Source organism: Leuciscus leuciscus (genome assembly GCF_965113295.1).
Source record: "Leuciscus leuciscus genome assembly, chromosome: 7".
NCBI lineage: Eukaryota > Metazoa > Chordata > Actinopteri > Cypriniformes > Leuciscidae > Leuciscus > Leuciscus leuciscus.
Window position 1 is genome coordinate 24,291,393 of NC_138731.1, and position 285,603 is coordinate 24,576,995.

A 285,603-nucleotide genomic window follows, 5' to 3' on the forward strand; every position below is an offset into this window, starting at 1 on the left:
CACTTCAAGGATATTTTTCTAAAATACATTTTTAGAGAAGTACAATTATTTTAAAGTGTGTTAAAAGTTGTATTGTGAAAATAGGTAAAAGCATGATGCTAATATGCGTTTAATATATTTAAAGATAACATTTTTGTTAGTATGTTTGCAATGTACTATTGAAAAAGGGAATATATTTCAAATACAATAAAGTATACTTTTTTTCCACTAGGGAAATAATCACGGCATGTTCATATTTGGGTGAAATATCTATTTAATGCTACAGTGAAACGGTAAATGTTTCTTATGTGAAGAGTGCAGGTTTCCATGCTGATTGCATAACTTGAGAGTTTAGCCAGACAGAAGCTGAGGTCTGTCTGTCTCATTATCCAGGAGGACCCAATCTATCTCAGTGCTGCCTAAGAAGAATTCCTAAAAATCTTTTCATCCAGACATCCCTGACCATAAACAGCTCATCAGAGGATAAAGAGCTTTGGAGACAAGTGTGGTATGCGTGTGCGTGTCTTTGTGCTTTAGTTTTTATGTCTCTATCAGCTCCCCCTAAGAAGCAGAACTGTAGGAGTGAGACGGGACGAGGGAGAGAAGTTGTGGGAAGTTGGCGAATGAGCTGAGCTTTGAAAGTGAAACATAAGAGTGGCAGATCATAAGAGCCAGGAAAACTGATATTCTCCTCGTTGAGGATCTTGCTAGCTTCAATCTCTGTAGTGGAGACTTCAACTTTTAACAGGAAACAGGTCTGAAGGAACCTGTTTGTAACAGACAAGCAAGAATTGTGCATTTACGTAGACGCAACCGTGATGTGTGTTATATCCTGCTTCACTTTCATTCTTAAATAATCAGATCGTCCGATACTGTCGGCGTATTCTGCCACATTATGGTGTGAGTTGTGAGGATAAGATCCCTTTAAGGCTGTCACATTGTAAATTTGGACATGAAATTATGGCGGAGATTTGTTATCTGCTCTGGTTACAGTAATAACTGCCACGTTACTGCTGAATCTTCATTGGCTAAGCAGAGCGCTAGTAAGCTCAAAGCATATTTGCTATCTTTTGCTCTTATAGGATGCCCTAGGAGGAACGTATAAACACGTCATTTCCCCTCTTCTACGTGGCATATTCTTCTTCCTCTCCTCCTTTCTTTCTACCGCTTTCTTAACTTTTTTTGTCATCCAAGTTCCTGCCTTCTTTAAAAATTCTCATAAATCATGAATGACATTAAGCTTTTATTTTGTATCATTAAAATCAGTGTTAGAGAGTAAACATAATATCTAGCTTCATTTTTAGTAACTCTTTTTTAAAACTCAGAATAGTTTTAAGTAAAAAACTAAAACAAAGGGTTTTTGAGTAAATTAAATCCTTACTGCATTACTTAAAAAATTTATTAACACTTAGCTTGGAAAGCAAAAGTTTCAAAGTAACTTCCCCAACGCTGGTGTGTGTACTTGACTAAAGATCTTCTGCAGTGGCTTGCAATGTAAAAAAAACAACAAAAAACATTCACTCACGCAGATGCAAAACTGGTGTCTTCAAGCAGGTTTGCTCCTTTGAGCCCTGCCAAGGCGTTTGTTTTCCATTTGTCATATGATAGCGCTGATTTTTGGATGATTTCATGCTTTGTTTAATAAAACAAAACTTGTGTAAAGCTAATGTGGCGCCACTTTTCATTCGAGCAAATATGCTTTTGTCTCTGTCACCCTGAGACTGTTTTTCTAATGTCAGTGCAGTGTGTGCAGAGACATCTGTCTTGGCGAGCAAGTCTGGTGTGTGGAGCTGAACGGACAAAAAATTTTTTAGCATTGAAGCTAATCGGGTGATTGACATTCTGGGTGGCATGAGCTAATGAGCAATGGTTTGGAAATGCACAGCCATAGAGATGCTCAAACACACCTTGATATTTAATCGTATTTAACATTCCACTGAATCCTCAGAGCCAATAAAAAGCATGCTTTACTCGTCTGTTACTGCAATGTAGTTGCCAATAATTTGGCCAGCGTTCCAGTGCACTGCAGTGGTCACTCTCTGATGGACAGCTTTACATCTCTCTGTGAAGTTTTTTTTCTTTTTCTTCCTCTCTAAAATGAACACACTCACATGCAAACATCTGCTCTGTATCATTAAAAATAAAACCCAGTGAAAACATTCACATGCCTCTGCTCTGTAGTGCATTTATATAGACTTCTAGAGACTCTAGAGTGATTGGTGTCCTGAAAAATGGTCTTTCTCTCTCTTTTTGTACAGCTGTAACAAATTGAATGTCTGACTCTCATCATCAGCTTTTCCCGCAGTCCTGTGATGAATTAATGTCACACAGCATCCCTGTATGAGCATGGTGAATGCAAGGGATGTGGCCTTCGTGACTTGCCTTTACTGTTCTCTATACAGAGAAAAAACAAAAGACAAACATCAAAACAAACAGCACAAACTTGACATCATTTGGGAGTGCATGATATATGATATCTTTATTGTGTTTAATTGTGGAGACTAGGCATCTAATGCAACAGTTTACAGAAAAATTATTTATAAGCTTATTAGTTTGCGTTCACACAGGCTTATAATGATTTAGATTTGATTGTTGATTAGATGTGGACACTGAGACTAAGGTCCGTCACAGGACAGAAGAGGAGAGTCCCAACAAGAGAAGTCAATCTGACATCATTCTCATTTTTGCTGCTCTGTAACTGGAAACCAACACTAGTTTAAGGATCCTTTCCAAATTACTCAGGATAGCAGCTGAATCTAAATGAGCACTCAATTTTTCCACTCTCCTTTTCTTAGTGTATGAGTATTACTTAGTAGGGAAAATGAGCGCATCAGTTAGAACAAATATCCATGATTTAGTTTAACATAATCAAGGTGCTTGAACTCATTTAGATTTTTGGGTGATTGGTACGTACCTGGGCCATAACAATTCTGCCAGTGTGGAGAAACATCTATATGAAATTGATCCAAAGTTATGAAGGAGATTTGGATTGGTCAGATGGTGCTCTCATATGAATTGGCTTTAGATGCAGTTTGTTAGAATGTTGGTGTGGTATTTATACAACTTCACAAAGTACAACTAAACAGCTCATTTAAGAGTTCAGATACAAATATTTCCACTTGTAAAATTAAAGTACGGAGACCCTGCAGACCGCAGCTTCAGATACCATTTTACAGAACTGCTAAAATTAAAGACGTTATTAAAAATAAGGTGATACACTGTTAGACTTTTCAAGGGTTTTTTACAGTAACTTACTGTTGCTGTAATTAAGAGTTACAGTACCAAACCGTATTTCAGTTTTACAGTACACGGTACTGTAATTGTGTAATACAGTGCATTACTGTAAAAACGAAGCTAATCAGTACACTACTGTAATTATTTTTATTTGTAGGAGAACGACCATTAATGGGTGAGTTCAGGGATAACATTTTTTGTGTTAATTTTAACTCATTCATTGTGTTAATGATTTTAACAAAGTAAATATGTCAGAAAGGTTAGCACAAAGATGTGTAAAGGTGTTAAATTAACACATTATGTGCTGTCCTTCACTGCACACATTTTTAAAAACATACATAAAACCATAAACAAAACATTAGCATTTGACTAAATGAATGTAGAGTCATTGGTTGTTTAGTTTATACAAGTATTATAATGAAATATCAACCATTACGTTAATAAAACTGCAGAATATAAATACATTTTTAAGCAGTTAAAAAGGAAATGTCAAACACAGGGCAAAACACAGTTCTTTTCACAATACATGACATATAACCCCACCTTCAAAATAATTTTACTTATTTACAAAAATGTGTTGGATTCATGTACACTGGTGGCCAAAAGAAGTATTTAAGTCTTAATGTTTTTGAAAGAAGTCTCTTTGATGCTCAAGAAACATTTCTTATTATTATCAATGTCTGACTGTCTACCCCTCCATCTTTTCTACAACATAGGAGTAAAAGTCATCATCAAAATAATCTTTAAAAAGCCAACGCAATGTTTTTGTCCACCTTTGCGAATAAATGAACTTCTCCAAAGATTGGTTCCTGTTCAGAACTTGATTGACAACATCAGAATGTTCCCTGGTCTGCATGCGTGTGTAAATTTTTATTATTATTTTCACAAAAACTTAAGAATATATATTTGTAAACAGCTTTTGTCAATAAATAGCATACAAAATAACTAAATTAAATTATGCCAGATTAAATTTTAATACTTACAAATCCTAAATTCTGTCCAAAAATGCTGAGATCCATAGAAAGAAAGACTGAAATCGATGATTTTAGCCCATGTCAGCTTGTCTGCAGTGAAGGGGTTCCTGTTTGAGACAAACACACAGTAAGACACATGCAAGAAATCACTGTGTGATGATTGTTCTCCTTCCTACAGTAGTTAACCCACCTGTGTGCTGATATTAGGACCTTCCTAGTCAGGTGGGACTGCAATGGTAGAGTCTTCTGCCTAATAAAATATCAAAATAATGCAAAAATATAAACTTAAGTTGTTTAGAATGCTAGATTTGGTATGAATGAATTAGTGAGAGTTTTACTGCAGTGCTTACCTGGATACATTTAATCTGGTGAGACTGAACAAAGACAATGGTCCATCTTCTGATTGTTTCATTTGCTGTGTAATAAATATAAAGTTAGACATGATGCAAAGGTCACTTATTTGATATAAAGTTAGCCAATTTTATAGAGATTTTATAAGATATTGTAAGCTACCTAGTCTGCACCAGTGCCAAAGCACTTTTCACATATTGCTAATCATTTCAGCAAACTTATCTCAAAATATATCTCAAATGGCCTACCTCCGGAATCTTGCTATAAGTCACTGGCGTGAATTGGCGCTTTGTTGCAGTTGCCTTTAAACACATATAAAAATGGAAGTAAATATTAAATTACATTTTAAAAAAAACTATAATATGTTATAGTTTGCATACTAATGCTAAAACTATAAAGGTTCTCATCAGTAGGCTAACATTATCTACAACCAAAACAGAATTTCACATTAGTTGATTCACATTTATTGTTAATGTAAACGCGTTGCTCGTTGGCATATTTTATAAAGACAATTCAATAATCGACAATTCAATAATCTAACAAAGTGTGTAAAATGAAACGTTAGCTCAGTTTACCGCGGTAAAGTTCGTTACCGCCATGTTGACGACGTTAGGCTAACGTTAACATAGGTTAAACTGGGCACAATCCTGTCAACACACACAAAATTTATTTTTATTTTATTATTATTTTTTACCTTGGTTGCTGATCTCTCTCTCGGTGAAGTGAATTCCGTCTCTTCCCCGGGCCAGACACGAACGGCGCGAACCAACAAAAGACAGACCCCACTGATATTACACTGGATGCTCTGGCGCGACTTGAGTCACGATAAATCCCAGACAGTGTAGTGATGCGCTGTGGGCCACGGCCATTATATTTCTGACGTACGGTACTCCGAGTCCAAGCGCTCGCGCTATTTCTGACAAGGGACAAACAGGTTTGCATTTTGTATTAAAGGTCCGGTCGCTTCAATGTGTCCAATATAGACAGCCTCTGGGTATTATAGCGTTGTAGACATGCGGTGTAAGGCAAAAATTAGGAAATAAAAAGCGCGATGGAATGGTGCCAGCCAGAGAGGCCGTTACGTCAAATACAGTAGTATACAGCAAATTTAAAAAATACAGTAAGTCTCTGTATGTGGTGTTAGACAAATACAGTAGTATACAGCAAATTAAAAAAAATACAGTAAGTCTCTGTATGTGGTGTTAGACGTCACAGAAAATTCCCATGATGCAATGGGAACCACAGTTATTTACTGTAAAGAGAAATAGCAGTATAATACTGGGGGATTTAAAGTAAATAACTGTAGAAATTACAGAAAAGTCTAACAGTGTACATTTTCTTCGTATTTTTTCATTATTATTAATTAGATGAAAGCGCTACATTGGTTAGTGAGGAGGTTCAAGGGAGTGTTAAATCCAGATTAAAAGCCCATGTTCTGAGCTATCCAGAGTGCTGAACCACCACAATTACTTTCTAAACAGCAGAGACTTACAGTACAGTAATTAAACATGTCAATGTCTTGTACACGTTTTAAACATTTTAAAGTAAGCAGTTGAGACTGTAGGTTATTTAGCACGTGTTTATGAATGTGTCATATATGTATGACAAAGCAGAATACAGTATAACAGAGTCTGAAATATTTTTTTTTACAATTTTTAATGGGTATATTCGAAGCCTATAAACCATAATACTCTTCTGTGTGTGAGTATGACAAATACTTAATATGAAAAAAATATTAGGGTTAGAATAAATTCTTAGTCTGAACAAATTTATGGCTGCTAATTGTAAAATCAAATGACCATCAGTAATAAAAGTGGTTTTGCACAATATATATGGCATAAACACTGCTAGAATACATTAACTGTCACTATTTTAGATGTTATACCTTTCTGTAACTGTATATTCTGTTGTTTTGGAGTAGCAGGAAGTGTTTTCTTCACATGCAAGTGTCTTGATGTTAGCTATTAGTTCACCATTCAGACAGTGAATTCTCAAAATTTAACTAGGCCCGTAGGATATAATGAAATACACCAAGACCTGGTTTCACAGACTGGGCTTGAGTTAAGCCAGGATTAGTCCTCAGTTTAGCTTTTATAATATATGACACTGTCATATTTAGAGATCTCAGAGCAAGTTGCTTTCAGTTAAAATGTCTCAAACATGCATTTTAGACTGGGACTAGGCTTAGCCTTGTCTGTGGAAACGGGCTCAAATGTTATACTGCAAGCAGGATCGTCACAACTGAAGCCATCAAAGTATCATTTTTGGTGGTGGTTTCCCTTGATTTCCATGCCTGTAATCCATTTATCTTCAAAAATAAAATGGAATAAGTAATGTCTCGGGGTAAATCATCAATGTAAAATGTGCTGAGTGTGCACTTTCCCTTGCGTTTCTGTATCCTCTCACATGCAAAAACACCAGACAATTATATATCCATCAATCAGTCTGAACTTCAGATTTATGAGCTGTCTCAGGCCTACAAAGAAAGAGAAAGAAAGATCCAGAGAAATAACGACATTAGGGTGACGGAGATTGACATTGACAAATTAAGAAGAATAGGAGGGGTTTTATTAGTGAGTTTGCTCTGAATTCTCAGACAGTGAAGTGACAGAGGCAAGAGACCCCAGACGCCACAGTTAGCACATCGTATTATTAAGTGTTATCCAATGTACCGTGTTAATATGAAGGATTTTTTTGTATTGATTTTCCACGTGTTTTACCTGTATTTTGAATTACGCATTGCATTGTGTTGAAGGAAATGCCCATAAACTTAACTGAAAAGATACTTTTCTGCCATGACATTATCCGTTTTTCTACAGATTTAAGTTCTGAAAAAGAGCGTCTGACCATTTGACCTCGTTCTCCCTTTCATACATGCATAAACACAGTCATACATTCAATAATGTGTGGTGAAGATCCATGTGTGATGAACTCAAACTGTGTTTGACAGACAGAGGAGGGTGTTTTTGATCTGGAGGCTGTATTGTGACGAGCAGTAGGCGCTGTTTTGATTCACAAAGATGTGAAACGAAAGGACAGAGAAGAGAAAAAAAACATTAACTCTTCAAACTGAACTCAACCACTAGACCTAGAGAGAGATGGAAGGAGAGATTGAGAAAGCGAGCGCTGAGGTGAAGACAAAAGATTGTGACCAGGGCAGGAGAACTCTCTGCTCAATCTAACACATATGTTGTGGGCTAACGGTGTAGTAGCCCAGGGGCACAGACAGCAGCAGCAGCAGCAGCATGTGAAAAAGGTTTTCCACCCAGATCTCACTTCAAATTTAAGAGAGAGGGAGGAAGAAAGAGAGAGGGGTTGAACTGAGAGGTTGTGTGTTTGAAGCAGAGTAGAGAAACCAAGAAGAAAGAGATGGAAAGATATGATTAACATCAGAGCCATCTGTGGATTAACACAATTAACACCTCAGTAAAACCTCTTCTGCTTTCAAAGAGCCTGGCCCTCAAAACTCTCTCTGCTAAGCCAAAATAAAAACGCACACTCACTGAAATGCTGTGTGTCAATATTGTAATTTGATTTAAATTCAGTAAGTGGAATAAAGAGGTAATGAAATAGAGGGAGAATCTGATTTTAGTGTTAGCACATGCATGGCATGAATGGCGTTAAGTGGAGTTTTGTTTCGTTCATGGTGAGTTCAGACACTGATACTTTCCTCTAACATGGGGACTTTCCACCTTTTATAGTCTCTTTATAAAGCTTTATTTGTAACACTTTATAATACATTGTATTCAAACATTTACAGAAAATAATACTTTTATTCACCACGTATGCATTAAATTGATCAAAGGTGACAGTAAAGACTGTGTTCCAAAAGATTTCTATTTCAAATAAATGCTGTTCTTTTCAACTTTATATTCATCGAAGAATCCTTAAAGGACAAGTTCGGTATTTTACACTTAAAGCCCTGTTTTCAGATCGTTTCTGATGAAATACAATGGTTAAGATTGAAATTTGGACAAATGCTGCTGGCCCGAGAATTTTCGGTTTCTGTGGTAGCACACCCCCCCCCCCCCCCCCCCCCCCCCCCCACCTCCACAATGGCTGCATAGGTGCACTGGAATAATCCTTCCTAAAACGCATTAAACTTTCGTTTACAAAGACGTGAAACTCACCGAGTGGTCAGGGGTGTTCACTGATATGCTATTGCTCACACAAAAATCGCTGCAAAAGATGCTTTCCAACAGGTTTTATCATAGTTTTTCATCCAATACAAGTCAATGGAGTTGGACAAAAACTACGATAAAACCTGTTGGAAAGCATCTTTTGCAGCGATTTTTGTGTGAGCAATAGCATATCAGTGAACACCCCTGACCACTCGGTGAGTTTCACGTCTTTGTAAACGAAAGTTTAATGCGTTTTAGGAAGGATTATTCCAGTGCACCTATGCAACCATTATGGAGGTGGTGGTGGGGGGGGGTGCTACCACAGAAACCGAAAATTCTCGGGCCAGCAGCATTTGTCCAAATTTAAATCTTAACCATTGTATTTCATCAGAAACGATCTGAAAACAGGGCTTTAAGTGTAAAATACCGAACTTGTCCTTTAAAAACTTACTATCACTGAAATAAAAAGCAGCACAACTGTTTTTAACATTGATAATTATTAGAAATTATTCTTGAGCAGCAAATCAGCACATTAGAATGATTTCTGAAGGATCACGTGACACTGAAGTCTGGAGTAATGACGCTGAAAATTCAGCTTTGGCATCACAGGAATACATTGCATTTTATACATATACAGACCCCAAACATTTTAACGCTAGTGTATCTTCTCCGTTATTATTTAATTATTAAATAAATGTATCTATTATTTGTATCTTTCTTTTTTCTCTCTCTTTAAAAAAAAAAAAAAAAAAAAAGTCACTGAATCAAGTGGTGGCATAAAATCCTCATTGTTGTAAAACTGTACTCACAATAACTAAAATAGTATATTGTTACTTACAAATGAGGAACATGGAAAGCAATTCGTCACAGAGCCAACAATAGTATTTATTCGTAGGCTAGATTCAGAAAAATATTCAGAAAGAAAGTCAGAACACACAAAAGCACATTGATGAAATGCCAGTGACCCTCACTCCAAGCATTCAATTGAAACAAAAAGTTGTTTCTGGTCCCTTTTTCACCCCTGTACAATACGAGGACTGGGCTAGTGCTGACTGTAGGGCTTAGTGACTCTTAGTGTGTGTGCGTGTGTGTGTGTGTGTGTGTGTGTGTGTGTGTGTGCCTGCCTGTGTGGGCAGCAGCCCGGAGGCAGAGGGTTGAGCCACTGTTGTACAATCCTACCTGAACACATGAGCCAGGGAAACACCGTACACATCTCAGGAGCAAATCAAGAGCTTCAGTGACAAGGTAAGACATACAGCAACTATACACACCCACACAGGAAGGGTACAAATGACTTCACACAAGTTAAAAAAAGGTTTCAAAAGGGGATTTTCGCAGCAATTCCACAGAAGAACCATTTTTGATTCCACAAAGGACCTTTCAGTGAACATTTCTTAAAAGAACATTTTAAAAACCTAAATAATATTTTACCCCTATAGAACCTTTGGTGAAATGAAAATATTACATAAATGTTAAAGGTTCATCATGGAATCTAGATGGCAATTTTTAAGAGTGTAGCAAAAAGCAATTCACTTGAAAAACCATCTGGTTTTACCAACCAACTTAAAAAAAACAACAACATTTGTACGATTTGGTTTAAGTAAAGCAAAAATTGTTTAAAAGTCATATAAAACAAGCTTTTAAAATAATATAGGCTATTTTCCATTTTAAATCCTGTCTTAGATATGTAATCTCCAGTGAGATACATTTGGTAAATAATACAAGATCTCAAAAACAGCCACACTTTTACGATTGGTCCTCAAAGAAATGCTTTAAAACATGAGTGACAGCAGCCAAATTATGTGAGATGAGAGCTGTCACATGAATAAAAGCACATCACTACAGTCGATCTTAGGCAACTTTTACTGCAATGCTAATACTTTTCGTTTATCTCATGTAAACTTTTCCCTGAACATTGCTTTTATGAGGTTATCATCATAGAGGAAAAATTGTTATTAAGATTTAACCAGACTTTGGTTAAAGCTTGTAGTCCCTGAAGAAACGTTGATAAGTAGGGTTGTGTGCTGTGCATCAAGATTTTGTGTATGTGCTCAAAATCTTTCTAAAAATGTCTTTATTTGCTTACTATCGCCACCTAGTGTTCATTTGTTCTGTTTCAGAGGCCTGTGTTGTCTGACATATGACAACATATGGACCAAAAGATGAAGGTTCATAAAAGAAAAAATATTAATCTTGTGTTGTTAAATGCTTTTTCCTAGACTGTAAACTTCATACACATGCAGAACTGGAGTGCCATAACAATATGAACATTTTGGGCATTAATAGGTAAGTGACTAGCAGTTTGCTAACACACAACATGAGAGACATTATTATACATTATGCCGAAATCAAAGGCTTTATGTAGAACAAACCAACTAGGAAGATGGTTATTTAAAAGAGTTCAAAAGGAACAATAGGCCATGAGTCAGAAAACCATGTGGTATGTGAGTAGTTTGATTTAAACAGGATTAGTGAGACAAGTTAATTGCTGCTGTATTAGTTGATGCTGTACAATGGCATAATTCTTTCTAATGACAGACTCTGCCAACAAAAGACAAATAAATAAAGCATTTCATTTGAAAAAAAACCAATGTCCAAAAGTTCAATCTTTCTGGATGGACACAGAAAAGTTGCATTAGCAGGTTGTTTCAAATGGAATCTGATGTTTGTTTGAATAGTATGTTTGTTAGTCATTACTCGGTATAGTGGCTACTGTCAGTCTGCCTCAAGAACATACGTGTGACAATTTCTGACATAAGTATTTGTAATCTGAGCAATAATAGGAACGGCAAGAGTTTAAGCTCTTGCTTAAATGAGTACTATAAGTATGCTTGTGATGTGAAGAAAAAAAAACACTGTAAGGGGTGATATGAAGCAGTGGGGATTTCTTTAAAGGGATAGTTCACTTTGAAATTTAATTTTGGTATGTTTTAGCTTACCTCAAGGGCATCCAAGATGTACGTGTCTTTTTCCGCAGTAGTTTCAATTTTGATATTTTAAGGTCAAACCGTTCTTGTCTGTCAGTCATATAATGCAGGTCGATGGTCACTGTCTCAAAGAGCATGCACAGAGTCCAAATTAAAACAATTCCCCATCGTCCAAATTAAACAATTCCCCATCGTAAGTACACATTGATGGCCCAAGACACGAAACGAGCGGTTTGTGTGAGAAAACGAACAGTATTTATATCGTTTTTACCTCTTGAACACAGCTGCGTCCAAATTATCTGAGAGGGTATAGATATATACACTAGATGTCGCATTGGCTACTGCGAAACCGTAGCCAATGCGACAGCTAGTGTATATCTCTATTCCCGCCCGCGCTCTCTGCAAACGCACAGGTGAAATACACTGAAAATGATATGCATTTAAAAATTTGGTCGGGTTGAAGTCATCCCTCCGGATCTTCTGTATCCCCTCAGCCCGTACCGCAGCATCAACGGGGAATGCATGAAAGCTGACTTCTTTGTTGTAATGTGACGAAACGGTACATAACGGCACACAACAATGAAGTGCTGAGGCTGTCACCCTCTGAAAGGCAAGTCGCCTCTCTTGAATCCTAAAAACACTCATTGTGAAAAATTATCTCTGGCAATGGAACTCTGTCGCTGTTGTCTCTCGCTCTCGCTGTCAGATCACCGGAAGTTTTCACCGGAAGTACTGGCCCACACACTCAAGGTCAAACGTCAACGGTCACCATATTGTGCACGGAGCGAATTGACTTCAGTGGGGCTGCTTTGAACAGTTTTTTTCAGTGCTTCGAAACTAGACGGTCATTGGATAAATGCTGCGATTATGTCCCGCCCATGGACACTCAGCGTCTCTGGGGGTGAATGAGGAGTGGGCTGGCCTGGACTCCGGGCTTCTGCGTGATGACTGGAGGGTCTGTCAAAAGGCTGCATCTCCTTTTGATTGACAGCGATTTCATACAATAAAAAGTCGCTTATGCTAAAGCTATTCGAGCTCCGTCCCATCGCGGATTTTTCAAGTATAGTCGAAAGACAAACTGCAGCAACCTATTTCTTGGTATTTGCTTGTCGAAATTGCTAGCCAATTTCCATAATACATTTCACACAATTATACATTTATACCTTTATTATATTATTACTTATTATATTTTTTATATTATTATTAGTAATAATTAAAAAAATAATTCTTAAAATAATTAAAAATATATATTATTATTAGTAGTATTATTATACTTTATTATATGATTATTTATACCTTTATTATATTATTACATTTATACAATTATATTTAACTCTGCTGGCCATTGAGAGGACACTGGTCAAGTCACAGAGCATTTTCTTGAAAAGGAACGTAGAATTTACGTATAAATAAATGGACAATTTTTATGATGTAGGCCGAAAACGAGCTTCCCCTCTTTGAAAGACCAGCAGCCGCCACTGATATGAAGTACACTGGTAAATTTATAAATAACTTGGCATTCTTGAGTGTCAAAGGGCAAAATGGGCAGAATAAGTTAATTTTTTATATGATTAAAATGGCACAGTATGCACTTTTTTTTAGCAGAATAGTAAAGGTTTCATACTTCTTTTTTCATAAACATCTAGTCTAACCTTTTTATATATTGTGTGTGTGTGTGTGTGTGTGTGTGTGTGTGTGTGTGTGTGTGTGTGTGTGTGTGTGTGTGTGTGTGTGTGTGTGTGTGTGTGTGTGTGTGTGTGTGTGTGTGTGTGTGTGTGTGTGTGTGTGTGTGTGTGTGTGTGTGTGTGTGTGTGTGTGTGTGTGTGTGTGTGTGTGTGTGTGTGTGTGTGTGTGTGTAAACTAAGGAATTAACACACTGCTGTTCAAAAGATTTTTTTTTTTATGTTATTCAAAGAATTCTAATGCTATAATTCTCACCAAGGCTGCATTTATTTGATCAGAAATAGAATAAAAACACTGATATTGTGAAATGTTATTACAATTCAAAATAACTGGTATATGGTAATAATTTTAAAATCCCATTTATTCCTGTGATGCTGAAAATTCAGCATCATTACTCCAGTCTTCAGTGTCACATGATCTTTCAGAAATCATTCCAATGTGTTGATTTGCTGCTCAAGAAACATTTCTTATTATTGTCAATGTTAAAAACATTTGTGCTGCTCAATATAATATTTTTTCAGGATTCTTAGAAAGTAAAAAAAAAAACTGCATTTGTTTGAAATAGAAATCTTTTGTAAAAGAACCCATATGTATACCATTCGTATGGTAGCATTACAATTTAATCATTTTGAATGTGTATATTTACTATTATTAGTCTCTTTTTTTTTTTTTTTTCACATGTCTAAAAAAAGTTGGGGGAAAAAACGAATGAGATGCCTTGTGTATTCTGAAGAAATAATGTAACATGGTATAAATGTATATACAAATATATCAGTTTTGGCCATCTCTCAGAATTTTATTTGACTATTTGACATGTTCTCGATCAGACTTTGCTATCTCACTGGTTAGTTGGACAGAGCAGGTTGCATCACGACACATATAGAGAACTGTGAGGGAGGCTAAACTTGCGTGCACATGCGTTTATTCTATGGTCAGCACATTTCCAGCCACTGCAAACACAATAAACTTCAGGGATCAGTCCCAGGCCCCATTTGCTAGCAAAACTACATTGCACACAGGCTGGTTGCATATAAGTCCATTATAGCCAGAGATTTGGGTTAGAGTTACAATGCTGATAATTTATTCCAGTATTTGTAGCATATGGTTGTTTTGGGCTCTTTCAGAGTAACGTGAACTGATACATGAGTAAACATCGGATTGCTTCAGTCCTTTAAAAGCAGTACTTGATTAAGTCCATAGGTCAGGAGTTTCTGAGGACTACAAGAACAGATCTGGTGTCCTGCTTTAATTATTAACTTTCAGTGGCAGTGCATAAAAATGAAGTTTATTGACTAATTGAAACACTGATTTTTCTAACAAATATTAGTGTGAAAATACCTTCCAATTCACTAATCATAAAGTCTCAGTACGGGAATGCAGGTTCTTGTAAAAGCCAAGTTCTGGCTCATAGCTAGAGTTCCAAAGTTAATCCCAACCCACTTGTGTTTCCACCCTGGTTCAGTCTTTAATGTTAATCAGTGTTTTGACTGCCAAAGGTAGTTGGCTAAAAGCACCGGAGCAGTCCACTGTGCTGTGACCTAAATTTGTCTAAACCACCATAAAAAGGTAAAACAGTCCTCTTGTTTGTGTTTTCAAGGTAGAGTTGTTGTTATACCATTTAACTGTAATAATCAACCTGAAGTTGAAAAATAAGATGCATAAACCTTTAGATATTCTGATTCTTTGTTCGAATGCAGGTCGAACAGAATCTGTTCAGTGGTTTTGAGTACTAATCTGTTATACCATGTGTTAAAATGTTTATGTAGCGCATTTTTAAATGTGTTTTAAATCATTTACTAGTGTAAAATTGTTCTTGGAAAAGTATCACATGAAAAATATGAAACTCATTTTGTTGATATATCTTTTCCTTGACCTTGGAAAAGTAAATAATCTAAATTGTAATCTAATATTGATGTTCATACTTCTCGTTATACCAGAATGTAAACCCTGCACCAGTGATAATGTGATATTAATGCTGAAATTATATCAGCTGTGTACATACTGATGACGTCACGACAATGTTTTTTTGTTGTTTTTTTTAAGCGAGGAAGGCGTTTGTGCAGAAATGACTATGGTCTGTTTGACTGATTTTGAGGAATATGCCAAGCAGCACCTCTCAAAGTCAACATGGGACTATTATGCAGCCGGAGCTGATGAATGTACAACCAGAGATGACAACCTGCTGGCTTATAAACGGTACCATTCTGCTTTTAAATGCACATATACTCTATTAGGCAACTCTATGCTCCAAACTTGTAACTAATCTCATACAATATGAAAATATCATCTCTTTCAGGATCCGCCTCAGGCCACGGATCTTACGGGATGTGTCGAGCAATGACACTCAGACCACTGTGCTGGGAACGGAAATAAGCTTCCCTGTGGGAATTGCGCCCACAGCCTTCCACTGCCTTGCATGGCATGAGGGAGAACTGGCCACTGCTAGAGGTGAGAGGAGGACGACTGAGTGTGATGAAGGGATTTAGTTGCACTAATTCCTGTGTTATGCAACACTTTAGCCACTAGATGGACACTGAAGCTGAATCTGAAGCTATAGCTTTACTCTTTTCCATCTTATCTCTCCGTTCTGCTCTTCTTTCAATTCCCAGCCACTGAGGCAGTGAACACCTGTTACATAACCAGCACATACTCCACATGTTCAGTGGAGGAGATCGCAGAAGCAGCACCTAACGGGTACCGTTGGTTCCAGCTGTACTTGTACCGGGACCGTAAGCTCTCGGAGCAGATTATACACAGAGTGGAGGCACTTGGCTACAAAGCTCTGGTGTTTACAGTGGACGTGCCCTACACTGGCAAACGCCGCAATGACATACGCAATCAGTTTAAGCTCCCACCTCACCTGAAGGTCAAGAACTTTGATGGGATGTTTCAGGTAGGGGAACTAATTATTTATGTTAGTGCTGTCAAACGAATAGAAAAATTAACTAGATTAATCCCAAAAAAATCTGTGATTAATCGCGATTAATCATGATTAAAAACACTTCCGTTTTTGTACGTTTTTAATATATTTTATAATTTAATAATTTCACAGTTAAGGCCCTTGCACACTGAGTCCGAAATTCGCATCCGAAATTTTCGCACGTTAAAAAATAAATACGACCTCATGTTTTGTCAATCACGCTTGCACACTGCCTCCGAAACTTTCATCCGTCATAAAAAAATTCGAATCAGTTTCGATTTTCTGCGTTTTCGCATCCGTAGCAAGCATTTTGAATGGTGTTTTGACAATTCAGAGCCACCAAATCCTGAATACGAAAAAACGCATGCGAACATTTCAGACTCAGTGTGCAAGGACCTTTAATCTCCAAATTAATGTAGAAACAACATAAAGACCGTATATTTTAAATATTTGTTTAATGGCATCTTTTTTTGAAGGAAGGCCAGTATCACGAATACTAATACAGCTAATGATGTCTCAATTAATTTTTCTTTTCTTTTTTAAACATTAATTATAGCCATTCAACATTACAGTGTAATTGAAAGCTATCTTTTTTTTTTTTACATTTATTAGGCTTCAAAAAATATAACATCTTTTAATTTAAGTGAACTTGTTAACGTGGACAGCACTAATTTGTTTGTTTATTTATTGTTTAATTTTTGGACTTTTCTCATTTATAATACTGTAGTAGAGCAGTGAAATAATGGGGAGAAGTAATGGGAAATATTGCGAGCTGGATTCAGATTTGCGCTCCCTGTATGAGCACTGTGTGTTTGAGCATGCCTTGTTATGCACTGTATGTTTGTATGAATCCATCTGGATCTCTGTACAGGACCAGGCAGAATCCCAGGAGAAGTACGGGACCCCAGCTAATACCCTGGACCCGTCGATCAGCTGGAAGGATGTGGGCTGGCTCCAGTCTATAACACGGCTGCCTATAATCATCAAGGGCATTCTTACTAAAGAGGATGCAGAGCTGGCTGTACAGCATGGCGTCCAGGGAATAATTGTGTCTAATCATGGGGGCCGACAACTGGATGGAGGTCCCGCAACAGTAAGGAACTCTATCAATGTGTCTGTAGTTAAAATATGATCCCATCATACAGATGCTTACATCTTGACCTTACATGTCACATAGATAGATTGTCTGCCTGAGATTGTGGATACAGTGCAGGGCCGGGTCGAGGTCTACATGGACGGAGGGATTCGCACTGGCAATGACGTGCTGAAGGCCATAGCCTTGGGAGCCAAATGTGTGTTTATTGGCAGACCAGCAATCTGGGGTCTCGCTTACAAGGTAACTGTGTGGAAATCAGTGTTTTTTGTGTGTTTTTGATGCTTGAAAATTTGCACCAGTCGGCTTAAGCCTGTTCTAAAGTTACTTTTAACAAATTTTGGGATACTTGCGTGTAATTGGTGCAGATAAGATGTTCATATAAGGTATGTTTTGAACAGGGGGCGGAAGGAGTGAAAGAGATCTTGCAGATTCTACAGGATGAGCTTCGTTTATCCATGGCGCTGTCAGGTCAGTCTTCTGTGTAAAATGCAATGCGCTGCGTATCTCATAACAAAAAATGGGTCATGTTTCGCTGTCTGACATTTCTCTTCACCTCAAATCGCCTCTCATTCTTCTAGGTTGTAGAAATGTTGCTGAGATCAACAGGAACCTCATTCAGTTCTCCAGACTTTGAACAGCAAAAAGGACTCTAGTAATTTCTACTTTAGCACAGAGAGCAGAGCACTGCAAAGGTCCACTTTATCCACTATTAATACTAAATGTATTCAGGAAACTACTGTTGCTTTAAGTCACAAGAATGACATTAAAGCAAATGTTCACTTTGTCTGCATTGTTTTAATACAGTTTTTGTTTATTATGAACTGCACTACATAAATTCCACACTATTTTGACTGAGAGTGAGTTATTTTAGTACCTGATGAATCTCCACTCAGTAATTAAGTAAAGGTCTCATTTATTTATATAGCACTTTTTAAAATACAGAAGACAAAACATCATCTGTATCAGGATTTAATCTTTTCAGTTATAATTACAACTTTTATTTCAACTATAAAGCAGCTCTACAGAAGATAATAGTCTGGTAAATGAGCTTTTTTTGCACTCTACGTGCTCCACTGTATGTATTTCAATAAGGAAGAGAGCGATTCACTTGACTAAGTCAGTAATGCACAAAGATAACAAAGGTGTCTTTATGATTGTGGTTTTCAAGATGTCTTCTGGAGCTGGCAACAAACTAATGTGCAAAGGGAAAAGTTTCTGATTTTGTAACAAAGTGAGACTATGATCAGTATTGAATGGAGATTGAACATTAAGTTACTATTTGGTTAAAATATCCAGTGTGGTAAAACTAAACAATATGAAATTCTTGAAAGTAATAATGGTGTGCGTTGATTCAATTTCTTCAGTCATAATATTTATCTGACAATAAATTCTATACTCTTTCTGCTGTCTTCCTATACTTTTTGTATGAGGTAAACTAGATGTTTCACTCTGAAAAAAACGAATTCAATGGCTGTACAGCTCTTAAAGGGCCACCATGCATTTTTCTGTAGTTTAATTGGTAATTGGTTCTTTCCTTGTATCTTTAACATGAAGCTTTTTTGTTTGCCATTTTTACAGTAAATAAACTGCTAAAGCAGCACATAAAAGAAATGCAAATCTTCTATCGGGCTTCCTCTTTTAACACCAGCTATGGGTTCAACTCACGAGTATCAAACACAGCATCACAGTGCAGATGCAGCAGAAGTAAGAGCTAAAGCATGAACTGAAGCCTATAATAAGTAACATGTCAAAAGGAGGAAGAGAGAACGTTTTGAAATAACATGTAAGGGTGTGTGTGTTTAAAAGAGAAAGAGAGCGAGAAGTGACACAGGAAGTCAATGAGGTTGTGGTAAACAGACTCTACATACCCAGTTGTGTCGACTGAATGTGATCACAGCATGATGCTTTGAGTTATAATGAGAAGACACTTTTGAAACCCCCAGAGAAAGCACCACGTCTCGGTAAGCTCCTTTCATTTCATGTAGTCCATCTTTCCTGAATTTCACCCCTCTTATATAAACTTTACATTTGTGTGTCAGTGCATTGAAGAGGATGGGTAAGATTAGTACTGTTACTTATTAGCTTACTTAGTAGTACTTAGCTTAAGTTTATCTGCCAGTTATCTTTGTGATCTTAACTAAAGAAACTCCCTAATTCCACACACATATAGAGATGAGGCCGTGTCTGTCTAATCGGCATCTTTTTTGTGTTCGTTGCACACAGATGGCAGCGCTAACTTCCCCTTTCTGAACTTGTTGTTGAAACTTAGACACTTTGATCCAAATATTTTCTTGCAGATCTGGTGAAACACTTAACCGTTTGTTCTCATTTTTCTACCAGAAATCCTTTGTGGACAGCAAAAGAGCAGACACAAAAAACATGGGGTAAGTTCTGATTGCTTTAAGATATTGCATCATGGGCCTTTCATTAAAGGACAGGTGGATTCATGTTATAATTATTAACTTTGTACTTTCATACATAATTTCTTCATTGTTGTATTGTATCCCTTAAAATAGATTTTAAGTTTAGTTTAGTTTTTTGTTTGTTTTTTGTTTTGTTTAAAAAAAAACACGTTTTCTTGTTGAGGCCGCGTCTCAGGATACAGAAATCAGAAAAGGGTTCAAATAAAGTACATAAAATAATGCAGTTGGTTAGTGAATTGAATAAAATATGAATATGAATTGAATAAAAATGGTCAACTAAATATTTATATTAATTATTATTATAAAATAATATACAATAAGAGGAAATGAGGAATGTGGGTCTTTCATGTGATCTAACAATCGCATGTAGGACCTCTCACACCTTTGTGACTGTGGAAGTTTTAAAAATGATTTTCTTTCAGAAACAGTGGGGAGGAAGGAAAACTGCATCGCAGACTTTCACGAATAGGAAGCAGATCGCAGAGGGAGCCGCCACGACCCCCTCCTCAAACAGACAAACCACCAACGGTGGTTCCTCCGAGACCGCCTGAGACCACTCCAAAACCTCCAGAACCTGCACCAAAACCAGTTGTAATCCCCTCAAAACCTCCAGTGTCTCAAAAGCCCAGTGCCCCTCCGAGGCCACAAATACAAGTGTTCAACAGCACGGAGCATGGCACTGCCATACTCAAGGTAAGACAAAGGACATATATGAAAACAGGCTGTTACTGGTGTAGTTGCCTGGCTAAAACAAGAAATACAGTGTACTTACACCAAAGACTGGTGTATTTCACTGCAAATAGTATATATTAATGGCAGATTTTGCCGTGTCGCAGGGGTTGGATCATTTCCGTGGTGATGAGACACTTTGCGATGTGACTCTGGTACCTGGTGACAGCAGTGAAACTTTCCCAGTTCACAGGGTCATCATGGCTTCAGCCAGTGACTACTTCAAAGCCATGTTCACGGGTGAGTCTCGCCAAACAAGAGGAGAATATTCTCTTATCAAAGCTTATTACAGTTGTTTTGTTTTTATATGTTGTTTAATATAACTGCTGTTTATCAGTTTGTATGATTCTGGCTAAATCTGGCTCTATTTATCCCTCCCCAAAAAATTGAGATCCACTTTATATTGGTACCATATTGGTTATCATAATAGAGATGTTTTCTTTAATTTATCGATACTGATTGACATTGGACAGTTCCTTGGTCATGCTCATTTCCCCTATGTTTAGATTTACATTACCTTTGCCGTCATCTAACACTCTCTTAAAAATAATCTTTAAAAACACTAATAATTTTAAACACTGTTAAGTTACATTTTTAGTAAATATATGTATACTCCCTCCTCATGCTGTACATTATAACATTGTGATGCCTAAATTCATAATAATTTTTTTATTTTTTTTTACACTGTAAATAAAAGTTGCTGCCTTTCATTTTGCAAGTACAATCAACTTGGATGTTTAAGTCATTTTGAAATTAAAATTAGCCCATGATTTACTCACTCTCAAGCCATTGGTGGTGAGTATGACTTTCTTCTTTCAGACGAATACAGTCTGAGTTATATTAATAAACACCCTGATGCTTCCGAGCTTTATAATGGCAGTGGATTCAAACCATTGCAACCATCAGATAGAAGCTCAAAAAAGTACATCCATCCATTATAAAATAATTCCACACGGCTCCGGGGGGGTATATAAATGCCTTCTGAAGCAAAGCAATGAGTTTGTGTTATTAATATAATATTAATATTTAACACGCTACAAAGTAAAATTCTAGCTTCCGGCCAAACGGCCATTCAGTTTCCTTGCATATAAGGCGCAACTTACGCAACTTGTGACGTCGGAAGTAGCATAGTGCATCATGGCATAGCATAAATATCAGTAGTACATTGCATTACTTGCATAAGTTGAAGTCGAATCTGTATGTTCGTTTGGCCGGAAGCTAGTTATTTACTTTATAAAGTTTTAAATATGGATATTTTTCTTACACAAACTCATCACTTTGCTTCAGAAGGCCTTTATTAACCCCCCCGGAGCCGTGTGGAGTTCTTTTATAATGGATGGATGCACTTTTTTGAGCTTCAGTCTGATGGTTGCAATGGTTGCAATCCACTGCCATTATAAAGCTCGGAAGCTTCAGGATGTTAATATAACTCCAATTGTATTCGTCTGAAAGAAGAAAGTCATTTACACCTAGGATGGCTTGAGGGTGAGTAAATCATGGGCTAATTTTCATTTTACAGTGAACTACTCCTTTAAATTACATTAAACTTATGTATAAATAAGTTGAATCTTGTTAAAAGTTGAAAATTGCTTAACTTATTTTGATGAGTTAAAGCAATGTAAATACTTATGTTGTCAACTTATTGCTCATATAATTTTTTACAGTGTATAGACAAAAATATTATATTGGTGATCAGCCATAACTACAAAATAATTATTACACTGTAAAAAAACAAAAACAGTTTTAGCTATAAAAAACTAAAAATGCTACTAAAAATGTGACTTGGTTGACAGTAACCACATGGGAAAAAACTGTAATAAATGTAACAACAAAATATTGCTAAATTTACCATTTTGGGAAGTAAAAAAAGAACAAATCATCTTATGATTTACAGTGAAAAGCCATAAACTGACATTCACAGAATTCACTGTTTATGTGTAACTTATCAAGTATCCACCAAAATGTTAATATTTGTAGTATTTTGTCCAAACATGTCTATTTATTTTTTCTGCATTGTAGTTTATAATTAGGTTACGAAGGAAAAGCATTCTCTTTGCACTCTACTTTCACACTGATCCACACTGATCAAATCAATTCCCTTTCTCTTTTGGTGTGTCAGGAGGCATGAGAGAGCAGGAGCTGAAGGAGATTAAGCTCCATGGCGTGAGCACGACCGGCCTGAAGAACATCATCGAGTTCATCTACACATCTCGTCTGAGCCTGAGTCTTGGCACCCTTCAGGACACACTAGAGGCGGCGAGCTTCCTCCAGGTGCTTCCCGTTCTCAGCTTCTGCAACCAGCTTCTTAGCAGTGAGGTACAAACACTTAAGATGTGGTGTTCATGTTTCCTTTGCATTAATTATTCATCCACGAATGGCGCGAGTTTTCAAATAAACCACGTTTTTTACATGGCAGATCACTATTGAAAACTGCGTGGAAGTGGAGCGCATTGCCAGAGATCTTCTTCTGGAAGACGTCCAAAGGCACGTCCACATGTTTGTGTGCGAGAACTTCTCCGCGTTGATGCAGAGCGGCCGCCTCCTGCAGTTGTCTGAGGCGAGCATGACGTACGCCCTCTCCAGCGACTCTCTGAGGGGTTTCACTGAGATGGAGCTGTACCGCGTCGCCCGTGCCTGGCTGTCCCATAAACAAAGCGAGCGTCGTTCTGCTTCCTACTCCCTGATGCGCCACATCCGCTTCCCTCTGATGTCCCCAGCTGAGCTCCTCCAGATCTCTCAGGAGGACCAGATGGAAGAAGGAGCAGCAAGCGTGCCAAAGGAGGAAGTGGTGCCGTTCATGCGATCGGACACGGCCTGTGTCAACCTTCTCCTGGAGGCCAGCAACTATCAGATGCTTCCCTTCCTCCAGCCGGCGCTGCAGACGGAACGGACCCGGATTCGATCCGACTGCACTCACCTGGTGGTTCTGGGTGGTGTGATGAGGCAGCAACTTGTGGTCAGCAAAGAGCTCAAGCTGTACGACGAGGAAGACGGAGGCAGCTGGAGGGCCCTCCAACCTATGGAGGTCCCTCGTTACCAGCACGGAGTGGCTCTTCTAGGGGGTTTTCTTTACATTGTAGGAGGTCAGAGCACTTATGACACCAAGGGTAAGACAGCTGTTGACAGCGCGTACAGGTACGATCCTCGCTTTGACCGCTGGTTGCAGGTGGCCTCTCTGAATGAGAAGAGGACGTTCTTCCATCTAAGCGCTCTGAAAGGGAAGCTCTATGCTGTTGGAGGGAGAAATGCCACTGGGGAGATTGGTAAGGACATGTTTTAGCAATTACACTGTACAGAATGTTCTGTTCTGCCTTAAAATAATGTGGAAAAACAGAAAACTGTCTGTCATTTAGATTCGGTGGAGTGCTACAACTTGAACAAGAACGAGTGGACTTTTGTTGCACCGATGCATGAACCTCATTATGGACACGCTGGCACGGTACATGGAGGTCTGATGTATGTGTCAGGTGAGTATCCACACTGGGAGCTCAAAAATGTGAGATGAATGCGAAAAGGACAACTATATTGTGCATTAATGTGGTAACATCTGCCCTGCATAATGAGGGGAGATTTTGTAAAGTAATTAAATCTGGCTCACAAAGCATGTGGCCTTAATTCACCACAGTCCTCAGTGTGAGTCTAATGAATGCACTGCACAAGAATTCTTTTATTACTCTTTCTTTTTCTTTTTTTTAAGAAAGAGTACTGTTTAGAGGTCTCTTAGCAACTTTGCAATCTTCACCTAATGGCGAAGTTCCCGGAACAAGAATCAAAAGCAACATGAAACAGATAACCAGGAAACAGAGCTGCTTCAAGCTGAACTGGGTCACTCATCTGAGGTTATAGACCGCAGTAAAAAAAGGGGATGGCAGGCCTGTTGTGAAACCATGAGAATGTTCCTGCTTGAAGAATTGCAAAGCATTCAAACATAATAAAAAATAAGGACATTTGAAGAAAAAAAAGTAATTGAGTTATGGAACAATAACAATAATAATATAGAGGCACTTTTGTGTCATTTCCACCACCACACAAAGTTTTTCACAAGTTTGTGTACTTATTTACCAAAGTAAAAATCCAGCAATTGAGCTGAAATCAGATTTGTGAAATTATAATTATATTAATTAAAAAGTATAAATAAAATAGTAAATAAAATAAATAAAAAGTATATTTAATTTAATTTAATTATTAATTTAAATGTATTATTTTTACATGAAATGCTAACTATAAAATTAGACCTATCAAGACTGCTGAGAGTCAGTCATTTTATCTCCAAGAAGGTAAAAAAATACTCAAGTCATTTCCACCACAGAATGCTATATTAAACACAAAACATAATTGGAGTTGTACGACACTGGTGTGAAATTTCAATTTGACCTTTTCAATGATGTACATACACTGTTGGACATTGGTGGTGGATTGAGTTTTGTGCAAGTGGTTGTCTGGTCTCAGTAGAAGACTTGAGGTTAACAGTCCTATTCTTCAGCCTCTTAACCACATCCTTCCTGCTGATTTGGGTTTCTGAACAAATAAACAAGCTTCCTCTAAAAAGTCAAATGAATATCTGTTTGTTAGTTAAGTTGCATTCATCTTTTATACCCTCAGGTGGGATCACAAGAGATGCATTCCAGAAAGAGCTGCTGTGTTATGAGCCTGATAGAGACTTGTGGAGCAGACGAGCAGACATGATGGAGCTTCGTGGTCTCCACTGCATGTGCACCGTGGGCGACCGTCTCTATGTCATGGGTGGAAACCACTTCCGGGGGACTAATGACTACGATGATGTGCTAAGCTGTGAGTTCTACAGCCCTGCGTCTGACCAGTGGACAGTGGTGGCTCCGATGCCCAGGGGTCAGAGCGATGTTGGGGTGGCCGTCTTTAAGGAGCGCATCTACGTGGTGGGTGGTTACTCCTGGAACAGCAGGTGTATGGTGGATATCGTGCAGTGTTATGACCCTGAGAAGGATGAGTGGGAGAAGGTCTTCAATGTCCTCGAGCCTCTCGGAGGAATACGGGCCTGCACTATGACAGTTCATTGTCCAAAAGGTTCAACGGATGAGGCTGAAATACAAGAGTGTCCCCTTTCAACATCCAAAGGCTGAACAGATGTTTTGATATCACTATTGGCCTTTACATGTGAGATACTGAAATTAGCTTCACATTGCTAGTGATGTGGTTTGCAAAAACAGATTTAATGGTTTGATTATTGAACATGCCACTTTGGGGCAAGGGAAAATCATTTGCTTGTAAAAAAGCTCTTAGTGTACCGTACTGTACTGTGTTTTTGAATGTGCTTGACTGTACTTAAATGCTGCTCTCTTTCAGTGACTGATGCCACATATGAGGGCCACAGTGCTTAATGTTGCATCTCTAAATTATTCTGTTTTATTTTTGCTTCAAATACTTTTATATGCTTTGCAAAAAATAAACTTTTTTTCAATCAATTAATTTGTGTTTGGTACCTTTTTGTATACATTTCTCTTAACAGAACAACATTTCTATTGTTTACAGTCAAGCAAAAAAAAAAAGAATCCTGCATTATAATGTTTAATTATATGCTATTCTGGGTCTTTTTGACCCCAAATGATGTTTGCTGAAATAAAAAAAAATAAAAAAAATCCTCCATCTAAATGGCATGAGACTTTAGCTCTACAAACGGACAAAAATAAATAAATTGGAATGATATCTGGTTGTATGTTAGCGTGAAAAAAAAAACTATTTAAAAAAACATTTAAAAAATACCTTAAATCCCCCAAACACGGCACAAATGTAGATAAAACATTAAAGTGAGTGATATTACATTTGTTTTTTAATTACATTATTATGTTACAAAATCCCATTTTACTGTCTGGGGTCTCTGAGCCTGAGTGTACATTCAATACGAATAGTGCATATGTTTCTAGTAATGGCTGGAGAATATACACTATAGTATAGTTTAGAAAATATACACTATATATATATATACTCAGGGGTTGATTTGGGGTTAGTAAGGTTTTTCTTTTCTTTTTTTAAATTAATACTTCTATTCAGAAAGGATGCATTAAATTGATCAAAAGTGACAGTAAAGACATTTATAATAATGTTACAAAAGATTTCTGTTTCAAATAAATGCTGTTTTGTTTATATTCTTTGAAGAATCCTAAAAAAAAAGTATCACATTTTCCACAAAAATATTGAGCAACACAACTGTTTTCAACATTATATAATGATTTCATGTTTTGAAAACGTCATTAGACAGATCGTCTAAAGCCAAAGAACAACTATCCCAAAGTCTGTAGATACCCTGAGTAAATGTGAAAGACTACAGTCAAAACTGAATGAAGAATGTTCCCTCTCTCATATCCGCATAAAGGCAGTCTAAGTATATATATATATATATATATATATATATATTAGTAAAATAGCCGTTTCCTAAAGGTTTTGTGTCTTTATTTAATTTTTATTTTGCACAAAACTAAGACAATACAAGTATGCTAAAAATACAATTAAGACAAATGAGGAGAAAAAATTTAACTTGTAAAATTGTTATTAAATCCCTAAGATCCCCGTATGTATCTCTCATGTGACAACATGTAAAGCCTTGCATAAAGAAAACCTATTCAGTTGCTTCATTGTCATTCAGTTGACTGATTGCCAACAGTTGCTGTCTTTGTAAAAACAGGAATCTTAAAAATAAGCGGACTGCTGACTTGCACCTTGACATTGTTTCTCAAATCCTCTCCCCAGCCTGTGGCATTGAGGCTGTCCTTGGCAGATAGTACGGCTTAAAAACACACCACCCTCCCAGTCTGCTCCACCATCTCCGAGGTCTCATCACGTCACTGTGGTTTCCAGTCCTGCTCTCTAGTACGGTTGTACAGTGGCATATATAGTGGCATTACACAAATGAGTGAAGTGGTGCTGGTGGAAGTTTCCATGGCTCTGTCAGGAGAAGTGTGTGTGGTGACAGGAGCCTGCGGGTTTCTGGGAGAAACACTGATCAGACTGTTGCTGGAAGATAAGCTTGCTGAGATCCGACTGCTGGATAGAAACATACGGTCTGAGCTAATACAGTCTCTTGATGGTAAGTGGATACTTCCATTACAGTATATTCTCATCTAAAATAGCAAATCCCTCTTGTATTTCTCCTTTTTGTGGAATCTGTTGGTCTCTATTTATATTCATTGGTTTTGCGGTGTCTCTTAGTCTCTAGGAGTTGCCATTCTTCCTGTTTTGCACTCTGCTTGAGAATATTAAGAATACAGATAATATACACATATAATGTAAACCGTTCACATGACATTTCTGTCTTTTTTACTAAGCAAATAGAGAAATACATAAAATCAACACTCTGGCTTTGATTTGTTTCTCTGCCTGTGTCCTCAGATTGCAGGGGAGAGACTAAAGTGAGTGTTTTTGAGGGGGATATCAGGGACCGTGAGCTGCTGAGAAGAGCCTGTAAAGGAGCAGCACTTGTTTTTCACACTGCATCTCTCATCGATGTCATTGGAGCAGTTGAATACAGTGAATTATATGGAGTCAATGTTAAAGGTGAGAGATCTGTACTGGTCTTTGGCACATGGTAACAAGTCTGAATGAATTTGAGCTAAGAGGAAAAAACTTTCAGGATGAATATTTGGTCACAATTTGTCAAAAAATAAATAAATTCACAGTAAAATGAGATTGAAACAAAATCTTAAGTGGTTCTTAAACTGGGGGTCCGGAGCCCACTAGGCGGCCACCGGAAATTTAGAAACAAGCTTTAAAATAAGCTGAAATAAAAACCAAGATATTTCTTATTTTAATTCATCAACAATTGTGCTTTGTCTTTGAAGAACCAGGATTACCATGGTCTTGGAAAGACTGGATATAATCAAATAATACCAACAGCATCATTTGTTTTATAAGGAATTCACGTTTTTGTAGGTATGCCAAGCTCTAAAATAATTTATCCTTATCCTTAAACCTTATCCTGTAAATCACAACGACTGGAAAATTCATGTGAATTCATTCAAAATCTGAATCTGAATAATTCAAAATATTCAGTTCTTAAAACTTCTGGAATCCTGAAATGTAATTATTCTAATTTTAGTAACTTATCTTAATCTATGGACACTGTAAAATAAGAAAAGTTCTGAAAACATGTCTTACCAAAGGAATCCTATTAGCCTACATGGGTCTTCGGTTATTGTTGTGGACAATGGGGGACCATGGAATCAAAAAGGTTGAGAACTACTTATTTAAAAGATACTTGCTTTAGCAAAACAAATAAAACCAAAAAAAAAAAGATGCTAACATATCAAAATATGCTATAATACAATATAGTAATAATGAGGTTCAAAGGCAATGAAAATGTTTTTTTTTTTCCATGGCAGGAACACAGCTGCTGCTGGAGACCTGCATCCAAGAAAACGTGGCCTCCTTCATTTATACTAGCAGCATTGAAGTGGCTGGTCCCAATCCCCGCGGTGATCCAATCATTAACGGCGATGAGGACACCCCCTACTCCGCCTGTCTTAAGTTTAGCTACAGCAAAACCAAGCAGGAGGCTGAACAGATTTGCCTTCAGGCCAATGGAGAGCTGCTCCGCAATGGAGGTCAGCTGGCAACTTGTGCATTGCGGCCCATGTACATCTATGGACCAGGCTGTCGATTTACTTTAGGCCACATGAGGGATGGAATCCGCAATGGAAACGTGCTGCTGAGAACATCAAGACGTGAGGCAAAAGTGAATCCTGTTTATGTGGGAAACGTAGCCCTGGCGCATCTACAAGCAGGTCGGGCCCTCGGAGATTCTCAGAAAAGGGCAGTGATGGGTGGAAACTTCTATTACATATCAGACAACACGCCATCTGTCAGCTACTCGGACTTCAACTATGCTGTTCTTTCACCATTAGGCTTTGGGATACAAGAAAGGCCCATTTTGCCCTTTCCACTTCTATATCTTCTGTCATTCCTCATGGAATTACTGCATGTTGTGCTCCGACCCTTCCTGAGGTTCACTCCACCTCTAAATAGGCAGTTACTGACCATGTTAAACACACCATTTAGTTTCTCATATCAAAAAGCTCACAGGGATTTCGGATATTGCCCTCGTTATGACTGGGAAGAGGCACGCAAGCGCACTACCGATTGGCTAGCGTCTGTCTTACCCAAAGAGAGACAGCAAATTAACATGAAATAAACTAACATCATGTTTATGAATACTGTGCTACCTGTTTTTTTTTAGCAGCCATGTTCTCCCTGTTGATTTATAGTCATATAATATTTTCTACTAATTAGATCCACAGTAGAAGAAAACATTAGATGTCTAGTGTCTTGGATAATGCATGTTTTACATAATTTTTTTTTAAAACTTGGAAATGACTGTATATTATGTTTACACTTGTCTCAAAAAAATTTAAATAAATATCCATATAAAGAAAAAAATATAAGCTATTACTCATTCCAACAAAGGATTGCTTTATTGAATGAATGAATGTATTTTAAAATAAAAAAATTCATTTCAGAAATAAAGAGAAAAAGTGTCAATGCTAGTTAGGAACTACATAATCTGTGAATTTTGAATGCAAATAATGACGTATAAGCAAATGACTGTATATTGTGGTAATTTATAGTCCTACCCAGGGCCTAAAACTAACTTTGTTCCAAACCTGCCAATGGCCGGTGACTTAAGAAAAATTACCGGCTTTAAATAATTTACCAGCCATGAAACATCTAGATTAATCCTTATTAAAGTTACAAAAGTTATCCAGTCAAGAGCATTGATTTTTCTTTGTCTTTTGTGGTTTGATTAAAATTAAAAACACAGACAGTAGCAGGAATATTAGGCTGCTGTCACTTTAAGAGCCTATGTTCCAGTTTACACATGCATTTTCTTTCTTAAATGTTGGCATTCACTTAAGACAAAACTGACTTTTTACGAGGATACTTGCCAAGATGGGAATTTTGACAATTTTGTTTGAATATGTCTGTTCACGTGCAACAAGACGTGAAAGTATTCGGTAGAATTCCGATAGAATTCCGTATTCTGAAATTGCACGCTGTTTGAGACGTGGATTTATGTGCACGTGGTTCAGATGTGTGCACACACAACTCTTCCCATACACACAGCGTGTGAGAAACGAATTGAGTTCCCTTGCAGCACTGTTCCCTCATCTGTCTCGTGTGTCGTTCACATTTATGTTCTCAAAACATTGCATTGTTAGAATTCATAAAAATGTTACAGACCAACTGGCGATTGACACCGTTTCATATACTCGCCAATACAGATTTTACTCCCATTTGGCGCTTGGCGAGTGTGACGATCAGGGCCACACCGGCCATGAGGTAGCCTACTCACGGAGGAGCTCCGGATGGATTAAAGGAGTGACGACAGTATAGGAAGAGAGAGGACCAGGCCTGTGGTATTTACGTTGTGTTTTGTTTGTGTGTGGCAGTCGTCCATGAGGGGCTGCCGCTTTACTTTCATTTTGTGTTATTTCATCATTATTATTTTTATTTTATAAATTATTTTATAATTTAATTGTGTTATGTTCGCTGAGTTCCCGCCTCCTTTTTCCCTTATCAACTAACCTCATTACAGCGAGTGTGGTTATTTTAGACCCTGTGTCTACCTATTTGTGTCTCTTGTTGTAATTGTTACGCCTGTAGGTGGCGACACGTGACTGAATCTATTCATTTACTCAACCGATTTGTTCAAAAACACTTCTGTATTGTCCAGGAACTATTTTCGTTGGCGGAGTAAATATTGACAAAGTAAATGGCAATACTGTGTAAGAAACTTAAAGCCTTTAAAAGGGCACAGATTGTTTGTGCGTTTTAAAACGCGAGATGCAGTGTTGAGAAATGGAAACAATCGCAAAAGTCGACTATTTTGAAATTGAACAAAATGTGAACTTTGAACTTGACATGGCTTCCTAAAATCTTAGGCGCAAAACTCTAACATAAGTAGATGCAGCACAACAGTCAAAGGCCATGTTTACATGTACACTACACTATTTTTACCTCGTTTTACAGTCTGGAGGAGATGATGGCTCGAATATGTTTGATTTTTGAGTGGATTTTAGAATTTAAAAGTTCTCGATTTTTAAAGTCGTGTAGTGGATTCCTGCCTTTAAAGCAATCGCAGTTGTGATATTCACAACATTTTTGCAGAAGACAGCTGTATGGGTCAGTCTGAACAAACAAATAGCCTAGCTGTTGATAATAATGTCTTTCAAGTGATGCCAACTGATTGTGTTAATTTCACTTCAATTAATCTAAAACCCTTCTGAGAGTTTTGGCTCGACATTGTGCTAAAGAGGCCAGAGTCCAGCCTCGGGATAAACAATCAAACGTTTCATCTGTGAGGTCATGGGTTCTCAACCAGCTGCAGACCAGTGGACTGATCACTTGTTTTTCATTGTTGTAGTCCAATACAAAGTCACCACTAGCTACATAAGCTATCACAGGATGGATGCAGGGAGTTAATTTCTCTCAGGTTTACATGCTGACATGGTTTATAACAGCACACCAGGAACGGAAGGAAAAGCCCTTCATCTCACTTAATCGGATATTGTAGCATTTTTCTGAGAAACAGTCATTGTGTAACAGATTGTGGCTGGCTATTAAGTGGATTCCAGGCTTCTTAAGGCAACTAGTTGAAGAACAGGAACAAAATACGTTGAAAGGATGCAGAAAGACAAAGAACGATTTTGCTCGTGAACGGGAATCTAACCAGCAGAAACTTCTCACTCAGCTGATTTAGCACTGTTGATCAATAAAGCCATGGCTTGGAAATGGATCAAAGCTTTTGTTTGTTTGTCAGTGTGTGTCACCTCTGCTGTGGGTAAGATACATTTTTAATTATGCCAGTTATATTAGGTGTATGTGAACGCAACACACACAAATGTAAATGATTGAGTAGGCTACAGCTGTTTTATTTGGAGTTGCTTGAAGTTATAGTGTGTCAATAAGTGGTTCACAGATCAACAGTTGTGAATGTAACTGCGTACAGAATTTGATCAATGATTTAAAATGTTTACTAATCCATTTTTTCATTGAAAGAGACCATTTTACCTCTTTAAAATGGCGAAAGATGCAGACTGAGAATTACAAAATGAAAGTACAAAATCATTGGAATAAAAAAACATGTTGAATTGCACTAATCAAAATAAATAATAAAAATTCTTTAATAGTGCTTGCATTTTTGGTGGCTGCAATTTAGTATGTTTGTATTTAAATTCAATAAAAAATTATTAAACTTTCAAAGTTCATTTCCAAAATATCTTCTGCTTTTCTTCCTTATTTTTCTATACACAATATATAATATTTCACTATACAAATTCGCCTCTATATGTCAAACTTACACATCTGGGAATTGGAGGGAAAGCAGTGTCAGGTGAATCCGGTAAAACTACCAAATATAGGTTATTAAAATCTCAAAAATTTGTTTTACTTTTTGGGATACTCATGAGCTCTCACATGCATACAACTTAACAGGTGATGAGGAACCATCCCAAACCAAGTGTGCTGACTTCAACAACACCACCTGGCAGGAATACAGACAGGCCATCAAGCTCCAGGTTCAGTACCTTCTCCTTACCCGAAAGAATGCAGACTGTGCCAGCCTCTTCACGCAGGATTGCCTCAACCATACCCAGAAACACACGGCTTACTTCAACTCATCACTCCCCACTAAAGTCATTGTTCATGGATACAGGTGAAGCATTTAATCAGCAGCACTTTGTAACAGGAAAGAAGTCCATGTGAATGATCTCTTACACAGATGATTCCTTGATTTACTGCGTTTCAGAGCCATGGGCAGTAAACCTTCCTGGGTGAGTGGCTTAGCCCAGGCTCTACTGAAGGAAGAGGACGTGAACGTTCTGGTGGTGGACTGGGTCTATGGAGCCTCCTTTGCTTATAATCTGGTAGTAGAGAACTACAAGGAGGTGGCAGTTCAGATATCGGTGCTTATCAATCAGCTTACGGTAATTTTTTCGATTATGTCAAAGTATTATAGAATCCATTGTCATTATAGAACACTTGACCACTACATACAAATGGCTGCACAGCTGTTGAGTCCTCTATAAGCAGTGTTCATCTGGCAGAAGTAATAACATAATAAACTTGTTCACAATGATCAATAGTAACAGTCAACGCAAAGTACATTTGCAAAGAGTCATATCACATTTAAAAGTTCACTTATGTTCTTTTGTAGAAGTATGGAAGCACACTGGAATCTTTCCATTTCATCGGTGTGAGTCTTGGAGCACATGTGTGTGGATTTGTGGGGACCCTATTTGAAGGCAAGCTGGGTCGAATCACAGGTAATGTTTTAATTCAATGCCTAAATAAAAGTAAATTGATAAGTTGATCAAATAAGAGACCATATTGAAAATATTTCATAATCTTCAAAATGTCATTAAAGCAAATGTTATTAATAGATATGTTCACAATTTATCAAATAAAATACTATAAAATTTAATTGCACAACAAAATAATGAAAATAATGCATAATTCAATTCTAATATTCATGTTAAATTTTCAATTCAGCTTGTCCCTCAAATTATTATGCTGATAATATCATTTGTCAAGAAAAAAAGATATATTAAATTGTTAAAAACAGGTTTTCATTTGTGCGCTTATCTGCGTAGTCTCTTCTGATTTGCGTAATGCAATTGCATAATGACTCTATGCATAAATTGCAATTGCAATTGCATAAAGCCTGCCATAGGACCATGTAGGCTGTTCATTTTGTCCTGTTACGAAGATGCTAGACTTATGAGTGGAACAAAGACCAACACTGCACCACACTGAAAGAGTCTTTCAGACAAAAGCAGAGGCCACGAGTGCACTCCAAATAAACAATGACATATTGTTACACCACACAACCTTGGTGAGAAAACAAGATGTTGTTTGAAACTTTAAACTAAAGTGTGTCATTTGTTTATGCAGAATCCTAAAAGTGCCTAAATGTGAATAATTTTGTATCAAACAGAACATATACTGAATGTGAGTATTGTGTGCACAGGTCTGGACCCAGCAGGACCCATGTTTAAGAGTGCTGATCCATTTGACCGTCTGGATTCATCTGATGCCTTGTTTGTTGAGGCCATCCACACTGACTCTGACTGTAAATCTATTTTCATTTTATTATTTATTTAATTTTTTTGATACGCTGTCTAATATTGAACAGGACATTTTCTTGATTTATAATTAAACCACAAGAGTCCATATAAGTATGCCACTGGTGCTATTTTTAATACAGAAGTAGCCTGTAACAACTGAACTGAATATTTTTACATTTGCTAGACTTTGGAATATCCATTCCTGTCGGACATGTGGACTTCTTCTTAAATGGTGGAATGGACCAAGCCGGTTGCGCACGCTCAAGGTTTGCTTCAAGTAAGTAGACAGCAAAAGCTGACCAAACACTAACAGAGGTATTAAGCTTAAAAATGTACCGTAGCTTCATGCTACCTGAGAAACTGTCTGTGTTGTCAGTTTTTATCTACTTTCCAGTGTATGGCTATGTCATTTGTGACCACATGAGGGCACTGCATGTCTACATGAGCGCCCTGAACGGCTCCTGTCTGCTTGTTGGTTTCCCCTGCTCCAGTTATGAGGAATTCCTGGCAGGAAAATGCATCACCTGTGAGGGACCCTTCAATGGCACATGTCCACAAATAGGTAATGATTAGTTAGCAGGATGATTTAAAGAAAAATATTTTAAATATTTAAGTCTGTTTGTGAACACACACACACATGTGTATATATATATATATATATATATATATATATATATTAAAAAATTTACACATGTAATTCTTAAAAGTGAAAAGAATCTGTAGCTTTTGAATTTAATGAAATCAACATTGTACATTTTCTTACTAAAATAACCTTGATGCACAAACTTTTTTGTAGTTCAAAGACTCTGTGCTGAATGATGAGATGTGTCTTCATAAGGAGGATGGCCATGGTTCACACGCATGTCCTCAATTAGTGAAAATGTGATTAATAATTCTGCGGGGGGTTGCATGCTAATCTAATTTTGGATTGTAATGACCTTGATGTCCTAGTTCATTTAGGTGTTTAATCAGGCTTGACTTTTTCTTTGTGTGCATGAGTGACTCAAACTGCTGAAAATGTTTCACTTGAGGCTGATTATGTAACAAAAGGATAAAAATAATTCACGTAATGAATGTTTCTATATGTGTGTATTTTAGGCTTGTTAAAGAACAGTGGGATAACTGCTACTCCACTGCCAAATCAAGAGAAAGTCTATCTCCTGACCACCGCTACGGCGCCATATTGTGGTATATGACTTTGTACATTTTGTCATTTATTAGAAGTCCAAATACTGCCTGTATTAACATCTTGATTTATGTCTTAATTATTAAGCTTAGACATTAAGCAGTCTTTCATATTAACTCATCCTGTTGTCTACTTTTTAAACACCTACACTACACCAAAGTTTGGGGTCAGTAATTAATACTTTTCAGTATGGATACATTAAATACAAAAAAAGTGACCGTAAAGACTTCAAATAAATGCTGTTCTTCTGAACTTTCCATTCATCAAATAATCCTGAAAAAATAGATCATGGTTTCCACAAAAATATGAAGCAGCACAACTATTTTCAACATTGATAATAAGATGATTTCGTGAGCAGAAAATCAGCATATTAGAATGATTTCTGAAGGATCATGTGACACTGAAGACTGAAGTAATGATGCTGAAAATTCAGCTTTGTCATCACAGGAATAAAATACATTATTACATTTTAAGATATATTGACATTTATTTTTGATCAAATAAAACAAGCCTTGGTTAGCATTTCTTTCAAAAACATTACAAAATCATACTGAACCCATACTTATGAATGGTAGAATACTGTCACCCAAAAATAAAAAGTAAAAGTCACTACAGGCTTAGTGAAATCAATAGAAACTTTACTGCCATATGTAACAGTAAATAAATGAAGTGTTATGTCAATGACACATCATAAATACAGCCTAATAATGCCACTCATGCCCATACTCTTTTTTTAGCCCATCACATCCTTGTGTATTTGAAGGTTTCCACATTAGACAAGACTGCTGAGGTTCAGCTCACCCTGATCTCTACAGGACTCCCTGAGACAGAGCTAAAACTCAAACTGTGTGTATTCCATTTCGAGTTTTACCAGCAAGTCATGATTAATGAGCCATAGCCTGTGTTCATTTATTACAGGTTCAGCCCTTTAACTGTTTAAAACATGTGTGTGAATATGTTTGTACATTATTTTTCAGAAATACAGATGAAACCGCGTATAAAAAGGTGGCTGCACACCCGGAGCGACTGTGTAAAATTGACTCAGTGCAGCTGAAAAACACAGGAGCTCGATTCTACAGACAAGGAGACATTCATTTTGAGTATATATGCATCTCTGAAGTCCCTCACACCAGGTAAATGCAGCCTTAATATTTGCCTTTAAACTTACTTTACTATTTCTGCACACTCATTTCAGGAATTACACAATATTTTGATTTAGATATCAAATGTGCACATCCAATGTAATACTGTATTTAATAATATTTGATTTGTGCTCTGTGTGCAGAGGGTTGGATCCATTATGTGTGAAGAACATTAATATTGGACGGGGAACACCATGGTCACATGACTTTGTACAAGTGTGCTAAATTAATAAAACAACACGAAATCTTAAGAGAGCTTATACATTAACCAGCTTTCAAACGAAGTTCACACACTAAAACTTTTTTTGCATATTTAGGTTAGGAGACATTAAAGCTTGGTGACAAAGACATAAATAGGATACAAGGGGACACAAATGCTTTGTTAGATATATTTATTGTGTTTTCACAAAATGATAGTTTTCACAATTTTTTTTTTATATGATTTCACAAATAATGTAAAATATGATTTCAGATACTTTTGTTTTTATGTGCACTGTTCCAGAGAGTGTTATAATGATATTTCAGTCAAGAGGAATTTAACGTACCTGAATTTCTGTTTAGTTTTGTTAGACAACAATCAATTACAAAAATATTGTTAATTATGAAAGTCGGTCATTCAACATACAGCAGTTATTTTATGTGTTAATATATGTGCTGAACATGCTGGTTCAATTTCAATGATTAAAAATGTATATTCAAGGTACAAAAATTCAATATTTTGGCACTCTGATTAGTGTTTATAACTGCACACTGCATACTTGATATTACAAATTAGTATCTGTCCATTCATAATTAGTAATAAGGCTAATCTCTGCTTTGAAATGGCATCTTAAGAGGAATATCAAGTCATGTTTTTAACCCAGCACTTAACAGTTGGCCCCATGAAAATACATTTTCATAACATGGTCAGTATACAGTCTCAGTACATGATGAGCATTTATTAACTTCCTATTATGATAAAGCACACACTTTTGTAATAAATCTCAGTATCTACCTACTATCAATAAACTCTGAGGTGTTCAAATTAAATAAAAATTAATTTGTTTGTGTTGAAAAGTCTAATTTGTTGCTTTTAACTTACAAATCCTATACAGTATTCCAAACAGATTTAACCAACAAGCACATGCCATTTCAAATAAATGTAAAACAGCCATGTTGAAATCACAGCGATGTGGAATCATATATAGCACAGTATCTGTCAGAAAAAAAAGGTTTGTGAATCTGTTTTGTCCTAAACAAAAGTACATTTGATGGATCTTTTACTGTTCTGTGCTAATGTTGTCTTCAGTCATATAAAAGTAAACCGCTATGATGGTGATTTAATGGAGAAATCGTTCAGATGTGATGGTCTTTATGCTGCTGAAACCATTCCTACAGCTTTGGGGTGTCAGTAGGGGCCAGTGGGGCACGTCCTCTTTGGAAACGAAGTGGAAGACTTCCTGGAGTATCATCCTCTGATGGCACATCAAAATGTCATTGAATTATTTCAACACTGAAATAAATTCCATAACGCAATTCAGCACAACATAATCATATTTAAAGACATGTTTTTATCCATCGGTGTAGTTCTCACATTGTTTTCGGCAGGACAGGCTGTATTTCTGGACATGATCCATATACCTCATTCCTTTGGAAACTAGCGTGTGAAGGTCATGTCTCAAATGACAGCGGAACCCTCCTCCTCCCACACCTGTCCCACTATCCAGTACTCTACAAAGTGCAATCTGCCCCTTGCTGGCAAAGCCAAGTATTTGGAGAGGGAGGAGTGCTGGATTGCTGGATGAACAGACTTGGCATGTTTGGATCCCTGGATATCCTAAACCCCTTCCAGTCTTTCATCCAGCCTCTGGCACAAGTGTATGTAGTCAAATAAAGCCAGCCTCATTCTAAGCATAGAAACATCTAACACAAAATATTCTAAGAAGGAAACACTGAATATAACTCCACTACCATGTACTAAATAAAACTCATCTCTCACCCACGGGAGCCTTTCCTCTGCCAGAAAGGACACACGTTAAATTAGGACATACCATAGACTTTCTTTGTGGTAAAACAATTAAAAGTTAAACATACTGTAATTATTAATGAGTAACCCAAAGCCTACACTGCTAAATTAATGTTAAAAGAATTAAATATGGTTCATTTGAATTAAATCATAAATTAATAGTTTTAATATAATAATCAGAGGTGGACACTAACAATGTACATTTACTTGAGTACTGTACTTTAGTTCTCTTTTTGAGTATTAGTTTTTTCTGGAAACTTTTTACTTTAACTTCACTACATTTGAAAGACCAATATCGTACTTTTTACTCCACTACCTTTCTGTCAAGGTCCTTGAGTAGAAAGTAGTAATGTCAGTCAGGGGATGATTTTGGTTGCAGGGGTTGCATTTTGGTTGGAAATGAAAGTCGGGTTGACGGCAGAACCCGACTGATGTTGATTTCTGATGTCAACCCGATTTTCATTTTCAACCACAATATAGCGTCTGTCCAACGTTGGAGATTGACGTCAATCTGGCGTTGGATTCTGACATCAACCTGAATTTCATTTTCAACTTTAGGTTTGGTCTTCTCAATGCAAATTTTGGCATTGTTTTGGAGCACACCAGCTTATATATAACAGTAAGGCTATATTTACTAAAAGCCCAAAACTTTAAATAGGGCACTATTTGATGGAACAGCCATTTGGGTGTCTGAAACCATTATGGACGTTATTGAGTGCACTAATTCAATCTCATATTCAATCCCACTACTGGAACTGTGTTCTAGAAATAAATGTGATATTGATATGAGGGTATAGGGGCGATACATGAATATTATTAGTCTTTTACTAAGATGTTACAACAGGGGTCCTTGTCAAAAATAAGCCTACAATGTAAAGTATTTTATTATAATTCAATTTTAAATTAATAGTATAATAACATTTACGTTTTAACCTTTGAAGACATCTGGGCAACTTTTTATTCAAAACAGTATTCCTGTAGAATATTAATTTTCAATGTAATATAATAATCACTATGTATGAATGAACTATCGGCCTTCCTTTCTTCCCTTTATGTGAATTCAACAGATGACACTAAAGACAAATATAATCCAGGTCTAAAAATAGCACAAAATATAACAATTCATCATGCACATTCATCACTCTGCATTCTCTTAATCACTCAGTGTTTGTGCAGCTCAAATGTCCAGTTAGTGCAGTTGTGCCTCTTCATGCAAACCAGCCCCGTCTATACCGACCCACCCGTCAATCCATACTTGTGTACTTACATTGTGATTTAAGAAGTGTTCCAGTGTGTTAAGCTTCAAAACCCCATTCTTTACTTCAAATATTCCCTCTCATTCCCGTAGTCCATTAGAGAGCCTGTCATATCAGCAAAGTCCTCCAGAACCAAGCTGGTTGAGTCCTCACCAGAGGGCATCTCTGTGTCTGAGGGCCAGACCTGGTGTGGAGGTTTGGGCACAGGGGTCTTTCCCTGGTCCGGATGGAAGTTTCTTCCATCTGAGCGCTGGTTAGACGGTGCTGGATCAACCTTCACGACTGTAGGATCTCCTTGGCTTCCCCTGGGCGGTGAGCTAGTGCTGCCACCCTCACTGCCCTGTGGCGAGGGGGCGAGGACGTGGTAGAGACTGGGCAGACGAATATCAAGGCGCACACCGCTCTTGGCAAACAGCTTGTCATTGAGAGAATACAGTTTGTCAGCAATGTCACTTCCGAGCATGACAGAGAAAAGTCGAGCAATGTAACGATCCTTAGACAACAGAAGGTAAAGCCGACGTCTGCGCCAAGAGATGTAACGGCAGTCAGTCTCTGCGGTTAGTGTCACCTGAGGTCAAAGGGGTCATGGGATGTTTAAGGGCATGCAATATTTCATAGTTGCATGAACTGAATAATTTTGCAAAATGGCAAGGACTAAAAGATGTTGCCATGATGTACCCAATCACATAAAACGAGTGTGTTATCATACCTGGAAGTTGCCCTCCTCTGTTGGTCTTAAGGACTCCCATTCAGGAGAGTCGAGAAATTGGTGAGGAAAGATGTAATGGAGAAACTGACCTTCTAAGGACACTCTAATCCTGTAAAAGCAGAAACACATATATCAAGTTCTTAGAAGTTTCCTTTTTGTATTAATGTTGGTTTAATATGGTTTTGCTTAAAGTCAGCATGAAATGAAAATTCGCCTATTTTCTAAATGCATCTTATTGATCTCAATGTGAAGGATTCATCCATGCATGTGTTTAATTTTTTTTAAATGTTTTGAGTCTGTAATGTTTAATCAAAATGCCATAACTGAACCTCCCGGTGAAACAATAGACTTCTCTCTGGTGACGTATGCCGGATTTTCATAGAGTGGTGCAGGGATGACGTATTTTTTGTAGTATAAAACCCAAAAACAAGTTAGCATTTTACCACTTCCATCATCCTTCAGTGGGTTTTTTTAATGGGTTTTTGGTTAAATGCTTGAAATAAGGTCTTTGGTGAACACAAGCTCAACATATTTTCACATTTTATTCTACAACATAAAATACATCGGTAGCCTAATACCCTTCTTATGATTTTTTTTTAAAGCTTGCTCATAAAAGTTCATAAAGTGTTCATTTGCGAAGATTTTCTCGATGAACAAAACGTGTAAGAATCATAAGCTTTTGTTAGTCACACAGCTTATTTTGTGCAATAATCCGAAAGCCAATGAAAAAATACTATTGGGTTTTTGTTGAGGGAACCGGTGGGATCCTAACTTCCGGGCTGTCCTACAAAAATACGCCACCCCTGAACCCCTCCACAACTGACTGCAAGCTCACATAAATTTTTGAGTGCAATTCCCAATCTCAAAATCCAATCAACAACTGATGGATAAAACCAAGTCCTACTATATCTATCTATCTAGATATAATCCATTACATTGTGATATACATCACAATATGTATTTAAAGAGCTGTCACTTATTCTGTTTCATTGTGACTTTAAATTGAATGACTCTAAAAATGTCATGTGGTTTAACCATGAGGTAAAAAGTAAAAAACATTTATTTTAACCTTAAATACACGTGAGCATAAACAACATTATTTTCAAGATAAATATCACACATATGAATTAATAATTCATAAATATAACATTTTTGGGGGAGTTTCACTATGACATTTCACAATCTGAACTAATCTTGCTTCGTCATAAAATGTCAAATTACCTGAGATTTTAAGAAACTAAAGGCCTGTTCACACCAATAAGGAAAGTAACCGGTGAATCACTTTCAAGATATTTTTTTCCCCAGCTGATGAATGATAAAAACATTTGACAGCCAAGAATCCATCCTGCTTTTCAGAACTAGAGCATTTATGCAGATGACATAACTGCAGCACTCACTTATAACAAACAGAATGCTAATATTGTTGGTTATAGTTATCTTTATAGTTATTGTTCTTGGTGTGAACGGGCCTTTATTGACCTTGACACAGTCATGAGGGTCTGCAGGGGTCCTCTCTATGCTATCATTTCCTGTTTGTTTTTTTCACCACATGATTTGGCTGACAAAAGTGTTTCGTAAGCAGTTTAAATATTTAATAAAATATTTAATATTACAAAAGTTCACGCCGAAATACTACTAATGACGCTTTTTCTTCATGAAGGCAAGTCACCTTTATTTCTATTGCACTTTATACAATACAGATTGTTTCAAATCACCTTCACATTGATAAACAGGAAAATAACTATCAATGATGCAAACTCAAATATGAGACCACTTCGAAGTCTGCTCTTTGTATTAATTGCATAAAAACAAACAAAAAAAATATTAGGTAGGACATAAAAACAAAAATATTTTTTGTGCCATTTATTACGACTCAGAATGAACAGCTTGCATATTGCGAGTTAAAACAAACATTGATGTTGGTACACTTTTAGGTAAAAAAGCAGATATTTACAGTGTTTAGACCAGTTCAAGATCAACCACTAATAGATAGAGAACCTATGTATGTCTACAACTCTTTGATATGTTTTGTTTCTCACCTGCCAGAAATGAGAAAAGACAGCTGATCAATGGGCGTCTTCCCCTCCACGGCATACGTCTCCTCAGTCGCTAGAGAAAGCACTTTGTTCTCGCTGGCAGCCGTGATCTCCTTAAACACCTGCACAGGTACATCCAGCGGCAGATAGACCGCCGTGTAAAGCGCAGAAAGCTCCTCGTTGGCTAAACCTTCCTGCATCAGCCGAAAAATCAGATGACACACCTGGGCCAAACACTGCAGCATCAGCAGCAGGTTCCAGATGAAGACATCAAGGCCGCACACCGTCAGCCAGCCCCACATAGCCAAACAGAGGAAAGCAGGAGCCAAAAAACTGAAGATGTACAGAGCCCCATATGCTGTACTACCACCCATATAGCCCAAAAAAAGAATGGTGTTACCCAGATGGTAGATGGCACCTTCAGTGCTGTTGGTCCATCCATTGCAGAGTGTGTGATTGTAAATTATGGTGTCAATAAAGTCGCCACTATTCATGTTTGTGCCTCTGCTGTCTCTCAATGGAATACTGAATTAAAAAAAGAGTGTCATCAAATACCTTGATGGAAAACGTAAGCCCAAGGTATTAAAAAAGTTGTTAAAAAGACTAGATATTAGATCAAAAAGATTGTTCCCCGCAGACTCTAACAGTCAATGCACCACTTGCTGCCAAAAACAGTTGGAATGAAGGAAGCTTCATAATTCCGTTCCATTCAGTTCCACTGACACCCACTTTTCCTTTAAAAATGCAGCCCTATAATGTCTCTGCTTCTGTTCCCTGGCCCACACTGGACTGAAGACTGTTGGAAACATGGAGCAGGAGAGGCGGGGGTAGAGAGCATGAGAAGGATAACCATGTTTGGAATTGAAACCCAAGGAGGAAAGAGCCACGGACAGAAAGCAGACTCGCTACTTAACATAACACAATGATGGCCGGGCAGAGTGATACGATAACAAGTGACATGGAGAGAAGCTTTCACTGACATTTGGGAAGATCTTTGAAAGCTCTGCCAGATGTCACCAACACTGATTTTCTCTCAATCAAACAGTAAACTTAGTACTGTTTCAGTAAACAGCGAAGGAGGGTCCTAGGCTATGGGGGGCAGCATACTTAAAGAATCTGAGACAGATCAAATAACAGGGGAGATCATGTAACACTGTTTACCTCCCCCTCCCTGGCCATTCCTGTGAGTAGTTTCACATAACTTGGCCCAGCAATTGTTGGTAGATAATGCAACACACTATTCTGCTGCTTAGCAATGGGGTGCAGGAGTGCATTTTTTTTTCTTTTATATTATTATTATTTAAATAAGATACATCAAGCTGTGCTATATTGTCAAAATCGCTAAGAGTGACATGCAATATAATTCAAATGTAAACAAGCACTGTGTGTTTATAGCAAAAAAGAAATCCGAATTTCAAACTGCAAACTAACTTTACCACGGTAATTGCTGTTGTTAGGCATGAGACAGAACTTACCTATATTGAAAACACAGCATGGGCTATTTGCTTATTGAATTGTAATGAATATTGCGTTTATAAAACTCTGGAATCTACTAGTTTCTGCCATGGAATAAAAAAAAAAATTATTACGCCTATCTCACAGTTGCAAGTTTATATCTCTAAAATTCTGACTTTATGCATAACTCGGAATTGTGAGAAATAGATATTATCTCAGAATTTTTAAATCAAATTGAGATATAAACTTAAGAATTGCCCAAAAAGTCAGAATTGTGAGATATAAACTCAGAATTACAAAAAAAATTAAATTGTGAAGAATTGTGATATAAACTGTGAATTGCAAGAAAAATTGTGAAAAATATTGAGATATAAACTCAGAATTGCAAGAAATAATTGTGAAGAATATTGAGAAATAAACTCAGAATTGCAAGATAAAAATCAGAAGTGCAAGTTATAAACTCAGATTTGAGAAATGTCCAAATTGCGAGATAAAAAGTCGCAATTGCGGGGTTTTTTTTTTATTCCGTGGCAAAAACAAGCTTCCATGTTTCTGCCATGGAATAAAAAAAATTAAAAATGTAGATTTTTAAAACATAACTAAAATACACAATGAAAGTCAATATATATTGGTTGTCTTGTGCAGTTTAACTACCTGATACAGTTGATAAGAGAGTGTCAAAGCTACTATTCAGAGCTGTCAATCTGACATGTACCCTGCAAGAGAGGCATGCAGATACAGTCAAGCACCATTGAAAGCTATTTGAATGACTGAAATAAACCAGAACGAGCCAACTTACACATTTCACATCTGAAAAATATCAATTATACATTTGCATATACTGTGCCTATACTGGTATTTAATGAATTGAACATTAATATTACCATGACTTATATAATTATAAGCAGGACGAATAGTGAAATAAGCAATCGGTTCTTGTGTTTGTGTCAGTGACTAACTATGCTCATGAACTTTGCAAAATCTTTAGGAGAAAACGCAAATTATGAATTGCATTTGCTGGCTTCACACCAGGTGTGCACGCAGAATAAAAGCACTGCTGCGGGTAGACCTCAGATTAGAGTGTGCTGGGAGCAGCAGCTCTATTTTAGGCCTGCGTGCATAGTTAAGTGCAGCTGTCACCAGCCAAACGCTGGTACAGGGAATTCAAAGGCCAACCGAGTAGGACGCCTAAAGGAAGAGTACTTGTGTGGAACTGCTTGGCCTGAATGGTGTCGAGCAACAATACTTCATCATCAATAATTTAATATGATAAAATAAGCAAATCAAGCATCTGACAAGTATTAATTAGACCGAATCATTTCCAATGGGCTTGAAAAGGAAAAAGTCAGCCCTGTTATAAGAATGTATGCATATTTCATACAAATAAAAGGACAAAGTAAAGATAAGAGAATGGCTTAACGTCTTGCATAGGATCTTTATTGACCATAAACGTATGTAAATCACATATGAAAGAAAAAGAAATAAAAGACAGACAACATTTCACTCAGAGGAACAAATTCACCCCGCATAATCTTCACTCCAGTGTAAAAATATAAATAAAAGTGCACACCAGGTCCCATTTCACACAGGCTGACACACACTACAAAGGGAAAGAAAAGACAATTAGGAAACATATTGTAACTCATTCTTCAAATAAACACAATTGTCCTCAAGAACATGAGATACAGAAATTAAGATTGTCTTGAATATTTAAGGGATATTTAAGAGCACTAAAATGGAAATTCTGTCATTATTTACTCCCTTCAAAGGAGTTTAGCAAAATATCAGAGTTGCTGTTTCAAACAAAGACATGAGGACCAGGCTGTCGAGTTCCAAAAAAGCTATATATATATAAAAAATTATTATAAGTGTTGCACTATATTCAGAGTCTTCTGTAGCCATTTAATAGTTTTGCGCATTTCCTTAGTCTATCTTGACAGCTGTGGTCACATTCACTTTTACTGTCATGGAAGAGAGTAGCTTTGACAATGTGCTATAAATAATTCCACTGAAGTAAGTCATGTAGAAGACATGAGGGAGCGAAAAAGATAATTTGGGGGTGAACCAACCCCTTTCAATTTGCAGAGCACAGAGATATCTGAAAATTGCATTAAGAAGATTTAGGTTGTGTTGGCCAAAATGTGAAGAAAAACAATTTATTGTAAGAAATATCCCTTCTTCGTAAGAGACTGGCTGGACATTGCACAAGACAGTGAAAATAAACTTACCATTCACTCAATTTGAACATGATGATGGTATTATATCTTGAAACCAAGCGCCCTCATGCACTCCTTGTGTGCTTCGATGAGACCTGTGCAGCTTTCTTCTCCCTTTTCAATTATGCTGCAGTGGAAACAATAAAATGTCATAGCTGTACAGTATCTTGCCAAAATGTACAGGATTAGTTTACCTAAAATATAAATTCAGTCATTATTTACCGACCCTCATGTTGCACCAAACCAGTTTGACGTTCACACACACACAAGGAGAAATTTTAAGAATTGCATCTGCACACAATACAAGTCAAGACCTAAGTTCAACAGTCCTTGAAGTATTGTAAGTATTACTGACTACTTTTATGGTGATTAGCATTCTTTTCTAAATGAGAAAACCTTGATTTTCCGTCATTTATTTATTGAGTAGCACAATCCTGTTTATCTCAGTTTGTGCTTCACAAAGAGTCATGCAGGTTTGGGAGAACATGAGAAAAATTATGATAACAGCTCTTAAATTTTATTGTGTAATATCCCTTTAAAGCGTAAACTAATAGACAAAAGTTTCCTCACCAGGCATCTCGTGCTTTCTTGGTCTCAGGACACGCACAGCATGGTTTCAGAGGTTTCTTCTGCTCTGTGCCCTCTATTGCTGGTGAAGCCTCCACACTGGCTGCTGACAGGCTAGACATTTCCACTTGTCTGAGAAAAACAAAAGAGCAGTGGACACAATGATTTAGTCCAGCTCTAAACTTCAGTTTCAACACTACGTATTGTGAACAACCAGCAGCGGGCAGCAAACTAGCCACCATATTACAAGTTACATCATGTCCTCTGCTGTTTAACGACTAGTTTCGTTGAAATACAGCTGTTATAACGTTACCTCGCTGTCAAAGATGCTGTGCCTAATCGGAGGAAACATATATTCAAATCGTGCTGTCAGGTAAGATCAAATAAAAAAACATTTAACTGAAAAACGTTGTCTTACTTAATGTAAATGATGAAGAGACTGATGAGCTCACGTGCGTCCTTTCTTACACAACCTGCTGTTGCTGTCAAATTAATAACAGCACAACCCCGTGAACGCGGAAGTGACCCGTAGCTTCCGGGTTACGGTCTTTCATTAAAACAAACAATAAAACTAATTTAACAACTAAGCTATAGCCATTTATTACCTACATATGAATTACATTTACACATATGAATGGCTAGAGCTATAATGAAACGCGGTTTAAAAAACAGGGAATAACATCATGCCAATTGCCGAACAATAAACCAAAATAAAGGTCTTGTGCAGAATAAAAGCCATTTAAAGCTAGCCTATTACTTTATTATTTATTTTTTCATAATATTATTTCATAATTTGCTAACATTTCAGTATTATAATTTTTAATATAAAGGAATAAAAAATGTAATGGTTTAATTACATTACATTTAATTACAGATTATAAAAATACTTATATAAAAACACAATGAGTCAATATTTGCAGGCAAATCCACCCAACTTTTACATTTTTACAACTTAGTTACAATGCAAATAAGTTCATACTGATACAGCTTCACGGATGGCTTCTAATATTGATGGAATTTCTTTTTCTGAGAATTCTTTCAGGTTTGGTTTAAGGGTTAAGGCGCTTTATTTACATAGCAAAAATAAGCAAAAATACAAGAAAACACTCAACCCATGTGCTCAACAAAAGACAAAACCTGCAGTATGAATGTCCATTCCCTGACACTGAAACGAAACACAATGCATTTAGCAGATGAGAGAGTAGGCCTAAGTGAAGCTGCACTCTCACACAAGGACAGGAAAATACAGAAGTGACAGAACCCTGACAAACTCTGTGACAAAACTGTGGCAAATTTATTCTTAACTTCATGTTTATTCAACACAAACACTATAATAGCCTGTGCTGTTTTCAAGAACTGCTCAAAAGTTATTTGACTCTAGATCTGTTTCACACTTTACACATTCAGCAAACGAGCGGAACTACAAAAGAAATGCAACAGGAGCACATAGAGATTGTTTCTAAAGTGTAAAAGAGATACATCTCTATACAGATAGCAGGTTTTTACTACATTAGTATTTCCTTTGATTTTCACCTTCAATTTTAAAAATGGTTATCTGGAGTGAGCTTTTGATGACAGACTTATTGTCTAAATGTATTTTACATGAGGTGGATAATAAAAATACGTGATTACAGAACCCAATTCTGCCTAATTCTGAAACAGAACTCCAAAGTGTAGCAAAACCAGTGATGTTTTGAATGTGTCACTAAGTCTGCAACTTGCGTCAAGTCTGACAGATGTACTTTTTAGATATACACTATAACAGCTTATCTAGCAAAATATTGTGTTTATAACACAAAATAAAATGTCTGTATTGCATTTTCTCTGCATTTTCTGCTAAGTTCAGCATGATATGAGCAGCAGAAATAGAACTTTTCAATCATGACGTGAATTTGTAGGCCAACAGAGAACGCTAACGCAGCATGGGTTCCCTCAGGAATTTCTGCTGGGTGTTTAGTATATTTTTGTTTGTATGTCGTACTTAATTTATGAGTAAAAAATGTGCCTTTTTTCTTTTTTCTTTTTTTGCAAAGCTATACCTCAAACGTGACATTTGAAAGTGTCTCCGATTAATTACACATCATTTGTCAAGCTTATAATCAGATGTGTAATTAATCAGACAGCATTGTGCTTTTGCAGCAACTTACATTTTTAAACAACATAACAGTTTCAAAACCGTTGGCAAATTGGTTATTAATGATAATAATAATTATATTAGATATAAAGATAAAATTGTTAAATGGATGCATCGTTTAGTATTTTAAATAGACAGAAGCTTCACAGATGAACTTGTTAATAGAACCAGTTACTGATTTGATGATTTATTGATCCACTAGATAACTAAATGCAATGTGATAGAGTACAACAAATGAATGCAGTTTAGGTGTTTGTTGCCTTCTGAGAATGTAAGATCAGTTACCTGTTACATTACTTGAATACCACTTTGAAATTCAACACTGTATTGTGACTCCCATAAACATATCCTGCCAGTGCAATACAATACTGTATTCAGTTTAACGGAGATCTAGTGAGCTCCACCATTGCTATGTGTAAAGCTGAAGGTGTCTGTTTTTGATGTAAGCACATCCTCAACAAAAACACAGACCAGTTTTCCCAGATGTACCTATGTTAACCCTTAAACGCATACATAGTGACCCGGGACGTCATTCACTACCCTCCTCCTCATTATTATTTTATAAGTTAGACAGCAACCTTCTTAGTATTCCTCAATCAATTAATTATAAACAATATAACAAGAAAAAATATTATAAAAAAATTATAAAAGAATGCCTGTTTTCCCCTTCAAGTGCAATTCACCTTTATTCCACAAGGTGACGGTTCACTCATAGTTACTGCAGGCGGAAAACAAAAGAATAGGAAGTATCATCAGCTAAACTTGAAATGGCTCAGCGATTTACTGCAGAGCAAGTAGGCCTACTGAACGCAATCAAATATTATTGTCACTGTCACTTGATGGCTGATCTGGTGAAAAAGCTGTCAGCGGTCAAAATATAGATTTTTAGAATATGTTTGAGGTCGCAAATAGGAGCCAGATGGGAAATGAGCTCTGACAAGGACAGTGATGGTATAAAACATATACTCAAAGGGAACCCTGCCATTCTCCAAAAGGTAACAAAGATGTTTTCTTCTGTAGGCTAATTGTTACTCTAATATCAGGAGAGTTGGTAGAGATCCATCCGTGTTAGATATAGATCCGGGTCGCTAAAGACCCGAATATGTAATAATGATTGGCAAGACATTCATGAATTTAAGGGTTAATCTCTGATTTCTTATAAAGCATAAATGTATGCAAAAAATAAATAAAAGAGAGATAAACCTGTATTCTGTCTCTTTTTGGAATAGCAAAATTCTCTGTGCACTTTTATGTGCTCATTAGAAAGAATCTCTTTGTGATATCAGTACAGTCATTTACACACAATGAGTGTAAGTAATTCTATCTCCTCCCATTGTCCGGTTCGATCGGAACCATCTGTCTGGTTCAGATGACAATAGCCTACTTGTGATATTCAAAACCACCTTGTGTCAAAGAACCGCCCCACAGTCCAGATGAGCTGAGCTGATGTGAGCGCGAGGCAGAGATACTGAATAGTTGATGAGACAATAGTTAGTTTGACAGGGGGGGAAGAATGGAAAGTCTGGAACTTATCTCCTTCAACATTCTGGATCGAGCCAGAAAAACTGTGATGGAAAATTACTCTGTGACTGTGCGTGTGCGTGCGTGAGAGAGAGACAGAAAGAAAGAAAGGGAGCGAGCTTGAAGGTGAATAAGAAAAGTGGATATTATGGTCAGCATAAAAGAAAGTCCAGAAATAAAGTTGTCACAGAGGCTCGGTGAGAGATGTTAGAGGAGCTTCGGTGATTACGGTGCTTAGTCAGGGTCTGAAAATGCAGCGTTTCGCACCTGAGAATCACAGGCGCTTCAGATGGAACGGGTGGAAAAACCTCTTGCTGCCTCAGCTCAACAGACGCTCGCTGTACGTCTACGGCAGTGAGGTGGCCGTGGAGAAGGAGCGCAATAGACAGAAAGAGGGAGACGTGATCGTCATCCATCCCTTCAGTCGTATAAGGTAATGTGCACGTACCATTTTTGGTTCCCCAGAGAACCTTTCACCGAACACTTCGCAAAGGAACCTTTTTTTTTTTTCTTAGTGTGAAGAACATTATAGTGATTTAAATAACCTTTGTAAAGAACATTTTGTGGCATGAAAAGATTACATGTATGTTTAAGGTTCTTCGTTTAACCACCGATGCCAACAAAAAATAAATAACCCTTTAATACTCCGAAGAGTTTATGTGTTTAATGGGCTAATAAATGTTTAATAAAATAAAATTAAATATACTGAGTTTTGAAAAAGTGAAACCACATGAAATGCCATGCAAAAAAAAAAAAAAAAAAAAAAAAGCCATGCAGCTCTTAAAAAAATGTATCTCTTTTTTTTTTTTCTTATTTATACAGGAGTTACTACATCATGTGTATGGTGGCCATAACATTTCTGAATCTAATTGGGATCCCAATGGAGATTGCCTTTCTAGATGGGAACAGTGGAGTAGGTTGGGAGGGTTTTAATGTGTTCTCAGACACTCTATTCCTGATTGACGTTGGGCTTAACTTTCGCATGGGGATCATTAATGAGGACAGCGATGTAAGGATTGGCCCTAGACTTTACATATATCACATTGCTTAAACGTATCCAATGAATCATTCTGTATGTTACACAGGGAGCCATTCTGGATTTGAAAAGCATTCGGCAACGGTATCTAAAGAGCTGGTTTGTACCTGATATGGTGGCAGCATTTCCAGTTGGTTATATCCTACTTATTGCGGTAATGTGTCTTTTTCTACAATCCTTTGACTGTATTGAAATTACATCGCTTCATTTGGAAAACTTGTGTCTTGTGCCCTTTTCATGACAGGATCTACAATACCATGGTGACTCTCCCTCATCCAGAGCCAGCAAAATGATGCGCATCTTGATGTTTGTGAGAATCCTCAGTCTTGTCCGCCTGCTGCGTGTGTCAAGGCTAGTTAGGTTTTTCAATGAGGTGGAGAGAGTAAGTAATGAATAGCCTGACCATGTGAAACTGATCTCATCTGAACAAAACTGAATTGTTTATAGTGTAGCCTACATGCAAATAGGAAGTCATCATTCAGAAAGTGTTTTTATTTCTTTAAATAATGCCTTTGATTTTTATATTGAATCTCTGCCCCATAGGTTTCAAATGCCAACTTGGAGGTGATGAGGGTATTCCTAAGAATCTTGTCGTTATTTATGATGATATTCCTGCTGTGCCACTGGAATGGCTGTATTCAGTATTTCGTACCTATGCTTGAGGAATTTCCCTCAGACTGCTGGGTTAGAAGAGAGAATCTAATGGTATGTATATATGTGGTATGATACAGCATATTCACATAAACAGCGCTCCCACAGTTATGAGAATATAACTGAATTTGAAAATGGAACTTACAAGCCCTGGAAAAGTCATGGAAATTAATAATATTTTATAGTCATGAAAAGTATAATTGTGAAATATATAAATAAAATTCTAGATATGCTCTAGAAAGTATTTCAACGTTTCCAGATATGCTTTAGTTTAGAGAAATCTCTTAAAATGGTTTTTTAACATTAATTGCTCATGTTGCTGCAATTAGTTATAACAACTCAAAATTTGTTGAGATAACTTAAATATCCAACTTAACTAAACTAAACTAAGGTTAACTAAACTTAACATTTTAAGTCAAGCACAAACACATACTTTTTTAAGTTGAAACAACACAATATTTCTTATTCTTATGTTGAATTTTAAGTTGTGATAAATAATCACAGCAGTGATTTTTTACAGTGTACATTATCCTGCGTTTTATATTGCTATTGCATACCAAATGCATAAATATGTCAATATGAAGTATTGATTTGTGTTGAAATTATATTATAATCTTACCTCTTTAAAGCTGAATGCTGCAATAATATTACAGTAATATTAATACTGAGGTCATTGATAACGGAGTTCGTGCTTTGATACACTAAAAAATTTAAGTTTCAAAGGTGGGGTTTCACAGCAAGACCATAGAAGAACCATTTTTGGTTCCCCAACAAACCTTTAGTGAACTGTTCTTAGAATAACCTTTTTTTCGTATAATGTGCAGAACATTTAAAAAATCTAAAGAACCCTTTACCAATATAAAGAACCTTTTGTAGAATGGAAGGGTTCCATGAGCCTTTAAAATGGCTCTCCTGGTACCAAAAGCATATACTGTGATTGACTGATAAGAACAAGGTATTACAGAGAGCCATACAGTGTATGTGATATTATTTTAGAGCTGTTTTGTGGTTTTAGTGGATAGAATGAATGCATTAATGTCATCTTTTTGTTTTGTGTCATTTGTCAGAATGCCACAGTGGGAGAGAAGTACTCCTTTGGAGTCTTTCGGGCACTCTCTCATATGACTGCAATATCATATGGTTCTTCTGATACACCCACAAGCAAGGAGTATACTTTTTATCAGCTGATTTAGCAATATGCTAATTTTATCATTCAACAATCACAATGCACAATTGATACTTCTTTTAATGCCTGAAGTTTTGTTTTGTTTTTAGATGAGGTTGAGCTGTGGATTGTCATGACTAGCATTGTGTCTGGAGCCATCATGTACACAGTGATGGTTGCCAACACTGCTGCTATGATGTCTGATGTGGACATAACAGCAAGAGCGTACAAGAACAAGGTGCAAGAAAAACAAATACCTTGATAAAGCAACATATTAGATGGTTATCGTGTATGCCATTTTCTTATTTGCTTGTTTTTACATAGATAAACCATCTGGAAGATTATATGACTTTCATGAAGCTTCCCAAAGCCCTTCGTATGCGCATCAACAACTACTATCAGGCTCGCTATGGAGGGAAATGGTATGATGAGAAGGATGTCCTGAAGTGGGTGTCCTCATCTCTCAGAGAGGTGCTGCTCACTGTTGGAATTCATACTCATAGAAGCTTGCTTATGTTATTAATAGTAAAACAGTGTCTTTATAATTTAATGATGATTTGGATGGTTTTATTAGGAAATTCTGCTGACCATGTGCTCGGACCACGTGAGAAAAGTTCCCATTTTCCGGAACCGTGACATAAACTTCATCAATGCCATTCTTCTGGAGCTGCTGTATGAGGTCTTCCAGGCGGGTGACATCATCATCCAGCAGAACGCTCCTGGTGACCGCATGTTCTTCATCGAGCACGGGCAGGTCCTTGTGGAGAATGAGTTTTTCCAGAGGGAACTGTGTGATGGAGACTACTTTGGAGGTTTGACTCGATATAAATCTTTGCTTTGTCAATGCAATATCTTTTTAGATTATGTACTGTATTCTGTGTTGTAATATAGTCAATGTCTTGAAACAGACTTATTGGTAAGATGTTAATTTTAATGTTAAATAATTTCTGTCCTTGCTTTTTCCAGACTCATGTCTCCTAACAAGAGGAAGGCGTTTGGACACAGTACAAGCTCTGACTATCTGTCAGCTCTTTTCCTTGTCAGTGGACACCTTTCATTGTGTTCTGGAGGACTATCCAGACATCAAGAGAGACATGGAGGCATCTCAACAGGACAAAGACATTTTGTTATGTTGAGAAAGTAAGTTAGTGCTGTTAAATAATGACACACTTTATAGCACAAGTAACTTGTAGCTGATTTAACAGATGCTGGTAACATGGGATAAGATGACCCCCCCCCCACCTAAATGTTTCCTCCTGACCATAGATGACACAAAATCTCATCTCAGGACTTTTGATAAATGGATATTCTATTTATAATTTTGTCATTTCATCTACATATCAACATTTGTGAGATTTAGTCAGCCGGAACAGTTTTGAGGTTCATAGATCTATTTTTGTGTCTCTGGAAAATAATGATGTTTGACATTTTATTATGTTGAATATCAAAGGTTTTTTTTGTGTCTATTTGTTAATGAGGGGTTTGTGGACACATACATTTTTTTTGATTTGTGGGATAAAAGTTAAAGATTTTATTTTGAAGTAAAAAGATAAAATTAGACCCTTGAGGTATGATGAAATAATAGATGATTCAATTAAAATATGGGCAATTAAAAATGTAAATATTGATATGCCTGTACATAAGTCATAGAATAATTTTACCTTTCCGATAAATCTATTTTACTGGGATTCTGCTTGGTCTGTCATTGGTTATTCAATTATTATCAACTAATTTGTCCCCAAAAAAATCTATATAGAATAGTTGATTTAGTATTTTACAATAATGATACTTTAGATATGTAAATATATCAGCTCTATACAAATAAATATGAATTAAATTGAATTAAAACGTAATTTATTCATTTATAATTTATATAAGTAATGGTTCTTACTCCAGTAACATTTCATCTATCAATTTTGACCATCTTACCCCTCTTTTCATATTTTACATTTTGTGCTATAACAACTGAATTAAGAAATGTTTCTATTTATTTCCTATAATATAATATAATATAATATAATATAATATAATATAATATAATATAATATAATATAATATAATATAATATAATATAATATAATATAATATAATATAATGTAATATAATAATCCTATAATACTGTTTAAAAGGAAATCCACATTGTTCTTAAGGGGGCATCTTCCCACATATATACATACTAAGTTTGGGGTTGGGAAGCTTTGTAAGTGTTTGTTTATGTATTGTTCCAGTCTTCAATGTTACATGATATTTGATACATGATACCTGCAGCTTCCTCAGCAAATTTGCCAGATTAAGCTTTGCTTTACTTATTGGATCCTCTCTCTGTATCGGCATAGATTTCTGTGTGTGGTTTGTGAATATTCTATTCCAGCTGGTGGACAAGCGTTTGGAAAATAGGCTTTGTCCAGTGAATAAGGTGTAACTCAGCATCACGCAACCACACAGGAATGCAGTTCATCTGAGAATACTCATGGGAGGTTATTTGACTGTTTGTAGGCCTCCTTCTCCAGCTCAGCTCCTCCCTCCTGGCTTCTGCTGCCATAGACTATCACTTTCCAAGTGCCCACAGCAGGATGCACCGTCTCTGCCTCTTTAAGTCTTCCTCAGCCTGTTCTCTGAGGTATCCAGAACAGCGCCCACCGGTGACCTTCATTTCAGTCAGATTAGCTTTCAGCTACTAATGTAGTAGCCTACACTCAGCTCATTTTTACATGTTTAAATGTCCCATAAAAGTCAGCAGATTTTTCTTAAAAATCAGCGCAGATAATGCACAAATTTGGTCAGGGCCTAGAAATAATCCTCCATATTTTACATTTAATATATATAAATTAGCTAAAAATGTCATTAAATTATCCAAAAAGGAGAAAATAGCTGAATCTTTTTTAAAACCTTTTTTTTAAAAGGTCAGATGTTTATAAAAGTTTTAATTTAAAAAGATGTAGGCTAAACAGGGAACTCTGTCATTACATGTTTTTTTCTTATTTATTTTTTTATGAATTTATTTTTTGTTTTTTTGTGAAGATCACATTATATTTTTACTTCTCTCAATACAAAAAAAAAATAAAAATAGATATATTCTACCATATTTAAATCAGGTCCATAAATCAAGAAAGACAGCAGTTTGATAACAGTGAGTCCCCCCTGGCTGTCCATGAGTTAATATATGCATTCAGAAATCTCTGTGGGCATTCAAAGAGAAAGTTTCATTATTCACGTATGTATTAAAGTTACTCACACAGATTTAGAGGAACAAGTATTAAAGTTTAGAAGTCTCTCTTCTGTCAAGGAAATATAAAACATGAACTAATAAAGACTTTTTAAAACATGAATTAGTTGTCCCTGAGTTTTTTCCGCATCAAAATGATTTAGAATGCAATCAATACATTTTACATGGTGTGTGTAGATGTTCAATTATTTAATTTGACCTCTATTTATTACAAGTGCTTTTTAAATAAATGGAAAGACTCAGTTCATTTAGTAATTATAATCCAGATGAACAGTAAATGTAATTTAAAAGAATGAGGTGTCCAGAAATTAAACAAAGCATACAGAACACTGAGGAGATATCCTGTCATGACTATTGTGTTAATGTAGGGGGGAATAAAGGGCTGAAGCTCCTGTATTTGAAGTGTGGGGCACATTAAAGGGATGAATGAAACTAAACGGTCTGTGCGTCCAATGTTAACTGAGGATTAGGTCACTGGTTACACAATAATATATCAAAAATCATAAATCTGTAGACAAAAAGCGGTTATTGCAGTTACGCAATTATTAGCCTAAATGAAAACTATTAATTTGTTGGGGTTTTTTGGGAACTATAATATAGTAAAATATTATTTTCTTTTAAGTTTATTGAAAGATAAAGGCATGTGGATCAACATTGATCTGTTAACCACACTGGCAAAAATAAATATGCTGATCAGACAGTTGAAGGCACCCATTGACTTCCATAGTAGGAAAATGGGTGCCTTCAATTATCTATTTACCCGCATTCTTCAAAATATCTTCTTTTGTTTTCAACAGAACAAAGAAACTCATGCAGATTTGGAGCAACTTGAGGGTGAGAGTGAGACAAAGTAATGACAAAATTTTCATTTTTGGGTTATCTATATTTTTAACATAATTCGCGCATGACTCTGCAAAACATCACTGGGTGGCAGTAATGAGTCTCATTGTGTTTGGATGTGCGTCAAGTCTAACGAGTCAGTCAAAAAACGAACCCGGATGTGCCGCGAAATTTGAAACAGTTCAGAGGTGTTTTTATATGTTGCTTTCTGGATCTAGTTCATTAAACCACAGTACTTCTGTTAAGGTATTATTCGTTGTCGGTTACCGTGTGTTTCTTAAATGAATGTATTCAAGACATTATTCCTTGTGTTTAGTTCTTGTGATTAACTTTACTTGTTATTGTACACTTTCCACATTAGCCGTACAATCCAAAGCAGTTACAGTTTATTGTTTATGCAAAAAAGAACTACCGGTATTTTTATGTTAATATTTTAAATATAATACTATTATTTGATTATTATTATTATTTTAAATATTCAGTTTTCTTATCATTATAGTTATTAATTGTCATTTCAGTTTGACATTAAGCATGAATCCTTCAGAGCGTTTCTTTGCAAAGCTTCGGAAACTGACCGTTTATCTGGAGACTGAAAGCCACAATCTCCTGCAAACAAGTCAGAACCTCAAAGACGACGATGGTAAATTGGCAGTAAATGTTTTATAGTTAGTAATAAAATGATCAGGTCATAATTTTGCATCCATTGTTGTCTGTGGCTGTTCAGAGGATGAAGAGAATGGGGCTCAAGCACTGTATCAGCTGCACTCTGAAGTCAGGACACTGAAGGTATGTGTATGCTCACTTATAGTCCATGATTTTATTGTATTTTTAAATATGGGCTACATTTGTCACAAAATCATATGCAGCGGCAAGTTCAAGATCAGGTTGCTACACATGATACAAGTTCTGAGCTGAGGAGCTTCATCAGAAGATGCTTGGTGCTGAAGCAGAGGACCACTGAAGACATAGACAGGCTGAAGAAACACTATGAGAAGTATGGCTACAGACCACGAATAGCAAGACAGGGGTGTATAGGTAAATGTTTATCACATCTGAGAATGTTAACATCCCAGTGCTGCCTGTGCTTGGATATTATAGCAATTATCTTTATTTAATGATTAAAATAGTTATTTTGTTTTGTTTTCAGTTTAGGCTTTGCTACAATTCATGTATATGTCAATGGAAATGTTGCTCACTTTTCTAGAGATTAACGGTACAAAAGAGACAAAGGAGCAAGCAGAGAAAGATGCAGAACAGGAAGATGAAGGAATGAGACAAGGGGTTTGTGAAGATGCTCAGCAGTCAGAGACGCCTGAGAAGATGCCACCACCCGTTGACCAGCTGCGGACACCAAAGCTCTCAGATTTTGGTCTTTCTGCACTTCAATTCCAAAGAGTGCTTGGTGAAGCACAGCAGTCTCTCAGCGCCGCTCCTGTCCCGGCTGTGGCTCTGTCACCCCCACCGTTTGTCATGAACATGCATCCATCGCAGCCAAAGACACCCAAGTGCTCTCTGCGTATGGAGGAAGATGCTCCGACCCCAAGACTCGAGGACTTCGGCATCTCCGAGTATACCATGTGCTGGAACAATGATTTTACCATGGATTTGTTCAACAAGAAACCACCAAGGACCTGCAGGTATGCTGCTTACTGTGTCTGGTTGCGAATGCAAAATCACAAGCATGTTTGTCTTCTGAAAAGACTAAATATGCCACTTTGAAAATGTGCTTCAAATTTTAAAGTCACAAAATTCAGCTTCATGGGTAGATTTAATGCTGTCTAAGTTGAATTTACATCTTTAGGAGTAAGAAAGTTGCTAGGATCTTTACAAACTTACGACATTTTGCACAAAATTTTGAAAGTAAAAATGATAAAGATTCAAGTGAAATAATCATTGCAGTGATTGTGTGGGACATAATCGAACAGATCTCTGCGTATTTCTGTGCCAGCTGTTATACATGCATTGTATATACATACAATATACACTATTTTTTATGATTTTGTAAGAAGTCTTGGTAACTATTTTAAGGTGTCCCTGTTACTGTAATTATACATTTAAGTAGTGAGTAATATTTTAGTAACTACATGTCCTTACTCTATAAGGTTAGGATTAGGGTTAGTTGCATGTAATTATGTATAATTTATAGTTATATTACTGTTGTAACTACGTGTAACATGTTTAACAAAGACACTGTAAAATAAAGTGTCACTGAATGCTAACCGAGGCTGCATTTTATTAAAAATACATAAAAAAATGTATATATATATAATATATAAAAATAACTGTTTTCTATTTCAGTATATTATAAAATGTAATTTATTCCTGTGATCAAAGCTGAATTTTCAGCATCATTACTCCAGTCTTTAGTATCACATGATCATCATTCTAATATGCTGATTTTGTGCTCAAGAAACATTTATTATGCTTAATATTTTTGTGGATTTTTTCAGGATTCTTTGATGAATAGAAGGTTCAAAAGAACAGCATTTATATATATATAAATATTTTGTAACATAATAAATGTGTTTATTGTAACTTTTGGTCAATTTAATTTGCCTTTGTTGAAAACGTTTATTTTTTATTTTTACTGCTGCCAAATTTTGAATGGTAGTGCAGTAATATGTGTGTGTTTTGTGTCTTTCACAGTGAAATAACTCTGTCTTCTGTGCCAAACAAAGGTGTTGCCAATGGTAAATCATTTAGACTTTTTAATTAATATTATTTTTTTGAATATTTAGATTAGTAGTTACCTATATGGTTGTTTGAATAATTGATTCTTTAACTATTACATTTGGGCCCGGTTTTACAGGCGGGGTTTAGATTAAGCCTTAGTTCAATTAGGACATTTAAGTAGCTTTTATAAACGTGCCTTAGAAAAGAAAAACATTATTGGTGTGCATCTTGAGACAAAACAATGGCACTGACATATTTTAAGATTGGTCTCTGAAATCCTGAATATGTGGTTACTTTTACTAACTGTTTACAAAAGAAGCTGGCTCTTTATATTCGCTCTAATGTTTCTTATTGATTTGCATGTTTGTGTTTAAATATTTCAGAGAGTCTGGAATCCCCAGAGCCTCCTGTGTTTTTCACCCCAGGATTTAAGATTGAAAAGCTCCGCATCCCGTCCTCTCCACCACTGAAAGAAAAGAATGATCTTGATTCTCCTCCTCGCCCTAATAACTGTCCTTCTACCCCAGAGCTCCCTGCATTTGAGACACCTTTTGTCAGCAAGCTAATAAAAAAGGTGTGATGTGCCTCTTTACTCAATGCCTTTGTTACTGATGTGTAAATCTGCCTCAAGAGACTTTTATTACATTAAACCCTGATCACATACAATACCTGTCAAAATGTGTAATGGTTTCACTTATTCACTGCAATTACTGTTTCACAGGATGAAAAGCAGGAAGAAAGCGAGAGGCACAGGGGATCGCAGAGGGACCGCTTTCACCTACCAGATCTCTCAAACACTAACAGAGCTCCTTCGTTTGACGCTCCAGAGATGCCAAAACTGCTACGTTACGAGGACGAGGCGATGCCAGAAATCCCGTCCCTGCAGTCACTTTTTGGGAGTTCTCTTGCTTTTGTAAGCAATCATGTTTTAAATATATTTTAATCATTATACCCTATATTTCCTGCTTAACCTTATAAATGTATTGGTTTAGTTTCATTTATTGAGATGCAGATAATGCTTTCCCTTCCATCAACTCTGAACAGAAAAATGCATCTGGTGAAAGTCTCTCTGGGATGAAGATGGGTGCAGGTAATGTGTTAGAGCTGAAGCAAACCCCTGTCCCAAGGCCTGAAGGTGGCTTCAGTCAGGATTGGTGCCTTGCAACTCCAAAAGTCAGAGTGAAGTTTCCCACAGAGCCATGCACACCAGAGATGCCAGATATAAGTTCAGTCACTCAGGATATTTTAAAGGTGAGTCACTACAACCTTGTAATGCTGAAATCGCTATTGTAAATTGGACTTTTGTCAAAGAAAACATTTCAAATATGCTTGCTTTTTTATTTTCCTCCCCCTCTTTTAGCTTGTGGCTCAGTGCAAATCTTAAGCGCTCACCACTGGATCTGCAGACCTTTAAGTCCAGCTTTCAAAAAGTGACACGAAGAGGAAAACAGCAGATTGCTTTCATAACACCATGACTCTATTGACTTTATTTTTTGATAAGTGCAAAACACTTTTAAGGAGGTTTTTAAATAATACTTAATAAAGAGAATTTAAAATGATGGCATTGGTGGTTATTCAAAAGGACATTGGAATGAGTTAACACTTATCAGAGTACTATATAAATACAATTATCTAGGTCCTTATGTACATTTCTGGTAAATGTGCAGAGTAATGTAGTAAGTAACCCTTTCAGTAATGTGGGGAAACAGCTGTAGCACAAATTCCACATATTATTATCAGTTTATTACACTATTTTCAGACTAGTTTGCAAATGAGGCAAGATGGACAAAATGCAGAAAAGCCAAACATTTGACTCCATAATTTAAAAATATTATGTAGGTCATTTTGTTGAAGTTTAACTTTGTCTATGAAAACCTAAAACTAACAGGTTAATTCTGAATGTGAAACCAAAGTATTTTGTTCACACAAAGTCAGTTTATAAATGTTTAGACCAGAGACAAGATACTGGAAAAAAAATATTTATTTAACATTTTATGGGAATCATGGTAACAGGGCTAAAACTTAAAAGGTAGACCTTGTATAAAACCCCATGGAAAAATGTAAATTATGAAAAAAAAAATCTATATAACTTCCAACCCCCAATATCTACCCAATCCTGCTGCTGAAGATGGACCTTCCTGCAGAGTTTAGTTCTGACTTCACAAACAGATGATCAGAGTCTTGAGGTTCACCTGAAAAGCACAGGTAGGGATTGAACTAAACTCTGTAGGAAGGCAGATTTCTGGAATTCTCCCTCTGTTTAAATGCAAGCAAGTCTTGTTTCAGGAGGGTCAGTAGGGTCTCATGCGTCCTTGGAGAGGTGGTGCACGGTTCGGCGGAGTGATCGCGATGTCAAGGTAATCTCCAATCTGAAAGCGCTGAGACTGAAGCGTCATGGAGTCATCTGCACCTTTGCGTCCCGAAACCGTATTACCAATCTCTTTGACCCTACAACAAAAGCCAGCCAGGTTACTCAAAATTCACAATTACAAATCTAAACTGACCAAGCTACATATAATGCCCCCGTATACATTACCTGTAGATTTGTCGTTTAGGGTCTGGGTAAACAATGGCAAACCCAAAATGCGTGCCTTTCTTTCTAGCTTCTGGATAGACTTCCTTCACCAGGCTTGTCAGTTCTTTCAAAGTAGCATCCATCCTGTAACCCATGCAGATACAATTCTGAATCATACGGTTTATTTAATAAAAAATAAATAACGTTTTATAATAAGACCTACCAGGTGTAAATCTGAAGCTCACTAGATGGTACATTCCCCCGGGCAAACTCGTCCATGCGATGGTGCCTTCCATTGTTGGTAGTGAACACTCTCAGGAGAAGTGGGCATGTCTGTGGGACAACAGACACATGCAGAAATCAATAACAGACTCCACCGAAACACAATCATCAACAGACGAGTATGTGCATTTATTCAATATTGACAACAATATTTATGTCTTAAATTCCGTGATTGTAGTACAGATGGAGTAAAATGCGTTTGTGTCACATCTTTAGTTAATGTTCGTTACTTAATATTTTAATGTTACTTTTATTTTTATTAAATGCTATACACATTATTAAGGTACGATTTGTAGTATACTATGGTGCAACTAGACATTTCAGTATCATATAATATGCTATATACGTCAATTTTTACTACTTCAATTTACAAATTAGCTTAGCATGCGAGACGCGTCGTTTGTACACGAATTTTTGCCCAACTGACGAACAGAAGCAACGAAAAACAAACCTTTTCTCTGTCCACTGGCTTTTCTGGCTCTTTTTTTATTTCTTCTTGTGTAACCCTCGATTCTACTGCCATTTTAATCCAATTTCTTTGGAAAATCACCGATGAATCGCTGTTCACAACGCCTGCTAGTAATGAGCGATCGCGGCGCAGTGGGATGATATCACCACAGCAGTGACTGGGAACACCAATCACAGCCAGCCGATGACAACCAGCGAAATGACGACACACTCGCGTCGTCTACGCAACCCCCACCGCCATTTTGGGAGTCAGATTGTAAATATTACTAGTGACGAAAAGCAAATACGTCCACAAATTCGGTGGCCTTAATATGGTTCACACGTGCGTAGTGGCCGGGTGTCGAAACAGGAGGACTCCTGGGACCACATTATCCTTCTATAGGTTTCCACGGGACCCGGAGCGGAAGCAGCGCTGGATCGCTGCTGTGAATCGTGAAGGGTGGGTGCCAAACGAGGGCAGTAGACTCTGCAGCACTCACTTCATTTCAGGTATGTTAAATAGGATGTGATGGATATCGTATTGTTTTGTTTTTTTGCAGGGATAATGCACATCGCTGGGGTGAATGTAGATATTTCTGGTAGTGGGGGAATATGTTTTTATATTTGCAACGCCCATGTATGATGTAGATAGAGGGGCATCATGTTAACTTTACCATTTTGATACACTTTGGGGTTAGGGTTAAATGAAAAATTTGCTCTATGGCTTTAACCCTTTGGCATACCCCACTTAGGAATCAGAACAGAAATGCTTTGTTCTAGGTATAATGCACTAGTCTAGGTTTGCAATATGATTAAAAAAATGATTATAGAAAATAAATGTATTTGTTGTTCCATTTACAGGAAAACAAGTGAAAAATCCTCGATCCCCAGACTATGTTCCTTCGGTTTTCACTTCAGCGCCACTGTCGCCAAATACGAAAGAAGCAAGTGCCTGTGAAATGTATGATAAACAAGAGGCACAAGTGGAGGCAGCCAATGCTTTGCTCTTCCTGCAAGGACAAGGGCGTTTCTTGGAGGATCATGGCCAGATGAGAAGTCAAGAAGAGCCAGAGAGTATTTCCTCTTCACTAAGTAGTTGTGATGAAGAGGATGATAAGACTGAAGATGGCATAGAAGAAGAAATCTCACTGACAAGTGTAAACCAAAGAGGAAGTCCAGTGCAAAGCATTCCCTCTGAATATGAGTCCAGTCTTGAGGCTCTTAAGAAAGAGAATATGGAGCTGAGGGAATCGATAGAAAAGATGTCTCTCACTGAGGCGTCCTTCAAAAATGATCCAGAAAAGGTTCGGTTTTATACAGGATTGCCAAACTACTTTGTGTTCGAGACGGTGATGTTGCTTCTCGTGCCACACATGAAAGGGGACAAAAATGCGAAACTCTCAAAATTCCAACAACTGCTTTTGACTCTCATGCGACTCAGGCTTGATCTTAGAAACCAAGACTTGGCCTATCGTTTTGGGGTCAAGGTTGCCACAGTGACCAAGACTGTCCATCGGATTATTAATATAATGTTCACCACCCTCGTGCCCACTGCTGTTTTTTGGCCATCTAGAGTAGAGCTCAGGAAAAACCTACCTGCAGCTTTGCGTTGCACATACCCAGACTGTGCAGTGATCATTGACTGCTTTAGGGTATCTCTGGAAAAAGCTATCTGTGTGGATGTAAACCAAGAGGTTGCGTCTACAGCATTGACTGTCCCAGCTCAGTCCACGGTGAATGAGCTTAAATATGTGATAGGTGTTGCTCCTCAGGGTGTGGTCACGTTTGTCTCGAGGGGATCGCCGGGTCACGTCAGCGACAAGCATTTAGTCGAGGGTTCTGGCCTTCTCTGTAAGCTCCTGCCCGGTGATGTTGTTCTGGCCGAGCATGACTTTGACATTGGGGGCTTGGTAGGGGCTTGCAAAGCTGAACTCAAAATCACTAGTTGCAGTTACAATGAAAATAGTCAGAGTGGAGAAGATTTTTCACTGGTGGGTGCTCTTTCAGATAAAATGAATGTCCATAGGCATGTTGGGAATGTAATAGACATGGTCAAAAGAAGATATTGTATGTTGACCGGACCTGTGGAGAGCCCCTTTACTGTCATAGAACGCACTTCCAATGTGAGCACTTTTGATAAGATAGTGCAGGTTGCTTGTGCCTTGAATAATCTGTGTATTTCTGCTGCACCCCTGGAATGATTGCTCATGTTCGCCACACTTTTTGCAAGAGCGACTTTTACCTGTACAATGGCTGAATGCACCTTTATTGTTTCCCCATTTTTACAGAAGAGAATAGATTTTCTGCTGTTAAAAGAGGGATGAGAACATTTATGCAAACTAAGGACCAGTTAATACCAAACATATTCATCAGGCACTGTTCACTGGACAATTTTCTTTTTTTGTTCATGCTTTGGTTTGATAGAGACATTCCATACATAGCTTAACTTTAAGTTGCTATTGTTGTGAGTGGAGCTTGTATGCTGAGAATGTAAAATATTCAAGGCACCGAAGAAGGCGTCTCAGTCGGAGACAGTTATAGTCATGTGTATTGTGACATCAGCTACCCTTAGTTCCAGTGCCTTTGTCCTATGTCCATTTGCTTCTGTACAGATATACACTATATTTTTGCATTAATCCAGCAGTACTTTGTTCTTTCCTTCTGATGATGCCTTGTCATTCTACCATGTAATGTGATTATGTAAGTACCACAAAATTACAGTTTAGTTGTTAGCATTGCTATATGATCATTGTTGTTTTAAATCAACTCTAATAACATTTAGAATTATATATTCACTCTGAATATATACAGTTGCAGATGTTTCAGTACTGTACCCTGGCTATCTCTTAACTCTCTCTCTCTCTCTCTCTCTCTCTCTCTCTCTCTCTCTCTCTCTCTCTCTCTCTCTCTCTCTCTCTCTCTCTCTCTCTCTCTCTCTCTCTCTCTCTCTCTCTCTCTCTGTGTGTGTTCCATTTATCTATGTTATGGATTGTGAAGACAATACTTGTGTTGAATGTTCCATTTTACTTATACATTCTATGTGTAAAGTTCACCAACACAACTGTAATCATCAAAATTAAGCATCCTGTTGTATAACGTATGAAAATGTCTCCATAAAATTGAGTATTTGTAATTGGTTCTGGTATTTTGTTACTCTTCAAGGCATAGTTCACCCAAAAATGAAAATTCTGTCATAATTTACTCAAAGAATTTATTTCCTCTGATGAACACAAAACAATATATTTAGAAAAATGTTGGTAACCAAACAGTTGATGGGCCCCATAGTATTTTTTTCTCTCCATACTATTTTTGGGTGAACTATCCTGTTCCGTTTCTTTATTCTCATGAATTTCTAATTTATTATACAAAAACAACAAGATAGGCTACAGATTTTTTTCCCTTCTAATTTTGCAGTACTTTTTAGGTAATTGACATGAAATTGTCCTGCGTTGTGACATTCTGTACTCCATCTATGATATGATATATATCATCTATATATATCATGTCTATATATATATATATATATATATACACACACATATATAATGTTCCAATGGAGTATGATTTAAAATAAACAAAAAGGTGTAAAAGAAAAGCGGTTTACCAGTAATATGTCATCATATATATACGTGTTTTCTTATATATTCATTTACATTTTAGCTGAAAATCTTGATGTTGAAGAAATGTATGTGCCACAGTGTGTCAACTATACAGTTCCTGTTTCACAATCATTCATCAGAACATGTCAAATCCATGGTCAGAACTTATAAGTAGAGTGTTTTGTCTGTCTTTTTGTTTGTTGTGCTTGGTTTAATTATGTGTGATATTTGTGTGATTTCCTTTAGGATTTGAGATAAGACTAATTAAAGGACAATTCAGGAGCCAGTAAAGAACATGAGAACAAGAATATTTCATAAAAACAACATTAATAATTACCAGCATGAGATAATGTCTATGCGAACAACGCATGTCTAGCACAAATATCGGCCAATATTTTCCCATTCCAATGATTTGATCTGCTTCTAGTGTAGGCTACATCAGATCAGAATCTCAACGTTGTAAATGTAGGAAGCCCCGCCCAGGGTATGTGCAGTGCTGACGTGCATGGCCGCCTCACGTGACTCCTCTGGAATGTTAACAATGCAGTAAGTGTCCAACTTTGTACTGCATTCTAATTCTGCCGTGAGTGGCGAGAAAATGGAGGACAATCCCATGATTTTTCCTGTGTGCTTTTTGTGAGAGGACATCGAAAGACGATCATTTGGCAACAAAACACCAGACCTATAATCTATTCTACAACTTTACTGAAGTTTAAATCAGTTCATTGGATTAAGGTACCACTTATCACATGGTGAGTCGCTCAAAACTTTATTATTTTTTCAAAACGTTGGGCATTAGTAGTTTCCAGGAATTGCAATATTCGATATGCGGCCGCAAATCCTTTGTAAGTTTAGGAAGGGAGTTGTATTGCTCATTTAAAGTGAGATAGGAGTGAACAGCACATTCTCCCTGTGTTGGAATGCGGACTTGCTCCAGCGGATCTGCGTTCCTCTCTCTCTCGCTCCAGTCCCTTAAAGCGCTGGAACCTCTAGGCCCCATAACTCTATACGTTACTTTGTGTCTATGAAAGCATTTTGAATAGTCGCTGTTTGTTAATCCAATGAAAAAAAATTGAGATTATGTAGTTTACGTAAAAACATTTTTACAGCAGGCATGGCAGACAAATGATAAAACTGAAACTTAACGTAAATATACCTTTGCTTTCACTGATAATGCAGCTCAATACGTTATAGTTATGTTAAAATCTCATGAAATTTACCGTTACCTGCAGTTAATATTGTGTTTTTACTCGTGCGTAACAAACCATTCCTACTTTCCGGGGTTTTTTTCTTTCTTTTTTTCTGTTTATGTGTCGCGCGCAGTCAGATGTTTAACTGTTACCCAAAGTCAGAAGTTTTAGCTATACCAACATGATATACTACAACGGTCCGATTGCATTACGCATTGATTGTTTTGAAATTTTATAATTCACTCCACCCACAAAATTATTATTTTTTGCGCATAAGTTGTGCGATGATGACATGTGCTGGGATCTGTCCTCATATTTACGCTTGTTGTTTTGTCTGCTTTGTGTTAAAATCGCTACATTTAAGCAACAACTGTGGCAAATATAAAGCTTTTTTAGCGGGGGCCAAAATGTACAGAATGGAGCCAAATTAATATGATGTCAGTTTGATTCTTCATGAGACTTTATACTTTATAATTTGTTGGGAAGACAGTTCTCAAATCTCAAGTAGGCTTTACAATAAAAATGTTTTATTTTTATTTTTATTTTTTATTCTACAACAAATAAATAAAAGGCCCATTATCATAAAATGCTATGTTTGAAACAGTTTTGTATTGGACAGTTACTGTGGATATGTATAGGATATGCTCTCAGAATTTGTTTACATTGCTTAAAAATGTGTGGATTGATTGCTTGTTACTTAAATTTATATAGGCAATATAGCACATGAAACAGCATTGTGTGGTTAACATGATCTTTTTACAAATACTTTAGTTAATATGCATAAGCTAAATTTTCATAAAGTAAGAACATTAACCTCCATGATTTATGGATCAAGCTATAAAAACGGAATGGCCTCCAGTTCCCATTATTATTATTATTATTTTTATTATTTATTATTATTATTATTATAGATTTCTTTTTTTTTTTCAGAACAGGGGCATTGAAAAGGCCAATCAGATTTTATCTGGGACCCTGAGGCGAGGCCCCGCCACTAGCTATAATAATCAAGCAAAATTATGAAGTTGTAATGATTTGAAGACAATGGTAAAGAATAGAGGTCGACCGATTCATCGGTTTTGCCGATTAATCGGCACCGATAGTTGATTGGTGGAACTATCGTTATCGGCAAAAATACATAACGATAGTTTTTCCTGGTTGCGTCCGTTGCTGGAGCGGCTGAGAAGCTCGCGCTGTCATTCATTACACAGTAAGAGAGAGCTGAGAAGGGTCTGCTGGCATCATGCAGTACAAGAGCGGCCTCTAGAGGTGTAATAAAAACTATCGCTGATGCCTCGTGTTGTTTATTTCGACACGTGATGCTGCGTGCTGCACTGAGAGCACACGCTGCGTGGAGAGCGCTGACATCAGATGCGCGTTTAAAGCACCGACAGCTAAAAGGTAGCCTATGTATACAGTACATTTTGTCATATCATTATAAAGTGATTAATTTGTTGACTAAATGCTGCATTAGTAGAGAAAGAACAGCACAACAGTATGTTTGTTTGCCTTCGAGGCTGAGAGGACGCTAGTACCTCAAGCGGTTAAAACACTGACAAAAATAAACGTCCGACCCGAATGTTTAATGTCACAATTGTTACCATCTATTTGCATTAGTTTATATCGAGCTGGTCACTTTTATGCATTAAATATGCAGAGAAGTTGCATATTTAAAGCTAGAGACGTAAGATAGCAAACTGATATGTTCATACAGCCGACAGAAAGATATAAACAAATCAGAAAAGCATTCGATTTCGGTTATTTTTTCATCATCACTTTAATACATATTTTGTTATTTTGATTAGATAATCATCAAGTGTTTATAAAATAGAAGCAAAAGTGTGAGACTACATGTAATATTTATGTCATTTCAATGCTCTGGCGTTGTAGATATTTAAAGTTGTCCATCTTTAAGCATGACTGTTTGGATTTATATGAAATGATAACACTTACAGTAAAATTCCATATGTAACATTAACTAAGGTTAATAACTGCTGTATAAGTATTGTTCATTATTTGTTAATTAACATGTACTGATTTATATTAAGTACAATATATAAATTTAAATTAAGGTTTTTATTTGTTAACCATAGTTAATGCACTATCAAACTAACATGAATGATCAAGGTGCAATTGTATTGCTCAAATATTTTACCGATCAAATTTTGTTACTTTTTTATTCATTAAGTTGGCTTGAAAAAGAACAGTTAAACAGTTACATTTTAATGTTACTGGTTTTATTTGTTATTTAGAGCATTACTTTTTGTTTCAGTTTGAATTATTTGTTTGAACGACTTTTATTGACTTCAATATTTATTCATATTTATATATTTATTTCATTTAGCATGTTTTCATAGTTCAATACAGTTTTATTATTTTTATAATAAAGTTCAGCACTGTTTTACTTGGAGTGTTATGTTTTTTTTTTATCCAGAATCAATTTGAAAAACTATCGGTGGATTAATCGGTTATCGGCAAGTATGGCCCAACCTAGCTATCGTTATCGGTAAAATCCACTATCGGTCGACCTCTAGTAAAGAATCGATATAACTTGTTGGGCATCGCGTATGTCCCATGGATGCCCATGGAGTTATTGGTAACTAAATTGTGTAAGGTTGAAACCACTAGTGTCTTACAATGAAAGACAATATTAAATATTATTGAACTCTTGTTGAGGAACATTGCTGGAGAACTGTGCATGCATGTTTGTGCTAGTTGTACATGGATTGTGGATTATTGCTGCAGTGCATTTATGGACAATTGCCAGCTATGGACATTGTATCCCATTAATGAGCTGCATCAATCCAACTGCAGATGTAGTAGCATAATGGCTTGTGTAATGATATGAATACGAGTCTGTAAATGTTTTTGTTTTTTCATTGATTATCGCTGAAGTGTACTTGGATTAGTTTTTGAATGTAGTGGTACACATTTTGCTGTTGTTACTTGTGGAATGGAAGGCATAGAAAATATTGTGTCGGACGCCTAGACTATTGTTCTAGACTGGGCGATGCATTTTCAGTATTTATTGAGCTCCAGCATTCCCGAAATATGTTTGTCCTAAAAGTCCTTTCTTTTTTATGGTCATATCCTCCTTTCACCAGAACAAAAAAATCAGATTTAATGATGTAAAACGTTTGGAATTTGAACACCCCATAAAATATCTTGACAAGATCCATTTTCTCTCCTGTTGTGAATATATGAGGTATTTCCTATAGAAAAATGAAGTTCTGAGCGGGATATCGAAGGTATTGCTTACGAAAAGTCACAGTTACGAACCATGATTAGTAGTTCAAAAGAACAACATTTATTTGAAATATATTTTTTTTTGTAACATAATAAATGTCTTTACTGTCATGCATCCTGAATAAAAGTATGAATTTCTGACTTTACACATAATTCTACAGCAATAGATTGCTTTTCATGTGAGCAAAGGAACATGCTGCTCTTTCTCTGACTGCACGTTCTGCTTCAAGAGAGTAACAGTACAATAATATCAGGTTGATCTACATGTGTTTAAACCTATGACAGAGTTGCTAATGTCCGATCAGACAGGTATTTGTCATAGAGTAGTGATACAGCGCCTTGGACGTGCCTGGACCGCACCCTGACCCTTCTGTCTAACACTGTCTCCACAGGCAAAGATGCATTCCAGACTGGGATGGAACAAGCACGCAGATGGAATAACCCCTCACATGTCTTGGGAGGAAGGGGAGTGTGAGCCCTGAAAGGGGTGCTGGGATGTGAGTAGGCCAGCATCCAGCACGAGCCAGAGCCAAAGAGGCAGCATCAACAAAGACGAGCGACAACAGGAATCCTAATCTTCACTTGCATCTATCCCACTGCAGCCTGTTATCTATTCAGGTCAGGCTGAGCCTGGGTGTGTACAGTTGTGTGTCTTATTGTATGATTGTACTACTGTTGTGAGTGAATAACTGACTGAATCTTTCTGCCTTCTCCAAGTGTGAAGAGTTTGTGTGAGAGTGCAGGCCACGTTCACTCATGAGGCCTAAGACCTTCCCTGCCGCCCCATATGTGGGCAACACGCGCCAGCGGCTGCAGGAGATCAAGGAGGGACTGAAACAACCAGCAAAGCTGGTGAGCCAGGCGCTTCATGGAGGGAGCGCTCGAGGGGAGGGGGGCAGAGGTGGTGACTCTAAGGGCAAAGACCAAGCTGGTAGGCAACAACAGCTCCGGCAGCCCCAGAAGTTCAACAACTATCAAAACGCCCTGCGAGAGATCCGCAAGTCTCTGATGCCCTTTGCCAATGAGTCGGGTCCAGGATCCAGCTCAGGCCATCCAGGTGAAGTCAACAGACAGATGCTACAGGATCTCGTCAACGCTGGTTGTGATCAGGTAAGGAATGTCTTTGTTGGATATACGTGTGTGTGTGTGTGTGTGGTTCAATAATTTAAATAACAGTAATAATAAAATATAAATATTTGTTTTATATTAATAGTCATTATTTGTATAGTCTGTATACTAACATTTATATCTATGTATATATTGTATCGTGGTCAGCAAATTTTGTTTTACTTGTAATGAATGAATGAATGAATGAGGCATTTATATAGCGCTTTCATATGTACTACTGTACACCCAAAGCGCTTTACAACCATATCAGGGAATCTCTCCTCAACCACCACCAGTGTGCAGCATCCACTTGGACTGTAATGGTGGTGATGGTGACCAGGGGATAAAAAAAATGAATATTTTACTGAGCATAAACTTCATGCATTCAGAAATGTTTCTGAAAATCCTTTTAGCTTGAGCAATTATCATTGTTGAAGCAAATATAGGGCTTTAAGATTGAACATTGTACAGTGGAGATTCAGTGCAGTCTATCCAGTCTTTGCTAATTTGTAACATAATATTAAAGTGTTATGTTGAAATGGCAGTTTTCATAACTTATTTGGTATTTTAGTTTTTTTTTTTAAGAACTCAGTGGAACATCTCTGCCCCAACGAAAGTGACCGAACCCAAGTCAGCTATTCCTCACCTTTAACACTTTAAAATACAAACATTTATACATGCATTTGTGATTTTGTGTTTTATCTACGTATTAGCCAATATCATTGTTAGTTGATCATAGTCCAGTTAATGCATAACTACTATACTAGAATATACTACTGTAGTATTTTTTTTAGCATGTTGTTTAAGTGTATTTGTGTTGCTGTGCAATAGTGGTTGTTGTGTAATCAGTACTTAGTTAAATGTGTTACATGTGTTCTGGTCCTTGTACTGAAATCTAGTGGCTGAATATTAAAGGGACATATTTTATTTATGGAAATAAAAGCCAATTAAAAGTATGAAAGAAAAAAAAATGATATATATATATATATATATATATATATACTGTATGTATGTATATATATATATATATATATATATATATATAATTAAAATAATTGAAGAAATAAAGTCATAGGTTTAGAACGACATGAGGGGGAGTAAATGATGATTTTTGGATAGTTATTTTGGCTGTCCAAAATAAATTGTGACCCCGTTATATGTATTATATTACTAAATCTGATTTCTTATGCAACATTTTCATAATTTACAGATATATGAGAGGTTTAGTGGCCTTTTTTGATAGTAGCCTGTTCATGTTGATTTGTGTCAGGCTTGTAGAAGACCAACGGTCCTGTAGTGTAAAACTAAATATGTTTAGTGTGCTTTTGATTTAGGCTCTCTAATACAAACCCCTTGTCAGATCATTAATGAATATGTGTTGGGGCTTTGCAACTAATGTTCAAACACCGGTCTGAGAGCGGCCCTGTGATTGCATTAGGCATTTGAGGAATGCTGTGCTCAAGCCCATGCACAACACCACGGAGAAATCCACCACGGCCCAGTGGAATTACGAGGCCTAGCTGAAGGGAGCCGAGCTGCCTTTATGACATGGCTAAATAGAGACTGGAATGGGGCTTTTTTAGGTCTCTGGAAGCTGAAACATGCTATCAGATGAAGTATAGTATGGAGTCAGACTCTATTTGTATCATGTTATTTGGATATATTCGTAACGGTTTTATCTTTTGCTGTTAGTCCTGATGATTTAATATTTTTGCATATTCAAACAGACACACACACACATCATATATGTGTGTGTGTGTGTGTGTATGGATGTATATGTATATGGATGGATCTCATCAGAATAGCCATTTTTGGGTTACAGCACTCCAGTTGAAGACCACTGCTTTAAACAAATTTGGTCTCACAAGATAGAGAGGCTAAAATTTCACAGGCTTTAGTGAATTTCACAATCAGTAGATTGATTGTTTTTGCCCTGCATTTATGGGACAGTATGTACAACATTAGTACTCTCAGAGGAAGTGCTCAGTTCAGTTGTAGATGGGTGGTACAGTTCCCCCAGAAGAAATGACTGACAGTATGCTGGGATGGACAGACACTCTGACTACGTCCTTTGACGTGTGGGTTAAAGCTTTCTTTTTTAGTTGATACAAATACATGAAATTTGTGTTTTGTGGCTCAGTCTGTCTGACTTTGTCTCCCCCCTGTATTCAGATTTAGCATAGCCATAAGTCCATTGGAGTCTTGTTCCTGAGGCGTACACCACATGGACCTAGACCTCCCATAAGACCTGGGCATACATTTCATTTTTTTAGTAATAGTCATTATTGTGAAATGACTCAGCCGTGGTGTGTGACATGGTATTTTTAGTTCTCCTTCATCCTCTGACTGGGGCCTGTGTTTCTCTTATGACCCTCCGTACATTCCGGGAAGGTAAATGGCCGCCGCTGGCCTTTCCTTGGGTTTCTTTAGTTTGATCATTATCATTGGTTTTCACCTCACAAATTACACAGCAATGCGGCTGACGGTTACATAACCAACCCTGAAGGAGGAAATGTTTTGGTTGGGGAATGAAAGGAGGTGGGAGGGTATAGGAAGAAGATGAGTATGACATGTGTTGTGGATTTGTGGTTTCGAGCTTAGGATATGAAAAGCTGCCTGCATACATCATGCATGTGATGTTTGTGTACTTGTGGAATATACACAATATGTTAAATGTGTAGTGCTGTGTTGGCATATCATGTTTGCACATGATCTAAATGTTTATATTAGCCTTCCCTCACAACCCAGTATTTCCAGGGTCTCAAACCACAACTGGTCAGCATTTTTGCATTAAAGTCAAACACCATTCGACTTACGTTATGTGAAATTTCTGAGTGGAACAGGATATTTAACAAGGGAAGAGCTATGTTTTACTCTTCAACGCTTGATTGGATCATCAAAGTGAGTGTTATCATCAAAAATGACCCAAGTGCTTGGTAGGATGGCAATGAAAAGTAAGAGGGATTGGGGAATTGTTGCATTTTTATAAAAGATTACAAAAGCCTTTTTTTTTTTTTTTTTTTTCATTATTTATGATTTTTTAAATCTTATGCATCAATGAATTGTTCTCAATAAGACCAATAACAAAGTGCATTAAGAAAGTTAATAGTGGCAATTCTTTTTTTCATGTTGATCTTTTAAGTTGACTTACTTTTAGTTTAAAGCAGTTTCCTTTTGTATACAAGTGTACTACCGTTCAAATTATTAGTCAGTAAGATTTTTTAAATAAATTATTTTATCGAGGATGCATTAAATTGATCAAAATTGAAAGTAAAATTTACATTCTTACAAAAGATTTATATTTTAAATAAATGCTTTTTAAATCATCTGATCAAAGAAAAATCTTTCTGACCCCAAACTTTTGAGCATTACTGTGTATATTTGATCAGTTCATGCATACACTAGAATGGTCTTGCCGTTGCTAGCGCCGTGCTCTTCTGTTTTAGCTGCTGTTTGAGCTATTTTATTACAGTATGGATAATGTTCCACCTCTCCATCTGCTGATGATGATATCCATCCGGTCCTATATCTCCGAGTCCTCCATATGGCTTTCATTTTCATGTTCATTGGTGGAATGTGTTTCAGAATTTGGGTCAAAGTGGAAGCTCTTAAAAATGAAGAGTGAACAGCATTGGAATATAGTTATGTCACTTTAGTCATGAAGAATACTTGGTACTTACCAACACCGCAGTCAGAAATTGAATGTCTAGTATAGCAGAGGCTTGTGGTCATGACAGGGGTGTAAATATATTTTGGATCCAATGCTAAATGCACATTGGAACAGAATGATCTCAAAAATAAAGAGGGGAAGAGAAGGGACAATTTAAAGAAAGACTGAAGCATAGATCTCCACATAGCTGGAATTCTTGCTTCCTGGCTCATGGAATGTCCTGAACATCTGTCGCCATGACAGTGGAGGTCAGGCCTGACCTAAGGCCAAACCAGACCCAGCCCTTCCTGAAACCAGACTGAAGTTCATGTTAGATTGTTGTGTTTGCGTGTGTCTTTTAAAAAGAGAGAGTGGCGCCTTTAAATCACTAAGGGGGGACAAGAAGGCACACCCTTGAGCGGACAGAGATGGAATGCAACAGAAAGCCCTGCCACTTCTGAGAGCAGCGATCACAGACAGACAGCGTGTGTTTGGAGTATTTCTTGTGTTTTGTACAGTACTGACCATAGTGCAGGACATTTGTGAAAAAGCATTTAGACAAACTGATGGCAATACACAATACAGAAACTCTAAATGACTCTGAGAATGTGTGTGGATGTGTCACTGCATAATGAGTTTGCCCACGGTTCGATGGCTGCTGCTTTATGCCCATTCCATTTTTTACTCTTTCTTCTGTCAGTGCCATCTAACCGAAACCCCACAGAATGGACAAAATGGTCTTTATTACTCTGTCATAGTTACATTTATATACCTACTGTTTTTTGAATGCATAGTGGACAAAAAGCACAAGTATGTGCTGAATTAGGCACTTATTCCTTATTTTTCTTTTTTCCATGGCATGCTTTATGTAGTATCATGTTTGAACACCAGAGGGAGTATAACATGGCTTGCTGTGCTGCTGTAGAATTTGGTTTGGGCAGAATGTCTTCTGAATGAGGTCATATGCCATTCAAGGGGATTTCCTCATATAGGTGTGGGTCTCTGCTCACAGAAGACTGTACATGTCTGAGTTGTTTTATTTTGGATCACTGCGGCTTCGCACAATGTGACAAGGAAAACTTAAGATTAATATGAAGGTCTCTACAGATTAATAGAGTTGTTGTATGGTGGGTAATCATGATTAGAGATTGAGAAGAACTTTTTTGTCAAAAAAAAATGTTTGTCTATATTAATAATAATAATTAAAAATTATATAAAACTCTTTTCCTTTGAAATAAGTATAACTATAAACAATACAAATGAAGAATAAAAAATAAAAAAAGTTTTAATGTCATATGTAGGGCTGTAACGATACCCCCATGTCACGATTCGATACTTATCACGATACTAAACTCACAATACGATATTATCGTGATACTCCAAGACATTTGGTAAAAAGGTTGACAAAAATGTACTGTTGATTAAAATGATAAATTTTGTATTATATTGGGGGTATAGGCTTGGACTTGGTGCTGGTAACCCAATGCACAGGACAATAGTGACACCAGATTAAAAATATTCATGATTCTGAAGCTGAAAATACAGATTTATTTTAGACAAATATGCTTGCACTCCATCACTGACTAGAACTATTCAAAATAATGTAGTTCACTTTTTAATGGCAACATAAGACATTTGGCATTATCTGGACACATAAATATTCCATCATTGCATTATTATACATTATATTCAACATTATATATAGTAGTTTAATGTAGTACTGACACTAAAACGCTGTAAACTTGATTTTCATTTTGGGTGAACTATACGCAATACAGATAGTTACTATCCACGATACATGTTGCATTTTTGTATTGAGATTATATTGAGAAATTATATATTGTTACAGCCCTAGTCATTTGTATTACCGTGAAATCCATGAATCATTGCAATTTGCTCAGTATGATGTGTGGTCAAATGTGCCAATCTCCAGTCATAGTGTACTTGTGGCCTTGCACAGGAAGGAGCTTGTGCATAATTTGCAGAGGAAGCAGCTGCAGGGAAAGTTATTTTAACCATTATTTGCAGTGTTGATGCATGGGTTGGTTTATATTTACATACATGTTCATGTGTACATATGTACACAAATGTGTTTATCTAAATAACTGAGGTGCATGGAGGTCATTTTCCATAACCAGTACAAATTCTAAAACTTTACGAGCGACCAAAATTTACACCACTCAACAGAAAGGATGCTAAGTTAACTCCCCAAGAATGTAAGCTAAATTAAACATTACCTTTACATAACGAAAGTCTGACTTAGACAAAAAAAATGTTTGTTTTTTTTAATTATATTATTTTGCCTCTGATACAAATGTCACAAATTTCTCTAGTTCACACTGGGGCAGCAAACAAATATTTTTAAGTAGCGGATGTTAAGAAGGAAATCAGGCCCTTCTGCTTGCTCTACATCTGACCAGGAAATATTTGGCTCAACAAATAGGTCAGAATTTAGTGGCAGTCATGGCCTTAGCAGCTTTTCACTTCTCTTGAAGATAACTTATTTTGCTGATATAGGCTGTAATTCACAGAATTAATCAAAATTAAGATCTTTGTTTACAACAGAGAGTGCTATGTTTTCCAAGTAGTATTGGATCATCTCAAAAGTATCTATCTAAAAACCTTACATAAATGTAAAAGTTGTCACTGGTGCATAATCAGAGGAAATGTATTGTGAAAAAAATGCATGCGTTGCCTATGTTCTCATAGTTCTCTGCTTGAATTTCTGAAACAGGATATGGCTGTACGTGCCCTAAAACAGACTGGCAGTCGTAATATTGAGGCAGCGTTGGAATACATTAGCAAAATGGGTTACCTGGACCCTCATAATGAACAGATTGTACGTGTCATCAAACAGACTTCCCCAGGTATGTGCACATATATTTATATTTTATATTTTATGAATGATTCACTGTCTTTAAGTGCAAAGTGAACCTTTTGTAATTCCCTTCAGGAAAAAGTGGCATGCCAAATATGATGGATCACAGGACGGCAATGGAAGGCACTGGGGATGGTGTAATGCCCCCTTATCACCAAATGGGAGCACCACTGTATGAGGGAGCTAGTTATGGGGCTGAGGGTGAGATAGCTCGTGCATACATGGGTGGACCACCTGTTATGAACTACATGGCACCGCCTGCCAACACTTCACAGGGTCCTACCATGGGAAACCCAATGGGTCGTCCCGCAAGTATGGGTGCCTACTCTACAAGCTTGGCTCCTCAAACTAACACTGGGAACCCTATGTACACCCCTGGTCCAGCCCAGCAAAAAGGATACCCTGGTGGAATAGACCAGGCCATGATGGGCTACAGTGTGCCTGGACCACCCATGCAAATTCAGCCTCAGCCCTCGGGAGGCCCTGGCCCTCATTATGACTACAGGCCTCATATGATGGAGGCCTCCAGCTATGGGGTCAAACGAAGTGCTTCCTTCCAGAATAAGATGCCCCAACTTACACCTGAAAACTATGTTAATTTGCCAAGCAAAGGAGCAATGGGCCAAAACTCTGGTGGCTACGCCCCCAACTTATATCTGCCATCACATTCACACCCACGCCAAGCCAGCCCCACCTCACACCAGGTTCACTTGATGCAACGCCCCCCTGGTGTTGCTCCTGGAGCTATGGGTGGCGAGTTCTCTGATGTTCCTCAAGGCCTCCTCACCCCTTCTAGGGCCAGTCTGAACCTTGACCTGTATGAGCATCACTGGCCAGGAGCCCAAGGTCCTGAGGGGACTCCTCCAGCCAGGCAGCCACAGGGGCCTTTTAGAGGGGAGGTACGTGTCCCCAGTAGGACCAATTCTTTCAACAACCACCAAAAGGTGACTGTGAGGCAGGCATTGCCTCCTACAGCTAGTGTTGCCGGCAAGCCGGAGGCATCATTGGGACCACCTAACACAATAACGGCAGTGACCTCTCCACCAATCCAGCCACCTGTTAAGAGTATACGGGTCATGAGGCCTGAGCCGAAGACAGCTGTGGGACCATGCCACCCTGGCTGGCTGAGTGCACAAGCCCAGGATGCTCAAGAGTCTCATGGATACATGCCAGATGAAACTTTTACCCTGGAGCCCAATCAAGAACATCGCTGCCCGCCTCCGCCTTACCCCAAAACACTGCTCCTGCCTGGATCTGAGCCTGCATCCCTGGAGACTGGAGCCATGGGTGGACTTCAAGATGTCAGTGCTACAAGTAGGACTGTCCAAAGTGCCTCAGTTGGAAAGCAGGAGGAACCTGTCTCCAAAGACAAAGTGAAGACTAGCAAAGGAGAGAAGGCTGTGAAGGATAAGAAGCAGATCCAAACCTCACCTGTGCCTGTGCGAAAGAATGCCCGTGATGAAGAGAAGAGAGAGTCGCGCATTAAGAGTTATTCTCCCTTTGCCTTCAAGTTCTATATGGAGCAGCATGTGGAGAACGTGATGAAGACCTACCAGCAGAAACTCAACCGCAGAATGCAGCTGGAGCAAGAGATGTCCAAGGTGAGCAGTGCTGGAACTTCATTAACCACAAAGCACACTGTTCAATGATTTACACTTCAAACAATTGTTATTAATTCTTTGAGTGTTCACTATTGAGTGTAAATGTTATTGTTGTCAAATCAAATCATCCTCTTCTATATCTTCCTCTCCTCCAGGCTGGCCTTTCAGAGGCAGAGCAGGAACAGATGAGAAAGATGCTTTACCAGAAGGAATCAAATTACAACCGACTACGACGTGCCAAGATGGACAAATCGATGTTTGTCAAAATCAAGACACTTGGCATTGGGGCCTTTGGTGAGGTGTGTCTCACACGTAAAGTGGACACTGGGGCACTGTATGCCATGAAGACTCTAAGAAAGAAAGATGTTCTGAACCGAAACCAAGTAGCCCATGTGAAAGCAGAAAGGGATATCTTGGCAGAGGCAGACAATGAGTGGGTAGTCAGGTTGTACTACTCATTTCAGGACAGAGACAGCCTGTACTTTGTCATGGATTACATTCCTGGAGGAGATATGATGAGCTTGCTGATTCGTATGGGGGTTTTTCCAGAGCCCTTGGCCAGGTTTTATGTTGCAGAATTGACATTGGCCATCGAAAGTGTGCATAAGATGGGCTTCATCCACAGAGATATCAAGCCGGACAACATCCTCATTGACCTGGATGGACACATTAAACTGACTGATTTTGGTCTGTGTACTGGGTTCCGTTGGACACACAACTCAAAGTATTACCAAAAAGGTAAGGGACATGAAGACAAGGTGATGCTCATAGGTTTAAAAATGTGGCCTAAATACTTTTGCAGTGTTTTATCCAATCTTATTAATTGGTTGTTTTCTTTCTGCACTGTTTGAATAGGGAACCATATCCGGCAGGATAGTATGGAGCCAAGTGACTTTTGGGATGATGTGTCTAACTGCCGTTGTGGTGACCGGCTGATGACTTTGGAGCAGCGGGCAACTCGACAACACCAGCGTTGTCTAGCACATTCTCTGGTCGGCACTCCTAACTACATTGCCCCTGAGGTACTTCTGCGCAAAGGTAAGACCTTGCACATGATCAACCGGAAGTACAAGCAAGTTAACAGGAAGTGCTTGTGTTTATAGATCTCTTCTCCTGTTGTGATTTTTTTTTTTTTTTTTGTATGCAGGATACACACAGCTGTGTGACTGGTGGAGTGTGGGAGTAATCCTGTTTGAGATGCTGGTTGGCCAGCCACCATTCCTTGCTCCAACCCCAACGGAGACACAACTTAAGGTGAGAGCTCTAAATGCATCTTCTTAGGTTCCTTAGGTTCCTTATTCATGTAAACCATGAATGTCCAATCCTGCTCCTAGAAGGGCCAATGTTCTACAGGGTTTAGTCCTGCCCCAACTCAGTTGCCTGGAAATTTCTAGTAATCCTGAAGACCTTAATTAGCTGGTTCAGATGTGTTTAATTGAAGTTGGAGCTGAACTCTGCAAGATAGTGGCCCTGGGGAAGGATTGGTCACCCCTGATGTAAACAGACAAGACATGCTGGCTGCGTCTGAAATTGCATACTCTCTTGAGGAGGTACTTAATTTGAAGAAGTAATTACTTCACGACCGCTAAAAAAGTATTTTCTATATAGAATGAAGGTGTGTAGTATGAATGTAATTTGGATGTACTACATTCTCCATGTTGTCAATATCATGTAACCTACCAGTGTCAGTTACGTCACTTCACTGCCATTCACAAATCCTCTCCAGTGGCCTCATGGGATAGTAAAGTGTCCATCGTATGCACACTTCAGAATCTTGCCGGAAGAAGTAGGTCACCGTGTACTTTTCTCCTACTCTTTTATGAGTGCTGTGAATTCTGACATAATTCTTTTGACACACACTGTTTTTCGCCTACTATGTAGTAGTTAAGTATGCGGTTTCAGATGCAGGCAAGGTCTTTGGTGAAGTTATAAATGTTTGAGATTTATGGAATGGTGACATTTGGGAAGAAGTGTTGCTAATGTTTGTCATCACTTCCACAGGTGATAAACTGGGAGAACACTTTGCAGGTGCCCCCACAAGTAAAGCTGAGCCCTGAGGCAGTTGATATCATTGGTCAGCTCTGCTGCTCAGCTGAAGAGCGTCTAGGAGGTAATGGAGCTGGAGAGATAAAGGCTCACCCATTCTTTTCCGAGATGGATTTCTCCAGCAATCTTCGCACACAACCTGCTCCATATCGACCGAAGATTGCCCACCCCATGGATACATCCAACTTTGATCCTGTGGAAGAGGAGGGGGGTCCAGGGGCCTGGAGTGACAGTGGAGACAGCACCCGCACATGGGACACCCTCTGTTCTCCTCACGGCAAACACCCTGAACATGCCTTCTACGAGTTTACTTTTCGCAGGTTTTTTGATGATAATGGTTGTCCATTCCGTTATCCCAAGCCCCCAGAAGCTACACAAGACCTGTCCAGCAGTAGTGTGCCTTGTAGCCTGAAGCCTGAGTTGGAGGAGGAAGAAATTCATGAAGAGGAAGAGCAAGGGGAAGGATGTGAGCCGGTTTATGTGTGAGAATGTCAGATCGGGTGTTCATGCTGCTCTGCCTTTACCCATAGAGGACCTTGTCAGTTAACACGCTGCATCTTCCACACTTCCTTTCAACCCTAATTTTTCTTCAGGGTGTTTTTGTACATGTTAAGTGCATGGAAGAACATCAGAAATGGAGTGCAGAAAGTTCCATGTGAAATGCGTTTATTCCTCTCAAACCATTATGCAGTATCCTTTGCCTGTTACAAATGACTGAAGCTCTGACCAGGGACCAAGGAAATACACAAGCTATGCAGCTTAATTCATGGGGACGTTGGTTGGACTGATAAATTTGGCTACTCTCCTATGAGAGCACAAAAACAGAGATGTGTAGCTGCTGCTTTTTGGTTTTTACTCTCATGGTCTTTACTCTCATGGTGTGGTCTGTCTCAACTGTGCCCCATTCCTTAATTACACTGGGGGAATATTTCCCAGTCTTACATCATACGTTAACACTTCCTCTCTCAGCCTGGTGAGATGCTAACATAGCCATTCCGGACATCAGAGAGGTCATGGTGAGGGATCAGGAGAGAGCTGGGCTTGGGATGGTGGCTTTGTGGTTAGGCTGCGATAAGGAGATGTGCCGAGAGCAGACAGAAATATTACAATTCCCCTCCATAGCACAATCCCACAAAAATATAAATGCAACATTAAGGATTAAGGAGGAGAAAATGCTCCATCACAACTATTGGTTTTTACTCATAACACCAAACTGACTTCATATTCAGAAATATTTTCTGAAGTATGGAAGCCAGATTTTCATATGTGGGATCTTGTAATCGCAGTCATTTTCACATAATTTGTCTAAAACAAAAATAATTAAGTTTTAGAAGATTTTGTGGCGCCACCAAGTGGTTCAAAGTGACACTGTTAACAATCATGCATATTCTTCGGAAGATCCTAGATTATAGACTGACAGTATTAGGTCATTTCATGCAAAGTCTGTCCAAAAGATCATGCAGTATTTTGCAGTTAATACACTTATCACAGCTTTTTTGTAAATAGTATACAGTTATCTTTTTTTTATGTTTCATGCCTTATCAGGAGAATCTGTGCTCTCAGACGTGATGCAATATTGAGACAAAATGTTATGTAAAGCCGTACAGCCAGCACTTCAAGGACATGCAATCTTAACACTGCCATTATTGTTGAAAATTTTATAGAAACATATTTTAAATGTTTAAACAACCTATTACTTTAGAGCTGAATCCTGATGTCATACATAATGTGTGGTAATAACATAAAATATGCCATAAAAGTTGCAATATGAACAAGAAAGAAAATTAAATCCTAAAACCCTGCTTTTTACGTGCTTGCCAGTAATATGCATAGTAACATTTATTCATTCAAAATAAATTCTGCACAAAACGTTGCGGTATACACAAATTTTTAATTTTGCTTAAGTGTGTTAGTTTAGTTGCCAAAGTATTGTTTTATTTAATTGATATTTAAATTCAACAAACATTTATCTTGCCCGGCTTGATTTAATTTGCTTAAAAGCTTACTTATCCTGTTCCCAATAGTTGCTTTACATTCATTTGTATCGTTTTCTCAGCAGCTGGCTATCCAGAACAAATTCTTAGCATTAATGTTTTAACCTAAAACTTAAAAGAACAAAAGTACAAGTACTGGGATTCCAGCTGTTTCCTTTTCTTGTTATGCTTTTCATCATATAACTCTGTCTGCTTTATCCTCTTCCTGTTTCCCAGAACATCTTAATTGCATTTAGTTTCATAAGAAGATCTTAAAAGTCAGACGGGTGGTTTTTGTTGTGTTTGTTCATGCTCATCCAGATCCACTGGAAATGATCTTGTCTGTCACCATCAGTGAACTTTTTAATAGATTTAATGGAACAAGTGCAAAAATGTTTTGTCATCGAGGCTGCTGCACCATTTCAGCGTGATCACACAGCACAGTATTATAACAAGACAGTCTCTGACTGAAATGTAAAGAATACTTTGAGGCAGAAACTTTTAAGAAAATGGTGAAGAAGTGGCAAAAGAAAAATGTATCTGATGGTATGACTATGTGCAATACAGAAAATACAATATAGTTTTCTAAATACAACAAATAGCCTTTATTACTTTAAAACTGAATTATGCTATCTAAAAGTATATATTATATTGATTTATATAGTTTCAGTATAGTTTCATGACCCAATGCTGCTTATTATTATTAATATTACACTATAAAGTACATTATCATCATACTTTCATTTATAATAATTTCTCTCTCTTTGTGTAAAAAGTGTGGTTTTGATTGTCAGTGTGATTGATCTGGTGTAAGACGAACTATGTGCCTTCTAATGAATGTGTGGGTGTGTGTACCATGTGCTGATCAGTATTTCAGGAGAAGATGGAAACGCCGTCACTTCTTGCTCTCAGGCAGGTCCTGACTGTAAGAGAGGCGGTGTTTTTTTTTTGTGGGATAGCTTGAGGAAGACAAAAAAGAAAGCAAGAATGAATGATTGTCTTTTTTGAAAGATGAAAAATAAGCAAGAATGATTGTCATTGAGACTCTGAAGGAGATGTATATGGATGTCATGGCAGGGTGGATATGGAAACGTATTGTATGCATTTGGTCATTGATAAGGATTGTTTTGAATTTCTGTGATAAGTCCATTTAATTGTGATCTAATTTGTAGTGACGATTGATCACTACATGAATTATCACTCAAGATGGCTGACAATCATGTGGTTACGTGCTTGCAGTCAATATTGTCAAACATTACAAACATCACTTATGACCGCTGACTGGAAGAGCTTTAAAATAAGTTGATGATGATCCATTCACATTTGCTTTATAAATTGTGTCAGTACGATCACTCCTAAAAGTTAAGTGAAACCTTAACAAATATATTTCCGAGACAATGTATATGCCAACTCAAATTGGTATCATACCTTTGGTCCAGTCAAACCAGTTGATTGAGCTCAATGGGAGTGTGACAGCAAGTGTTACAGATGTTTTGCTACCCCGTATTCGTCAGAATGGACCACTCAGTGAAAAAGCATGAGCTTTCTACAAATCTCTCACAGAGTCAGGTTTAGGTTTTGAATGTAATTAGTGTGTTGTGTGCTTATGATGGATTTTGTGTTTTACTTTTGAAAATGTTGACTGACAATCTTTGACTATTTAGAAAAGTGTGATGACGGGACTTTTTCCTCTAATGTATGTTTTTGTATTTTAATGGATGAATGGGTTGGGACTTTGACGTTTGTAATCTTTTACCTGTATTATACAATTCTGTTACTATTGAACATATATTTATACAGATATACATATTTTTTGTATCCTTTTATTCTTTATTTTTCTCTTTTCTGAGCTAACTTTTGAACCCCCATGTCTACAGTATTACAGACAGTATGCATTTGGATTTATATCTCTTTTTTTTTTTACATGTATGTATGAATTGAGAATGTTTAAGAAATGCTTTCGCTGTCCTCATGTGTAAATGTATGTCTAAATTAAATTAAACAAATCGTCCTCTTGTTTTGAGTATTGTTAAATGAATGGTGGTGTGTGTGTGTGTGTGTGTGTGTGTATGTGTGCATAGAGATGTCTGGGCCAAGATACGTTTAGATAATGTAAAACATCAGCGTGAATGTCTTTAACTCATTTATTCCCACCGATACCTTTGTCATCAAAATTTACTTCAAAGTTGAAGGGGTGTATTTTACACCGTTTTTATCAAGTGCAGTCTTGATTATGTATGAACATTTTGACATGGCTATAATGTAAACAGCCACATGGCTAGAGCACCCTAATTCCAGTTTGCTCATCTCAAAAACCTGTCATCATACAAATACAACTTGGTGCATACATTTAAATGATCTATTATTAAGTTATCATGATTTATAGAGAGAGAGAGAGAGAGAGAGAGAGAGAGAGAAATTACAAAAATCTGAATATATCTGTGGTCATATTTGTGATTAGTATTAAAAATCCCCTTTTCATAAATTGTGTATTTCAAGATATTGTTAAATTAAATAAAAGTACAAATGCATGAATTATTGCCTCATAGTGTGTGTGTGTACATGTGTGTGTGTACAGTATATATATATATATACACACACACATTATGTAGGCCTATATATTATACATTATATATACATAAAATCCCCTTTTCATAAATTGTATATTTAAAGTTATTGCTACATTAAATAAAAGTACAAATGCATGAATTATCATCACCTCATAGTGTATACACACAATTTTTATATCATCGCCACACACACATAATATATATATATATGTATATGTATTCTTTTTGTGTGTGTGTGTGTATATATATACTGTATATATAATGTATTATCTGTGTGTGTGTGTATATATATATATATATATAGATAGATAGATAGAGAGAGAGAGAGAGAGAGAGAGAGAGAGAGAGAGAGAGAATTTTCCACCAGTTAAGGAGTAATAAAGACCAGTATTACTTAAGACCAGTAATAAAACAACTTTTTCAAATCTCCTCTATAGCCATGTAGTGGTTTCATTGAGCCATCCAAATAATAAAATACACCTGCACACTTAATTGGGTTTTTTTTAGGGAATAAATATGTTTTCAGTTTTATACATGGCCTATTAAGATAAACACAAAAAAGCAATTACTATTGATAGTGAAATTGATAGTGCTTTCCAAAAGTTCAAGTGTGTGCAGATCAAATGCAAATTCCATCAAATGAAAAACAAGAAATTCGTGAATTAATAAAAATATAAGTCAAATAATACCTTAGTTACAACAGAATGAGCAAAAGGTATAACATCCAGTGAGTGCCATATCATGTATTACATAACCTGTAAGGGGGCATCAGAGCTGTCTGCCAAAAAGTGCCCGTAAACTCACTGGCCCGAAGTGCGGCTTAATCCCACAATGCAGTGCATGGCGCGTCACTGAAGAACGACCATGATGGCGGCGGTCGGTGCACCAGAAGTGATTTCACAGCTGGAAAGCGCTGCCAAAGTTTTAATGGTGAGCATTTCGCCGCTGTTTTCACGTCTCTGTCAGTGTGCTGTTAGCTCTGTGTGGGGGTTCACTCTGAGGGGCTCTTGCTGGTCGTCAGTTAGCGGGGAAAGTCTCGATAAACGAGGAGCGGTGCGTGGCGCAGTGCTCGACTCACTCCATCCCGCAGAAGCCCAGCGCAGCCACCATCACCTTCATCATCACCATCTTCTTCTTCTTCATCATCATAATAGCACCACTCTGGTGACACAGTCAGTGTATATAATGATCGCTGTGAGCTCAGGTGATTTGTCTCAGAGGCCTAGTTTGATCCTCCAGCCTTGTAAAAGCGCGCTGGATGAGTTGAAGTGTGTCTGCTGGAGTTTCTCCATCAGCTGCTGTAGTTTCACACGCTGTTGATTCAGCCGCATGTTTGCTCAAGCACATGTTTAGCAAAGCTTCAGGGGACCAGATCAACTTTGAGCTTATTATTGATATCATAGTAACACCATATCCTTCATTTTCTGCCGTTAAAAGAGTTGATTAGTTACACTGCTGGAAGTTGAGAGCAGGACATGTGTAGTTAGGTGATGGCCTGTGCAGTTCACTAGCAGTGTCTCTCAACCTGGTGGTTACCCGACTAGCATCATACGGACAGAATAACACGAGCATTGAGCTGTGTGTGGTTGTGTTACTGCATTGTTAAAATCTCATGGCAGTCTCATTCATAAGTACTTATGAAATAAGACTGAAAATTCGTTTTTGATTTTCAATGCAGAGTTTCAAGTTGGTGAAATAGTTTGGCGCTAATACTCTGTGAAGCTTTTAGTCCAGTGTTTTGATTTTAATTTCACATTTAAAACATTTTAGTGGTATTGCAGACTAGTTTTTAATAGATGATATCGGTATTTAGAGTAGAGATCTTGTATGGCATCAAATTGTTTATTAAATGAGCTGTTTACTTTACACTATAAACTTGCTTCATTAAATGTGTGAATAAATGCAATTATTATAAAGCGAGTGCATTATAAATTGACAAGGCTGTGGGTGAATTTTGGTAATAACACCAGGAACAGCTTTAGCTTCTGTTGAACGAGTAGGGATGGTTAGCGACCTATGGCGATCATCTCAAACTGCTATCTTCTTGAAAATAGTTTTCATACTGTTTTAGTAACAGTGTAAAACCTTTTTGGCAAGGTTGGCAAGATTTTTTTTTATTTGATCAAAAATACAGTAAAAGCGGTAATAAATAGCTGTTGTTTTCTATGTATATTTATTGTATAATGTAATTTATTCCTGTGATCAAAGCAGAATTTTCAGCATCATTACTCCAGTGTCACATGATCCTTTAGAAAATCATTCTAATATGCTGATTTGATGCTCATTTCATATTATCATCAATGTTTAATATTTTTGTGGAAAACGTGATTGCATATTTTCAGAATGCATTGATGAACAAAGTTTTATGTGAAATAGAAACTGTAGAGAAATTGAAACTTTACTGTCACGTTTGATCAATTTAATGCATCATTTTTGTTTACAAATATATATATATATTTTTTAAATGCTACTGACCCCAAACTTTTGAACTGTATTGTGCTTAAATGTGTATAATTATTTATTGTAACTGGAAGGATCACCTGTTTTAAATTGATTGAATGCCCTCTGTATATCATCATAATATGTTGGGGTTATGAGCAGCCAGCTTGTTGTCTTTCACTTTTTTTGGTTTACTGCCTTCCTTTTTCCTGATTTTTTCATAAAATTACTAAAATACTGTAAACATATTTTGGCTGCCATCAGGTTTAATCTTAAGGCTGCAATTAATTTATAGACCTTTGTAGTAGGAGTGATCCTGACATTATATCTTAATTATTCATAGTTTTTTAATCTCTTGATAATTCTCTCCATTCATCTTGCCCGAAGCCTGACCAGTCCACCGTTGAACTGAGTAGATTAGTGGTTATGAAGTCAGGAGACTCTAGATTTTGTCATGGTTATTTTTTAGATACCTGAAAGGTCAGTCATTAAAAGTGGAGATCAGGTATTAATTTGTTATAGAGCCCTGATCATCAGTCAGACTCACTGATGTCACTGCAGTCATGTTTATGCATACTAATAATCACTAAAGGGTGCTAGATAGTAGGTGTATCATTAAAGTGTAGTATCACTACACTTTCATCACAGTATTAAATCAATACATTGATGAATTCATTTCAATTATCCTACTAATGTGTTAATTTATAATTGAGACCGGCAAGATGGCTAGAACACATTTTTAGGCATGTATGGGTAAAAAACATTCATATAAACATTCTATTTGCAAAAATAAACCCTGATATATAGCTAATGCTATGATAATTTTGAATTTAGCAATTACTGACATGTCATATATACGTTCATATCAGCCTGTCCAAAGAACAAATGTCCCGCTGTGTTGAATAATTCTCCATATTCTTGACATATCCATATTACAGATCCTTTTGCTGCTTGTTTTCTTTAAGGGTTCCATCAATCGCTCTTCGTGATCATACTGAACATCACTGTGTGATTAAATGACATTGTGTTGATGACGTTAAATAAGAGGCTTTAGAATGAGCCACACATATGCCTGTCGGTGCTTTTAGGAATCACTGTGCTGTTGGTTTTTGTCTACTAGGGATCAAACCACCTTTAAAGAAGTTCCTTCAGTATCTGTATGAAGTTGAATGTGTTAAAACCCTAAATTAAATGCAGAAGAGAATTTTATTTTAAACAAACACCCATTGACCCATCGTCACCACATCTGACTGTGACTTGTGCGTCAGCTCGGTTAAAAGTGAATGTCATACTGAAAAAGCAAGTAGATTAGCTTGTTATAGCCTTAATATTTTGTACAACTGGGCATTTAGCTACAGTTAATATTGATTAATATTGACATGCATGGATTCAGCCTGGTTCTGATGCTGCTGAAGCCATCATCAAGAGCTAAGCAATCAATATACACAGTAGGCAGAAAGGCTGGTGACCAGAAACAGTTAAATAGAACACAAATATAGGTACAGGACCTGCTATGTCTGCCATGTTGAGCTGCTTCAAAAGAACAGTAGATCATGACATTAAAGCTTTTCATGATTGGGGTTAGGTGACTAAATCAGGGGTTTCAGTGGTTTCAGACACCTTGGCGTATATCGTTTTTATTTATTTATTGAGTGTTACATTTTATCCTGACCTGTAATAACAAGCATAGTACACACTTTTAATTATTAAAATAATTAAACAATTAAAAATAGTTTTGTTATTTGAAATAAAATACAAATTTAACTGAAATAAGTTTAAGTTGAAGCATTAAAAATTACTAACTGGAAATAACTAATACTTAAATAAAAAAAAAGCTAAAAAAAATGTAAAAAGCATGACAAAATTGCTAAAAAATTTAAATAACTGAAAATACAAATTAAGGCTAATATTAAGAATATATAACTATTTTAATAATTAAAAGTGTGTACTATTCTCGTTATTACAGGTCAGGATAAAATGTAACACTCAATAAATATATATAGCCTATAAAATATTCTTTGAATTTCTACATTTGAATTTTTTCCACACAAATTTGTTTGTGATCAAATGATCGCAAGTGGAACCTGCAGTACAGCTGTAGCACACCTGTTGTAGAACACCTGTTGTGGACCACTGGACTACATTCTTGTTAATGTTGATGTTTCCATGGCATCAGACCAGATTGAAACCGTGGAGCTAATGAAGCAGAAGTTTGCAGAATTCACAAGAGTTGATTGGGTCTAATCACTGTTATTCTTGTAGCCTAGGCTAATAGGCTTCAACTGGCAGATGATATTTTATATTTGTGTTAGAGTAGTGTCAGATTTTTCCAATGCCTCCTGGTGGTACTCAAGAATAGGTCTGCAGTTGTTGTACAGTCTGACATCAGTCCTGTGGCTCTCATGCTGCGAAGGGTTGATCTGTGGAAAATGTTTCTGTTCTGCAGCTTGTGTGCATTTTATGTGCCTGGTGATGCGCGTCAGGTGATCTCTCTGTGTGTGTGTGTGTGTGTGTGTGTGTGTGTGTCTGAGAAAGTATGCCCTCTTCTCTCTCTAGTCTGGTTACTATGAGGTGGATGACTGCTGTGCTGTAATTAGGAATGGAATGTGATGTTTAATGCTATGACTCAAGTGTGTGATGCGTTCACAGGGCAGACCAGACTGGGTGTGTTCATATGTGTATTGTGCGTTGCTTCAATGGTCATCACTCATCACTGAGAACAGAAAAGCTTATTTTTGTCATCACTGTTGGAGGCTCTTGTACCATTTTGTCAGTGACCTGTTATGATTATGAAATGCTTGCCATTTAGACTGGTGTAGTATTTCTCATTTTGTTGAGACTAAAAGACACTAAAGAACTATTGGAAAACTAAATAAATACAATATAGACTATCGTTCAAATGTTTGGGATCAGATGTTTTTCCTTTTTTTATTTAATACTTTATTTAGCAAAGACGCATTAAATTGATCAAAAATGACTGTAAAGACATTTAAGATGTTACAAAAGATTTCTATTTCAAATAATTGCTGTTCTTTTGAAAAAAAATCAAATTAAGCAGCATAACTGTTTGGAACATTGATAGTAAGAAATGTGAATCTGCATAGAATGATTTCTGAAGGATCATGTGACACTGAAGACTGGAGTATTATTTCAGTGTCATAGTATTCGTTTTTTTTACTGTATTTTTGATCAAGTAAATGCAGTCTTGCTGAGCAGAAGTGACTATAACAATTTAAATAAAGATAAATTGTAATAAAAATTTCTAATTTATTGAAATGCTTAGAGATGGATATGACCAAAATCTAAAATTTCTTTAGCTCATGTGTGATATTTGATATTGACCAGTGTAACATGTTCAAGCACACAAACGTTTAACCCCTCCTATGAATGTGTTTACAGGCACCGCCGTCCATGGTCAGCACAGAACAGAGGCAGCATGCAGAGCACATATTCCTGTCCTTCAGGAAGTCAAAATCCCCCTTTGCTGTCTGCAAACACATCCTCGGTGAGTCTCCGCTCTCAGACCTGACAGACACTGCAACTAGTACTGACTCTTCTGTGTTGTTGCTGGCGGATGAATACAGTCATATGCGCGCACAGTACAAAGTACCCATGTGAACTGCGAGGTCAGTGCTGACAATAAATGCAAAGAAACAGTTTGTAATAATAACTTATCCTATTTATTCATGAAATAAATAAAATAACCACTGTCAGGACATATCATTAAAAAAAGTGCTTAAAACTATTTTATATTTTAAAATCTGTACATTTATATGTAAAACCTCACTGAGTGACATTTGAAAAATTAGTAATAAAATTAACAACAAAGTGACACATTACATAGAAAAGGTGGCAGGTCTATTATATTGCATTTACACTTCAAGACTTTATGCATAGATAAGTTGACGTAACAGTCTTTGTTCTTTCCATTGCTATGGTTTTCACTGTCAATCGGAGTCAATCGTTGGTTGTCAATCCAGAAACTTTGCAATGTGTAGTTGGCAGCATGAAAAATATATATTATTTACACAAAGCGAGTGAAAATCACTGCCATTATAATCACTGAAGCTGACATATACATATACTTCAGGTAATTACTCGAGGTAAACAAAGCTGCACTCTTGCGAAAATCTCTTGTTGACATTGTGTTTATATAATGAAAGGGTTTGCAATCATGCAGAACTCGCACTGAAAAAAAACTGGCATTTTGAGTGGTGTTGAGCGGATTCTTACTTAAACGCATCTGATTGGCCATTGCATTCATGCGCTCAACAAATAGGTCTGTGACATACAAAATACCTTTTGCTGTCGTATTAATAGTTCATACATTTTTAGCATGTAAAAGGCCCTTTAATATAACTTTAAAAACGTCCTTCAGATCATTGTACACGTTATTTTGTTGTGAAATAAAAAAAATAAAAAATTTATGAAGTAAAAATTACTTTTATAATGTTAGTAATATTTAGTAAGATGAACAATTACTGGACTGAAGCAATGTTTATTTGTACATCTCTCAATCTCTCTCTTACAAACTATCAGAATTTCATCTCATGTTTAGGCTATACAAACATCAGCAATTGCCTCTGAATAAACTGCCTCTGAATAGACGTTTTTTTCCCTTTTCCCCCCAACTTTGCTTAGAGTGTAAAATAATGTTGTAAGGGCAAATAATGAATGAATAAATAATAATAATAAATGAATGTTGTCTTTCTTTCTCCTCAGAGACTAGTAAAGTGGACTATGTGTTGTTCCAGGCAGCCACAGCCATCATGGAGGCTGTGGTTAGAGAATGGATCCTTCTGGAGAAGAACAGCATTGAGTCCCTCAGAACATTCCTCCTCACCTACGTCTTACAGAGACCAAAGTAAGTGTGTGAATGAACATGAAAGTGTGACAACATACGATTGTACCTCTGGATAACTTCTGAAACCCATCTGTGGTATAGCCTATATTTGGCTTGGCTCAGTAAAGCGTATTGTGTAACTGTATTGTAGTGTTACTGAAGTGTGTAAATCTCTTTCTGCTTCACTGCAGTCTGCAGAAGTACGTTCGAGAGCAGATCCTGTTAGCAGTAGCGGTAATAGTGAAGAGAGGCTCTCTCGACAAATCCATCAACTGTAAGAGCATCTTCCATGAGGTCAGCCAGCTCATCAGCAGCGGCAACCCCACAGTGGTAAGACTTGCGTATCACATGGATGAAAGCCGTGAGAGTTTACTGCGATATCAAACTAGAATTCAGCAAAGGCTCATTAAATGTTGTATGCAAATGATTCCTTCAGTTAATAACATTAATGGTAGTCTTCTACTTGAAAATACTTGAATGCTTAGCCAGGTCTTGGCAAACATCGCATAACATCAATTATATTTATGACCACAGCTTTCACTCTAGGGATTTTGTATATGAGGCTAAATTATAATAATAATTTTTTTATTAACCGCTTTATAGCTATTTGAATTAATAACATTAACAAACATGAATTCAAATAGTTTTATTAATAGAATTTCATATGTACATTCATATTTGAAAGTTCAGAAACATATTTCATAACAGATATGCATTTACTTAATATCTAGTCAGGTTTTGGAAATTAGTGAATACATTAAGTCATCAATTTCTCTGTAGCCTATACAGTATATATATATAATACAGTCAAGCCTGAAATTATTCATACCCCTGGCAAATTCTGACTTAAAGTTACTTTTATTCAACCAGCAAGTTTTTTTCTTGATTAGAAATGACACAGGCGTCTCCCAGAAGATAAGACGATGTACAAGAGGCATCATTGTGGAAAAAATTATTACTCGTCTTTTATTTATTTTTGAACAAAAAGTGGCATGTCCAAAATTATTCATACCCATCTCAATAATCAATAGAAAAGCCTTTATTGGCTATTACAGCAATCAAACGCTTGCTATAATTGCTGACCAGCTTTTTGCATGTCTCCACTGGTATTTTTGCCCATTCATCTTTAGCGATGAGCTCCAACTCTTTCAGGTTGGAGGGTCTCCTTGCCATCACCCTGATCTTTAGCTCCCTCCACAGATTCTCAATGGGATTTAAGTCAGAACTCTGGCTGGGCCACTACAAAACGTTAATGTTTTTGTCTGCTAACCATTTCTTCACCACTTTTGCTGTGTGTTTTGGGTCGTTGTCGTGCTGAAATGTCCACTGGTCCCCAAGGCCAAGTTTCTCAGCTGACTGCCTGATGTTGTTATTGAGAATTTTGATGTATTTCTCCTTTTTCATGGTGCCGTTTACTGTGATTAGGTTCCCTGATCCACCGGCTGAAAAACAACCCCAAAACATTAGGTTCCCACCACCATGTTTGACAGTGGGGATGGTGTTCTTAGGGTTGAAGGCTTCTCCTTTTTTACGCCAAATGAAGGCTACATCATTGTGGCCAAACAATACAATTTTTGTTTCATCTGACCATAAAACAGTAGACCAGAAGTCTTCTTTGTCCAGATGTGCATTTGCAAAGGCCAAGCGGGCTTTTGTGTGCTTTATCTGGAGAAGTGGTGTCCTCCTTGGTCTGCGTCCGTTGAACCCAGCGGTGTGCAGTGTCCGTTGGGACTGTCTGCCTTGAGATGTTGCCACCAGCAGAGCCCAGATTTATCAGGATGGCCTTGATGGTGATCCTTAGATAATTTTTTACCTCTCTCACTATCCTCCTGGCCAGCACAGGTGTCACTTTTAGCTTCCGACCACGTCCTCTGAGATTTTTCACAGTGTGGAACGTCTTGTTTTTTTTAATAATACTTTGCACTGTAGCCACTGGAACTTCAAAACATTTAGATATGGTCTTACAGCCCTTTCCTGACTTGTGAGCAGCCGCAGGTCCTCAGTGAGCTCCTTTGTCTTTGCTATGACTGTCCACAAACCAACAGCAGGGAGCTTCTGTTTTTCACCTGTTGAGTTGATTAAAACAGCTGTTCCCAATGAATCAGGGTAATTAGGATGCTTTAGAACAGCTTGGACTATTTGGAATGGTATAGATCTTTGGATTTTCCCATAGACTGTGACAGTTTGCAAAGGGTATGAATAATTTTGGACATGCCACTTTTTTGTTCAAATGTAAATAAAAGATGAGTAATAATTTTTTCCACAATGATGCCTCTTGTACATCGTCTTATCTTCTGGGAGACGCCTGTGTCATTTCTAATCAAGAAAACACTTGGTGGTTGAAAAAAAGTAACTTTAAGTCAGAATTTGCTTGACTATATACATATATTTTTTTACTTTGTTTAAAAAATCAATATGGCAATAAAAAAAAAATCAATAAACATCAATCATATGACATATGACCAGTGTGCCCCTAAACATGTATTTGTTTGAGTGCTTCTAAACAAAAATGTTTTCAAAAAATAGAGTACACACTGTTTCCTGCAGAGGGCGCTCCAGTTTCATGTTTTAAATTAGTCCAATTTTAGGTAATAGATTCAATATGTGGTGAAACAAATGCCTAGTCATGACTCATGATTGCACTTTATACAGCAAAAATGAAGCCATTGGAAAACGTTTGGCCTTGTTTAATCTTTTTTAGTGTCAATATTGATTGAAATAAATATTTTAAGTTTCTGAATAAGTGTGTAGGATATGTTTCCTAAGATATTTAACCCATTTTGGCTTGATGGGAAATGAAGTTGTGTCACTGTGCATGTCGGTATCTGTCCTGCTAGCAAACACTGGCCTGCTCCATCCTGACGGCTCTGTTGAGTGAGTTCTCCAGCTCCAGTAAGACCAGTAACATCGGCCTCAGTATGGAGTTCCACGGGAGCTGCAAGCGCATCTTTCAGGTCTGTCCTTCCCTCCCAATTATTCTCGTTGTGTCTTTTTGATATCAGGTGTATAGACCCAGGGCTAGCTGTTACATTTGTATGTTAACCTGTAATACTAGGCAAAAATATAATGTGAAAAAGTGAACCTGAAGCAGTGTTATATTAGTATCATTGATATACTATTATAGCTTTTGTTAATATTTTGAATTGGATTTTATTATATTTTCTGTTTTCTTTCATTTTAAAGTTTTAGTAATATTGTGTGTTTTTGGCGTTTTCATTATTTTTAAATGTATATAGTTTTAATTCATTTTAATTTATTAGTTGTAGTTTATTTAGCTTTAGTTATTTTTTGTATTTCAAGTATACATATACACACACAATTTAGGAAATATTACTATTTTAATTGTTTTTGAAAAAAAAGTCTCATGCTCATCAAGCCTGCATTTATTTGATCAAAAATACAGAAATAACAGCAATATTGTGAAATATTATTACAAATTAAAATGATGATTTTCTATTTTAATATATTTTAAAATATAAGGAGGATGACCTCATGCAGATCTTCATGCTCACTATGGAGGTCCTGCAGGAGTTTAGTCGGAGGGAGAACCTCAACGCTCAGATGTCCTGTGTGTTCCAACGCTACCTTGCACTGGCCAATCAAGTGCTCAGCTGGAACTTTCTTCCACCCAATCATATCCTTTCATAAAGTTACTTATTTATATTTGTGTGCTTATGTTTGTAGCCATGACTTTTTCACTTTTAATTTAGAGGAAAATTGAGAGAGGTGATGCAGGCTAGATTTGTGTCCCTGGGAGCATAAGGGAACGCTAGACCTGGGATGAAGCTGCAAATGTTTTAGAGGCACAAGGGTTAAGAAAGAAAATTAACTGTGACTTATTTTTGGATTAATAATAGACAAGCTATAATGTGATAATCATTCTCAACCTTCTTAGCAGTTCTCGCAAAATTATCGAGCACACCGAACCGGATCCAGGCACAGTTCTTTTTGCTCTTTGAAAAACTAACTTTTTCCGATCATGAAAAAAGTTCACCTGCTTGAAGCCACAAATTTAGAGGAATTAGAAAGTATTTCCCAGAGTTTCATTCTTTTAATATATTCACATCAATTTTAAAGGTCTGGTTTTCTTGCCTCACCGTAGTTTTACTTCTGCCTTCGTGTGTCATTTTCTTTTGCTGTTAGCATGTGCTTGTGTTAGTCCTAAATCATGAGTTGTGATTGATGGTGCGCGTGCGTCTGTGTGTGTTTTAGCTCTGTGAGGTGTTAATCCCACTCAGGCTGACTTTGTGTCTCTGTGTCTCTTTAAAGAGATCTGAGCTGGCGTCTATGCCAACCAGGGTCACATATCACTTACAAAGGAGGCCTGTGCCAAGCCCTTATCGTGCTCAATAAGTGTGCCTTTAAACACACAGCTCATTGAGTGCTGGGGTGGAATGTCGGGCGGCCATTTGTGCATTGATGTGTTTGCATAGTTTCAAGTCATATTAATTGCCCATTGGGTGCTGGAGGGGTAGATAGTTCTATGATACCAAGAGCACATTTGTTAAGGACACAGAGAGGACAGAATGTGTGAGTTTATTAGTGGATATTTATAAAATTGACTAGCCTGAGTTGTGTTAATGAGTGTCTAATTAAAGCACCATTTTAAATGTAAAAGAATAAAGAATTGGATATATATTAGTAACAATATATCATTTTATAATAATTAATTTTAAAATAATTTAAAATAACCATTTTCTATTATAATATGTTGCAAAATGTAATTTATTCCTGTGATGGCAAAGCTGAATTTTCAGCGTCATTACATTAGTCTTCAGTGTCACATGATCCTTCAAAAATCATTCTAATATGCTGAATCAAATTTTTTTTATTATGTTATTATAATATTGTTAAAAACAGTTTTTTTAAACTTTTTTTAAATCCTTCAGGATTCTTTTCTGATTAGTAAGTTCAAAATAACATTTATTTTAAACTGAACACTTGTAACCTTATAAATGTCTTTACTGTCTCTTTTGATTAATTGAATGCATTCTTGCTAAAAAAAGATTCAAAAGCCAAACATTTGAACGTAATTGTATTGTATATAAAATATTTTATATTAAATTATCTTATTATATATTTTATATTTATAAATTTTATATACTGTAACTGTACATGTAATATATATTTATATTTTGCATTTTCAAGACCATCTTGACCCATCGTGTGTGTGTGTGTGTGTGTGTGTGTGTGTGTGTGTGTGTGTGTTCCTGACAGCCGCTTAGACTCTGCTTTCCTCAAAGTGCCGCCATCTCTCAGTAGTCAAGGCCATGGCATGCGTGTCATTTGTCCACGACACACTCCCACTTGACGCATGTACATTTTTCATGTACATGTTTGCGTGATTCTTAAACGTGATTCCCCTCAGTGTCTGAAGTACTGCGTGTCTGTCCATGGCCCTAGTGACCCTGGGCCGAGTTGGGGCCAGGCTTCGAGTCGGTCAGGTGCTTTGAATGAAAGAGAGAGATGACAGATGGCTGTGTGCCAGCCCTCATCTCTGACACACATGCACAAGTGAGGAGAGCTTTGTAAGGCCACCGTCCCGTGCCCGATGACGGGGAGAAGGGCGTCCATGGGGCTGTGAGGGGAATCTTAAGAGGGAGGATGTGATACTCAGGCTTCCTAATATCCTTGGATCCCACCTCTGCTCTCTGGCACTGGGAAGCTCCCAACACTCTCATAATCATTATGTTCGTTGAATACTTCCTGACTGATGCAGTCCTGAGCTAAACGCACAACATTTTCAGCTCCCATTCAGCTGCAACTTCACAGCACTATCACACTTCAGTGTCCACTTTTGTTTAATGGACCTGGCCAATATATCAGCCAGGCTATCATTAATCTATACAGGGCTGCAAATATACATGTGTTCAGTCATTTTGTGACGAGGAAGGAGTATCTTGCTGACACAGACCAGTTCCTACTAAATTACGCCTATGGTTGCCACAATTGGATTTTGTGACACGTCACACTGGTGTTTTTAGGAAGCCAAACAATTTGAATTTAAAAATAATAATAATTTCTTCTTCCTCTTTTTCTTCTCATCATCAAATCTATGTGTCTAAACACATCAAATCTAAACACATATGAGCTTTCTCTCATATGTGACACACCATAAGTACAGAACAGATAAATGTTAAATCTTTCCATCTGAAAGGCCATGTATAGCTCTGTGAATATAGTGTGTGCGTATGAAAGCAAAAAAATAAAAAAAATTCAATAAAAAAAGACAATAGTTATTTTAAATTATAATAAAATTTCACGATATTACTATTTTAACGTTTTTTTTATCAAATAAATGCAGCATTTGTTAGAATAAGAGACTTCTTACTGACTTCAAACTTGAACAGTAGAGGATATTCAACAGATATGTAGGATAAACATTTACCATATTGAAAGGGCTTTGCACTCTGTGTATATATATATATATTAGTTTAAGTTTTGGATATACACGTGCAAGAATGCGTCTTTGGCTGTTGCATCACATCTCATGCTGTTTTCTCAGCATCTTACACCATGAGTGTTTTTCATTCATTGTGTCAAGTTTACAATAGTTCAACTTTTAAAAACACATCTTGAGACTGCTGCCTTTTGTGGTATTTTTTTTTTATTCTTTTTTTTTTAGCTAAGTCTAGCTGTGTTTGAACACTATAACATGTCCTTTGTGAATGCCCCCTGAGAGACTCATCCTTGTGGTCATGACCTCTGGCTAGTTGATTCCTGACAAGTAGTTTTGCACATCTCTGGTTGAGGTCGTCATGTGTTTCGTGTCTTCAGCAGCTGGGACGAGGACTGGTGGAAACGAGTCATGTGCGTTTATGAGTAAGCCAGGCTTGGGTTTCAGGAGGTCATATCTTTAGTCACCCTCCCTGTTTTTCATACGCTCGCACACTTTTCCAGCAATAGCTCCAAGTGACATTAAATGACCGGCTGGTTTATCCCCTGTCAGTGCTCGTTGGCGTCCCTCCGTCAGTCAGTCTCTCCCTCCTGCGCTCATGTGGCAGGCTGCTATCAGCCCGCTGGTGGTCAGCACACAAGCTCCAGCCACTCTCTCTTGAGGCCCATTCTCTCCTCCGCACGGGTCACACAGAGTTCTCCTTTTCTATTTTTAAGAGGCCATAAAGTCAGGTCTGCTCAGGACGGACTCAGGCAGAAGGGATGTAACACACTCCAGCACACTAGTCAAACACCTGGCACTTCCTTGTGTTTGCATAGTGAATTCATAGGTGAGTCGCCACGTATTTGTGTAATGTAAGATAATTTGCTTTGATATTTGCAGCGATCATTTCAATTCACATTTATTTGAATAGCGCTTTTCACAATACATATAGTTTCAAAGCAGCTTTACAGAAAATGCATGTCTACATTACAATTTAGAATGATCTGTTGTCAGAGTTATGGATTTCAGAAATGTACATATACAAATCACACAGTTAGCTAACAATGCATTCATTTAAGGCAGAAACAATGAGCTCATTGAAGTAATGAATACATGTTGTTAACAACATGATTAGGATCTAGCAGGAGAATTTAGCATAGGTGCATGTTGATTTAGAGTTAGCTATGTATATGGCAGGCATGAGCAGAAACTGTAATGTGTGTGTGTGCGTGTGAGCGAGAGAGCACTTGCATTTGTCTGCTGGGAGTGACTGTGGGTCCGGCCCAGAGGAATGCGTGGCCTTTGCCGGTAACTGGCTTTGATCAGACATTCCTGTGGGAGCCTTTTCTCTCTCTCTCTTTCTCCTCCTCTCATTTTGTCGTTCCCCCCCCATCACTTTTCCCAGTGGGCTACATATGGAAAGGGGGAGATTTTGAGGTAAACATTTAGTGGGAGGGGACAGCACGATTGAACAGTAGGAACGGTGCCGCTGTAGAAGAGCGATAGAGAAAGAGCTGTAGAAAACAGCCGCTGGGAAATTCTCTGCATCAGTTTTCCACGCTCCTCTTAGTGTAGACCAGGAGGAACAGCCAGAAAGAAGTGACAGAAATACAAGGGTCTTTGAAAGGTCTGTTCTGTCCTTAACTGAGGTGTCACTGGGGAGGCACTACATTGCCATGTTCGAAGCGACTCAGAATGTCATGCTCAAGCCAACCGATTCCTGGAGGGAAACTCTTCTTGACCACAGAGTAATGGACCTTTTCTTCACTGTGAGTACCACCTGCTTTTTTTTTTACACCTTTTTTTCCCCCCTCTTTTCTTATCATGTCATTGCTCATTCATTACCTGCGTTCTCATCGTTTATTCCTCATGTTCTCTCTTCCTGCTTTTATTTTCTTTCAAATAATTGTCTTTAACCGCTGATGTTGTGACCATATGACACGGCAGCAGACAGTATTAAATGATCGATATTGAGCAGATGTAGAGGCACATTTATATTTAAATGAGCTGCAGTTTGTTTTGCGGTGAGTAAACTCTCATTATCTTGTTGCCTTAGAAACAGGGGTCAAAGACACAGTCCAGGCTGGTCTTTGTGAAGATTTGAGGAAAAAAAAAATGTAAAGTAAAAATATGCACAAAAAATCACATGTATTTATTTTAGTATATAGGTGTGCGTATCTATTAAAATAAAATCTATCTGTCTATCACAATAAAAGTTTTGGCTCAGTAAGATCTTTTAATGTTTTTGAAGTCTGTTATGCTCACCTAAAATAATAATAATAATAATAATAATAATAATAATATTGGGATATAATATTAAAATCGAAAACTATATGTGTGGAAACCATGATAAAATGTTTTTTGTTTCTTTGATTAGAAAGTTCAAAAGAACAGCATTTAGTTGAAATAGAAATGTTTTGTAACATTAACATATTTACTGTCACTTTTGATCAATTTAATGCATCCTTGCTAAATAAAAATGATTAATTTCTTTAAAATAAAAACCTTTATTGACCCTAAACTTTTCAATGGTAGGGTGTATGGTACAGTATATATGATGACTTTCAGCACTTGTGTATACATGTGAATTTGCGCTCTTCATCTGAAACCGAATCTTTTGGTGACACAACTGTCCCAGGGCAAACCATTTTCCAACTATTATGTTTGTGTGAGTTGCTCACGGCAATAATGACACCATTACAAGGAAAAATGTGACGTAATAAGGTAATAAATAATTGTATTTCTCCACTGAAATGTTATTAAGATATGCATGAATACTGATCCAGTGCTGTTAGAATTGTACAAAGTAGCAAATCTGTTATGACCAATATTTAACTTATACCATCATTATCCATAGTTTCTTTTTGATTTTACTGTTCAGTTTTAGATGGCTGATTAAGATTACCAGTCAAGAGCAGTGAATGTTTTTTTTTCTTCTCGTTAATATTGTTTGATTAGTATTCCCCAATTACCCATTTTATTTGCATATTTGATCTGCTGAATGAAATAAGTCCTTTCTTTGTGCTCTATAATTAAAGCAGCATATATTTTAGACTATTATCTCCAGAAGATCATGTGTTATGCATGCATTCTGCACGGTACACCTTCAAGTCATTATAAATTCAGTCTAATGGGTCATTACATCTCACAGAACTAATGCCTGTGAGACTCCGGTCGTGATGTGTGGAACAATTCCGTCAGGTTACCCTCGGCATCAGTGATGCATATGCCAAATAGCGTTCCGCTCTTACTCCATTACCATTGCACGGTTTCCCTGAGGCATCTGCTGCCAAATAATGCTCTACTTTCCACCATCCGTCTCGGGTGGTTTCTACAGCCTGATTAGATGTTACTTTCCTTCACTCTGCTGCTCAGGAATGAGTCTACAAGGTGCCAATATGCTGCTCCATCATTCATGCCTTTTCTGAGAGGAGGCTGCAATCTGTAAACTGGCGACAAACTGTGCACCCGTCTTAACAAGGGTCAGTCTGTTGACCTGGAGGTCAAGGGCTGTTCAAACATAAGTGTCTCATTTGTCTTTTATGGGATTTGCTGTTATGGGTTTGAAGCGTACTGAAATACCAGATATATATGCTTGATTTTTCACGTGTACCGGTATGTTGGATTCTAAAATTTATTTGCGCATTATTTCTTTTTATTTCCTTTTTAAATGTTAGTATACTTGATAGTCATCTAAAATATAAAGAATAAAAAAATTAAATCCAACGTTTTTTTATTTGATTAAGAGTTTAACTGTTTTAATATAACAAACATATAAATATACTGTTATCAAGAACTAAGGAAAGTTAATCAGTATTCTGGCTATTTATATTTAACTTTGAAATTAAAGTATGTTACTGTTGTACAAAAGTGATTTTAAATTGTCTGTGTTGTAAAATATGAAAACATCCAATATGGCAAATACTTATATGCAATGCTAAAAACATTAAATTAATGATGCATTAAATTGATCAGAAGTAAAAGTATAGAAAGACATTTATAATGGTACAAAATATTTCTATGTCAAAAAGAATGCTGTTCTTTTGAACTTTCAACGAATCCTGAAAAAAAATTATTAAGGTTTTGCTCTATAATATTAAGTAGCACAACACTGATAATAAGATCGGTTTCTTGAGCAACAAATCTTCTTATTAGACTGATTTCTGAAGGATCATGTGACACTGAAGACTGGAGTAATAATGCTGAAAATTCAGCTTTGCCATCACAGGAATAAATTACATTTCAAAATATGATTAAAATAGGTATTTTAAATTGCAATCATATTTTACAATATTACTGTTTGTACTGTATTTTTGATCAAATAAATGCAGCCTTGGTGAGCATAAGAGACTTCTTTCAAAAACACAAAAAATTTACGATTCCAAACTTTTGAATGGTAGTGTAAATATTGGCTTCTTGAAACTTTTATTGACCGTACAATATAGAATAGGTGAAGATGGAGAAGTGAACAAGGCCTGGAAAAATTGCGAGCCAGATTCGAACATTCACAGCACCACAGCCCAATGTTTCAGAACACATGCGTTAGTGTTTAGACCATGACTCTTATAGAATGCAAAATAAATTTGGTATTGAATGAGAGTTCAGTGAAGTCTCTTTGGCGCTGAGCATGATGTTCAGAGGTTTTGTGCTGGTCTCTCGAGTGTTGTTTGGGCCATGCGATATTTAGTGGTATTTACAGTGAGTGGGGGGAATGTTTTTGTTAAAGGATGAAGAGTGGTCAGCTGTCTCACCCTCTGTGTGTCTTTACGAGTCTCCTTGTAGCTGTGTGTGGTGCGCTTGTTGTTTTTCTACGCCCATGCAGGGGGATCTATGTGCGTAAGGGTGAATTATTGAAGGGGAGGGTGAGTGTGCGTGTGTCGGCCTGTCAGCGGTGTCTGTGTGTGTATGCTGGCCCGTCAGCTGTCAGCTGTTGGTCCTCACTTCTCAGCTGTGCCCTGAACAGACGAGGGGGCGTCCAGACACGCGCTGCTGGGGTCAGAGGTGACAAGAGATGAGCTGCAGGATTAGACTCTGAACCCTGGATTCAAAGCCCCTGTTAACAGCCTCAAATCCTCCCTCAGGTGGTCCAAGGAGAGGTCTCCATCTCTGCCTCTTTGATTGCGTCTCAGAAGTTTGGAAATTTGCAGAGGAGAGAAAATGAAGCATAACTTAAAATAAATCTCATTTTCTCTTTGCTCCTAATAAAGCCATAGCTGCGCTAACATTTTCCTACCAGCCAAACCGACTGAAGGGTGTTTTTGTTTGTGGTTTTAGTTTAGGTTTGTTCTTACACCCTCCGTCTTCACATGCACTCACTCATTTAGTAACAGTCACATTTTTATGCATCCATAAAATGGGTGAAACTCAGAAAAACATGTGTGTCACTTTTTTTTTTTTAAAGAAGAAAAAATAATATTGTATTAGCAAAAAATGAAGCATAACTTAGGACCCTTAATATTTTTGTGTTGTGACATTTATTTCCATGACAGTTAGGCACATTTCCACAAAATTCTCATTACAATGCAGACATTTGACTTTTTTGTACTTTTTTTAAGAATAATTTATATTGCCATTATTCTCAGTAGTGATTCTCATTACGGTATTTAAAAATTGTACATTTAAACAATTATTTATATATTATATAATCTTTGTTTTATAAAAATGATGCAAAATGATAGTAATCTTTTTATTGTAAATACTGTATTTCAAAAATGATTTCATATAAAGATTTGTTTTTGGTTTTAATGTTTAATTAATTTGCATTTCAGCAGTGTGAATGAGACTTCATTCATTTGAGAATGTCAATTAAAACAAATAAATATCAGTTTCTTTCTATTTATTGTATTTTTCGATTTTATGTGTATATATATATATATATATATATATATATATATATATATATATATATATATTTATTTTATTGATTTATTTAGTACATATTCGTTTATTTTGGGCTTCACATTTTTTTTCTTGACAAGTTTCATGAGATTCACCCACATGTGTTTAGCGCTAGGCAGAGAGTTTTAAAAGCTGAGATCAGATTCTGACTCAGAGCATGTGCGTGGTTTGTTTATGGTATAAACACAATCAGGGCTTGTTATGGCACTTTGAGTATAACGCTGTCGTAAGGTGATTGATTGTAGCCTCTGATTTTGTAACAGGATCTGAACACGCTGAATGCGGCTGGAGAAATGAGCGGTGAGAATAGAAAGCAGGAGAGGGTCTAATCCTCCCCGTGGACAGACACAAGGCTTTGTCTTTTCTCTATTAATAGGTCTCCCTGCCTCTTTTCTCTCTCGCATTCATTTCGGAGAGCTACCTTGTCTTGTTTTGATTTAGACGCCCCCTCCCAGACTCTAACTATAGTCTGACTCAAGGCGATTGGCATAGTTTACATGGCGTGGATGTTCTTTAGCGCAGCTGTTTTTACAGAGCATGCTGCTCGCAAAGCGTTGGCCTTGTACTCTTTTCTTTCTTCTCTCATTCCCTCTTTCCCTATCCAGTTCTCTCTGTCATCTGCACACCCCCCCCCCCCCCCCCCCCCCACACACACACACACACACACACCCCTCCTCCCTCTCTCTCTCTCTCTCTCTCTCTCTCTCTCTCTCTCTCTCTTTCTCTTCTTCAGCTCAGAGGATGATTTCACACCGCTCTAGCAGACAGGGCTGTGCTATGGTGTGTTAGCGTTAGCACTTTGCCCAGTGGCTGATGTTCATCTGTGTATCTGTAGGAGGTGGTATGTGTTGAGGAAATGCCACTTTTGGTTCATCCACATTCTACCAGATCATTCAGAGGGCTCCATCCGACTCTGTGCACCTCTTCGCACAGCATCTCCACCAGAACGTCTGGCGAACAGACGAGCGAGAGTAAGATTCCAGGGATTTAGGAAAGAAAAAGAGCAAAGGAGTGTGCCAAACAACCATATGTGCTGGAGACTTGAGTCAGTCCGCTCAGAAACATTAGCCGTCTCTTTGACCATGTAGCTCTCGCTTTATGCCGCTCGTCCTCGTGAACCCCCTCGGACTGGATTGGTGTTTGAGAAGCCGATCTGATTGATTGGCTTGGGTTGAGGCAGCCAGGTGTTTTTGTCTGTGGCAAGAAGCTATAGTTTTGCCGTTGGCGAAGGTGAGGGCTATTCCACAATTTTCCTCCGTTCATTATTCCACTGAGCAGAAGGTTTCAGAGACTTGCGTGAGATGAGAAATCGAAGACAGACCTGCGTATCTGTGCGTAAGAGAGAGCAGAAGAAAAAGAGGAGAGAGAGAGAGAAAGTATGTTTTTATATGTCAATGAGAGAGGCTTTTCTCTGTGATTCAGAGAGACTGTGTGAGCTCCCCAGCCCGTGTGTTTTGTCAGCTGCCCATGGGCCGGTCTGCAGTTCCTCCTGGACTCTTTGAGGGGGCCTGTCTGGTTTTAACACTGTAGAATATACCTACGGTCACTTATACATTCTCTCCGACCTCCACTGCTTCTATTCTCTCTTTTATACGCTCATTATATGATATGATATATCATGTCTCCTGAGGAGAAGGATTTCAGTCTGTTGGTGAGCTGCATTGATGTCAGTTTTGAGAGTGTATCGTTTGGTCCGTTGTTGGATGTCTTGATCTTTGTGTGGTCTGTATCACTTAGTCAATGAAGACATTGCAATCTACTCTGAGTTCATAGGAAAATCAGTTTTAAAAAGATGAAGAGATGATCTGATACCAGACATGCTCCTTTTATGGGGTTTTTGAAAATAGGATTGGTTTACGTCAGCGTAATGAGTCAGGAAATGGCACGTGTTTCAGCCCGTCTCTTGTTTTCTCCGTCTTGTAGGTGCACAGGAAGATCAGAGAGGACTCGGACATGGCGCAGGATTCCCTTCAGTGCCTGGCCCAGCTGGCCTCCATGCATGGCCCCATCTTCCCCGATGAGAACGCTCAGGTGACCTACCTGGCCCACCTGGTGGAGGGATTGCTCAACATGATCAATGGGTGCGTTTCTCTGTGACCTTCAGTCATGTGCTGCACTGTGTGCTTGATGTGCTTGCTATTTTACAAATGTATTCTTTTGAATTGTAAGGTCACTGCATAGTAGTTGACTAATGTATATATGAAAACATGCCTAGGTCACATTTCATCCCATAATCATTTTAATCCATAAAATAAATTATATTGTGTGTTAATATTTTAGGACAATTGATAAAAAATAAAAAAAGTACAGCAATGCAAAACATCTTGATGATCTTAAAAATATAGGATTAATTATTTTTAAGTAAAATGTAATTATTTTCATTCTTTTGATTTTTGAGGTAAATATGACCCAGGCATGTTCTTGACACAGATATCCTACCAAATAGCAGGGTTAGAAGATTAACAGGGCAAGTTACAAAACTACTAACCCATATTATTTAAAGTGTGGGGGCCTGAAGTGCATGGTTAAATAAATAAAAATACTACTTATTTTTTATTTTCTCCATTTATGTTCATGGAATGAAATTAATACTTTATTTATTTATTTATTTATTTATTTATTTACTTGGGTAGTTTATTCAAGAAACATAAATGGAGAAAATTTGCACTCATAATGCAAAATTTCTCCTAAGTCCTTTCTGGGGCTCAAAATGATAAATTAGTTAAGTTTTGACACGGTTGGCATAGTTCTGTGTAAGTACTCACATTGTAAATTCTCTGCTATGTCTATAAAGATGGATTGATGTCTCTGCAGCTTTAAATAACACACACATTCTCTCATACACTGCTGTTTGGAATTTGAGAACAAGTAGGCGTAGTGAGTCGGGGTCTCTCTCTCCCCACTCCTCCCTCTCTCTGTCTCTGCCATTCTGTAATCACCTATTCCTGGAGCATTTTTCCAGTTGCATCATCGGAAAACCATGCGGCAGGTCCGCCAATCTGCCGTGATTGAACTCTTCTGCTTACAATTTAAATCCATCTGATATGGGTTAGAGCCGCAGTTGGGAGCGTAAAGAAAGGCAGACCTCGACTGCTCTTTCTGAGGGAAAAAACCCTTGTGTTCCCAGAATCCATGTAGTGTGCCAGCACAACGGCAGGTCAATGTTGTGGTTGAAATCACAAGTCTCTCTTTATAGCAGCTGAGGTATTTGTGCTCATAGACAAAGATTTTCAGTGAAACTGAAAATCTGCACAGTTTACACTGGACCAATGCAGGCTCATGCTGTATCTCACACTTCCAGATAAGAGAACATTGATTGAGGTTGGTTGTGGGATGACCCTTTAAGGGACCGGCTTGCCACTGTAAGTAAGTATATGATTGTTCTGTCTTTTTCACCCTCTGACAGGATTGAGATAGAAGATTCAGAGGCCGTGGGTATCTCCAGCATCATCAGTAACCTCATCAGCACATTTCCCCGAAGCGTTCTGACAGCGCTTCCGAACGAACTCTTCGCTTCTTTCATTAACTGTCTCACTCTGCTCACATGTTCCTTTGGTCGCAGCGCCGCCCTGGAGGAGGTGGTGAGTACTGCATTTGTGCCACAACAGACTGCAACCACACTTTAGAGTAGTGGTTCTCAACGGGGGTGTTCAGAGAACAATGGGGGGTTGGAAGCAAGATTTTTGAAGGGGGGTGTTCAGGTGTTAATGGGGGGCGTTCACAAGTTTCCACCAAAGATCCAGGCAAGACAAGATTAAACATGTTATTACTTGCAAAATAATTGCCTACAACATTCTAAAATCTGCCAGTTTAATGCGACATGTAAGCTATATATCGTTTCTTTTGCAACAACTCAACTAATCAGTATTCACGTGCTCAAAAATGTGTTTCGCGCTGACAACAATCCGGTGGTGGCTAGAATCCAGCGCTGACTAGAATCACGCAGCGGAGGAATGGAAAGTTGACAAGCCATTAAAAAAGTATTGACTTAAGAACCACTTAAATATTTTCAAATATTTTCAATAAATCATGTTCCCATTCACTACGGCGATGAATTAAAAAATTAATTAAACTAAGGTAATTTATTCATTTATAAGGTAAAACTTTTACATATTTAGGCATTAACTAATGCCTAATGCCAAAATGTTTTCTTTGTTCACAAAGTAATTTACTGGTCAGGCATTATTGTTAACTCGCAAGACTGTAAGGAGAAAATTACAATTTGATGGATAATTTAAATATATTCTGTAATCACATTTTGGTAATGTATTAATTCCGCCGACACATCTGAGCGTGAAACGCTGCTTGGATCGTTTCAAGATAGTTAAAAATAATTAATAATACAATGTATGGGGCCTGGAAAATGGATAGGGGGCGCTGGCCCAAAAAAGGTTGAGAACCACTGCTTTGGAGAGTAGCCGAGGTCTGTGAATGTCAAACTCATTATTCTTTTTTATATAGAGAACTGCTCTGTCGCAGCAGACATTTTATTGTATTAAAAGGACAAATAAAACCATTAAACCAGAGTGTACTTTTTCACACCCATATTTTAGGGCTGGACACTTTAGTTTCACATGTTTTTTTTTAGTTTGGGGTTGGTTTGATTCTTCGTAAGATTTATTAAGTTTGGGTTGGAATAATTTTTTTTATTATTATTTTTAAATCTCTTATGCTCCTCAAGGCTGCATTTGTTTGATTTACAAATACAGCAAAACATTAATATTGTGAAATATCATTACAATTTAAAATAACTGTTTTCTTTTTTAGTATATTCTAAAATGTAATTCATTCCTGGAATGGCAAAGTTGAATTTTCAGTAGTCATCACCCCAGTCTTCAGTGTCACATGATCCTTCAGAAATCAAGAAGCCAAGAAACATTTCTTATTATTATCAGTTGAAAGCAGTTGCTTAATATTTTTGTTGAAACTGTGATACATTTCTAAACTCTAAAAAAAAACAGCATTTATTTGATATAGAAATCTTTTGAAACATAAATGTCTTAACTGTTACTTTTGATCAATTTAATTCATCCTCTCTGAATAATAGAGTTAAAGGGTTAGTTCACCCAAAAATGAAAATTCTGTCAGTAATTACTCACCCTCATGTTGTTCCAACCCCGTAAGACTTTCGTTCATCTTCGGAACACAAATTAAGATATTGATTAAATCTGAGAGCTGTCTCATTCCTCCATAGGCTTCTCTGGTAAGCCATTACTAGAGTACTTTACTGTTAGTAAAGACATTATTAAAATAGTCCAAGTGACTACAGTGGCTAAACGTAGGCTCACTATTGGCCAACGCTGGTCATGTGTGTGATGCATTTGATGCTGGCCAATAGTGAGCCTACGTTCTGACGTACAACCCAGAAGCGCTGCGCTGTTACACTACGTGAACTCACTCAGAGGCCAACACAGAAGAAAATGAATAGTTGAATAGTCTTTATTTTTGTTAGTTTTTTTGCGCACAATAAGTATTCTCGTCGCTTGATAAACTTATGGTTGAGCCACTGCAGTCACTTGGACTATTAATGATGTCTTTACTAACTTTCCGGGCCGGCAAGTTTCAATTACAGAGTGAGACAGCTCTCAGATTTAATAAAAAATATCTTAATTTGTGTTCTGAAGATGAACGAAAGTCTTACAGGGTTGGAACAACATGAGGGTTTCATGAGAATTAAAAATGTTTGGGTGAAAATAAATAAATAAATAAATAAATATAAATAAATAAAAAATAAAAAATATATATAAAAAAAATAATAATAAAAAAAAATAATATATATATATATATATATATATATAAAATTTATTTTTATTTATTTATTTATTTATTTTAGGTACTATTACAAATAATAGTATTTAACATATTCAAGCTTTTTAACATCAGGGTAACAATAATATATACACTTTAAAAATTTGGATTCAATATTTTACATTTTTCTATGAGAGGGGCGTACGGTCTTGGAATATATATAAAAGGGATGTGTCATGTGACATGATTGAAATCACATCTGTTTCTTTGTCTCTAGCTGGATAAGGATGACATGGTGTACATGGAGGCATATGATAAGCTGCTGGAGTCCTGGCTGACGTTAGTGCAGGAGGACGAGCACTTCCCCCGGGGCTGCTTCGTCCAGCCCGCTGTGCAAGTCTTTAACTCCTACATCCAGTGTCACCTCGCAGCTCCCGACGGCACGAGAAACCTGGTCAGAACAACTGTGTTTATTCACTTTCACACCCAAACACAGCTTTCTCACCATGTTAAATCTCATCTGTTAACATTGCCAAAATGTCTTTGGCTTTCCAATTTGTTGGTGATTTGTTGCTTTTCTTCGAATTTTTTGTTGTCGTTGTTGACTTTGTGGCTTGCTTTTCATCTTAGTTAAAATGGAAAAGCATGAAGCACAAGAAATGTCTAAAACTCTTTTCCTTCAAAGAATCCTCTGCCAAAGTAACACAGCCGCTCCAGCACATGGTTTTAGTCATACGCTATGTCTTTTTAGACTGCAAATGGTGTCGCTTCTCATGAAGAGGAAGAAATAAACGAGCTACAGGAGGACGACAGAGAGCTGTTCTCGGATCAGCTGGCCAGTATCGGCATGTTGGGCCGCATTGCTGCAGACCACTGTATACCTCTTCTCACAGGGTACAGAAACACGCACTCCTCTTCAGAAAAACTGTTGTAATAAACAACCACTGTGAGCCTTACATTTCCCATCTGTCTTCAGTTTGTTGGAGGACAGAGTCACACGGCTTCACGGGCAGCTCCAGAGACACCAACAGCACCTCATGGCAACTGCAGACCCAGGCACAGTGGACCGGAAAGTTCTAGATGACCTTTATGAAGACATTCATTGGCTCATATTAGTGTCAGGTCCGTGTCATCCTCAAAGAGAATAAGTTCACCCAAAAAATAACATTCTATCATCATTTACTCGTTTTCACTCACAAATGTGAGTAGCATGTTTAACCTCATATGTCTATGAAGGTTTCAATTCATTCAGGTAATTTTATTGTGTCAGGTTGAACCTCAGTGTTCATTCATACGCAACTGGACATTATTTTTGCTTTTTGTCGTTGTTCTGAAGTCTTATGGTGTTTTAACAGGCTACCTCTTGGCTGATGACCCTCAGGGTGAGACACCATTGATACCTTCAGAAGTGATGGAGTACTCTATCAAACACTCGACTGAGGTGGATATCAACACTACACTGCAGCTCCTCGGCTCTCCTGGAGAGAAGGCCACCTCCATCCCAGGATGCAACAGGACAGACTCTGTTATCAGGTAAAGAGTCCTCACAGTAAACATGTGCCAGTGTGTCATTACTCTGTAAAGAAGATTCAGGTTTGTTGATAATCATGCTTTGAATTCCTTTCATTCCAATTTTTCAGGCAATATTATTCAGAAGTTTTTCTTTTTCTTATTTGTAACACTTTCAAGCTGATTCTGTGCACTGCATTGTACTAAGATACACCCTCACTTCTTGTATGGCATCCTCATGTCAAATATAAATTATATGCGAGTGGTTTGATTTATCAAAAAGCTTTTAATTGACTTTTTACAACCATGATGATATTTGCCAAATTTAGGGTAAATCCAATGAAGGCTGTAGGAGTTGTTTGACAGTATTTTTTAGTTATTAGCGAAAATGGATGTGAAATTTGATAGTGGCTCTTGAGGGACTGACCCAATATTTGATGAAATGACTTTTCATAATGTCCCCTATAAGTGTGCCAAATTTCATATTTTTTAGGAAGATGCCATGGAAAAAATGTATATACATTAGGTGTGTAGAGTGCTTTGCCTCTAAATATAGATGCTTGTCATAATTTCATCATTGAGTAGATGTGGTATAATAATACTACATTGTCAGTTTTTTTCCCTCCTCTTTGCTTTACTTATAGACCCATCTATTTTGCTCTTCTTTTATACATTTGCCACAGAGATTCATAATAGACTAGGGGCCAGATTTACTAACAGCTTGTGCCAGCTTAATGCTCTTTTGGCGTTAAAAAACTTCTGTCAGACTCAGGACTTAATAAAGACATGCAGTGACAAATTTGCGCTCAAAAGGCATGGGCAAGGTTATTTTTGCGGCTGACATTATTGCATATGTATTTGTAGGAGTTTTCCATTTGGACGCAAAATTTGAGTATTTGAATGAAAAGGCAAGCATTTACTAAGGTTTGCGCTCATTTATTTACTGTTATTTGCGCCATTATTTACGGCCCATTATTTATTTTTGATCAAATAAATACAGCCTTGGTGCGAATAAGAAACAAGCATAAAACAAGCGAGCATATTAACCAGCCAGCTGTTGGCTGATTTTGCTGTCTACAGGAACAATGACTTGGTGATTTAAGCCTCTTCATGTTTAAAGTTTATTACTCAGAAATGCTGCTGGAGGGAGCAGGCGTGGTGTAGCACAGGCCGTTTGATCTGCAGTTCGTTTGCCCAGCGGGGAATGCCCTGGCACGTGCCCAGCGAGGCCTGCCACGCTCACAGCAGCCCTTTAGTGGCCCCTGCGCCGGCGCCAGCCAATCCTGCAACACCACTCCCCACACATTATTCAATTAGAGCCAGGCCAGGTGCCAATCAGAGCCCAGGGTCAGAGGTCCAAAAAAAAAGGTCCCTTTTTCTTTTTTTTCTTTAAGGTCTATGTGCACTTTGGTCTTTGTCATTAAAGGTCTTTGTATTAAAGGCTGGTTTTATGTAAAATTGTGTATTAATATTGTTGTTATTTAATAATAATAACTATATTAAAATCAATAATAAAACAATCAAAAATATAATTGTATAATATTTTAAGTATAGAAAATGTAAATAATAAAACGAATTAAATTATAATATATTTATAATTATGCATTTATAATTTTATTTATATATATATATATATATATATATTATATATATTTATATATTTTTTAATATATATATATATATATATATATATATATATATATATATATAACTTTATATGTAAATACATATTACTTAATAATAATAATAATAATAATAATAATAATTAACAAGTATTTTTTTTATTTTATAAAAAAATATTTTGAAGAGGGAAGAATCAAGAGGCATGTTATGCTTAAACACACACAGGGTTTTTCCCCTGGCATTTCCAAGTAGATATTTGATCTGATTCTAATCTGATTGGAATGGGATACAGCCTGTGAATTTAATGAATAGTGTAATTTTAATGATGTAGAAGCTGTTTATGTGGTTACTGGTAGGGTCTCATAGAGACCTAGTGGTATTGTCAGTAAAAATCTGCCTGTAATCTGATTTGGTCTTAATGGATGGAGTTATTCCAAAATTGTGGAATGGGATAGAGGTGAGGATTGAAAGATTGGAAGGACGCAGAGTTGATGGGTAGGGGAGGGATGGAGAATTTGAATGGGGGGCGATGTGGAGGTCAAAGGATTTGGAGAGACAGTAGGCTGGTGATGGGTGGGTGAAAGCGAGCAGACTGTAGAGGATTTGGAAAGACAGTGGGCCAAGGGATTGTGTTTCCCAATAACAGGCACCAACCCCGCAGCTCTGAAATGTCAGTGGGGTTTTATCTTCACAAACAATGTGAAACATTTAATGGTGCTGCACTTCACGGGGAGCGTGGGATATCTGTCTTCCAGGATAGTAAGCTGCTATAATCCCTTTCTTGTGTCCTCTTTCTTTACCAGTGGAGGTGTGAAGGAATGATACCGTTTGTTATTGTGGGCCTTTGTTGAGTCTCGAAGCATCTTGACAGAACCGCCATGAACTCCATTCCAACCCCTCTGCCATTTCTCACACTTGTTTTTCTTCTCCCTCCATTTTCCTGTAAAGAACAGATTGTCATTCTATTTCAGGTTGTTCTGCTGGCAGAAAATTGCCTCATATATTTAGCTACATTTACACTTCCATTTCTTCGTCTCTCTGTCACAGGTTGTTATCGGCGGTGCTAAGAACGTCAGAGGTGGAATCTCGGGCTACGCGAGCGAGTCTTACTGGGCTCCTGAGTCCTCAGATGGGCAAAGACATTGTCTGGTTTCTTCGGCGCTGGGCCAAGACATACCTGCTGGTGGACGAGAAACTCTACGGCCAAGTGAGTTGCCAAAATGAGGTCGATCGTTGTGTGGAAACAGCAGGCACGATGTCTGAATACAGCCTTTTGGGATCTCTGTTTGGATCTGTTTAGAAATCACACGCAGATTCCTGGAACACAACCTAGACATTTTTATGTGACATTTTATGTCTTCTGACTCTTCTTCTGTGTGTTTGTCTTTTGTCTTCTCTTCTTTAGATCAGTATGCCCCTCAGCACAGCGTTTGGAGCAGACACTGAGGGGGCGCAGTGGATTGTGGGATATCTGTTGGAGAAAGTGATCAATAATCTGTCAGTGTGGAGCTCTGAGCCTGAGCTGGCTAATGACACTGTGGAGTTGCTAGTGACTCTGGTGGAGAAGAGAGAGAGGTTTGTGTCTGCCTGCTGGAGTAATGTGTATGAGGGCTAAATATGTGTCTAATTAGCTAAACGCTCTGCAGGACAGCTGCTCACTGACAGGCTCAAGGGAGCCCGTGGTTTGTGCTGATGTCTTCATATACCTTCAGTTGAGACAAGACCAAATGTTTTTAATGAGCCCCACCTGCTGGTGGAATTATGGCATTGCATCTGAAAGTCAATTCTAAACTTAAGATTGCATAAATAATACATGAATAAATGTAAATTGAATTAACTATAAATTGCACTGTGTATCAATGCAAATTTGTTTTAAGTAATTGCATTGAAGGAATAGTTTCACACTCAAGTCATTCTAAACCCATTAACAAAAGAGACTGTAAAGGGTTAGTTCACCCAAAAATTCTGTCATTAATTACTCACCCTCATGTGGTTTCAAACCAGTTAATTCCTTGGTTCAACTTCGGAACACAAATTAAGATATTTTTGATGAAATCCGAGAGCTTTCTGATCCATTTTTTTTAGCACAAAAAGTATTGTTGTTCCTTCATAAAATTAAGTTTGAACCACTTTAGTCACATGGACTATTTTAACGATGTCTTTACTACCTTTCTGGGCCTTGAAAGTGGTAACAACGTGGTAACAACCCCATGCAGTCCATGGGGGGTCAGGAAGCTCTCGGATTTCATCAAAAATATCTTAATTTGTGTTCTGAAGATGAACGAAGGTCTTATGGATTTGGAAAGATATGAGGGTGAGTAATTAATGACAGAATTTTCATTTTTGGGTGAACTATCCCTTTAAGAATGCAGCTCTTTTCCATTAAATGAAAGCATATAGTAGCTAGGTATTGTCAAGCACAAAAAAACACCATGAGTGTAGTACATATGACTCGTTTACTATATTCTAATTCTTCCATAAGAAAGTCCATTGTCTCTCTTTAATCTCAATCAAATGCACTACCGTTCAAAGGTTTGGGTTTGCAAGATTTTATGTTTTTGAAAAGTTTTGCTAAGGCTGCATTTATTTGATCAAAAATACAGTAAAACAGTAATATTGTTAAATACTATTACAAATTAAATGACTGTTTTCTATTTGAATACATTTACTCCAATATTCCAGTCTTCAGTGTCACATGATCCTTCAGAAACCATTCTAATATGCTGATTTGCTGCTCAAGAAACATTTCCTATTATAAATGTTGAAATATTTTTTGGTGGAAACTGATACATTTATTACAGGATTTTTTGATAGATAGAAAGTTTAAATGTACAGCATTTATTTGAAATAAAATTCTTGTAAAGTTATATGTCTACTGTCAATTTTGATCAATTTAATGCATCCCTGCTGCATAAAAGTATTTTACTGAGCCCAAACTTTTGAACGCTAGTGTATGAGCATATTCAAACTTGGCATGTCTAACATATCTCACCTCATCTCATCTATAATATCGATGCAACACATTTGAATGTCATACAGGTCTGTAATTCACGATTTCTGGGTGAACTATTCCTTAAGCTGTTCAGTAAAATCTGCAAACATGATATATAAGTTTGTTTTTATCGTAACTTTCCTCTCTCTCGTTTCAGGGCGAACATTGTTGTACAGTGTGAGAACTGGTGGAACTTGGCTAAGCAGTTTGCCAGTCGCAGTCCTCCCTTACATATGCTGTCCAGCACAGTCCAGCGGACTCTGATGAAGGCTCTGGTCCTGGGCGGCTTTGCTCACATGGATTCTGATACCAAACAGCAATACTGGGCTGAGGTCAGAAAAAATTTATTCTAGAGAAATGTTTTGAAGGAAGCCCAAGCATTATTGCTGATGAGAACACAAGATAAAGCAGGAGTTTATGAAATGTTGCCTCATTACTCTTTCTGTCTCTGCACTGCAGGTACTGCATCCACTCCAGCAGCGCTTCCTAAACCTCATTAACCAGGAGAACTTCGCTCAGATCTGTCAAGAGGAGGCCGTGAAGCAGGAGATCGTGGCCACTCTGGAAGCTCTGTGCGGCATAGCTGAAGCAACGCAGATCGACAACGTCGCGTCTCTCTTCAGCTTCCTCATGGACTTCCTGTCCAGCTGCATCGGCCTCATGGAGGTCTACAGAAACTCACCAGAAACGGTCAACCTCATCATAGAGGTGTTTGTGGAAGTGGCTCACAAACAAATCTGCTACTTGGGGGAGGTGAGACATTCACGCTTGCATTGGTTCTGATGTGACCATACATTTCACATTTTAGATGTATTCTTCCACATGCACTATTTGCCTTACATTATGTACAATATCTACATCCTTATATTTTTTTTTTATGAATTCGAACACACCCCGTCTCTTTCTCCACAGACTAAGTCTATGAAACTGTACGAGGTGTGCTTGACGCTGCTCCAGGTTTACTCTAAGAACAATCTGGGGCGCAAGAGACTAGATGTGGCTGGAGAGGAGGATCAGTACCAAGACCTTCTGCTCATCATGGAGCTCCTCACCAACCTGCTGTCCAAAGAGTTCATTGACTTTAGCGACACCGGTACGAGCGCTCATTCACGATTCACATTACTCACGTTGTAACTCGTGAGCCTCTTTGTGTGAGATGAAGAGTAACTGTGTTATGTGTGCAGATGAGGTGTTTCGCGGGCAGGAGCAGAGTTCCGGTGCAGGACGGGCCGTATCTGCTGCTGATGTCGTGCTGTATGGGGTGAATATTGTGCTACCCCTCATGTCTCAGGACTTGCTTAAGGTAAAATTTGACTTTCAACCTGTATTTTGAAAATTATTCAGATGTTCATTGCAAACTCAGATGTTTGAAGTAAAAGGTGCACAAAAGGTGCACTGCTGTTCTGAAACACTCTCTCCATCTGTTTCTTTTACCCAGTTCCCCTCTCTGTGTAACCAGTATTATAAGCTCATCACCTTCATCTGTGAGATTTTCCCAGAGAAGATCCCTCAGCTGCCTGAGGAACTCTTCAAAAGTCTCATGTGCTCCCTGGAGCTGGGCATGACCTCGTATCCTTGCTGTTTTTGTGTATGCAGAAAAAAGTCTGTTTACACTTGTTTCATGTCATTTAATGAAGTATGTGCTTGCTAAGCATATTGTGTTGGATTTCACTGACTTCATTGAGAGTTTTTGTTGACTTATGGTGTCTATGGTCTAGTGTTTTTCCTTAACACACACTGCAGGATGAGCTCAGAGATCAGTCAGCTGTGTCTTGAGGCTCTGTCCCCATTGGCTGAGCAGTGTGCCAAGACACAGGAAAAGGACACACCCCTATTTATTGCCACACGACATTTCCTTAAAGTGAGTCAACTGGTTTATAACAGGCTGTCTAAAAAAACTGTGGCTAATTTATTGCAGATATACACTATTGTTCAAAAGTTTGGAGTGTGTAAGATTTAAAAAAAAAAAAAATTAAAGTCTCTCTGCTCACCAACGCTACATTTATTTGATTGAAAACATGCAGTAATAAATAATATTGTGAAATAATATTATTAAAATGTTTTCAACTATAATATATTTTAAACAGCATCATTACTCCAGTCTTCAATCACATGATCCTTCCGAAATCATTCTAATGTGCTGATTTTGCGGCTCAAGAAACATTTGTTATTATCAATTTGGCAAACCGCTGTACTTGATAATTTTCTAGAAAGTTTTCAGGATTCTTGAAATTAATCTATTGATTAATTAAACTTGATAAGTTTATCAAAAGAACAACATTTATTTGAAACTGAAATCTTTTGTAACATTTATTAATGTCTTTATCACGTCTGATCAATTTAATGCATTCTTGCTTGATAAAGAAATGAATACTTTTATCTTTCTTACCCCAAACATTTAAACTGCAGAATACATAATACAACAGCAAAAGAGAACATTTAACTGAAGTGAACACATTTTATGCAATATTTTCTCAGAATGTGCAAAAAAACGTAATGTTAATTGAGAGTTATTATTGGCTGATGTCGACAATCTCTAAATGCTCAAACAAGATCCAATAGGTCACTAACCTTCATTGTAATATGTAATTCTCTGAGATTAATACACATGTATAAAGTATGTGAATTAATGAGCGCTCACTCTCTCTTCCCCCCATAGCTGGTGTTTGACATGCTTGTGCTCCAGAAGCACAACACTGAGATGACAGTAGCAGCTGGAGAAGCACTTTATACACTAGTGTGCCTTCACCAGGTACACAGCACTGTTTAACTCAATAAAATAACATCAGCTGCAAAACATAAATCTTACCTGGAAGTACATTTTATAAAGTTGTGAGCGAGTTTTAACAGAAACGCTTGATCTCGTGACACATTGATGTGATGTGGTTTGATAAGTGATGGTGTTTGTCTTAGGTGGAGTACTCAGAGCTGGTGGAGACGCTGCTCTCCAATCAGAGGGATGCCGTGATCTACCAGCGGCTGGCGGACGCGTTCAACAACCTCACTGCCAGCAGCACGCCTCCAACCATGGACCGCAAACAGAAGGTGGCCTTCCTCAAGAGCCTGGAGGAGTTTGTTGCCAATGTGGGGGGGCTTCTGTGTGTCAAATAAACCACTTCCTCCTGCAACTGTCCACAGCAGCTTCCCCTCTCCACCCCCTCTACCACTCAGAGAAGCCTTTCACCATGCCAAACCATGGAGATGCTCAGCGCAGCACAGGCTGAGACGCCTATGGGCCTTCAGACACACATGCCTCCAGTGAGAGGAGAGAGGCCGGCGAAGGCCGAGAGGGGGCGGCCAGTGGGCCATGATCATCTCAGTCTGATCTGATCGTTGTTTACTTTGCCACTGAGAGGTCCTCAGATGAACATTTATGAAGTGCAGCGGGGTAATCTTTCTGAAAACTGATCCCTTCATCCCCCTTTTACACACACACACACACACACACACACACGCTGTCTTTTGCAGACACTTCTCCTTGAGTGCCTTCGTATTTGGTTTATCACAGCTCAGATCCAGCTGTGTCTACAGCGACAATAGAGCCGTGTGGTACTGCACTCACGGTACCTAGGATTGTGAGCGGTGTTTGCCATGACAACGAAAAAGCCTTTCCCAATGAAATTTTGAATGCAGGAAGGCCCTTTTGGAAAACCAAATCACTTTTGTGTTTAAGGGTGTATATATTTTTTTGAAAAAGACAAAAAATGAAAGTGTTTAAAAGGACTGAAAAGTTTTTATAAGATTATAGTTGACAGAACTTTCTGACTTTTTTTTTTATCATGACTTCAGCTGAATGAAAAGGGGGCTAGTTTGGATTTTTCTTTTTGATTGATTGATTGATTGATTTGATTGATTGTAGTTTTACTCTTTGCCTTTATTTTGCCCTGATCACAGCAGTATCACAGAAAGTGTTTTTCAACAAAACTCATGTCTGATCAATTATGGACATTTTTCACATGGTCAACTGATGTTCCCATCAAGGTTTTGATTACTATAACTTCAACAGTGTTCCACTAACACTAGCAGATACACGTACTCAGAATTGTGGAACAGTCAATGTTGCCGTAGCAATAAAATACCAAAAATTATGATCGAGGGATGTCAGCTGTTTTATTCAGGGCGTTTGATGGTCCTTATTTCCATTGTTCAAAGCACTAATTGTTATTTCGGAATGCCTGAAATGATCTGTAAAGTGTATATAAACTTGCTATAAAAAGTGAGTCTGCTTTCTTTGTTTACATTTTCAATATGTTGTCTGTGAACGTGTAGTCTGTTCTGGGAATATGTGCATGTGTACATGTTTCGCTTTTCAACTGTTGTTGGAATTTAGCGCGATTGTACTCGCTCGGCCACCGTAGTGCAAACACGTGTGAAGCTGTTTTCTGTGCTGTGTAAGTTACTGGTTCAATACATTGTAACGGCGTCGGTCATTAGAAAGGTAAGTTTAAAGTCTGGTTAAAAGCAAAGTTACTTCTATATTAAATATCGTTTGCAACAGTTAGCATAAACAGTTAGCATATTGATTTAGCGTTGCACTGAATGTTTCTCCAGCGTTCTTCGTTTAGTTCCCGTGTCATTTTGTCATAAGAAGGATCTGTGGCAATGAGTGACAGTGAAGATGATGTGCCTCAGCTCTCCGCGGCGGCGCTTGCAGCGTTGCAGGAGTTTTACTCCGAGAGTGGAAGGACGGGACCCGAACTGGACTCGACCCAGACAGACAAGTTCTGTGTTGGTGCCGTGGAGGAAGACTGGGTAACTTACAGTACATGTAGTAGAAGTGCCTTTACTTACGTAATGATTCTTTGATTGGTATACGTTATATACATCAAGTGCTTACTGAGCTCATGTGTTTGTGAACAGCGCATGAGTCAGTTCTGGTACAGTGAAGACACGGCCACACGGTTAGCAGAGGAAGTCATGCAGCAGGCTGGAGAACATGGAAGGTGGGTCACAAGCTCCTTTGGTCAAAATTGTACATTTGTGCTATAGGTTTTGCATGTATAAAACTCAAGGACAGTGTGACGGTGATTATGTTGCACTTACTTCCAGTTACCTCGATACGCCAGTAGATGGCGACAACTGATCATCTTGTATGTTCAGTGAAATCATAGATATGTGTGTGTGTGTGTGTGTGTGTGTTTATTTATATATATACATTTATATATATATATATATATATATATATATATATATATATATATATATACAAACACACACATATCTATGATTTCACTCAACACACAAGATGATCAGTTGTCGCTATTTTTTTATTATTTTTTTATTTTGATTGTTTTTATTTTTAAATGATTTATTTTATTTTTTTACGATTGAATTACTTAATAGCTTCCCATTAAACTTACGAACCCCAGTCTGGGAGAACCTGACTAATGTAATATTTAATGCATTTTCATGTTGATGACAAAGAATGGAATACATTTTCTCGCTCTCTGACTGTATTTTATATCAATATGGTACAATACTATCCTATTCAAATCAATGTGATAAACGAGTTAGGTCAAAAGTCATTTAAAAAGTAGTTAGAATATATTACTTAAAATGAGTAATCTAGATTACTAACTGCAATAATTGTTTTATGTTTTCGAAGAAGCTCTCCAAGGCGCCATTAATTTAGTCAAAAATATAGTAAAAACAGTATCATTATAATTGAAAGAAATCACTCTAATAAAATGTTGAAAAAAGTTTTGCTGCTTAATATATTGTTTCTTTCAGGATTCTTTGATGAATAGAAAGTTCAAAAGAACAGCATTTATTTTAAATAGAAATCATGTAACAATATAAATGTCTTTACTGTCACTTTTGACCAATTAAATGCATCCTTGCTGAATTAATTTCTTAAAAAAAAAAATATTACTGATCCCAAATGTTTAAACTAGTGTGTATGTGTAAAAACATTTTAAATTATAAATCGTCAAATAAAAAATGTAATTTATATTACTGACCTTGTATGTGACCCTTCTCAGCCAAATGTTCTATTCCTGTATTGTAGGATAGCTTGTATAAGTGCACCAAGTGTGTATCAAAAGCTGAAGCGGTTGGAATCCTTGAGGTCGGATAGTGCGTCTGCTGTTTTGCTGGAGTTTGATCGACGTTTCGCAGTATATGGAGATGAGTTTGTCTTTTATGATTACAACAACCCTCTGTGCCTCCCTGAGGATCTCCTTCCTCAGAGCTTTGACATCATCATCGCAGACCCTCCATACCTGTCCGAGGAGTGTCTCAGCAAGGTGGCACTCACTGTTAAATACCTCACTAAGGGCAAAATCCTGCTCTGCACAGGCACGTGGAAGTGAATACATCTCTGTACACACTGTATATATTTGTTATATTTCTCGCTCATGATCTGTATTCGAATTTTTTGCCTTATTCTTACAGGAGCTATTATGGAGGAGCATGCTGGCAAACTTATGGATCTGAAGATATGCAGTTTTTTGCCGAAACACAATCACAATCTGGCTAATGAGTTCCGCTGCTACGTTAACTATGAATCAAACCTTCTCTCATGAAAGAGGCTTTCCATCTGACAACATTTGAACCTTGTTTTTCCCGTCAAACATCAGCAGAGAATTATTCGGAACAATAAATATTTTCACTCTGAGTGGAAAATAGCAGGATCCAGACATTACAGCTGAGAATTTGGCCCTTGATCAGAGATTCACAATCAGTCTTTGATTATGCTTTGGCTGGCTTGCACTGTCCATTGCATGCATCTTTTAAAGTTGCAGTCATAGAATTGAAGCAAACCATTTCAGACAGTTTAACTTTGTTTCTAAGCATAACATGGGCATCGAAGTGAATGTTTGAAATGCATTAGTATGTAATATATCATACACTTGACTTGTGTGTTACCAGTGTTCTTGTTGTTTTAATTAAAGTAATCATATGAAGACTGACACAGTCAAGCTGAATAATTATTGTAAATGATATCCATTGAATGGTTATGACACTCATGCTTGCCTTTAAAGGAAACGTTTCTAGTGATCTTCTGTATACTTGCACACAGCTGGACTTTATTAGTTATTTAACACCATAATGCTGACTGGCTTTTCCCAAGTACTTTGGATTTGTAAATGTTTGTATTTTGGCACTGAAAGTTTTCCTTTTGCTCGCCCTCACAGCTGCAGATTCTAGTCTGCAGTGCCAAGTTCTGTCTTTATTTTGGTGAGAGCAAACATTTTTTAAATATGAAGAAAAGTTTACAGATAGAGAATAAAAAATCTAAAAATGGATCAGTTCAGTTGGTTCTTTCTAAAGGTGCTGGAAACTGCATTTTTAGACGTGACTCTTTTCACACTTGGGTTGCTCTTCAGTGTTTTTCTGTCTCTTTCCAACAATGGCACACACGTACATCCCACGGCGATGGACACGTAGCTCTCCGTGTAGGAATGACGACCCCCGACACACGAGCCGGTACGGCGCAGGATGACGGTGGGCATGTACACTGGGGTGCTTCGGAAGCGGTCACTTTCCTCCCCGTTCGGCCCGGTCAGGCATCCCTTACACAAACAATAAGCCTCAGGGAGGTATCGGGGGTACCTCGCTGGCTCATGGGAGATTCTTGGATCAATAATGGAAAAAAAAAGAATTATTTTTCTTGCAGCTAAACAGGCAAGACATCAAATCTTATATGATTGGTTTGGGGAACACACAACCGAGCTGAATAAAATATATTAAATTAATAAACTCTTAATATCTTTGTATTTTTATTTAATATACAGTTAGGGGGTAACTGGATTGAATTCATGAAATGTCTTTTCTTACTTCCAACTATTTCTACCATAAGCACGGAAAAGTTACCTCATATTGCATACCGGTCCATTTTGTCCCAGAAGAGGTACTTTTTTTTTTTTAAATCCATAGTTTTTAGTACAAAGATAAAACTTTGTCAACTGTAAACGTTGTAAATTTCAGACTAATAAAAACTGTAAGGTATAACCATTTAAACTACATTGTTACACCTTTTGCGTTCGGGTCCCTTTTGACCACCCGAAAGTGAACTATAGCTTTACACATGAAATTATGAATTACTGCAGGTGACCTTACTTCCATACAACTGATCATCTTGTTGTTAAGTGAAATCAATCACTTATTAGAAAGCATGTCAAGCATAAGCATGGAAAGACTCAAATATTTATTAGGCTATGGTTAACATTTACATGTAATTTCTTTGCAGCTATTTTTTATTTATGTATTTATTTGTGCATCTATTACGTTTGTCTCAAATTACTTCTGTAAAATACATTATTTTAGCCTCTTTCCTACTCTTACACATTTTCCTCCCCAATGCAGTTTGTTTATAAACCTGCACACACAATACTTCTGAAATTAAAATAAAATGACTAAAACAAATGTGTGTATAGAGCAAAAGTTCATAGACCAAATAGACTAAATTTGAGAATTGAAAGAGGTTTTGGAAAAGAAAAAGTCCACATTTCTAATTCTAAACTATTGCAGCATTAAAAATGAGATTCAAACTGTTTATCATCACTTTTTCACAAGTAACATGAATATATTTTGTTTGAAAATATTTCAAAATAATACTGATGTTTTGAATTTTTTTTTTTAGGTTTCTTAAATTCATAAATTAATTTTTCAGCAGTAATGTGTTAGTTTCAAATACATTTAATTAAATCCATTGAAGTCAATGGAGTTCATACTGGAATTTATCGTATTATATGCTCTTAAAAATTTTATCTGATGATGTATTCAAATGAAATTCCTTATAAATATTGATAAATATATATATATTCTTGCATTACACAGTTTTTTTGCTGTATTTCTTGAAAATGTTGAAATTTCAAAGAATTTCTTAATTTATTTTATTAACTCTTTCCCCGCCAGCATTTTATTATTATTATTTAAGCTGCCAGCCACCACCAGCATTTTTGATAATTTTCACAAAACTTTCATGGACCCCTGAACATTCTGTTGTATAAATATCTGAACATGCAATATATCAAAAGAAATAACAGAGCCTCTGCTTAAAAAAACGTTTTGTTCTAGCTTCGTGCATTCTTTTATTTTAACAACACTTGAATGTGAGTTAGTTTCATTAAAACAACGACTACAGCGTGCATAAGCAATGCTTCTATCGCTTATTTCTGCTCCTGAACCCGGGGAATATGTACACTTCCAGAAGATACGTTATAGCGCCCCCTACCGTCAATGGCGAGGAAGCGTAAATGACAGAAAATGGCGTTGAAAGAGTTAATAAAAAGGGGAATAAATTAAGTAATAGCTATTAAAAAACACAGTAACATTCAAAACTAGATACGGTATGGTTTTAGTTGAAAAATAATAATTATGACTGTTTTATAAGTTTACGTTCCACCGGGTCTAAAACAGACCCTGGAATGCAAAAAGTGTATCGTTTCTTAACATATTATGAGGGATAAGAAAGCGGAATCGTTAAATTCCATAAGTCTCCATGGTTCTTGAGCCTTACCTGTACGCCCACGGCGAGAGGCTGAGGAAGTTTACTGGGGCACGTGGTCTGTCGCGCGCTAAACGAGACGCTGATTGACAGCTCAAATTCTGGCGCTCTGGAGGCGCGAGCTGCAAAGTGTGATGAAACGCGCTGAGCACCCCGACCGAGAGCCTCCCAAACATCTGCTCCAAAATCTCCTCTGGTAAGTCCAGACAGGAGCGAGTCCTCGGTGTTCTCCTGGACACCTTCTGTCCCCGTTCACCCGGCGCGCTCCCGCAACACCACAGCAACGCCAGCGCAAGCGTCGAAACAACTTGACCGCGCATTTCAGTTTACACCGAGTCTGAGCTCGCTTTACTGTCAGCAAGCGACTGTTGGGAAAGATGAATTAATGTAAATCTCCAGAGAGCTCTTAAACCGACCTACACAAACTCCCCACTTGTTGAGTATGCTGTGCCTCATCCGTCCGTCCCGTAAATGCGCTCAGGATACTTGACTCCAGATATTGGGCGGACTGTTTGATGATACTGAATAGATCATGATCTGCTCAATCCATGCGAAAAACTCTCACATTTAATCTATAAAACTGATTTAATATTTCAGACTTACAAAACATGCACGTCTTTAACTTCATGTTATCCAGGTTTTATGGTGTAGTCATAAATCTTTACATTTTAATGCACAAAATGGATGAAATAAGAGAACAATTTTTTCCTAAAAGCAAATATATATATATATATACAATGCATTGCTATTATAAAATATAGTAAAGTATAATGAAGGATTTAATTAAGTAATAATGAAGTATTTTTAAGCTTCGGTGCCATAGTTGAGCTGAAAATGCAGACAAATTTAGTGTCTGGATATACATTAAACTTTCTCTGTTGCACACATCACTCAGGCAGTAAGTCATCTCCCAGCTCTTCATCAGCAAACTCATCTTCCTCTGTGCGTTTCCTTGCTGCTGTTTTTGGTCTCTGCATTTGAGGCCCCAACGGATCGACATAAGATGCATCTAAAGTGATGAATACAATGGGAGCACTAAGTTGTAATAAGTACAGACCAGACCAGAATAATTTTTCCCTTTACATGAATGAGAAAACTCTTTGCTATAATATAAATCAGCCAGAAAAAGGTAACATTATTTGATTAAGGGAATGTAATAATCATTTGTCATCATTTGGCAGATGCATTGGCATTTGCTAGATCCATGCTCTACTGTTTGAACTAAAGGAATGCAAAACGCCAAGCATGGTTTGTTTGGTGAAAAAGTAATTATTCTACCAGAATTTTATCTTTATTTGATTGTGTATTGGAGCCACAATGACAAGAACCTCCTTAAAATAAAGACCAAAGTTGTTTCTCACCTATTTCCTGCTGAGTGCTGGCCTCATACGGCTCATTGGACCCGGGAAGAGTTTTCAGTTTAACGCTAAGCCTCTCACCCTTGGCGCTGGTGCCATGGTTGCTTTGTCCACTGTCTGAGAAAACACATCCACATGTTGGACTTGGAAACATTTCTGGAAGGAGTGTTATTTTACAGTAGTGTCTGAACAGAAGGGGGAAAGGGGCATTTGCATTTAAGTTGCCACCATCGACAATGCAAGCCTTGCTGTGTTAGAACACTGGTAAACAAAACAAAAACAAAAAAGCAAGAAAAGCAACAGCTCCAGCTTGCACTTGAAGCAAAGCGGAACTAGACTCCTAATCAAAGTGAGTTCATATGAATAACATAATTGAAAGCATTTGTGTTACAAAAAGACAGCGGCACACAGCTGCATTTCACATTTCGGCTGTGATGACAGGAACAGAGCACTGAGGGACAGATGTGGGACCGGAGTCTGGCAGACAGGTAACTCTGAGATCTTTAAACGTCCCAGCGACAAAACTCAAAGGCATTAAAATGACAAGCCTTTTGCTGACATACAGTAGTTTTCCCTACCCTGTCCACCTAACTGAGGAATCATGCCAGAATCAAGCTAAAAAATGTATCGCTAAAACAAAAAGCAAAATAAAAATTGCTTCGGAGTATTTGTATTCATAAAAAACATCTTTAATGTGACATCAGTTCATGCATCCAAAATGGCAAGTAATAGTAAAAATAGTACAGCAAGAAACTGATGCAAGCGTACTGATACCGGGATAGTGTTGTTCAGGAGTGTACTTGTGAAATATTTCACTGGTTTATTTGCACTCTGTGCTTCGCAAACAGAAAGGAGGTGCTGGAAACACTCAGTCAGGCAGTGAAAGCGGGATATTCCCTGGGATTAGTGGTTTTGGCAAAAAGGACATCCTCAGGCTTTCAGCACATGTTTGTTTTCTGTTGTGCTGTGATTGAAATTATGTCCTTGGATGCTGTATCATGATGGGGAAACTTCAGGCATTAAAACATCATTTTGATACATGGACAAAGCAAGTTTAAGTTTTCCATGAAGCTATGTTTTTTGTTTGTTTTTAATCATCCAGAGGACTGATCATCTAAAGTGCACAGTGAAATAGAGTACATACCTCTGCCCTGCTGCAGCACAGGACTATACTTAGCTTCAGCGCGAGAAACTGCAAGGAAAAGAAAGGAAAAAGAAGAAGACAGATCTCTGAAGAGACAGTGGAAAGGCTGTACAGAGAGTTGAGAGCTGAGTGAGGCCTAAAAATTGGGTTGCACCATTCAACAATGAAGATTTTTTTGTGAATAAAGTGGTAAACCTAGCATTATGTGTTGAGTTCATTTACGACTGCAGGGCTGAATGTGAGGAATGAATGACATCTGTAACAAAGCGCAATAACAGGTGCAGTAGCAGCAGTTTATTCCTGAGCTGCATCTATCATGCTCGTTGTAATAGTCATACAGGTGGAGTGTGTGATCTCGTCCTCTAATGTAATTCTGTAATGAGTGTAGTCATACCACTGGCTCTCAGAGGAGGGGTATTGATGGGGCTTGAGCTGCTCCCTTTCAGGTGCATAGCCATGAACAGAATAACAGATAAACAATAAAAGAGAACAACAGATTACTAACAAAACGAAGATGAAGCTGACAATACAAAGTGAAAGAATGCAGGAAAAAGGAAACGCTTTCTGTGAAGAAGAAATTAAGTTCTGTCTTATTACTGTCAAAATTTGCGATTTCATTAATGTGATTATATGCTGTGTCTGACTGGCTTTAAATAAATTACACATACACAACCATTCAAATGTTTTGGGTCAGAAATAATTTTTTGAGAGAAATTTGGGGGAAAAAATGATCAGCAAGAACGCATCAAATTGATCAGAAGTGACAGCAAAGATATTTATAATGTTACGGAAGATTTCTATTTCAAAGAAAAACGTTACTTTTGAACTTTCTATTCATCAAAGAATCCTTGAAAAAGGTTCCTACAAAAACATTAAGCGGCACAGCGGTTTTCAAATTGTATGAAATGTCTGTTGGGCAGCAAATCATCATATTAGAATGATTTCTGAAGGATCATGTGACACTGAAGATTGGGGTAATGATGCTGACAATTCAGCTTCGCATCATAGGAATAATTGACTAAATATTAATATTAAAATTAAAATAGAAAAAAGTTATTTGAAATTGTAATAATATTTCATAATATTACTGTTAACTGTATGACAGTGTATGTCCTTTATCTGGCTTATTTTCCACAGAAATGGGAATTATGACTAAATGAATTTTATGAAGAACCCAAATCAAATCCCTTATAAAAACCGACCATAATAATAAAGTAGCTTTACATCATGTCTGAATTATTCTACATAAAGCAGGTAGTGATCATACCACTGGGCTTTTTGGGGTTTGAGCCGCTTCCTAAAGTGACAACGTGAAAATAAAATATTAGAAGAAGAGAGAGGTGAGATGCAGTAAAAGGCTGATGATAACAGTCACTTGTTTGAAAATGAGTGTACTGCATGACCTTTAAACCCAGCACTGCCTGAAGCTGACAACTGAACATCACCTGATATGAGATCCACATCTGATATCCCAAATGAGAAAAAAAAAAAATATATTATTTATAGACTATACACTTAAAATAAACCATAATAAACCAAAATCTAAAGTGAAATTGTTAGATTTCAAATCTCTAAATCCTGTGATTTATTTTAGTACTAAAGGAAAAACAGGTGTCTAAGGCACATGCATATTCTTCTTGAAAAATCACATCACAGGACTAGCAGTCTCCACTAAGTCACTATATTAGGGCAGTTACAGTCATACCGCTGGGTTTCTTAGGGGGAGTGTGTGTAAGGTTTGATGTATTTCCTGTTTACCAAGAGAGGCGGATGACAGGTTGAGGTTGATGGAAAAAGTCAAGTAAGAAGCATATATGGAGTTAATGAGCAGTATTTTATTTCAAAGTTTAATCGATGAGGTTGAGTTAAAACGGTCCACTCACCACTGCCAGCGCTGCCTTCCCTGCGCCCTCGAGCACTGCTCTCCCTCCCAGATCTCACCCTCTGTGTGTGGGAATAACAGCATGCTGTCAAATACTTGCCATTTCTCCAGCTCTGAATACGGGGAATGTGCTCAAATATTTTATATACAGACCAACACACAGGGCCCTCAGTAATCAACCATAGGTTTTACTGGCTAAAGGAACAGGTGAAGAAGAAATCCAGGTAATTTCCTCTCTCTCTTTTAGTTTTAAATTCTAAAATATGAAACTCCACACTTGATTTAGAGACAGTCGCTTATCCCTCTAGTCTAGACAGTTGTGTGTTTTTTTGTTCACTCCTCACTTTCACTCTTCTATTTTCTATCTATTTTTTAAGGACGCTAAAGAGGCCCAAATATAAACAGCACCAAGAGAAATCAGGGTACCTGCTCTCTGATCTCCTTCATTTTTTCAACTTTCTTCAGTTTGGTGGCATAATCCTGCACCTCTTTTAGTCCCATATCAGTGCACAGCCTGACCAGGAAGCGTAGACCTGCCCGATAGATAATGAATGGCATGAGATGCAAAGCTACTGGATAAGCACAAAGAATCAAAGGGGAAAAACACTGTTGTGTTGAGCACATTACATTCAACATTTTCAGGAAATTTCCGATGAATGTCCTTGTAGGTCTCGAGTGCCTTTTGATAATTCCCTGAAAACAAATGAAAAACATAAATCATGACTCTGAAGGCACTGAGATGACAGCTTATGGCTAAACTTATTAAATGTATTAGTATTGTCAAGTTCATACCACTTCTCCTGTAACAGCTAGCCACCATCAGCTGCCACTTGACCTGTGTTGGTCTGAAATTCATGATACATCATTAATATAAATCTCCAAATACATGCAGAATATTCATGATAAATACATATGATATTTAGTAACTTACTGAATAAGGGTAGCTCTCTCAAAATACTGAATAGCTTTCTCACAGAACTGGGTGTCGATGTAATATGCTCCCAACCATTCAATGACACTAATGTTTGAGGGAAAATACCTGTACGACTGAAATAAAAAACATTCATTATTTTTTATATAGTAAAATTAAGTTTTGTAATAAACAACAATCATAATAACTGTAATCCATAAATTATATAGAATATTATTCTTAAATATCCACTAAAATCTAGACTGCGATCTATATGATTGCCACCTATGCATGTCTTGCTTTCTTTAAATACATTTTATTTAATAAAATTATATTTAATGATATTTTTATTTAATGATATTTAACTGTTATCTAAAGAAAGCAAGACATGCATAGGTGCTCATATATTTTAAATATAGTTAAATATTTAATCATTTTATTTGAGATTTAATTTATCATTATTATATATTAGTTACATTTAAACAGTTTTAAATACTATGCTATTTATTTGAAAAATGAATGTATAAATGTATGATGACAAAAAAAGTCCTGCATTTATTTTATTCAAACCACTTGAGGCACTTGAGATGTGACTAATGACATGTCATGTTAAGTGGTGGTTTTAGGGAATTTTTTTTTTTACCTCATAATAGTACTGGAAGGCCTGAGATTTGTCTCCTTCATTGTCATAGAGGTCTCCCAGTTTGGCCAGCACCTGGGCATCTGTGGGGGTCACACTGGTGAGCTGCATCAGCCACTCAATGGCCTGATGAGGGTCCTCCAACATCTCATATCTAAAGCTGCTTAAGGAATTTGACTCTTAACAAGCACTCATCATACTTATGTCATGATATTTCTTGGCAACTGAAATTCCCAAAACTGTCATAAAACAGACTTTCATTTAATATACATTTTGAATGCTGATGTTTAAAGGAAGGATACAAATTAGCCAGCTGGTACATGACCTGAGCACTGTTTCTGAGGATAGCGTGCAGTTTGAGGAAGCAATCCAGGGCCTCCTCCAGCCTACCCAACCTTTTATAGGTCAAACCTGCATGAATACAGAGATTCTGCTTTAATGGGACTTACATTATTAATACATAGTCTTGGTCTCAGCTGAAACATTGTAAATGTAGAAAGGTTAAAGCGTGTATAATATAAATCTCATGCAGTGTAACCCTTAGGATGTAATATTTGTAATGGCAGACCTAAGTTATAGAGAGCTTCAGTACAGGACGAGTCATTGCGAAGAGCCTCCTTATAAAACTCTGCTGCTTTCTCATAGTCCTCTTTCACAAACACTGTGTTGCCTTTGTTAATGAGGGCAGCAGGGTTGTAGCGGTCGGCGCTCATGGCCAGCTCAGCATAGCGGTCAGCCTGGTCATAATCTTTTTCCTGGAGAAGACACATAAGCAGCAAAACAAGAGCATATCTTATTAAGCATATCTGAGAACCTTATTAACACAATGTGATAAATACAGCCATTTCCAGTTCTTTAATGTCAATGCTTTATAGCTCTGTACTCACCAAAAAGTAGAGAAAAGACAGATTAGTGGCAGCAGCACTTTTTACCCGACTGTCCTTCTTCTCAAACATCTTTAGCGTCTCCACTGCCTGAAAACAAAACAAAATAAAACAAAATAAGTGTTTAAGCATATTCATAGTGTCCGCAGTGACTTCAAGGAAATGAGTGACATAAATAGATAATTTCTTTGACTAATACACTTGAGATACATAACATTACATTTGCTGCTACATGAAATGAGAGAAGCAAGGCAGCACAACACAATATCAGCACACGTATACAGGGCCTACTGCAGAAACACACAGGTTCTCCAAAAATAAAAACATACCTCAGCCTCAAGAGTCATGCAGATGGACAGGCAAGAAAACAAAATAAAATGGACCATTGAATGTGAAAAGTGTTAAAAGACAGAAACAAGGGTTCCACACAGACATAGAGCAAAATGGCTCTCTTCTGTGGTAATATGTCAAATGCAATGCAATTTGAGTGTGTCTCAGGGTCAGATCTACCTGTTTGAAGTCCCTCTGTCTTAAGTATGTAATAGCTTTATTGATCTCCAAGTCATTTGCAAGCTCCACGTATTGTGAACCCTTCACCATGTCCACACACCTAAAAAAAGGTGGATGAATAATAACTATTTAAAATAAATACTATTGTTAAAGGAATGTCATGGGATTCAACTCCCTCTTGTGGAAAACTTACACTACCATTTAAAAGTGTGGGGTTGGTAAGACATTTTAATGTTTTTGAAAGAAATCTCTTATCTCTTAAAAATACAGTAATTTACAGTAATATTATGAATTATAATTTGAATAAATGTTTTCAATTTTAATGTTTTAAAATGTAATTTATTCCTATTATGGCAAAGCTGAATTTTCAGCAGCCATTACACCAGTACTTAGTGTCACATGATCCTTCAGAAATCATTCTAAGAAAAAAATCTTATTATTAGCAATATTCTTCTGCTTAATATTTTTGTGATTATGCATTTTTCATACAACTGTGATATATTTCTTCAGGATTCTTTGAATAAAAAGAAAAGCATTCATTTGAAAAATAAAAATATTTTGTAACATTATAAATGTCTTAATTGTCACGTTTGATCAATTTAATGCATCCTTTCTAAGAAATCTTAATGACTCCAAACTGTTGAATGAAAGTATAAACTACTTACTTACCAGTCAAACCCAGCTGCAAATGACGACTCAATGGCTGGAGCAATAAGCTTGGCTGAGGTCATAATGTATTTTTCTGCAAGTGCTTTCCTAGAAGGAAAAACAAAACAAAATGATAGAAGACGATGCAGATGCACTGAAATGTAATATGTGGAGATTAATAAATGCCAAGCTGTAGACAGTATAATAGATCCAACAGAATGTATAATACATTATAATACCTATCCCTTTCCATTTGGTGAAGCTTATCATTCTTTATTGCCTCGATCACCATGTTTGCATGAGGGTCATCCTGAAATGTCAAAAAGAAACACATCAAAATTTGATGTAATTCAGTTTAAATGTATGACTAACAAGGATTTTAACGATACACTCACATTTGCAGGGATATACTTGTCTTCATCATCAATACCGAGGGGCACGCAAATTAGTTTTTGAAAAGCTTTCTTCATCTTCTCACGGTCTCCGATGGCATAGTAGCACAGGATGAGGTTGAAGCCTGTCTTTATGTTGGGATTATCACTCATGATGTACTCCAAGGATGTGATGGCATCTGAGTACTGGCCCATATGTATGAACACAACTCCAATGTTCTGCATGATCTTGATCCTATACAATAAGGGAAAGTTACATATTGAAAATCCTGCCAAATTGCTTACAACCTGAATAAATTGAAGGGTGCAATTCAAATACGCAGTTCACACAACAAAAGTACTGAACTAAGTACTGACCTCATTGAATTGTGGGCATTTGAGATCTGATCCAAAGCCATGCGGTAAAATTTGATAGCTTTTGTGTAATTCTTTTGCTTGAAATAGATATTTGCCATGTTTACTTTCAATCGACCTATAGTAGGGAAAGTGGTTACAGAAAACCTAAAATTAGAAACACGTTTACATCAAAGGGAATTGAATTTGGATTAAGATATTTTAAATAAATAATATTTGCAATTCGCTCACCGGCATTATTGAACATTTTGTTCTTCACAATGACTTGGTATGTGTTCAAAGCCTCAGTGTACATGTCATTACTGGCATATTGGTTTGCTAAATTAAACAATACCTGAACAAAGCATAAATAAAACATGTGAAATTTCGGAGTTTTCAGTCAAGATATGTATTTTATATGGAGCAATTAACTCACAGAGTACGTCAGATCCAGATTGATGTGGTCTGCAGTGCCTGTTTGTTCTCTCTGTCTCACCAGAGCCCTTTCCTTCCTGCCCGCCTCTTTGGCTTTCTCTAGAGACTGTAGAAAAAAAGATAATTCAGCATCTAAATATTCATCCTTTAAAATCTTTAAATCACATATAGCAGTTATACCCAGCTATACCCACCAGCTGGAGATCCCCATGAGCATGAGCGAGACAGCTCTCTTCTATCAAATCATTCACCTTCTTTTCCAGGATCTTTATCTTTTCCTCTGGACTGAACAAGAAAACAAACAATTAAACCAAAAATTTGTGTCCGTCTCCAAGTAAAACTATAGATGTCAAGGGGGATCTAGTAAACAAAACTTGTCAATGGCTTGTCAAGCGCTATAAAAACAGACGGACGCATACGTGTCTTCGTTCTGTCTCTCTAATGGAGGGGCTGGTCCTTTTGATTGTCCCAGTGGATCAAACACTGAACCTGCAAATTCAACCAATTAAAATGAAGGAAGTTAAACTCAGAAGTTAAAATGTATTTATTCAGTATCATTATGAGACAGTTAAACATAGAGTGCCTGGACAGCACAGGGTTTCTTGTGTGAAAGCACCTCTAGCTATAGATGAAGAATATCCTGCTGCCCGCACTGCAGTCATGGGACGAGCCGCACCGTCCTGTACAACACACGCACAAAAAATAGAAAACAAATACAATTTCTCATGAAGAGAATATTTTCTCATATTTTCTCATAAAGAGAAAATAAACAAGAAATTGTGTCCCACCTGAACAGCTCCAGTCATAGGCCTTCCCATTGCAGTGCCAACAGGCATCCGAGACTGGAATATTAACATCAGAAATATAGACATTTAGAGGAAATGACAAATAGAATCAACTTACTTTACTCACAAACTCAGCCTCGAAATCCCTTATTGAAGCATGAAATACAGTCCATTTCTCAATATAGTCTATTTCTATACCCAAGTTCCATACGAGTTCATTTTCCCAATATTTGATTATCTTGATTCTGACTGTATATTCTCTCACCCCGCAGGGCCAATGACCTTTCCTGTCCTTACAGCTTTCTTCCTGATTATAAGACATAATACATTCTAACATTCTATCACGCTAACTTAACCTCCTCAGACCCGAGCTTTGGTTTGACGTGCATTTTAGATTTCTTCTAGCTTTTTGGGGTTAGGAGGGACCAATACATATAATAACCAGATATTATCTTTGAACATGAAGCACTTTTTGAAAAAAATGATGTCCACATATGTGGACACTGGGTCTGAATTCACAGAAAACAATCAAGACACCATTGTGTAACAAAATGCAAATCTCTTTTATTTACAGCCTGTGCCTGAACATTTTTCGTTGTTACTCTTGTATAACTTCTGAACATACATAACATCAAGGGCGAAATGGTCAATCACACATTGGGGGGGACAGCTGTGGGACTTTTTGTGTTGGCGCATGCACACATTTTTTTTATCAAAATAAAATAAAAGTCAGAGTCCGAATGTTTGTAATTGTATAACACAACAAGGAATTTTATTACATCTGATCGTCAAACCAACGTATACTCACCCTGTAATGATTATAGCATCGGCATCAATGACAAGCCTGAATTGACAACAAAGCGGCCAGTGATCTCTCTCTTATATTCTTCTGTATTATGTCAGCCAAATACAGGATATTTACCATTCATAGACATGTGCCAAATGTCTGTCAGATTTCGCGCTCCTAACTCTTCTTCTGTTTGGTTTTTCCTAACTCACTGACGGTGCACGAGCTACTAAAGGTATAGGGAAAACATGACATGGATTTCAGGAGAAATAGGTTTTGTTAATGTATAGTGTAAGGCCAGTCGAATGGATTTGGGAAATGGACCGGCCGGGATTTTATATTTTCGTATGTAGAGTGGAGACGTATTTGCAATCACATCGATATTGCCCGCATAATCATACAGTATGATCAAATATTGGGGGGGACAAATTGTCCTTCTTTGAATATTGGGGGGGACGTGTCCCCCTGTCCCCCCATAGAATTACGCCTATGCATAACATACATCTTCCGCTTATCCGGGGCCGGGTCGCGGGGGCAGAAGAAGAAAGAAGAAATGCCCAGACTTCCCTCACTCTAGACACTTCCTCCAGCTCTTCCGGGGGGACACCGAGGCGTTCCCAGGCCAGCTGGAAGACATAGTCCCTTCCGGTGGGACGCGCCCGGAACACCTTCCCGGGAAGGTGTCCAGGAGGCATCCAGAACAGATGCCCGAGCCACCTCAGCTGAGCTCCTATCGAGTGACCGAGCTTCTCACCATATCTCTAAGGGATCGCCCAGCCACCCTGGGGAGAAAGCTCATTTCGGTCACCTGTATCGGGGATCTTGTCCTTTCGGTCATGACCCACAGCACAGGACCCACAGCTCAGCCCAGGTGAGTTGGATCCGAAAATTTAGCCGGGGCCCCACCCTGGAGTATGAGAGCGCCTGGTGGCCGGGCCTCCCCCCATGGGGTCCGGCCGGGCTCAGCCCGAGGAAGCAACCTGGGGCCGCCCTCCCATGGGCTTACCACCCGTAGGAGGGACTGTAAGGGACCGGTGCTTAGAGGATCGGGCAGCAGTCGAAGGCAGGGGCCTCGACGACCCGATCCCTGGACACAGAAACTAGCTCTAGGGACGTGAAATGTCACCTCGCTGGCGGGGAAGGAGCCTGAGATTGTGCGTGAGGTTGAGAGGTACCGACTAGACATGGTTGGGATCACCTCCAAGCACAGCTTGGGCTCTGGAACCACACTCCTGGAGAGAGGATGGACTCTTTACCACTCTGGAGTTGCCCATGGTGAGAGGCGGTGGGCTGGTGTGGGTTTGCTTATAGCCCCCCAGCTCAGCTGCCATGTGTTGGAATTCACCCCAGTGAACAAGAGGGTCGCTTCCCTGCGCCTTCGGGTCGGGGATTGGTCTCTCACTGTTGTGTGCGCCTATGGGCCAAACGGCAGTGTAGAGTACACGGCCTTCTTGGGGTCTCTGGGAGGGGTGCTGGAAAGTGCTCCGACTGGGGACTCCGTTGTTCTACTGGGGGACTTCAACGCCCACGTGGGCAGCGACAGTGACACCTGGAGGGGCGTGATTGGGAGGAACAGCCCCCCTGATCTGAACCCGAGCGGTGTTCTGTTATTGGACTTCTGTGCCAGTTACAGCTTGTCCATAACGAACACCATGTTCAAGCATAAGGGTGCCCATCAGTGCACATGGCACCAGGACACCCTAGGCCGGAGGTCGATGATCGACTTTGTGGTCGTTTCATCTGGCCGTATGTCTTGGACACTCGAGTGAAGAGAGGGGCGGAGCTGTCAACCGATCACCACTTCTGAACATTGATATGGAAAAACAAAATGCATAAAAAACAGATCCAAAAAACATGAAAATTTGCTTTCTTTTTTGTAACACTCCAAAACTTCAACTTCTCCAAACTAGTAATGTTCTTTTTATTTGTGTGTGTGTGTGTGTGTGTGTGTGTGTGTGTACGCGGTGCGATCGCGAGTGAGCAAGAGAGCAAGAGAGTGTGTGTCAGAGAGTGAGCGTGTGTGTATGCGCGCGCGCGATCGCGAGTGAGCAAGAGTGTGTGTGTGTGTGTGTGTGTGTGTGTGTGCGAGATCGCGAGTGAGCAAGAGAGTGTGTGTGTGTTTGTGCGCGAGTGAGTGAGCAAAAGTGTGTTTGTGTGTGTGTTTGTGCACGCGATCGTGAGTGAGCAAGAGTGTGTGTGTATGGGGTGAGATTTCGGTCACAATTCTGCGCGCGCAAGATCACATTTTGAGCGTGGAAAAGGGCATTTCGTACGCGCGTGAACTGAGTTTTGCGGAGAAATGTTCGTCTCGCAGATAAGAAAATATTGCGAGCGAACGAAAATCAATTTTGCATTTAAAATAAGTATTTGGATGTGCGCGGACGTTCTCTTTCGCGTGTGCAAAGTTTCACTTTCTTGCTCCTTTCATACCAGCCGTGAGCGCTCTCTAAGCGCAGACGGCTCGCTTGCTCAACACAACCCAGCGTTACAATATGCCATAATTCCAGCCAATCAGAGATGAGACTGCTAAATTCTGATTGGCTGGCTTGAAAACCAATCACAAGACTCCCTGCATCACCTACTGCGGAAGAGAACTAGTTTTTTATTTTTTTAGTTTTTTTTTATTTAGTCAGTTCAAATACAAAAACATTTCAGTACAATGCAAAAAAAAAAAAAAAAATGGTTACAAAGTATTGACAATACAGCTCAAAATATTTTACCAAAATAATAATAATAATAATAATAATTATTATTATAAAATAAACAAACATAAGAACAAATACAAAAATATAAGTATAAAATATCAGGGCATTTATATGTATTTGAAAAGCTTTAATATTTGTATTGTTTTTATAAGCTTTTTATTTTGTGATCTCATGTTTGAAAGAGTTTCAAAATATATTGTTAGATCAGTGTTATAGAAGGCAATATACCGTAGGAGGTTTTCTTTTGTTTTATTCTTGTCTTATGAATATAAAATTTCGCCAAAATGATAAAAAGATTAATTATATAATTTTGTTTTTCAGAAAAAAAAGGGTTTTTGAAACAAAGTAAAATGTCATGAGGGTCTAAATCAAGACATCTGTTCAATTTTTTTGTCATATCTATTTTAAAGTCAGTCCAAAAAGAAATTGAACATTTATTTTTATATTGCCCTTTTTCTGTCTTCAAGTGATGTGTTACAAAAAGTGCACTTATCACAAACAGCGTGAATATATCTACTAATGGTTGCATTTACAGGATAGCATCTATGAATAATTTTGTACATTACTTCTTTGACTTTATTAGAAATAATAAACTTATAAGGCATAGTCCAAATGTTGCGCCAAGATATACAATAAGGTTTAAGCCACTTTGATTTACATGGAGGACTGGATCCAACATTAAAGGAGTTTCTTATAAAGTTGTTATTAAAACCTTTATCAAATAAAGAGAGACCATTTACAAAGAGTTGAGGATTTTGTAAAGATGTATTATTGATATCTACATCTGAAAATTTGTTTAATATTAGTATGCCATTAGGAATAGCCTTAATTACTTTGTTAAATTCTTTTTCATTTACAAATAAACCATATTTTGAAATAAAATTAGGGTAGGTGTAAAATTGCCCATTTTTGTCAATTAGTTGGCTAACAATTAAAATGTTGTGTTGGACCCAATTCTCCATGTACAAAGATTTTTTATTATGAATGATATTACTATTGTTCCATATAAAACACCTATTGGGAGAAAAATTGTGTTTGTACAAAAGGGACCAGAAAAATAATGTTTGTCGGAAGAGAACTAGTGCAGTTGAGTAAAGTTGGCAGTAAATTCACAGATTCGATTGTTGTATAACCATCAGGACAGCAGTGATGTGTGAACTGAATTTAGCAACAATACAGTGAATTACAGTAAAGATATGTTTCATAAAAATCATAAAAATTATACATTTACAATTGTATAAAATTTAAAATATATATTTTCCCAAAATAAGTGTTGTAGTATAACCTTCAGGACAGCAGTGATGTGTGAACTAAATTAGGCAACAATACAGTGAATTAGTTATTTAATATTTTCATAAAAATTATACATTTACAGTACAATTGTATATACAATTTAAAATAGGCCTATATATTTTACCAAAATAAGTGTTGTTGTATAACCATCAGGACAGCAGTGATGTGAACTGAATTTGCCAACAATACAGTGAATTACAGTGAAATTATTGAATATTTTTCATAAATAATAATCATAAAGAATATATGCAAAACGATATTTATACAAAATAAGTGTTGTTATAAAAAGAGGTGTCATTTGTGCAGTAACAACGTTTAGCTCACGAGTTATTGACCCGGGAAGTTCGAATCTGTGAATTTACTGCCAACTTTACTCTCAACTGCACTAGTTCTCTGAATCCGCAGTAGGTGATGCAGGGAGTCTTGTGATTGGTTTTCAAGCCAGCCAATCAGAATTTAGCAGTCTCATCTCTGATTGGCTGGAATTATGGCATATTGTAACGCTGGGTTGTGTTGAGCAAGCGAGCCGTCTGCGCTTAGAGAGCGCTCACGGCTGGTATGAAAGGAGCAAGAAAGTGAAACTTTGCACACGCGAAAGAGAACGTCCGCGCACATCCAAATACTTATTTTAAATGCAAAATTGATTTTCGTTCGCTCGCAATATTTTCTTATCTGCGAGACGAACATTTCTCCGCAAAACTCAGTTCACGCGCGTGCGAAATGCCCTTTTCCACGCTCAAAATGTGATCTTGCGCGCGCAGAATTGTGACCGAAATCTCACCCCATGTGTGTGTGTGTGTGTGTGTGTGTGTGTGTGTGTGTGTGTGTGTGTGTGTGTGTGTGTGTGTGTGTGTGTGTGTGTGTGTGTGTGTGTGTGTGTGTGTGTGTGTGTGTGTGTGTGTGTGTGTGTGTGTGTGTGTGTGTTTGTGCACGCGATCGCGAGTGAGCAAGAGTGTGTGTGTGTGTGTGTGTGTGCGCGCGCGCGCGATCGTGATCGTGAGCCAGTTTGCGTCACGAAGCTCAGTGCAACTACAAATTCTCATTTTTTTGCTCACATTCTTATACAGTTTCATCGAAGTTAAGTCCCAGTGTCCACATATGTGGACATCAAATTTAGCAGCATAGTAAATCTTCCCTGTTACAAAAGTTTGTCAAATGTGCATGCCATTTTAATCATACAACACTATTATACATAACTTAACAAGAATCAACAATGAAATGTTATTAATTTTTTTTACATTGTGGACGTTTTGGTCTGATGTGGCTGCGTGACATTTCGCCTGTGTTCTCCGCCATCTTGACATTATTTATGTAAAAAAATTTTTTCTTCTGACACCACCAGATGGCAGTGTAAGTGTCCACGTTTGTGAAAAACATGTTCCAGTTACACAGAATTAAGTATTATGCTGCACACATCCAAAAATGTGATGTCCACGTATGTGGACACCGGGTCTGAGGAGGTTAAAAAGCTATTTTATTTTGAGTCAGAAATGTAGTAGTGTAAATCCTTAAGCTCTTCTCACCCCATAGGCTGTTCCAATCGGTCGCCCTCCAATAGCAGTGCCAGGATATTTTGCGGTCATCTAAAAATATTCATTAACAAATGTAGTGTCTATTATTAATGAAATTTGGGTGTGTGCTGATGTGCCTGTGCTTCCATACAGCACCTTTGGCAGCAGATGCTATTCACTTACTGGTGGTCTTCTGCCATGACTCGTCCTGACGGCCAGCTGAAAGCCTACATCGTTGTGAAGATCCTACAGGGACAGGAAAATGATCATTGCATAAAAGCAAGTGATGACATTTAATAAATGCAAGGTATTTTTGCACCTCTGAGTCAAAAGTCGGATTGTAATCATTGTAGCCTGTATACAAATCATCATCCTCTTCCTCTGGGACAAGATGCACGTTCTCCATCTGAAAAACAAAAAACAAAACAAAACTCATAAAAGTCTCTGATGTAAATGACACATTATCTATCTATAAATTACAGAAACATCTGTCTGTCAGTCAGTCTGTGTGTCTGTCTGTTATTCGCATATCTCTCGAACCGTTAGTCCGATGGATTTCAAACTTGACAGGTGTCTCGCTACGGGCACGAGTAAGTGCAATGCCAAGTTTGACGTTGTTTGGATTAGAAATGCAAAATATATAGTTAAATATATCGATAAAAGAAGCACTTAGAAGGTTGTGGTTTAAAAATAAACATTCTGACATTAGAGGGTTGTATCGGTCAAAGAAGCCCCAAGAAGGTTGTGGTTTAAAAATAAACATTCTGACATAAACACTCAGTCAGCTACACTGTTTACTTCTGAATATTATATTTTATTCACGGCCATCATTTGTAGTAACCTATTCACAAACTGTTTGCTCAAGCGTAGCATTTTTTCAGAGTTCACTGTGTAGCCTGCTCCCTGAATCGTCGAGTTCACTGTGTAGCCTGCTCCCTGAATCGTCGAGTTCACTGTGTAGCCTGCTCCCTGAATCGTCGTGCTTATTCATTTCATTTGTGGATGTTAACTGAATCTGTAAGTCACCTACGCTGTTTACTTCTGTATATTATATCTATCTATAAATTACGGGAACGTCTTTCTGTCTGTCTGTCTCTGTGTGTGTGTGTGTGTGTGTGTGTGTGTGTGTGTGTGTGTGTGTGTGTGTGTGTGTGTGTGTGTGTGTGTGTGTGTTATTCGCATATCTCTCAAACCGTTAGTCCGATGGATTTCAAGAAAGTGGCAAGATGAAAACCACTATTTTCTGTTTCAAACTTTCATATAGCATCTTTAGGTTATAATAACATAAAAAATTCAAATCCAGATTTTGATTTTCAAAGATTTATTATAAAAACGGATTATTTTTCCCCAAAAATGCAATAAATTCATGACACTTTTTTTTCAAAATGCAATTAATCATATTGAAACTGTTGAAATCAGCCATCGCTAAGAAAAATCTCCTGAACTTTTTTGACGGCGATCTGCTCACAAAAACTGATTTTGTACGGGCACTTTGCACTGCTCCCTGAATCGACGCGCTTATTCATTTGTGGATGTTAACTGAATCTGTAAGTCAGCTATGCTGTTTACTTCTGAATATTACATTTCATACTGTGTATTCACCAACTAAACATATCCTATTCAATGCATTCACAGTCTCTTTCACAGCCATCATTTATAGTAGCCTATTCACACACTGTTTGCTCAAGCATAGCGTTTTCTCGGAGTTCACTTTGTGCTTTCTACCATGCACAAATAAATGTCACTGAACTTTTGCTGTGTAATTGTAACAATGAGCACTCAAACACACCAAACCAACAATTACTAAAAACACACTCAAAAACTGATTTTGCACGGGCATTTTGCACTAGTATCTATAAATTACGTCTGTGTGTCTGTCTGTCAGTCTGTGTGTCTGTATGTTATTCGCATATCTCTCTAACATATTATATCTATAACATTCTGACATTAGAGGGTTGCATTGGTTGTAAAGAAGCCCCAAGAAGGTTGTGGTTTAAAAATAAACATTCTGACATAAACACTCAGTCAGCTACACTGTTTACTTCTGAATATTAGCCTATATTTTATTCACGGCCATCATTTGTAGTAACCTATTCACAAACTGTTTGCTCAAGCGTAGCATTTTTTCGGAGTTCACTGTGTAGCCTGCTCCCTGAATCGTCGAGTTAACTGTGTAGCCTGCTCCCTGAATCGTCGAGTTCACTGTGTAGCCTGCTCCCTGAATCGTCGAGTTCACTGTGTAGCCTGCTCCCTGAATCGTCGAGTTCACTGTGTAGCCTGCTCCCTGAATCGTCGTGCTTATTCATTTCATTTGTGGATGTTAACTGAATCTGTAAGTCACCTACGCTGTTTACTTCTGTATATTATATCTATCTATAAATTACGGGAACGTCTTTCTGTCTGTCTGTGTGTGTGTGTGTGTGATGGATTTCAAACTTGACAGGTGTCTTGCTACGGGCATGAGTAAGTGCAGTGCCAAGTTTTACATTGTTTGGATTAGAAATGCAAAAGATATCGTTAAATATATATCGGTAAAAGAAGCACACACTGGCTTTTGCCGCTCTAGCCGCTGGCCACTCCCCCTCTCATACTGCACACTGAGTGAACACATCCCAGGACCAGAGACAGAGAGGGTCGAAGAAAGCAGCGGAGCTTAAGTAGTGTTTTCTCGGAGTTCACTGTGTAGCCTGCTCCCTGAATCGTGTAGTTCAATTTTCCACATTTCTTGTATGTCATTATGTCAGTATCAGTATTTGCTTTCTACCATGCACAAATAAAAATGTCACTGAACTTTTGCTGTGTAATTGTAACAATAAGCACTCAAATACACCAAACCAACAATTACTAAAAACACACACAAAAACTGATTTTGCACGGGCACTTTGCACTGCTCCCTGAATCGATGCGCTTATTCATTTGTTGATGTATTGTTAACTGAATCTGCAAGTCAGCTATGCTGTTTACTTCTGAATATTATATTTCATTCTGGTGCGCTTAACGTTATCGCTAGTGTAATAGTAGCCTATGCTATTCACCAACTAAACATATCCTATTCAATGCGTTCACAGTCTCTTTCACGGGAATCATTTGTAGTAGCCTATTCAAAAACTGTTTGCTCAAGCATAGCGTTTTCTTGGAGTTCACTGTGTGCGGCTTTCTACCATGCACAAATAAAAATGTCACTGAACTTTTGCTGTGTAATTGTAACAATGAACACTCAAACACACCAAACCAACAATTACTAAAAACACACTCAAAAACTGATTTTGCACGGGCATTTTGCACTAGTCTTATCTATCTATCTATCTATCTATCTATCTATCTATCTATCTATCTATCTATCTATCTATAAATTACAGAAACGTCTGTCTGTCTGTGTGTCTGTCTGTTATTCGCATATCTCTCGAACCATTAGTCCGATGGATTTCAAACTTGACAGGTGTCTCGCTACGGGCACGAGTAAGTGCAGTGCCAAGTTTGACGTTGTTTGGATTAGAAATGCTAAAGATATCGGTAAATATATCGGTAAAAGAAGCACTTAGAAGGTTGTGGTTTAAAAATAAACATTCTGACATAAACACTCTGTCAGCTACACTGTTTACTTCTGAATATTATAGTTTGGTTCCAAAACGTGATAAATCCATTTTGATTAATATGAGTAAAAATGTGTTTTCTTTACCAAGAAAGTGGCAAGATGAAAACCACTATTTTCTGTTTCAAACTTTCACATAGCATCTTTAGGTTATAATAACATAAAAAATTCAAATCCAGATTTTGATTTTCAAAGATTTATTATAAAAACGGATTATTTTTCCCCAAAAATGCAATAAATTCATGACACTTTTTTTTCAAAATGCAATTAATCATATTGAAACTGTTGAAATCAGCCATCGCTAAGAAAAATCTCCTGAACTTTTTTGACGGCGATCTGCTCACAAAAACTGATTTTGTACGGGCACTTTGCACTGCTCCCTGAATCGACGCGCTTATTCATTTGTGGATGTTAACTGAATCTGTAAGTCAGCTATGCTGTTTACTTCTGAATATTACATTTCATACTGTGTATTCACCAACTAAACATATCCTATTCAATGCATTCACAGTCTCTTTCACAGCCATCATTTATAGTAGCCTATTCACACACTGTTTGCTCAAGCATAGCGTTTTCTCGGAGTTCACTTTGTGCTTTCTACCATGCACAAATAAATGTCACTGAACTTTTGCTGTGTAATTGTAACAATGAGCACTCAAACACACCAAACCAACAATTACTAAAAACACACTCAAAAACTGATTTTGCACGGGCATTTTGCACTAGTATCTATAAATTACGTCTGTGTGTCTGTCTGTCAGTCTGTGTGTCTGTATGTTATTCGCATATCTCTCTAACATATTATATCTATAACATTCTGACATTAGAGGGTTGCATTGGTTGTAAAGAAGCCCCAAGAAGGTTGTGGTTTAAAAATAAACATTCTAACATAAACACTCAGTCAGCTACACTGTTTACTTCTGAATATTAGCCTATATTTTATTCACGGCCATCATTTGTAGTAACCTATTCACAAACTGTTTGCTCAAGCGTAGCATTTTTTCGGAGTTCACTATGTAGCCTGCTCCCTGAATCGTCGAGTTCACTGTGTAGCCTGCTCCCTGAATCGTCGAGTTCACTGTGTAGCCTGCTCCCTGAATCGTCGTGCTTATTCATTTGTGGATGTTAACTGAATCTGTAAGTCACCTACGCTGTTTACTTCTGTATATTATATCTATCTATAAATTACGGGAACGTCTGTCTGTCTGTCTGTCTGTGTGTGTGTGTGTGTGTGTGTGTGTGTGTGTGTGTGTGTGTTATTTGCATATCTCTCAAACCGTTAGTCCGATGGATTTCAAACTTGACAGGTGTCTTGCTACGGGCACGAGTAAGTGCAGTGCCAAATTTGACGTTGTTTGGATTAGAAATGCAAAATATATAGTTAAATATATATATCGGTAAAAGAAGCACACACTGGCTTTTGCCGCTCTAGCCGCTGGCCACTCCCCCTCTCATACTGCACACTGAGTGAACACATCCCAGGACCAGAGACAGAGAGGGTCGAAGAAAGCAGCGGAGCTTAAGTAGTGTTTTCTCGGAGTTCACTGTGTAGCCTGCTCCCTGAATCGTGTAGTTCAATTTTCCACATTTCTTGTATGTCATTATGTCAGTATCAGTATTTGCTTTCTACCATGCACAAATAAAAATGTCACTGAACTTTTGCTGTGTAATTGTAACAATAAGCACTCAAACACACCAAACCAACAATTACTAAAAACACACACAAAAACTGATTTTGCACGGGCACTTTGCACTGCTCCCTGAATCGATGCGCTTATTCATTTGTTGATGTTAACTGAATCTGTAAGTCAGCTATGCTGTTTACTTCTGAATATTATATTTAATTCTGGTGCGCTTAACGTTTTCGCTACTGTGTAATAGTAGCCTACCCAGATAGCAACATTGTTTCGGCCCAACATTGAATGCGAATCTGGCCCACATGTATGCAGATCCACGTGGAATGATGGCACTTGGGTGGACCGTCCGCTCCTGTTTGCCAGATCTGGGCCACAAGCAGGCCATAGCAATGCCACATGTCAGCCAAGAGCAAAGAAATAAACCAGAACTGGACCTTATCTGAGCCACAAAGTCTGTGTATATTAAATATGGAGTCATTTCAAATGAAACACATTAGAGTTAAACCTCTGTTAATTCTCAATAAAAACTTCTGTAGACGTCTGACAGAAATAAAGTCAGTCTGGTTAGTAATAAGTGAAGCTGGTAATGCTGTTTGTGGAGTTGTTTAATCCTCCTCTGCTGAGATCTTCACAGATTGAATGTCTTCTTTTCTCTTCAGATGATTTAATCTAAGGCTGTGGCCGTAACAATGTTGCTATCTGGGTATGCTATTCACCAACTAAACATATCCTATTCAATGCGTTCACAGTCTCTTTCACGGGCATCATTTGTAGTAACGTTAGCCTATTCACAAACTGTTTGCTCAAGCATAGTGTTTTCTCGGAGTTCACTGTGTAACGCTAGCCTGCTCCCTCAATCGAGTAGTTGCTATTTGGGCATGTTGCTAATTTTCCATATTTATTGTAGGCTATGTCATTATGTCAGTATCAGTAGGCCTATTTGCTTTCTACCATGCACAAATAAAAATGTCACTGAACTTTTGCTGTTTAATTGTAACAATGAGCACTCAAACACACCGAACCAACAATTACTAAAAACACACACAAAAACTGATTTTGCACGGGCACTTTGCACTAGTATTTGGAAAACCAGGAAAGCAGGAGAATTATAAGCATTAAGAATAGAAGGCATTCAGGCAACAATGTAGACACTTTATCCAGACTATATACAGTGGGGACATGTATAAAACAAGAAACTTTTAGACATTATTTTGAACAAATATGCGAGTTCCTCTGTTAAAACCATTTCTTGACAAAATTACACGTTCGTTTACACGGCTAGCGAGTGACCATACTATACTACCGCTTATCTCGTATACAAGTCAACTTCCAACATCTGTGGTTGTGAATTATGATAGTTAAACTTACCCGGTAAACAGAACGGTTTGCTTACCGAAGAAAGGTGCAAATGAATGTCCGTATTAAGTTGAACTATTCAGTGTCTGTGGCCCAGCAATAGCTAACTTACAGCTCGCTAACTAAGCTGAGCAACAACACATCTGTTGCTAGGATACAGAGAGGGGTTGCCATAAGCTGCACACGAGCGATTTTCACTAATCGTTGTTGCATTGCTTATGTTCGTGTCTTTATATATTTTATTTTAACATTGTATTTCTAAATAAACGTATGCACTTCTGGGCTGAAATCCAGTGAATTATACTTCTGCAAAAATCCTGATGTATTTAGGCACGTGTGAGACGCCGTAGCTCCGCCTTTCCTTCGTGCAGACGGGCACATGATAACCTGAAGTCTGGTGATTTGGGGCTTTTGGGAACTGGGGAGTAGCCGCTTGAGTTAAAATTTTGATTTCTGTAAACGAGACTGCAATGAGTTCATTAAAAGGAAAGACCATTACTGTTGTCGGAAGGTGAGAGTTAACCATAGACTGTAAAAATAGGAGTTAACCTGTCAGTTACTGCCAGTCTGTCAAATTGAGCAGACATGATAACAGATTAGCTGAGTGGTCTTTGAACTCTACTATGATGGTGTTTATAAATATATGTATTTCTCCATATCAGAATAGTGCGTCTGAAAAATGAAGTGCAATATTGAATGATCAAACTATAAATAGCACGTGACTCATATTGCGCTCATTTGACATATTTTGGGTAGATTTGCTTTGTGCAAAAAATGTCAGGGTTATTCTGACATGATTTGCATGCATGGTCATCAAAGTCATTAAATCTGTGAATTCATGTTTGTCATGCACTAAAGGTGATTGCAAAATTGAAGTTCCTATTGAAGTATTATCAGACACTTTCCTCATTCTGGGATATAGATAATGCATTGATTTTCGCTAATCTTGACCTATATTTGACTTGTTTACAATGCTGTCTCTTCTTCCTCTTTTTTATGTATGTGACATCATAAAGTGGACTGATTGGCCGCTCCTGGGCCATGGTGTTCCTGAGTGGAGGATACAAGGTCAAGATCTATGACAACAAACCAGGACAAGCGTCAGGGGCCATCACAGAGATCAGGTCAGTGGAAAACAAGAAAGAAAATTTAACCATTGACCCCTCAGTCAAAATATTGACCCAAATTCTCTCCCATCATTGCTCAACCTTTGTCAGTGCAGGTTTGTGAGCCATTTTGAGGGCACAAACTATAAAAACCAATGCTCAGGGGAGCTAAATAGACTAAATGTCAAAAGTACATAATGTGTAAAAAAAATTCAATTCAATTAAAGTATGCACAAATGAAAGTTTTGTTACTATCGGTCCATATCTGTTTAAAGGGTTAGTTAACCCTTTAAAAATGAAAATTTTGTCATAATTTACTCTCCCCATGTTGTTCCAAACCTGTATGAGTTTCTTTCTTCTGTTGAACACAAAAGAAGACATTTTAAAGAATGTTGGTAACCAGACAGTTGACGGTAGCCATTGACTTCCATAGTATTTTTTTCTTTTCTTCTTCCTACTATGGAAGTCAATTGGGGGTTCTTTTGTTTTCAACTGAATAAAGAAACTCCTACAGGTTTGGAACAATTTGAGGGTGAGGTGAGGAAGTAATGACAATTTTCATTTTTGCGTGAACTTTCCATTTAACAAACCCTCTTGCTTGATTCACCTCTTCTGTCACCAGAGGGAGTTGTAGAGCTTTCTGTCTCCTAGATATGAATCTCTAGATGCCCTGACTTGAATGCAGTAATGAAAGATTAGGGCACACAACAAAAAATATCTTCTGTAATGCATGCAGAGTTGCTTCAGTTATTAGGAACAAATACAATAGTTTTTTTGAAAGGCATAATTTACAATAGACAACAACATGTCTTTATCTGCAACAGATATGTTATCTTATCAATCATAAACAATGACTGACACACTGTATTTTGACACAATAGGTATTTTGGCAGAATTTGTACACGTTTTGTTGAATTTTTAGCTGAATATTGTGTTTTGTGTGTGAGCAGGAAACAGCTTGAGGAGCTTCAGCAAGCCAAAATGCTAAGAGGAAATCTGAGCGCTGCAGAGCAGTTGAGTTTACTCAGCAGTCATGATGACTTGCAGCAGGCCCTGGAGGGAGCTTTCTTTGTCCAGGTATAGTTTTTCCTTTCTGTTTTCCTTTCTAGATTTCCTTTTTGTTAAACCAAAAAATGACACGAGGAAACAGAGGATAAACATCATAAAGCATTTGACGTGCTTTGCACTGTGACAAAACAATTAAATGTGGAATATTGATTTGATCAATATAATGTGATAACATTCTTCTCTACACTATTTTTTTATTTTTTATTTATTTATCCATCTAGTGTAATATTTAATATAAAAAGCCCTTCTAGGGACAGGTGTTGCGAATTAGCCTTGACTATAAACCCCATGATACTGACATGGGATTGCTTCGAGAAGATAATCTATGTTTAGTGTATCTGTCCCTACCAAATAAACTATAAACCAATACACATGAAATACTTGTTCCTTTTGTTTTATACATGTCAGGGTATGTATGAAACAAAGGTAACAAGTATTTCATGTGTAGAGAAGAAAGAGATCACATCATTCCACATTTAATTGATTTGGCACTGTGCAAAGCACGTGAAACCAGAAGAAGTGTGTCTGTGGTTTTACTTCTGAAACTGCTACATTCCATGATGGCTCTCTCAGTTGAGTTGGTTAATGTGATTAACTATTGAAAATGCACCCAGGTTTAATTATTAAAATATATTGAACACTTAGGAGCCAAGCCTCTGTTTGCTATAGTCAAATGCTTAATACATGTATATTAAAGGATTAGTTCACCCAAAAATTGGGTGTCATTAATTACTCGCCCTCATGTCACTCCAAACCCGTAAGACTTTCATCCATCTTCGGAACGCAAATGAAGATCTTTTTGATGAAATCGGAGAGCTTTCTGTCCCTCCATTAACAGTCTACGCAACTACCACATTCAAAGTACAATAGGTAAGACTTTGTTAAAGTAATCCATTATATGAAGCGACGTGAGTGCTTTGTTTGCTCAAAAAAACTAAATTTACCACTTTATTTACCAAATAGTATTATCCAAAGTGTGTTCACGGAACTACGTCAGCTCGAGTCAACCCAACAGGCATGCGTTGTGGTGCTCCCCCTACTGGGTTGCTGGTAAAAAAAAATTGTAAATAAAGTGATCAATTCCGGGGTTTTTTTTGTGCAAACAATGCACCCGCGTCGCTTCATATAATTGAGGTTAAACCACTGGAGTCACATGGATTATTTTTAGTGATGTCTTTACTGGCTTTATGGGGCTTGAATGTGGTAGTTGTGTAGGCTGTCAATAGAGGGACAGAAAGCTTTCAGATTTTATCAAAAATACCTTACCGGTAATTTGACTTCCAAAGGTGAACTGAACAAAGGTCTCACTGGTGTGGAACGACATGAGGGTGACTAATTCATGACAGAATTGAATACATTTTTGGTGAACTAACCCTTTGAAGATGGATGAGGTGATGTATCTGATCATGCATTCTTGTCTTTGTACTATATACATTGACAGCAGATTGTTTCTGTTTGTCTCCGTTATGACATCAGCATTTAATGATGCCATATAGTCCTTATATGTGCTGATACTGCTGTATTTGCACATTCTTGTATAAGTGATGTTCATATTATTTTGTATAACATTTATTTTAACAGTTTGGTTTGTATGCTTGTGATCCAACCCCCACCCCAACCACCATTGTCCTCTAAAATCTTTTTATTCTTAATGTCAAAATGAAAATTCATGTACATGTCAATTATTGTTCTGCTATTGTATTCCCCCTTGTTTCGCTCTGTGCTCTTATTGTAAAGCTGTTGCTACAACTGTTGCTGTTGACACTCAGCTGCTCTTGTCCTCTGTGTTTTCTGTAAAAAAGGAGTGTGTATTTGAGGACCTGGAAGCAAAGCAGACCGTCTTCCTTGAGGTGGAGAATCTAGTCCCAGAAAGCGTGATTATCAGCAGCTCCACTTCCTGCCTGATGCCAAGCAATGTGTTCTCTCGTGTCCAGAACCGAACTCGATGTATCATATCTCATCCGGTTAGTTTTTATGTGAGACATACATAATGTTGAAGCCACATTGAAAATGGGAGTCAAATCTTATTGTTAGGCTTTATTATTACATTTTAAGAAATGATTATGTAAAAAAAAAAAAGAATAGAAAAAATGATAATTATAAAAAAATAAAATAAAATAAAACTCCAAGATTGACTGTATTTGACAGTCCATTCCTTATGTGTACTTCAGTCCAGATTTTGTTTGTTTTAGCGCACACAGTCCGGCTTTAGTTTGAACCCCAACATCTTCCATCCAAAATAAAACGCATCTAGACAAAAATGTCTTTAGATCATGTTAATGGCTAAAATCCTCCTAAAGATCATCTTATGCAATTGCCCTTAATAACATTATTGTTATTTTCGAATGTTCTTACACTGAAGAGGAACATTCGTAAATGAAAGCATTTAAAGCATTATTTACATGGACATGGTTTTTCTTGTCAGCCCTGTTTTTTCGCAGCCTGTAGTGAAAAATGGAGTGAAATATATCAGGCCCACAGGGGCATTACTGCACTTTAATTCCTTCCATGCTCAATGGAAATTCCACTCTGATCTCATGAGCAGAAAGTCCTTGCTGGTCTTGTTGTCCTTCAAAGCGTTGTGAGGCAAATAGTTCACCTTCACCTGCATTTAGTGAATGTTTAACCCATTTAATCCCAAATTTTTCCCAGAGATGAAATTTATGAGTTTGTGTGGTAACAATCAATGTCAATAATGTAAAAAAATATTTGAAAAGTCCATGAAAATAAGAGTTTTATCTCTGGTCACAATTGTGACCGGTGGTAGAACACAGGGAGTCTAAGTCTATGGGGTGTATAATAAATTAAAAATCTCCAGAAATTAGTTTGAAGACAGAATTAAATTGTTGAAGTGATTTATTCGATTAAAGGGGTGGTATAATGCCCTTTTCACAAGATGTAAAATATATCTATGATGTCCCCAGAGTGTGTGTGTGAAGTTTTAGCGCAAAATACCCCACAGATATTTTTATATAGCAAGTTAAAGCTGTCACTTTTTGAGGGTTTGCAAAAATGCACCGTTTTGTGCCTGGCCCTTTAAATGCAAATGAGCTGCTGCAGAGGGCGGGGTTTCAAGAGCTCATGTCTGTTAGCAGCTGCTGTTACCTCACGCAGACACACTAAAATGACAGAAACTGTTCTGCCTTTAATGTTAAACGGAGTCAGATAAGGATGGAGAGACTCAAGATGAAGTGACAACATGTAGAATGCAACAGGACGTCTCTGAATGGTTAGTTGATGAATTTATGTCGCTGATGTGGAGTTAACTATCTTCAATTAGGATATTCTGTCATGATAAATCTATAAATTGCTCATATATGAACTGTTGTGAGATGCACACAGAGTGACTTTCTATTGCATGTGAAAAGATGGATGCTAAAGTTTGAGCTGACTCACAAATGTACTCTTATACAACAACTTTTCCTCTTCTCAACATGGACTGCGTGTTCCCGGGGGCGGGGTTTATGTAAATTCTAGGGTTAGTGATGTCACTAACCCGAGAGGAATGTCATGTAGTCCCAACCAGCCGTTTGTTGTAGTCCTTTTCTTTAAAAGCAAATATCTCCCTTTGCTTTGAACTTTGAGCGTTGTAAGTTTGCAGATGTTGTTTATGCTCAAACAGCAACATTACACACTAACTAAAGTTAGAAAAGTGAAATCACACTCAACCACCCCTTTAACAAATAGTTAAACATTGTCTGGCCCAGTTTAAAAAATGACAAAATAGCAATCCTATGCAGCAACATGGCACAAATATTTTAATTAAATTATGATGAAATAATAAATTATAGGAAATTGCTTAGAATGCAATCATTATAAATGATGCAAAATACTTAAAATTACAAAATGAAAAGAAAAAAACGTACAGAAATAAAATAAATAAATTAAAATAAACAAATTAAAATAAACAAATGATTAAAAATTAGCCTATGGTAGGAAACATGTAACAATGCCAAGGAACATGTAACAATTCATGAATAACAGGAAAGCATCACAAAAATTATCAATCAACAGTCACAACTGTGTGCTGGTGTGGAACTCATTATATATCACCTTCCTAAAGAAATAACAGTGGAATTATATATATTTATTTATTTTAAATCACAACTGTGTCCTGCCTACCTGTGTTTATCAGCCAGTGGGCAACACCATCAAACCTGGGTATATCAGTCACAGCAGCTGACATTGAGGATGGCCTCCCTTGTCCTTTTGGTGCAGTACCTAATTTTTTCAGGAGACTTTGGGCAACTACTTGCTGAAATCCAAGGAGATCATAGTCACAATTCATGACATCTCTGTGGAACATCCAACTGTTGACCACGGCACTGTGTAGAGTCCAGGCATGTCATGCTTGAAGTTGCATCCACCTGGAACACCAGCTTGTTCAGCCAAACCCATCACTACACTGGGCCCATGACCTAACCCAGTCTCTGGAAGACAGAGCATATCCAGCTCCAGCAGCCATATCACCCTGCAGCCCAAGAGTGGTCTCCCACTGAAGCTAAGCAGGGCTGAGGCTGGTTAGTACCTGGATGGGAGGCCACCTGAGAAAACCAGGAGTTGGTGCTGGAGGAGGTGTTAGTGAGGCCAGCAGGGGGCGCTCACCCTGTGGTCTGTGTCGGTCCTAACACCCCAGTGTAGTGATCGGGGACACTACTGGCAAAGAGGACCATCCTTCGGGTGAGAATAACGGTGCTCAGAGAGTCACTCTGGGGTCATTAAAAATCCCAGAATGTCCTTCGAAAAACAGTAGGGGTTTAACCACGGCATCTTGGCCAAATTTGCCCCTTGGCCTCTGTCCATCATGGCCTTCTAATCATCCCCATATACTGACTGGCTTCATCACTGTCTCCTCTCCACCAGTAAGCTGGTGTGTGGTGGGCGTTCTGGTACAATATGGCTGCCGTCGCATCATCCAAAAGTGGATGCTGCACATTGGTGGTGGTTGAGGAGATTCCCCCTTCCATATGTGAAGCGCTTAAAGTACCCAAGCGCTTTATAAATGTAACAAATTATTAATTATTATTATTATTATTATTAAGTAAATCCAAAACTTGACTTAAAGTCAGTCTGAAAGAGAGTTCATAAAAATAACACAGAATTACATATGGGGAACATAGACTCCCTGTGTTCTACCACCGGTCACTATTGTAACCGTCTTCATTTATCTGCAGTTTCACAACAGAATAAAGCATGTATTAATTTAATTTCAATGTGTATGTATAGGTAACCCTTTCATGATGATATGTGCAAAAAATGTATAAGCTATTCAAAAAGGAACTTAGTATTCTTACCTGTCCTTTCTGAGCTTTTATGTCATCCTTTCGTTAAGACGACAGTACCAAGAAATAAATGTGTGTGGTCACATAACCAAACAAACTAATCATGTTAGACCTGCCATAAACTCTTATAGACATCTTACATTTTCATTATATATGAATATGTACTTCATAATATGAGTTACTTTTTAATGTCACACTAAAATATGCAAAGAAAAATTGTGGTCACAATTGTGACCAGTGGGATTAAATGGGTTAATCCTAAATGCCAAGCATTTGTGGTCAGGCATTTTAGTCAGAGAGACCTTCATAGTAGGCCCTTATCTCTAGCTCTGGTAAACACATTGGTACAGTGTCTTGTCTGTGTCCAGGGGCAGTTATACTGGTGTCGTTTCCTTCTTGTTTTTAACCTCTCAGGTAAACCCGCCCTACTATGTGCGTCTGGTGGAACTTGTGCCCCACCCCGAAACACTGCCTGCTGTAATGGATGTTGCTTACTCACTGATGACGGATGTCGGACAGGCACCTGTGCGCCTCAAGAAGGAGATCGATGGTTTCGCTTTGAACCGTGTTCAGTATGCCATCATAGCCGAGTCCTGGAGGCTGGTTCAGGTTGGTTGAGCCATGGAACAAAATTACATAGCAGTTATGGCAATTCTGTTTAATTGTTTGACTTCCAACCTATTCTCTGGCCAAATTTATATAGCATTTTAAGTCACTTCTGTTGTTATTCTGACCCCAGTCATGTCCGGAACCCATTCCCCCTCTTTCTTTCTATTCAAAGCTCCACTCTCCTATGTAATAAATGCAAAGTATAAAATATATATTACACACACACACTTATTTGTTTGTTTGTAAATATCGCATTTAATTTAGCAAATTAAAATTGTTATATAGTTATTGCTGCCATTTTATAAAAGCAGACACTTAAGGCCTGCGTTACGGTGATCCTACCACAGTTAAGGGTAAAATCATGGAGTAAAGACCGATTACCCATGGTAAAATCATTGTAATGCATTTCTCATGGTTTATTGCTTCAATAAGGTGCCCACGTTACAGGAAGAGATTGTTCATATGTGACCCTGGATCACAAAACCAGTCTTATGTTGCACGGGTATATTTGTGGCAAAAGCCAACAAAACATTGTATGGGTCAAAATTATAGAGTTTTCTTTTATGGCAAAAATCATTAGGATATTAAGTAAAGATCATGTTCCATGAAGATATTTAGTAAATTTCCCACCTTAAATATATAAAACATTTATTTTTGTGAATGGATGCAGCACAATCGCCAATAGAAATGGACAACTTTAAATGCGATTTTCTCAATATTTCGATTTTTCTGTACCCTCAGATTCCAGATTTTCAAATAGTTGTATCCCGGCCAAATATTGTCCTATCATAACAAACCATACATCAATGGAAAGATTATGTATTCAGCTTTCAGATTATGTATAAATCTCAATTAAAAAAAATTACCCATAAGACTGGTTTTGTGGTCCAGGGTCACATATGTGGGGAAAATATATTGCTGTCAAATCTCATTACTCATCTCTGAACAGGAATGTCCTAAATGAACTGTGTACATTTTGATGTATGTCTCGTTACACTCTGTTATTAGAGTGAAAGAGAAGTGAAGTTATTGGAACAAACAGAGACTATTGTACTTATTAAAACAGAGCATTGCAACATTCATAGTCTTATCACACTCTGTTTAAAAATGATCGATTGAGAGAAGGGAAAAACATCTCTTTTCTTTGTTTCTCTTGAGAAACTTTTAGAACAGCCAGCTTATCTTTTCTCACACTGGTAGTTTTGTCCTGCTTGTATAGTACACCTGTATTACAGTGTATCAAATGAACATGGGGTAGAGTGAGGTGATCCACTTTAAAAACCAAGCCCTTTTGAGCTCTGCCCTCAAGCAAAAACAAAAAGCAGAGTCAAGAAAGGACTTCAAAAACAATGGACATCTTACTTTGAACTTTGTGTCTTTCTTTTTTTCTTCTTTTTTTTTTTTTGAGCAACTGTTAATTATTCAGTCTAGTAATTGACATTTAAAGATAAAATCACAAAATATTTTGCTCTGTCCAGGGTGTATTATGGTGGCATCATCACTCATAATACACGGGTGTGTTGTTGTGTCTGAATTATGTGGTGAACATATCGTGTAAAAGAGGTGTGGTGAAATTGTGTTTTAAATGCATGATGGCAAATTTCAAAGGTCAGTTAGAGACGCAGTTATCTCTTTTGAGAACCATTAATCCTAACCTTAGTTGTAGCTTACACAGAGTACTTAATGACATTAGTGTTAGGCATTTTGTTGAAATTGTGATTTTGTTGCCAAATGACAATGTGTCTTTGTTGGTTCCTGGAGAGTTAAAAAAAAAAATACATTGGGGTAAAGCTCCCTTCTCTTCAGTGTTCACAACACTAGTTAATGCTCTGACAGATATTAAAAAAATATTCTGCATTATACAACACCTGGCCAAAATTATGTGGACACCCAAACACCACACCAATTTGTGTTTGTGAAAATTAATTTCAAAAACAGTTAATAGGCAGTTGGCCCTCTCTAACAGCTTCTGGGAAGGTTTTAGATGCAGGTATCTGCTCTGATGATGGGTGATGGGGTTTGGCTCGCAGTTGAGTTATGAATTAAAACCAGAAGGGTGTTAATTGGTGTAGCTAAAATGGGCAAACCCAGGGTTTAGAAGGCGGTGGCCACATACTTCTGCAGTACTTATGAATACTGAGAGTATGGCCCTGTCTGCTCCTGTATAAAAACTGTTATCGTACATTAGTAACGCTGATTAACCAAAGGATTTTATGCTCAATTATCTCTTAATTAATCTCTTAGGGAATAATTCTAAGGATTCATCATCATGATCATAATTTTATATCATAATTTACTCACCCTCATGTTGTTTCGAGCCTACATGATTTTCTACATGATGTCGTCTTAAGATATTTCACAGAATGTTCAGACTGCACTTTTTTAATGCAATAACAGTTAGCAGAAGAAAGTCAAATTTCTAAATGTTGACAGGATTTATGTTTTTGAGTCAACTAGATATAACATCCAAAATGACATGGTCTAGATGTTGATTTACGTTTTGAGATGAAAATGTCCATTGATCTTTGAAAATCTCTTCTTCAATCCCAGAGAAATGCTCTTAATGTTTATATAAAGCCAAAACAGTGGTTTCTTACTGAAAAAAAGCCCTTGTGTTGTTCTTACCTGAGAACATACTGTGACTTAATCACAGTGACCGACATTTGAGAGGTTAAAAGTTGAACCACTTGTTCTGATGTTGGTTGGTGTCAAATTTGCTATTCTTTTAAGCTGGTCACAGATGCATGTATATGTCGAATAAAGGACGCTATCCATTCTGGTTTTGTTTCACAATTTAAAATGGCAGCACTTAAAATGGTATGTTATGCTAATAGTATGCTTACTGGGCCTGATTGACTGGCATGACAGCTTTACGGCTTTCAGAGGTTTATAACCACTGTATGGAGGCAGTGCTGAAGGAAGTCTTGAGGCTGAAGACAAAATGTCACATTAGTTGTAAGTGTCATTTGTATAGCATATATACACATTGATCTTATTAATCATACCCCTTTTAAGTATTCTTCCTTGTAACCATTTTCCTTTTCTTATTCTTCATGGTGTTATTGTGCAGTCATTGATGATGAGATAATTTAATAAGATTGGTCTGGAACAACAATATGCTTTAGCTTATTGTGTTCTGTCTCATTAGTTAACTTTTTCTTTGCAGTGTCCATATTACAGTGTGTGTTAGGAATTAAATTTTTTAACCTACCATTTTATTTTATTTTATGAGATATCATGACATAATTTTGACATTTTCCAAGTCTTGGTGATTTCCTTGCAGTCAGAGGGAAAAGTTAAATTTCTTAAAGGGATGGTTCGGAGTAAAATCAAACTAGGGTCTTTTGCACCATGACCTCAAGCCAAACACCCCGCCCAGAAGCTTTTTTTTTTTTTTCTTGGTCGAACATTATTAAAGTTAGAGCTTATTTAGAGCTTATATTTTGTTGGTAGTACCAGTTTGCAACAATTATTAGTTAACAATAAGTTGTCAACACTTCGGAAAAAATAATACACATTTTTGGATATATTTCTATGGAGTGTTAAATTCACTTGCTTTTCCCTTACACTTGTGAGTTTTGCAAAGGACTTTTACGGGCTTTTCCCAAATCACGGAAGTGACCTCGACGTCCGGGTTAGCGGTAGCATAAGCCATCAGGCAAGTGTTATTTAAATGAACTCCTGATGTACTTACAAACTTTCCAATGCCTCATTTTATGAGTACAGAACCTATTTGTACTACTGTAGAAATTTGGTACCATTCTGGGCATTATTAGTGGGGTAATTTACAAGATACAACCTTGGATCCATTAGCGCCTGCTCTAAGCCATTCGGCTGATATCTCTAAATAAGCTCTAACTTCAATAATGTTCGACAAAGGGAAAAAAAAGCCTCTGGGGATGGGTGTTTGGCTTGAGGTCATGGTGCAAAGGACCCTAGGATGAAATTACTCCGAACCATCCTTTGGTTCGCACTCGTTTCTCGCAATTTAAATTTTCCCTCTGACTGCAAGGAAATCACAAGACTTGGAAAATGTCAAAATGATGTCATGATATCTCATTTAAAAAAAAAAAGGTAGGTTAAGAAATGAATGCACCAATGTACCATTTGAAGCACAAATCCATGTGTTCATATCTAGATACAGTAAGAACCGAAATCCTTACAGAGACCCTCCCATTACTGGTGTCCTCTTGCAGAGTTTTACTGTCACTGACAATTGCATGTTTTGGGTTAACTTTTACAAAAACTTATCTTCCTTTCTTCTTGTTGGCAAATGCTTTTAAGAATTTCAAAAGAATCTGCTTTCTGAACTTTTGAAAGGTTGTGACCGTCCAAGCTTTTTAAAAAACATGTTGATGAACCAGTTAAACCAGCATGCATGCCGGTTTATGCATATTGTTATTTTCCCCAAAATATCTAACCATCACGTCAGAGTTTAAAGGCTAATTCACACAGTGCAAACAGACACTATCTGGTTTTGTCGGATCAGCCCTGTCAGTGTCTTATGGCTTCTGTCGGAGCTTGTTTTCATCGATTGAACATGTTGAATTGCTTGTCAGGTCGTGGAGTCTCTGAGAAGTGACATACTGTAATCTGCTGATTGTCCACGTTGGTAGCCGTCTGTCTGTCGGGGCAGTGTGAATTGGCCTTAAATCTGTGCCCAAATTTTTTTTACTAGCTGAAAAAAAAACTGTTTGATCAACACTATGCTTTCCGCAAGCCTTTCACAGTTTTTAAAGTGATGTTCTGAAGATTTTAGATTTATAAACTTATTTATAAGTTTAAAACGGATTTGCCTCTTACATTTTTTTTGTGTGTGTCCATACAGAGGTGAGTTTTAGTTTTTTATGGTAAGGAACATTTAAAGTTTGGACATTGCACTACACACAAGATTTGCAGCTCAAATCCACTCATGAGTCTCAGAGTTCAGGCGGCCCTTTTGAGAGAGAGCCAGCTCTGGAAAGTAGAGCAGCTGGGAAAGTTAATGGCTGCCCCTGTTGATTACCGTGTACAGGAAAGGCCTCTTTTCACGGTTTCCCCAGCCAGTCCGCCGCCTGGCGACACAGAGATAACGGCCTCGTTGTTGCACGCAGGAAATGAACAAAGACCACCCTGTCCCCTCCTAAACTTGTCCCCCACTGCCCGTTCTGTATCCAAGCTTTGATTTCAGCACAGTCAGGCAACAGGTATCTGTGGCCACAGGTAATCTGAGTGCAAAGTGGGTCCAAAGCCTGGCACAACTACACTTACCTCCCTCTGCCATACCATCCCATTGTTCAGAGGACACTGAGTTAAATGATAAGAGAAACCCAATACAGTGGGAGCGGCTTTAGTAATCTTTAGATGGGACAAAAAGGGGGGCAACCTCCGTTTTCCTCTCAGTCAGGTGGACCAAACCTTGTTGGCTGGACAAACTACTAAGCAGGAAGCTGTACTTTTAGGATTAGAAGATCAGAACATCAGTAAACCACTTTTAGGAACATTGTCTTTCATCCAAGTGTGTAATACAGAGCAAGCTGCCAAATGAACTTCTCTTTCTTCTCATCCAGGATGGAGTGATCTCAGTGAAGGACATTGATCTGGTGATGTCTGAGGGCCTGGGCATGCGTTACGCTTTTATAGGTCCCATTGAAACCATGCATCTCAATGCACCAGAAGGCAAGCTACCTATTAACCCATGGATTTTCTCTTTTTTTTAAATGTCATAATGAAACTTTTGTAAATAAGCACTGAGAAGTTTTTGTTTTCATCATGCATGGAAAAGAAATTGCTGTGGTGCTTGGGGCAGAGAAAAAGCAGTCTGTGAAAACCTGTTACTCGCGTCAATTAACAAACTCACATGACTTAAGTGTGTGAGAGAGAGAGAATTGGTGAAAGAAACTGAAACAAGTTCAAAAGTGTGTAAATGGGCATGTGTTTAGAAGAGATCTCATGTTGACGGTGAAAATCAGAAGGCAGTGTGAAATCTGTATATGACCCTGCTCCCCCCATGAAACGTGCTTTGCCATGTGACACCAGTACCAACATTTGATGATGACGGATGAATTATTATCCTCAGCCCTGCCTGCTTGTACTGTGAGTGAGGTGCTACTCTCACTGTGGTGATAAAGCCCCCCTGTATTCAGAGTTTCGCCCTTGTTTCTTCCTTCGCTGTAATGGCACAGGTTCTTGGAATCTGTAAGGGAAGAACTGTGGCTGAACTTTCACTGGTGCACGTCTTATCTACTGAGAGCCCTTCTAAAAGCACTCATGCCCTTCAAATGAGGAGCTACTCAATTCATGCTTGAAAACTCTGCTAGAAAACATCTATTTGCTGAGTCATTTTGGACTCAATTCCCAATTTGAATGAATTAAAATAGATCTAAACACTTTCTGTAATATGTTGTTTTTAGAGTCTGATCATATTAGATTTTTTTATGGTCTACTGTGATTCTACTGTATTGTTGAAATGCAAAACCGCATCTTTATTTAATCCTTATCATGTTTTTTTTTCTGTCCAGGTATGGAAGACTATCTCCAGCGCTATAGTGAGGGCATGAAGAGGGTTCTTACTACTTTTGGGCCTGTTCCAGACTTTTCTGGAGAACCAGCAGCTAGAATTATAAAAGTATGCAATATCAATAGTATTTTGTTGTATGGAAAAACTAAAGTCAGTTGTCAACAGACTGATGTTCCAAATAACCACAAATTTTTTATTTTATTTTTTTTCTTCATTGTAAACTAAAATTTGATCACCCCTTTAGGAGATCTGTGAGCTGATCCCTAGTGAGCAGGAGCACCTCACAGCCAGGAGAGAGAGAAGAGATCAACTGCTGATGGGACTGGCTAAGCTAAAGAAATGAGGCTGGTCAATAAGATAATGGGAGTGGTTATAGATCATCTGAGCCATTGTTGTCCTTGGTTGAATATTTCCTTTCTGGGCAACAGAATATGTCTGATTATAGACGAAAATTACTGAACAAAAGCTAACCTCAGAAATGGCGTAAGTGTTCATTTAATTATGATTTGAATTTTACCGATATTTAAAAGTCTTAGATTTGTGAAGCTACTTGTTATACAGCTAAAGCACTTTCTTACTCATGGTGTAAAATTTCACAATTAAAGGGAAAATTAAAGCAATCTCCAGTTGGCAAGTCCTTTACCTGATCCGCGTGTGCGTGTGTATGCGCGCGCGCGTGTGTGTGTGTGTGTGTGTGTGTGTGTGTGTGTGTGTGTGTGGCAAGTCCTTTACCTGATCCGTGCGTGTGCGTGTGTGTGTGTGTGTGTGTGTGTGTGTGTGTGTGTGTGTGTGTGTGGGGCAAGTTCTTTACCTGATCCACCCGTGTGTGTGTGTGTCTCCTTTTAGCAAATGCACTCAATTAAAAATAGTGGCGTTTTCCCCATGTGACATTTATAAATTAGTATGTGGACATTTCTTTGGATTACATAACCTGTCAAACCAAGTGTCAAATACAAATAAATCATGCTAGAACTTTTCTCAGAACTAACAATGATTTCTATCCAACTGGTGTTGTCAAAGTGTAAGACGACAATTCACACAGGTTTAAACACAGATGTAGTTCACGACATTGAAATGATGAACATTTTCCACATTATAATATAGTAGGCTATAATATAATAATAATTTTGAATAATATTTGTTTTATCTTTTGGAACCTATATAACTACTAATATATGTGAAATGTTTTTCTTAAAGTCCGCTTTTTTATTTATTTAATATAGGCCTACTATTTGGTTTGATATTTTGTATTTTATGTAGCACAAACACATTTTTTAGGAGTGTTCAATACTTTGAACCACCTTTTGTAAACCTTTACAGCAATTTCAAGCTGAAGTACTTCAAACTAACCTGAATGTTTTTTTTAAAGATTAGCCTATTTAAAAGTAAAAGTAATTCATTAATTTTTTTACCGGCAAATAAACTCTGTTAGGCCAACATAGTTTTATGGACACTGAACGTTCCTAAAGTCTGCAGTTAAAAAGCAATTTCTATACGATTATAGGTTGTTTACACATGGCCTGAAAAATGTATAAACATTTACCGTGTGAAAGTTTCTAAACTGGCCGCAGAAGATGATCGCACATCTGCACGCTCGCGACGCGCCTGTTGCGCCTCTGGTTGAGCTGTGCAAGCGCGTGACGCATTCCGTAGAGATGGAGAATTCTAGTGTTGTCTCTTGCGAGCTCAAGAAGCATCCAATGAATGCGGTGGCTCCGCCCGACGTCAGGTGCACCGAGAGAGAGAAAGAAAGAGAGAGAGAGCACACTAAATATGCGCTCACTGTCCTCAGTCAATCACTTCATCTCACTCTCAAGACTACAAAGACGCTCCGCAAGTGAATTTACTCCTTTTTACTCACCTGGACGGATATATATCATGGATTTGGTCTGAATCATCTTGTATGCTAACAGGTAAACTTTTGTGAAACTGCCATAATCCTCACTGATAATTTTATGTGATCATTTTGACGTGTCAAAGGGATAGTTCACCCAAAAATGAAAATCCTGTCATCATTTGCTCACCCTCAAGTTGTTCCAAATATGTATGAGTTTTTTTCTTCTTTTTTTCTTCTTCTACTGAACACAAAAGAAGATATTTTGAAGAAAATAGGTAACTAAACAGTTGATGGGCCCCATTGACTTCCATATATGGAGGGGGGAAATGCTATGGAAGTCAATGGTGCCCCACAAGTTGCACAACTGTTTGGTTACCAATATTCTTCAAAATATCTTCCGTTGTGATCAGCAGAACAAAGGCATTTATACAGGTTTGGAACAATTTGAGGGTGAGTAAATGATGACAGAATTTTCATTTTTGGGTGAACTATCCCTTTAAGCTCGACCAAATATAACCAAAGTTATATAGCCTACCAAATGTGTGAAAACTTTGATTTTGAATGTAATGTAGTATGTGTTAGGCTAATTAATAAAGTATTGTATTAATGTTATTAAATAAATAAGCATATGAAGAGTTCAGATGCAAAAGCCTCTAAGTGCCATCTGAAATTTTCTTCTAGAATGATCATTTTTTATCAAACTTGTATATTTAAATTCAGTCATTTCACTTAAATGACAATGAAAATTACCTATTAATTGTCATTTAAGTGAAATTACTGAACTTAAATATACGAGCTTGATAAAAATGATCATTCTATAAGAAAATTTCAGATGGCACTTAGAGGTTTTTGCATCTGAACTCTTTATATGTTAATTAAAGTTGGTTATTTGCTATTCAATATGACATGGAATTATAGTAAATATACAGCAGGTCTACATTTAAAAAAAAAAAGTGGTTAACAAATTATTACAAAATAGTGTGTCCTATATTCTCAGTGTATTTTATTTGTCTGTATTTTTTTATCATCCAAAATGTAATTTTGAACTCAAAAGTTAACAGAAAAGTTGTCAATAAAACTGTGTAAACAATATGTAAAGTTTATACACCTCCAAATATTTAAAAGTGTGTTTTTTTATGATTTATTTTGAAGCTATTAAAAACAGCTCCAGTTTTGCGTGCCTAAACAAATGGTGAAATGATTTAAAGTTGGCCTTTTTATAGTTGCTAATTCAAATTCCTCTTTCTTTTTATTTAGGATCTGAGAGCAACAGTAGACAGGATGAGTTGGGGAGCACTTTATGCCCAGCTGGGAGGGGTGAATAAACACTCCACCAGCTTGGGAAAGATCTGGCTGTCTGTCCTCTTCATCTTCCGCATTAGCATCCTTGTAATAGCCGCCGAGACGGTCTGGGGAGATGAGCAGTCCGACTTCACCTGTAACACACAGCAGCCCGGCTGCAAAAACGTCTGCTACGACCACTTCTTTCCAGTCTCACATATCCGTTTCTGGTGCCTGCAGCTCATCTTTGTGTCTACACCGGCTTTGCTGGTGACTATGCATGTGGCGTACCGCAAACGCAACGTAAAGAAAGGCCTTTTGGCCAACCGTTCTGGCAGTGCCAAAGTGGATGACCTGGAAAGTCTGAAGAAGAGGCGTCTTCCCATCACTGGGCCGCTGTGGTGGACCTACACCTCCAGCCTGTTCTTCCGGCTAATTTTCGAGGCCGGATTCATGTACGCATTGTATTATGTCTACGATGGGTTTCAGATGGCACGTCTCGTGAAGTGTGAGCAGTGGCCCTGTCCCAATAAAGTTGACTGCTTTATCTCACGGCCAACAGAGAAGACAGTCTTCACCATTTTCATGGTGGGATCTTCTGCCATCTGCATTGTGCTCAATGTGGCTGAACTGAGCTACTTGATCGTCAAGGCATTGCTGAGGTGCTCTGACAGAACCAAGAGGCGGCGCACCTTTGTACACCAAGATAAAATGTCCACAGAAAAGGCGCTCTTACAAAACGAAAAGAACACAAGGTTGCCGTCATCCGCTTCGGACTCCTCGACCAATAAGACTCTTTAAGATTATCCCTACATCCAGTGACTCAATTCTACCATCACGTAGATTACAGTGTTTTAACAGTATGTGATTTGTAGCTGGTTTTTGACAAGTTGCCTTGAGAACAGAACAAAGCTGCAAACCTGAGAGAGGTTTTCAAGCATGCTTAATTTAAAATCCGACATTCCTCCCCAAAAGACGATTAGGGAGTATTACACTGCATTGACTGCAAAAATGTTGGGGTTGTTGAATTTTATTCTCCACGTTGCTCAGTAGCCTCAGTACTCTCTAATGGCATTAGAAAAGCCCAAGAGTGACTCCTAGTGGTCAAACAACATAAATGAAGTTCAGAGACCTTTGCACAAAATTGAGTGTCCTGTTTTTGAGGGATCATTTACTTTGTATTGCACATGCTTCTCTTTATTTTGACTTTTACATGATTGAATTTTGCTTTGTTTACTTTTTTTCTTTAAAAAAAAAACAAACCTACCCATCAGCAGTTTTAGACTAGCGCTATAATGTAGAGAGCTGAGGGGGGCTTTATGTTTTTATTTGTGATTGTTTTGGTAGGCTTGATTTAAATGTCTTCACAACACGTCTTCACAACACTAAACACGTCTGTTTAGTTTTAAGGCGTTTCACAATATCGTTACAAATACAATCCTAACAGCTTACAGCAGTGACTTATTATTTAAGTTGAGACCAAATGAACTGTAGTCGCATGCATGAGAATGTTTACTAGTGGCGCGCCGCGTAGCCTAGGCCTACTCTATGACACCACATGTCAGTCAGTCTACCCGTTGACAGGTGAGAGCGCGCACGTGGATTCGCGCTTCGTCAACTGTCATGTTATCTTCCATTTAGTTTTTCCTCCTCTGAGTAGGACTTCAAGTCAGCGGTGAACAGTTTTGTTTTTAATGCTGTGATTTAACCGCTGGAATAGTTTCCACATGGCTAGGCCTATTGATGGAATCTTCTGCTGTTTACGCAAACTGAGATGATCTTTTTTTTTTATCGTAAACTGGTTGTCAAAAAAATACGTTTCTTTGTCATTTTGGCTAACAACTTAACTTTTATATTCATATCTTAATAAAAAAAAACTACTTTTTAAATGTTTGATGTGTTTGTCAGTTTTGTGATTCTCACTGGTGGATTCTCTCAAAACCAATGGAGGGCGGTGCATTTCCATTCTATTTTAGGCAAAGCCGAAGGCATGACTGGATACTTTCCCATGCAATACAAGAATTCCGGAATTTTTGACTGGAGACTAATTTTGATCTTTTTAATGAATTTTTACTTCTACAAACCAGCTTTTAGTGTTTGCTTTCATAATGTAATAGCCTAATTAAGTTTCAAAATTCCACACTCTACTAGGCTATCACTCGGCGGCTATCACATCTTCAGTGGAGAATAATCAAGCACTAGCCTAGGCTATTACACGAGCAAAAATACAGTTGAAGGCTACTGAGCATTAGCACTGCTTTGATTCGGCCGCAGGTGATTTTATTGGATATTATTTTTTTAAGTAGGCTACCTAATTGTAATTTTTTTTAATTATTATTGATAATTTTACTCCGCCAACGAAAATAGTTCAACAGAAACAAAAGCAGAATCAACGTTCGAGTAGGCCTATTACCAATCAACGCATTGAACGCGGAGTGATACAAAAATTAAAACGTCCCATTTTTGTTCTCAACACTCTTGCCCAATGATATTATTATTATTAATTGTATTAATACTCTTTTTATAATAATTAGTATTATATTTCGATTCATAATTTTTATTATCATTATTTTATGACAATATTCTGTGGTATAAAGTTAAATAAAGCATCTGTCTTCATCGTATAGACCTGAATAAAATCGTGTGTTCGAGTATAGTTAAATTGGGGCGATGAGTTTACCCCAGTTAACAGGGGCGTGGCATGCGCGCTGACTGGCCGATGACTTTCTGAACGCAGCACTCTTGCATGACCACTCGAAGTGACAGTAGCGATGGCTGGGAACGGGAGACAGCTGCGCTTGGTGAGACCCCGTCTCCACACTCGATTTGCCATGAAAAACTAGGTGTTCTACGAGAGTTTGGCCGCGGGTCTATGTGTGAAGAACTTTTGTGAATGAATAAGTTGGCCGGCCACTTTCAAAAGAGTTTGGTAAGCTGGCAGTGCTGCCAGGATTTGGGAACGGGGGGAGCGGGGAGGGCTCCTGCTGCCTTTGGGAGGTCTGTATGCTTTCAACGCACTCAAACTGTGGCACCAGTGGCCGCTGGATATTGCTTTCTTTAGATAAGTTTGCCTACTTGTCAAGGTATGCTTTAAGTTAGATGTACGGAATATTTTATCCTTTTACATCCCATATTAATTAATTTTACTTTTCGTTAGCTGGTAGGCCATCAACTTTGACTCCAATCTAACAGCTAAAATCATTTAGACATTTCAAGAAACCATCTGTTGATTGAGATGACCGGTATGAGCGCATAATCAGTGCAAAGAATAGAAAATCTGCCTCTCTAACTGACAGTTTGACCTGAATGTACAGTGAGAACAGTGGATAATTACTATCATCCGTTAATTATATAACAGCAGCAGTTTGGAATTAAATGCTTAGCAGATAGATCAAAGACGATAAATATTAGTGATTATTATAAAATAACCACTTTAATATCTGTAATGAAAATGATAGCTCCCTTAGGAACAAAAAGATTTTTGGGGTGTATTTGATCAAAATGATTAGCCATATCATCAATTTCTGGACTTAAAAAGGCCTAAAATGATTATTATCTATGGAACTAATATAAGGATTTAAAAAGATTTTTAAATAATCTTGTATGTATTTTTTTTCTTAATTTTTAACAAAAATTATATTTGCAGTTATATAAAGTTATCTACAAAGATAGATGTAAAATAAATTAATAAACAAATGTTTATTATTATTATTATGTAACTTGCACCTTCTCTTTCAGGGTCATAGACTTGGTTTAGAACCTTAGTCGATGGATTTGCCGCCCTCAATACAACATAATTTTAGTAAGTAAAAAAAAATGTTTCTGCCTGTTGTATGTCTTTTTCTATTTCGGGGGTCTTTGTTTACAAGTGCCAATACTATCTCACCCTGGTTCTGTTCAATCTTGCTGTTTATTTGTGCTTATTATGTGCTTATTATGATAAAGATAAATCTGTGTTGATCAAAATCCTGAAGTTATATCTTGACACTCATTTCTGGACTCATCCATTTTTCAAAGCAGTTACAGCACCTACATGGTGAAATCATGAATTGTACTGTTTTAGCTGACAATTATAATCATGTAAACATGATGAGTGTAGATTCACACTTAAAAAAGTGGCCTGGTATTGGCCTGAAATTGGCTCTATCAGGGCTCTTCACACATCACTGTCCAGTCAACGCTTTCAACTGTTTTTGAACATTATAATGTCGATCTCAGCACATGCCTGCTGGGCAGTGAAGCGAACAGGTGAGAGAGAAAGAGACTGTGTGTTTGAGTGTGTTCAAAAAGTGTGTATGAGTGTATGTGTGTGTGTCAGTGGCTGGAGAGAAAGCGAACCATAGAGAGTTTGCTTACACTGTGCATGCCAGGTTCAAAGCAGCCAGTTAGAGAGTTAAATAGCGAGGGGTCACGAAATCCATAAGTTTATGTCAAACTTTTTTGTCAATGTGATATTTGACAAGGCTGATTTGCTCGATTTTCCCAAACATCATTTGAGCATTCGTGCGAGGGACTGGCGAGTGCTTCATCAGGGCTTACAGTTCGGATCTTATGCAGAACCGTGAAATGCTGTGTGAGTTCATGAGAGCTGAGCATGTTTTTTTTATAGGTTTATGTACTTTTAGCTGTGCCTGTGTGAACATACCTTCACAGCACAGGCCAAAACAGAACCATATCCAAACCATTTCATGTAAAGTGTAACATGTTATTTTGTTAACATTTTAACTAGTTCTGATGAATCCTTTCTTTTCCCCTCTGTTTCATTTTGCTCACCTGACTGACTCTCTCTCTCTCTCTCTCTCTCTCTCTCTCTCTCTCTCTCTCTTTCACTCTCTCTCTCTCTCTCTCTCTCTCTCTCTCTCTCTCTCTCTCTCTCTCTCTCTCTCTCTCTCTCTCTCGCTCTTGCTCTCGGCTGCAGACTGTACTTTCTCTCTAGGCTAGAAATCGTAAAGCATGGGTGACTGGAGCTTTCTTGGGCGGCTCTTGGAGAATGCACAGGAACACTCGACCGTGATCGGCAAAGTCTGGCTGACGGTACTCTTCATTTTTAGGATTCTAGTGTTGGGAGCGGCAGCCGAGGAGGTCTGGGGCGATGAGCAGTCGGACTTCACCTGCAACACGCAGCAGCCTGGCTGCGAGAACGTCTGCTACGATGAGGCCTTCCCCATCTCCCACATCCGCTTCTGGGTTCTCCAAATCATCTTCGTGTCCACGCCGACGCTCATCTACCTGGGCCACGTCCTGCACATTGTTCGTATGGAGGAGAAGCGGAAAGAGCGTGAGGAGGAGCTGCGAAAGGCCAGCAGGCTCCAAGAGGAGAAAGAACTCCTGTATAGAAACGGAGGGGGAGGGGAGTCTGGTGGACGGGGTGGGGGCGGCGGCGGCAAAAAGGAGAAGCCGCCAATCAGAGACGAGCACGGCAAAATCCGCATTAGAGGTGCCTTGTTGCGCACCTATGTGTTCAACATAATTTTCAAGACCCTGTTTGAAGTGGGGTTTATTTTAGGTCAGTATTTCCTCTATGGTTTCCAGTTGCGGCCCCTGTATAAGTGTGCGCGGTGGCCCTGCCCCAACACGGTGGACTGCTTCATTTCCCGGCCCACGGAAAAGACCATCTTCATCATATTTATGCTTGTGGTGGCTTGCGTGTCCCTTTTGCTGAATTTGTTAGAAATATATCACCTTGGATGGAAGAAGGTCAAACAGGGCATGACCAATGAGTTCGCGCCCGAGCGCGAGTCGCTGCCCGACGCGAACGAAGCGGAGCCCGAGTCTCCCAGAACTTCGCCTCCTACCCTCAGGTACCCGCCAGACTACACGGAGATGGCCGTGTGTGGCGGCGTGTTCCTCCAGCCCGTGTCGGCACCCTCCACGGCTGAGTTCAAGATGGACCCTCTGCGTGAGGAGCTCGAGGAGTCCTCACCTTTTTACATCAGCAACAACAACCACAGGCTTGCTGCCGAGCAGAACTGGGCCAACCTGGCCACCGAGCAGCAGACTCGGGAGATGAACGCCGCCTCCCCCTCCCCTTCCTCCTCGTCTCGCTCTTCCAATAATGGGCGGCAAGCCAAAGACGCCGCTCAGCTCGCTGACACCCCCACCTCTGCCGGCGGCGGTTTGAGCGCCGGGCCGGAGGAGGGGCACGTCACCACCACGGTGGAGATGCACGAGCCGCCCGTCATTTTCACTGACGCTCGACGACTGAGCAGGGCTAGTAAAGCCAGCAGCGCAAGAGCGAGGCCCGATGATCTGGCGGTGTAGTGGCTCTCCACCCCAAAGCGCTGGGTTTTGTGGACAAAAACACAAAGAAATACACCAAAAAACAAGAGGAAGTGAGAGGCAGATTGCTGGAATGGAAAAGTTAATTCCATTCATTAAGTGAGCGATGTAAAATCAAATCGCAAAGAGTTCAATCATCTCTTATGGGATTATGAAAGATGGCTGCTGAATGCTGGTTAGTGTAATGCAGTAGTTGAATGGAACAGCCAACCTGATGCAGGTTATGTTATACCAGAATCTGGAGCGATTCACTGAAAAATGTCACTTAAATTAGTCTGACAAGGCCTTAAACTAAGAATTAAAAGATTGCCATTTAATCAGTTCAATTTAGTAAGTACATTGTATCCAAGTCTCATGATAAAAACAAAGGCACCAAACATAAAATGTTTGAAGTGCAATAAAACAGGTTACAAACAAAACTACATTTTAAATAGCATCTATGGTTTAAATGAGTAGACAATTATCATGTATTATATTTTATTTTATTTTATTTATTTTTGAAGCCTGGAATAGAACATGCTAGAAATTAGAAAAAAATCAGTTGTTGTCAAATTCATAAACACTCATCTTGAAACATTTAAAAAATGTTCTCTTTGTTGTTCCAGCATCTGTCTCTACATTTCCTCACTCTAAAGAGAAATCAGAGTGTTGGGGAAGAAAAACAGCACATTGCCTGATGAAAGTGGCATACTTTAATGCATAACAGAAAAAAAGGTCATCCATACATTACAAAATTAACATAATACTGAGGCAAGTGACATATATAGATAACTGTTGTACTACTGAATGGTGCAGTTTTAATTCATATAGCTTGTTTATTCTCTGGACCACGTTTCTTTTTTCTTTTTTTCAATCCCATGATCTGAAGTTCACATCCTGCTCCTCTTTTGGATTTGAGAGTTTTGATATATGACCATCTTGCCATCAGGAATACATGATCACTTTTGAAGTAGTTAATCTGAGGAGGGGAGTACTAACTCTCATTACATGTGACATTTGAAATCCTTTATATCGAAAAGTTTGAGCATTTTTATTTAAAAAAATGTAAGCAATTGGTTGAGAATGAGTACAAAAATCGTCATCAAAAGCATTGCTTTTCTGTAGTCAGTTCGTGGTTGCCAAAAAGTAGTTACTTTAAAATGGACATAAAAAGATGCTGCAAGTGTCTTATGCTGATATGAAGTTTTTTCCTCCTCTTTGTTGGTCCAGTTTCAGGTTACTGTGAGGCCCTCATTTTCACTGACTACTACTGCTGTTGCATATAACATGCCTTTGGTACACATACTGTAACAACATGACAGCACAACATGTTTTTTTTTTTTTCTTGAGACCCATTTAAAAACAATGTACAATGCTTTTATTATCAGGTATATTCTTCGGCAATCCATTTAAAGAGACAGACAGCCCTGAAATAGAAAGAGGTGCATTGCTTCATCACACAGAGACTGTGCAGGTTTGTCCTTAGGACAGAATTACTTTTGCTTTTATCAGATCACAGTATTTACAGATGTATGTTATTTATTTTCTGCTGTTTTAATGTATCCGAAAACCAAAGTGTGTTATTTTGTCATTTTTTGGTTCTTAAAGTTTACATTTTAGTAAATAGTTAAAGATTTGCACATTTAGGCAAAAAACACTGTTCAATAATTCTTACATTGATAGAAAGGAGGAAATATTTTTTGATCCTTAAAGGAAAATGTCTTAATGGTAAAAGTCGTTGTGTTGATGGCAGTATTATTCCACTTAAATAACATCAAATGTAATTTATAAAACAGCACTTGTAGAGTTTAAGAAATATGCACGTTTCCCATGTTTTATTTTAGGACTGTTGTGGTGGCCTGAAAGGACCGCAGGAAATTTGAACATTGTGGATTATAGCATTTCATCGATTCTGAATTTGAATTGGCCAGCCAGCCAGCTCTTTCCTATCTCGATCCGTTTGTAGTGTACTTAGTTGCAGCCCATTATTCTCAGATAACGCTCATTTCTTGAACTGATTTTCTCAAGCAGAGCTGATTATTCTGACCAATCAGGGAAATGAACCACCTACATATGCTCAGAACAGCAGCCTGTTTCGATGCTGTCTTAAGAGAAGTGCCTTGTGTATTCAATTTTATAAGAACAAGTTGATGTAAATGTTCATTTACCTCAAATGTTTACAAAGCTGTTACTAAATAAACTTTTTGTACCATAAATGTAGGCTACTCTGACCTTTTCATTTGTAAACGGCAGGCTTCAAAACTGCAGGCCTGCTCTCTAAAAAGGCTTGGTCAGTGGCTATTAAAAAGATCAGGGCAGAAACTTTCACAGAACTATGAGATCTTTCTAAAGGTTAGCACCTTATTAAGTTAATTTTGTCAGTTTTAACCAACCCTGAATTTAATTAGACAGTTTAAAAGGTAATGTCTCAATTCCTCATCACTGCATTTATGCATTTTAATGCAATTCAGGCCAAAATCATAAAGACCAACACCATACTGAGAAACTAATCTGCAACAAGTCTGAGCACATCTCAATCAAAAAACTTGCACTCGTTGACCTCTGACCTTTATGCTTATCAGTCCTCCACTCCAGATTCCTAGAGGGGAAGTGAGAATGAAACTGAATGATGAGGGACACTAATGACACATCACCCCCACGATCCACACAGTCCAAAACCATGCAGGCCATATTTCATTATTACTCAGAGTGTTCCTAGAAGTTCCCACATGCAATTTTCATGTTGCAAAATAAATGTTTACTCAAATTGACCCTTTGCAAAGACCCACGGGGGGCTAAGGGGGTTAGTTACTGTAGCTACGTCCGACAAGTCACGGCGCTCTCATGCAGTGAAAAATACATCAGGAGGAGCAAAGAATACACTGACAATGTGCCGACAGACAAGATAGAGCAGATTACTTTTGATATGATGCAACACATTTTTAAAAGAAATTCAAACAATAAATACCGTTTTGTGGCTCTTTAATGTGTCTTGGCAGATCTGTAGCGGCTCGAGAACCGATCATCTCTTACTAGTTATAGCAAGAAATTAACATAAGTGAACATCAGAAGGTATGTTGTTTTAACTGCGGAAAGACGTCAATACACACATTTTTCAAGTTCAAGTCCACTGACGTTAATCTACTAACTCACCTGTCTTATGTTTGCCGTTATGATTGGTCAGACTGCCCGTCAATCTAACTCCCAGTGAAGGGTGAATTGTATTTGTGTTCCCATTTGATCCTGTCACCCAACTTGAGAACCTTGTAGTAATGTAGCTATAATGTAATACCTGGATAGAACTGTCCGTTAGCATTCCCGTTCATCTCAGTTGTTTGGAGCTTGCACATATCCAACCTGGATGCTGCCATCTTCATAACTTTTTAGTATTAGCTGGTCATGTGATCTCAAAAACTCAATGAAGGGACCCCCTTTTAAAGAATTCCCAACACTAGACATAAACAACAATAACATGCAGAAAATCCGAATCCTAATTGAGACACTAAAATAATTATTTGCCTGTTTGGCGTTTTACTTTAGTCGGAATTGAAATTATTATGATCTATAAGCTCTAGCTTTGACTGGCTGCTGCATCATTACACATTACAGCCTACAAGAAAAATGACAGGATTGCTCAAATAGAGGGGTTTGGCTTGGAATGAAGGAAATACTGGATCAGAGGAACCTTGTCCGTGAGAAGAAGCCGGAAGACTGAGTGAATGTATAAAGAACAAGGAACCCAGGCTTGATCCATCCTCTTAAAAAAAAAAAAAAAAATCTATGGCCAGTCAAACTTGACACAATTAATTGACATTAATTTATAAACTACGAATATCAAAAGAAATATTTAAAAATATATATATATTTTAAAATATAATAGTTTTCACTCTGTCAGCCATAAATCAGCACTGTAAAAAATATTAAAGCATGAAACGGAAGTTGTGATGTCTTTTTTTTTTCCCTTATTGTAATGGAAATCCAAGTGAAACTTGATCAGGAATTGATTGGATGGTTATGTTTTGCTATTGCTGTGATGTCATTTGAGTGACAGGTTGATCCCGCCTTCACGCCAGTAAACCCGTAATCAGAGTAGAGAAGAGAAGAGAATACTGCAATATTCCATATAAAAAAGAATTGTAAATTTTGATTTCATGGTGATTTTAAACGGAGCCCTGAATCACCGAGGCTACAATGAAAGCCTAAGAGATGTTGAGTGGAGGCGGATCTCAACACTGCCAGATTAAAAACGTCAGCTCTGACATTGGAGTTCAAGTTCAGAGAACTTTAATTCTCACCGTACTGGTCCATTTGAACTGACACTTATTGCATTTAGTCAGCACATGCTGTATGTTGTGGGAACGGCCTCTCTCTCTCTCTCACACACACACACACACACACACACACACACACACACACACACACACACACACACACACACACACACACACACACACACACACACACACACACACACACACACACACACAAACACACACACATACACAGCAGTCGAAGCTCGACTGGCTGTTTCATGTGCTCTGTGTCTAGATATCTATGAGAGGACAAGTGTGTTGGGTTATTTTAGGGCCAAAGGATTAGAGAGACAATGCAAATTTGAAACTGGCAAACCTCCTAAGGTTACAATACAGCACAGAATACAACATTGAACTAACTTGGAGCATCAGTGTTATGATAAGAATAAGGACGGTGATCAATGACAATGAAGTAGAGCAAAACAATGACATCAAAGGGATAGTTTTGGTACAGGCTTGTGGGAAGAAGAGCATGGAGCCAGGCATTGAAGAGGAGGTGATAGTCAGTAGGTGTTAAGTCCAGTGTTTGAGGGGTGTCATTCGATTGGTTGTCTGCGGGTTGAAGGTTGCAGTGCTATCTATGAAGGGCAGGGTCTATGTGTAGCACTTGGCTTCACCATCCCAGAACTAAAAACACACAGGCAGTTATTTATAGCCTTTAATCACCTTGGAAATTCATGCAGCCTCTCTGCCTGAATACCATCGTGCCGTGTTGTTTATATCAGGAAAGACACTCAATATGTTTGGGGCCCAGTCAGGACCAAGGTGTGCATGCGCAGTCAATGATGGTCAATGTTTTGATGTTAGATTTGAACATTACAACAGATTCTTTCAACAGTAAAAATCATATTCCTGTCAAACCAATTGCTGTCTTTTGAAGGGCATTTCCATCTGACAGATAACCAATCCATCCTTAAAGGGGTGGTTGTTTATGATTTCACTTTTCTAACTGTAGTTAGTGTGTAATGTTGCTGTTTGAGCATAAACAACATCTGCAAAGTTACATCGCTAAAGTTCAAAGCAAAGGGAGGTTTTTTGTTTTGTTTGAAAGAAATTGCTTTTTAAGGACTTCAACAAAGGGTAGGGACAACAGGACATTCCTCCCAGGTTAGTGACATCACAAACCCTAAAATGTACATAAACCCCACCCCCGGAACATGATCATTATCATGAAAGAATATGCTAATCAATGACTAGAACTACACATACGCTACATAAATTCATCAACTAAACATTCAGAAATGTCCTGTTGCATTCTACATGTTGTCACTTCTTGAGTCTCTATATCATTGTCTGACTCTGGTTTAAACATAAAAGGCTAAAAGTATTTCGAAATTTTCAGTGCATGTCTGTTTGAGGTAAAAGGACACAAGCTCTTAAAGCTCCGCCCTCTGTGCCGGTAGCAGCAGCTTGTCTGCATTTAAAGGAACAGACACAAAAACATTGCGTTTTTACTCACACTCAAAAAGTGACAATTTTGACATATGTGGGGTATTTTGAGCTAAAACTTCATATACACACTCTGGGGACATCAGAGACTTATTTAACATCCTGTGAAAAGGGTATTATACCACCCCTTTAAACAATGGCCTTATTTTCATCATCTTCATTTCATTTAAGGTCACACTAAATAATTGTACAACTAAAAATAATATATAATTTAAAAATAATTTTCATTGGCTGCCATGCTGTTTTGTCCTTTGCTATTTTGTTGTTACTTCTAATTAATTGTAATCAGAAGCAGTAACACCACCGACAAATCTCATGGTTAAAGAGAAAATAAAAATTGTCATCACTCACCCTCATGTCCTTCCAAACCTATATGACATACTTTCTTCTGTGAAGCAAACATAAATGTACACTATATGGGGCAAAAGTATAGGCTTTATGCCAAATGTCATGTAAATGTTTTTTTCTCAAAAAATATTTGAGAACTTAAGAATATTTCAAGAATTGCCCTTGGGAACATTCTTTTGGAATTTCCTTATCTTCTCAAGAAAATTTTTGTGAATCTGGCCCCTCTGGCCAGTCAAGTTCTTCCACCCCAAAATTATCCAACCATGTTTTTATGGACCTTGCTTTGTGCTCTGGGGCACAGTCATGCTGGAATAGAAAAGGGCCTTTCCCAAACTGTTCCCACAAAGTTAGAAGCATAGCATTGTCCAAAATGTCTTGCCGAAGCATGGAGATTTCCCTTCACTGTAAGTAAGAGCCTGGCCCAGCCTATCCCCTGAAAAACAGCCCCACACTTACAAAATGCTATTAGTACTTTTAAACTAAAAATAAGAAAGTATAAATATAAGTATGACATTACGTTCACTTAAAGAAATACTTATTGCATAATTAAGTCATGCAATAAGTAGTACTCAAAGTTTACTACTGTGTGTAAGTATACTTTTATACACTAAAAAGTGGGCCAATTTAGTCCCTAGAATTGATATATATATATATATATATACACTCACCTAAAGGATTATTAGGAACACCATACTAATACTGTGTTTGACCCCCTTTCGCCTTCAGAACTGCCTTAATTCTACGTGGCATTGATTCAACAAGGTGCTGAAAGCATTCTTTAGAAATGTTGGCCCATATTGATAGGATAGCATCTTGCAGTTGATGGAGATTTGTGGGATGCACATCCAGGGCACGAAGCTCCCGTTCCACCACATCCCAAAGATGCTCTATTGGGTTGAGATCTGGTGACTGTGGGGGCCATTTTAGTACAGTGAACTCTTTGTCATGTTCAAGAAACCAATTTGAAAGGATTCGAGCTTTGTGACATGGTGCATTATCCTGCTGGAAGTAGCCATCAGAGGATGGGTACATGGTGGTCATAAAGGGATGGACATGGTCAGAAACAATGCTCAGGTAGGCCGTGGCATTTAAACGATGCCCAATTGGCACTAAGGGGCCTAAAGTGTGCCAAGAAAACATCCCCCACACCATTACACCACCACCACCAGCCTGCACAGTGGTACAAGGCATGATGGATCCATGTTCTCATTCTGTTTACGCCAAATGCAGCAGCTTGTTTGCATTTAAAGGAACAGACACAAAAACATTGCGTTTTTACTCACACTCAAAAAGTGACAATTTTGACATATGTGGGGTATTTTGAGCTAAAACTTCATATACACACTCTGGGGACATCAGAGACTTATTTAACATCCTGTGAAAAGGGTATTATACCACCCCTTTAAACAATGGCCTTATTTTCATCATCTTCATTTCATTTAAGGTCACACTAAATAATTGTACAACTAAAAATAATATATAATTTAAAAATACTTTTCATTGGCTGCCATGCTGTTTTGTCCTTTGCTATTTTGTTGTTACTTCTAATTAATTGTAATCAGAAGCAGTAACACCACCGACAAATCTCATGGTTAAAGAGAAAATAAAAATTGTCATCACTCACCCTCATGTCCTTCCAAACCTATATGACATACTTTCTTCTGTGAAGCAAACATAAATGTACACTATATGGGGCAAAAGTATAGGCTTTATGCCAAATGTCATGTAAATGTTTTTTTCTCAAAAAATATTTGAGAACTTAAGAATATTTCAAGAATTGCCCTTGGGAACATTCTTTTGGAATTTCCTTATCTTCTCAAGAAAATTTTTGTGAATCTGGCCCCTCTGTGCGGGCCAGTCAAGTTCTTCCACCCCAAAATTATCCAACCATGTTTTTATGGACCTTGCTTTGTGCTCTGGGGCACCGTCATGCTGGAATAGAAAAGGGCCTTTCCCAAACTGTTCCCACAAAGTTAGAAGCATAGCATTGTCCAAAATGTCTTGCCGAAGCATGGAGATTTCCCTTCACTGTAAGTAAGAGCCTGGCCCAGCCTATCCCCTGAAAAACAGCCCCACACTTACAAAATGCTATTAGTACTTTTAAACTAAAAATAAGAAAGTATAAATATAAGTATGACATTACGTTCACTTAAAGAAATACTTATTGCATAATTAAGTCATGCAATAAGTAGTACTCAAAGTTTACTACTGTGTGTAAGTATACTTTTATACACTAAAAAGTGGGCCAATTTAGTCCCTAGAATTGATATATATATATATATATATATATATATATATATATATATACACTCACCTAAAGGATTATTAGGAACACCATACTAATACTGTGTTTGACCCCCTTTCGCCTTCAGAACTGCCTTAATTCTACGTGGCATTGATTCAACAAGGTGCTGAAAGCATTCTTTAGAAATGTTGGCCCATATTGATAGGATAGCATCTTGCAGTTGATGGAGATTTGTGGGATGCACATCCAGGGCACGAAGCTCCCGTTCCACCACATCCCAAAGATGCTCTATTGGGTTGAGATCTGGTGACTGTGGGGGCCATTTTAGTACAGTGAACTCATTGTCATGTTCAAGAAACCAATTTGAAATGATTCGAGCTTTGTGACATGGTGCATTATCCTGCTGGAAGTAGCCATCAGAGGATGGGTACATGGTGGTCATAAAGGGATGGACATGGTCAGAAACAATGCTCAGGTAGGCCGTGGCATTTAAACGATGCCCAATTGGCACTAAGGGGCCTAAAGTGTGCCAAGAAAACATCCCCCACACCATTACACCACCACCACCAGCCTGCACAGTGGTAACAAGGCATGATGGATCCATGTTCTCATTCTGTTTACGCCAAATTCTGACTCTACCATCTGAATGTCTCAACAGAAATCGAGACTCATCAGACCAGGCAACATTTTTCCAGTCTTCAACTGTCCAATTTTGGTGAGCTCGTGCAAATTGTAGCCTCTTTTTCCTATTTGTAGTGGAGATGAGTGGTACCCGGTGGGATCTTCTGCTGTTGTAGCCCATCCGCCTCAAGGTTGTGCGTGTTGTGGCTTCACAAATGCTTTGCAGCATACCTCGGTTGTAACGAGAGGTTATTTCAGTCAAAGTTGCTCTTCTATCAGCTTGAATCAGTCGGCCCATTCTCCTCTGACCTCTAGCATCAACAAGGCATTTTCGCCCACAGGACTCCCGCATACTGGATGTTTTTCCCTTTTCACACCATTCTTTGTAAACCCTAGAAATGGTTGTGCGTGAAAATCCCAGTAACTGAGCAGATTGTGAAATACTCAGACCGGTCCGTCTGGTACCAACAACCATGCCACGCTCAAAATTGCTTAAATCACCTTTCTTTCCCATTCTGACATTCAGTTTGGAGTTCAGGAGATTGTCTTGACCAGGACCACACCCCTAAATGCATTGAAGCAACTGCCATGTGATTGGTTGATTAGATAATTGCATTAATGAGAAATTGAACAGGTGTTCCTAATAATCCTTTAGGTGAGTGTATACTACTAGTACATTGTTATTAGTATACTTACATAAAGTATACTTAAAATATACTTGAACTTCACTTAAGTATACTTAATAGAATGAACTTAAAGTTTTTTTTAGTAAGGGCATACCATTATCCCTCTTCTACCAAACTTTACAGTTGGCACAATGTAGTCAGGCAGGTAATGTTCTCCTGGAATCCACCAAATCCAGACTCGCACATAAGACTGCCAAACAAAGAAGCATGATATGTCATTTTACAGAACATGTTTCCACTGCTCCAGTGGAGGTGTGCTTTACACCACTCCATCTGACGAATGGCATTGTACGTGGTGATGTGAGGCTTGCATGCAGCTGCTTGGCCATGGAAACCCATTCCATGAAGCTCCCGCCGCACAGTTTTTGTGCTGATATTAATGCCATGGAAGTTTAGAACTCTTCATATGTGGTTCAGCTTACCCCACTCAGGGACCCCACTTTGTGACTTTACCTAGTCTTCCGCTTCATAGCTTTAAGTTGCTGTTGTTCTTAAATGCTTCCACTTCCCAATAATACTACTTACAGCAGGAGTGCCCAATCCTTCTCCTGCCGTTAGGGTTGGAGATGAACTGTGCAGGACAGTCGATCGGCGGGAGCAGGATTGGGCACCCGACTTACATGCAGTTAACATAGAATATCTAGCAATAATGACATTTTTCTAACTGACTTATGGCAAATATGGCATCCGATCACAGTACCACGCTTGAATTCACTGAGCTCTTCAAAATTACCCATTTTTTCCACAAATGTTGTAAATGCAGACTGCATGGCTAGGTGCTTGATTTTATAAACCTGTGGCAATGGGTCTTGAAACACCAAAATTCAATAATTAAGGGATGTGTCCCAATACCTTTGTCCATATAGACTGCGACCGAAATCTTAAAAATGCTGTCTTTGGAGGACACATTCCAGGGTCGGAAGGCATCAAGGCATGTCCGAATCCAATGTTAGCTTCAATTCCTGTCTCCTGAGATACTTTCGTCTGATCGATTTTTGAAGGCAGCATAGATGTATCCTTTGCTGCCTTTGATATCCCACAATCCTGTGTTTTCCATTCCATGACAGTTAAGCTAAAAAAGAAAGATGCCATCTGAAAGTTGCGGTTGGTGGTCAGTTTGTGAGTAAATGTACGATTTTGATGAGCAGTCTCCCCTTTTGATGTCATTTTTGGCAAGAAATTACTATTGTAGTAATTAAACATTCACTTAGTTTTCACCAAAACTCTCTCTATTTTGCTCAAACACTGCCTGCAGTCATTGCCTGATAGGGCAGCAAGGCAACAAGTCAGCTGCCTAAGTTTTCAGATGCGACCATAGTGTATGTATCCCCTTAAGTTGATTTTCATTTGAAAAAAAGTATTCATTATAAATTATTAACAATCTAATAGAGCAGGGTAACACAAAACTGACTTCTAAATTGTCATAAAAGTCCCTTTGGTGTTTTTATATTGCGGTAATACCATAGGGTAATACTAGTAACAATTGACCCTTCGCTAAGCCACGCCCGAAAACCGCCACAGGCCAATCGTGGCTTAGCAACCGTAACTAGGCACGGGAGGTCTTGCAAGCTTTCGAGCGAGGGAAACTTGCCGAAGCGTTGTGCTTATGGATTGTGCAAATCTGATACCCGGTATCCTAAAAGTTTGGACAGGGGGGTGGAATTTTTTTCCTTCCCGAAACCTAAAACCCAAAGGGAGAAATTCCGGGATGACAGGATTAACAAAAAAACCTACGTTTGCTCCACGACGTGTGAGCAGTAGCCTGGCACGCTAAAAATATAAGCGGGAGAATGTTTTAAAAAATCCTTTAAACATTAAATAAAATTTTTGTATTTAATTATTAATCAAAAACATTGAGATAAGAACTCAAATCTGTACTGGCGTGCTTGTCTGTGAAGCAACTCTCTGTGGACAAACACCTGAGTCGCGCACACAGAATGCCGCTTCAGACAGCATGGCAGCTATGCATTCAGTTCTGTTTTGCGGACAAAAACATACAAAATCATGACAAAATTCTCGTTTTGTCGAGTAACTTTGTAAGCAGAGTCCTAAATGAGTTAAAAAGTGTTACATGAATGCAAAGAGTTGTAAGATTTTTTTTTTTACAATAATTTTTTTCTCATAATTAATTATTCTGTAAGAATTTCTTTTTATTAATTACAGAAAAATGTGATTTAATTAGTTATTTTTTTAAGCGATTGACAGCACTAATATATATATATATATATATATATATATATATACATATATATACACACACAGTATCTCACAAAAGTGAGACCACCCCTCACATTTTTGTAAATATATATATATATATTATTTAGAAATATTTTGCTAACTTGTTTGTACTCTAGCTGCATTATTGAGCAGTGACATACATATTATCATGCCCTACGAAAAGACTTTAAAAAATGAAACAATTGTAAATATTGATTATATGAATGTAAATAAATATACTGTAAGTTAAAGTTCAAATGTGTTTAAAGTCATACATGGTATTGTATAGGATTGGTGTGCATTGCAGTTTGACCTTTTGCCAGCTGAAAGTGAGTAACAGCATCTGTCACTGCAATTGTAGAATGAACCAGAAGACAATGGCAGGGCACACAGATCTCTCTGTGAACACACTCTCGCTCCATTCTAGTTCAGTACAGAGAATGTCTGGACTCGTGCTTACTAAACAAGGGTCTGTATCTAAAAGCAAAATGGCAGTGACAGTGACTCCGAGTGAACTTACACAGGTCATGTTCATTCACAATGTGTGTCTGTTGTTCTGTTTAAAATGGGCTGTATCACTTCTTTCTAAACCCATGTAGACCATCCTAAATGTAACGACATTACAAATAAGTCCTTCAAAATTATCTGTTTGGGATAACAACTGTCCAAGAGCGTAATTCCGGCCAACATCTTACATGAGCAGGGAAGTTTTAACTATTTAATTTTTTTTAGAACTGTGGTGGTCATCCATGCTGGTGCTTCTCACTTTAGTACAGCTGGTCGCTGTGTTCCCTAAACCAACATAAACTCCTCCTCCCTCAGCTCACTCTCTGTTGTTTTATAATTAAATGGTGACATTAGTTCATATCATGTGATTGTAAAAGGATTCATCACACATTAGAGGGCCTAATCGCCACCTATAGTCTGCCTCTCGCCTCTGCCGGGGCTCTATCCCACATGACCCTGCTGAGGGCAGCACTTTCTTTATGTCCCCTGAAAGGACTGGGGATTGAGCCCAAACAAAAAAACCCACGAGGGTGAAAAAATGTTTTTACATCCGCCTGCCCTCTCGCCCGGCAGGCTGTGTGTGCGCTCAGGGTCGTTTTCGCTTTAGATCAATGGGACAAGTTATTGGAGTCTGGCCAACTCTAACTGATGGAAAAGAAAGAAAAAAGCTGCCTCTTCAAAAAAAGAGGGTTTGTCATACCTGCACGTGCCTTCACAAAACAGCCTGTTCTTCTTGTTCTAGCCGCTGATTTATCTCTCTTGTACATAATTTGGATTTTTGAACTGAAATTTTAAGCAGATTTGTGCCCTGTGCAGTACAAAGAAAACATCCACACACATAACGCTCACAAACGCAGGGAGGTGCCAAAGTTCACAAGCACACTCAAATAGGTGGGGTAACCTCAGCGTGCTTTGCGTCACTCAAACAGAAAGAAAAAAAGAGAGAGACCACATTCCAGTGTTCCTGAAGCAGGGATCAGAGTCATGTCTGCATGGAGAGCAATGGCCAGTTATCTGGAAACAAAACTCACGCCCAAATGTGAAAGAATTTAATGTCTCCATTCTGCCCTGGTTTAATTTTGGCTCCAACACGCCCAATGTAGGACGCCCCCAACTGGATGCACTGCGAGGGGACACAGGCTGAAAAACATTAGCTGTGGAAAGGGCTCAAACATTTTTACCTAACATTTCCCCTAAAAAAGTCTGAAACTCTAAATTAAACCTGAAAACAACACTGTAAAAAAAAGTTGCTGCCTTGAAATTTTATGTACAATCAACTTGTTTATCTCTTTTCAACTTAAATTACATTAAACTGACAAAAAAAAGTTGAAAATTGCGTGACAATATTGTGACATTAATCATTGTTTCTTCCACTGAATCAAATTGTGTTAGAGAGTTTCTTCCACTTAAGTTTCTTCCACTGAATCAAATTGTGTTAGAGAGTTTCAAAATAACTAATTATTATTTATTAATTATTTTCCCCCTCAAATTATTATGCTGATAAATTGTAACAAAACTTCTGTAATGATGTCTATTTAATCACTGATAAAACATTATTACGCTATGAATTCACACTATGACATTTCTCCACCCTGTTCATCCCCAAATGAATCAAATGCTGCAAATAAACTGTGAATCAACAGTACAGTACTTCTCAACTGATTTGCTTCCTCATTGATCAAACTGTGTCTGTTTAAAATCATTCCATAGTGTTATCAGACGATCATGCTGAACATTCAACGTTTATGAAAAATAATCCCTGATGGAAGAGTGCTGTCAGCTCAGGATGAACAAACAAATGTTGAGTTGGTGGCTAACCTAAAATATCTTGAACTTTTGCCCAAAATAACAGCTTATTTAAGATTTCAGATACAGGTAAGGAAATTATTTCCTGCAGAAAAGGGTGTTTATGATGAGTTGTGAGTAGCAGCATGTTACCACACAGTTGTTAGGATGTTCTGTTTTTTTTTTTTTTTATCACATTGTTATGTGGTTGCTAAATTGCTCTAATTGTTTTTTTTGTTTTTTTACATGTTACTATGTAGTTGCTAAGGTGTTCTGATTGGTTGATTACTGGCCCATTTCAAAAGAGCCCACTGTGAAATAAATATTCTGGTCTTTAAATCAGGCCTTCCTAGTTTAGGTCTGATATAGATATGATTTTTTTTTCACCCATTTTATTATTTACCAGATGAAAAGTAATAGTATCTCAACAAACCGCACGATTTCATGGCATTCATGTCTACATTGCAGCATGAGTTAAGTGTAGTTTAATATTGATTTGTTTACATTCCTGAACCTAATTATGAGTAACGTTTTCCATTGTTCTGCACATTTTTGCAGGTGAATTCAATTCAAAAGGAATCCACAGGATTGGGAAATTTGTGTGAGGGCAAAATATTTCCCATTTAAATTTCACAACAGGTTCAAGCTGATCACACATACTGTCCGTGTTTTGAAACAGAAAGCTGATTGTTTTGAAAGTTACTTCTGTGTGAGTTGTGCTTCATACATCGCTACTATTGACAATGGATCTTTATGCTTGTTAAAATTCCCTAATATGACCAATAAATTGTTGTATAAAACTGTTATCTTCTCTGAATGTTCTCTTTCATAGGTTCACTCAACACTGAGTAGCGATGACGCAAAGGGAACACCCTTGGGGTGGTGCTGATAGTCTGAACCCATATAGAATCACACCAATTTCCTCCTCAGCGGTTGTGCTAGTTAAGCGATTTCATTTTGGATATTCTCTTTTTGTGCTTCAGCGACCGCATATAGTGGAACTTGCTTCATTCTCTTCTTGGTGAAGCACAATGGATCTGTATCGTCGCCAGCCACCGTGCTCTCGTTTCATTGCAAGCGACGACCCTCGCTGATTCTCTTGTGGAATTACACCACAATTATTTATGCCCCAGTCTAGAGGCATGCGATGCCGTTTCCTTTGGAATGGAAGATGTTTTATTCACCTTTGGGCCTGCTGCCGACACTCTCCCGCCAAGCGGCCAGGAAACACTGCCTTCTACGGCCTACACTGAGTTTGTGGACGTGCTAAGAAGACGTACTGAGAAGCTCAACATTGAGTCCTCCAAGCTTGGCGAGCGGTTTCTGAGCGGCCAATCTAATTCGCGCCCCATTAGAAGGAAGCTACCATTTTTCAGCGACCTTCCTTGTGAGATCTTAAGACCCCGGAAGCAACCTTTTTCTGCTAGTTTGACTAATGGGGCGGCCTTTGGCTCTGACTTCACCAACCTGGTTGGTTCTGTGGATCAGCGCTATAAGTATAAATAAGTATACATTTTCTCAGAAAACAGAAAACTGTTCATGATCTTGTGATCAGTGACTTTTAAAGTGTGAAGTTGTCACCGGGAACAAGTCTGACTTACTGCTGGCAATGCGAAACAAGCTCCTGCTCCGGTCGTACAGGGACCGGACAGCCTTCAGCAAAGGACCCCAGACCCCATACTCCCAGAGCGCCCTCCACAGGACGTCGCGAGGGACACAGTCGAATGCCTTCTCCAAATCCACAAAGCACATGTGGACTGGTTGGGCAAACTCCCATGAACCCTCCGGCACCCTGGAGAGGGTATAGAGATGGTCCAGTGTTCCACGACTGGGACGAAAACCGCACTGTTCCTCCTGAATCCGAGGTTCTACTATCGGCCGAATTCTCCTCTCCAGTACCCTGGCATAGACTTTCCCGGGGAGGCTGAGAAGTGTGATCACCCTGTAGTTGGAACACTCCCTCCGGTCCCCCTTCTTAAAAAGAGGGACCACCACCCCGGTCTGCCAGCCCAAAGGTACTGTCCCCGACCGCCACGCGATGTTGCAGAGGCATGTCAGCCAAGACAGCCCCACAATATCCAGAGACTTGAGGTACTCAGGGCGGATCTAATCCATCCTTGCCACCGAGGAGCTTCTTGACTACCTCGGTGACTTCATCTTTGGTGATGGACGAGTCCACCTCCGAGCCCTCGGCCTCAGCTACCTCAGTGTGTCAGTGGGATTGAGAAGATCCTCAAAGTATTCCTTCCACCGTCCGACGATATCCCCAGTTGAGGTCAACAGCTGCCCACCTCCACTGTAAACAGTGTTGGTAGGGCACTGCTTCCCTCTCTTGAGGCGCCGGACGGTTTGCCAGAATCTCTTCGAGGCCAACCGGTAGTCCTTCTCCATGGTCTCACCGAACTCCTCCCAGGAGTACCCTCACAGTACTTATGCTTGAACATGGTGTTCGTTATGGACAAGCTGTAACTAGCACAGAAGTCCAATAACAGAACACCGCTCGGGTTCAGATCAGGGGGGCCATTCCTCCCAATCACGCCCCTCCAGGTTTCACTGTCACTGTCCACGTGGGTGTTGAAGTCCCCCAGTAGAACGATGGAGTCCTCAGTCAGAGCACTTTCCAGCACCCCTCCCAGAGACTCCAAGAGGCACTCTGCACTGCCGTTTGGCCCGTAGGCACACACCACAGTGAGAGACCTATCCCCGAGACGAAGGCGCAAGGAAGCGACCCGATCGTTCACCGGGGTGAACTCCAACACGTGGTGGCTGAGCTGGGGGGCTATAAGCAAACCCACTCCAGCCCGCCTCCTCTCACTATTGGCAACTCCAGAGTGGTAGAGAGTCCATCCTCTCTCAAGGAGTGTGGTTTCAGAGCCCAAGCCGTGCGTAGAGGTGATCCCGACTACCTCTAGTCTGTACCTTTTGCGTCACAGAGTTAGCAAAATATAATGCGAATTAACAAATGGGGAACAAAGATTGGAGTTCATAAAAACTCCATGATACACATGTGATTTTGGTTAACCATAGTATGCAAGTCTGAAACATTAATCCACAAGAGTTTAACAGAGAGAATTAACACATAGGCCATAAAAGGAAAATCATGAGATGGGAAAATTGGATATGTTTATACATTTCTCAAGTGGTTATATATAGAATATATAGGATTAAAAGGGTTTATTTGTTCTTCTCAAAAAAAAAATATATAAAAAAAAAAATTAAGTCACAAATCGCAAATTCCTTCTGGTCATAAACCTTATCAGTCTTCATGTACAGTGTTATAGTGTCCTGTAACCAGAGACCTGGTTCTGCCTACGTGTTAACTTCATTTGGGATGATAGTTTCAGTTTTCGGGGGATGGGTCACAGACCTTTGTTGGGAGAGTGAGTTTGCTGGATTATTCATTAAATATAATTAATCATTTGTGTGTCTGGCTGGTCCAGACGCTACATGGCATATGACACAGTGCTGCACACAAGGCTATTGATCCTACATAACAGTTTATTTGTATCTGTTCTTTTGTCTTTGGGTCCTTATATTTCTCAAAGATTTCAGCTCGTTCTAAATCAGATACAGATAAAGTTGCATTGTAAAGATTACATTTTTATGAATGCATTAGTGAGAGAGCGATTGCATGTGAATTAGTTCTTCCTGGCAGCTTCTCTCTACTAATAGTGAAGCTTTAGGTTTAAGTATTTGTATTTCTAAATAGAAATAGGTTTTAGAAATATATGCTAGAACTTTTCAGTTTCTAAGTTATTTTACTGATAAATCACAGAACAGTGTTGACAATACATTTATGCGCTACTGAATGATTCTGTGTGCGTGCGAACTGCGCGCGATGTGCAAGCTATGTGTGTGCATTACAATGCAGCAGTTTAGAACGCAGATTAACTTGTGTTCAATAAGCTGTTTATAACGTGCATTCAACCAATTTTGAGCATCCAGATGGTATAATAAAACTTGTCATGTGGAGCGCTCTCGGAGTATGCATTTATTTGTCACTTTAACTGTTTGGAAACGGAACGTAAAAGATTTCTTATCCTGTTGCGCCCTCTATAGGCCATGACCAGCGACTAGCCGATGTCAAGCTTAAAGCGCCGTGGCAGAGCATTAAAGTCGACTTGTCTGTGCAACCCCTACTGCACGCACGGTTGGGTTTGGTGGCTGTTGAATACCATCTCTGGTTGAATCTCACTGAGATTCGTGAAAAGGAGAAAGTCTCCCTACTGGACGCCCCTACCTCCCAGTCAGGTTTATTTGGAGAAGCGGTCAGCCCAGTGGTCGATAAATTCCGCACTGCTGAGACGCAATATGCTGCCCTTAAGCAGTTCATGCCTAGGAGGGCCTCTTGCTGGCAGCCACACAGAAAGTCCTGCGGCCGAGCTCCTACCAGAGCCCATTCCTATGCAACCCTTGGCTTACAACCTGGCAGCGTGGAGGCTTCTGCCAGGTGTTTTATGCTGGGTTCTCCGATCCAATTCGGAAACACCCTCCATTTCCATCATAATCCTCCTTGCTTCAACAGGGTTCATCCCACTATTATGAACAGCACCCTAGAGGCTTCTGTTCTACAGCAGGAAGTGACGTCAATCCTCCTGAAGGGAGCAATAGAGGAAGTTCCCCCTTCGGACTTGAACCGCGGCTTTTTCAGGCACTACTTCCTCGTTTTGAAGAAGAATGGGGGTCTGCGCCCCATATCGGACCTACGTCATCTGAATTCTTCCCTCTACAAAGGAAAATTCAAGATGCTGACATTAAAAACTCTCCTGGCGCAGATCCGAACAGGGAACTGTTTTGTTACAGTGGACCTGAAGGTGTACCAATTTCGGGTCCTTCCATTTGATCTGGCTTTGGCTCCGCGGATATCCGTGTACTAAATTACCTAGACGACTGCCTCATTCTGGCTCAATCCAGAGAGTTATTATGTTGTCACAGGGACGTCCCTCACCACTTCCGGTCTCTTGGTCTCAGGCTGAATGTTCAGAAGAGCACCTTACCACCTTCTGAGTGGAACAAATTCTTGGGTGTCCAGCTCGATTTTCTCTCGATGCAGGCCCGCTTGGCCCCTGCTTGAGTTTCCAGTCTCCGTGCATGCTTGGCCCACTTCAGGCTCAGCTATGTCATGGTGGGCACATGTCGCAGACTTCTGGGGCTCAAGGCAGCATCCTGTGGTGGATGAAAGCTTTCCGTCTGCTGAGTGTATCGCGCAGTTGCCTTCATGCTCTCTTTTTGCTTAAAGGAGTCAAGATGGGCGTCGTCTTTTCTCTGTCATGTTATTGTCAGGATGGACAACAAGGCAGTGATGTCCCACATAAATTGCCACGGAGGATTGTGGTCACGTACCCTGAACAGGCATGTACGCTGCCCTCAAAACAGGTTCCTTTCGCTGAGAGCAGTTCATGTTCTAGGGGCCTTGAACTTCGCAGCGGACTTCCTGTCATGACAGAAACTCAGGTCAGGGGAATGGATGCTGTTCCGCCAAATGTTGTCTCAGAATTAAAAGCCTTTTTGGCGAGGCAGAGGTGGACCTCTTTCCATCACAAGACTTGACTCAGAGGCCCCTTGACTCTCATTAGCAGCCTCTGGGGATAAATGCCTTTGCTCATCCATGGCCGGATTTGAGGCTTTATGCATTCCCTCCATCAAGTTAATCCCTGCAGTCCTTTGTAGAGTGAGGAAATTCACGTCCTTTTGGTAGCCCTGTTCTGGCCATCCCAGATGTGTTTTTTGGAGCTGAGCTCCTTGGTGGAAGGGTCCCCGTGGGGAGTTCCAATCAGGAGAGATCTGTTGTCTCAGCTCCAGGGTAGGATCTGGCATCCTCAGAGTAGGATCCGACTTCTGGTCTTCCAGCTAATGTTCGTGAGACCATTGATAACGATCGTGCGCCTTCTACTAGACGGCTGTATTTTTCTAAGTGGAAGGTAATTGAGTCTTGGTGTACAGTGGATTCATTCAACTGCATGGTTGGTTCAGTGCTGGAATTCCTGCAGGATAAGTATGCCGATGCGGCTGCGAATACTTTGAGGGTTTACTCCCGTCGGGAGTCAGACGAGGGTCCCTTAGGTACACACTGTTTGGTCTCTTCGTTTATGCATGGAGTTAGACGTTTGAGACCTGCATGTCCTGTTAGTGTCCCCACCTGGGATTTGTCAGTTGTTTTAGATGGATTATTAGAACCTCCTTTTGAACCTTTGGAGTCACCTTCTGACCTGATTCTGACTCTCACGGTGACGCTTTTGTTAGCATTAGCCTCTCTCAAGCGTGTGGGGGATCTACAGGCTTTCTGTGAGTGGGCCTTGCATGGAGTTTGCCCCTGGGTCTTGTGAAGGTGTTTCTGCGACCCAGGCCTGGTTATGTCCCCAAAGTTTTGTCCACTTCCTTTCACTATCAAGTGGTCGTGCTTCCGTCTTTCTGTCCTCCTTTTCCTCCACAGGGGAGGAGAGGCTCCATTTGCTTTGCCCTGTTTGGGCTTTAAAGGTGTATGTGGACCGCTCTGGCGCAAGTCATCTCAGTTCTTTGCTGCCTTCTAAGCCTTGGTCCTGGTTGACTTTGTTCTGGTTAAAAAAAAAAAAAAATTCTTATGGCCAGATCTGGCAGCGCTGTGGTATATCATTCCCATTGCGTCATCGCTACGTAGCACTGAGTGAACCTATGAAAGAGAATGTCTCGGGTTACTTACGTAACCCATGTTCTCTGAATAAGGAACGAGACGCTGCATTCGCTGCCAAGTTCCTCTTGCTGCCAAGGAGGGCTTCCTCGGTAGAAAATCTGAGGAGCAGATGGCGCGTTCACTGCATTAAGATTGAATGACGTAGCGCCACTGAGGAGGTGCCCGCACTATCAGCCAATGAATTGGCGTGATTCTATACAGGTTCAGACAATCGGCACTGCCATTCCCATCCATTGCATCATCGCTACACAGCGTCTCGTTCCCTATTCAGAGAACATAGTAACCCAAGACGTTTTCCTTTGATATTTTACAGGTAAAGGTGTTTATTATCTTATTAAATTAACTTTGAAAAGTTAATTGAACACATCCTGTCACAAAAGCTCTAATTCCTGCAGATCTCCTCCTTCCACTTGCACCTCAATAGCTCCACTGCTCTATAAATAGATCAGCATGCAGAATAAATCCTATTTATACTTAAGAGGTTAGTGCATACTGCCTATGATAACACAACTGCCTGTCAATCATAACTCAGGCAACCTTAGTGAAAATAGGACATCATGTATCCTCCTGGCAGCCATTTCCTGTCACCTGAGCATTCACTGCAATGACCTTGTGCATCCGAGTGTAGTTGTTGACATAGGACACCTGCTGGAATAAAGTCCACCAAGGGGCTTGGTCTGGGATCCATGTGTTTGTTTGGGAGGAGATGATACCAACCATTGGTGCCAAGTGAGCTCATGTCACTTGTCTGACAAAAAAGAGCTTATGCAGCACAACCCAGATAAATATAGTCCAACCTTACATCACAGCAGCAGGCCAGGCTCAACTCTGGAAAAATATGGTATTAAAACACATGTTGGCCATGTGACTTCATTAGAGAGGACTACGATCAGCACTACAATAGGTGCACCCACATTTGCAGTCTTGAACACGAGTTTGCTCAGTATATATTTTTCCATTCATGAATAGGTGGAGTCAAAAAACAAAACAAACAAAAACAATTATATATATAATAAATAAATAAATAAATAAATATATATATATATATATATATAGAGAGAGAGAGAGAGTTAAGACCCTTTCACGGGCCATCATCAAAAAGTTCATTGTTCTAATTCCTTGAGAATCAGGAAGTCCACAGCTTAACTATAACGATAAAGAACGATATCATTGGGATCATGGTGCATTCAAGTCATCCTGGGAAGTTCGTATTTATGAGTTGGGAAGTGGTATTTACGAAGTGAGGAGCGTTCAAGTCACTTATGCCAATTAAAATTTTCTTAATTACGGACAAGAAAATGAAGAACAAAGAATGTGCATCAGGTGTGTTTTAATCAATGAAGTTAGTATAAACTTTATCCTTACGTAATATTTTGTTATATTACAATACTATTATATTTTGCGCAGGCAATTATTATTTTGTTGCAAATAAAAAAGCCTGACAATGTCAAGCTGTAAAATGCCTAATTCTATACTGTGGTATTCCACCATGTTTCTCACTGACATGGCCCCAACTCGTAAAGATAGGGATTTAAAGAAAATCCTGAGTTTCACACTCATATTTACAACTTTGTGGTAGTGTTCATGTAACTACAATTCATAAATATGATCTTTCCAATCCAACATGACTTTGCACTATCACTTTCAGAATTATTTTACCCTCCAGCTGACTTTAAAGTGCTTGAGCATTTCTATATAGTTCCTTAGTTATCTTAAAAGCTCTAGGTGTGAACAGACCTTTAATAAACTTGCTTACTTACTTCTACAACATTCATATTTTGTGCTGTTCAGGAAAAAGTATAAAAAACGTGTTACAGTGCTTTTTGAGACAAAAATAAACTGCACTTAAGTATGAATTTCATTACAAACTAAAAGAAACCATAACAAAATGGAAAACAGAACAACAGAAAAGCAGTCAACAAGTCTCAACACATATTGGTCTTTCAATAGCATGATGAACCTTGTGAAGCTTGAGAGAACTAGAGCTGTAATTTAAGGTGGCTCCTTTGAAAAATAAATAAATAAACACAATAACTTCTAGTTTAGATTTTAAGTAGATTCCTATAGAAAGACAGTGTAATTTACCTTATTTTCTTTTGGCCACTACTGACTTACTATTATATTACCATTATATTAAAAAGTGAAAAATAATAGTAATAAAGACTAAGCAAGCATGTACAAACTTGAATGATAGTGCAAAGGTTCTATGCATTAATCAAGCAGATTATTTCACATCTCCAATCACTTCAAGTAGAACACATTCCTCAAGCTGAATGATTTGAGGTATCATTCATGTCCACTGCAAAAACGGTGCAGGATGAGTTAAGTGTCAAAGTTTAATATTTTCCAAAACCCTATAACCCAAAAACAAACACCTTTACTCCATCACAAAGGGCTACTCACTTCTACCCCTTCCAAACCAACAGAAGAAAAAAGGCTGAAAACAAAATGACAAAACTGAAAATTCACATTTCACAGTCCAGCTTAACAGTCTTAAGGGTCTAAAAGGTAAACCATTATGAGACCAAGAAATGAGCTTGTAATTTATTGGTAGAAAAGGTCAAGGAAAATAATCGTAAAAGCCATGAAAACAAACTCCACTGACTTTCACCGTATAAATAAATCACTTTTAATCTTGCATAAGCTAAGTGTTTTGTACGTAACTTTTAATTACTTTTGTGCACACGCACATCCTTCAAATTACTCAAGACTCCAGGAAGGGTACAGAGCAAACAACATGTCTCTGCTTATCTGTGTAATCAGCATATGCAGCAGATGAAATTCAAAGTCAAATTTCATACACTTGATTGTTCAGAGGAATAGTTTCACACTTAAAGGTTCAATGCCAGTAACGTATTGGCAGTGCAGAACCAACTCCTATCCAATCCACTCCAAAACAACACGAGAAAGGGGAGGGAAAGAGGCACATTCACAAACACACTCATTCCACTCGCACAAAGAAGAGGTCCAGGGCTGCAGCAGGTTTTAATGCTATTATGGAAGGCCAGAGAATTTGCACACATGGCACAGCGTCCAACACACACACCCTGCCCTGCTATTACAAAATCTTGGACTCTCTTTAACAGATGTCAATCAACAGTAATAAATAAATTTAATCTTTAGAAGGCTTTGTTGGGCAGCAAAAAAAAAAAAAAAAAAAAAAAAAAAAAAAACTCCATTACTTTCCTTAGAGGACCAAAGTTCTTGTGTCTGTTGTCTGCTAACAGACTACATTTAGAAATATTTTTAGACCACAGTGGCCACACAAGTAATGCTACATGAACACAAGTTTCCAACAAATTGAAAAGAAAGGGGAAAAAAATAAAGAAGAAAGCAGCATCCTGTAAGTCTCGTTTCTGGAGAAAACTCCTCAGGGTCTTTGGGAAGACTGATGTGAATCAGCATTATCCCACCAAAATCCATCCTGACATCATCTCTTAGCTTTATCGGGATCAGTGTGTTTAAAGGGAGAGTGACAGGGTGTGACATGGTAAGCAGCTCGTTGGTGATGCACAGGGTGTCACGACAGCATAGTAAGAAGTCTTCAGTGCATCAGCCTCTAGACTCCCTCCTCCTCGTGCTGGTTGTCTCTATAGATATCTCTGACCAGCAGCACTCGAGTCAGGAGCCTAGCCAGCACGCTATTCTCTAGAGGTGTCGAGCTGAACCACAGCGGACTGTCCGAGGAAGCAGAGACCTCTGGCTTCATGTAAAAAAAATCTGTCCTCTGTCTCACAGACTCTGGGCTGAGGGGAAAGAGAGGAGACCAGTTAAACAACAAAAACGGCAGTCAGATCCCACACAGAACTAGAGATACAGCGATATTACAAATCTGGCTGATATAAAAATACAAAATATTTTCATGTTATGGGAGATAAACGGATATACATTTACAGTAAGGAAAATAAGTATTTGAACACCCTGCTATTTTGCAAGTTCTCCCACTTAGAAATCATGGAGGGGTCTGAAATTGTCATCGTAGGTGCATGTCCACTGTGAGAAAAAAAATAAAAAAATCCAGAAATCACAATGTATGATTTTTTAACTATTTATTTGTATGATACAGCTGCAAATAAGTATTTGAACACCTGAGAAAATCAATGTTAATATTTGGTACAGTAGCCTTTGTTTGCAGTTACAGAGGTCAAACGTTTCCTGTAGTTTTTCACCAGGTTTGCACACACTGCAGGAGGGATTTTGGCCCACTCCTCCACACAGATCTTCTCTAGATCAGTCAGGTTTCTGGGCTGTCGCTGAGAAACACGGAGTTTGAGCTCCCTCCAAAGATTCTCTATTGGGTTTAGGTCTGGAGACTGGCTAGGCCACGCCAAAACCTTGATATGCTTCTTACAGAGCCACTCCTTGGTTATCCTGGCTGTGTGCTTCGGGTCATTGTCATGTTGGAAGACCCAGCCTTGACCCATCTTCAATGCTCTAACTGAGGGAAGGAGGTTGTTCCCCAAAATCTCGCAATACATGGCCCCGGTCATCCTCTCCTTAATACAGTGCAGTCGCCCTGTCCCATGTGCAGAAAAACACCCCCAAAGCATGATGCTACCACCCCCATGCTTCACAATAGGGATGGTGTTCTTGGGATGGTACTCATCATTCTTCTTCCTCCAAACACGTTTAGTGAAATTATGACCAAAAAGTTCTATTTTGGTCTCATCTGACCACATGACTTTCTCCCATGACTCCTCTGGATCATCCAAATAGTCATTGGCAAACTTAAGACGGGCCTTGACATGTGCTGGTTTAAGCAGGGGAACCTTCCGTGCCATGCATGATTTCAAACCATGACGTCTTAGTGTATTACCAACAGTAACCTTGGAAACGGTGGTCCCAGCTCTTTTCAGGTCATTGACCAGCTCCTCCCGTGTAGTTATGGGCAGATTTCTCACCTTTCTTATGATCATTGAGACCCCACGAGGTGAGATCTTGCATGGAGCCCCAGTCCGAGGGAGATTGACAGTCATGTTTAGCTTCTTCCATTTTCTAATGATTGCTCCAACAGTGGACCTTTTTTCACCAAGCTGCTTGGCAATTTCCCCGTAGCCCTTTCCAGCCTTGTGGAGGTGTACAATTTTGTCTCTAGTGTCTTTGGACAGCTCTTTGGTCTTGGCCATGTTAGTAGTTGGATTCTTACTGATTGTATGGGGTGGACAGGTGTCTTTATGCAGCTAACGACCTCAAACAGGTGCATCTAATTTAGGATAATAAATGGAGTGGAGGTGGACATTTTAAAGGCAGACTAACAGGTCTTTGAGGGTCAGAATTTTAGCTGATAGACAGGTGTTCAAATACTTATTTGCAGCTGTATCATACAAATAAATAGTTTAAAAAATCATATATTGTAATTTCTGGATTTTTTTATTTTTTTGTGTCTCTCACAGTGGACATGCACCTACGATGACAATTTCAGACCCCTCCATGATTTCCAAGTGGGAGAACTTGCAAAATAGCAGGGTGTTCAAATACTTATTTTCCTCACTGTAAATAAAACCCTAATATCAATAATTTTAAATGCTACAAGTATTTTTTAGGAATCACAGTAAGAAAAAAGGATATTCATTTTGAGATTTGCTTAAGATAACAGTGTAAAATTTAACTTAATTATTAAATATAATCTCTTCTGCATATTTATATCTACACTATGGATCAAAGTTTTGGGGTTGGTAAGATTTATTTAAATGTTTTTGAAAAAAAGTATCTTATTCACACCATCATTACACAGCATCATTATTATACGAGTTTCAATCCTTCAGAAATTACTCTAATATGCTGATTTGCAGCTCAAGAAACATTTCTTATAAGTGTTAAACAGTTTTGCGGCTTAATTTTTTTTTTAAACAATTTTTTCAAGATTCTTAAATGAATACAACGAAGTTCAAAGCAACAACATTTATTTGAAATAGAAAATGGTCACTTTTGATCCTTGCTGAATAAAATTCTTAATTCAGTTTTTGTTTTGTCTGGCCTATACATTTTTTCAAACAGTTTTACATTAATACCACACCAACACAGGAATTCTGACTGCACAGCTGAATTACCGCAGGGTCTCTTTACAAACTATGATGTGTCCTCATATTACAAGTGTCAACACCGTATTTCAGAATGTGAACAGCAAATGTTATAATCACTGGACACTGCTTAGTTCAAAACAACTTGAACTAGCCAATCATGGTATTGGGTTGCCCTTTCCCATCGAAATAGAGCTGGTGCTCGGCTAAAGGATCTGCACACCTCTTTTAGATGAAGTTCTTCAATTGTATAACAAATAAACAGTTATGTGAGACTCACCACTTCGAAAGGTAAAGCTCATAGAGTCGGCACTCGTGTTTCTTAACAGGACAGTGAGCAGATCCTCCTGAACCACTGTCCGCCTCAAAGTTTGAGTCACAGTCATCTTTACGCCTCCTCTTACTTCCTGATTGCTCTATGGAAAAAAAGACATGTTTCATCATAGGTTACAAAACTTCTAAAAACAAAATTTTGAAAACAAACTTTCTGCAAACAGCTCAAACCAAAAAGAGTGAAAATAAAAATCTGTTGCAGAATAAAACTTTACTATATATAATATACTATATATAATGTAACTTTACATTAGATTTTAAATGCATTTAATTTTGCTATGGTATAGTGCTTCAGAGGAACACACCGTGCTGCTCCTGTGAGATGGAGGGGATGCGTATACAGACGGTGGTCTCATGGCTGTGCGGTTTGGAACTGCTAGGGCCATAGACGTTTACAAACGAGAGGCGTAAGTGCTGTTCAGTGGTGCGAAGACCAAAGTATTTGGTATTGAGATAGAGGAGGGATCTCAGTAGGACGGAGGGTGTCTGCTCCCCGAGCTGACCGCTGCTCCAAAGATACTGCTCTTCCACACGACCCCACCGAGAACCTCAATACAAAACCACTCACACTTAACACTGGAACAACACTGATCATAACAGCTCATGCAAACTATGTTATTGTATTTCTAATCAGCAATAATATTACACAACATTCAAAATCAGGTTAAAGGAAAGACTCAATTTACTGAGTGCTTCTGGTGTGCAAAATGTCCTCATAGTTGGATTGAGTCAACAGCATTTTTCAGAATGTGAACAGCAATAGTTATAATCATTGGACATTTCTCAAAATGACAGCCATATTAGAATATCTTCACACTTACCATCAGGAAGGACACTGGGTTGCCAGTCTTTGAGGAGCTGGTTCAGTTCTTCCCCAAACATGTGGTACTTTGGGTCACTAAAGAGGTCATCTGTCCTTCCCTTGTCCTGCAAATACTACAAAACACCCACAAAATGTGATAACAAAAACATGACAGCACATTGCAAGACAAATGCCTTTAATAAAAAGTGATTAGGTCAGTTTCCAAAGAGCAGTGTCATGTGTCCTCATAGCAAAAGCATCAACATCATGTTTCTGGATGTGAACAGCAAATGATATAATCACTGGACACCACTTAACCCAGGAGTGCTCAAGCCTAGACCTAGTTTCCTGCAGAGCTTAAATTCAAACTTAACATAAGTTAACTACTAACTTGATCATGGTCTCTTTATTTCTCCTTTTCAATTGATGGGAACTTTTGATTTTGAACTAGGAGTAGGACTTGTAATTTTATACAGGATTGTCTCATCACAAGATGGCTTTGAAGTTTGGGGGTCTCCACAGAAATTCACTTTAAAAAAAGGTCCACTTTTGTGTGTGTTTGTGACAATCATGGATGTGTTATGTCACCCCTTCATTTTTGTTTGCTTTATGCATAGTAAATGACCTTTTATTGACAAATGATTTCACAAAGCAATTTTGATAGTCTTCCATTGATTTCTATGGGTGATTTTTGGAGATGGCAATTATCTGCTTATCAATATCAGACAATTTTAATATCGGGGAATCCTTACTTTGATCTAAAGACAAGAAGGTGTGAAATAAAAATTAATAAAAGTATAACCAAATTCAAGCATGACGACACTTGTATATCTGCAAATAAAATTGCAAAAAAGGCTACAGTTGGAAGTTTTATTTATTTAATTTATTTATTTATTTATTATTAATTAATTGTACACCCCTACTCTGGAGAAGAACCTGCATCTATATATTTTTATTTATGTAAATTATTAATTTCCATAAGCACATTGTAACGTTCATTTATATCAAATGTACAGGTTTACTGAATTTTATCCACTGCCCTTTTTAACAAGAGGCTCTGTTGTCTAATGCATCTAACACTAGTGTTGGGCGATATGCTCCATTTTCATATCATCAGCCTGTGAGATCGGCGATACACGATATTATCGTGAGGGGGCGGGGCTTACTTATTTGATTATTAACTTGCTTATTTACTCATAAATTTGCTTGTTTTATTACTTTGTTTTATATATGAGAGTCTTTTTCTAATTTGCTAGCAAAGGTGGAGTGTTTATTAATAGGCTAAATCAGGTTATTTCCCGGTATAGTGAGGTAAAAAAAGATCCTAATCATTCTTGTATCTGACTCGGAGTATTTCAACATGTCAGCGGGAAATTTACGGACACACATTATCCTCTCACGCCATTAAAGATGCAGCATTTTGACTGTACTTCTGCACGAGATAAGAACACGTTTTAATAATTTCTTGGGTCAAGAAAGAGTCGGAGTCTGCGATATATGTCCTCCTACCAGTGCTCTCTCTGTCTGGATGCACTTCACATATGCGCACCGCACTTCAATAAGCCAAAATAACGCGGCTTAAACTTATGACTTGACTCTGATAAAGGAAAACGGGTTAATGCGTTTACATGACCACATGCATTGTCTGTTTATTCAGCATAATCAAGTTAATAACGTGCATGTAAACGCGCTCATTTTATTGATATTATTATTATCATCATTAATATTTTGTAATTGTATTGTTTTTAGTGTTATTAGTGTCATTAAATGTTTTGTTAATGTGCTATGGAAACAAAATACTGACGAACAACGATGCCGTCTTCATCTTGGCTCTGTATAAGAATGGTGATGCGTCTGTTAAAACAAGCACTCTTGAAAATTTGTGAATGGATCACCTTGCAATAAAATTTTGTTGTGGGATGTAGTTTTTTAGTCTGTTTTAAAAACATTTTCTTTGAGGAGTCCTGTCGGTGATGTCGCAAGTGGGGTTACGTGGTGATGTCGTTATGAATTTAGGCAAGGCAAATTAATTGTAGTTCCTAATTAATTTAATAACAATACTAGCTTCATAATAATAATAATAATAATGATTTAATACATTAATGGGAAGACGAGCCAATTATCGTATTGATATCGTCAAAGGCATCTGCCAGCAGCGATATCTCTGACTATCGTCGATACACGATACTATCGTCTATCGGCACAACCCTATCTAACACCACACCTGATTCAACTCACCAGCTCATTAGTAGAGACTGCAAGACTTGAATTGGGTGTTTGAGAAGCACTGGTCTAATGATCCTCTTTTACAGCTTTAATGCAACTAGCATGTGCAAGACTCAGGATGTGAACAGTCTCACCTTCTGGATGCTGAGACAGAGGTAAAGGAGGCTGTCTGGAGTGTAGCGCTCCCCGTTGGGACGACACACCTCTTTGACGAAGCAAGATAAAGACTGATTCAGCTCTGCTGGGCTCAGGGACAGGAGACTGCCTTTTAAACTAACTGCCCATGAGAAACAAAAGAATTACCTTGAGAAACATCAGTAAAGCATAAAGAGACATTTTAAGATTATCTTGAGGACTTTGTAAGACACTTGTTTACACGAACATGGCAAGAGTGTGATTCTACAATCAATTCATATGTATCGAAAAAAGTGCCCTCATAACTCAAAGTGATCAACAAAATGGTTTCAGAATGTGAACAGCAGTGAAGTTATAATCATTGAGCACATTTAAACCAAACAAAAGTTTATGAAAATTTCCCTGGGACCAACTTGCATTACAATCTACAAATTAAGCATCAAACTGAATGAACTAAGTACAGATCAAATATGACGAATACCTTCTTTCTGGCTCTCCTTTCCTTTGGATTGACTGGACGGTGAGGCTTCAGATGTTGCCCATCTCCTCCATGCGTTTAAGCCGTATCTGGAGCTCAAGGGGAAAGAGGTTTCTGCTGCCGAGGACTCTACTGTTGGTGACGAGGATAAAGACTCTTCCTCTACTGCCCGCCTCTTCTGACCCTGTAGCAAAAGTAGGTCAGAAACATTAGCATACACACAGTTATTGTTCACAATCGGCCCCTGTGACTATGAGCCTCATATAAAACTTCAGCAATCACGACACATCAGCATGTGAACAGCAAATGGTTTTCTAATCACAGGACAGCACTGGATGTGATGTTATTGGGTTGGATGCGTTTATTACCCTCCTCCTGGTTCTGGGCCGAGGCGTCTTCTCTTTCTCCTCAGCCAGGACTGGAGGCAATGAGAAGAGCATGTCTGTATCTAGACACTCAACCAGGACGGGTTCGGTCGCTGGAACAGACCAGAGCAACATGTCTTTACTACACACAATTTTGCGATTTGGAAACAGTGAAAACATATTCAGAGAGATTAACAGAAGAAATTACTTCAAGTTAGACATCACGATGGGTAAAAATGGAAATGTTGACCCTCCAAACATTAAAAATATAATATGCAAATGTTTTGCAATAACAATCGTGTTCATTTGGTGGTACAGTACCAAGGGGCAGGTCCTTCTCCAGGTCCAAATCTGGTTCATACTTGTCGTCTTCCTCCTCCTCTTCTGAGCTACCACTGCCATTTTCATGTTTTACACTTTCCATCTTCACTTCACTTCTACTGCTCTTTTCACATTTGATGCCTACAAAAAAGTTTTTTTTGGTTGATTCTACACAATTGGTTCAATAAGACACAATAGACATGTAGTGTCATTTTAACAAGAAACACAGGTGCAGTGTGAATGGAGAGAAAAGACAGGTTTATAAAGAAGTAGGGATGCACCGAAATTTCAGCCAGCGAAAACTATCGGGCGAAAATGATATTTTCGTTTTTTTTGGCCAGAAGGCAGAAAACATGAGCCAAGAATATATGCCACCCCGCCAATCAGTGTTCATTGTTCAGGTTTCACTCTCGCACAGCATTTTTTGTAACTTTGCTGAGCCCTATACTGTGCTGTAATAGCCGTGCTGGGCAACGCTGATAAAATTACGCTACAATCCCGTTCACTGTTCGGCTCCCCGCTATCTGCTCACATGCTCTGATAATAATAGCTTTGTAGGACTATACTTTATTTTGATAACTGGTCAAAAGATAAATCTGTTAAATCTGATTCTGTTGCATAGAACTAAATTAAGAATATATTATTTTATATAGTGTCTTAATTAGGGATGTCAATTTTCACAAATTCCCATGATCGATTGTCATTTAAATTAATGATCAATTAATTGATTAATCGTTAGCCTTAATACTGCAATGTGTGTTTACTGCAGTGGCATATGTCAAACAGCACGACAGGGTCTGCAAATGCTGCTCAAAACGCCATGTTCCTCACCAAATGAATGAGAAGGGTTTTTAATCTAAATAAAGGGCATGCGTGCTTGTCAGAATGTGTACGCTCTTCCTGGAACAACGAGCTGAAAACGGCAACTAAACCCAATGAATTATAATAAAATAGTGTTCACATGTTATTTAATATGACAGTCCCAATCATAGTTATTATTAGTCGTGCATGGCCGTTTGAGCTGCGCGCACTGAAGCTGATCACCACACGCTACAGCATTAATTCGCAACCAAATGCATCATAAAGGCCTACACAAAATAAACAATAGTACAACTTACATTTGCAAAAAACAAAAGGCTGCGAATGCACACGCAAACTTATAGTCATGATGAAGGTGTAAAACGGTCCCAAACATAACTCCGGCGTGCTCGCTTTACATGTTTCACGGTTGAGCAGCACGCACGCGCATTAACCTGCTTAATCAACGATCAATACGTTTTATCGATTAAATGTATTATCGACAATTAATCGATCATTGATTAAACGTTAACATCCCTAGTTTTAATATATTTTGTGTCCAATTTTGGTGTGTTACTTGTATTGGTGTGTTGACTAAATGTATTTATTCGGCCCAGAATTATGATTTCAGTACATCCCTATAAAGAAGGGATTGTGGGATTGCTACTGGAGCAGAAGTGGTGAGGGTGTCAAAAAGCTGAGAAATGAGAATCTGTGTGAGGTAAAAGCAGTGACTTGCAGAATCTTGCTTCCATCTGTCAAAGGTGGATGGCTCCTAACAGGTACATACTTGAGCATTTTGGTTTCTCATCTTCTTCATGTGCAATCACTTCAGCCATCGCTATTAGATCAGCTTCAAGGGGGTCAGAGGGAACTTTGGCTTTGAGCTCATTGATGGTCTTCACAATCTGCTCAGCGTTCTGCAGCGTGGTTGGTAGAAACACTGGCACAGGCACCTGAAAGCACCAGAACGAGCCAGAGATCAATAAGGGTCATCTCCATGTAGTAAGCAATGTTGATAAGATATCTTTTAGACCATTCTCACGTTTTAATAAAATAGATAAAGAAATAATAAAATGTGAACAAATATTTATATATATATATTAGGGGTGGAACGGTACATTGAAGTCACGGTTCGGTTCATACCTCGGTTCAGACATCACGGTTCGGTACAATGGAGGGAAAAGCAAAACAAAAATGTAGAAGGCAATTTTTTTTTATTGTGCATGTCTGTAGGCTGTTCCACCAAAGGAAAATAAATGTTTTAAGCCTTGTATTTTTTAAATAAGTTTTATTAATAAAGTAAAGGCATAGAACCAGTTTATTTGTAGTGCATTGCCAATAGTTTTATATAATTAGTTTATTAATTAAATTAATAAAAAGACCTTGAGATATGTTTGGTAATTGTACCTGAATGAATTTTAAATTCATTTGCTATATTTCAGATCAATATATTTGTTTTCCTTAAAATTTTTATAACACTAACTTTATTCTCATCTGAATTATAAATTATTTATTTCTGTATAAAATAATACTACCATTAAAAACAAATTTGATTTTCTTTTAATCAATGTAGAATGTGTAACTTACTCACTGTGTTGGGTGACAGTTGTAGGTTACAGTTTGACAAAAGCACAATGTTGTGTTTTATTACGAGTGTACACAAATATAAGTAAACACTTTGCAGTTTGAATGATGTCCAATGAACAAAATTTGTATGTTTTTATGTTTCCACTTTTCGATCGCGTCCGCGTCTCTCTGAACACAGACGCGCGCGCACGCACACACACAACATATTCCAGCATTGCAAACTTGACATCACAGCCTGTCCATTATAGCCTGTCTATGATTATAGCCATAGATATTATGTCTATGATTATAGCCCATAAGTTATAGCCACGGAGCTTCAGAGCTAAGGCGGAGCTACAGATTAGGTGTCCCTAAAGAACCTGCGTATCTAACAGTAGTTCCGCATTACATTAATTAATTTGCATGCGAGTTTTATTTATTTTTATACCGTGTATTCTCTGTGTGTATTCATGCACCGAACCGTGACGCCCGTACCGTCTCGGTTCAATACGAATATATGTACCGTTCCACCCCTTATATATATATATATAGTTCAGATGTTTTATTTCAAGACATTTGCCAGGTTTTTGTCCTTAAAATGCTCTTGTGTGTAGAACTCATTTCTAACGCATCTCATTGGTATGCAGACTAATGTAGTTATTAGAGATAGAGATTCATTGATTAAGGCAGCAGCGTCTCTACCAATAGAAAAGCTGTAAGTTTAACTGCTTCAAGAACAGCAACATTACCACCTTGCTACTGAGAAACGTGTGTGCGAGTATGTGTCTACTGTATGTGCATGTATGGGAGATAGAGCATTTCCCATAGGTAATATGTAATTTCATGGAAATGGATGTAATTTCATGGAAATGGTTGTCATTTCTATTAGAGATGCACCGATCGACTGGCCAGGGACAGGCCGATTTTCCACATGCTTGGCCCGTACCGGTCTCACGTCTTTCCGGCCCGTTTTGTTACCAACGGCGCAGGCAATTACGTCACAGCCAATTACGTCACAGCCACATGAAAACATGTCGTTGGCTTGGAAGTTCTTCACTGTGAGTGAAGACGACATCAAGTTCGCAATTTGTAATACTTTTAAGACCAAAATAAGCCATGCTGCTGCTGTCATGTTATTCACACAAAAAACTAAGAAAATCACTCTCTGCTCTTGACTGAATCACTTTTGTAACTTTACTTGTAAGCATTAATCTATTTAATTTTTATAATTTAGACTATCCAGTGTTATTTTACATTTGATTATTTAAATTTCTGTAGTTTTTCTTACCTGAATATAGGCTACTGTTCGACCCACCTGAAAAACTTAAAGCCGTGTTTATTTCACATCTCTCTTTATTCTATTGCATTTATTACTGACTTTTTGTGTGTGTTTTTTTTTAAATAAAATAAAATTTAATTGAAGAAAAGTAGATTTTTGTTTGTATATGCTGGCAATTATTGTTCTCAGAAAGAAATCTGCAAAAATCAGTATTGGCAGGTTACACAAAAAAAAAAAAAAAAAAAATAATAATAATAATAATATATATATATATATATATATATATATATATATATATATTTTTTTTTTTTTTGTAAATAGACTTATTTTTATCAATGTCTTTGTGGGTTTTGGTTCTTTTGCAAATAATAATAACAAATAATTTGGCGAAGGATATGGATCTGTAATGCGAACAAAAACTGCCTGAAACTTTTTACTTTAGCTGTGCGTTTACTGGAAAATAATTGCTTAAAATGTTAATCAACCAATCAAAGAATTAAGCATTTAACAGCTCATAGTATAAATATTATTATATACGTACTGCAATTGAAAACAATATGCTGCTTTCATTCTGTGAGGAAACACTTACCGGTACAGGTATTGCAATAGGAGTGGGCGTGGCCTGAGCATAGAGGTTCATGGGTATTGGGATGTAAACGGGAACAGGGATTGGAACAGGAACATACTCCTTTCCTGAGCCCTCCAGACCTGCCTCATCTGAGGGGAAGCAGAGACAGAAGCTCATAACCCTCGTTCTTTTCCAAAAAGTTTATGCATTTGTATCATCACAGAACAGAAGTTGCTCACCTGTCTGCAGCGGTTTGCTCTGCATGTGGGGTTTGCAGTAGGTGGCCTTGGTCATGGTGAGGGGCTTACAGAGCACAGCTTTATTCTTCACATCCTTCAGGACCCCTCCCCCCGCATACGATACAGGCCCCTGAGTAAACGACTGCAAGAGTCACAATCAGAACGGACTACAGTGAATCTAAACGACTACACTATGTGCCAATCTGTAGTTTCTTGTGTTTAAGAATGATTCAGTCAAAACTGACAGCACCCTCACCATCTTAGACGCTTGGGTTGGTCCTCCAAACCCTGTAAATGGACCAAAGGATTTATTTTTTAACACGACAGCATGATTTAAATGTGCATATTTCCAGATGTGGGGTTTGATATTGTACCTAAAGCTGTGTTTTCCGGGCCTTTCTGTGTGGCCATGTCGGGCTCGTTCTGCTGGCAGTAGAAGCGCAGGAGACACTGCTGGTCACAGAAATGCTTCATCTCTGCACGCCACTGCACAGACTCTGTCAGGTTCCCCTGTACCTTACAGCAGTCGCAGCGCGCCGCCTAGTGGACACAACACAGAAATACATATTTCAAATTACTGCAGCACAGATTTGGGTCAAAGATTCTAACCTGTAATTTACAACAGAAATTATTTAAAGTATGAAAGATCTGATATCAACAGTTTCCATAAATATGTAATACCTCATAATAGTCCTACATTTACTGAGTGCATTTTAATCTGGAAGCCTTTAAAAAAAAAATGTTTTACGTCAGTTCAATGCAATATGTCGGTCCTGTACAAACCCGTGTTCAGTGAACAAGCAGAATTATCAGGGCTTGGTCACATGATCTTAAAGCCAGGAATGATCAAATCAGTGTACCTTGTAGTACCAGTCGTCAAACTTTTTAGCACACGTCTCGCTACAGAAGTCCCTGCTGACTCCGTCTATCTGTTTGGTGACAGATTTCTTACACATCTGGGTGCAATGGTTGCAAGTGACACACTTCAGACCCAGACGCCTGGTGAAATCCTGCTTGAACAGTAACTTACAGCCTGCAGAAAGAATAAAAATACAGCCTGATATATCACACCTGTCATTATGAATACATTTAGTAAATAGTTTAAAATAATACATGAAATTAGAACACTGTCCTCATATCCTAAAGATAAAATCACAGCATGTCATGATGTGAACAGCAGTAGATTTAATCACAGGACAATGTGCTGTTAAACGCGCCCAGATGTTTGACTGTAAACAGAATAATGACCTTCACTACAGAAGGGCCTCTTCACCCCCGAGAACTTCACAGTCTCATGCAGAGTCTTCTCTTCCTGGCAGTACTCGCAGAACGTCACTATGCAGTGGAGCTTCTTGTAGTCATCACAACAGGCCTTACTGCAAAACTGATGGACTTTATCCTGCAGAGATCAGATATTCAGGCAAATAGTTTGGCCAAAAATCTAAATTATGCCATTATTTTCTTGCCCTCATGTCATTCCAAACTTGTATGTTGAACAACAAAATAAACATTTTATGTTATTGGTTTTGATTTGGTGCATTTACTGTGTGCTTTTTTGTCATTTCAGATATCACAACCCTCTACGGACACTGAGCTTGAGTCGCCATTGGCTAGTACATTTTTATTTTACTCTCCAGACTTTTCAAATGGAATGCAAGAACAATGCAAATGAAAAAATTCAACATAAATATCTAAAAATATAAATTTCAAACACTATTAAAAGCAAACAGTCTAATAAAATGAGAACAAAAATCAAACTACAAGCAATAGCACAAATAAACAATAGAACAAAGATGCAAATTAAATAAGCAGTGCTATTCAGATTTTACAGGTAGATCTAACAGTAGTTAGATACATATTAGTTAGATTAGTTAGATTAGTTACAGAAATCGAATAAAGCAGCCTAATCAAATGTAAAATAACACCACATAGTCATTAAATAAAGGTGAATCCTTATTAAAGTTATTCAGTCAAGAGCATCGAGCGATTATTTTGCAGTGAGTCTGTTGTTTGATTAACATTAAAAACACAGCAGGAATATTAGGCTGCTGTCACTTTAAGACCAATGCACGGATCCAATAAATTGATACTGTACACATGCTTTTTCTGTCAACTGTTTACGTTCACTGAAGACAGATGGACATTTTTACAATTTTGTGTGAAATTGTCAGTTCAAGAGCAAGAATACGTGAAAGAGCTTAATTCAGTCTTCACATACTGTCAGACGCAGCTTTCTCTCTTACATCTTCTTGCGCTTGAATGTTTAAATTGGCAAGGCTTAAAAATGCGTGCAAATAAACATTCATGACAACGCTGCACTGGTCCAATCGGGACAGTGACAGTTCTGTCAACGAGCCCTGCATGTGCTCGCTCTTTCTCTTACGTTAAGTGCGTGTGTGAGAGAAAGTGACAGGGGTGCTCTCAGCCAAGCGCCGGTGCATATAGCCCAGTGATATATCTGCGCTAAACTTATTTTTTTTTTTTTTTTTATTCACTCAATTCCAGGTGACTGTAATTGTACCATTTTCTAGCCATAGGCTAAAGATATTTTTAGTTGCCTAGAGTGAAATTTGGTTGCATGTGCAAGTGATTTATTCGCATTGTAGAGGGTTGCATCACTAGACTGTGGTTTGTAACTAAGAAATAAAATAAACAAATAAAATATAAACATAAAATAAATAAATAATAAAAACAGAAAGTAAATAATAACAGAAGTAAGAAAAATAACTACTCCATGGAAAAATACCTGCATATATGGGTTTGGAACAATGTGAATAATGGCAGAATATTAATTTTGAGGAGAAGAATTCCTTTAAAAGACTTAAATCTAACAAAATAATAGGCTAATTGAAAATGTTCTCACCTCCCACTCCAGAATCTCTGGCTTCAGGTTGAAGGAACCACGACAGTAATTGCATTTCAGCTGAATGTTCTCTGAAGCAGGAAGTTGCCCATTGGCTGATGTTTGGATGGTGGCATTCTGCAGGGGGCATTTGGATAACAAAGCCACCAGTAGAACATCACTATTGTGTACTTAGAAATTGACATTCATAACATTTAATGAGGCATGTACTAGCTACTGTTCTTCTACTCAGTGTTCTACAGAAATGCTAGATATAAAAAGCTAAAATGGCATCTGAAGTACCTGGAACTTGGTGACACATTGTGAACTGCAGAAGCTCAAAACCTTCCCTTCAGGCAGAGTTGCCTGATAGTGAGGTAATGCATTTCTCTTACAGAAGTGGCATGAGGGCTCAGAATCTACAAATACAAACAAGATCAAACATGAGCTGACATTTATAACAGATACTCCTCAAATCTCTGACTCCGAATTTGTAGAAATCAAATTGCCTGGTGAGCATAAATGTGGTAAAAAAATATATGGCCATTATATGTACTTCAGAACAAAAAATGAGGACAACATTTCGCAAATTCAACACATGCTATGAAATCCACATCAAACTTAGGCATTAGGGGAACACAAATGTAGGCCGTTTAGCACTCATTGAGTGAGTCGCAATATCAGCTCTAGGTTTTGATTATCTACTCACTCTGTGCAGCAGCTGTGAATTTACTCTTGGTCATACAGGCTGTGGTGCAGTAAGACTCCATGGCTCCATTTGACCCGATACACTGAGTGGCATCAAATGATCTGCACATCACCTTACAGCCACTACACTGCACTATCTTCCCATGAGTCTGTGGAAAGAGAATAATTGAGAGTAATCACTAAAAACATCAGAAGTAGGGCTGCACAATTAATCAAAACAAAGCCTAAATAGCAAAATGGCTTGGTGTGATTATCAAATTACAAAGGCTCAGATTTATTTAAATATTAGGGCTGGGAGAAAAATCGATTCACCTAGCTATCGCAATTTTTTTTTTACGATCCTAAAATAATTTTTTTTTATTCCAGAATCGATATTAATTCAAATTCAAAATTGCTTTATTTTTGTCCTTGCTTGTACCGTATTTTCCGCACTATAAGGCGCACCGGATTATAAGGCGCACCTTCAATGAATGGCCTATTTTAGAACTGTTTTCATATATAGGGCGCACCGGATTATAAGGCGCATAGAATAGAAGATACTGCAGTCAAACGTTTGACTGGGTTTGCGTTATGCAGTGGTCACCAACCTTTTCAAGCCTAAGATCACATCCAAAGTCCAAATGTAAACCAAGATCTACCACTTGCAAAAAAATATGAAAAAACAAGTGGCTGAGCTGTAAAACCTTGTTTATACTCGACGCGTCCGCATGAGCGCGAAGGTAATAAAAAAACTAATATCCGTCTGCTCGGGCAGATTCGGCTCAAAGTCGTGCATCTTCGGATGCGGAGGCGCGCGCGCGGAAAAATGACGTCAATGTGACAGCGCGCGCGCCTCCGCATCCGAAGATGCACGACTTTGAGCCGAATCTGCCCGAGCAGACGGATATTAGTACATCTCATCACACCGCCGGCACCCAGTTTGCGCGTCTAAATCAGTTGTATGGTCTGGTGTTCAGTCTAAAACAAAACAGTTGCGTCAAGTATAAATACCTCGTCTGTTTGGGGAGGTGCGCGCGCAGTCAGCGGAGGCTCGCGCTCCGGTGCCAGGCGAAAGTATAAACAAGGTTTAAGTCAGCGGTTGTTTTACAGACATTAATATAAGGTGCCAGATCCATATATAAGGCGCTCCGGATTATAAGGCGCACTGTCGTTTTTTGAAAAAAATAAAGGCTTTTAAGTGCGCCTTATAGGGCGGAAAATACGGTAGATGAGGTTGACAGAAGTTAGCCACTTTCGTTCCAACAGAGGATGAAATGTGTCGTTATCTATGAGTATTGAGTGACGTAATATCCCAAGTGGACGCGTGGAAGAGACGTGAGACTGAAAGCACTGAAAAGCCCTCGCGCTACTCATATGCTGAGAGAGAGATAAGACAATAGAGCTGCACGATTCATCTTTAAAAGACTGTGATCTCGCTTCAAACACCCACGTAATCTTTCAATTCGTCTGTCTATTAAACTTTGACAAAATCATATCGCAACATACAAAGCTGTGTTGGCGCTGCCGCTGACCCGGAGAGAGTTGTCATGAAACAGCTTCACAGTCTTTTCAACTTCATAGTATCATTATTTCTGTGATGCAATAGTTAAAGTACTTGGATATAAGTTTAAAGTTCAAATATGAACACTGATGTCTACGATAGCGATCAAAATCAGCTTTTGATAGAAACGATGCTTAAAATAATGCATTTATCGATTACATTGTTTCACCACTATGTGGCGATAAGTGACTGTTAAAAAATGTATTTGTTATTGAATAATTTATTCAAGAGAATGTAGTATTGAATGATGCTTCTGAAATAAAAGTCAGAAAGATGTGATGATTTGTTTTTGTAAATATGACTCATCTTATACATCATGTACAGTCTGTATAAGTGTTTGATTTAACTTTTCCCGATGGTCTAGTGTTAAAAAAAATTGCAATATCGAATTGCAATACTTGTAGAATCACAATTCAAAAAATAAATAAATAAACGCAATACATATTGTATCGGCACCCAAGTATCGCGATAGCATCGAATCGGGAGATAGGTGTATCGTCCCAGCCCTATTAAATATGCGTTGCATGTTTCAGAGTGAAGCACAGCCGGTGTTCTTTTACATGCGTGCAGCACGATCAGGTGTTTTTAGTGTGTTAGAGTGGCTCGGTTCACAGCACATGCTGCTCCACACGAATGAATCTCTGCATCTGCTGAGTTTGAGTTACTTATATCATGCATTTGAGAATAAATTAGATAATGAAGACTTCTGGACAGCCATAAATGTTAGTATTGTAATTTTACAGTTGCACTGTAAAATAAATTATATTTATATTGTTATTTTTCTTAAATAATTGATTTTATTTTACAGTGAAATATTATAATAGTAATATTTCATATTTTTATATTTTTGTTTAGTAATAATAATGCTAATTATTATTAAAAACAAGCATAGCAAAGCTTTTTTTTTTTTTTTTAATCACAAACAAATGTGCAATAAGATTTTCACAGAACTGTGGGATGTGGACCTTACAGTTTGACTTTGTAGTGTTTCTTGACTTGAATGTCAATCAAAGACTGAGCTGAAAGGAATGAGTGAATTTTTCAGGACTTTAAAACATCAAACTAAAACACTGACCTGTTTATAGTCCCTGATGCAATTTTGACAGCAAAAGCGTTTCTGCTGACCATCGATGAGTAAAAAGTGGTTCGCTGTGGTACGATTTGGCAGGTAGTTCCCGCACTGTTCGCAGCAGTTCATAATGAGCCCGTTAGCCATTCGGTAGCGATTAAAGCACGCATCACTGCAGATCTTGTGGGTCACGTTCTTGAAGCTCACCTCATGTCGAATCTGGAGAAGATACAAAAACATACATCAAAATTATGCACTGTATTTAATGATCATTCAACAGTTAGATTAATGTTATAAATCAACAAGTAGACTACTGAATTGGTGTAATGGTCTTTTCTTGTCCCCAAGGTGATCGCTATGGATACACCACAAAATACAGTCAAGGATAGCAGTAACCATGGCTACAAGGCTGGAGGCTTGATAGTGGTCTAAAATGATATTCTACAATGCACAACAGTACAAGGTGGGTGAAAATTACAGTACTTGGGTTTTCCATCCAGTTGCAATGAACCTGTATTATACACACACAATGAATATGTGAGATGATTCTGACCATCCTTCCAAATTGGCAGCACTTTCAAAGGCAGTATTCCAGCGCTCTATTGCGAATGAAAATTATTTGGCTGCACAAGTTTAAATAGTCAAAATTCTGTACATAATACCATCAGAATAAAAACTCCCTAAAGCACATTGCATCACTTGCAGTGTATACAACCTTGCTGAATGTAATGGGAATAATCTAGCTCTAATGCGTCACACCATTCATCATTAATTAATAAATCTATGCCGATATCTATTATCTAAGCCTTTACCATAGTATGATTCATTAATTCACCAGCATCACCCAGTTCACGATGGCTGCCTTTCAGCCATTATCACTGCTGCTTTTATTAGTTAGGCCTACCGAGTGAACATCATGTAACAAAAACTAATTAACGAACAAAGCTTTTTTAACTAGGATAAGGATTTGTAAATGACAGAATAGAGACATATTTATGACAAACTCTTTACGATTGTGGCTATGAAATGGAAGTAGCGTCAGACCTTTTCATCTGCTTTGTGACATACATCCGAGAAAAAAAATGCAGGGCAGGATTCTAGGAGTCAGTTGTTGATTGGATTTAGAGATGTGGGCATTGCACTCAAAAAAGAGGCAGATGAACGTGAGCTTGTAAGAGCGGGGTTTAAGCAAGACTAAATGATTGGAGTGATGTGAAGTCATATGTCACCGGAAGGCACAGTTATGACATCAATTAAACACGGTCAAAACAATTATAAAAATTGAAACATGTACGGACGAATTGTTGATGTAGAAAATCGTTAGAATGAATTTATTTCATGCAACTTTCATGCTGCTTAACATTTTTGTGGAAGCATTTTTTTTCAGGATTATTGAATGATTCAAGAAGAACAGCATTTATTTACAATGAAAAGGTCAAATGCCCTTTGTTATGCATCAAGTATAATAACTGATCTTGCCTGTGCATTGTAAACAGAAACGCACGCACAGAGCCCTGATTCCAGAATTCACATTCTGAGTAACACCATATCCAGGCACAACAAAATTCTTGATAGAAGCAATTTGTCTGTACACACTGAACATGAAACAAACGGTCACAGACAATAATATGCAGACATAGTCATGGCTGCAGCTGGTTATGGGTATGACAGGGTGTGAGAGATTCAATCCAAATCAAATGTATAGCAGAATGTAAATGGTCTGACCTCAGTGAGCTTTCCACAAACGGTGCACTTCGTTTTGAGCTGGTTCTTCTGAGGATTCTGTTTGTTTTCATAAGCTGCCAGGCAGCCTGTGCTACAGAACTCCTGAAATGATTCACTGGAGTCCACCTGGGCCACTATGGTGCCTCCTTTCATATTAGTAATGTCTCTGATTTGGAGAAAAAGAAGCACAAAAGAGAGAATGACACACTAAACAAAAAACGATCAAACCAATGTACTTCTATAAAACACAAGAGTGGTTAAGTGTCGTTTTAATCTACGGTTAACACTTTCAGAAATAAGCTCACTCTCTGAAACTCATTTTAAAAAGTCGTACTTCTTGCACATGGTGCAGCTCTTCTTGGGAGTGGGCTTATGGGAGAAGGCAGACAGGCAGGTTGTCGAGCAGAACAGGTGGGACGATCCTTTGCGCTGGTACGCAGTCTGGCCTTTCTTCAAAGGCTTCTTACAGTTGGCGCATGTGACTTTCATGGTGCGCTGCGGCTGCTGGGATCCTGAGGAGGACTGGCAGGGAGGTTTGGGTAGAGGAGCTGCAGGAGACGGTGAGTCCACTCCAGGCTGCTTCTGGTTACGGGGAAAAGAGGCCGACTGGGAGATCCATGAATCTGAAGGAGAACAAAAAAAGATTCAGCCTCATATACATCATGACAGTCCCTATTAAGAAATCTGCAAACCTTCTGGTTTTTGAATACTGGTAACAAAAAAAAAAAAATACTACCTTAAACTACTGTAAAATATGCACATGAATGGATCAAGTGATCATCAAAGTTTATTAAGATCAATAGAGCATCTATTAAAGTCCTTATTCACCTGATATATTTTCTAAATTCATGTTACAAATTATCTGTGCAAGCATTAAATTTTTTTTTTTTTTTTTATGTTCTGACCTCGTAATATTTATCAAATCATTACTCGACCATCCGGTGAAAACAACAGACTTCTTTCTGGTGACATATGCCAGACTTCTACAATCATATAGTCCTCTTAAACTCCACCCCTGCAAGTTCAGGTTCATCTACATAAACTTTTGAGAGCAATGCTCACATCTCAAAATCCAATCAACAATCAATGCATTGAAGCACCCTACATTTTTTGTTTTTTGACAATCAGCTTCGCTCAAATAAAGAAGAAATGATCTGTCGCTACTTCCATTTCATTGCAACAAATATATAGCCGATATATAAATATCTGTCAGTGTGCCATCTTTCCTAGTGGTATAAACATCTTTGCACAACATGCATTACGGATAATGGCGCATTGCCTTTGGAAATTGAAACCTCTAATACAGATATGGTATTGTTTTGTTAGTACTAGAGAAACAAGTCAATGCAAGCCTAATGTACATCATGTTCTGTGTAAAGGATGACACAGCAGTTACATGTGGATGAATTACCAGATCTCTGGTGTGTCCCCGTTTCTCCATTCTGCACAGGCTGGCTTGCAGCACTAATGCGTCCTGGGTTGAATGTGGGTGACGGTCTGCCGGCTGTACCCTGGTTCTGCTGGGCCTCTGGGTTCAAGCTGAATGCACTGCTGATCTGCAGCCCATTCTCGGCCCCCTCCAAATCCTCCAACCGGCCTGCCACCGGACCGCCCTCGCCTTTCAGCGACGTCACATTCGTGATCATGAGGTTTATATCCTCTATGTCCGTTGCTGTTGACGTTGCCATTGCAACCGCAGAAGAGTCCATTCCCAGTGTGGTAACGCTAGCGATTTTGATTTCAGAGTCAGGATCTGTGCTGCTCAGGGCATCCTTAGCCTCAGAGGGTGGCGAGGAAGAAGAGGCGGCACCCTTGAGCTCAGAATCCTCCTCATCGTCGATAACGATTGGCTCACTCTGGCTTTTGGCCGTGGTTGATGCGGTTGTGCCGGCGGTAGCTGCAGAGGAGGGAGGATTGGGCGCCTTGGATGAAGCTGTTGCCGTGGTAGCCGACTCTGCACAGTCATTGGCAGCAGCAAGGGTCTCTACAGGTGTGGGGCTGGGGGGCTGTACTCTCCCCTGAGACTGAGCAGGAGGCCCCTCTACCAATACTACATCATCATCATTGTCTTCTGAGGCCTTGGGCAGGTCTGGTGCTGTCTGTGACTCTACTGCAGATGGAGTCTGCTCTGTTCTGGGAGTTTTCACATGACCCTCTTCCTCCTCCTCCTCCCCCTCCCCTGTGACTGTACATGCCTCCTCAACATCTGCCCTGGCTTCCAAATCTCCATCCATTGCTTAGGCAACCACCTGTAGACACAAACACAATGAGCTGAACAATTACCTGAGGAAGCAAAAAAGCCACGTGAATATTATGAGTATAAAATTAGCTTGTTGATCAATAATCCTTGAATTGCATAAAGATAAATTGACAAAAGACCAATCTGACTACAACCTGTCAAAATTGAACAAATTAGATCAGTATAATGTTAATAATAACAGACGTCAATGTGATTAAGAATTTACCAAGGGATTAAAAAAAATCTAATTACAACAAGGGGGTTTTTGGAAGAAAAAAAACAAAACAAAAAACTGCGTTACAAACTTAAATTATGAAATGCAAGAAATTGAAAATGATTTTGAAGTCACCAAGTATCCATGATATCATTATCAAGAATGAGTCATCACTAAGCAACCACATTTGCTTTATTCACTCAAGCAAAAGGCTAATAAATGTGGAGAAACTCTTGCATCGTCAACATGTGACCCATTTAGACTTATTACAGGGGCTCAACACACACCATTTACCTATAATGTGGTTTCTATCAAAATTAAGTCATGTGATGTGTTAAAGTACAGTTAAAAAACAAAAATAACAATGACATCAAATCTTTTTGCTCTCTCTGTAAAATCTCTGTTAATAAAAAATTTAGACTGCAACAGTTTAGCCTCAAAACCATGTGCAACAAAAATCAGTGTAATACAACTTTACAATGGATGGATTGTCATAGCACACAGATTTCCAAAAGGCAAAGACTTTGGTTGAACTTCAATACATCTGGACTGCAATGCAGAGCTTGGAGTCTGTCTTGGTCCATTCCTAGGTTCTGACACCGAATGCCCCATTTCAGCTGAGATCTTATGTTGATGCAATACCGGCACAGACTCCGTGTGAAGGCAACGCCAAACAGCAAATACAAAAACACTGCTCAAATAGATGTGACACAAACATGTTAACATTTTGAATCTGTGGGCTTTCCTTGCAGGGTGATGATGCCATGATCAGGATGCTGGAGAGAGGAAAGTACATGCAGCGTTACTGATCCACCTCTCAGACGTGATATAATCACATGCATATGCGCCATGCGCGTGCCAAGTCTGCATTCTGAGCAACAACGCAAATGTTTTCCGAAGGTCCCCACTAAAATGCATCGCAGTTTCATGGCCCCATAAAGCTGCACTTCTCGAGCACCACTAGTGTCAATCAGCAACATAATGAAGTCATTTGGGGGCAATTCCTACCATTCACCCCTGGGCCGTGCCCTTGACTCCGGACCCTTCGTATCCACACACGCACACACCCGACCGCGATCCGCGCGCTGTCAAGGCAACCGGATGACGACGTCAACACGCGGTGCTTCAAAGGCTTACATTATTTTCTGGAAACTCAAGGGCCAACTGGTCTGCAAACTTGCTACGCAAGACCCCCAAGGCGGGAGAAGACTCCCAATCTACCCCAACTGCCCCTCTTCACACAAAATCCCCGGCCCATGTGTCGACTCCCACCCCTGGCCTCTCTGGCGCAGGCAGCCATTGGATTAGCGGCGAACTGGAGGGAGGAGAGCCTCAGAGACTGCGCCATTGTTATTGTAGCGAAACAAATTACTCAGAAGTAGTTATCGGAGAATAATACCCGCGACAAAATTGGAGGGAAACTGAATGCAAACATCATGTATCCGAATATATGCATAACGGCACTCTAAAAGGTTTAATGCTGTGAATCTTGCTATGAACACACTTCTAACACATCAATTTAGAAAATACGTCTGCTTTTGGCTATACTTATAATCCCCTTTGGGAGTTCTACGAGGAATAATATTTCTTGCCGATATTAGACTTGAGTGAAGGTTTAATTGAAGTTACCCGTTTACCCCTGGCAATCAAAAGGCAATACATGTGGTGCCCTCTGGGGGCGCTGCACAGTTAAGAAACATCAACTATAACGCCTATAGGTGACAAGCCAAATATTTTACTCAATATTCCAAGATTGCAATTTAACTAGGGTCTAAAAGTAAATCTACCAATTAGTTACTAAAACAAGAGCTATTTACAAATTGGCGAATCATCTTGCCCCCTTCAGTCAGCGGGTAGCACTGCTTCATGTCCGCCATTAGAGAGCGAGCGAAACAATGCGCGAGAGCATAGGCAATAGCACCCTGCCACGGCGGAGGGGGGAAATCTCAGGCGGGGTAAAATTGCACGTTAAATTACCCTCGCGTACAAACACAGGTGACCCCGATAGTTTCCTTGGCTCGAGCTCCGCGGCGGACATAGTTGTACAAACTTTGGCCAATTACGCACAGTTCAGCATCAAAACGCCAGATAAATTCTTACCGGAGTAGAGCTGGAGATGATAGAGCGCCACTTTTGTGCCTTGACATAAATCCTGGCGCGCATGCGTGAAAACGTAGCGACGTTCCAGGCGCGTGGGAGGAGAATACTGCCAGCGCGAGCTCTTCGCGCTACTCTCACTGGATCGTGCGCGCGCTGGTTATGGGAAGTCCGATTTTTTTATGGGAATCGGTTCTTTTGAACAGTTCCTTTCTAAAAACACGATTCCGTGATTCTTTTACGCCATGACGTATAACGCCACCACGTGGTCCTTGACGTCCCAGCGACAGCGTAGCACATTAAATGTTCCTAAAGGTTCCATTTGTAGGCACCATATGCTATTGCTAATCTCTCGAAATGCTATAATCATCTCACTCAATTTTACTTGGCTCAGTATGAATCAGACATTTTCAGAAGAGACGGTTCTCGGTTCAATGAGTCAGTGAGTTGTTGACTCGAAAACATCTCTGACCGAATCATGAACGAACCTTTCAGATCCCTTGTGTCCAATGGTTCAACTGATTCATTGAGGAGAATCGACTCAAAAGGATTATTCGTTTACGAACCAGAGACACGTGTGGTTTAGCAGGGACACATAACGAGAACTCTTTACATATAGTTCGTCATGTCGAAACATGCAATATTTGTAAATCATTGTTTCGGTCTATTTAATTCTAATGGAATTTAAATGAACGCTTTAACGAATATGTATGTAGTCTAATTCTAATATCTATTGTGTAATTGAAAAACAAAAAATATGCAGCAACAGTTAAGGAAAATGCTACTTAAGTGTTGCTGAATGCCACTTAATTTCTTCAGTTTATTAAGCGTTAGTTTCTTGCACACTTCTCAAAGCAGAACAATAAAAAGTCAATAGCTGTAATTATAAACACTGGAGCGTTAACTGAGGGGTAAGCAAGTACGCATGGGTGAAAATATGGCGACGGAACTGCATTACATAAGAGTCAAAGTTACATTTTAGGAACCCTTTCTGTAATAAATAAATCCTTTCAAGAAACATATATAACATATAAAAAAACTTTTCTGACTTAAATTACTTAATAAAACAAGTGACACCTTTAAAGACCTCCTTGCCCAACACATGTGGACACTAATGGGATCGAAAGAGGAAGCGAATCGAGTGACCCAGTTTGTCGTTGTGAACTTGTGAAACAATTGGCTGTGTGACTCAATACTATTTGTCAAAATACAAAACATATAGAAATACCTATGTGCTTTTGGGTCATTCTACAGAAACGTCCACTTTTGGTATGGCAAGATGTCTTAAAATTGATTTCTTTTTCTAACATTTAAACTTACACCACATTATTAGACTACCCTTTGACTTTATGAATACGCATAAATGACAGCTTAATTATTTTTTATATTTTTTGTACATTTATTTAAAGACCGCATGTACCATTTTTTTGTCACTGGTGTTACCTTACTTCTTTGGCAATATTAAAGGTTTTTATGAAATATTATGTATAATTTTTTTCAGCACATGTAGACAGAGTTACCGAAAAATAATAATAATGCAACAAATAAGGAGATTGTTTTATTTATTTTAATCAGGTTTGTTAAAAGTGTGCTTGAATGAGGTTAGTTCATCTGCGCTACCATCTATTTGCTATAACAATGAAAATATTTGAAAACCAGTTAAAATCAAGTAATGATTCAATCCTTTAAATCTTAACTTTTGAGTGTAGCAGAATTAAATGGATGTAACATTATTACTATGTCACATGTGACATTGTATTTCATGTGACAGAAAAAAAAAGACAGTAACACCAGTGACACAATGAATCACCAATGGCATGCATAAGACCAAAGATCATTATTCTTCAACTATAATTAAGTAGATGAGACTAAATTGTTACATTTGGCATATAATCTAAATGAATAGCTTTGAATAAAGTTTATCTATAAATGGGAGTCACTGGTGTTACTGGTGTTACCCATAAGAAAGGTGACACCAGTGACAGTAACACCAGTGACAATTTTCATGAAAAATTCATTTTACAAAGTGGCTGCTGCAAGGTAACAAACCACATGTTGTCAATCATGGTATACTAACTAAATTAAGTAGTTTAATCCATTTGTATTCTAGTTTTTTACAATTACCTAACAGTAATGTAGGTCATACCAGTGACTTCAACTAAAAGCTTCATATGAAATCATGAGATAAATGAGAAGATTTCTGCTAACTGAAAAGAGACAGTGGATCTACCATGGGCTTTTCTTCATAGATATTCAGGAAATTGGAAGAAGGAAGTCAAGTGATGTCATCAGTGTGATTTTTATTTCAAAATAAGAGATTTTTGTTTAACGGTAACACCAGTGACACAACTCCAGGGGACCACTACTTTAATTATAAATGTTATAATATTTATTCTGCTTTTTTTTTATATATATCATTTACATAATATATTTGATAGTTATGTATACATTATTGTATTTTAAATGGTGTAAAAATCTGTTATTGACCTCAAAATAAAGCATTTTCCCTCTGTACATGACTGTGGGGACGAGCACTTCTGTGGTGCTTGGAATTCTATATAATTAATAAAAATCAAATATTGCCACACTGATGGCTCAAGAAGGTGTAATTGTTCAAATAACATATTGTTTTATTTTAAAATGTAAAGAAATTGTAACTCTAATGTGTTTTTTAAGTGTAATATTTCTGTAAAGGCTAGGGACAGAAAAGTGGACATTTTCATAGAATGACCCTTTTACAGCCGACACTATATGCCTACTAGGGCTAGGGTGCAGACATTTATTTTGACAAAACAGTACAGAGAGACCTAATATTTTACAGTAATGTCTGTAAGGGATGATAGGCAGCGTTAAACATTAACAACATTTGTATGAGACAAAAGTTTTTGCAGCAAACATTTTATCTATCAATTCTGTTGATTTGGTCACAGCAGTCGCCATGTTCTCTGTTTTGGCTTTTTAAAGACCCACTTTTAAGTCTCTTCTAGGCCAATGAAAATATACCCAGATTGCTACAACAAAAATAGTGTTAAAGGCTTTCATATTATTCTGCATGTGACACAGATAGATAGTACACCCAGGGGCGCCACCATCATTTTTGGGCCCTATGAAAGAATATGAGGTTGGGCCCCCTACCGCACCCATTCCGTTAATAAAATCGATCTCTGGGGCCCCCAAAAGTGCCTGGGCCCTTAGAATCGTCCTAACTTTCCCCCCTTAGCGGCGCCCCTGTGTACACCAATACATGTATACAAAATGATACGTTTAAACAGTGTTATAAGAGATGTTTGTTATATTTCCCATAATATTGTCATACATGGACCTTTTTACCTGTTGACTGTTAATCCAATGTTTGATGTCATTAGATATCTAATGAACCAGGGGACTGTACCATAAAGTAGTGGTCAAGAGAGAAGTGTATCACGTTAATTCTCTCGCAGAGTGAATTGCAGTTTCTATAGGTGTGTTCGACTAGAAGCGGCACAGTGCAGACTGATCAGTGTATGACATCAAAGTACCGTGAGAGAGATTCGAAAGCATATGGAGCCATCAGCTCTCTAATCGTTCTCGCTGTACTTACTGCTCAGAAGTCATACACAGATCGGTCTGGACAGCGCTGCTTCAAGTCGAACACACCTAATATGTTTCAAGGCTGTTAGCAAGTGATGTCACACTTTCATGTGCACACACTCCATAGTTATCTGACAGGTAAAGTTTAAGGTACCAACAAAGCCTGATTGGATTTGTTTGGCATTGTCAGCTCAAAACTAATCCTGTGACCCTGAGTTGGTCTACCAGCATGGTACAGACCTCTGGACTTATTCCCATGTGTCTTTTTCTTGCTGCTCTTATAGACTATCGTAAAGACATTTCTGTCACAACCATATCTAGTGTGTATGTTGGCAAAGGGCCATCTTCTCCATCTGAACACGTTCTAACATGCATTTGTTCTGAAATAGTCTTCCTTGTTAAAATTAATGTGTATATTAAAAATAAACTACAGGGATGAAAATCTAATGCTGTACCAGTTAAGAGAACTGTTTACTTCTTTAAAAATGTTAAGGTTGCTATATTGAAGAGGAGTGAAGACAAAATATTGATTGTTATGGAAATATATGTACAGTTTATTTATTGTAGTCAAAAGAGGAAGTGAATCAATGAGCCTTCTTTCACTTACTAATAGTACAATGACAGGACAAAGAGAGGTAGGCCATGAACAACAGAATTAAAGAACTCTTCACTGCACATCTAAAACTCTTCAGGATGAGCCCAGCTGTAAATTCTCAATCTGACTCTTAGTTCAGTCATAAACGATTTGATGAAAACTACACTCACATGACTTTTATGATCAGTATGAAAAGATGACCTGAGCTCCTGTGCTGCCATTTTAACAGTTATATAACTAAAGTCAAATGCAAAATCTAATAAGAAATTAAACTGAGCTGATGAACAACCGGCCTGACAACACAGATGCACACATAAAAAGGGTCACGTTCCCTACTAATCAGCATTAAAATAACCTTTTCCACTAATCACTCCTACTTGGATGATTACAACCTGTGTGGATCCTCCTCTCAATACAAACACAAATTAGCCCTTAAAATGCCTCACAAACCAAACGTATACATTCATACATTTTTTCAACTATAATGGCTTCATTTTTGTCCAATTTAGGATGCACACCATTAGTTCATGCTTTTTAAAAACCGTCACATTCTCAGGAAACAAAAAGCACCCACTCTGGTGTTCAAAGTCACACTTGGGTCCAGTCTTTTGTCATTCTCATGAGCACAAAGAAACGAGAACTGCTTGTTCATTTCTTCATACACTCAGCAGAAGCAATGCAGACAGGAACACATCAGACGAGTGCGTGGTCGGGTTAAACACACACAACATAAAACAGTGGGTGAATCTGGAGTGATAAATTATTCTATTTAAAAATAAAAAAATAATAATAAAAGGAACACTTTACAAATAAGATTTACAAATGACAAGATACAAGCCCAATGTGTCACACTTCATGCTGACCTCAGTTGCTATTCAAAAAAACAGATCTCCGGAAACTCGTTAAAACACTTAATCAAGCGCGAATTTAAGGTCACACTGAGATTTGTGATTGTTGTTATTGACCTGTTAGTACTTCAGTCTTTCCCCAAAATAAAACAAAACAGTTTCTAAACTGTGTCCTGCTCAGCATGTGTCAAGTGTAGGAAAAGTCTCAGTTCTTGGAGAGGCCGAGCTCCTGCAGTGACATTTGACCTGGAAGGGAGGACTGTGGCATCACTGTAGCTGGACTCTGTATGCACAAATGAGGAGTTTAACCTGTGGAAAGAGAGAAACACATTCCCTGATTAATACATTTAAATAAATTATCATATAATCAAATTATCGCTCAGAATTCCCACTTTTCCATGATAAGGATTTTTAAAAATCAAGTGAACAAATCATTTGTGAATTGATTCGAATGAATTAGAAACAATAAAAAATAAATTACATAGAATTATTCAATGAAAAACCAGAAGCTATTATTATTAATATATCACCAAAACAACATTAAAGTTGCAATGTTGCGGACGTAGCGAAAGACCTTTTCTACCATGTTGTGATTGTGGAGAAAATTTGATGAAGAATGAAAGGTTCTTTAAAAGAGTGGTAATGGAAGTGTTTTAGTAGTTTTGCTTAATTGTTATTTTATGGTCTCAAAATAATATGCTTCTCACACGCTCACACATAAATGCTACACACATTATTTACTAAGCCTAGACTTTAGAAATTAATATGAAAATACTGTCAGCAGCAAGTCAGGCCAGTATGAGTGTAATCAATAAGAATGTAGAATGCTGTTGAGCACATGCATGTCTCAACTTGAGTATTTTGAACATAATCTGCAAGGTATAAATGCATGTGTATTTTTCTGGTCGTTGAGCTGCTCCGCTGTGTCTGAAGTGACTCTCGGCCGGCCGCTAATGAACCTTTTTTGCTGCAAAGAGTAACTTGGGAGTGGTGTCTTAATGCTGAGCAGATAAGGAAGCACTAATGTATCTAGCACACACTTTGGAAGTGGTAATGCAGTGATAGTGACGGGCGCCGTCCTCCAGGTGGTTATGGTCCACTATAGGTAAGAATTACAAGGCAAAAGTGTGCACAGAGGAATCGTTTCCAATAATATTATTACTATGCATTTAAAAAAAAACCCAGATAGGATCGACTTAAACATTCCCTGATATTTCCAAAGAACCATTTGAACCAAGTTAGCTACAAGTTTGATTATTTTAAAGATGCCATATCCCAAATATTCACTTGCTTTGGTGCATGTCCGCGCATTAATATAGCAGTATCTAAACTCTCATATAAATACTAATGTGTAACAGTCCCAATTACCTTAGCTGTTGGGGACTCTGCCAGACGAATGAACAGTTTGTTGGCTCCTTGAACAGGACTGAAAGAGTATATGAAATGGCTGTCCTGCAGGGGGATCAGCACACAGATTGTGAGAGACAGCAGACTTTCAACAGAACAAAGACATGATACATTTTCACAAGGATCATTCGCGACATCAGTGTCTTACCAAGAAGATGGGCAGCTGAAACTTGTCATTCAGGACGACAGCATGGACACTACAGGGCCCGCAAAGTCTAGCTGTGATCTCATTAAGGAAGTTTGCGTGAAAGATGAAAAGCAGTATGCCAGATCCTGAGACAGAAAACACAACAACACCACACTTATTTGGTAAATAAAATGATAATTACTGAGACCAGAAGAATTTGAAGCAAGCATCCCACCTTCTCCGGGTGTGTGTTGAGGGGGTTTGTAGTTGAACTCCAGTGAAAAGTCTGGTCCCTCACACAATCTGTGGCAAGCCAGAGGAAATACAGGTTCCAGCAGGGCCAGCCGCGTTTCAAAATAAGCTCTGATTGTCTCCTCCGCCACTGTTGATAACCTGTGAGATACATTTCACACATGCATCTTTAAATTCAAATATACACACACAGCAGTGTTTGAAATAATGCAGATATAAAACACTCACGTTTGCATGTGGTCTTTGATGAGATCATGTACCATCTCATTTTTGCTAACTTTGGCACAGTACAAGGCAGTGGTCTTATGTTTAGACAGGATGTTGCAGTCAGCCCCATATTCCAGCAGTAGGCGAACCACATCTGCATTGCCCCTCTTACAAGCCTTAGAAGGAAAAAGACAACAATCAGGACTTAGTACATAACAAAAGTTATTACTTAAGTGCAAAGTATCTAACAGTTAAAGCACAACTTGAATAGTAAACTTAAAAAAAATAAAATAAAATAAAAAACAGTACAAGTGTATGATTTTTAATTTATTTAAGAAATTAATATTTATATTAAGGATAGGATACATTCAATTGATCAAAATGGCCAGTAATGGCATTTACAGTGTTACCAAAAAAAACTGTTCTGTTGAACTTTCTATTCATTATAAAAAAGGGCAGTTATGGGTGCCTAACCTTACACAATGATTAAGCATTATTTATTAAATAAATTATTGTAGTATTATGACTCTCACACACAGACACAAACACAATCACTGTGTGTGAAACTACCCAATGATACCTTCGGAGGGGACTGAATGGTTAATCAATCAACAGATTTGTAAAAAATGAAATGAGTTTCAAATGACTTTTTTTTTTTGAGCTACACACTTCAGGGCTTCAAAGCTCTAACAGTGGATGGTAAATGAATGAATGAATGAATGAGGCATTTATATAGCATTTTTATATGTACTACTGCACACCCAAAGCGCTTTACAATCATATCAGGGGATCTCTCCTCAACCACCACCAGTGTGCAACATCCACTTGGATGATGCGACGACAGCCACAGTACAACGGCGCCAGTGCGCTCACCACACACCAGATATAGGTGGAGAGGAGAGAGAGTGAAAGTGAAAGTGAAAGTGAAAAGTGAAAGTGACACGTGACGGCCAAGTATGGTAACCCATACTTGGAATTTGACCTCTGCATTTAACCCATCCAAGTTAATGCACACACATTAGGAGCAGAGTAGTGAGTAGTTAACACACACATACACTGCAAACGTGGATACACACACCCAGAGCAGCGGGCAGCCTTTGTGTGGCGCCCGGGGAGCGATTAGGGGTTAGGTGCCTTGCTCAAGGGCACCTCAGTCATTTCCCACCGGCTCTGGAATCGAACCAGCAACCTTTGGGTTACCAGTTCAACTCCCTAACCACTAGGCCATGACTGCCAATAGAGCCAATTCAGTGGATGGGGATTATTAGGAGGCCATGATTGGCAAGGGCCAATGGGTGGAGACACCCCTACTGTTTACGAGACGTGCCATGGGATTTTTAATGACCACAGAGAGTCAGGACCTCGGTTTTCCGTCTTATCCGAAGGACGGTGTTTGTTACAGTATAGTGTCCCCGTCACTATACTGGGGCGTTAGGACCCACACAGACCACAGGGTGAGCACCCCCTGCTGGCCTCACTAACACCTCTTCCAGCAGCAACCTAGTTTTCCCAGGGGGTCTCCCATCCAGGTACTAACCAGGCTCAACCCTGCTTAGTTTCAGTGAGCAACCAGTCTTGAGCTACAGGGTGATATGGCTGCTGGCTAAAGATGTAAAGATGAAAAGAATAGGACGATCATTTCTAAAAGGAACTCTCTGTCCTCCTATGTTTCTGAACATTTCCCCCTCCCTCTTTTCTCAGAATTGTCTCTCATCCCTAAGTCACGCGTACAGAGCACACATCCTTTCTATTCGAAATAACTTCATGTCTTTGTTAGCTGTGGCTTGAATGGTTTCTGTGCAGATTTAAACAGTGTCATTGGATTTTTTTTAAATACACAAACACGCACATTTAGCCAACATATGAATGAGTGAATTATCACCTCAGTGATTACATGCACTTTCAATAATTCAATGCAAATTTGTCAACGATCCCTTACTGAATCAACACACTTTAACTGTGTTCATTATTTTTTCAAATGTTATGTCAGGGTTTTGTTATGTCATACCCTTAAACACTAAAGACCAATATCATACCTTCCAATTACTTCTTTATAAAGAACGTCCAAAGATACGCTTGAACCGTTCTCCTGGCCATTTTGAACAAGGGGCGAAAAATGACGAAAACTTGCTTGACTGCACAGCATGTTACAATATTGAGTTCTGATTAGTCAATCGCTGTTTTATTTGCATAAGTTTTACACAATACACTAAGGCTACGTTCACACTGCAGGCTGAAACGACCCAATTCCGATTTTTTTGCCCCTATGCGACCTGTATCTGATCTTTTCATGACAGTCTGAACGACACAGATCCGATCTTTTCAAATGCGACCCAGGCCACTTGGGTATGTGGTCCCAAATCCGATACATATCCGATCTTTTCAAATGCGACTTCAGTCTGAACGGCCAAGTCGCATTTATCCGACCCGCACGTCATAATTGATACGCGAAAAACGTCATAATCCTGCGTTGAAGTAGTCGTCGGTTTGAAAACGGACTGCATATTCGTCGAGCTGAGGTAAATCTGCCGAACGGGTCGACCTCGACGAGCCCGTTAATTAAAAAATAAATAAATAAAAGCCCACGGCCATTATATATACGTTATGTTAACTTATTTGTGCTGAATCTGATATTAGATAGGTCAGCGGCTGCTGTCTGGCTCTTGTGTAACGGTCGCTGCGCGCGCGCTCGTGTGTGTGTGTGTGTGTGTGAGAGAGAATCACAGTTAAAGTTTAGCTACTTCCGCAAACAATAAGTGACGTCGTTGACCGTTGAGTACTCTTCTGCGCATGCGGGTCACTTCTGGGTCATTTCACGTTCACACAGGAGATCACAAAAGGTCGCATTTAATTGGAAATGTGAACGGCCTTGCAAAAAAATCGAATTTTTTCAAAAAATCGGAATTGAGCATTAAGCCCTGCAGTGTGAACGTAGCCTAATTTAATGGGAATGGAAATGGTAAGGGGGGAGGGGGAGGGATATCACAACCTTCTCACCTTCATAAGAGCCGTTTCTCCACCTAGAGTTTGGGCATTTACAGATGCTCCTGCCTCCAGAAGAATGGCCACTGTCGTCAAGAAGTTCTGCACCAAACAGGATGAGTTATAAAAGAGACAGTTGAGGGCTTCAAATGGAATGCTTAACTATACTAAAACAAATATAATACAATTCAAAATATGCTAATATTTAGTATTTAGTGGTTGAAGTGAAACCACTGTGAGTGTTCTTCACCTTTTCAGCAGCATGCATCAGGGCAGTGGTGCCATTCTTCTGTCTGGCGTTGACCTTCACTCCTTTCTTAATAAGCAGCCTGAGGACATCATCCTGACCACCTGCAGCAGCCAGCAGTGTTAAGGACATGCCGCTAGAGTCCTGCAGGTGGCAGCACATAAACAAAAAATGAAAAAAAAAAATTCAATTTCAGTTACATTACGTTCTAACAGATGAACGTGAATGTTAACAAAACTCTCGGCAGGTATTATAGACAAGTATGTTAATTTGAGTGAAAACGCCTGTTCCTGCTCAGTGATGTCAACCCAGGGATTGAATGATGAACTGTTACATGACCCAGTTACTCTGACGAGTCATTATAACAGATTTCAAGACAGACAGAGTCAGAGATGGAAGAGAGAAAGAGAAACAAGTAGCATACCTCCTGATCCAGATTGTAGTCCTCTTTGGAACTAAGAGCACGTTTTACTGCCAGGTAATTCCCATTTTTCACTGCTTCTCGCAGCTCAGCTGAGAGTTAGACAGTAAATAAAGAGCAAAAAAGAAAAAATAGAGGAAAAACTTGTGACTCAACTGAATGTTACAATAAATGAAAGATGGTGCTATTGTTTTTTTGTGTATATCACTCACCGGGAGTTAAGGCTAGCGGAGAGAGATTCTCATCCTCTCCATTCAAGTGTTTCTGAAAGTCCTCCAGTGTCATCCAGTCCAGCTTGAGCTCCAGCCCAAGATTAAGAGATGGCAGTCCCCTGTCTGTTACACAGAGACACATGGTTACTAGTGTCCAGGGGTGATCTGGGACTCAAAAACAGCTTGGGATCCCCACTATCTTAGCAATCACATGCATAGCCTATAATACATATATAATCGGCAAGTGGGTATGGATCACATAATGTGTTGTTCCACTCAAAAATAGCTAAATGAAGTCCAAATTAGGGCTGCACGATTTGGAGAATTGTTTTTTAATGGCCATTTCTCTGAAAAAAGTGTGATTTAAAAAAAAAAAAGCACCTGGTTTAATGTGCTTCTTTGCAGAGTTATATTATATTATATAATATTATATATTAAATATGTTATACTATACATCAATTTCACTATAAAATACCAAGAAATATTACTAGTACTTCATTATAAAATAAAAAAGGATTTAAGAAAAATACAAAATTTATTTACAGTGCAAGTTTAAGATTACAATAATAAATGTATAGCCTTCTTCATTTCTTCATTTTCAAACATTAAACCATCAAGCTTTTATTTTGCCTTTTCAAATGCACGTTGTAAGCGACCCAAACTCAACAGATGCAGAGATGAGTTTGTGTGGATCATTTACACGAACCAAGCCACTCTGAGACATTGAAAACACCGGATCATGAGCTGCACTCATGTAAAAGAACACATCGGCGCACCTCACTTCGAAACCCAGGATTTGATAATCGCACATATTGCGACAGAATCTCAAGACATGTTTTTAAAAGTTGAACCTCTTTTAACTTTACACTGACAAGTACAAACCAGGAGTTTTGTCCGAGCGCTCCATGGTCTCCTGAGAGTCCTGATTGTCATCGCAGGCGGTGAAGGCCCGTGATTCACTTCTCCTCCTCTTGTCCTTCCATCTGGAGTCTTCTGTAGAGTCAGGAGACGCTATTGACTCCGTCATGGACTTCCTTTCCAGCCGCTCTTGCCGGGCTTCTTCTGCCAGTCTCTGTGCCTCCTCCATGCGTGCTTTTCTCTCCCGTTGGGCTTCCTCGATTCTTTCTTTCTTCTTTCTCTCCTCTTCTTCAATCCTTTCTTTCCTCCTCCTCTCCTCTTCTTCCATCTTTTCTTTCCTCTTCCTTTGCTCTTCCTCTCTCTGCTCTCTTTGTAATTCCTCCTTAGACTTTGGAGCCGGCTCATCTGATTTATCACTTTTCTCCATCTCGGATGCTCCCTTCTCCTGTTTCTCGTCTACCTCCATGGAGACGGGACTCTGACCTGGTCGTGGCACTGATAGGAGAAGAATGCATTCGTTAATATCAGGTGATCAAATAAAAAGCACAAGACCATTTAAAATTAAAGTCAGCTAAAATTGTATTTTACCATCTTTTGCCTTCTCTGTCTTATCCGAGTCAGGTTTCCGTGCAGGAGACTGCTTTGACAATTTTGTTTTCTTTTCATTTTTCCCTGTACCCTGTAGAACAAGTTTTTTTTAAAAACAGTCAAATCACAAACATAATACTAGATTCTTTACATTTTCTGACAACTTTTCCAAGCATTCTTGGAGGTTTCCAGTAAGTAAAATAAAAAATAATTAATAATTACACTACCGCTGAAAGGTGGAGAGTCAGGAAGATTTTTTAACAAGTAATTCATATTTCTAATCAGCAAGAGTGCATTAAATTTATCAAACGTGAAAATAAAAACTGTTACATAGTTACAAAGGATTTCTATTTCAAATAAATGCTGTTCTTTTAAACTTTATTCAATCATCTTTATTCAAAAATCAGTTTCCACAAAAATATTAAGCAGCACAAATCCGTTCAATATTAAGAATGATAAGATATGATGAGAGAGAGAGAGAGAGAGAGAGAGAGAGAGAGAGAGAGAGAACATGTTTGCCTTATGACAAAACTGCCAAATTAAGGAAAAAGGAAGAAAATGGGCTCCAGTAGAGCTTTATAGACATGTACCTTTGGAGTTGCATTCTTGTTCTGGTCCGCTTGTCTCCTTGGTACACGATCTTTTGCCTCACAGTTCAGCAGGAACTTCTCAAACAGGTTAGAGGCACCACCCTTCTCACCACCTTCTTCTTTCGGCTCATCCTCTTTGGGTTTGACTGGGGCTGTAGATGCTGTGGAGGATGAGGAGGAGGAAGATGCAGATGAGAGCCGCTGAGAAGGAAGGGCTGCTTCTTGCCCTTTGCTTTTGACCTTTGACTTGGGTGCAGACGTGGCTGCCCCCGTGTCACTGGAATCGTGCTCCTCCTCACTGCGAGAAGACTTGCTGGTGCTTTTGCTACTAGTAAGGTTCTTGAGTTTGTTTAGACCACTTTCTTTGAGCACAGCCGTTGAAACCTCTAGTTTTCTAGGCTTCTTCTCTTGAATCAGGTCTTTGAAACCTTGCAGTTTCGGGCCAGACTTGGTCTTCTTCTGCTTAGCCTGTTTGAGGTCGCCTCCACTCTCACTTCGCACAGATTTGTCTGTGGATTTTGCTGTTGTGGTTTTGGAGGACTCATTTGTTTCTGTGTTTGTCGTATCATCCGTGTGGGACTCAGAGGGCACGTCGCTCTTATCATCCTCTTCGTCAGAGGAATTAATCTCTTTTTTTGACTTGATTTTCTTTTTCTTGTGGTCATCTCCGCTTTCTTTCTTTTGTTTTCCTTCATCTCTAGGTTTATGAAGCTTCTTTTGTTTCTTAGGAGTAATTGGGGCATCGTCATCATCTGATTCAATGAGCCTCTTCTTTGTCTCTTTTTTAGGAGGTGCAGGGGAAGGATCCCTGCTCTCTTCCTCCTCCTCATCAGACTCAGGCGCAGGCAGAGGCTTGTCCTCCCGCCATTTATCCTTCTTTTTCTTCTTCTTTTCCTTCACAGGCACCTCATCGTCTGATACTTCCACTTTCTTCTTTTTCTTCTTCTTCTTCTTTATAGGTGATTCTTTAGGTTTTTCTTTATCGCTTTCACTCTCTGAGTCGGCATCGAACAGATCACTCTTTGTGGGCAGCTTCTAGGTACAAAAAAACACAAATCAGTATTCACAAAGCAAGGAAACCAGATATTGCATTGTCCATACAAGTTCTTAGAAAAACTACAATCATGTGAACACATCTTAAGAGTCTCACCATGCCAGTTTCTATCTTTGGCTTAATCTCGGCGAGGGCCTTCTTGTAGGCCAGCAGCACCTCCCTGCAGTCGTCCAAATGCGCCTCAGGCTCCCAGGTGTCATCGTCCGATGAATAGTTCTTCCATCGCACCCGATACAGCATCACTCCCTACAAAAATGTTAGAGGTCAAACATCATTAGGTTATCTACAAACTCCAAACAACAATATCAGTAATATTAATGAAAACATACAAGTTTATACACTCATTTAAGGGTAATGAAACCCGCTATTTTAGCACCGTTAGTTCAGAAAGCTCTCGGATTTCATCAAAAATATCTTCATTTGTGTTCCGAAGATGAATGAAGGTCTTACGGGTTTGGAACGACAAGTGGGTGAGGAACTAACCCTTTAAGGCAGTAATTAATGTTCAGCAGACACATCACAAGTGCCACAAGTAAGTTTCAAAGGGAAGTTCATTATCTGCCATGTTGCTAAGTAACAAACACAGCTGATTCCCTGCTCCTCTTATTTCCTGTGACTCTAGCTGGAGGATTAATAATAGCTGAAGATCAAAGCCAAATAATATGTTTTAATCCCAATCAACTGGTGGCCCAAAGTGGATTGGCTCTCTCTCTCCATCAACTGGTTTCACAACACTGACAAAGCAACTCAACATACTTTTGTGGCTGTTGTATGTAAACCCACATCTATCTGTGTCTTAAAGCAAGTAGTAGGTTCACACATATTTAAGAGCCTTGGCTTAGATTCGAGTCCTAATTTCCTGCACAACTGCCTTTGTGCAGGAACAAGCAGCAATGAGAAACGGTTAATAACTGTATTTATGTAAACAAGCAAGTTAAAGACATGATTGTCTGTGTGTCTGCCAAAGCGCAGTGGTCTACGAAGCACAGGCTGTCAGTTGAGAGTAGTTATTATTGGCTGACGGCCATTACTGACTGACTCGTGTTGCAGGCAGTATGAATGGACACCACTTGAATAAAAGACCAACACACAGAGAAACAGAAATACTTACTCAAAAAGCCTCATTATTATTACATAGCTTACATGCAGAGTAAGAAATGAACAAGGTCTCAAAACAAAAATGCCACAGGAAGTGACTAAAATGCATCAGATATTTAAAATGTAAAGGCAAAAAAAAAAAAAGTGTTCTATGTAATGGGATATTTGATATCGATCTATCTGTGCCCTATCTAGTTATGGGTTTAATGCCCCTGCTGTCAAGATAGTGACCGAAACTGGTATTTGCGGTTTGGTTTCAGAGTTGAGTTTTGTTAACGTATAATACCATTCAAAAGTTTGAAAGGTAAAATTTGTATCTATAAAACTGTTTGATGTTTTTGAAAGAAGTCTCTTGTGCTCCCCAAGGCTGCATTTATTTGATTAAAAAAATAGTGGAAAAAACAGTAATATTGTGAAATGCTGTTTTCTATTTTAATATATTTTAAAATATAATTTATTCCTGTGATTGTAAAGCTGAACTTCCAGGATATTTTCTTCAGTGTCACATGATTCTTCAGAAATCATTCTAATATGCTGACTAGGGTTGGGAATCGAAAATCAAGATCAGAAATAGGACACTTGTTATATAATTTTAATTTCGATTCTTCTTATCAATTCCTTTATGTGCATTTTAATATGACTTTAAACCATTCAAGTGAGGATAGTCAATGATAGCCTTTGAGTTATGACATCTTACGCATTATTTACAGATAGTTTTGAATTTAAATGTTGATTAGATTTGATATGCAAGTCAGTGCACAGGGAAAAAAACGACCAAAGAAGTCAAGGCGGTACAGACAGAAAACCTGTTATAAATTTACGTCATCTTACCTGAGCATCCAAATGCATGAATATTATCATGATAACATGAGCCTCTCACACACACTTACTTCACACATTACAGATCGTGACAGCAGTAGAAGTGACTCCAGATCAAAGGGCACTGAGCGGTACAAAATTGGATTTTACATGCCGTGTTATCTGTCCTCTAATCACTGACGTCCTCAAACTTTACCAAGGCTTTATTGATCTTCACCAACAGGGTTTCATCTGCCACTATCCCTTTTCAAGTACACTTTTTTTCTGCTCACTCCACTCCATTATCTGTCTTTTCCTCTTCAGGTTATTTAAAACAAACCCCCTTAACCCTTGTCCATTGAATACTAATGATATACAGTTCCACACACACACACACACACTTGTGATATATCTAGATTAGGCACTGTTGAATGTAGCCTCACCAATAATAAACAAAACATAAAACAAAAAATCATTCAGTCAGCATTTCACATATGATGAGGCAACCTAGCATCTTAAGACATGAATGTGATGAAAGTATGTAATGTGATATTTCTCTCTCTCTCTATGAGAACCCAAGGGAACAGGGAAATACAGACTCCAACAGATCCCAACCACACCTTCGGGGCAAATCGATGTCTAAAACGGCTTCCCACAGTACAGTAACACTATTCAGTGTCTGTTGCTACATCTTAAAATAATCTAAACAACCGAATAAATACTACATTGTAATAAAATAAACGACTTCTAAAGAAAATGCAGAATCATTGTTATGCATTCCCGTAAGCTCATGCATCAAGGTCTACCAGGACACACGCGATTAATCTTTCACGCATTAAGAGTTTGTAAGAAATGTATTTGTTATTTATGCGTTTACACAGTGAATGTGGACATGCATCCTTTATTTTGTCTGATCTTGAGGATGAACACAAGACTTAGTCCCTCTCTTTTCTATGCATTCCTACAAAGAACAAAACGACTTATAATGTGCCGTTTCAGATATAATAGGATTCTGTAGCCAACCGGTGCATAATAAACCCTTGGGTTATTGTCACTGCTGTCAACATTGTTTTCCTCCGCATGAAACACCACTGGTCGTGTTCGGCATTTATTTTGGGCGTAGGTAGGTTCAGTCTGAGGTTTAAAGTAGTAATTTAGCTAGATTTTAAGCGGTTGTAATGTAAACAACAGCATAACGCCGTTGGAAGTCAATTTGTCTCGCGCCTCTGCTTATGACTCAAAGTGGGCGGCAAGCTGAGCTAACCGTTAGAAAGTTACAACGAGTTTATAACAGCCTCTCTGCGCTGCGGGAAGTTTGTGTTTTAAGGTGAACAGGCCGTAAAATGTCCCATTTGACTATTTATTTGGCGTTGTCCTACTAATTATACACATATCTGCAGTATTTACTAAGGACAGTAATAGCTACATGCTAAGTTGCTAGCAAGATGTCATCCGACGCTCTGCCGCACACTTTCTCTCTGCGCTGTGGGCAGTTTGTGTTTTAAGGTGACCAGGCCATACATTTTCCTTTTTGATTATTTATTTGACATTATCCTACTTATTATACACGTATCTGTACTATTACGGACAGTAAAGGCTACATGCTAAGTCGCTAGCAAGATGGCATCAGAAGCGCTGCCACACACTCTCTCACCTCCTCCACTCGCGTGTCAATAATCCTCTCCACTTCGTATACATCTTCTTCATCCTGTTCGCTGTCTCCAGGCTCCGCTCTCTCGGCTCCGGAGGCCATTTATGCTTTAATCAAGCAAAATATTGACGCTACGTGTCGTATATAGATGTGCTAAATGCATAAACGCCGCACAGCCACCGAACTAGTGCATATACACAGCAGCGGACCGTCGCTGATAGTACTCGTTGTTGCCAGATCGCGCAAGAAAAAACACGCAATCTATTCTGAAAAAACCCTCCCCGCGTATATTACGCGGACATGGCAACACGGGCAGTACTACAACAGAAGGAGGATCCGCATGTGTGTAAACGGTGACAGGTGATATATGACTGAGGTTATCTTTTCCCATTGCTAAATATATCACAGGCGACAAAAGACAAATAGAAAAATTAGGTGAAGGGACTGTCGCTAAAATAGCAGATTTTTTGTTTTACTTTTCAACAAGATTGAAATAAGATTTTACAAATTTAAAATAAATATTTAATTTATATTATAAATAATTGTATAATTATATTTCAATAATATGAAATTACATATTTATAAATAAAATAGCTATTTTTGTATCACTTTCAGTAGCATTAAATTGTTAAATGTTAAAATGTGTCAACACAATAGTTAGATAACTTGAACTAACAATGAACAGTACTTTTACAACATTAACACATTTGACTTTTATGCGTTTTAAAATGTTTTTTTGTTTTTTTAAGGTGGGAAGGTTAATAAATATGTAAGGTTACTATGTAAGGAAAGTCATGCATTCATTTCTTTGGGTTTTCATAAAATAATATCTTCTTAATGTGCGAAGTCTCTGTTTATTTGTGGGCTTGTTCTTTCAAAATAGAATCTTGATTTTCATTAGAGATATTATGTTAAGGTCTGCTAAATTACACAATATCACTAATGGATTGCTGTGGTGTGCAATTCATCATCATCATCATTTACATATAACCAACACTACTACAATCTACAGTAAAAAACACTTTAATTACAAAAGTCCTGATTATGTTTTTCATTCTTACATTTCAAACTTTACAAGAATTTCACATTGCCATAAATAGTCTGGCATAGACCGACATGACTTTATGCTGGCTATTGTAAAACAGCACCAAAAGTTTACATGACACATGTAAAAAATTCTGACTTATTGCACAAAGAACTTCATAAAAAAACAAGAATCACATCCACAGATCTTAAAGACTTTGTGCATGCACTGATTGTGACATTATAAGTTATGGAAGGCTCATGTAAAAACAAAAAAAACAAAACAAACAGGGTTTAATGAACATTGGATGGATGCAATTTTAATCCAGTAAAGAGTTTTCGTCATAATTACATATAGAAAATAAAAAAGATTTTTAATTATTTCTGATATAAAAATGTGGCACATTTTGGAAAAGCAGCATTTGATGAATTAGCCGACAATGGTTCCTTCTCAAAACTTTCAGTAAGATTAGCATTTTTAAAGAAGTGCTAAGAATTGAATGACCAAGGTTATTTCAATTGGACCTTCAAGTCTTGATTGCATAAAAGAAAACATGATTACATAACATGACATGACACTGTCTCCTTGTATATTATGACATTTAATGCTCAGTAGAATGAAGTAACATAGGCATGTTTGCTTCTAAACACCATTATGATAACATGATGCCACATGACAACCTATGGCAGACAATTTTTGGTCTGGGCCTAACAATAGTCCTGGCCCAAAATAAAAAAACCTCGGTCACAGAGTGCAGAAACTGTAAAATCGTTTGCTAATTTGGCTTCATAACATTGTTTCCACATGTGATTTGTGGAGCTTGAGAATGTCTGTATGATATTATGATAGATTAGCACTGATCCGGATCCACTGCAGCCCTTGCCTGGTGTACTGGACGATATGAGCCATACTGCTATGCAGAGTCAAGGGTCCAGTCAGTGTGTTCAGATAGTTGAAAAATTCTGGTGTGTGCATGAGAAAGAATAATTGAATTGCCAGTAGTTAAATTATTACTGAAATTCTCATTTATCAACAATAAATAAATAAATAAAATAAATGTTTTGTTCTAAGCTATTAAAATGGGCCCCTATGAGAAGCGCACAGTTTTCCTAATAAACTGCACCAAAACTCACCCTTATTTTCCTTGGCCAGGGTGTCAGCCACCTCCCAGTACTCATAACTGTACAGGACACAGTTGGTGATGTTGAGGTGATTTGCTGCCATCTGGTGGATACGATGGGGAATGCTGATGACACTGCTGGGTGAGCTGCCTGTGTGAGATCCCATTATATTGACAGAACAAATAGAGGCAGGAGGTACAGTTCCCCTGTAGAAGCACAAATACAGATGTACTGACACTCAAACACACACAAAAACCACACACAAAAAAAGGTTTCTCACAGTGGCTGAGTATATGAATTACAGGCCCAGCTATAAATAACACTTACTTTCCAGCATCGTTCCAAGGGGGTTTGTGAGGTCCTTTTGGAGAACTCTAATAAAAGCATAAACAGTAACAAGTATTGGTAAATCTTTCAACAGGACAACTTAGTTTTTTTTAACAAACTAGATGCATGATAATTGATAACGGCCTACCTTGAAGTAGTCCAGCAGGACTTTAGAGTATTTCAGAGCGTGGTCCTTTTTAAGTCTGAACATTTGCCAATAAAGAAGAGCAAGACAGCGGAAACTACAAACCAGACACAAAATGTGTGTTTTGTCAACAGACTTAAGCGTGATCAAGATTCAGTCAATACAGATAGTTGCAGATCTATGTAGTGTTGTATTTACCACAGTACAGCTAGCTGTTTGTCTTCCTGGCTGGCTCCAGGGCCTGCATGACTCTTAAGTCTCATAGCGTATCTAATCAACACAGAGAACCAAAGCTTCTCAAATCTCAAATCTCAAATCTTTTGACATACATAGGGCCTTTTTTTGCCCTTTCTATTTTGGAATCAATCTTATTACTGTCCATTGACATTAAGAAATATGTTTGCATTTTTTGTGGCTTGTTGATCTGTCACAGCACTAAATCTCACTCACATCTGATGTAGGTTAAATACAGTCCAGTCACAAGGAGCTACTCCAGTTTTCCATTTATAGATAAAGTCATGTGATATTTGGCCTAGTCGAAATGCTTTCCATGCTTAATTAATGCAGAAGACAAAAATACCAATAGAGAGGGTGAAAGAGAAACACTTAAACACCTTATGAGCTCCACAGTTTCAGCATACATGGTGTAGGGGGACTTGGACTCCAGCGGCCCCTCTTCCATGGCTTTACCACACTCCATGAAAGACAAAGCAGCATCCACATAATTCACAGCTTTTCCTAACTTATCCACCTGCAAACAAGGATAGAGAGGCAAAAGGGTAAATTAAAGCAGTGGATGAATCAGATACAGAGCCACGGATTCTCAACCTTGTTTTGGGCTGTGACTGATTTTTATGTTTGAGACCCCTCCTAGACCCTGGGTTAACATCCTTATTTGCATATTTGCGATATCAATGTCATTGAGAACATTTCACACTGTACACGTTTGGCACCGAAATGCAGAGTTAACACCGCAAAAGAAGAGCAAAAGAGTTTCATAAACCCAGGTAATCCCACTTCTAAATTAGAAATGTGTAAAATGTTTCTTTACTGAGGTTCAAAAGAAGGGTTTAAAACAACGATAACCAGGGGTTATGTGCAGTGTGAAAAGCCCATAAGAGTATTGTTTAGTGTCAATATGCATGTTCACAATGCTGTCATACCATTGCATCTGCTCGATGTTTCAACCTCTTGGCCTCATGCATGTAGTACTCAGCATGATGAGAGCTAACATGAGGGGAAGAAAATAAAGATTAGGGGAGAACTATGGGAAGCCTTTCACCTCATACGCTGCAGAATTGTTAAATGAAACAGAAGCATAAACAGACATGAACTCACACATCACTGATAGGTACGGTTCCTCTGTAGTGAAGAGGAAGGTTTGGGGGAGGAACCCGAGATCCAGAGAGAGGCTGTAGGCGTCCTGACACCCCTACGCACTCCACCTCTACCTTGGGCTGCGTCTTCTGGACCTGTTGAGACAAAGGTCCTGTTTCATTAATGTATAATACATTTTCAGATTAGAGTCCTTGATTCTGGGTTCTGTTAAAAGTTCTGGGAAAAGTTATTTGTGGAACTTTAAAATGTTTTTGAAATCAAGCTGTGAGATTCTTTGTGGAACTCTGTGGAAAGAAAGAAAGAAAGAAAGAAAGAAAGAAAGAAAGAAAGAAAGAAAGAAAGAAAGAAAGAAAGAAAGAAAGAAAGAAAGAAAGAAAGAAAGAAAGAAAGAAAGAAAGAAAGAAAGAAAGAGAAAGAAAGAAAGAAAGAAAGAAAGAAAGAAAAATAAAGCTTTTGTCTGTTGTGTGTGTTATTTTAAGAACCTGTGTTTTCTGTGCTGTTGAATCATTTTTTTCTGGAGGTGTGTGGTACTTCTCTGCATGCTGAGCTTTCACAGAGGGCTTTGAGAGCTCTGGTATGTCAGATGGAGGAGACAATGGGGACACTGGCCTCTTGGAGTAAAAGTAATCGTCCTGACATCTGCATACACAGTAATAAAAAGGACGACATCAAAAAAGCATGAGCCATACAGTAAAGATCAGATTACGCAAACATGTCCCAGTTGGCAAGAATAACAGTTTGAAGTTTTCCATGTTTGTATTTTGTTACAGGGGCTTTCCATGATGTCCTTCAATGTGTAATTGTTTGTTGATATCCCAGTATACTATTAATATGCAATAGCATATACAGGTATGTTCTACATTTCTGAATCAACAAAACAACACTGGAAAAAAATAACACTTTCAGCTCATTAAATGTTTACCTAAACTGTATCTGCAAGGACAAAGCACTGATGTATAAAAGGAAAAAAGTTCAAATAAAGTTATTAGGTCTAAATATACCCGTTTTGTTTGTTGTCAGCGCAGGTTTCCTCAGTCTCATTATGGACTGACGTTGGAAGTCTATCTGCACGAGAGTGATTTCTCTTATTTTCTCTTTGAGCATCTCCATTCTCAGCCTAAGGCATACGGCAAAACATGCACAATCTTACATGTATGCGAGAAGACACCTCTCATATTCAACAGAACATGAATTTAAAAATTGTTTGAATTATTAAAATGTAAATATATTTTTTTCTTCCTCACTTTTCTTTTGCTTCTGCCATCTCCAGGCAGTTGGTCAGAGTGGTGCAGTTGCTTCATCGATGTTTTTTCTTTTGCCTTTCCCGATGACAAAGATAAAGATGAGGACTGTCTCTCAATAATCTCATCTGCACTAGGGACTCTACCCAGAAGCGAGAGGTCTATCCTCACAACAAGTTTTCTCAGGCCTCGATGTGGGACGGTGGGGGACTTCTCAGATCGCCCGAAAGGAACCAGTGTGTAGAGTTTGTGCCTGCCCCGGACTTGTGTATCTGTCTCAGGGGTGCTTAAGCTCGAGCCGTGGGGGTGAGCACCAGTGCCTGAACCCTGTTTGTCATGCCTCCTCTTTGAAACTGTTTTTTGGTTTGATGTTGAATCTGCAGGGACTTTGGTAACGTTCCGGGGTGGACTGGACTCAGAGTCTGATTCAGAGGAAGATGATGAGGACGATGAGGAAGATGAGGACGAGGAAGATGATGGACGAGTGGGCTTGACGACAGGAGTAGGCGAAGGTGGAGAGAGTGGAGGAGAAGGGCTAGAGTCTATCACATGAGGATGTGAGGAAATGTCCTCGTTGCTCCACCTTCTCTTCTTCCTCCTCTGCTCCTCAAGGTTGAGTCCGTTGCATCCCGGTTGAGCGTGATGCTGGCTGTTGGTGTGAGGTCTTTGCTTGGGCTGCACCGCCTTCCATTCAGCTTCCTGCTCCCTCCTCTTTCTCCGTTTCCTTTCTCTTTCCCCTTCCTCAGTTCTCCTATCTTCCTCGTCTTCCTCTTCCTCAGAACTCCGAACCCAGCGGCGCCTTATTACCTGCTCTTCCGCCAGTATTCTTTGTCTCTGTTCCTTGCCAGTGGGCACCAGGGTCACTCCCTGGGCCTTACCTCGGCTGTCCACTTCCCTCTCTCTCTCTCTAGGCTTTGGCTCTTTTTGGGAGTGCCCGGTTCTGGGCACTGGGGTGTCTCCTAGTTTGACCCTGGGCTTTGGGCTGGAACGCGGTTGGGTAGTCTGTTTAGATCTGGATTGCTTGGTATCTGGAAAAGATTTAGTCTTAGAGCTGTGACTAGATTGATTGTTGACTACGATTTGGGCAGAGTCCCTGGACTTTGATGAAGGACCACGGTCTGAGTTCTTTAAAGTATTGAAATAAGATGAATGGCCCGATTTGGAGGTTGAACTGTGGTTTGACGTTCCTGTAGGTTCATTGTTTCTGTGATTATGTTCAATACTATGGTCAGTTGTAGATGAGTGCCTGGCTTGTGGTTTTGGGCTAACACGTGGTCTTTGCTTCAATGAATGCTTTGTAATTGGGTTTGAAGGTGAGTTAAACCTTTGCTTGCTTGTGGATTCAGAGTTTTTGGATTCAGGCTTGTGTGTGAGATCTTTGTGTGACTTTTCTGTTAAGCTGTGTTTGGAATGATGGGGTTGTTGGGGAGGACCAGGTCTAGAGTCTTTGGATCGAGAGTCTTTGGATCTAAATTCCTTTCTCTGGTTGGAGCTATGGTCCTGTGGCACCCATGGCCTGACTTTGGGACGATGTGCTGGATTGGAGGCTGTTGGATGTGCAATATGCCTGGGACTTTCCTGTTGAGGTGACTGTACCTGAGGATATGTACCTTGGATAGGTACTGCGGTGGATGAGAAATTTGGACTGGGGCTTCTGGGAGGGTGCGGAAATAAAGGGCTTGGACTTCGACTCCCTTGGAGGCTGTCTCCTGGACTTGGGCACACACTTGGCACTGGGCTTGGCACAAGGCTAATTCCTGGACTGGGGCATGGACTGTATTCTGGGCTGGGACGAGGACTGTTTCTGGGGCTGTAGTCAAATTTTGGACTTGGGACCGGACTTTCACAAGGACTATAATCCCGTCTTGACTCAGAGTCTCTACCCCAGTATCTTCCAGGTGATGGTCCTCGGCCACTGTCAGATTTTGCACTCCGTCGCTGTCCTCCCCCTGGGTCGTGGTCAGTTGACTGATGCTTTTTAGGAACTTTCTCAAGCCACCTGTCCAGTTGCCACTGTGTGGATGGTGGACTCTCCGTCTGGAGAGAGAAAGGACATGAGTTCAAGAAATAAATATCACAAAATGATAAAAAAAATATTTTGTTTTTTTAATAAATATGAATTTGATCAAATAATGTGACAATATAAGTAGAGTGACCTAGATTACAAAACATGCTTGACAAGATTATGATTATTAGTGAATCCACTCTTTACCATAAACTCTTGACCACTGAGGTTGACAACAGTATAAACGGAAATATTCCAGAACCTCTTTAACAATGAGAAATTGATATATGTGGCTGACAATTATAACAGTGAACATTTCATTCATATTAATAGTGGTGATGCATAGTCAATCTTGGCAATTATAGACTAATCTAAAGGATATTACAAAACTTCTAGCTAATGAACATCTCCACTGCTGACTATACTGGTGTAAAGTAAACACGATATGTGTGCAGAAGACTGCATAAACCCATATCTGAAACCCATTCCTATTTAATCAACCATGTGATTGTGAGAGCATATTGGAGAGAAAATAAAAATTGGCAATCGGAAATGATTAACCTAAATGAATAAGAAACATGAGTATTTATGTAAACAAGCCGGTGTGTCAGTGGGAGAGAGAAAAAAAGAAAAACGGGGTGAGAGGGTGAGCGAGAGAGAGAGAGAGAGAGAGAGAGAGAGAGAAAGAGGGCAGAAACACTGTGGAGATTCCTTAAACACTAACAAAATCTTTCTTTCAATTTCACACCATATTCACACCATAACAATGCCTGTTCAGTTCACTGCTTTAAATTATTACAATCCAGAAGGCTGAAGAAAAAAGCTGCTTTAAAATATAAATACTGTATGACAATAGAATCACACTATAGAGTAATAAAGTGAGTTAACTATTGACTTTACAAAACATTTGAACTAATGCCACAAAACTAAGCAAATACTCACTTGATAGCACACTTAAGCTCCAGGGCAGACTGTGCTTTCCCTGCTTGCCTCCAGTAGCTGACCAGAGTTAATTTAAACTTTTACTCCTCCACTCAAACATTCCCCCTTCCCCTCTCTCTCTCTTTCCAGCAAAGACACTGCATCTCTTGTGCCCTTTTCCCACTGCCCCTCCCCTCAACCCCCCTCTACCTGGAACCGTGTGGCGTTTCCAAGCCGTCCTCCTCAGAGACACTACATGACTACACGTAGATGAAAAACACATGGTGTTCCCTCCTCCCTTCTCCACAGGTTCCAAATAGATGGCATGTTCAGTAATAGAGCCAGCTGTGTCACACAGACACCTTCATTCATACGGTGGTGTAGCCCTATGCTACTGGAGGTTTTAATCCCTCTTTCTGATGAACAAAATTAAGACCACAGAATAATTTTTTTCAAATGTAGCTGTTATAAGCTTAGGATTTTTCCCTCTGTGCTGTTTTAAAGGGAAAGTTAACCCAAAAATAAATATTCTGACATTAATTACTCACCCTCATGTTGTTGCAAACTTTATTTCTTCTGTGGAACAGAAAAGAAGATTTTTTTTTTTTAGATATGTTTTTTTGTTTGTTTGTTTGTTTTCCCACACAATGAAAGTCAGTGGGGTCCATTGTTGTTTTGTACAGTCATACAGGTTTGGAAAGCCATGAGGGTGTGTAAATCATGACAGAATATTATTTTCTTTTTTGGGTTAAACTATCCCTTTAAGTTCTGCTTTATGTGATTAAATCAAGGGTGACATGTAAAACTTCATATCTAGTTAGTCATCTGGGGCGCCACATGTTGACATGACACCCAGATTCTAAAGTCTCAGTGGCCGCCCCTCTACATTCCTCTCTCCAACCCCCACCCTCCCTTTCTTCCTCATCTGCTAAAAACAACTACTGGAAAACTGAGAGAGTGAGGCAATGAAAAATAGTAGATTGTATGGCAAAAAATGTGTTAGTGTACCTCTGTGCTGCAGTTTAGGGTCCGCTGTTGGGTCGGTGTCTCGCACCGGGCGTGCGTTCCTGGGCTCGGGCTACGTGATCGCTGGCTGCTGCTTTCCCACTCGCTGGAGGGGTTTGATCCTGAAGACCCTGAGCTAGAATGTCTCACCCTTCCAACATGTGTGTGTGTGAGGTGCTGCTGCTGGCCTGACAGGCTGTCAGTCAAATACATGCACACAATGGATGGGGATTGAGAAGTGCACACACACTTATTAGGCCACACACTCAGATGCATTTACATGTACAACAAGCTTGAAAATCAAGTTCAGTGAAATTCCAAAATCCCAACAAGTATGCAGACTAAACCCTGACAAAATGCTTGGCCTACAAGTGGTGTGTGTATTTGGGGGTTGAACATATTGAAAGGCCAAAAGAAACAGAGGCTGGTCTATCATCCAGCTGTCACATTCCACATATTCTGACCTCTTCAATATGTAATACACACATACTGACACATACAGAGACAAACACTGGCACATAATGAGTCTTGGTACAGCTACAAACATATAAAGCAGACAAAACATCACAAGCACACACTTACCGGTCATTATCGGCCCAGGAAGTTGTTTGCTCACTTCCCTGTTTAACAGTTAAGAATAAATGAGAGAGCTTTTTAGCTTGGAATCTTCAAATTCACGGTCACTACTAGCATCTTGACCAAAGCAAAAGCCACAGTCCTGCAGTAATGCCAGAAAGGTCAAGAGTCTGGTGTATTTTATGACTCAGACTGTTATGACTCATAAACCTGTAGTCCTGGGTAGAGATGGAGCTGGTGTTGTAGGGTAAATGACTGAGTCAACTATTGAACTCGCTACATGTTCAGTTCCAGCGAACCATGTCAAGTTCAGTAGCTCAGATATGGAGCAGTGTCATTTTTCTCAAGGAGGCAAGAAGGCATTGCTTCCTAACAATTTGTGTAACATGAGGTCATAATTTGTTTAAAATAACTCCTATGGTGGTTATGCGCAACAAACTTCCGTATTCTGTAAGCATTGCTTCCGGTTCAGGTCCTTTGTATGTGCTCAGTTAAATATAAAGCTGTTTTACTGAAGATGCCTTCAAAGGAGCTACCAAAGATGAGCATAACCAATGTCAATCGCATATGCAGATAGACATCTAAAAGCTTTTTATTTTTCTTCTTCTCACTAGCATTCGGATATTACAATTGAATAAAGTGCCAACAATTAAAATAACTAGCGAGGTTAGCTGATTTCCTTAAAAGTACATATACATATACATATATATATATATATATATATATGTATATGTATATGTATATGTATATGTATATATATGTATGTATGTATATATATATAGCTGTTCGTTCATACTGCTGTTAACACTTTCTCCAACAAGCGGATGTGATGAGACCTGTTTTCCTGTTGTTCATGTGACATTCGACATAAAGCCTATTGGAGTGAATGTGAGGGAGGAGCAGCTATATAGTGTAGCACTGCATTCAACATTGATTATAAGAAATGTTTCTTGAGCAGCAAATCAGCATATTAGAATGACTTCTGAAGGATCATGTGACACTGAAGACTGGAGTAATGATGCAGACAATTCAGCATGGCCATCACAGGAATATTTTACATTTTTAAAATGTATTAAAATAGAAAATAGTTATTTTAAATTGTAATATTATTTCACAATATTACTGTTTTCAAATTTTTTATCAAACAAATGCAGCCTTATTGAGCAAGCATGAGACTTCTTCAATGGCGATGTTAGTATTAATGAGAGAGCAATGCAAACACAGGTGACTGTGTGAATGCATTTCATAATGAATGAACAAATGAGCTAGACTGTGTTCAAAGCTAACAGTTACCACAAGCAGTGTAAGAATCATTGCTAATAATAGATGTTATCTGCTTTTTAAACCGATTCCTTGAACAATCTTAATAGGCGCCCTACCTCGTCCTTGTCATCTTCGTCACTGCTGAGCTTCAGGTCATCAGCGAGCATGCTGGGACAGCAAAGGGAGAGTCGGACATAAGAGAATGTCACACTTACTTGACAGAGAGACTTATTCGTTCTGCCAATCTGTAGAGCATCTGTGTGTGTACTAAATGTGTGAGTTTGCCTTGAACAGTTTAACCATATGAGATTGTATCACATTACAAGTTTTAAAGAAAGTAGTCATAAACACTGCACTCTAATGTTGAACAGTGATATTATTTGATGGAAGTTTGCTTCAGGGCTCTCTCCGACTGTGTTAACCTGCTCTGTAATTAGATACTAACTCAGTAAAGTTTATGAGGTCAGTGAAGTTGGTATGGTGGTTAGAGACAGCAGAGATATAACACTGGCCTAACACTCCACATGAGGCTGGTTTTAAACAGCAGTTGGTCCAAAGTAGTTAAATTCCAGGAAGCCCAAAACATTTCTTACACGCTAATATGTACAGACATTCAACACTGAATTTGGTAAAGTCAATGGTTTATTATGTAATAAAGTTCAAAGGCAGAAGCAGTTCAGGCACAACCTGGTGCTTGGTTACCTAGGACAAATCGGGTGCTGTGCGCTGCACTTACGATTTATGAGGGGCCACGAGTGGACGTGAGGGCATCCTCATAGAGACACCATCCCTCACTGAGAGAGCCACAGGGAGAGAAATACATCAGCGTTATGGAGCAGAACGTAAAAACACTACTATATTAGTACATGTACAGCTCTGAACCATGTATATATGAAGCATGTATGAACATGAAGCAAACGTCTTATTGCACACATTCACATTAGGAATGCACATATTGGTACCATATTGGTTTGGTATTAATCAATATTGAATAAATATTTGTCAATATTGGACATTTCACGAGTTCACATCTACATATAATTAGTACAATAAGTTTATGCGTATTTGGCGTGCTGTCCGGGGGGAGGGCTCCGAGCTCGGAGTTAGGCCCGAACCCAGAGTACTACCCCCAGTTGGTAAGTGTAGATGGAACTGGAAGTGAGGAGATGGGGTGGAGGAGGGATGCTGACAAACTTTCAATGAACAGAGATAGGTCTGCTGTGAATTTATACTCTGTCATTGAGTTGATTACTGATTAATCTCCAGCTGTGCATAATTTGGTTAATTATCTGAACCTGCTCCTCCCGAACTTTGTTAATAAAACATTATTTAACTTTGAATGTACATTATTATTAAAAATTTTGGGTAAGTAAGATTTAAAAAAAATATGAAGTTAATACTTTTATTCAGCAAGGCCATTTATTTGATCAAAAGTGACATTTATAAAGTTACAAATGATTTGTATTTCAAATAAAAGCTGTTCTCTTCGAACTTTATACTTATCAAACAATCCTGACATTTTATTATCATGGTTTCCACAAACACATTAAGCTGCACAACTGTTTTCAACATTGATAATAATAAGAAATGTTTCGTGAGCAGCAAATCAGCATATTAGACTGATTTCTGAAGGATCATGTGACACTGAAGACTGGAGTAATGATGCTGAAAATTCAGCTTTGCCATCACAGGAATCAATTACATTTTAAAATGTATTAAAATAGAAAAGAGTCATTTTAAATTGTAATAATATTTTCCAATATTACTGTTTTTTTTCTTCATCAAACAAATGTAGCCTTGGTGAGCATAAGAGACTTCTTTCAAAATTATTTAAAAAACATAAAAAATCCTACCGACCCCAAATATATAAATATAAAATTTCCCCTATATTTACATTGTCTAATGCTCATAAAAAGTTAATCTTCAAAACACTAATAATTTACCATTGTTAAATGTAATCTTTAGTAAATCTCAAAATAAACATCAATTTTTCATATTGTACTTTACAGTGTTGTGATGCTAAATTCACTTGTAGCATTCAAAATGATTGACTTTAGTTTTTAGGATTTTTTTTCTTCTTTTTTTTTACACAAAATAGTAAATAACATTTAACAGTTATCGGTTAGCTGTTAACATGAAAACAGCTTATCGGTATAAATCCAAATTTTAATATGAATATTTAAGTGCATCCCTAATAGCAATAAAAAAAGACAGAGTATTTTGCACATCAGTGTAGCATATTTACCATGTCTGTGTCGTGAATTTGGCAGTTTTCCCTCCTGAGACAGATAAACAGAAAAAATAAATCAGTCAAATCAACACATACAAACAGCATCTTGTCAAAAAACAGAGGGGTGAATTCACTAAACAGTTACTAAACTCAAACAAACATTCGCCAAACCCTGTACCTTATTCAATATTCGAATTCCAGTTTAACCAGGTGTTGTTATGTTCAGGTGCACTTTTGGCATTTTAAACAAGTCGACTCTGGGTTGTAGTGGTGAAGAGAAGCTGTACAGTCCCTAGAACTGGCATGCATTGTGCTTGGAGCATTGTTAGCTGATTTGCATAATTTCTTTAGTGACTCTGGTGCTAAAACAACACGGATTTATGAGTTTATGAGTGTGTGCAAATAAACAATGGAAGTGTAATACCCTGCAGGGAGAGAAAGGAGGAGAGAAAAAGAGATAAACCTACAGAGACAGAGCAGAGGTTGTGCCTTTGGTGAATTGATCACACTTGCCTGCAGTCTGTAATAAACCCTGTGCGTACCTTTGAGTGCGAGTACAGCAAATGCTGGTTGCTCCCTTCCCCTGCGGGCTGCTGGTAAGGCCAGGACTGGGTCATGTCCTATGGAGAGATGAGAGGACAGAGGCTAAAAGTTAAAATGACTTAAAAGTTTGGAAAATTAGCATTTAAAGTGAGGTTCAGGATTATTATATCTAACTGCCTGAAATGTCCTCAGATATAAGGTGCATCTTTTATGGCCTCCTGAAATGTGTCTATATCTACTGACTAAGAAGTTTTTGGCCAATAAAGGCCATTATATCAAAGGGGATTTCCAGTGGCTGTGATGGTGTTGATGCATTTTGCATCTTTAGGAACTCTTAAAAATTCAGCCACTTACTCCGGTTACTTCCAAATCGGTACGACTTTCTCTCTTCTGTGGAACACAAAAGAAGATATTGTCCAAACAATGAAAGTCAATGGTCACCAAAACTGATTGATTACCAACATTCTTCAAAATATCTTCTTTTCTGTTCCACAGATGAAAGAAAGTCATACAGGGTTGGAACAAAATTAGGGAGAGTAAATGATGACAGAATTTCCATAGATATAATGTTATCATAAAATACCTTATATTTTTCCCCCAGAATGCATTAAATAATAATAAATAAATAAAATAGATATATAAATTTTTTTAAACGAATAAAAATGTGAAACTAATCGAACATCACTCATTAAGATTTCTGCTGAAGCTCTTCACTTTTTCCAGAAGTAGGCCTAAGGTTTCATTTCGATCCTTTCTTACTAAAGAGTCAATGTTAATTCAGCGAATGACCTAACACTGCAGAGTTCATGACCTTCTGATGAAGAACCTGTGGGTTTGTGGGAGTGTCTGGCAATTCTCATAATGTGTGTGTTTAAATCAATTACTCAGTAAAAAGTTTATTGTGTAATCTGTGCCTGTGGTTGTTTTGGCTAGAGTGGGGGGGGAAGCAGTCTGTGAAAAAGGCCATGAGTTTTCTACTCTGTACAGCATCTGATTGGTTACAAGCTCAAATGTAATGCTCATGGACTGATGTTCATTTATCTGAGTGTAAAACATTCAGTCAGACCTGTGTCATTAAAGTTGCACAATCTTTTTATTTTTTCTGTTTTTGAATAAATTATACATGGCTGACTGCTAATAGAAAATTGATAAATTATTGTTTTTTGCAAGGTTCTGCAGGTTCTGGTTCAGTGCATTCACGCCATGTTAAAATTAACATAATTACGAGACTCCGACTTGTAAAAAGTGTTAACGTCCATGTGGAATTCGTAATTACAACTTGTAAACTCTGAATTTTCTGAAAGCTCCTATTTGTACCACCTTATTGCCGCAGATTCATTTCGGCATTAATTATGTTGCCATAGAAATGCATTAATCAGAGTTTGAGGACATGACCAGCTCTGGGTAGAACAGCAGACGGGCCCCACTGACTTCCATATGGTCCATCAACTGTTTGTTACCAACATTTCTCAGAATATCTTCTTTTGCATTCAGCAGAAGAAAGAAACTCATACAGGTTTGAAACAACTTGAGGGTGAGTAAATTATGTATGGGTGATGTGTCCATTTAAGAATTAATAAATGGGTCAAGTGCAGCACATTTTTCAAGTCACAACACACAACAGTGGCCTTTCACTTTCAAACTATTTTAGGAAAAACTCCACCAGGTCTTCAACACAGACTGCTAAACTACTTTTAGTAGAACTGTAGAATATCATCATATGTGACCCTGGATCAAGTCGCACGGGTATACTTGTGGCAATTACCAACAATACATTGTATGGGTCAAAATTATCGATTTTTCTTTTCTGCCAAAAATCATTAGGATATTAAAGATCATGTTCCATGAAGATATTTTGTAAATTTCCTACCGTAAATATATCAAACGTTTATTTTTGTGAGTGGATGCAGCACAATTGCGAACATAAATGGACAACTTTAAAGGCGATGTTCTCAATGTTTCCATTTTTTTGCTCCCTCAGATTCCAGATGTTCAAATAGTTATCTCGGCCAAATATTGTCCTATCCTAACATACCATACATCAACGGAAAGCTTGTTTATTCAAAAAATCTCAAAAAAATTTACCCATGTGACTGTTTTTTTGGTCCAGGGTCACATAATGAAAATCTTCTACTGAACAAGAGGATATTTTTAGAAAACATACATTATACACATCAATAGTTCTTCCTAGCCTGTAGCAATATTTCAAAAACACACTCCTCCCTCCAGAGCATAACTCTTCCACCTTTCCACTCTTTCACCTGCTTCATTATCTCTCTCGCCACCATCAGTCACTAAGGACTCATCTCTCTCCTCCAACAACAAGGCTTCCCAGGTGAACCTGAAACACTCTCTCTCTCTCTCTCTCTCTCTCTCTCTCTCTCTCTCTCTCTCTCTCTCTCTCTCTCTCTCTCTCTCTCTCTCTCTCTCTCTCTCTCTCTCTCTCTCTCTCTCTCTCTCTCTCTCTCTCTCTCTCTCTCTCTCTCTCTCTCTCTCTCTCTCTCTCTATCTCTATCTCTCTATATCTCTCTCTCTCTAACCAGAATAGGCTACAACACATTGTAATAAAACATTTTACTTTTCGCATTGATTTTCATGGGTGCAACCACATTAAGACCATGCATTATTTACATTATTTCAGGAACTCCCATGTTATTGGGACCCACTAACCCATTTTCTGTTGTGGAATATTTAATCACAGCAGACTGTCTGTGAATTTGACATTTTTACAGCAGAAACAGTAAGACAAAACTGACAACATTAGGCACATACACACTCATGCTTGCAAAGACACCTGTTGTGCTCTTTCTAAAAATACCCATGACCACAACACCAGCCCTGGGAAGACTTGCACATCTATACATGTGCTTGTTCACCTACACATAATTCAGACTAATGGTAACAGACCGACGAGAATGAGAAATGCAGCACTGCACTGCACTGACTACTGAGATTATTCCACACATAAAGTTCAGCACAATGCACAAGCCTATTGCTTATCAAAACATTGACACTAAATGCCCTCATTTACATTTACTAAAATTTCAACCCATGCAAAACTGAGGGAAAGGGTGAAGTGGACACACAAACAGCAATAGACTTAATAATTGATCATGAGACATCAATAAGAAAACATGCATGTAGTACATATGCCCTTAGATTTCAAAGTGTGTTCTTTCTCTCAATGGAAACCTGGTAAACAAACAAATATAAATACATGATATATAAGGAACATAAGATTACTTGAATATTATTTTATTTTATTGTGATTTCTTGATCTTAATATACAGAACTGTATTTTTCATCACAATCATAACCACAGATTTGAATCTGTACGATCTGCACAAGTATTTTCCCTCCAAAAAACCAAACAAACGACAACTGCTGCATTTCATAGCTGTCATTTTAAGGTAAGTCGTCTGTTCTCAGCAGATGCATGAATTATTGTTCATTTGGATAGCACCTAAATTACTTGTACCTAGAAATATTATAGTAATTCAGTACTCTTACTAATTCAGTAAATGATCAAGCAGTGTCATTTAGTATGCCAACCAAGAGCTAAACTGCAAAAAAAAAAATTAGACAGACAATTCAGCTGAATTACAGTCAACTTTAATGCTTACCAAGAGAAAAATGCCACCAATCCTTTTTTGTGATCACCATATGATCTTCTCATGCTAATGTACAGTTTAAGTGTCAGGGTGAGTGTGTCTCTTGTAGTATTTTTGCAGAGAAGAGACACTATGGTGCTTTTAACCAAATACTTAAGTGCAGTTATGCATAAGCATATTGTGATTCCAAGGACAATTTGTCTCCAGTCTGGATTAGAGCTGCTGGGATTATTTCATTTGAATATTCCATTAGCATTTAAGGATATATTTTGAATGGAAGTCACACTGTGGAAGTAGTGTTGGAAGAAAAACCAGTAGCTCAAATAAAATAAAAACAAGTTAGGCATAATGTGAAAGCTGATGTATGTATCTGAATGGTTTTACCCTGGAGGGGTTTATTTTGTGTAAATGACTATCGAAATGACTATGGAAATGTTACCATACTTATTACATTAAATATTGATTTGAAATTATGCCGTTACAGATTTTTACCGGCTATTATATATAGCCTACACAAAACATTTTAATAAAGATTTTTGTGATTGACCAATCAGAATCAAGCATTCCAGAAAGATTTGTAATAAGTAATGAATAATTGACGACGGGCTGTTGAAATATTTGAAAAATAATGCATACCCGAGGTGGTAAAGCCGTTACACCTCGGGTGTGCATTATATTTAAATAATTCAACAGCCCAAAGTCAATTATTCCACTTATACTACGGTTACCACACCTACAAAAATTGTTCAGATGTTGTATTTTAGGACATTTGTCAGGTTTTTGTCCTTAAAATGCTCTTGGGTGTAGGATTTAAGCATATAATCCCAAGCCTACGTTGCTAATTCCAAAACGTCCTTTTAGAGGAGACTTGAGCCACTGATAGCAGTCTAAAGCAGTTATTAATGCAGCAACAGAGAGAGAGAGAGAGAGAGAGAGAGAGAGAGAGAGTCTGTGTCTCTCAACAGTGTTCAGCAGCAGCGTCTCTACTAATAGCGAAAGTGCGAAACTGTAAGTTTGTCTGCTCCAAGAACAGAGCCGTTATAACATTGCTAGTGAGAAATGTCATGTCTTTTAAGTTGTTAAACTATTTTACTGATAAAATCATCAGAGCAGCGCTGACAACACGTTTCTGTGCGAGTTTATATCCGTAGCCTACTGTATGTGCCTGTGTTTAAGTGTGAGAGAGCGGGATAGAGTAGCCTATACGTGCTGTCCATACATAATAAAATGTAATTTTCTGGCACAAAACATAGAAATCATTTGTAATTTCTATCCTATTGTTTACTATATTTATTTGCTTGGTCAGTGTCGTTGTGGGTTTTTGCTCTTTCGCTGTTAGGCTGTAAAGACCTTTGAAATAACTGAAATCATTTGACGAAGTGATATGGAACTGCCTGGAACTACTTTAGCGTGTGTTTCCCTGAAAATAATTGCACACCTTAGAACGTTCATCAACCAATCAGATTCAAGCATTCAACAGCCCTGTAATATGAATTATTTTGAATGGTGTACACTTTATGACATTCCAATAGGCCTATAGTTAATGTGCAATAATTAAATTAAAAGCATTTTACACTGGTGCTTATATTTATAGAAAGATGTCCCAGATATCAATAAGAAAAGAATGCTCTCTGTGATTAATATAATTAATATAGTTGGCCTATAATTAATCTGAATACATGCTGCACAGTTGACATCTGCATATATATCTGCAGGCGATTGCCATTGTGGTTGCCTGCACACATGCACTTGTCTGAACTGAAGTGTCCTCAAAAGCTCTCAGTGTAGGGGCTGACTCACACACAGCTGTAGGAAATTGTTATGTATATTTTGATGATCCCTTACTTTTTTTGCTTTATTACAAGCCTCCTCCACAGCACCTGTTTCATTACTCTCAGAATGACTGAGAATGAGTCATCTGTGTGAAGCCTGTGTGTTTGCATGAGTGCAGCAGTGAATGAGTGTCGGCTACGTGTGTGTGAGAGAGAAATTCCCAAAGTTTAGCAGCTTAACTGAGTGTATTTAACCTTACTCACTTACTAGGCTACTGGTCTTCTTTGCGCCCTCGGCTGCTCAGACTGATCCTCGACTCTCTTCTCCCAGGTTGTTTGTTTTTTAATTACTATTATTCTCACATTTGCGTCAATAAATATTAGTACAAGCGAGTTAGTCAGAGAGAAGACAAAATCCCCTTGATGCCACCGGGTCTCTGTGGAGAAGTCCAAACTGAGATGCTAAGGCGAAGAAAACATGATGTAACAACAGGAGAGGCAAGGTGATGATTGCCTTGATAGAGTGAAGAAGCTCTCCAGAGTGACAGAAGAGGAAGTTGTTTTTTTAAATTTTGAATTTGAATGTTTCGTACCACCTAATCAACGCTGAGCTCGCCACACAGCAAAACCGAAAACACCAAGATGCGCTCAAAGGTATTCACACCGGAAAACAGTTCAACTGTCAAAACCATAGAGCATCGCATCTCAGAAGTTCTGTCTGTAGTGTAGGCTACTAGGCTACACAGAGACATGACAGCGCATAATTCTTCTAACTAAGTTACGGATTTTTCAAATGTTTATTGTTCCTTATTGAGCACTACATATATTAAAACATTTCGACGACCAAAAAAGTTAGTCAGGTCGCCTATTTTACATGATGTTAAAAACATAGGTTAAAAAGCAGCTCGCGATGAGAAATCGTGTCCAGCTGAGGAGGTTACCATAGTAACAGTACGCGGCTCGTGTACATACTTTTCGCGAGGAGCATCGGGCGAAACATTGACAAACATAAACACAGCCAATATTCACCACTTACCTAGGCTATATATTCACATTTCACAGATACAACACAACAAGCTGCGCTTTGTTTAAAAAGTTTAAAGATAGTTGACATTTGGTGAAGAAAGAAAAAAAGGTTGCGCGAGACTGCATCATATTTTCTACAGATTAATAATAATAATAAAACACATTAAATAAGATAACACCACCAAAAAGTCTAAATCAAATTGGCTAGTCATGTTTTTGTTTCTACCTGAAAAACAAAATAGCCTAACTAAAAGCATAGTTTAATTTGACACTAACCTGGGATGCGTGCTGAAGCATGAAACAAACACTTGCAAGTTTTCCCTTACTTCCATAAATGGTAGGCATGTTGAGGTCGATTGTTTAATTGTCCATTTTGGCAGCTCCAGAAGCGCAGCACTGCGCACCGCACGAGCGTCAACAGGTCACGCATCAGAGGCACGGTCGGTTGTGTGGAAGCACGCGATGGGCGGAGGCTGATGTAGCCTACAGACGTTGAACTCGGCGTTCTCACCTAAACATCGCGTCAGAGCGCTATGACGGCGATCAACGAAGGAAGATGCTCGTTCAGACACTCCTGCGTAAGCAAGAAGGGAGGAGGGAAACAGTCACCGAGAAGCTGAAGCATAAAATTCCTCTGGGAATACAAATAAAACAAGCAAAAATTATCTATCTATCTATCTATCTATCTATCTATCTATCTATCTATCTATCTATCTATCTATCTATCTATCTATCTATCTATCTATCTATCTATCTATCTATCTATCTATCGCTACATGTAATTGTAAGGGAGTAGGGAGACTGATGATTTTCACAATGCAAACACTTAAAATTAGCTTATATCTCTTAAGATGATGGAGGTTGGATCGTGATACATACCCACATAACAGGATTAGGCATGAAATGATTTTCCCTGAATCTCCAGATGTGTGTGTGCTTATATAGATATAATAACCTTGTGTTACTCACCATACTCAGTCTGCACACTCCCAGATCTAGTTGTACATCTCAACTCCCCACCCCCCACTTTGCTTCATACCTTTCACTAAAATGAAAGAATAAAAGAAATAAAAAAAGAAATAAAAAAAATGCAAACACAGCCGAACAGAATATGAATGCATTAAGCATATAAATCCATCAGGAGACAATTTATGGTGATGCTTAGGTAGACACACTTTCTACCTAAGTAAATGAGAAGTGGTTCTCAAACAGTTTACCTGGATAAATAAAGGTTAAATAAAAATAAAAACTTTCCCTGTATCATGTGAAACAGGAGACTAAGAATCCCCAAATTACACTTACACCTTCTAGGCATTTTGATTTGTTGTATTCCAAATTATTATAATTTTTTCAGATATCTTATATATATATTAAAAAAAAGAATAATGAAAAAAATTGGCTGCTATAATTAAACCTATAATAAATAAAAATAATTATACGAAAATATGCTTGTCTGTGCAAAAATCACCGGCACCGCCACAATGCCATGGGGTTGTTAGGTGCATGGTGATTTCTGCCTTACTGCAATATTGTTTATGTATGAGATAAAGATAGCTTCATTGTACGTTTATGGAATAAATTCCATTCATCCATGTTATCATCCATTAGATAAATAAGTCAGATTGCTAAAAGTATAACTTGCCAATCTTTTGCAACTTTTCTTGCATAAAACAGTGTTTGTCTTTGGCATGGTTGTGACTGGAATGCCCCAGATGTGCTACTGATCCTTCTTTCTCACAGTCGTGGTTTCATTACTCAAACAGAGCGCTCTTCTTATGACCTCTCAGTCATTAGACCAAATCACCCTCATGAAGAGAGAGAGAGCCACACCTGGAGGAAGAAAATAATCAAAAATAGATTGAAACTGAGAAAAAGCAAGCAGTGTGTGAGAGAGAGGCAGTCTAGAGAAATAAACCAATAAATCTGAGTATTATAGCATGCAGTATTAAAAACACAAATCACACATAACATGCAAAATTCAACTAAAATGAATCAAAGCACTCCAGAAACATATGACAAAAGGACATGCTTGTGTTTGAGAGTTTAAAGAATCAATGTGTGTTAGAATATTTTTTTGAATTAGTTATTATTGCTCCTACACAAAAGAGAGCAGTTAAACGAGACATGTTATGTTAAATTGTAGCAATAAACAATCACAGCCTTCTCTTTGTGTCTTTTACACACTGAACCGTATTAAATGTACCATTGAGATGGGTAATAACATATAGACTGCTCTCATTAGCTTATTACTTTACAAGGCTATTAGCGCAGATGGTGTAAGATGGTGACATTAAGTTATTTTACAAACACACAGACTGATTTTATTTTTACTTTAAATTGGCAAAGGAAAATAAAAAGGACAAGACAACTAGAGTGAGTAACTACTTCAGTGTAAAATTGAATCAAAATGTTTAAAGAAATTAAAAAGTGGAGAGGGTCCACCTAGAGCGTGCTCTGGGAGGAAATCATAGCGGGGGCATCCTTGGTTACTGCTACTTGAGATGGTGGGTCTGGGGGATTGTGGGTAGTCCCATGGCAGGCCTGTTAAGACATGATGTTTTGTCCTTCCAGCCACAGAGGGGTTTCTTCTCTTCTCCTCTGACTCTCGAGATGAGCACTAAACCTCTACCGGTATCCATGGTGACCCACTGGGAACTCAGATTCCTCAAGGTAGCTCGCCAGATGATTCAGGAGGGAGCAGGAGTGAGTGGTAAACTGGAAAGGAAAAGTGATGGTGTATGCATTTACATTTACATTTACATTTATTCATTTAGCTGACGCTTTTATTCAAAGCGACTTACAATTGCTATATATGTCAGAGGTCGCACGCCTCTGGAGCAACTAGGGGTTAAGTGTCTTGCTCAGGGACACATTGGTGTCTCACAGTGGATTCGAACCCGGGTCTCTCACACCAAAGGCATGTGTCTTATCCATTGCGCCACTACCACCCTGTCAATCCAATATAACTAGTGAACTTTTTGCAGAGATGTGATGTTTCAGTTCCACCCACATGCTGATAGATTATACTTTGTTACTCTGACTGCGCCAGTTTACTGTTACGCATTACTAAGAGCTTGTTCATTAATAATTTGGAACTAAAGGTCGCATCCAGCAGACGCCTCTCAAGCTCTTTATTGTCATTCGCACAGGGTAACGGGTTACACTGAACAATGAAATTCCCTTGACGCTTAGTACGAATTGCATAGAGAAGAGAGAAATGAATACTGAGAGTTAGAAAATAAAAATGAATTTATAGCAGGAATTATTCATAACTAAATATATGTACTCGAGATTTTTTTGTTTTATAAAATAAGTATGGAAGTGTGTGGCAGTGCAAATATTTTTCTGAACGTGCCAATATTGTGAGATGTTTGTGCAATATATTTCAGTACTTGTAGTGCTGTTAATTGCAATTGTTGTAGTTGTGCATCAGGAGGATGGCCTTTGGATGGGAATCTATCACAGTGTTTAGTAGAGGAGAAAGTCACACATGGAAATATATAAGCTACACTACTGTTTCAAAGTTTGTGGTCAGAAATGTATTTTTTAAGGAAATCATATTTAAATTCATGCATTAACATGAATGCTTTTATGCATTGATTATAGTTTGTAAATTGATTAAAAGTAAGGTACAAAGCCGTCATTACAGTACCCTAAGGTAAAAAGCGAAGAAGTAGGCCAACATCTTTGTACCTTATTTACCCCTAAATGATACATAATGGTATTAGTACTTCAAAACTACATATTAGTACCTTAAGTGTACATATAGTACTTTAGGTGTACATATTAGCATCTTTTAGCTTTTGTACCTTAGGGTACTGCCCCAGTGACAGCTTTGTACCTTTTTTTCTGAGAGTGAAAGAAACTTATAAAGGATTTCAAATAAATGCTGTTCTGATGAACTTTATATTCATTCGAGAATCATGAAAGCAATGTATCATAGTTTGTACAAACGTTTTAGGCAGCACCACTGTTTTAACATTGATAATATTAGGAAATGTTTCCTGAGCAGCAAATCAGCTTATTGAAATGATTTCATAAAAATCATGTGCCACTGAAAACTGGAGAAATGGTGCTGAAAAATTCAGCCTTGCCATTAAAGTATTTTTTTAAATTTTATATATATATATATATATATATATATATATATATATATATATATTAAAATAGTATATAATTAAAATACTATTTCACACTATTATTGTTTTAACTGTAGCCCTTTTTTTTATCAAATAAATGCATAAGACTTTTTTCAAAAACAATTAAAAAAATCTTAACAAACCCAAACATTATTCTGAAAGTGATAAAGAGATAACTGACTAATAATAAACAACACATTTCTAACTTCCTGCCTACCCTGCTTAAAAAAGAAAAGAAAAAAGACTGGTCTCCCAGTCTGATCAGGCTGGTCTCCCAGTCTGATCAGGCTGGTCTGTTGCTGTTTAAATAGTTTTGGGCACTGTTCAGCTGGTTAGGCTGGGAGAACAGCTAGGTCTAAACCAGCTTAGATCGTAAAACCATTTTAGGCTGGTTTATGATGTTTTTCAGCGGGCCATAGAAACCAGTTTCAAATGTTCAAAGGACGCCACCCTGCGGATCACATAAGAAATGCACTAGTCTGATAAAACATTAACAACAGTAGCATATATAACCTGTCTAATAACGGAAGGGTAGCAGATTGCATATTTAACATCTCATATATGTATATATATATATATATATATATATATATATATATATATATATATATATATATATATATATATATATAGGCTGGGCTACATGTTCATGCTTTACCCTCCCACAGTGTATAGAACTATTTTACAATATCCTTTCATTTAAACGCTCCCTCTCTCTAATCTCTCATAATAGGTCTCCTAACAAATGCCCACAAGATCTCTCTGTTATGACACATTTGTCATGCAAAGAGCAGGTGAATGCAGTCCACATGCAAAGCAGGATGCGAAGCAGACTGGTCACAAACGGCTGTCTGTGCTGTGATGTCATCTGCCGGAAGATGCAGGTTTTGTGCGCTGACTGTATTCCAGTGAAAGGCGTTTGACAGCTTGTCGTAATAAAGGAAATGGGAGCGAAGCGATAGCATTACTCATCTCCATGGAGCGCCATAATGCGCCATCCCACAAATAAAACATTTTAGAGAAAATGGTTCCCAGTTCAACGACTGGTTGATAATAGACAGCCTATTTTTTCCCACATTACAATCATAATACTAAGAGCATCGACCTTGCTGGCGTGGCCATGAATCCGGCGGAACAAACGGTTACTTGGCTCATTACGCTCGGGGTTTTGGAATCACCAAAAAAGACAATTTCGGACCCCGATGGATTTCTGCAGTCTTCGCTAAAGGATGGGGTTGTCCTGTGCAGGCTGCTGGAGCGGCTGCGTCCAGGCACTACTGATAAAGTAAGCGCGCATCCTCCCTTTGGCGCACCGTGTTTCAGTGTTCATTTTACCCGTAATCTTCACTCTACACACGCGTGGATATGTGTTATCGCACAAGTGGCCAATATAGTGTATGTTTTGTTGGTCAAAACAGATGTTTAATCCTCAATATGAATGTAAACGCATACAGCAGGTCGGTTGTGGCGTTCAGCGCGCGCTAGTGCTGCTGTTGCTCCAGGCAACAACATTGGCAGTCGTCGATTTTATTGTGAGATATATAATAAACTAAACGTTTGCTTTTGACTGTCATATTTCACAGGAAACCAGTAAAACAGATTTTAACCGACTGTGTGTAAGAGCACAGTTTGTATAGGATACGTTATGGAAACCTGAGGATAAGCGCGTGCAAATCGCATTACATGGCTGTGTATGATCAGCATTAATCTATTAGGTATTATCAAGGTTAGCTATGAATCCCTGTTTATATTGCTTACATGGGAAATTGGCCTCCATAGACATTGACAAAAAGCAGTACATTTAAAGAAACAGTTTTTTTTTTTTTCATAAGCATCTGCTTCTTTCCAATGCAATTCGGAAAATCACACCAAATGGCCTTCATTCAACTAGTTCAACACACGTTTTTTTTCTTATCTCAACTAAATTGCACAAAAGTAAAAAGAATGCAATAACATTAAATCACACAATAAATTAAAAACAGTTCATAGTATCAGAGTGAAAACAAAATATTCCACTGAATAAACTGCCTGAGGGCAAATGCAAATCTATAGTGATTTAATATGCCAGTAGGGCCTCTCAGCAGGTACAGAATTCAAATGTATTCTTTTTTTATAATTAAAGTCAGGTAGTCAGCACATAAGCACTCAAGTATAATGATATCCAGCGTGTTTTGTAAAGCAGTTCATCATAAATAATGCATGGAGTCTGTCCTTCTTGGTTTGGTATACAGAGGGGGGTGCGTTTTAAGAATTCAGTCATATTCAGGGTCAGCTCTGACAATGACTAACAGTCTATGACAGCAATAACCTCTTTTGAAGCTCCATCTGGTTTGCTTACCAAATTTCACATTCTGACTGTGAGCATAACAATAGGATGTTTATAGCAGGTTTATTTCCCGGCAAGAGGGCTATGTGGAAATGAAAAAAAAAAAAAAAAATCTCAAGTTTGCATATTTAAAGTGGAAAAAGAAATATTAGTGCACTTGACCCTTTTCTAGATGGGGTGGGCAGCAGCTTCATGTTTGTGACGGGACTGTCCATGTGACCAGTCAGAGTGCAACAGAACTAACCTGTTAAATGCAACTGTCATTTAATGCAAAAAAAAAAATTAATAAAAAAAAAAAATATATATTTAAATATTACTTGTGTTATTCATGTCACTGCCTTAATTATCATCAGTACATAATGATCCAAATATCTATCGCAGTATTTGTGACAATCAAAATATGAAACTGATCAATAATTTAAATTATCTTAGACACTCGGTGCTTCTGGTCACTTCTCTGTGCAATAATGAGAACAAGACAAAACTCTTTCAGGGCAGATTTGTCTCAAAATCAGACTCGGACTGCAATGATCAGTTACTGCCATTTCTAGATTTGTTACCCCATTTTGTAGCTCTAAAAGAACAGAAACCATTTTAAAGAACACTTGAAGGTATTCAAACATAAGGCATCCCGACAATTCACTACAAAACGTAAATATATCCTAGCTTCAGCTGTTAGGCTCCCTGACTTAAAAGGAAGTATCCATTTCTTATAGTACCGTCTTAGGTATCCTTTGCAGCTCTTAATAGGATGACACTGCAAAGAAGGAAAGGTTTATTGACATTGCAATTTGATTTGCTGATACGAACATTTGTGAACATCTTTCAGCAAATCAACTTGCAATCTTGACAGTTTCCTTAACAATAACTTAAAGCTCTTACTGTTGCTCCTTGCTGTCTAGGCCCTGTTAACACCTGGTATTAAGATGCGTTTTGGTCGATCGGTTCACAAGCAGATGGGGGACACATACACGTTTACACCTAGTGTTGTATCTTTTGTCCACTTTCAACCACTTCTGTCCTGATTTCTTCGATGGGAGGGTCTATGGGCTGGTAAATGTATGGTTTTTTTCACCATAACTTATGATGTGCCGAAGGATTGCATCATGTTCTACTGACAATGTTGCGGAACATGTCGCCATATGTTGTGGCACCTCCAGTAGTGACTGACAGATGAGTTGAGCAGTTATACTGTCGTAATTGTGGCACAAAGTTTTAAATAAATAGCCTAATTAAGCGGTTTTTTTAAAAAAAAAAATAAACTAAACATATTTACAAATCGGAAATATTTTTCAAACATGTGGTCAGTTTGTGGCACACCTGTATTTGAGTACAAGATAAACCAAAACTTACGACAGTTGAGGAAGATCCACAGGTGGCGTATTTAGTAGGCTATTTGTTTGTGATTTATACTGTAGCAAAAACAAAAACAAATAATCTGACACTGATCTAAATAAATATAGATAGGCCTATAATTTAATATGTGCTTAGTGGTTATATGATCTATGGCTTTAATATTCCACAATGAATTTTATGGAATTATGTAAGAAATAATGTTGAATGTTTGCTGTAGGCACATTATAATATAGTATCTATATTCTATATCTATAGATATATAGATCTATATCTACAGACCTACATTAATCTGCATTGTGAATGTGAAGAGCCAGTGTCAAGGTCCAGCAAACTTCTGAATGGTTGATGCCAGTTTTCATAATACATTTTGGAATGGTATCACTTCATAATGGTTTGTGGCATTTTCTCTAAAGCTAGTTTACAATTACATGAAATAGGCCTAACTGATTGGTAAGTGTCAGGTTGTGGTGGCACATAGAGACAGAGCGCAACACGTCATAATCTGAAGACCACGCCCACCAAGGGGGAAAACAAATCAACTGTCTCCATTGACTTTGCATTGCGAGAGGCTGCCTCCTTGTCATTTCTTGCTTCTAACAAAAGACAGAATAATGCCTAAAAGCTGCTGTGTGACAAGGTGTACAGCAAACAAGCTAAGAAACCCAGAAATAAGTTTTCATAAGCATGTCGACCCCAAAAAACGAGCGTTTGAGGACATAAAAGTGGATACAGGCTGGAACGAATGGGTAAATTGTGGGATCCTGACACTCAGTATGCACTAAAAATCCACTACGTGTGCAGTAAGTTAAACATTTGGTCACTGGTGAGTCAAATATCCGAATGTCAGTTTTATATATTATATTTCTGTAAGATAAACTATCCTGTGTTGCCGATTACGGTCTCCTCCAGCGGACGTACGTTAGTTCTCATGCTCTGTCTCAACTGCCTGTATCCACTTTTATGTCCTAAACACTCATTTTTTAGCTTGTTTGCTGTACACCTTGTCACACAGCAGCTTTTAGGCATTATTCTGTCTTTTGTTAGAAGCAAGAAATGACAAGGAGGCAGCCTCTCGCAATGCAAAGTCAATGGGGACGGTTGGTTTGTTTCCCCCCCCGGTGTGGGCGTGGCCTAAATGCGCTCTGTCTCTATACCCCTGCTGGTTTTGGTACCACTTTAATTAGAACTAAATTTTATTTTAACAATTTTTTTTTTAGTTGTGGCCACCAATCTAAATATAGTTTATAAATCCAAATGACACAACTTAACTGTCAATCATATGCAAATAGAACAATTATTGTTTTTTTGTTTATTATGTGAGTTATCAAAACAACTGTGTATTTACAGAGCAATATGTATTTAAATACATTGTACATATTATTTTAAAAAAGAAACAATGTCAGTGGCTATCCACTGACACATGCCAATGATAACCGGATATGCCACCGGATGTGCCAATGGCTTCTGTGCGTAAGATGCCATGCCATGCCAATGTTAATACCGCCTCTATTGGCCTGAACAAAAGTAGTACAGGCTTAGTACTACTTTATTTTTGGGAGAGCTAACTATTTTCAAATTATTTGATGAAATGTGTTTAACTGTAAATTCACATGTAATTGTGCATTCTTTTGTAAATACTTTTATTCATATCATTATTATTTCACATAAGGATGGGTGGGTTGGCAGACGCTTCCCATGAAAACAATGAACAAGGATTGCTTCCACTCCCAGGCTGTGTCCCAATCTGATCATTTTGCACTGTAAAAATGAAAAGAAACAGATTGCCACACTGGTGGAACCCTCTGGAGAACCTCTGGGCATAAGGTCTCCAGGTAACTTACAAAATGGAGCCAACAGTAGAAAGAACTCGAAAAACAGCTACCCCATTAGGGAGAAATGTTTTGAGGTACACAATAGCCTATATTCAAGCTATTTTCATAAGGGTACCTAACTGTTCTCAAGGAGGTTTCAACAACATAGTGCCAATCAGTGCAAAAATGGTACTTCTAGTATTTTATTTATTTAAACATTTTTACATAGAACATATTATTGACTTCATTCCTTCTGGTTCCACCCCAGACCAGACATATTTCAGTGGCAACCCACCACGTGTTTTCCCTTTTGCAGCTACAACACTTTGACAACATGTGCTTTCTTGCTGCGTTATACAACAAATCCCATGACTGACATTAATTCTGGGGTTTTCTCGATTTTGAATTTGACTAAGAGCCCTTTTTCCCCCTCAAAGAAAACACTTAGCAGCGAATACTACGCCAGAACCAACCACTTGATGTTTTAACTGTTGTAAGAATGTTTTGATTTACATTACTCTCTTTTACCTCTCAAAATACCTGATCTGAATGACGGATCGGTTTTGATTTCCCCCGCCAGATCAGGGGACAGGGACAGGGGTGTGTGTGTTGTTCACGTCCCGTTGGTCCCATTGTGTTCGTTCGGCGTCCATCTGAAAACGTCACTTCCTCCTCCTGCTGTCCACTTCCACGGTGCTGTTTAACTCGCGATGTATATGTAGTTGTAGTGAGTCAGTCAGTTAGCCTGTGGACTCTCGTGCAGGATACCTGAGCCAGTCCTTCACTCCCAAAGCATTCACACTTTGCAACCGCTCTTCCCGTTTTCCTCAGATCTTTCAAGATCCCAAGAACGACAGCGAGTGCTTGAGCAACATCACGGAGTTTCTGAAGGGCTGCGCGGTGTTTCGCGTCGAGGTAAGTTGGTGTATTTATGTTATTTTGAGTCTTGACTGTAGCTACTGTATGTTGCTGCATTGGCGCCACAATGAAAACAATCAACAAAAGAGACGTGCAGTATACAGTGGAGACGCAACTCTGGACCGGTGTGAATGAGATCATGCCCCCCTGCACATCGATTTATTGCCGTAGTCTGATGGGACAAAAGCTTTGTAATGTTCTGAAAATGTCTCTAGGGTTTATTTGGTTGTTATTGTACGCATTGTCAACAAAATATCTAGATTTTGCGGGTGATGTTTGCACTACACAGCATCGATATTGTGCGCTGTGTCAGATATGAATGGCGTTGCTTTGTCCATTCATGTACAGTTTGTCTGTTTCAATTGAGTCTGCATGGATTTTAGTTATTGGTATAACGTTAGATTCTTTGATTGAAGCTTTGTTTTCTGCTTGGTTAAGTTTAACAGAAGTGTCTTTCATTATGTGTTTAATAAACTTTTTAACGCCAAGTACCCCCAATATGACAAAAAAGAATGTATACAGACAATTTTTGGATATTCAATTAATTTAAATGATTTGGGTTTTTTTTTGTTAATGCTATTGTAGTCTAAAACTAACTATAATATTTAGTATTGATTGTATCATAATGTAAATTAAAATATATTATCTGAAATTGTCTTTTTTTCTACAAAAGTTTTTTTTTTTTTTTTTCACTATGCCTAGACCGTTTATGGCTTGATTAGTTAAAAATAGTTATTAACATGCCAGTTTTGACATTAATATGCACAGAAAGACATACAAAGGGCTAGTAGGATTTTGATCTATGCGCATTTATTAAGGAACAGATGGTTCAGGGCAACGCTAATGTATTGTCAAGTGTATCAGATGTGGTGAGGTTGAGGCCCACGTCACATATGGAGCTCTTGGTAGACGCATAATGTCAAAAGCATTATCTAAACATGTACTGACAATATCTTATAACCTTTTCTCAAGTTCAGTGTGATTAATGTTGTGTCTGGTGTGGCATTGTGATTGTAAATCTAAGATTGCTTCTGCACCATGATCTAGGTATGAAAATGTCAAATGTTCTGCCAGTGATTGTGTTAATGAATTCATCTCAGGGTTTGTTTGCATAGATAGGCTATACTTTCAGTTCTGGCTTTGCTATACACTCTTAAAAATAAAGGTTCTTTATTGGCATGATCCATTGTTTCATGAAGAACCTTTAACATCCATGGAATCTTTCCATTTCACAAAAGGTTATTTATAGTGGAAAAGGGTTATTTAGATGAATAAAATGTTCTTCACACAATAAACATGGTTCTTTTAAGAACTTTTAAGTTTAGCTCCAAATGTAAAAACTCACGTGCTTGTAGCTTTCTAATCCTGAAGACATTGAATGTACATTATGTGGCTTTAGGTCACTCTTTATTTTTAATCACCTTGTGCCTAATTGAGTTTTCTCATATTGAGTGTTCTTGCTTTTGTGTTTGCTGTTACACCTCTGTCAAAGTAATTGGCTCCTCTCTGACCTGTTAAAAGGTGTCCGGTTGACCTTGCAATGCCCAAGGCTCTATTGGGGACCAACCCTGTCATCACAGCAAGCAAATTTTGGAACAGAAATAAGCTGTTATAGTAAACACTTATTTTTAGGATTTTGTGTGAAACATTACAGCTGTGAGCACTTGTCACAGAAATTGCAAGGACATGTTATTGTCATTATGCCTCAGGAGTGTCTGCCACTCCAGCCCATGATTTGTGTGCACATTCCCGGATGACAACCCTCATCCCATGATTTACATCACATACGTTATATGATACAACTATAGGGCTGATTGACAGAAGGCTTTTTTAATCTTCTGAGAGTTTGATTTGCACTTTTTTGTATTAATTTAGGACTATTTTGACCTCACGAGATGAAAGCTTACCCTTGCTCTAAATTTGTTGTTTAGGGGATTTTCACTAATCTACTCAGTGTCCAGTTTACTCTGAACAGCCTCTTCTGAAGCTGCTTCACCATGAAGCATTGCATGAGCCCATTCAGCTGTGATGATGTGATCTCATTCTCAAGCTTAACTACATGATGACATTTTCAGATCTGCAGTCTGGCTATAATTTATTTTCTTAAAGGGACATTGTGTAGGAATTTCTCCCATCTAGTGGTGAAATTGTATTTTGCATTCAAACGAATAATGCTCTCCAGCGCCTCACTTTTTCAAATGCGCGTTGCATCTACGGTTGCCGTTATGTACCAAAAAGCTATGACAGGATGTCTTATAATAGCACTTCGAGTTTTTCTTCGGGTGAACATGTTTGTTATTTAAAACAAACTGAAACTTGAAACAACGAAAAAAAGAATGTTACAGTATGAACTACTGACTGTCAAAAACATTACTATGGTAATTAGTAGTAATGCCTTCTTTACTCGTTATATTTTTTGAAGTATGTGCATTGTTAGATATCATCATCATCATCAGAGCCTTCTCTAACGTTACTTTACTCAATAGCTGCTATTCATCAAAGAGCCTGTTTAACTTTTAACTATAAATGTTCGACTGTCTATATAATAAAGTACACAACCAAGCAATGAAAAAAAAGCTTGTAATTAAGACTGTAACATTGACTTACCTGTCGAGAAGAAAGCAGGCAACTTCAGGGTCTCTTTTGAAAGCTTTCTCCTGCATTAGCTATCCTGACAGTAACCCTTGTTTTTGTAATCTCCGGTCACGTTTCCTTTTACGATCTATTTTGGACTTTTTCGACGACGAGGACTCCTTATCCTGTGACTCATATGTATGTATGAATGAACGGTGTATAAATAACCGTGCAGTGCAGCCTTTTAAACTTGCCGCGGCAGTGACAAGCGCCTCTCTCTGCTCCTCCGCTTCTGCTGGCTTCAGTCACGTGACGCTGGCTCTGAACGAAATGCGTTGTGGAAACGCGTTGGCCTAGTACTTTTTGTCCCTCTCTGCTATTATAGTTTTTCAAGATGGCGGAACTACATGGAAGCCTCCGTGGACTTACCCGTCCCATGTATATAAAGATAATAAATTCTTCGTTTACGAGGATTAGTCTGAACATTGGCATAGGTATTTGTACACCATTGAGGGCATATTTATGAATAAAAATATAGATTTTAGATAATAAAATACCTAAAAAGCTACACATTGTCCCTTTAAGACTCCATCACGCAATTCCCATTGTTTTTTATTTGATTTCACTCTATATGGAATCACACCACATTAGGGCCAAATCGTATTGTTTTCGCTGGAATTATATTTATGTATAGCCAAAACCAAATACATCATTCTAATCTAGTTACTTAAGTACTTTAAATATGAAAGATTTTAATTAATTTGATTTATTAATTTGTATTTGTTTGTTTTGCAATATGATCGAAGCAAACCAAAAGATATGATAAAGTGTGACAAAGTCAGGCATCACTTTATGAAACTCTTGCAACACTTATATTTTAAATATGACAGAGTAAGTCATGTTTTAAAAACACATTGGCTCTTATTGTGTTACTATTTTTCAAAAGTTTGGGGTCGGTAAGTTTTTAAAAAATGTTTTTTAATGTTTTTGAAAGTCTCTTAAGCTCACCAAGGCTGTAGATATATTCAAAATATTTTCTATTTGAATAGGCTATATTTTAAAATGTAATTTATTCTGTAATGACAAAGCTGAATTTTCAGCATCATTACTCCAGTCTTCAGTGTCACATGATCCTTCAGAAATCATTCTAATATGCTGATTTGCTGCTAAAGAAAGCGTTTTTTATTATCATCGTTTTTTGGAAACCGTGCTACATTTATTTCAGGATTTCAAAAGAACAACGTTTATTTGAAATATAAATCTTTTGTAACATTATAAATGTCACTTTTGATCAATTTATTGCATCCTTGCTCAATAGAATTATTAGTTTCTCTTTTTTTTTCTTTTTCCATCTTACTGTCCCCAAACTTGCATCGTAAACTTGTTTCTGAAACTGCTTTTTAAGTGTGGTTCAGGTGTGATTTGCTTTTTGATTTAATTCTGAAATTACATTTTCCATGGAATTATAGGAGAACATAAAATAATTTCCATAAAACCGATTATGGATATTCTTATATGTTAGCTAGGAAGCTCAAGATGATGCATTGTCCACTTATACACACACACTTGTTTTTTCTTCTCTCAGGGCATAAACTGTATCAGAGCGGAAAGTAAAGCGGAAGCTGATATTTTGCTCCCACTGAAGTTCACATGCACACAGCCACTGTCCATTAACAGAAGTACACATAACTGTCAATCAAACAGTTCTAATACTGCAAAAGAGCAACACAGGACAGACCATCTAGAGCTGAACAAATCAGATTTCTCACTTCATAAGCACAGAGACATCAGTGACCCCTAGCTAACCACACCACCTGCTCAGAGGAATGAATGCCACACATAACAAATGACTGATGAATGTCTGCATAGATGCTGAATGTGGACTATTTGATTGTACGTCTATCTGATACTATATTTGATTGTACACACAAAAGCCCTTTTTGCTAAAAATGAAGAAATTCATCAAAATCAAAATACTTAAGTTAGGCTACATCTAACGGGAATCTGTAGGCCTATACACTGTAAAAAAAAATTACATCCCCAAGTCAAAAAATTTCTAGTGACTGGTCACATCTAAATTTTTCAATTAGTCTGACGTATTATTTCTCATTGAGCCAATGTTAACAGACTATTGCAACAAGAATTGCACTTGGGCCAATTTAAAAATTTAGATGTGACCATGCAGTCACTAGAAAATTTTGACTTGGAGAGGTTAGAAATTTTTTACAGTGTACTCAGGAAACGAATACAAAAAAATATATTTAAAAATAAAAGCAATTATTTAAAATGCATGATCTATACTTGGAAAATGCATGAAATTGAACCTGTTTTATATATTTTTTTCTTCATATTTCATAAAAAACAATGTTGAAGTCTCTGTGGTCTCCGTCTGACGTAGTTGACTTGTAAGCTGGAGTTGACGAGCTCACAAAACTCTTTAGTGATATGATATATTTTTTGCATATGAGGAATTATTCTAATGTTGTTTCATGATTTTATTTACATATAGCCTATAATTTGGCCTGATTTACAGGCCTTTATATACATAACATGTTTACATCTACTGTCACCATGAAGTTAAGATTCTTACTTTTTTAATGGAATATTGGAATTTTTATTATGAATAGTTTATTCATGCACATTATATATTTATTTTATTTATTTATTTTTACATCCTGTCACTCCCATAAGATCACAGTAAAAGCAAACCCTGATGTAATGGACTAGAGAGAACATGCCACTGTTGCAGGTCGGCACAAATAAAATGTATGTAATTGATGCGGTTTAAAGACAGGCTACAGATCCTTTGGATTCAAATTGGGAACCTTTCTGTTTCTGCTAGAGTGTAGCACATAATAATGCTTACCATTACACTGACTCAACCTAGCATACGCATTGTGAGCTACTGGAGATCAAGAATGAGACACAAGGGAAGGTTCACCTAAAAATGAAAATTGTCATCATTTTCTCACTCTCTCATGTTGTTCCAAACCCATAAGACTTTCGTTCATCTTTCGAAACACAAATGAAGATATTTAAATGAAATCTGAGAGATTTCTGTCTCTCCATTGACAGTCCATGCAACTACTTTTTTTTATGATCGCTTCAAATGTAAAGAGATCATAAAGAGATCGTAAATCTAATCTATATGAATTGAGCGGTTTAGTCCAAACATTCATCAACGCACACATCAGTTGTGGTAAACAGAAGCTCAAGCATGCATGCTTGACATGCGACAACCAATGAGGTTCATTCTCGTGTGTTATGAAGCACGTTTGAGCTTCCGTAAGAACCAATTAGGTTTGTAAAAGCCTAAATTCAATCTGTTCATCATATAAAGCAATCCAGTCTCTTCAGAAAATTTGGACTAAACCACTCTAATCATATGGATTCGTTTTGAAATCTCTTTAAGAACTTTTTAAAACAACAAAAGTGGTAGTTGCGTGACTGCCAATGGAGGGACAGAAATCTCTCAGATTTAATTTAAAATATCTTCATTTGTGTTTTGATGAACAAATGTCTTACGGATTTGGAATGACATGAGGGTGAGTAAATGATGACAGAATTTATATTTTTGTGTGAACTATCCCTTTAATGTGCTTGAAATAGGCTAGAGTCCTATATGGTTCTTTCACTGTTTTAACTGACTTGTAGGTGGTCTAGATTAATGGTGTTATATAATGTTTTTCTCTCTATAGCCATTTGAGGCTGGTGACCTGCTTCAGGGCCACAACTTCAGCAGAGTCCTCACTACACTGGTTGCCCTCAATAAAGTGACTGCAGGTAAGTCTAATATCTAGAACTGTCCCATTTAGGTTTTCACAATATGAATTAATACATTTTTTAAACAATATTCTTTTAAAGGTACACTATGTAACTTTTGGCCCACTAGTGGTTAAAAAATAAAACCGCATGCATTTTGCAGAAGAACATTGTTTGGTTGTGCTTTGGCTCTGCATGACTGTGCGGATGAATATGGTTATCCTACTGCTCATAAAACATTCACTACTAGGCTTAAGAGATATAACCAGTTTAGATGGAAAGGATCTCAAGCTGACTAGCTGAAGACGTTACTGTGGCTATACACGGTACTTCCTGGAAAATAAATTCCAGCACAGTGCTACAACAACAAATCCCAAAAGTACAGTTATTAACTGTTTAAAATGTGTTCAAAGTTCCGAATGTGCTCCTCTAATAATGTGTGACACTGTTACAGATGTTCCCAGTGGTTGTTATTCTCTTCTGTGTTCTCTGTGTTGATGTAGATATTGGCATTGGCAGCGACTCTGTATGTACGCGTCACTCTTCCGCCCACCGGATCAAATCCTTCGAATCGCTGGCCTCCCAGTCTTCACTGGGACGATCTTCTAAATTGCTCCATAACCAGTTCCGCAGCCTTGTGAGTAACTTTGGGGTGAGACCTCTCAACCAACCTCACCAGATCACAATGGAAATATGTGCAAAACATCTGCACAACTGTTCCAAAGTTTGGGGTCAGTGATTTAAAAAAATTTGCTTTTTTAAAGAAGTCTCTTCAGGCCCATTCACACTGAGCACGACGTGATAAAGCTAAGCTAATCATAGACCAACAGAGCTTTCATACTGAATGTGAAACATTTTTCCTCATGTATATATCTTGTAGGTTTTCCCATTTGGCTTTAACCTCATCTGCTGCACAACGTACAACAGTAAATTAAGATCAATAAAGTTTGGTACTACACAGAAACCTTCATCGAGTGCGTGTAATAACTTCAGACTGCGATCTAAAGTGTATTTTGGTTAAGTAATGAGCAGATGTGCATTATTTGTAGTGTTTTATAATAAACTGAACTGCTTAGCATTTCTCATGTAAGCATTTCTCATTCTTTATTGTTATAAAATACCCCGAGCCTCATGAAAAACACATACAGAACATATATTGTTCTAATCTTATATTTATTTGGCTTCATGTTTCATCTGTAAAAACATCTCTCAGTTGTTTATGTGTGGAACCGTGCAGAACTCAGAACGAGGAAATGAACATGACGTCGCCGTTCGGTAGGGCAGGAGTTATGATCAGATAATATGATTGATATGACAGCACTAGAGCGAATAAGCTCTCTGACACACAACTGACACACACGGAAGAAAACAGCACTCTGTACGCTGTTTCAAGTTCTTCCGTTCACATAATTCAGTGGAAAATTAATAGAAATAATATTCTGTATAAAGAACATGTAAGAATAAATCTGTTCTCAGACACCAGTGATAACACTCAACATTCATTCTCTTCTGTCTTCCGGAATACTTTTCTTCGGGGTTTACACAGGTTTTCAAAACAGCGCCACCAATCTCACACTTTTGTGTAACAGCAGCGGCTCTGGTAAGCTCAAATCTAATTAGGCGGCTTGTTCCATCGCGGGGGGATGGGGAAAAAAATCGATACACTGGTGGAAAAAAGAACCTCTCGCGCTGTGATTGATCGCACCCAGTGTGAATAGCTCCATAGGGATCTATTGTTTTGATGTAAGAGTGTCATCGCGACGTACATTCGCGTCGCTTAATCACGTTCAGTGTGAAAGGCCCTTTATGCGCTCAAAGGCTGCGTTTATTTGATAAAAAAATACAGTAAAACAGTAATATTGTGAAATATTATTACAATTTAAGATAACTGTTTTCTATTGTAATATATATTTTAAAATGTAATTTATTCCTGTGATGGCAAAGCTGAACTAATTACTCCAGTCTTTAGTGTTTCATGATCCTTCAGAAATCATTCAGTGCTCAAACATTTCTTATTATCAATGTTGAAAACAATTGTGCTGCAATATATTTTTGTGAGAACTCTGATACATTTTTTCAGAGTTCTTTGATAAATGGAAAGTTAAGGATAGCTTATTTGAAATAGAAATCTTTCACTTTTGATCAATTTAATGCATTCTCGTAGCCTGGCTCATTGAGACGTGGTCTGGGAACCACATGTTCATTTTCTCGTATTTGAGGCGTGGTTTACGAATGCCCAGAGCCGTTTATTGGGCGCTACGAATGTCTATCAAATGCGCCTGTACGTAGCTCATAGCCAATCGTTTCAATTATACCAGATGACGTATGTAGAGCGACAAAAATTCGACGAGGAAGAAGACGAAATAAACTTGCGTTCTAAACTACTTAGAACACTATCTAAGGCTGCATCGAAAGGTAACTTCGCGTCTGATGCCAAGTTGGATCCATAGATATAAACAAACTGCTTCGGTGTGTCGCATAGACGTCGTCATCGTCTTGCTGCTCCCTCCCCGTTCTGTGATTGGTTCCCTTTTTGAGGGGAAAATCTGGTCCATGATGTCCAGGCTGCCTAGCAGCGTGAATAAAATCACGGAAACCCAGGCTAGCATTCTCGCTGAATAAAAGTATTAATTTTTTTAATTTTTTTATTCTTACTGACACCAAACTTTTGATCAGTAGTGTATAAAACTTCTGTCCATGTGAGGAGCTGTTATGTTGGCATATTTTTAGATAAGTTACAAAGGCAAAGATGTCTTTCTTTTGATGTTTGTAACTTAACTTATTGGTTTTAGAAGCAGTGTCCTGAAACTCTGTCTTCTGCAAACATATTAATTAATGTAAATGGGTCAGTTTTGATTTTCAGACTCGTGAGGCTGTATGTAAACACAAGTACTCTCTCTCTTATAGGACATGACGGAGAACAGTAACGCTCAGTTAGTGGTTAAAGCTCGCTTCAATTTCCAGCAGACCAATGAGGATGAGCTTTCTTTCAGTAAGGGTGACATCATCAATGTTACTCGCACAGAAGAAGGGGGCTGGTGGGAAGGATCCTTCAACGGCAAGACAGGCTGGTTTCCAAGCAATTACGTCAGAGAGATCAAAGGGTCAGGTATGTGTCAGCTTGCTGTAGACCCATTATAAATATATAAACACGGTCTTCTCTTTATCCACAGTGCACATTTATTAAAACAATCTATGTGGCCTTACAGACAAACCAGTGTCTCCTAAATCTGGAACTCTTAAAAGCCCCCCCAAAGGTTTTGATACCACAGCCATTAGTAAAACCTACTACAACCTGGTAAGCACATTTGAATGAAATATCCTTTTGAAGTGTCCCAGGTTGATTCGCTTAATTTTGAAGGTTTTTGTGCATAAACAGTAATCAGACTCAGTTGATTTGTGAATGAGCGCCGGTGATTAGTAATCATTGTGTTAGAAATATCTTGTCTAAAAATAGCTGCTGTTTGTTTGTCTTCAGGTGCTACAGAACATTTTAGAAACCGAAACAGAGTATTCAAAGGAGCTCCAGAACCTTTTGACCAACTACCTGAGACCTCTACAGATGACAGAAAAGTAAAATGCTTGCTATCCTCCAAAAAACACACAAACACAAGAATATAATACTCAATTTAGCTTTAAAAGTAACATTATTCTATTTTCTATGACTAGGGCAGCCAATGTTATGCCTGGTTTCACAGATGAGTCTTAGATTAAGCCATACGTAGCATATAGTTAAATTAGGACATTCGAGTAGGTTTTATAAACATGCCTTAGAAAAAAAACATTACTGATGTGCATTTTGAGTTAAAACAATGGTGCTGATGTCGGCACCGATAGCCTCGTGGGCTAATGCGCCGACATGTAGCGCCGTTGTGCTTCGGGCGACCCGAGTTCGAGTCCCGGCTCGTGGACCTTTCCCGACCCCGTCCCCCCTCTCTCTCCCACCTCACTTCCTGTCTAGCTACTATCCTATCCTAATAAAAAAAAAGGCAAAAATGCCACACAAAAAAAACTTTAAAAATACAAATAAAAAAACAATGGTACTGACATATTTTAAGATATGTCAGTGCAAGTTGCTTTCAGTTAAAACATCTCAATGATGCATTTTAATCTGGGACTAGGCTTAAGCCTGGTCTGTGAAACCGGACATTAGTGTGTTAATTAAGTGTGATTAAAAAAAATATTCATGATTTTTGTATTATTTTTTATGTAACCAATCCACTTGAAGTTTTCTTATTATTCGAGTGAAGTACAGCCTTAATGTTTAAGCATTGACTTTTCTCATCGTTTCTCATAGACTGAGCACCTCAGATGTAAGTGTCATTCTCGGGAACCTGGAGGAAATCAGCACTTTCCAGCAGACTCTGGTCCAGTCACTGGAGGACCGCACCAAGTGAGTTTCATTCTAACCATGAGCAGCCGTGTGATTCCTGGACTGTCTCTTAATAGCACTGAGTAATTTACGACAGGAGGGACTAAGCACTTAGTGAAACTGAGACTCAATCAAATGGATTGAGTTTCGACTTCTAGATGGTGAAAATAGACCTGGGCGGTAACGTAAACCTGAAGTCCATTAAAGGGAAGGTTCACCCAAAAATGAATTTTTGTCATCATTTTCTCACCTTCAAGTTGTTCCAAATCCGTGTGGGTTGCTTTCTTCTGTAGAACACAAAACAGAATATTTTAAAGAATGCTGGTAACCTGTCCATTGACGGCAGCCATTGACTTCCATAGTATTTTTTTTCCTACTATGGAAGTCAATGGGTTCCGTCAACTGTCTGGTTACCAACATGGAACAACATGAGGGCGAGTAAATGATGACAACATTTTTATTTTTAGGTGAACTATCCCTTATAGAGGATTAGAGTTTTCTAATGTTTACACCTCTAGTGGTAAATATTTGAACAAGATTGGAAAATGCTAAATTAGTTTTTACCTGTCAAAGAAAGTTAGAGCAGATTGTTTGTTTGTTTTTTGTAAAGGAAACCTTAGAAAATTATAAACCGAGAATAAAAGCATATTGCGACATAATAAATGTTTAATAAAATGTTGAAAATGTTGAAAAATTCAAATATAAAGTTAGCAAAAAATCCAAAATAACATAGTAGTGAATACTGAAATTACACTACTGTTCAAAAATATGCAGTGGTAGGATTTTTTTTTATTATTATTTGAATTATATTTTTTTTATGTAATTTATTCCTGTTGTGGTAAAGTTGAATCTTTAGCATCATTACTCCAGTCTTAAGTGTCACATGATCCTTTAGAAATCATTCTATTATGTTGATTTGGTGATCAGTAACTATTTTTTATTATTTTTTATCATTATATATATTATTAATATTTTATGAAAACCCTGGTAAATTTTTTTCAGGATCCTTTAATGAATAGAAAGTTTGAAAGAACAGCATTTATTTGAAACAAAAATCTTTTGTAACATTATAAATGTCTTTATTCTCTTCTTTTGATCACTAAGTCAAGTCACCTTTATTTATATATTGCTTTATACAATACAGATTGTTTCAAAGCAGCTTTACAGTGATAACAGGAACATTTATTCAATGATGCAAACAGATTTCTTTATGGCTGTACAGCAACTCTAAAAGAAAATAATGTCATTGTTCAGCTGAGGTCAGTTCAGTGTTAAAGATGATAAATTATTAAACAAGTTTATTTAATCTAATAAAGCAGTTCTGCAAAAAACAATGATGTCATCGTACAGCTCAGTTCATTTCTCATCCAATAATGTCAGAGCAGTCAAATCAGTAATAGTGTTGAATATGAAGTGTCCCCAACTAAGCAAGCCTGAGGCGACAGTGCCAAGGAACCCAAACGCCATCAAGTGACAGAAGGGAGAAAAAAACCTTAGGATAAACCAGTGCTCAGTTGGGGGGCCAATTCTCCTCTGGCCAACGAACGAACATGGTGGATTGTGGATCGGTAGCATTCAAATATTTCCTTTCGGTTCCTTTTGCTTGACGATCGGATTCATCACGCCAGTATGGAGAATCTGGTCATAGATCTAGAGGATTTGTCTGTTTCCTGTGGCCTTTGCTGAGGATATGTGCCGATCAGTGGTGTTCTGAAATGAAGAGGCAAACTATATATATACATATACATATATACAGTGGTACGGAAAGTATTCAGACCCCCTTAAGTTTTATATTATGTTATATTGCAGCCATCTGCTAAAATCATTTAAGTTCATTTTTTTCCTCATTATTGTACACACAGCACCCCATATTGACAGAAAAACACAGAATTGTTGACATTTTTGCACATTTATTAAAAAAGAAAAAATGAAATATCACATGGTCCTAAGTATTCAGACCCTTTGCTCAGTATTTAGTAGAAGCACCCTTTTGATCTAATACAGCCATGAGTCTTTTTGGGAAAGATGCAACAAGTTTTTAACACCTGGATTTGGGTATCCTCTGCCATTCCTCCTTGCAGATCCTCTCCAGTTCTGTCAGGTTGGATGGTAAACGTTGGTGGACAGCCATTTTCAGGTCTCTCCAGAGATGCTCAATTGGGTTTAAGTCAAGGCTCTGGCTGGGCCATTCAAGAACAGTCACAGAGTTGTTGTGAAGCCACTCCTTTGTTATTTTAGCTGTGTGCTTAGGGTCATTGTCTTGTTGGAAGGTGAACCTTCGGCCCAGTCTGAGGTCCAGAGCACTCTGGAGAAGGTTTTCGTCCAGGATATCCCTGTACTTGGCCGCATTCATCTTTCCCTCGATTGCAACCAGTCGTCCTGTCCCTGCAGCTGAAAAACACCCCCACAGCATGATGCTGCCACCACCATGCTTCACTGTTGAGACTGTATTGGACAGGTGATGAGCAGTGCCTGGTTTTCTCCACACATACCGCTTAGAATTAAGACCAAAAAGTTCTATCTTGGTCTCATCAGACCAGAGAATCTTATTTATCACCATCTTGGAGTCCTTCAGGTGTGCTTTCATGTGTCTTGCACTGAGGAGAGGCTTCTGTCGGGCCACTCTGCCATAAAGCCCCGACTGGTGGATGGCTGCAGTGATGGTTGACTTACTACAACTTTCTCCCATCTCCCGACTGCATCTCTGGAGCTCAGCCACAGTGATCTTTGGGTTCTTCTTTACCTCTCTCACCAAGGCTCTTCTCCCCCGATAGCTCAGTTTGGCCGGACGGCCAGCTCTAGGAAGGGTTCTGGTCGTCCCAAACGTCTTCCATTTAAGGATTATGAAGGCCACTGTGCTCTTAGGAAACTTAAGTGCAGCAGAAATTTTTTTGTAACCTTGGCCAGATCTGTGCCTTGCCACAATTCTGTCTCTGAGCTCTTCAGGCAGTTCCTTGACCTCATGATTCTCATTTGCTCTGACATGCACTGTGAGCTGTAAGGTCTTATATAGACAGGTGTGTGGCTTTCCTAATCAAGTCCAATCAGTATAATCAAACACAGCTGGACTCAAATGAAGGTGTAGACCCATCTCAAGGATGATCAGAAGAAATGGACAGCACCTGAGTTAAATATATGAGTGTCACAGCAAAGGGTCTGAATACTTAGGACCATGTGATATTTCAGTTTTTCTTTTTTAATAAATGTGCAAAAAT

At 38.2% G+C, this 285,603-nt stretch overlaps 22 protein-coding genes and 3 long non-coding RNA genes across 48 annotated transcripts in view; 16 read left to right on the top strand and 9 right to left on the bottom strand.

Moving 5' to 3' along the window:
• Positions 1–4,194: 4,194 nt before the first annotated feature.
• LOC309502279 lies at positions 4,195–5,363 on the bottom strand. Its single transcript, XR_014207224.1, has 3 exons — positions 5,233–5,363; positions 4,787–4,840; positions 4,195–4,602 (listed from the first exon to the last, which is right to left on the bottom strand). It is a non-coding gene; the product is annotated as an uncharacterized lncRNA (long non-coding RNA).
• A 9,340-nt stretch (positions 5,364–14,703) lies between these two features.
• hao2 (hydroxyacid oxidase 2 (long chain)) lies at positions 14,704–18,686 on the top strand. The gene is made up of 8 exons (XM_082176738.1): positions 14,704–14,835; positions 15,313–15,465; positions 15,566–15,717; positions 15,879–16,162; positions 17,061–17,282; positions 17,367–17,525; positions 17,684–17,753; positions 17,864–18,686. The coding sequence occupies exons 2-8, from the start codon at positions 15,335–15,337 to the stop codon at positions 17,917–17,919; spliced, it is 1,074 nt and encodes a 357-aa protein (XP_082032864.1). The 5' UTR covers positions 14,704–14,835; positions 15,313–15,334; the 3' UTR covers positions 17,920–18,686.
• Positions 18,687–18,960: 274 nt separating this feature from the next.
• On the top strand, positions 18,961–25,878 carry LOC309503878 (kelch-like protein 9). Of its 2 annotated transcripts, none has more exons than XM_082176733.1 (8): positions 18,961–19,246; positions 19,626–19,669; positions 20,137–20,401; positions 20,545–20,677; positions 22,557–22,753; positions 22,854–23,700; positions 23,791–23,904; positions 25,040–25,878. In XM_082176733.1, exons 2-8 carry the CDS (start codon positions 19,665–19,667, stop codon positions 25,534–25,536), a joined length of 2,058 nt encoding a protein of 685 aa, XP_082032859.1. In that variant the 5' UTR covers positions 18,961–19,246; positions 19,626–19,664; the 3' UTR covers positions 25,537–25,878. The 2 variants fall into 2 exon arrangements, with proteins under 2 accessions (XP_082032859.1, XP_082032858.1); XM_082176732.1 differs by having other exon boundaries at positions 18,962–19,246; positions 20,131–20,401.
• A 143-nt stretch (positions 25,879–26,021) lies between these two features.
• hsd3b1 (hydroxy-delta-5-steroid dehydrogenase, 3 beta- and steroid delta-isomerase 1) lies at positions 26,022–29,757 on the top strand. Its single transcript, XM_082176736.1, has 3 exons — positions 26,022–27,497; positions 27,800–27,964; positions 28,789–29,757. The coding sequence occupies exons 1-3, from the start codon at positions 27,320–27,322 to the stop codon at positions 29,595–29,597; spliced, it is 1,152 nt and encodes a 383-aa protein (XP_082032862.1). The 5' UTR covers positions 26,022–27,319; the 3' UTR covers positions 29,598–29,757.
• A 1,592-nt stretch (positions 29,758–31,349) lies between these two features.
• pla1a (phospholipase A1 member A) lies at positions 31,350–37,131 on the top strand. Of its 2 annotated transcripts, none has more exons than XM_082176734.1 (11): positions 31,350–32,243; positions 32,897–33,116; positions 33,210–33,387; positions 33,618–33,726; positions 34,431–34,532; positions 34,712–34,804; positions 34,904–35,089; positions 35,626–35,715; positions 36,451–36,559; positions 36,691–36,846; positions 36,999–37,131. In XM_082176734.1, the coding sequence occupies exons 1-11, from the start codon at positions 32,183–32,185 to the stop codon at positions 37,078–37,080; spliced, it is 1,386 nt and encodes a 461-aa protein (XP_082032860.1). In that variant the 5' UTR covers positions 31,350–32,182; the 3' UTR covers positions 37,081–37,131. The 2 variants fall into 2 exon arrangements, with proteins under 2 accessions (XP_082032860.1, XP_082032861.1); XM_082176735.1 differs by having other exon boundaries at positions 34,922–35,089.
• A 101-nt stretch (positions 37,132–37,232) lies between these two features.
• popdc2 (popeye domain cAMP effector 2) lies at positions 37,233–43,678 on the bottom strand. 2 transcript variants are annotated; one of them, XR_014207915.1, is made up of 4 exons: positions 42,865–43,678; positions 40,826–40,934; positions 40,128–40,684; positions 37,233–38,309 (listed from the first exon to the last, which is right to left on the bottom strand). XR_014207915.1 is itself a non-coding variant. In XM_082176737.1 (4 exons), exons 1-4 carry the CDS (start codon positions 43,353–43,355, stop codon positions 38,227–38,229), a joined length of 1,098 nt encoding a protein of 365 aa, XP_082032863.1. In that variant the 5' UTR covers positions 43,356–43,674; the 3' UTR covers positions 37,233–38,226. The 2 variants fall into 2 exon arrangements, 1 of the variants encoding a protein (XP_082032863.1); XM_082176737.1 differs by having other exon boundaries at positions 40,270–40,684; positions 42,865–43,674.
• Positions 43,679–45,731: 2,053 nt separating this feature from the next.
• On the bottom strand, positions 45,732–47,660 carry cox17 (cytochrome c oxidase copper chaperone COX17). Of its 2 annotated transcripts, none has more exons than XM_082174483.1 (4): positions 47,518–47,660; positions 47,103–47,231; positions 46,545–46,659; positions 45,732–45,916 (listed from the first exon to the last, which is right to left on the bottom strand). In XM_082174483.1, exons 2-3 carry the CDS (start codon positions 47,219–47,221, stop codon positions 46,575–46,577), a joined length of 204 nt encoding a protein of 67 aa, XP_082030609.1. In that variant the 5' UTR covers positions 47,222–47,231; positions 47,518–47,660; the 3' UTR covers positions 45,732–45,916; positions 46,545–46,574. The 2 variants fall into 2 exon arrangements, with proteins under 2 accessions (XP_082030609.1, XP_082030610.1); XM_082174484.1 differs by having other exon boundaries at positions 47,413–47,552.
• Positions 47,661–47,781: 121 nt separating this feature from the next.
• LOC309502217 (potassium/sodium hyperpolarization-activated cyclic nucleotide-gated channel 1-like) lies at positions 47,782–56,935 on the top strand. 2 transcript variants are annotated; one of them, XM_082174482.1, is made up of 11 exons: positions 47,782–51,187; positions 51,577–51,763; positions 51,840–51,944; positions 52,035–52,172; positions 52,334–52,495; positions 53,509–53,602; positions 53,717–53,844; positions 53,931–54,077; positions 54,181–54,418; positions 54,573–54,746; positions 56,103–56,935. In XM_082174482.1, exons 1-10 carry the CDS (start codon positions 51,006–51,008, stop codon positions 54,740–54,742), a joined length of 1,551 nt encoding a protein of 516 aa, XP_082030608.1. In that variant the 5' UTR covers positions 47,782–51,005; the 3' UTR covers positions 54,743–54,746; positions 56,103–56,935. The 2 variants fall into 2 exon arrangements, with proteins under 2 accessions (XP_082030608.1, XP_082030607.1); XM_082174481.1 differs by having other exon boundaries at positions 54,573–56,935.
• Positions 56,936–57,795: 860 nt separating this feature from the next.
• ska3 (spindle and kinetochore associated complex subunit 3) lies at positions 57,796–61,904 on the top strand. The gene is made up of 10 exons (XM_082175093.1): positions 57,796–57,918; positions 58,191–58,312; positions 58,397–58,458; positions 58,539–58,707; positions 58,877–59,309; positions 60,319–60,362; positions 60,729–60,919; positions 61,067–61,258; positions 61,390–61,596; positions 61,706–61,904. The coding sequence occupies exons 2-10, from the start codon at positions 58,204–58,206 to the stop codon at positions 61,727–61,729; spliced, it is 1,431 nt and encodes a 476-aa protein (XP_082031219.1). The 5' UTR covers positions 57,796–57,918; positions 58,191–58,203; the 3' UTR covers positions 61,730–61,904.
• A 404-nt stretch (positions 61,905–62,308) lies between these two features.
• On the bottom strand, positions 62,309–63,753 carry sap18 (Sin3A-associated protein). Its single transcript, XM_082175094.1, has 4 exons — positions 63,594–63,753; positions 63,084–63,193; positions 62,882–63,004; positions 62,309–62,793 (listed from the first exon to the last, which is right to left on the bottom strand). Exons 1-4 carry the CDS (start codon positions 63,663–63,665, stop codon positions 62,637–62,639), a joined length of 462 nt encoding a protein of 153 aa, XP_082031220.1. The 5' UTR covers positions 63,666–63,753; the 3' UTR covers positions 62,309–62,636.
• Positions 63,754–63,796: 43 nt separating this feature from the next.
• Positions 63,797–66,726, top strand: LOC309502645 (uncharacterized protein). Its single transcript, XM_082175092.1, has 2 exons — positions 63,797–64,099; positions 64,451–66,726. The coding sequence occupies exons 1-2, from the start codon at positions 63,922–63,924 to the stop codon at positions 65,788–65,790; spliced, it is 1,518 nt and encodes a 505-aa protein (XP_082031218.1). The 5' UTR covers positions 63,797–63,921; the 3' UTR covers positions 65,791–66,726.
• A 993-nt stretch (positions 66,727–67,719) lies between these two features.
• lats2 (large tumor suppressor kinase 2) lies at positions 67,720–86,891 on the top strand. Of its 2 annotated transcripts, none has more exons than XM_082175090.1 (9): positions 67,720–67,940; positions 72,014–72,255; positions 72,339–72,731; positions 79,112–79,244; positions 79,331–80,856; positions 81,012–81,594; positions 81,712–81,894; positions 82,004–82,110; positions 82,858–86,891. In XM_082175090.1, the coding sequence occupies exons 3-9, from the start codon at positions 72,378–72,380 to the stop codon at positions 83,386–83,388; spliced, it is 3,417 nt and encodes a 1,138-aa protein (XP_082031216.1). In that variant the 5' UTR covers positions 67,720–67,940; positions 72,014–72,255; positions 72,339–72,377; the 3' UTR covers positions 83,389–86,891. The 2 variants fall into 2 exon arrangements, with proteins under 2 accessions (XP_082031216.1, XP_082031217.1); XM_082175091.1 differs by having other exon boundaries at positions 72,014–72,239.
• A 1,379-nt stretch (positions 86,892–88,270) lies between these two features.
• On the top strand, positions 88,271–123,096 carry xpo4 (exportin 4). Its single transcript, XM_082175584.1, is given in 24 exon segments — positions 88,271–88,297; positions 88,301–88,375; positions 93,284–93,389; positions 94,607–94,748; positions 94,919–95,057; positions 97,565–97,681; positions 98,208–98,360; positions 102,762–102,875; positions 108,928–109,085; positions 110,411–110,585; positions 113,030–113,206; positions 113,504–113,646; positions 113,729–113,874; positions 114,108–114,285; positions 116,932–117,091; positions 117,290–117,459; positions 119,034–119,208; positions 119,336–119,629; positions 119,789–119,969; positions 120,061–120,179; positions 120,315–120,445; positions 120,620–120,737; positions 121,536–121,628; positions 121,790–123,096. Coding segments are annotated over 24 exon segments (3,483 nt in total). The 5' UTR covers positions 88,271–88,276; the 3' UTR covers positions 121,988–123,096.
• An 89-nt stretch (positions 123,097–123,185) lies between these two features.
• Positions 123,186–126,097, top strand: eef1akmt1 (EEF1A lysine methyltransferase 1). Of its 3 annotated transcripts, none has more exons than XM_082175613.1 (5): positions 123,186–123,314; positions 123,465–123,628; positions 123,737–123,819; positions 124,884–125,173; positions 125,270–126,097. In XM_082175613.1, exons 2-5 carry the CDS (start codon positions 123,479–123,481, stop codon positions 125,398–125,400), a joined length of 654 nt encoding a protein of 217 aa, XP_082031739.1. In that variant the 5' UTR covers positions 123,186–123,314; positions 123,465–123,478; the 3' UTR covers positions 125,401–126,097. The 3 variants fall into 3 exon arrangements, with proteins under 3 accessions (XP_082031739.1, XP_082031738.1, XP_082031740.1); XM_082175612.1 differs by having other exon boundaries at positions 123,229–123,314; positions 123,428–123,628; XM_082175614.1 differs by having other exon boundaries at positions 123,237–123,314; positions 123,442–123,628.
• On the bottom strand, positions 125,878–128,754 carry il17d (interleukin 17d). Its single transcript, XM_082175616.1, has 2 exons — positions 128,340–128,754; positions 125,878–126,451 (listed from the first exon to the last, which is right to left on the bottom strand). The coding sequence occupies exons 1-2, from the start codon at positions 128,645–128,647 to the stop codon at positions 126,124–126,126; spliced, it is 636 nt and encodes a 211-aa protein (XP_082031742.1). The 5' UTR covers positions 128,648–128,754; the 3' UTR covers positions 125,878–126,123.
• A 196-nt stretch (positions 128,755–128,950) lies between these two features.
• ift88 (intraflagellar transport 88 homolog) lies at positions 128,951–151,441 on the bottom strand. 2 transcript variants are annotated; one of them, XM_082175589.1, is made up of 28 exons: positions 151,142–151,441; positions 144,864–144,950; positions 144,728–144,790; positions 144,557–144,616; positions 138,252–138,305; positions 138,080–138,143; positions 137,883–137,952; positions 137,658–137,748; positions 137,465–137,569; positions 137,281–137,383; positions 137,053–137,167; positions 136,699–136,930; positions 136,543–136,613; positions 136,325–136,411; positions 135,656–135,755; positions 135,149–135,235; positions 134,830–135,016; positions 134,564–134,672; positions 134,265–134,415; positions 133,643–133,758; positions 133,504–133,556; positions 133,339–133,404; positions 133,138–133,244; positions 132,713–132,773; positions 131,224–131,268; positions 130,830–130,877; positions 129,689–129,802; positions 128,951–129,336 (listed from the first exon to the last, which is right to left on the bottom strand). In XM_082175589.1, the coding sequence occupies exons 2-28, from the start codon at positions 144,948–144,950 to the stop codon at positions 129,215–129,217; spliced, it is 2,568 nt and encodes an 855-aa protein (XP_082031715.1). In that variant the 5' UTR covers positions 151,142–151,441; the 3' UTR covers positions 128,951–129,214. The 2 variants fall into 2 exon arrangements, with proteins under 2 accessions (XP_082031715.1, XP_082031716.1); XM_082175590.1 differs by lacking the exons at positions 130,830–130,877; positions 131,224–131,268 and having other exon boundaries at positions 151,142–151,439.
• On the top strand, positions 145,549–148,391 carry LOC309502966. Its single transcript, XR_014207444.1, has 2 exons — positions 145,549–145,679; positions 147,904–148,391. It is a non-coding gene; the product is annotated as an uncharacterized lncRNA (long non-coding RNA).
• Positions 151,442–151,480: 39 nt separating the features above from the next.
• cryl1 (crystallin, lambda 1) lies at positions 151,481–166,313 on the top strand. The gene is made up of 8 exons (XM_082175596.1): positions 151,481–151,640; positions 152,146–152,253; positions 153,186–153,312; positions 155,106–155,267; positions 159,000–159,194; positions 164,744–164,852; positions 165,695–165,801; positions 165,938–166,313. Exons 1-8 carry the CDS (start codon positions 151,600–151,602, stop codon positions 166,034–166,036), a joined length of 948 nt encoding a protein of 315 aa, XP_082031722.1. The 5' UTR covers positions 151,481–151,599; the 3' UTR covers positions 166,037–166,313.
• LOC309502965 lies at positions 159,654–162,707 on the top strand. The gene is made up of 2 exons (XR_014207443.1): positions 159,654–160,900; positions 160,986–162,707. It is a non-coding gene; the product is annotated as an uncharacterized lncRNA (long non-coding RNA).
• A 180-nt stretch (positions 166,314–166,493) lies between the features above and the next one.
• On the top strand, positions 166,494–170,704 carry gjb8 (gap junction protein beta 8). The gene is made up of 2 exons (XM_082175597.1): positions 166,494–167,606; positions 168,788–170,704. Exon 2 carries the CDS (start codon positions 168,812–168,814, stop codon positions 169,610–169,612), a length of 801 nt encoding a protein of 266 aa, XP_082031723.1. The 5' UTR covers positions 166,494–167,606; positions 168,788–168,811; the 3' UTR covers positions 169,613–170,704.
• A 141-nt stretch (positions 170,705–170,845) lies between these two features.
• Positions 170,846–177,279, top strand: gja3 (gap junction protein, alpha 3). Of its 2 annotated transcripts, none has more exons than XM_082175594.1 (3): positions 170,846–171,894; positions 172,550–172,613; positions 173,730–177,279. In XM_082175594.1, exon 3 carries the CDS (start codon positions 173,765–173,767, stop codon positions 175,070–175,072), a length of 1,308 nt encoding a protein of 435 aa, XP_082031720.1. In that variant the 5' UTR covers positions 170,846–171,894; positions 172,550–172,613; positions 173,730–173,764; the 3' UTR covers positions 175,073–177,279. The 2 variants fall into 2 exon arrangements, with proteins under 2 accessions (XP_082031720.1, XP_082031721.1); XM_082175595.1 differs by having other exon boundaries at positions 170,846–171,612.
• A 21,160-nt stretch (positions 177,280–198,439) lies between these two features.
• zmym2 (zinc finger, MYM-type 2) lies at positions 198,440–223,636 on the bottom strand. Of its 5 annotated transcripts, none has more exons than XM_082175580.1 (23): positions 223,481–223,636; positions 220,339–221,176; positions 219,262–219,550; positions 218,928–219,093; positions 217,209–217,421; positions 214,595–214,742; positions 214,189–214,304; positions 213,907–214,023; positions 212,292–212,442; positions 211,904–212,076; positions 211,418–211,583; positions 211,300–211,331; positions 211,044–211,185; positions 210,826–210,953; positions 208,179–208,344; positions 206,591–206,731; positions 206,273–206,382; positions 205,908–206,088; positions 205,426–205,568; positions 203,085–203,199; positions 202,569–202,811; positions 202,211–202,346; positions 198,440–199,656 (listed from the first exon to the last, which is right to left on the bottom strand). In XM_082175580.1, the coding sequence occupies exons 2-23, from the start codon at positions 221,159–221,161 to the stop codon at positions 199,470–199,472; spliced, it is 4,086 nt and encodes a 1,361-aa protein (XP_082031706.1). In that variant the 5' UTR covers positions 221,162–221,176; positions 223,481–223,636; the 3' UTR covers positions 198,440–199,469. The 5 variants fall into 5 exon arrangements, with proteins under 5 accessions (XP_082031706.1, XP_082031703.1, XP_082031707.1 ...); XM_082175577.1 differs by having other exon boundaries at positions 220,339–222,156; positions 223,481–223,611; XM_082175581.1 differs by lacking the exon at positions 223,481–223,636 and adding an exon at positions 222,389–223,474.
• A 3,937-nt stretch (positions 223,637–227,573) lies between these two features.
• Positions 227,574–241,211, bottom strand: mphosph8 (M-phase phosphoprotein 8). Of its 2 annotated transcripts, none has more exons than XM_082175586.1 (14): positions 240,986–241,211; positions 237,532–237,681; positions 236,382–237,413; positions 235,792–235,882; positions 235,228–235,698; positions 234,346–234,468; positions 234,137–234,225; positions 233,716–233,856; positions 233,481–233,567; positions 230,505–230,659; positions 230,260–230,417; positions 230,046–230,170; positions 229,859–229,942; positions 227,574–228,799 (listed from the first exon to the last, which is right to left on the bottom strand). In XM_082175586.1, the coding sequence occupies exons 1-14, from the start codon at positions 241,082–241,084 to the stop codon at positions 228,758–228,760; spliced, it is 2,847 nt and encodes a 948-aa protein (XP_082031712.1). In that variant the 5' UTR covers positions 241,085–241,211; the 3' UTR covers positions 227,574–228,757. The 2 variants fall into 2 exon arrangements, with proteins under 2 accessions (XP_082031712.1, XP_082031711.1); XM_082175585.1 differs by having other exon boundaries at positions 236,382–237,416.
• A 778-nt stretch (positions 241,212–241,989) lies between these two features.
• On the bottom strand, positions 241,990–261,709 carry aff3 (AF4/FMR2 family, member 3). Of its 4 annotated transcripts, none has more exons than XM_082175135.1 (18): positions 261,407–261,709; positions 254,721–254,798; positions 254,194–254,227; positions 252,685–252,742; positions 252,065–252,116; positions 250,692–250,729; positions 250,113–250,305; positions 246,182–248,215; positions 245,939–246,054; positions 245,420–245,576; positions 244,938–245,071; positions 244,763–244,826; positions 244,214–244,350; positions 243,798–243,869; positions 243,603–243,696; positions 243,455–243,501; positions 243,140–243,333; positions 241,990–242,968 (listed from the first exon to the last, which is right to left on the bottom strand). In XM_082175135.1, exons 1-18 carry the CDS (start codon positions 261,473–261,475, stop codon positions 242,847–242,849), a joined length of 3,693 nt encoding a protein of 1,230 aa, XP_082031261.1. In that variant the 5' UTR covers positions 261,476–261,709; the 3' UTR covers positions 241,990–242,846. The 4 variants fall into 4 exon arrangements, with proteins under 4 accessions (XP_082031261.1, XP_082031263.1, XP_082031262.1 ...); XM_082175137.1 differs by lacking the exon at positions 261,407–261,709 and adding an exon at positions 260,373–261,388; XM_082175136.1 differs by lacking the exon at positions 261,407–261,709 and adding an exon at positions 260,369–261,388.
• Positions 261,710–265,955: 4,246 nt separating this feature from the next.
• The window catches only part of arhgef7a (Rho guanine nucleotide exchange factor (GEF) 7a), a 35,808-nt gene continuing 16,160 nt past the window's right edge, over positions 265,956–285,603 (top strand). For 2 of the 6 annotated variants that reach the window (XM_082175536.1, XM_082175538.1), the window contains exons 1-8: positions 265,961–266,554; positions 271,594–271,677; positions 277,953–278,037; positions 278,520–278,668; positions 280,924–281,125; positions 281,226–281,314; positions 281,495–281,589; positions 282,314–282,409. In XM_082175536.1, the coding sequence (XP_082031662.1) occupies positions 266,390–266,554; positions 271,594–271,677; positions 277,953–278,037; positions 278,520–278,668; positions 280,924–281,125; positions 281,226–281,314; positions 281,495–281,589; positions 282,314–282,409 (965 nt within the window). In that variant the 5' untranslated portion in view covers positions 265,961–266,389. Of the gene's footprint in view, positions 266,555–271,593; positions 271,678–277,952; positions 278,038–278,519; positions 278,669–280,923; positions 281,126–281,225; positions 281,315–281,494; positions 281,590–282,313; positions 282,410–285,603 lie in introns of all 6 variants that reach the window. The other 4 variants (XM_082175540.1, XM_082175541.1, XM_082175539.1 and 1 more) reach the window with 4 other exon arrangements.

Bases quoted from the DNA above. Each gene is read 5' to 3' on its own strand.
- hao2 (XM_082176738.1), top strand. From the start codon at position 15,335: ATGACTATGGTCTGTTTGACTGATTTTGAGGAATATGCCAAGCAGCAC. The intron at 16,163-17,060 runs GTAGGGGAACTA...ATCTCTGTACAG, and splicing joins ACTTTGATGGGATGTTTCAG to GACCAGGCAGAATCCCAGGA. The intron at 17,283-17,366 runs GTAAGGAACTCT...CATGTCACATAG, and splicing joins TGGATGGAGGTCCCGCAACA to ATAGATTGTCTGCCTGAGAT.
- LOC309503878 (XM_082176732.1), top strand. The intron at 20,402-20,544 runs GTAAGACAAAGG...GCCGTGTCGCAG, and splicing joins ATGGCACTGCCATACTCAAG to GGGTTGGATCATTTCCGTGG. The intron at 23,701-23,790 runs GTAAGGACATGT...TCTGTCATTTAG, and splicing joins AAATGCCACTGGGGAGATTG to ATTCGGTGGAGTGCTACAAC.
- hsd3b1 (XM_082176736.1), top strand. From the start codon at position 27,320: ATGAGTGAAGTGGTGCTGGTGGAAGTTTCCATGGCTCTGTCAGGAGAA. The intron at 27,498-27,799 runs GTAAGTGGATAC...CTGTGTCCTCAG, and splicing joins GCTAATACAGTCTCTTGATG to ATTGCAGGGGAGAGACTAAA. The intron at 27,965-28,788 runs GTGAGAGATCTG...TTTCCATGGCAG, and splicing joins ATATGGAGTCAATGTTAAAG to GAACACAGCTGCTGCTGGAG.
- pla1a (XM_082176734.1), top strand. From the start codon at position 32,183: ATGGCTTGGAAATGGATCAAAGCTTTTGTTTGTTTGTCAGTGTGTGTC. The intron at 33,388-33,617 runs GTAATTTTTTCG...GTTCTTTTGTAG, and splicing joins TGCTTATCAATCAGCTTACG to AAGTATGGAAGCACACTGGA. The intron at 35,716-36,450 runs GTATATGACTTT...CTCTTTTTTTAG, and splicing joins CGCTACGGCGCCATATTGTG to CCCATCACATCCTTGTGTAT.
- popdc2 (XM_082176737.1), bottom strand. From the start codon at position 43,355: ATGAATAGTGGCGACTTTATTGACACCATAATTTACAATCACACACTC. The intron at 40,935-42,864 runs GTGAGAAACAAA...CTGCTTTTACAG, and splicing joins TCTTTTCTCATTTCTGGCAG to GATTAGAGTGTCCTTAGAAG. The intron at 40,685-40,825 runs GTATGATAACAC...CTTTGACCTCAG, and splicing joins CAGAGGAGGGCAACTTCCAG to GTGACACTAACCGCAGAGAC.
- cox17 (XM_082174483.1), bottom strand. From the start codon at position 47,221: ATGTCTAGCCTGTCAGCAGCCAGTGTGGAGGCTTCACCAGCAATAGAG. The intron at 46,660-47,102 runs GTGAGGAAACTT...TTTCCACTGCAG, and splicing joins AAGAAAGCACGAGATGCCTG to CATAATTGAAAAGGGAGAAG.
- LOC309502217 (XM_082174481.1), top strand. From the start codon at position 51,006: ATGCAGCGTTTCGCACCTGAGAATCACAGGCGCTTCAGATGGAACGGG. The intron at 52,496-53,508 runs GTATGTATATAT...GTCATTTGTCAG, and splicing joins TTAGAAGAGAGAATCTAATG to AATGCCACAGTGGGAGAGAA. The intron at 53,845-53,930 runs GTGCAAGAAAAA...GTTTTTACATAG, and splicing joins CAAGAGCGTACAAGAACAAG to ATAAACCATCTGGAAGATTA.
- ska3 (XM_082175093.1), top strand. From the start codon at position 58,204: ATGAATCCTTCAGAGCGTTTCTTTGCAAAGCTTCGGAAACTGACCGTT. The intron at 59,310-60,318 runs GTATGCTGCTTA...TGTCTTTCACAG, and splicing joins AAACCACCAAGGACCTGCAG to TGAAATAACTCTGTCTTCTG. The intron at 61,259-61,389 runs GTAAGCAATCAT...AACTCTGAACAG, and splicing joins TTGGGAGTTCTCTTGCTTTT to AAAAATGCATCTGGTGAAAG.
- sap18 (XM_082175094.1), bottom strand. From the start codon at position 63,665: ATGGCAGTAGAATCGAGGGTTACACAAGAAGAAATAAAAAAAGAGCCA. The intron at 63,005-63,083 runs GTAGGTCTTATT...CATGGGTTACAG, and splicing joins GAGCTTCAGATTTACACCTG to GATGGATGCTACTTTGAAAG. The intron at 62,794-62,881 runs GTAATGTATACG...CTTTTGTTGTAG, and splicing joins CCTAAACGACAAATCTACAG to GGTCAAAGAGATTGGTAATA.
- LOC309502645 (XM_082175092.1), top strand. From the start codon at position 63,922: ATGGTTCACACGTGCGTAGTGGCCGGGTGTCGAAACAGGAGGACTCCT. The intron at 64,100-64,450 runs GTATGTTAAATA...TTCCATTTACAG, and splicing joins CAGCACTCACTTCATTTCAG to GAAAACAAGTGAAAAATCCT.
- lats2 (XM_082175090.1), top strand. From the start codon at position 72,378: ATGAGGCCTAAGACCTTCCCTGCCGCCCCATATGTGGGCAACACGCGC. The intron at 81,595-81,711 runs GTAAGGGACATG...CTGTTTGAATAG, and splicing joins CTCAAAGTATTACCAAAAAG to GGAACCATATCCGGCAGGAT. The intron at 82,111-82,857 runs GTGAGAGCTCTA...TCACTTCCACAG, and splicing joins CAACGGAGACACAACTTAAG to GTGATAAACTGGGAGAACAC.
- eef1akmt1 (XM_082175613.1), top strand. From the start codon at position 123,479: ATGAGTGACAGTGAAGATGATGTGCCTCAGCTCTCCGCGGCGGCGCTT. The intron at 123,629-123,736 runs GTAACTTACAGT...GTTTGTGAACAG, and splicing joins GTGCCGTGGAGGAAGACTGG to CGCATGAGTCAGTTCTGGTA. The intron at 123,820-124,883 runs GTGGGTCACAAG...CCTGTATTGTAG, and splicing joins CAGGCTGGAGAACATGGAAG to GATAGCTTGTATAAGTGCAC.
- il17d (XM_082175616.1), bottom strand. From the start codon at position 128,647: ATGCGCGGTCAAGTTGTTTCGACGCTTGCGCTGGCGTTGCTGTGGTGT. The intron at 126,452-128,339 runs GTAAGGCTCAAG...TATTGATCCAAG, and splicing joins CTCTCGCCGTGGGCGTACAG to AATCTCCCATGAGCCAGCGA.
- ift88 (XM_082175589.1), bottom strand. From the start codon at position 144,950: ATGGAGAACGTGCATCTTGTCCCAGAGGAAGAGGATGATGATTTGTAT. The intron at 144,617-144,727 runs GTAAGTGAATAG...GAATATTTTTAG, and splicing joins GTCATGGCAGAAGACCACCA to ATGACCGCAAAATATCCTGG. The intron at 132,774-133,137 runs GTACCCTGATTT...TCCCACACACAG, and splicing joins TGAAGGAGATCAGAGAGCAG to AGGGTGAGATCTGGGAGGGA.
- cryl1 (XM_082175596.1), top strand. From the start codon at position 151,600: ATGAGTTCATTAAAAGGAAAGACCATTACTGTTGTCGGAAG. The intron at 151,641-152,145 runs GTGAGAGTTAAC...GACATCATAAAG, and splicing joins ACCATTACTGTTGTCGGAAG to TGGACTGATTGGCCGCTCCT. The intron at 152,254-153,185 runs GTCAGTGGAAAA...GTGTGTGAGCAG, and splicing joins GGGGCCATCACAGAGATCAG to GAAACAGCTTGAGGAGCTTC.
- gjb8 (XM_082175597.1), top strand. From the start codon at position 168,812: ATGAGTTGGGGAGCACTTTATGCCCAGCTGGGAGGGGTGAATAAACAC.
- gja3 (XM_082175594.1), top strand. From the start codon at position 173,765: ATGGGTGACTGGAGCTTTCTTGGGCGGCTCTTGGAGAATGCACAGGAA.
- zmym2 (XM_082175580.1), bottom strand. From the start codon at position 221,161: ATGGATGGAGATTTGGAAGCCAGGGCAGATGTTGAGGAGGCATGTACA. The intron at 217,422-218,927 runs GTCAGACCATTT...TATCTTCTCCAG, and splicing joins TTTGTGGAAAGCTCACTGAG to ATTCGACATGAGGTGAGCTT. The intron at 211,186-211,299 runs GTGAGGGTGCTG...TGACTCTTGCAG, and splicing joins CAACCCAAGCGTCTAAGATG to TCGTTTACTCAGGGGCCTGT.
- mphosph8 (XM_082175585.1), bottom strand. From the start codon at position 241,084: ATGGCCTCCGGAGCCGAGAGAGCGGAGCCTGGAGACAGCGAACAGGAT. The intron at 235,699-235,791 runs GTAAAATACAAT...TTCTCCTATCAG, and splicing joins GACAGAGAAGGCAAAAGATG to TGCCACGACCAGGTCAGAGT. The intron at 234,226-234,345 runs GTGAGTGATATA...TCTAACTCTCAG, and splicing joins TCCGCTAGCCTTAACTCCCG to CTGAGCTGCGAGAAGCAGTG.
- aff3 (XM_082175135.1), bottom strand. From the start codon at position 261,475: ATGCCTACCATTTATGGAAGTAAGGGAAAACTTGCAAGTGTTTGTTTC. The intron at 248,216-250,112 runs GTACACTAACAC...TTCTCTCTCCAG, and splicing joins CCCTAAACTGCAGCACAGAG to ACGGAGAGTCCACCATCCAC. The intron at 242,969-243,139 runs GTGAGTTTTGGT...TGCACACACCAG, and splicing joins CCTGGCCAAGGAAAATAAGG to AATTTTTCAACTATCTGAAC.